Source organism: Macaca mulatta, chromosome 8, assembly GCF_049350105.2.
Source record: "Macaca mulatta isolate MMU2019108-1 chromosome 8, T2T-MMU8v2.0, whole genome shotgun sequence".
NCBI classification, from domain to species: Eukaryota; Metazoa; Chordata; class Mammalia; order Primates; family Cercopithecidae; genus Macaca; species Macaca mulatta.
This window is the reverse complement of record NC_133413.1, coordinates 23076002-23331181: the sequence shown is the minus strand read 5'-3', so window position 1 is coordinate 23331181 and position 255180 is coordinate 23076002. Positions and strand designations below refer to the sequence as shown.

Below are 255180 nucleotides of genomic sequence, written 5' to 3'. Positions count from 1 at the left end.
CTTGGACATCTGCCGAAATAAGTTAAGTTCCTCCGCAGAAAGCCTGTCTTGCAATCAAGCTCGAAGCCGTCTGATTTCTTCATCCTGTCCCTCCAAATAACTACATGTCCTGGTTTACCCAGCCTCACCCTCCTACTTAAAAAAAAATGACGTTCCAGCGCAAAAAATACCCTGAGTCTATGTCTCTTTCTGAATTTGCACCAGGCGTGCGTGCTTGCTGTGCGCTGTGGCCAGTCGCTGTCTCGGTAAACAAACGGGGAAGTTATCCAGGGAAAATCTCCCCGGTGCTGAGCCTGGGCCTGGAAGGGTTAAGAGGAGCCTCGGGAAGGGGAGGGGGCAAAGAGGGGAGCAGGTGGGTTTTATTTACTAAGCGGGGGCTAATGATCACAGAAAGAGGAATATCAGGTCTTGCTTGTTCAGGTATGTGATTGAGAAAGGCCATCAGCAGAGGGAAGAGGAGCTTGTTAGAAATCACTGGGCCATTATAACCAAGATCAACAGCTGCCTCTTGAAATGGGAAGGAAATAGATACAACCTCAAGGGGACAATCACATTGAAAGATTCCAGTGTGCCTGGGTGAGCGGACATCACTTCATAAAAGATCTACTTGGGCAAGCAGCCTCCTTAATAGTCATTGTCTTTCTCCAGTCATTAGTGACAGGAGTGCAGGACATTGGTTGACGACAGAGGTCAGGGGTCAGAAGCAAAGGGCAAGGATGAGACCAGCTGAGTAAAATTTCCAGCTCCTCCGCCTCTGGGGAGGGGCCACACAGCTGCTGACTTTTCTTCTTTTTTTTTTTTTTGAGACGGACTCTCTGTTGCCCAGGCTGGAGTGCAGTAGCACAATCTTGGCTCACTGCAGACTCCACTTCCCGGGTTCCAGCAATTCTCCTGCCTCAGCCTCCCGGGTAGCTGGAACTACAGGTATGCGCAACCAAGCCTGGCTAATTTTTGTGTTTTTAGTAGAGACAGGGTTTCCCCACGTTGGCAGGCTGGTCTCAAACTTCTGACCTCAAGTGATCTGCCCGCCTTGGCCTCCCAAAGGGTTGCTGACTTTTAAAGACAGGAGAAGGGAGGAACCAGGAATAGCAAACCTTAAGTTTTCTAAATTTACTAACAATCTTGTACTTAAACGATGCTGAGTGTATATAGGACACCATGCTGTGGTTCCTGGGGAGGGGGAGTCTAAAAGGGCCTGCAAATGGTCCTGCCTGGTAGAGAGAGGAACTTCAGTGAATGTTTGTTGATTGACTGAAAGTAGGTATGGAGTTTCAGCGGGTCCTGGAAGAGTGTTCAGGGCAGCTCGGTTAGATTGAGGGTGCCACAGCCGTTTTCTGTTTTCTATACTCCCATTCTGCAGTGAGGGGACAATGGTGAGTATATATATGTGATAAATGCACACACACAGAAGTTTCTCCTTGGCAAACATAGAGGAAGGTGGAATTGTTTATTCACTTACAATTATCTGAGCCAAACCTTGGGTTCCTTTGGGAGAAGCTGATTGACTAACAAATCAAAGGGAAGCGGACTAGAAGTGACTGGGCATAGAGACTAGACGCCTTCCTTCTGGCCCCGCATTGACCCTGTTGCAGTGGCATGAGGTGACCACAGGACCCCGACTGGGCCTGACTGAGGGTTGGGGAACCCACTCTGTGGGCGGATGCTGCCGCCTGGGTGCCTGACCTCTCGTCTCAGATGCCGGCCAACAGCATGCCTGTCCTGGGCCATCTTCTTCAATGGCCCCATGATGCCATTCTCCCTGTGATAATTTGTAACTAGTGAAGAATTTTACCAAGCCTATCATTTGAGCTTTTAAAGATGCCGTTGATTACTTGCACATGAACTCAGAGTAATCAAGGGAAGAATAGACGGAAAGAATGAGGCATCCAGAGAGGCGGCTGGTGAGGGGGTTTCCCCTCCCTTTCTTGAGCTTCCCTGCGTGGGTGGAGATGGCCCCATACAACATGGACTGGATTTTGGGCATCATAACCCTCCCGCTAGGGTCCAGGATGTGTCTGCCCTCAGAGCTCTGCTGAAGTGGCTGTGCTATTGAGGTGGAAGACAGGCAGAGGGCAGAGGGACCCTAACCAGCTCCTAATCACTGAGAAGCAGTCGTTAGCGGAGATCCTGGGAGCTCCAGCACTTGGCTGACTGTTGCCCAGGAAGAATGATTCCTTCTGCGGGATGCAGGGGTGGGGAGGAGGTATCTGTCTGGGAGTCAGGAAAACAAGGCTGTGGTTTCTGCCTGGTCTAGGTTACTTGCCTTCTGTCTGCCTCAGTTTTCTCTTCTGTCAAATAAGTGGTTTGGACCAGGTGGGTGTCCTGGTAAACAGCTCCAGGAGATCTAGAATGACTGGGCAAGGTAAGGTATGGATGGGCAGCTTATGAAACTGGGCTGTCTCAGTGTGGACCAGCTCAGTCTTCGGGTCCCTCAATAAGGTCTAGCTATATGACCTTGGGAAGCCACTTAACCTCCATAAGCCTCGATTTTTCCCTCTGTAAAGGGGGTTATGTGACATTTGCTTTGAAGAGTTGGGGGTAATGAATGAGCTAATTCACATGACGTGCCTAGTGCAGTGCCTGGGATGGAGTAGGCTCTTAAAAAATAGGTTCCCTTTTAATTTCCTTTTTCCCCAAGTCCTCGCTGCCTGTGCTTGCATTCTTCTCATTCCATTGCTGAACCAAATTTGAGAGTTGGAAAGCTGTGTAAAGAGACTGCAATAGTTTGATTCCCTGTGTAAACGTGATGACTGGAGGACATTCTGACATTCTACTCTTGGTTCCAGTGGGGTTTGCTATCAGTCACAGCCACTTCATGAAGGCTTGCATTGTTCAAAAGCTCATTCTGGAAGACACTGTTCATTACAGAAAATGTCCCTTTGATACGGATGTGTAAGACCTTAGATCTTAGTACAGGAAAAATAGTCTTCCTTGATGTCAGACCATGATGGAACAGATCTTATTTTCCCTTTGTGCTTTGGTTGCCAGAAAACCCAGTTAAGTTTGTGCTCAAGAGCTATGATGTCTGACATACTTGTGCTGCCCAACCTCCTTTTATAAATCTCTCAAGGAAAACTTCTCTGGCTCCCCAGGGCTGGGAAAGAGGCCACCTTTAATGGTCCTGGATGACCTGTGCACACTTCCATCTGAACACTCTCAGGCTGATTGTCTTATTTGCTTTTTCTCAACACACACATGCACATACACACACTTTAAGTTCCTTAAGGCCGTGGAGTGTGTCATTCTGCCCAGTACACCCAGCACAGAACACATGGTATCTGAAACTTACGATATACTCCGTGAATACTGATTGAATAAAGATAAATGAATGAACAAATGGTTAAAGAAAGCACTTCAGTTCAGGTTTCATGTTTAATTATCCTTCCCATTCTACTCTATGGGTTTTGATCTTTTACACTTGAACTTTTGCAGTGATTGAACACTTTTGAGTAGAAACAGAACTTCAGGCTGGGCGCAGTGGCTCATGCCTATAATCCCAGCACTTTGGGAGGCCGAGGCAGGCGGATCACTTGGGGTCAGTTGGACCAGCCTGACCAACATGGCGAAACCCCATCTCTACTAAAAATACAAAAAAATTAGTCAAGTGTGGTGACACATGCCTGTAGTCCCACCTACTCGGGAGACTGAGGCAGGAGAATCTCTTGAACCCGGAGGTGGAGGTTGCAGTGAGTGGAAATTGTGCCACTGCACTCCAGCCTCGGGGACAGAGCGAGACTCCTATCTTAAACAAAAAAGAAAAAAGAAACACAACTTTAAACCTTTTTGGAATTATGTGGGGTGGAGTGTAAGTAAATGAATAAGCAACTGCGTATCTCTTTCACAAAGCCTTCCTTCTTTGCCAACTCCAGCCAACGAGCCCCTTGTGCTCAAGAATGTAGATTTGGAGTGAAGCAGGACGTGTGTTTCTATTCTGCTCTGTCATATGACAGCTGTGGAACTTGGGCACATTCTTCACCTCTCTGACCTTGTGCCTGCTTATAAAATGGAGGTAGCAATATCTCTTGCAGAGGGTCGTGGAAGATTCAACAAAAGTGTGTAAGTAAAGTGGGTAACAGAATTCTTGACCCATAGTAAGTGCTCAGCAAATTTTTATGATGCGTGAAAAAAAAAACAAACGTTTCTGGTTCAGTGATTTGATGTGCCCTAAGTCCTGACATTTAGATTCAAATGTAAGCTCCTCGAGGCCAGGCATCTTGCATGACACTCCTCTTATGTCTTTTTTTTTTTTTTTTTTTTTTTTTTTGAGGCAGAGTTTCATTCTGTTGTTGCCCAGGCTGGAGCATAGTGACAGGATCTCAGCTCACTGCAATCTCTGCCTCCTGGGTTCAAGCAATTCTGGTGCCTCAGCCTCCCGAGTAGCTAGGACTACAGGTGTGCCCCACCACATCCAGCTACTTTTTTGTATTTTTAGTAGAGACGGGGTTTTACCATGTTGGCCAGGCTCGTATTGAAGTCCTGGCCTCAAGTGATCTGCCTGCCTAGGCCTCCCAAAGTGCTGGGATTACAGGTGTGAGTCACTTTGCCTGGCCTTCTATGTCATCTTGACCACCTAGCTTGGCGCTTGGCATATTGGCTCTGCAAATCCCTGAATAAACCTCTGAACATCATTGGAGAGAAGGTTCAGGCATTCAGTCTGGTGCATAGACTTGTGGCACATAGGTCTGGGAGGGGCCTTTGAGATCAGGTGGTCTGACTCCCCATTATATGGGAGAAATTGGAGTCTAGGAAGGTGCCAGCCTGGAACCCAGGCCCTTGGCACCAGGCAGAGATGCATTTCCCACCACAGTGCTGCCCCACCTGGCCATGAGCAGAGATGGCCCAGTAGATCAGCCATCTCAGCATGTGGCCTTGGCCAGGCTGACACCAGGCTGCAGTAATTACCCATGGCACAGGTGTGGAGCTTCGTGTTTTCAAAGTTCTATTTCACAGCCGTGCTCTCTTTTCATCCTCACAGGGAAGATATGAAATAGGCTGAGCAGCTGTTTTTGTCTGGATTCCCCATGGGAAGCTTGAGGGCTGGAGAGGTTAAGTGATGGGTTGGAGCTCCCTCGGCCAGTTAGTGGCAGAGCTGGGATAAGAACTGCAGTCAGTGAGCCCCAGCTCCGTGCTCTCTGCCCTGTGCCTGAAGAGGGAGGGGGGATGCTGCAAGCGACGGCATCTAGAAGTTGGTACCATCTCTGAAGTTTGCTCTGAAGAAGGTCAGAGCCTGAACCCAACCAGTGTAGCCCATGGAAACTGAGAGGGCCTGGCCTTTCACTGAGTCCACCTTTGTCCCTGACTGACATGACATGATGGCAGCAGGGGGAGACCAGGGCTAACTTTGAAGGCCTTGATTTGTCTCTGGGACTGGGTTCAAAGTCAAAAGCTGTGACAGGCAGTGTTGCCAAAGGCTGTGTTAATAACATGGTGGTAGGGAAGAGGACTGCGTGTGGAGAGTAAAGGCTCCGTGCTCGCCTCTGAAGCTGTATCACTGCGCACACACACACACACACATACACACACACACGCACGCCTCTGTTTGGAGCGGGCACTGGACATACACACGGATTGGCATTTAGCAACTTTCCAAATGTGAATCGCAGTATAAAATTAAATCCACGTTTAAGGGCTTTTAAAGCATAGCTGATTTCTTCAGCAGCTCTTTACGCAGCACTCACTGATTTATAATCTAGGCGGTAACTCACTCCACATTGCTGAGAGCTGCGTGTTAACCCTTAGCTAGAAGAAGCACAGGTTTCCCTGTGTGAACAGTGCAAGTCTAGCTCCCTGGGCCTGTAAACTGTAAGACAAAGACCATCTGGGAGATGCTACTGAGTCACCTCCCCCTCCATCCTGATGACCTACTTCCCCTCCTGGTCCTCTGGAGTTCCTTGCTGGCTAGGAGCCTGAGATGCAGGGAAACATTTATTCATTCAGCAACTTTCATCCAGAGCCTGCTATGTGCTGACGACGGGGGATCCAAAGGAGAAACTCCCTTCAAAAACTCCCCGAGGAGTCCAAGCTGGTAGCCTGGGCTTTCCCGTCTGTTGTATGAGCGACGGTTGCCCATAAACTCTTGCACAGCAGCCCTCTCCTCACACCATCCCAGGAAGAGAAGAGACACTTGGATGTGCCCCCTGGGAGGGTCCCCAAGCCTTAGCCTATCCTCTTTCCCTTCAGGTCGGCGGGCTGTTCTCTATTTTAAATTAAGTCTGGTCTAAGGAGGCAAAAATCCCTTCTCAATACTTGGGCTCATGCAAGCAGATTTCTCTGTGGTCTCCTCCTAGAGAATGACTCAGGCCTTAGGGGGTGTTTCTTTCACTTCTGTTGGGGAGTATTTGTGCTGATTATTTGCTGCTTGCATTATATAACCAGACCTTTGTCAGCTGTTTTCCGATGGGACCATCGGTGAAATTAGGGTTTGCTGTTCAGGAAGCATTTCTGATATGTGCTCTGGGAAGTCCACGGTACTGTGATTTTGCATCTGCCCTCTTGGACTTCACATGCCACTGGGTGCAAACCCAGACTGCAGAAGCCCCAGAGTGCTCAGGCACTCTCTGCTGCGGAGGCAGCCTCTCTTAAAGAGGATGCATTCAGGAAACGCTCTGTGTTCATCGTCAGAGGCAGGGCCCAGCACACCTGGCTCTGGCCACAGCTGGAGTGGGGATGACTTATTGGAAAGGGGCAGAGTACAGTAGAAAGAGCTCTCCTTATAGGAAATGCCTCTGTTTATCTGTGCTCAGCCCGGGACCCTTTTGTTAAATGTAATCCCAAGCTTGAAACCCCATTAACTAAACTCTCATTAATGGCAATGACAGTAGCTAACATTAATTGCATGCTTTTTAGGCACCAGATACTGGCTGGGCTTTTAACCTGCATTATCTTATCTAGTCCTATTACAATCCTCTGAGAAGGTGCTTTTCTTCTCTTCATTCTACAAGCATGGAAATTGAGGCTAAGAGAGGCTTACTGCCTTGTCCAGGATCACTTAGTTGGGGTAAGTGGAAGTGGTGGAGGGCAGAGATTTGTCCCCAGGGCTTCTTGTTTTTATTGCTTGTTTGCTCATTCAGTTTTACAAACATATATTGGATGCTTTCTGCATGTCCAGTGCTGAAATACAAATGTAATATTTGTACATTTGTTCATCTTCTTTCCCTGGGGAAGCTCAGAGCATAACGGGGGAGACCTTCTTTGAGGTGTACAATGTGGGTATAGCATACGGGGATGCATGCAGCACATAGCACTGGGTGCTTCAAGGAGGTGGCTGTATTAGGGTTCTCCAGAGAAACAACCAATAGGACATATATTATAAGGAATTGGCTCACGTGATTCTGGAGGCTGAGAAGTCCCATGATCTGTCATCTGCCATCCCCCAGTGGGTGGAGTCAATTCTAGTCTAAGTCTGAAAACATGAGAACCAGGAACACTGATGGTTTAAGTCTCAGTCCCAGGACAAGCAAAGAGTAATGTTCCAGGGTAGCAGACAGGAGAGGGAGAGAGAGAGAGAGAGAGAGAGAGAGAGAGAGAGAGAGAATGAATTCCACTGTCCTCTGCCTTTTTATTCTATTCATGCCCTCCATGGGTTGGATGTGCCCACCCATGTTGAAGAGGACAGGTCTTTATGCAGTCTTATGATCCAAATGCTAATCTCTCTTGGAAACACCCTCACAGACACACCCAGAAATAATGTTTATAATATTTAACCAGATATCCAGGTACCCCATGGCCCAGTCAAATTGACACATGAAATTCATCATGGTGGTTGAGTGTCCGCGATTGTCACATACAGAGATGGGTCAGGTGGCTTCTGGAGGTGGCAAGGTGCTGGAGCTGAATCTGGAAGAGTATGCAAGAGATGCCAGGCAGAGAAGGGGAAGAGGGCCTCCCAGTAGGAGGAGTGGCCTGTGCAAATGCAGAGAGGTGAGAGGGATGGCTGCCCTGGGCACCTTGGTGCAACAGCAATACGGTGGATCCTAAAGTCAACAGGAGGCCCATAGGTCTGGGAGGGAAGGCTCAGATGGGTGGGGGTGGGGCCTAAGTGCAAAGAGAAGGGGAAATTTACATCATGGGTCTTAAGGTTGTGCTGAGGCTCATCTTCGCTATCCATAAATGCCTCTTTCTCTAATCTTTGACACTTAAATCCCATTTTGTGTGTCCCCTACTCACTCTGATGTCAGTGTCATACGATTCCACCCCCTATGCTATGTGGTCTAAATGTATATGTCCCCCAAAATTCATATGTGGACACCTAACCCCCAAGGTGATGGTAATAAGAGGTGGAGTCTTTGGGAGGTGAGTAGGTCTTAGGAGTGAAGCCCTCCTGAATAGAATTTGTGCCCTTATAAATGACGTTTGAGGGAGCTGCTGGCCCTTTCTGCCATGTGAGGACACATACAAGCCACTATCTATGGGGGATAGGCCCTCACCTGACATTCAGTCTCCTGGCACCTCAGACCTCTCAGCCTCCAGAACTGTGAGCAATAAATTTTGTTGTTTATAAATTACCCAGTCTAAGGTATTTTGATGTGGCAGCCGAATGAACTAAGACACCCTGCATTAAGCTGCTGCAAGCTACCGAGTCCAGCCATATGTCCTGGGGTGTTTGAGGATCTATATTCTTGCAACTCTCCCTCTCTGGTCTTAGCTTATAGGAAGCACACACTGAACTTACTTGTAACTTGACTTCCTTTGTTCTCCTCTTGCTTCCCCAAACCACCTACAGTGACGCTGAGCAAGGCCGGTCCTAAATGGATGTTCAGGAGATTCTGAACTTAGATCACGTGTTTAGCGTGTCCTGCTAAACTTCCTCAATTCCCCTTATGTCCATAAAAAATCTCAAATAATAGGAGGAACTAGAAAAAACTGGGGTAAACTTTGGCCACTAAATACTATTATAGTAGGGATGGCTGCGGTGAGTTCAGGTTAAACACAAACCACACCATTTCCTGTCACACACCTGCCCCAGCCTCAAGACCCTCCTGCAGGTAGAACAAATTCTCTCTCTCCCATTGGACCACCTCCTTGGATGAGAAGACTCACTATTGCCAAGAAGTCAGTACTCCCTAGGTAATTTATAAATTTAACATAATCCCAATAATATACCTACAGGTTTCCCCCCATTCTCCGCTCCCTTGGAGCTCGACAAGGTAGTTGAAAGTTTATATGGAAATGGAAACAAGCAAGAAATATAAAAAATACCTTAAATTAAAAAACAAAAAACAGCAGGCTAATGAGTGGAGACTAGCCCTACCAGAAAATTTGGAAACACTATTGTCTGGATAGTGAAAGCAGCATGGCATTGGCATGGGTGGATAGACCAAAGGGGTAGAACAGCAGGACCAAGACAGCCCAGAAGCCACATAAGAATTAGGAAGTGATGCAGAGATGCAGATGGCATCTCAAATCCATGTGGTAAACATGAATTCTTAATTAAGGGTATTGAGACAATAGAGTAGCCATTTCTGGAAAAAGATAAATTTGGCTCCATACTTTATATCATGCATGGGGAAAATCTCCAGATGGAGCAACAATTTGAACATTAAAAGCAAACCTAATAATGCTACAGGGAAACTTGGAGTTCACTTTGGATGGGGATAGACTTTCTATGATTCAAAATCTAGAAGCCATAAAGAAAAGATGACCAGGTGCAGTGGCTCACGCCTGTAATCCCAGCACTTTGGGAGGCCGAGGCAGGTGAATCACCTGAGGTTGGGAGTTCTAGATGAGCCTGACAAACATGGAGAAATACACTACTAAAAATACAAAATTAGCCAGGCATGGTGGCACATGCCTGTAATCCCAGCTATTTGGGAGGCTGAGGCAGGAGAATTGCTCGAACCTTGGAGGCAGAGGTTGCAGTGAGCTGAGGTCACGCCATTGCACTCTAGCCTGGGCAACAGGAATGAAACTCCATTAAAAAAAAAAAAAGATGAAGAAATTTGACTATATAAAAATAAAAATGATTTCTGCATTCCCAAAACACCACATGCAGAATCAAAAAGCAAGTGACACTGAGGAAAAAGCGAGTGAAGAACGTGAATGTTGAGTTCACAGAAAAAAACTCAAATGCTCCTTCGTCATTGGAATAGAATAGATGTGCAACCCATTCCTAATGAGAGAAATGCAAATCAAAACCACACTGAGAGACACCATTTCTCATGCCTTTGATTGGGCAAAAATACAAAAATTTGACAAAACACAGTGTTGGCAAAATTGTGCAAAAGAATGTGGTCTCTGCTATTGCAGACAGTGTGACATGGAAGAACTCTATGGAAGGAACGTTGGTAAGGTCCAACAACATCATGGATGCCTTTACCCTTCCACCCAGCTACTGCACTCTAGGAATCTATCCTACAGATACACCTGCACATGTATGAAATCACATGTGTACAAGGTCATTCATCGTGGCATTGTTCATAATAACAAAAGTCTGGAAATAACCCAGTATCTGTGCACCGGGGACTGCATGAAGCCTCCTGGCACATCTACCTAGTAGAAGACTCTGCAGTGGAGAGAAAGAAAGAGGAAAATCTCCATGTATGGATACGTAGAGAGCTCCAGGATAGTTTGCTAAGTGAAAGAGGGAGGGACAGAACATGTAAATAGTATATCTTTTGTGAAAGACGAGAAATGAGAATATATAAGAATATATATATATGTATATTCATTTGTGCTTGCATTTGCATGAAGAAACATGGGGAAGATAAACAAGTGGATCGAAGGGTATTCTGTAGTAGAGGAGGCCAGGGTTAGGGAGATGTAGGAACCTGGCTTCTCTGGGTTTATCTTTGTACGGAATTTGGAATTTGATGAATATAGATATGTTACCTGACTTAGAAACCTGTGTTCCGATCTGGCCAGATTAGAACAATCCCATAGGTTATGTGTTAAAATGAATCTAGAGTCCCAGGTTCATATGTATGGTGGGGCCAAGGAATGTGCATTTCCCCATGGGCGTCAGGTTATTCTGTGGTTCGGGAAGTTTGGGAAACTGTTGAAGCTCATGCTCTTGATGCCACTGAGGCTGCAAGGAGCCAATCAGAAGAGACGATCCCTGTGAAGGTCCCAACCCTCACAGTGTCATGGTCCTCAAACCCGAAACCCCACCTCCAAGTCTGACGGGAATGGGAGTCCCACTCCTTCCCCTTGAAACCCTGACCCCACGAGGCCAATCTCCCACCCCTAGAGGAGCACTGTGCTGTTGGGCGTCTGTCTCCAGCAAGCCAAAGTATTTTGTTAGATTTTATTTTCCACAATTTAGAGTATAAAAATGACACATTTATTTTTATTTAAACTATGAAATGATTGTTGACCCTTGAACAACACAGGAGTTAGGGGTGCTGACCTCCCCACACAGTAAAAGCTCTACTTACAACTTTGACTCCTCTAAAACTTAACTAATAGCCTACCGTGGACCTGAAGCCTTACTAATAACATAAAGTTAATGAACATAATATTTTCTATGTTATATGTTTTATATACTGTATTCTTACAATATAGTAAGCTAGAGAAAAGATGTTATTCAGAAATAGGAAAGAGAAAATGTATTTACTCTTCATTAGGTGGAAGTGGATCATCACAAAGGTCTTCATTCTTGTCATTTTCAGGTTGAGTGGGCTGGGGAAGAGGAGGCTGGTTTTGTTATCTCAGGGGTGGCAGAAGTGGAAGAAAATCCCTGTATAAGTGGATCTGTGCAGTTCAAACCCGTCTTGTTCAAGGTCAATTGTATATTATAATCTTTATTTTTATTTATTTTATTTTATTTATTTTTGAGACAGAGTCTCACTCTGTCGCCCAGGCTGGAGTGCAGTGGCATGATCTCAGCTCACTACAACCTCGGCCTCCCAGGCTCCAATGATTCTCATGCCTCAGCCTCCTGAGCAGCTGGGATTACAGGCATGCACTACCGCGCCCAGCTAATTTTTGTATTTTTAGTGGAGACAGGGTTTCACCATGTTGGCCAGGCTGGTCTCAAACTCCTTGTCTCAAGTGATCCACCTGCCTCGGCCTCCCAAAGTTCTGGGATTACAGGCGTGAGCCCCCATGCCAGACCTATAATCTTGAATACACTTTTTCAAACTCCTCCTCCTCCCTCTGCACGGAATCCTGATAGCTCCAATGGATATTCCTTTCCCACTCCCAAACCTCATTTGAGAAAAACTGATGGAAGATGCTTGAAAGAGATCCCTCCAGTGCTTCCTCCCCTCCCAGGAAACATTCCCTCCCCTTTTGTAAGAGCTAATGCAGTGAGAAAGCCTAGGCCTGAGAGCCGGATAGGGGTTGCCATGCCAAGTTCCCTCTGGCCCTCTAAAGACTTCTTGAAAATCAATTTGCAAAAGGCAGATTAGTTGGAGAAAAGGCATACAAGTTTATTTAATGTGTGTACATGGAAACGTTCAGAATAAAGGCCCAAAGATACAGGGGAGATTGTCCATTCTTTTTTTTTTTTTTTTTTTTTTGAGGCGGAGTCTCGCTTTGTCGCCCAGGCTGGAGTGCAGTGGCTGGATCTCAGTTCACTGCAAGCTCTGTCTCCCGGGTTCACGCCATTCTCCTGCCTCAGCCTCCTGAGCAGCTGGGACTACAGGCACCCGCCACCTCGCCCGGCTAGCTTTTTGTATTTTTTAGTAGAGACAGGGTTTCACCGTGTTAGCCAGGATGGTCTCGATCTCCTGACTTCGTGATCCTCCCGTCTCGGCCTCCCAAAGTGCAGGGATTACAGGCTTGAGCCACCGTGCCTGGCTGGATTGTCCATTCTTATGCTTCGGTTCAACAAAGGATGGACAGCTGTGTAGAGATATGATTGGACTAAACAGGTTTGATCTAATGCTAACAGACTGGGTTGGAAACCCAGCGAGGCCTGTCTGTCTAGATTTTTCCTGGCCTCTTTGAGCAACTTTCCTTCCTCCTGGGTGTGGGACAGGCCCTCTCTGGAATGAAGGTCTCATGACCTACAGTCAAACAAGGTACGTCATGGCCAGGTTTTACAAAGAAAGGCAGGGGAAAGTTAGAGTCTTATTTTTAGGTTTTATGGCTGGCTTTGAAGAAAAGGGGTCCTGGTTTCTATGACCCATCTTGGGGAAGAGGGATTCTAGTGTCTATGGGTAGCCTCGAGGGAGAGTGAGACTGGAAGATAGGAGGGCAGGAGAAGGGCAAAGAAAAACTTCTGCTTCTGAGGCTGTTTCTGAAGCCTTCATTTTGGGGTGTTGTTTTCTGAGCCCCAACACAGCTAATCTCCACGGAGCACTGCAGGGAGTAACCCACATCATGATCATGGGGTGGGTACAGGGGCTATGAGGCTGGTCTTGGTCCTTTGAGAGAGTCTGGGGCCGTCTCTGAGAGGCAATCTAGAAGTTAGGAAGATGTTTGTTTGGAGCTGGCGCCAAGAATTGGCCCTTTAACTCACTTGGCCGGCTGGGAATGCTGCCAGGAGGACCCAGAAGGGCCCTGGGTCCAGTACGTTTCCAACGAGGCTCTCTGTGGACCCACAGCCCAAGGGACAAGGTGGTTGCAAAGCTGTGCTCTGAGCCATGAATGCTGGCCACGTAGCTCAGTGGTAGCACGGGGCCTCTAAAGCTTAGCCCTTTGCCCCATCTCTTTCCTGGCATTGATTTTCCAGTTTGTTGCTTTTTTTTTTTTTGTATCAGAGGACAGTGTCTGTCTCCTTCCTACATCTCCCTGAAGTCCTAAAGGACTAATGAGAGCCTGTCTTGGAAAAACTTGGGGTTCTTGACATGCTGTTAACAACTGGGAATTAAGAGACAGAGATTGGATTTGCCAAACCCCAGCCTGTGGTAGGTATTGGGTGGAGGTGTTGGCAAGGGTAGCCCCATGTCTCTCCACCACCCTCCCCTGCCTGGATCCTGTGACTCGCATCACACCTCTCTGGACCTTGACCCTTATGCACTGTTGGTTGCAGGTCCTGTTGCCCATGGCAACGATCATGTTGGAGGAAGGAGTAAAGGTAGCTGTGAGACCTGGGGCAGCCTCCCTCTCCTCTGCCAACCTCAGTTTCCTCCCCAGGCGAATGAGGAGCTGCCCTAGGTCATCTCTAGAGGCTTCCCAGCTGGAACTCTGGTTCCTGCCTGGCCTGCTGCCCAGCACTGGGATCTCTCTCCAGCAGACATTCATGGTGAGGAGAAGCCCCTTGCTGGAGAGGGCAGAGCAGCTTTAGCTGGAATAAAGAATGCAGGGAAGGAAGGCCTGAACAGGAAGCGCCCACGGGCACTGGCCCTGTCCACAGGCTGACAGTGGCATGTGGAAGCTGGCTGCTCCTACCCACTGCTCCCACTTGCCACTCCTGGGTCTGTGTGGCTTTACTCCCTCTGCACCCAGGGAGAATTAACAATGCATCCAATCTTCAACCCCATCTGGAAACAGATGTTTTTCCTCCCTCCATTATTTTCTGTAAATTTTGCAGGCATTCAGGCTCCATTTCCTGCCACCCCTGCAAGCTCTTGGCAGTTCTCCCAGGTTCTTGAGCCAAAGCCCTAGGAGAGATCCAAGCTGAGCGCTGGGGACCCTGCAGCCCAGGCCGCTCTGCTCACTCTCCATTGACTGTTTTCCTTTTCTTCCTTTCCCTTCCTCCTCCAGCGTGAGCTCAGGGGCGTCTGGGGGCACTTCCAAAGAGGCCCCACTTTGAGGAAGATTCTCATCCTTACTGGGGCCCAGAGGCTCTGGGGAACAACCCTAGGCCAGTATGTGTGATGAGTATTTGCAGGGGACTGCTGCTTGCAGGGGACCATTTCATAGGCAGCCGAAGATGTCTTTGTAACCTTCTTATGTTCCTTTCTGTGTTCTTTGGGGTCTCCTCTCTCTTTGATACCATCATTCCCCCCACACTTGTTGGCATAAGCCCCTGATTCTTTTTTTTTTTTTTTTTGAGATGGAGTCTCACTCTGTCGCCCAGGCTGGAGTGCAGTTGTGTGATCTCAGTTCACTGCAAGCTCCGCCTCCTGGGTTCACGCCATTCTCCTGCCTCAGCCTCCTGAGTGGCTGGGACTACAGGCGCCCGCCACCACGCCCGGCTAAGTGTTTTTAGTAGAGACGGGATTTCACCGTGTTAGCCAGGATGGTCTTGATTGCCTGACCTCGTGATCTGCCTGCCTTGGCCTCCCAAAGTGCTGGGATTACAGGTGTGAGCCACCACACCCGGCCAGCCTCTGATTCTTGAGGTCCCCATCACAGAGTCCTACTCCTTCCTAAGTGACAGGTGCTCAGTTATTCTTTCAACAAACACTGATTGACTGTTATGTGCCAAGGGACATAGCAGTGGAGGAACAGCCGGCTCTGGCTTCTAGGAACTGGTGGTCAAGTAGTGGAGGAAAAGATTATTGAGGAAACGATGACAACAGTGTGATCAATGTTGCAAGGTCTCAGCACAGCCCATGGGGCTCAGCAGAGGCTTCTGGAAGGAAGAGATGTAAACATTCCCTTCCTTACCCCTGAAGCTCCTCTTCCCACAGTATCCTGATGGTTTTGGAGGAGAGTAAATGAATGGAAAAAATTCCCTGACGTGGGTGAGACTCAGATACAGGTTAGTTCTCTCCAGATTGTTTCCACATTACACAATGGAGCTTTTTAACCTGACTAGTTGACCTAATTCCATGTCCTGGAGGGAAGGCCCCTTCCTGTGGCCCTTGATATCTTAGTTTCTGCACTAGTTTCAACCCATGCCTCCCTTCTGAAAAGCTGACAAATTCTTATATAGAAGATCAACATACGGTGTGTGTGTGTGCGCACGTGTGCGTGCGTGTGTGTGTGTGTAAATACTATTTTTGGAGGGAAGCTGGTACTGGGAGTCCAGAGACCTGGATTTGGGCTGCTATTAATTAGCTTTGTGGCTTGGGGTGAATCGTCACACCTCTCTGGACCTTGATTTCTTCCTAGAAGAAGGCAATGCCATGTGCCCTGTCTGCTTCATGCAGAAGCTACTGGGAGAGCATTAGAGTGTCTGTGTAAGTGTTGGCCAAACACTGGAAAAAGTCTCTCCAAGTACTAGGAGTCACCTTTGCTTGATGTATTAGTGAGGGTTCTCTAGAGCAGCAGGACTAATAGGATAGACTTATATATGAAAGGGAGTTTATTGGGAGAATTGACACACACGATCACAAGGTGAAGTCCCACAAGCTGAGGTGCCGTCTGCAAGCTGAGGAGCCAGGAAGCCAGTCCGAGTCCCCAAACCTCAAAAGTAGGGAAGCCAACAGTGCAGCTTTCAGCCTGTGGTCAAAGGCCTGAGAGCCCCTGGCAAACCACCGGCATAAATCCAAGAGTCCGAAAGCTGAAGAACTTGGAGTTCGATGTTTGAGGGCAGGAAGCATCCAGCACAGGAGAAAGTTGAAGGTCAGAAGATCAGCCAGCCTGCTCCTTCCACCTTCTTCTACCTGCTTTGTGCTAACCACACTGGGTGTTGATTAGATGTTGCCCACCCAGATTGAGTGTGGGTCTCCCTTTCCCAGTCCACTGACTTAAATGTTAATCTCCTTTGGCAACACCCTCACAGACACACCCGGAAACAATACTTTGCATCCTTCAATCCAATCAAGTTGACACTCACTATTAACCATCATATTTGTCCTCACATGCTCAGTAACCTGGGGCTCACTCTAGTCAGCAGGTTGGGACCAATTACGAGCTGGGGTCCCCTCCATCCTTATCCCCCAGGTCCCCACTTCCCATTTCTGTGAGTCTGTTCCTGGCTGCAGTGAGCTTTTGCTTCCAACACCTGCCTCTGAGGAAGACAGCTCTGGGGGTACTGGAGCTGCCTCGCCAGGTGCCAGGAACTCACCCCATCCCCAGCTCTCCATCTGTTTCCTGGGATTGGAGGAGGGTGCGAGTCTAGCTCACTGGCCTCACCATTAGGGGGTCTCTGTTGTGTAACTGACACTCGCGAACTTTGAGGGATTGGTCTGAAGTCATCTAAAGGGGACCTTGCCTGAGATTCCACTTGTGCTTGGCTCCTTCTGCATCCCTGTCACGTGTCCCCCTCTTCCTTACAGTTTTCTCTTGGGAGCACTTCCTTAAAAAGTCACCGCCATGTGAAGCCTGGCCTCAGAATATCAGGGTCTGTTAATGGGCATCTTGACCTTGGGGAAAAAAACTCTTTGAAGATAGTGTACTGTCATGTTTCAGCAAGTATAAAAGGGTGAAGAAAGAAAAGAAGCAGTTGAACAATTATTAAGCACCAACTGTGTGCCAGGCACAGTGATAAGTGGCTATTTCACCTGATCCTTAAAAAAAAAAACAAAAAAACAAAAACACAAAACTGTATGATTGCTATACTTCCCATTTTATGGTTGAGAAAACTGAGGCCCAGAGAGTTTCAATATCTCACCCAGGTAATGAAGTTAGTGAGTGACGTCTGACCCTGGGTCCCACCCGTTTTCTGATTCCTTCTGTCACTTCCCTGGTATGCTGTGGATCTGGGGAGCCTGGGGTTGGCTTGGGGGGTACTTGTGAGGTGAGGGAGGTGTCTCTCTCTCTGTCTTTTTTCTTTTTGAGACAGAATCTCACTCTGTCACTCAGGCTGGAGTAGGGTAGCTCAATCTTGGCTCACTGCAACTTTGCCTCCTGGGTTCAAGCAATTCGCCTGCCTCAGCCTCCCGAGTAGCTGGGATTATCTGTGCGCACCACCATGCCCAGCTAATGTTTGTATTTTTAGTAGAGATGGGGTTTCACCGTGTTGGCCGGGCCGGTATCGAACTCCAGACCTCAAGTGATCCACCTGCCTCGGCCTCCCTAAGTGCTGGAAAAACAAGTGTAAGCCACTGCTCCTGGCCAGACATCTCTTTAGGTGAGCCTGGGCCTGAACACAGCCCTGGTAGTCATATACCTGAGCACAGGACAGCCTTGAGTGTCTTTTGTTTCTCTTCTGGTGGGGAGTGCATGACCCTCTCCTACCACCTGCAGGGTGTGTATGATGGAGCTGCTGTCACTTTCTTTTCTCCTGGCCCTAACAAAAGAAAGGACATAGGATGTCCTCCTGGGGCTGGGAACACATGCTAAACCAAAAGCCCTGCGGCCTGGAGCCACTCACTTTCTGCCTTCTGGGTCTCTGTCTTCTCATCTGTCGAATGGAGGTGGCCCTATCTGTGTGTGGCCTTCTTCATGGAGTTGGTAGGGGACAGAAGGAGAGAGCAGACATTGAAGCTTAGCAGGGAGAGTGGCCAGACAGCCCCATGGAAATGCCAGGGGTTCCAATTCTGGAAACATACCTGCTCCATACCTCTGCCTTCCTGCACCTGACCTGCTCATGGGCTGGGGGTTAGGATCCATGCCACAGGTGACTGATCCTCTACAGGACAGCTGCCTCCCACCCACCCCTGCTCCCAGATCCTATGCAGTCTGGCCTGCAGTTAAGTGTCCCCTTCCTGGCCCTCCCCAGGTAGCCCTGTAAATAGCCTGTGCTGAATTCTGCACACACCTCAGTGGAAGGGGAATCATTTGCCAGATATACAGTGTCTGCGAGAAGGGCCTCTTATGAGTCAGTGTTCAAATATGTTACTGGCTCAATAAACAGAGGTTTGTTGTAAATTAAGAGAAGGAAGCGAGGTGCCTGCAACAGCCCTTTTTCATTTACTGTTTTCTATTAGCAGCACTTTCCCCTAAGTAGTGCCTAATGCCCTGGGAGCTGTGGGGCAGGCGGCTTGGTGGGGGGAGGGTGGGCGGTATAATTACACTACAGTTGTTAGGTAGTTAGAGCTACACGGTAAGGCCCAGAGATGGAGAGGGGCATCCCCTAAGGGACTTGGCTGGGCTCCTGTGTGGGACGGGGGCTGCTGGATGGATTGGCGAGAGGCAGTAGGAGATGGTGAAGGGTGGAACAGCCTGGGCAATGGTGGCAGGCAGATCTGGAAATGGAGGCTCTGCCTTTCATGGCTGGGATGCGTGGGGTTGCTGGGGTCATGGCTATTGGAGCCCTGTGGTTGACTGACAGGTATTGGTGAGGCATGGCAGACTGCGGCTGGCACTGGAGATGAATGAGGCTGAGGTGGGAGCTGGGAGGGGTCTGAGGTGAGGATGGCTGTTGGGGAGGGGAAGGAGAGCGCAGAACCCAGGTTGAAATCCAACCAGGCTGCCATTACCTCAGAGGAAGCAGGCTGGCTGCTGGGTCTCACCTTTGGCGGTGTTGTTTGGTACTTTCAACTTCTCAGCCAGGTCCAGGGTCCCATCCCCCAACAGTTCCCCATTCTGAGCAAGCTTAGATGGTCAAGGTCAAGCTACCCACTCCTTGCCATGCCTCTCCACCCTGTGGCCTTCAGAAGCTCACCTGCCCTCATGTCAGGCATCCCAGGCTTGAGAAATGTTAGGCTGAACTGTGGGTTTAGGGTGGGAACCCATCTGGTCCTTGACATGAACTGTCTCTGCAGGTGTCCCCTGAGCTGTCACTGTGCCCATCTGCCATAGTCGCATGTCCAAGGGAGTGCTACTGGGACATCCCTCTTCCCCCAGCTGGCCTGTTTGGCTGTGTCTGTCATCTCCTCTCAGCACAGGTGAATAGCATTTAGAAAGTTCACGGGCCATCCTTGAACTCTCAGCAATGGAGTTGAGGGTTCCCCTGCCTCCCTGGTCCGAGTCCTCTCAGGTCCCAAAGGACACAAGCTTTTGACATACTAGAGGCCAGAAGAGGCTGCAGTCCTGTTTGTTTTCTGTCCTGCAGGTTCCTGCCCCGAAACAATGGTCAAAGAAAGTTCTAGTGCTTGAATGGGAGAGGGGGAGGGGAGCAAGGAGAAGATGAAAGATGAGTGCTGATGTTCCCTGAATCCTTTCTGGTCTCATGGAAATGTTGGCGTTAACAGGGACCTTGGGCAGCATGTGGTTCGGGTTCTTAATTTATGGATGGGGATCTGGGGCCCACCACAGGCAGATTCTGAGTGGAGAGGGCACCCCTTCCCTGGCAGAAGAATTTGCAGTTGACATACTGGAATGTGCATGGCACATGGTAGGTGCCCAGAACATTTTAGTTGAATAAACGAATGAATGAATAGAGAGTGGGGCAGCCTCTAGTGAGTGAGGAGGGAGGAGATTCAATGGGAGCTCCAGAGCTTCTCCACTTTTCTTTCCTTCCCTCCCTCCCTCTTTCCCTCCCTCTCTTCCTTCTTCCTTCTGACATCATGGCATGCAAAGAAAATGATACCATTCGGCCGGGTGCAGTGGCTCACGCCTGTAATCCCAGCACTTTGGGAGTCTGAGGTGGGTGGATCATGAGGTCAGGAGTTCAAGAGCAGGCTGGCCAAGATGGTAAAACCCCATTTCTACTAAAAATACAAAAATTAGCTGGGTGTGGTGGTGGGCGCCTGTAATCCCAGCTGGTCGGGAGGCTGAGGCAAGGAATTGCCTGGACCTGGGAGGCAGAGGTTGCAGTGAGCCAAGATAGGGCCACTGCACTCCAGCCTGGGAAAAAGAGTGAAACTCTGTCAAAAAAAAAAAAAAAAATACTGTTAGCAGGGCACACCAGAATAAATCAGGGAGAAATTAATATCTTGTAAACCTGTAACTACTGCCCCATCACTGTGCTGCAGCAGGCTGACTGGGAAGCTCTGCATGCCACCTCCCCACTGGGACCCTAGAGCTGGCTGGAAGCAAATGCAGGCTCGAGGGGTTGGAGACCTTGGCTCAGATGAGCAGAAGGAGAGGCCAGTAGGTTCTACCTTAGGCTTCAAAAGAGAGAAGGGGACTCTTAGCTAGTGGCACACAAGAACCATGGTTTTTGGTAAGTCCTTCCTCTGCACATGATCACAGCGCCGCATTGGAACTCCTTGGTGATTGAATGCCTGGCTGCCCACTTACTGGAGGAGTTCTGCTGCATTCTCCAGGAGGATCTCACTAGTGTCGCCCTGCCCTCCTGACTCTCTTGCCCCCTCCCCAGCAGCAGAGCTGGGGGTAGCTGCACAACTCCTGCTTTACTGCTCTGAGTGCAAACAATTTCTCATCATGGTAGGCATGAAAGGTTCTGCCAGGTTTGTGGGATTGGAAGACAGTTCACTTCATTCCAATTGGAGAGGGCGGGAGAGCGTCTTTGGAAAGCTTTTGATTCTAGAGGCCTTTATCACATGCCCAGTCTCATCTTCCCAGGTTGGATGAGAAGACTACATTCCCTTTGTGTCTCTTTTCTGTTTCACTCTTATTTAGCTAAGTCTTCTCAACATCCTTTGAGGCTCAGCAAGTGGTGTGCAACTCCATGGAACAGCGTTACCACCCTGCTTGGAGCAGAGCAGCAGGGAGGCCCTGTCCCCAGGGCTGGTTCTCCAGGCTTGCCCGGTCTCCTAGCTGTGAGCCTATGCTGGTCCCTGACTGGATTTATCCACAAGTCACTAACTTTCACTCTTCTGCCAGTTTCTGATACTGGGGCTCACTGCAGCATGGGAAGAGTGTTGGAAGAGTGTTGGCCCAGGAGGCAAACAATTAGGTTTGAATGCTGGTTCTGTGGTGTGATCTTGAGCAACTCAAATAACCACTGTGTGTGTGTGTGTCTGTGGGGTGTGTGTGTGTGTTTTAATCAACTTCAAGATATAGAAAAATGTACTTCCCAGCATTGGGGTAAGGGTCATATGACAACATTTGTAAAGGTATTTAGAAACATTCTATACCACTGTGCAGGTATTGGTTATCCCAGTTAGACCCTGGGATCTCAATTCTAGTTTTCATTGAGCTAAGTTGTCAGAACCAGGCTATAAAGGACACATCTTCACCTTCCCTATTACAGAGCCAAATCAAGGGAGTGTAAGAGCAGGATCTTGGGGCAGCTCCTAAGATGAATGCTGTTGGTTTGCACTTAGCCTTCATTAGACGTTCCTTCCATGGATACTTACTGCACACTCATTCTAAGTCTAGGTACTCAGTGTACGTCAGTGAACAAAACCCATATGTTAGTCCGGTTCCACTGAGAAGAAGATGCCATGATAGGATAACATTTCCTGGAGACGGAGCAAGGAAAGACAAGGAGAGCCTCACACTGTGATGCAGGTCTAATGCCTGCAGAAGGAGACAGGGAAGGGAGGAGGCTTGGAGTAGAAGAGCCTTGGGCTGAAGTGCAATTCCAGGAATGCTCTGGCCCCACCAGTGGGGAGTTCTTGAACCAAAGTCACCCATAAGAGAGTCTTGCATTTTGCCAAAGGGATCTGTGTTAATGACCTTGCTGTGCTCAGCTGCTGGCTGGAAACAGCCTGTGGGAAATATGAACTCAACATGAATGTGGTGGTGGGTCCCAAGGGGTGAGCTGAGATTGTGAGTCCATTGTGCTTCTCACAGCAGAGATCTGAGCTGTGCAGTTTTCATGGACACCCCTAATGTTTTCTTGGAGTGGGAGAGACAGAAGGTACTCACTAAGCATCAGAAATGAATGAATAAATAGAGAAAGGTATGATAGAAGCCCGTAAGTACTATGCAAAACCCGGGGTGGCACGGAGAAGGATTGGGAGTGCCAGGATGGGGAGGGCTACAACTGATATAAAATGGAAGGGCAGGTCTCATGGAGAAGGAGATGTTCAAGCCCAGTCCTGAAGGAGATGAGGGAGTTAGCTACGTGGCTGTCTCAGGGAGGAGTGTTCTATGAAGAGAGAAGAGTGCAAAGGCCCTAAGGTTGCAGCAAGCCCGACTGTGTGAAGAACAGCAGTGGAGTCGGAGTGGAGAGGGCCAAGGGGAGACTGGGAGGAGAGGGTGTCTCCCAGGAGGGATGTGCCTGTAGGCCATTACATGAGCTTAACTCCTCTGAGTGATGTGAGCAGGATGATGGAGAGTTTGGGCAGGGGAACAATGTGGTCTTAATGTTTTAAAAGCACCGATATGGCTTTTAAATCAGAATAGATTCTAGGTAGCTAAGATGGAAGACTGGAGACCAGTTGGGACATGAGGACATTAACCCAGGTGGGAGATGATGGTGTCAGTGGAAGTGATGAGGAATCAGGGGTGATATGGTTTGAATTTGTGTCCCCACCCAAATCTTATATCTAATTATAATTCCCAATGGTGGGAGGTGATTGGGTCATGTGGGTGGATTTCCATTTGCTGTTCTTGTGATAGTGAGTGAGTTCTCACAAGGTCTGGTCATTTAAAAGTGTGTAGTGCCTTCCGCTTCTCTTTATTCTTTCTGCTCTGGCCATGTAAGACGAACCTGCTTCCCTTTCACCTTCTGCCATAATTGTAAGTTTCCTGAGACCTCCCAGCCATGCTTCCTGTATGTCCTGTAGAACTGTGAGCCAATCAAATCTCTTTTCTTTATAAATTACCCAGTCTCGGGTATTTCTTTATAGCAGTGTGAGAATAGACTAATACAAGGGGCCAAGCTGGGTGTGGTGGCTCATGCCTGCAATTCCAGCACTTTGGGAGGCTGAGGTGGGTGAATTGCTTGAGCCCAGGAATTCAAGAACAGCCTGGGCAACATGGCAAAAAATCCTGTTTCTACAAAAAATACACACACACACACACACAAATTATTCAGGCATGGTGGTGCACACCTGTGGTCCTAGCTACTTGAGAGGCTAACTGAATCCGGAGGGTTACCTGAGCCCAGGAGGTCAAGGCTGCAGTGAGCCATGATCGCACCAGTGTTCCCCAGCCTGGGCGACAGAGTGAGATACTGTCTTAAAAAAAAAAAAATTCCTTATCCCCATCAGATTCTGAATGTATTTTGAAAGAAGAGTTAACCAGACATCCTCATGGATTGGTGAGAGAAGGAGAGAAACCAAGGATGGCGCCCACAGTTTTGGCCTGAATAGTGAGCGTAAATTAGTGCTCATACCATAAATAAAAGAACATAGAGCTTTCAAACCAGCAGAGGGAAGTTTTATCTATCCAGTGGAAAGAAGGGAAGAAGGAAAAACAAGTATGAAAATGTGAAATAAGAAATATGAAATAAGATAGTAAACATAACTGTTAACTACAATTTACAGTAATATAAATGAATTAAACTCAATTCAAAAATACAGAGACTTAAATTGGATTGAAAACACAAGATTTAAGAATACAATTTCTGGCTGGGCACGGTGGCTCATGCCTGTAATCCCAGCACTTTGGGAGGCTGAGGCAGGCGGATCACAAGATCAGGAGATCGAGACCACGGTGAAACCCCGTCTCTACTAAAAATACAAAATATTAGCCGGGCACGGTGGCAGGTGCCTGTAGTCCCAGCTACTTGGGAGGCTGAGGCAGGAGAATGGCGTGAACCTGGGAGGCGGAGCTTGCAGTGAGCTGAGATAGTGCCACTGCACTCTAACCTGGGTGACAGAGTAAGACTCTGTCTCAAAAAAAAAAAAAAAAAAGAATACACTTTCTATAAGAGACACAACAAGAGGTTGGAAATAAAGGGGTAAAAGAATAAAAAGCAAATATGAGCCAAAAAATTTTATAACAAAAAAATGGGAGGAATGTTATATTAGTAACATACATTATTAACATACATTAGTAACATATATAGTAAAAGGAATAAAGGATCATAAAACTATAAAATCATGAAAAATGTATACACACCTATTAAGATAGCCTCAAATATGTATGTGTGTATATTTATACGCATGCACACACATATAAAAAGTAGCTGTAGAAACAGAGAAAAATAGATAAATCAACCATTTTATTTGAATATTTTAACATATTCCTCTCAAGTTTATAGAGCAAGGAGACAAAATTTATTAAGTATACAGAAGATCTGAACAACTTGTTTAATCTTAAATGTGTGTGTACAATTATATGCTAATATGTAATTTATACCTAACAGAAAATACATTTTGATTATATGTAGAACATTTACAAAATGGACCATAAATCAGAGCACAAAAACAACCTCAATAAATTTCATAGGACCAACATCATATGCATCATACAGACAGTGTTTGTATTTAGTCCATCTTAACACTGCTAATAAAGACATCCCTGAAACTGGGAACAGAAAGAGGTTTCATTGGACTTACAATTGCACATGGCTGGGGAGGCCTCAGAATCATGGCAGGAGGTAAAATGCACTTCTTACATGATGGCAGCAAGAGAAAAATGAGGAAGTAGCAAAAAAGGAAACCCCTGATAAACCCATTGGATCTCATGAGACTTATTCACTATCACAAGAATAGCATGGGAAAGACTGGCCCTCCTGATTCCATTACCTCCCCCTGGGTCCCTCCCACAACACATGGGAATTCTGGGAGATACAATTCAAGTTGAGATTTGGGTGGGGACACAGCCAAACCATATCAGTGTTCTCTGACCAAAATGCAATGAAACTCCAAATGAGTTAAAATCCAAAGACAGTGTGTCTAGAAACAAAAAATGACAATACTAAGCAGTCTTTCGATTAAAGAAGAATTAATAGACAATCACAAAATATTTAGGATTAAATGAATGAACAAGCCACATGGCAAAAGTTGTGGGATATAGATCAAGCAACACTTACGAGAGAGGGGATAACCTTAAATATATCACTAAGAAGATATAGAATACCTTAAACAGAGGAGCTAAGTGCTTATCTCAAGAAGCTGGAAAAGTAGCAACAAAATAAGTTTAAAGAAAAGGAAGGAAATCATAGACATAAAGACAGACGTCAATGAATAGCAAGTAACAAAAGAATCATAGAAGCTTAGCAAAGCTGAATGTAGGTCTTTTGAAAAGATTAATAAGATAGACAGACCACTGGTAAGAGTGGTTGAGAAAAAAATAAAACAGGATTCAAAAAGGAAAATGACAGACACAATAGATGTTTAAATATTAAAATAATCTTACAAAAATATTATAAAGCACCAGTACATTTTAAAAATTAGATGGATTGGACACTTTCTGAAAAAAATGAGAAATGCCAAAATTGGCAAAGAATGAATAAAAAACCCCAAACAGACCAGTAATGAGTAAAAACATTAAAATCCTAGCCAGTCCTTCCCTTTAAAAAATTAGGCCCATATCCCTTTACAATTAAATCCTACAAAGCATTGTAGAGAAAATAATCCCAATCTTGTAGAAGCTGTTCCAGAAAATAGAGGAGGAAAAAAGTGGTCTGATCCCTTTAATTAAGCTAATTTACTTGTTACTCTTAAACTAGACACGGACAGGAGTGGAAAAATGATAGGCCCATTTCACCTGCAAAAATAGATGGAAACAATAGTAAATAAAACATTTACTAACTGAATCCAGTCTTGTTGGTGGGTTTCCGGGAAGAATGCAGGGCGGTTTAACAGCAAAAAGTCTGGCAATTCACCCCATTCGTGGACCAAGGAGAAAAAAATCACATGATTATCCCAGAAGTTACATAAAAAGCATGTGATGAAGTTCAATATCTATTTATAATGGTAATAATAATAAAAATGACAAAGTTCAACACCTATTTATTACAATAATTATCATCTTAATACATTTCTCGGGAAACTAGAACTAGAAGCAAACTTCCCCAACTCTAGCAAAGCTGCTTACCATAAACCCACAGCAAGTCCCACTGAATGGAGAAACATGAGCTTCACTGTTTTATTTTTTAGGAAGAAACCACATGCACACCAGGGTCTGTCTGGTCCCACATCTCATGCTTTTCCTCCTCTGCTGTTTTCCATCAAGTAGGGGCAAAGACTGAGGCATAGCAGGCTCTAGGAATTTTCTCTGGGGCAAGGTCCTTTTGGTTGGTTATAATAGAAACCCACTTAAATCAATTCTGCAAAAAGTGGGAACTTGATGGTAGATATGACAAGTCCGAAAATATTTAATGATTTCTTCTTAGGCTGTAAGGGGTCTTGTTGGTACCTCACCGGTGAGCAGAAACCTGCTTATCTTGCAGCTGGTTCCAAATGGCACGACTCAATACTCCAGGGATAAGTGAATGGGTCACTCAGTTTTGCTCCTCAGTTTTCGGAGGTATAGGGAGAAGGATGGTGGATTCCATGAGAGAAAGGCTGTGGAACTCCATAGTGTGGACTAGGATTACTAGGAAGAAGAAAATTTTATAAATTTTTGCAGGTGTTAGGTGCAGCCTGTCTTCCCCTAGTTCCTCAAGAGGACCTTCAGTCAAGAGCTATTTTTTTAAATCTCTGGGCATTTTAGTGTTAGCTATGTGATGTTTGCTTTTTTCTTCCAATGCATTCCTATAACAAAGAAAGAAACACAATGCCACACTTTATTCAGGTCGCATTAAAATACAGGGTCTCACAGCCCCAAATCAGAAGTAGGGTTCATGCCCCACTTTCTGTGCCTCCTCCTCTGGGCCCTCAAGTCTTCTCATCTGTGCACTGGCCTTGCACGCGTGTTCCTGTTCTCTGTTTCATTTTCTTCTCCCTCTTGCTCTCACTCTCCCCTCAATTAAACTTCTCTGGATCTATGGAAATTTGAGGTTGATGAAACAATTATCCTGTGCAAAGTGCATGAAAATTTTACATTTTTAATTCAAAGGACCAACAGAGACTGACTTGTGCCTCTTACGCTCAAGTTCAAAATCTTATAAATCTTGTAAGACAATCTCTGATTTCCCCAGCCTGGGTCAGGTGTCCATCCAGGTCCAATTGGTTTCTGGCCAGAAATAGGGCAGTGAGGAAGGGTGGGAACAGGGTCCCAAGAACAAACATGGCTATAGGGTACCATGTCTGTAGGTAGGACTGGCTCTCAGAAAAGAGAGGCATGGGTTGGCTGGACTTCCCAAGTGCACTCTGCACCTGTCTGCACAAAAAGTACAAAGTTTTCTTAAAAGCCAGAGCCTGGCCAGAGAGGGTAACACATGACTCTGCAAGTGAGGTGGTCCAGGATGGCTGCAGCTATGACACTGACCATACAGAAGCTGTGTTCAGTTGTCAGCCAGATGATTTCTGAGGACAAGGAGCTAGTTCTAACTAGCAATAGGAAAAATAGAGAAGAAAAGAATTCATAACAGCTTGACACCCTCCAGGCTGAACCCAGCAATTTTATTTTTACTTGTTCAGGAGGGGGAAAAGTCATCACTAATTCCACAATTACTTCATTCCAGAGTACTGGTGAAAAATGACTTCAAGTGTAAAATATTGTCTACTAAAGAATTAACTTAATAGATAATTTGGATTCAATTATTGGCTCAATACTGAAATTTTCTGGGAAAAGTCAGGCAATATTTTATGACTGTCACATGATGCAGCGATTGTGAAATTAGTTATTAATGACTTATGAGAGAGACACTTAAAAAAAGTCAACTGGGGAAGGAAATACATCACTTAGGCATTTATAGGGCAGGCTAAGTTGGGGGATTCTTTCTCCTCCATTTCTCAAGTGATTCCGATTTTGCTTACCGAGCCTCTTGCCTTGGCTCTGTCCTTCCTCTCCCCATGTGTGTGATTTGGGGTTGGAGTCATACATGAATTCTTTGGGAGCAATTGGAAACTGAAGGTTGCTGCCATCCATCATGGGCAAGGGGATGCCATTTCTGTTCGCCCTGAGAGTTGGGTGCTGACCTCTCCCCTCTGCTCCTGGCCATCGATTATCTCTAGCCAGCATTGTGTGAGAACCAAATGAACTTTTAAAACCAGAATGAACTGCAGGCAGTTTATGACCATTACTCCCCACCTATAACCTGCTTGCTAGTCAAAGGGGAAATTTTTTGAAGTCCCCTGGGTTCACTTTGAGGGTGGGTATGATATACCTTCATTAGTGACTTTAAAGTTACTGCTGAGGCTACCTTCTAAATTCAATTTAAATGACATTTGTTCGTTCTTCCCACAGTACTTATTGGGCTTCTACTCCACACCCAGTACTGTGCTAGAGCCTGCAGGGAATGGGAGATGCAGAAGAGGTGCTCTTTGCTCACTTAGAGCCTCGAGCCTAAGGGGTGATCTACGATGAAGCAATGCAGTGACAGTACTATTTAGGACAGGGAAACTGCCTAGTTGGGTGGCAGATGCAACATGTGTCCCTTAGAGTGAGATGTTGGGGACAGAAGGTCCTTGCCAGAGGAGGAGTGTGGAAGGCCCAGATTCTGACATTGAGCCAAGAGCAGTGTGAAGAGGCAGCTCATTCATTCGACAAATACTGAGGTAGGTCTACTAGATCCAGAAGAACTCCACAGGGCTCTAGGTGCCAGGGACATAAAACCACAAAGGAGATCAATGCTTTTTGCAATTCTTTCTAGGCAACAAAGATCACATAGCTAACACCAAAAAACCCAGAGATTAAAAAAATAGCTCTTGACTGAAGGTTCTCTTGAGGAACTAGGGGAAGACAGGCTGCACCTAACACCTGCAAAAATTTCTAAAAGTTTCCTTTTTCTAGTAATCCTATACACACATCAGGATTACTGCCCATACTGTGGGACACCACAGCCTTTTTGTCATGGAATCCACCATCCTTCTCCCATATCTCCAAAAACTGGGAGCAAAACAGAGTGACCCATTCATTTATCCCTGGAGAATTGAGTGGGTACCATTTGAAACCAGCAGCAATGAATTGGATGAGTATGTGTGTTTTGGGATGGAGGGAGATGACCAATAATCAATACATGTTTGATAGGCACATCATCTAGTATATTAGAAGAAAATAGGTGCTGCAGAAAAAAATGCAGTTGGGCTAGGGGAACTGGAGACATGTACACAGTGGGTGGGAGGGAACAATTTAAAATGTAGTAGCTGGGGCTCACTGAGAAGATATCTGAGTGAATATTTCAAGGAAGAAGTGAGGACTTTCATTTGTGAATCTCTGGAGAGAGATCTTTTTAGGCAGAGAGACATCCAGGGCACAAGATGCAAAACAGGAGTGAACTGGTATGTTCCAGAAATAGCAGTAAGGTTGTGTGACTGTGGGAGTGGATGGAGAGATGAGGTTGGAGATGTGATGGGGGCAGGATCATGTGCTAGGGTCTTCTAGGTCATTGTAAAGACTTGTGTCCTTTTTGTGAGTGAAATATGGAGTCATTGGAGGGTTCTGACTTGAGCAAGGGTATGATCTGAATAATGATTTCAAGGGATCCTTCTGCCTGTTGTATTGGGACTAGACTACAAGAGGCAAATACGTAATCTGCTAGATCAGTTAGGAAGCTAAGACAGTGAGCCAGGTGAGAGAAGTCCTGTGTGTAGCAGTGGAAGTGGTCAGATTCTGGATGTATTTTGAAGGTGGTGTTGATAGGTTTTGCTGGTGGAGTGTGTGGTATGAGAGAAAGAGAGAATTTCAGATTGGCTCCAAGGTTCCCCTTTATCCCCAGTAAACTTTGGGTTGAAATATGCACCCACAGAAGGAATTGTGCCATCTCTAGGCAAGACCACATCCTTGCTAGGGTCTCTTCTCGTGATATGGTTTGGATGCCCCACCCAAATCTCATGTTGAGTTGTAATCCCCAATATTGGAGGTGAGACCTCATGGGAGTTGTTCAGATAATGCGGGCAGATCCTTAACTATAGCTTGGGCCATCCCCTTGGTGATAAGTGAGCTCTTGCTCTGAGTTCTTGTGCGATATGGTCATTTAAAGGTGCATAACACCATTCCTGCCCCCTGACTTTCTCTCTCTCTAGCTCCTCTTCTTGCCACATGATGTGCCTGTGCTCTTATTGCCCTCCACCATGATTGGAAGCTTCCTAAGGTCTCCCCAGAAGCACTATGCTTCCTGTATAGCCTGCAGAACCATAAGCCAAATAAATCTCCTTTCTTATAAATTACCCAGTCTCAGATATTTCTTTATAGCAGTGCAAGAATGGCTTAACATAGAAAATTGGTACTGAGGAGTGGAGAATTGCTATAAAGATACCTGAAAATGTGGAAGTGACTCTGGAGCTGGGTAGCAGGAAGAAGTTGGAAGAGTTTGGAAGATTCCAAAGGAGATAGGAAAATGAGAGGAAGTTTGGAACTTACTAGAAACTAGTTAAATAGTTGTGACCAAAATACTGACAGTGTTATGGACAGTGAAGTCCAGGCTAATGAGGTCTCAGACAGAAATGAAGAACTTATTGGGAACTAGAGAAAAGGTCACGTGTGTATTGCCTTAGCAATGAGCTTGGCTGGATTTTGTCCATGCCCTAGAAATCTGTAGAAGTTTGAACTTCATAGTGATGATTTAGGGTATCTGGTAGAAGAAACTTCTAAGCAGCAAAGTGTTGAAGAGGTGACCTGACTGCTTCTAACAATCTATGCTCAGATGTGAGAGCAAAGCAATGAGTTAGATTGGGAACTTATATTTAAAATGGAAGCAGAGCATAAAAGTTTGGAAAATTTGCAGCCTGGCCATGTGGCAGAGAAAGAAAGCTTTTTCAGGAGAGGAATTCAAGTGGGCTGTGGAGTAACCACTTACTAGAGATATTTGCATAACTAAAAGAGAGCCAAGTGCTAATATCCAAGACAATAGGGGAAAAAGCCTTGAAGCCATTCCAGAGACCTTCCTGGCAGGCCCTCCCATCATAGGGCCAGAGGCCTAGGAGGGAAGAATGGTTTTTTTGGGCCAGGCCCTGGGCACTGCTGTCCTGAGCAGCCTCAGTACACCGCTCCCTGCATTCTGGCCACTCTGGTTCCAGCCATAGGGCCCCAGATACAGCTTGGGACGCTGCTTCAGAGGGTACAAGCCATGAGCCTTGACAGCTTTGATGTGGCATTAAGTCTGTAGGTGCACAAATGCAAGAATGAAAGAGGCTTGGGAGCTTCCACCTAGATTTCAGAGGATGCATGAGAAAGCCTGGGTGTCCAGGCAGAAGCCTGCTACAGAGGTGGAACCCTCACAGAGAACCTCTACCAGAGCAATGCAAAGGGGAAATGTGGGGCTGGAGCCTCCACAGAGAGTCCCCAATAGTGCACTGCCTAGTGGAGCTGTGAGAAGGGGGCCACATCCTCCAGACCTGAGAATGGTAAATTCACTAGCAGCTTGCACCCTGCACCTGGAAAAACTGCAGGCACTCAACTCCAATCAGTAAGAGAAGCCATGGTGGCTGAACCCTACAAAGCAGCAGAGGTGGAGCTGTCCGAGACCTTGGAAGCCCCATTCTTGCTCCAGTGTGCCTGGGATGTGACACATGGAGTTAAAAGAGATGATTTTGGAGTTTTAATATTTAATGACTGCTGTGCTGGGTTTTGAACTTGCATAGGGCTGGTAACCCCTTTCTTTTGGCCAATTTCTTCCTTTTGAGATGGGAATGTTTACCCAATGCCTATACTCCCATCGTATCTTGGAAGTAAGTAACTTGTTTTTGATATTACAGGCTCATAGGTGGAAAAGACTTACCTTGTCTCAGATGAGACTTTGAACTTTTGAGTTAATGCTGGAATGAGTTAAGACTTTTGGGGGACTTTGGGGGACTTTGAAGGCATAATTGTATTTTTGTAATATGAGAAGGACATTTGTATTTGGGGTGCCAGGGGTGGAATAATATAGTGTGAATGTCCCACTCAAACCTCGTGATGACTTGCAATTCCCAATGTTGGAGGTGTTTGGATCATGAGGGTGTATCCCTTGTGAATGGCTTGGGCCATCCCCTCAGTGATAAGTGAGCTCTTGCTCTGAGTTCTTGTGAGATCTGGTCATTTAAAGTGTTTGGAACTTCCCCTCCCCGGCCTCTTGTTTCCTTTCTCACCATGTGATGCACCTGCTCCCCCTTTGCCTTCTGCCATGATTGGAAGCTTCCCAAGGCCTTCCCAGAAGCAGATGCTGCTATGCCTCCCATACAGCCTGTAGAGCCATGAGCTAATTAAACCTCTTTTCTTATAAATTACCAGTCTTAGTTTTTTTTTTTTGTTTTTTTAAAGAGCGGTGCAAGAATGGCTTAACACACCTGGCCTGCCTGCTTTCCTCACCCCACTTCTCCTTAGCATATCCCCTCAATAAGCTACTCTACAAGGATCTCCATCTCAGGCTTTACCTCTAAGGAGCTTGGAGATGATAAACTTTCACAAAAGTAAAACATTCATGTAACCACCATCCAGATCAAGAAACTGAAACACTGCCACCTCTTCCCAAAGATTGTCATCAATCCGAATTATAAAACCATAGATTAGTTTTGTCTGCTTTTAAACTTTATTTATTTATTTATTAGAGATGGGATCTTGCTCTGTCACCCAGGCTGGAGTGCAGTGGTGAGATCATGGCTCACTGCAGCCTTAAACTCCTGGGCTCAAGTGAATCTCCTTCCTTAACCTCCTGTGTAGCTGGGGCTGCAAGGGTGCACCACCATGCCCAGCTAATGCTCTTAAACTTGACATAAAAGCAGTAATACAGTATGCACTCTTTTGTGTCTGGCTTCTTTCGCTTGAGATTCTGGCATTCATTCATAATGTTGCTTGTCGTGGTAATTCATTCTCCTTCATTGTTGTATGGTATTGAATTGTGTGAATATACAATGCTTTCTTATCCAATTTAATGCTGATGAGCATTTTGGATTGTTTCCAGGTTTTGGGTATTACAAATAATAATCCTGTTAATATTATTCTTGTATGTGTCTTTTGCTGCACATATGTAGGGTGTCTAAGGATGGAATTGCTAGGTCATAGTGTACAAAACTATGTTTAGTTTTTTTTGTTTGTTTTTTGAGATGGAGTCTTGCTCTGTCACCCAGGCCGGAGTGCAGTGGCATGATCTTGGCTCACTGCAACCTCTGCCTCCCGGGTTCAAGTGATTCTCCTGCCTCAGCCTCCTGAGTAGCTGGGATTACAGGTGTGTGCCACCATACCCAGCTAATTTTGTATTTTAGTAGAGATGGGTTTCTGCTAAGCATTTTTTCACAGTGTTTGTATTAATTACCCTCCTGCCAACATGTACGAGTATTCCAGTTGCTCTGCATAATTGGTAACATTTGATATTGTCTGGTCTTTTTATTTCAACAATTCTACTGGTATTTCAGCAATTCTGCTGGCAAAGTTTCACTACGGTTCTAATTGTTGGTTCCCTGATGATGACAAAAAAGATTGAGCAGATTTTCATGTATATTGACCGTTTGGATGTGTTAACTTTTATAAAAATACCTGTTCATGTCTTTTTCCCATTAAACAAAAGTTGAGTTGCCTTTTTCTTACTGATTTTTAGGATTTCATTGTGTATTCTGGGCATGAGTCCTTTGATTATATACAACACAAATATAATTTCTCAGTTGGGATTGCCTGTCACTTTCTGAATGGTGTTTTGTTGTGGACAGAAGCTCTTATTTGTAATGTTATTATTTATTTCCCTTAGGGTTAGTATATTTTGTATCCTGTTGAAGAAATCTTTGTTTAACTCATGATCCTGAAACTGTTCTACATATTTTTTTCTAGAAGCTTTATAGTTCTAAGGTCTTTGACCTGAACAGCTGTAAGGATAGAGTTGCTATCCACTGAGATGGAAAGATGGGGAATATCAGGTGTCTGAGAGGGGCTGTGGGGAATTCAGACTGGGATATGTTAAGTTCGAGGTAAATATTGAACATGCAAGTGAAATTTCACATAGATGATTGGATCTATGAATGAAGAGTTCAGGAGTTAGGTTGTCATGAAGACAATACTAAAACAGTATTAGGATGCCAAACACTGAGCTCCCAGGCTTGGCCATGTTAAAGTTCTGGATGAAGAAGAACCAGAAAAGGAGACTGAGAAAGAGCAAAACCAGCAAGATGGGAGAAAAGCGAGAAGACTGTGGTCTTCTGGAGGGCCGGTGAAGAAAGTGTATGTGGGAGAAGGGTCAGTGCTGTTTTGAATGTTGTGGACATGTCATGTAAAATGAGGACTGTAAAACTGCACCTTGGATTCAACAACAGGGAGGTCCCTGGTGACATGATAAGAACAGTTTTGGAGGAGGGTAGGGAGGACAGGCAGATTGGAGGAGGTCCAGAAGAGAAATGACCCGATTAGGAAGTCTGCTGCTGGGCTGGTAGCTATGACTCTGTGAGAGCCCACGCCAGGCATCAGGAGTCTAGAAGAAGGGAGGGAGCTGCTAGTCCCAAATGAGAGCAGCAGACACAGGAGTGAACCCGATAATCCTGCCAGACCCCGGAGCTGTTTTAATGAGCCAGCCCAGCTAGGTGGGTGCTTGCTGAGGAAGAGCTCCTGAGCAGACCTAGTGGGGCTTGGAAGGGAGAAACAGCTTTGTGGAAGTCCTGGACCATGTTGAGTTCGTAGGCACAGCACACAGTGCTCTCTCTATGCATTTCCCAGCTCATTTCCCTCTTTTGTTCCTCCCTCCCACTTCTTGTTCCTTCAGTGCAGAACTCTCAGCTTGGGGGCCCCTGTTGCATAAGCTGTCCACATGTCAGGGTCTTCATTTGGCCTGCTGCTTCTCCTAGAATCTCCCCCACTGCTTCCTCCAGACCGATTCCTACGTATCCTTCTCGTCTTAGTCGGGAAACACATCCTCTGGGAAGTCTTCCATGACCGTTTAACATCTAGCATCTGCCTCCGTGGCATTCCTCTAGGTGAGTTCAATGGTCTTTTTATCTGTGTGTCTGCAGCACTCGATGGCGAACTTCTTATGGGCTGTGACTCATGCTTACCCATTTCCATCTTACGCGCAATGACTGGCATAGAGCAGGTCCTCACAGGGTTTTAGCAGGGGACTACGGAGGCCCTTGCATTAAGTGCAGGATGTGGACGGGCTGCCAGGAGGGAGAATGGTATTCCGGGAGGAGAACAGTGTGAGCAGCAACTCAGCCATGCAGCCGCATTGATCTGGGCATATGTGGGAGCCTAAGAACCAGGCCTGGCCGGGGTTTGAGGTGAGCCTAGAAAGAGATAGTGATGGCTCAGTGGGTGCCGGCCACATCGGAGAGGCAGCAGGTGCGCGTGTATGCGCACATGTAGCAGTTGAGGAGAGAAATTATGGATATCAAATCAAGCTAATTTACATGGATAAGTGCAGCCAGTGAGGCTTGGCCTGCGGGAGCTGATTTATTTAGGGCAGGAGGAGATCCGGCAGGGAGCTCCCCTCAGGTGAGCGAGCAGCGGTGTGGCCACTAGTATAAATAATCCAGCTGTCAGCCCGAGTTAAAGCCTCTGTTACTCTGTTTACTGCTGGAGGAGGAAGCACCAGGGCTGTTTCAGAAACATTTTTTAGAGAGATGGACCTCTCTCTTTTTTCTCTTCCTGGAACACTGGAAGACTAATCTTTTTTAAAGCAAGCTTGATTGCTTTTAATTCTAATTATAAAAGTGAAATGTGTTTAGTATAGAACATGTGAAAAATACGGAATGGTATAAAGACAAGAATTAAAATAGCTCTACTTCTACTGCCCAGAGATAACCACTATAAGCATATTAAAGAGTTTCTTCCAGTCTTTTTTCTATGTTTAAGTGCAATTTTAATAGTATTCCAGTCTGTGTTCTAATTTTTTAAAATTTAAGATGATATTTTGATCCTTTTCCTATCCCACTGATAGAAGATGACTGGAATAGTCTACCTTGTGGATGCACTGTACTTTATTTAGTCAGTCCTCAGTTAGTGGATGTCAGAACTATTTTCAATTTGTTGTTGTTATTAATAGTACTGCAGCAAAAGACATTGTTTATGAGTCATTGCCTGTATCTTGGATTATTTAGAATGGATTCCTAGAAGTCAGACTTTTCTTACGGTTTGTCAAATTACTTTCCAGAACATTTGAGTGGGTGTGGACATTTTTTTTTTGGTTTGCTGTTTTAATTAATTTATACTCCTATTGGAGATCATTGAGAATGATCATCTCATGGCACTGGATATTACTATTAGAAATGTTTAATGGCCATTTGTATTTTTATGTAGTAATCTATAATCTTTGTTTTTAATTTTTTTGTTGCTAAGTTTGATCTCTGTATATAACGTTAAAAGGATTGTTTAATTATATCCTTATGTTATTTTATTCCAGCGTATAATTTGCCTTTTTGTTTATAATGAGGTTTTTGACATGTGCAGACTTTAATTTTACATGTAGAAAAATTTCTTTCTCTTTCTTGCCTTTATGGTTAGACAGTGTTTTCTACTACAAATAATAATTTAAGATATAGGCAAAGACTTAGAAAAAATATTTTTTTTGCTGTAGTATTGTTGTCAAGAACAAATTAATGTTTTACTTACATATATTTTACTTATTTTATGATTTCATATGATTTATGAATCATAAAATTCATCCATCTGATATTTACTTTGATGAAAATTATTTGTTTTCATTTATTAACCACATACTTAACCAAATGTCCCAAATAACCTTTTTCTGGGTGCTTTCTGATGACCTCTATTTAAAAAATAAATTTGTATATATGTGTGCATTCATTTACATACTTGAATTTGTCTGTGAACTACATATTAATTTTCTCATCAGCTCCATGCCATTTGATTGCCGTAGTTATAGTCAGTTTTATTACTTGTCACAGCAAGTTCCTTGTATTACCCTTATTTTAATAATGCTTTTGGGAAATTATTGCATCTTAATTTTTACTGATGACCGTTTGAATCACTTAGTTAAACTTTAAGGAAGAAGAATTTCCCCTGGCATTTTGATTGGAGTTATACTAAATTTATAAAGTGTTATGTGAAGAACTGACTTCTTTACAAGATTCAGCTTTCCCAACCACAGATATACTCTCTTTACTGAAGTTTTCTTTTGATAGGGATTGTTATTTTATTTATACAGAGTTGGGGGCCAGCATGGTTCACCTGGAAGATGGGAAGGCAGAGAGAGGGCTGGGTAGCAGCTTGTCCCCATCTGTCCTTGCCTTTGATCCTACCTCTTTCTCCAGGAGCCCCACGTGGAGCCTTCTAAGTGGGGCACATTGGCTTCTACCCAGAGGCTCAAGGCTGCCCACGCCTGATCTGGAAGCCTGTAGCAGCCATTGCTTCTCTTTCTAGATTGTTTTTGCTGCTCATGTCTTATTTCCACTCTCTTCATTTCTGATGATTTATCTGGCTTTGGATTTATGGTTTTGCATAGCTCTGGGCAGACAAGCAGAGAGCAGATACTCTTTCATGGTGGGAGAATATTACCATAGGTATGAGGCTTGATTGGGTACACAGCCTGTTAAGCTGCTGAATGCAGGCCTGATGGCTCAATATGATGCCCAACAAGGGCCTCTTGGTTCTCAGTGCCAACTAACACAAATCAAGAACCCACTTTATTCCCTGGCCACAGTCTATCTATCATCAATGTTTGGGCAACCCGTTTGGCTTCTCTGTCTTGAGATAAAGCCAGAGTTGTACCTCTTATCATTTGTATGTGTGACATATGTGTGTGTGTGTGTGTGCATGCGTGTGTGTATTTTGGCTTCAGAAACTCTCTCTAGACAGCCTGAAACTTTGAGCCTGGATATCCTCTGGCTCTCACCCTTCATCACCTGCACTGTTTCTTTCCCTAGCTACTTTCTCTCTGAGTCTTCCTGGAGCAAAGAGGTCGGTCTCACTGGAGCTGAGGGCCTGGATTGGAAGGGAAGAGTAATAAGTTGGACATGTTGGGTGCAAAGGTCATTCTGGTCCTGGAGGTTGTCTTGAGACAGAGGATGGTTCCAGGGGGCATCCAGGGGCTCAAATTTCAATCCTGGAATTCCAGGTGGACAAGATCTTAACTTGTCAATTTGATTAGACCCCAGTGTGTCAGAAGTGTCTCCAGCTCCTCTTACACTCTAGACATCCTCCTTATCTTGATCTGGGCTGGGGGGATTTCCCAGTACTCACCCTGCACCAGAAAGACCTGCACTCCCTGCCAGCTACACCCTCCAGCCTGCCTCAATCTGGGTGTCAGCTCCTCACCTTTCACCCAGGCCCCTGGGGACCTGGCCATCTTTGGGATGGTGGCTGAGATGGCTCTCCCTGCTGGGCAGTGACTCTCCTTAGGGTTTCCTGGTCTTGACAAGAGGAAGGAGTTGCAAGAGGAAGACAAGAGCATAATGAAGTGCCTCGGGTCGGTTTCTCCACGTTCTTATTACTCCCAAGAAAGTTTCCTTTCTCTCTTTTTTTTTTGGACTACAGTCACGCACCACCACATCTAGCTAATTTTTTTTTTTTTAAAGTAGAGAAAGGGTTTTGCCATGTTGGCCAAGCTGGTCTCAAACTCCTGACCTGGGGTGATCTGCCCACCTTGGCCTCCCAAAATGCTGAGATTACAGGTGTGAGCCACCGTGTGCAGTCCCAAGAAAGTTTCTCAAAAGGGTGTGCCCCCTTTGAGAAGCAGAAGCAAAGAACTTCTATAGGTAAAGGAGAGGGAGAGGAGAGACAAAGGAGAAAGTTCACTGCTATCTCTTGCCTTTCTTATCTAGAATGCAAATTTCTGGATTTGCATGACTCTCTTTTTCAAGGAAGAATACTTAGTCCTCTGCCCACCCATCTCAGCCCCACCAGGCCATGCTGTCTGTAGCCCCGCAACACTTCCTTGGGTCTTCAAACCCCGCCTTTCACCTCCTGCTTTTCTCTTGCCATGCACCCCACACCTAAAGGCCACCTCATCTCTCTTCTCTCTCCCAAGAGTTGGGTTCCATGTCAAAGTCACGCAGAATTGTCTAATTATAACAGATTAATCCATTAGGATTTATGCTTTTCTGTTTATTGGCTGGAACTATCCATTTCACAGCTGTGGCTCCCACATCTAACCAGCTAGCAGGCAATTTAAATATAGAAAGCAATTTAACCTAGTTGGATACCGAGGCATCTCGCTTAATGTAGTGCATAAATTTTGGAGCTCTTTGCTCTCAGTCCTCAAAAGGGCAGCCAACAGTTTCATGTCCTGAAAAGATTTGGCTTTTCAGGGAATTTACACCCCGAGAAGGGACCCTGGGTCTTGGTTGAAAGAAAGGAGTCTTTTCAAATGAGGTCAGGGGTAGTTTGCAGGTCAATTCAGCTTTGCTTTTTTTCTTCCTCATGCGGGGAAAAATGATGTTTCCCTTGACTGAGCTTTTTTTGGAACCTGACATCCAAAGGATGGAGGGTGTTTGCATTTTCCTCTCTCCTTTTAATTTTCATGTACTGCCTGTTTGAGGAAAGTGGTTTTTCCCACATTGTGCCAATAGTCACGGTCAGCCTGCCTGCTAAGACCTTGCCTTCCAAGTAACACCATGCTCAATCTTGGTTCTCCTAGCTTCCCAGCACCTGGCTTATCGTAGGGCCCCACCTAATGTGTGTCATGACTGGGAAGAAAGGTGGAGGCAGGAGGTCACGAGAACTTGCAAACTTAACTCTAAACCCCAAACTGGAAGCAACAGTTACCAGGACACACAGACTTGAGAAAATCCTTTTAGTACGTACGACTGCATAGCCACCCCCCTTTCAGGGAGGAGAATAGCGGAGAGGGAGATCTTGCCAAGACAAGAGAATACTAAGGGGAATGAGGTACAAGTCCCCAAGTGCCTGAAGAGTTTTCAAAAAATGGGATTAGATTTTTAAATTTTCTTTTCTGCAGGGCCTCAGAGGGCAGAGCTAGCAGGCTAAGGGACAGAAGTTATAGGAAGAAAGAGTTGTAACTTATTTGTAGGGCAAACTTTGCGTTGATCAAATTTGGAGAAAGCTTTTTAATGGAACTCTCAAAGAGATAGCAAACTTCCTACCAGTATTTATGCTTAAGCAGAAGTTAGCCATGGCTGGGAGCTGTAGTGGACTTGAGAACCAGACAGGTCTAGGAGACCTTGAAGAGGTTGTCCAACGGAGCTTCTGTGATCTTGTATCTGGCTTTAGGAATCCATGGACCTGAAACACAGTCTGTTTTATCCACTCCCTTGGGCAGATGGGAAAAGAAAACTGTAGGCTTTGAAGAGGGTGGTGGGAGATTGCTTAGCGCAGAGTCCCTGAGCCAAGAGCATGAGTACAGGTCGCCTTGGTTCCCACTGCTTGGATTCAGTTCTTCCCCAGGGCAGGATGGCGATTGCAGTAGCAGGGATGGGGTGTCTGTTATTTTCCTAGAGCTGCCATAACAAGGTACCACAGACCAAGTGGCTTTAATCACAGGAATTTATTATCTCCCAGTTATGAAGGCTAGAGGGCTGAAACCAAGACGTTGCAAGCCCATGCGCCGTCTGATGGTGCTAGGGAAGGATCTGTTCCAAGCCTTACTCCAGGTCCTGATGGTTCCTTGGCTTGTGGCAATAGCACTCCAGTCTTCACACGGCATCTCCCTGTATGTGTGTCTCTGTACAAATTTTCCCTTTTTTCATATTAGATTAGGGTTGTACCCTACTCCAGCGTGAGCTCATCTTAACTAATCACATCTGTAACAACCTTATTTCCAAATAAGATCCCAGTCATATGGGAATAGGGGTCTACCTTATCCCACTGTGATCTCAACTAATTACATTGGCAATGACCTTATTTCCAAATAATATTCCACTCTGAGATACTGGAGGTGTTAGAACGCCAACATATAAATTTTGGTGAAACACAATTCAACTCATAACAAGGTATGAAGAGATGGGCTATAGAATGGTTGGTTTGATTATAGGACCCAGCAGAGGTTTCAGATGGTTTTGTTAGGTGTGAAATAACTCTAAAATGTTCCATTTTGAGCCACTCAGTCCCCTGGCAATCTGCTCTATGTAAAGCCCCAAGCAGGTATTCCTTCTTTTTTTTTTTTGAACTCTAACAGTATTTGAAGTGGGCATCACAGTTTAGCCCTTAATGATGGTCCTTATACTAGTCTTTTGTTCTTGCAAAGAAACCATTACCGAGCACTTACTATAGAAATATGTGATCTATACAATATCTCAATTAGCCATGACTCTGTGAAATAGATAGTATCCATCCCATTTTGCACGTGAAGAAATAGATGTTGAGAAGATACTTGGTAATGTGCTGAAAGCCACACAGCTAGCAGCAGCAGAACGGGGATTTGAACCCCTGTCTATTTGGCTGTAAAGTTCATTTTCTCTCTGATATACCAGGTTAACTCCCAAACTCATTCATAAACTTTTCAGGAGATCAGACTTCTCTTACATTCCACTCACTACCAGGTTGATTACAATTCGCCATAGGCATTCCTTCAGTTCCTTGTGGTGAAATGCACAGGTGCTGCTAGCTCATCTCTAAGCCGCCTTTTAGCTCCTTCATGTCATGGTGAATAATCTCCTTTTTTGACTAATGGATTGGTTTACTTTGAATCAGGAATTTGGCGATTATGCACAGAGTTGGTATGTAATAGAGCGTAGTACGGACGTGCAAACGGCTCCGTGCTGGGTGGCCTGTCTCCCGGGTAACCATATCCTGGGCTGGGTCCTCTCCTTTGAGGTCAGAGGTTCTGCATCTTCTTCATTTCTCCAGGGGACCATCCTGTCTGAGTGAATTGATTTACACTCTCTCAACTCCCAGCAGTCTTATGGGTAAGCATGAACACTGATTTATTAATATACAGTGAGACGCAGTTGCCAAGAAGACTGAACAATCGGGGCATCAGGCAGCACATGCTCTTCTCACCCTTGAGAAGCAGCTCAGTCCTGAGAGTTGGTCAACAAGGAAAGAGACCAACAACATTGCAGTGGCAGTGAGGGCTTATCATCAAGCTGTGGTAACCCTAACCAATCCTTTGATCTCTCTCTCTCTCTTTTTTTTTTTTTCAGTTTTATTGAGGAATGGTAGACAAATAAAAATTGTCTACATTTAAGGTATGCAAGCTGACATTTTGACATGCAGATACATAGTGAAATGATCACTTCCGTCAAGTTAATTAACATACACCACCTCACATAATTATCTTTTATTTTATTTGGTGGTGAGAACACTTAAGATCTACCTTCTTAGCAAATTTCAGGTACATAATGCAATATTGTTAAGTATGGTGCACCACGTTGTCCATGAAACCTTCAAAACTTACGCATCTGGCATGACATGACTGAAACTTTGTACCTTTGACTAGCACGTCCCTGTTTCTCCTTCTTCCTGTCTCCTAGCATCCCCTTTCTACTCTGTGTTTCCATGAGTTTGACTTTTTTTTTTTTTTTTTTGAGAGGGAGTCTCGCTTTGTCACTCAGCCTGGAGTGCAGTGGTGTGGTCTCGGCTTACTGCAGCCTCTGCCTCCTGTGTTCAAGCAATTCTCCTGCCTCAGCCTCCCGAGTAGCTGGTATTACAGGCACCCACCACCATGCCTGGCTAATTTTTGTATTTTTAGTAGAGACGGGGTTTCACAGTATTGGCCAGGCTAGTCTTGAACTCCTGACCTCAAGTGATCTGCCTGTCTCAGCCTCCCAAAGTGCTGGGACTACAGGCATGAACCACCGAGCCTGGCCGAGTTTGACTATTTTAGATCCCACATATAAGCAAGATCAGGTAGTATCTGTCTTGCTGTGTCTGGCTTACTTCACTTAGCATAATATCTTCCAGGTTCATCTGTGTTGCCACAAATGGCAGGATTTCTCTCTTTTTAAAGGTTAAATAATATTTCATTGTCTTTATACACCACATTTTCTTTACCTAGGCACCCCTCAATGGACACTTACACTGTTTCTATATCTTAGCTATTGTAAATAGTTCTGCAATGAACATGGGAGTGGAGACATCTCTTTGACATACTGATTTCATTTTCTTCGGATATATACCCAGTAGTGGTATTGCTGGCTCATATGGCAGTTCTGTGTTTAATTTTTGAGGCACCTCCATAGTGTTTTCTATCATAGCTATACTAATTTACATTTTCACCAACAGTGGGTAAAGGTTCCCTTTTCTCCATATCCTTGACAGCACTTGTCTTTTGTCTTTTTGATTAGCCATTCTAAGGGGTATGAGGTGATCACTCATTGTGGTTTTGATTTGCATTTCCCTGATGATTAGCGATGTTGAGCATTTTTTCATATCCCTGTTGGCCATTTGCGTATCTTATTTTGAGGAATGTTTATTTCGGTTCCCACTTTTAAACTGGGTAATTTGTGTGTTTGTTTTTTTTGCAACTAAGTTGTATGAGTTCCTTACATATTTTGGATAATGTATGCATTCCTATTCTCTTAGGACGTATTTAACAAGCAGCCAGTGTATCACGTCAGTAGGTCAGGACACCTTCCACGGGGATGCTTACCCTTACACACTTGCTCTGACTGTATTAGCTACAAACCTGTCCTTCCTGTGTAGCAGGTTTCATGACACAGAGCAGGTGGGTTTTGCTTTAGGTTGCCTGCCTCAGATGATCAACATTGATTGAGCACCAATCATGTGCTGGGTGCTGGGCTATATATTGGTGGCGGTCAGAGAGACTGATACATGCTTGATAAGCATATGAAGAGATGTTATAATATGAGGAATAACAAGGTGGGGATAGGTACCGGATTTTATGTGAGCACTTGGAGAGACTGGGGCTTCAGGAAGGCCTCCAGGAAGAGATGTAACTGGCGTTGAATCTTGAAGAGTAAGAGTTAGCCAAGACCACGCCACAGAAAATAAAACAAAGAAACAAAAACTGCCAATGAGTCCTGGCAGAGGGAAGAGTATATGCAAAATCATGGATGCATAAAGCAAGGTGTGAGTGTGTGTGTGCACGTGTGTGTTTTTGTGTGTGTGTGTGTGTGTAAGTGGATTGGAATTAGAGGATAAAATGTTGGAGATGAGATGAAGTAGTCGACAAATCATGGAGGTTGGTCAATACCAGGTCAAGGGGCAAAGACTTAATTAGTCATGTAGATGACAGAATTACTGAAATGTTTTAAGCAGAGGAGTAACAGGGTCAGAATCATGTCCTCTAGAGAGCTGGCTATGGGGAGGATTTCCTGATGGAGTTTCTGGAGACTCGCTGATCTCCTCTATACATGTTGCTGAATGAGTCACTCTGGAGGTTGGGGGAGGGTTACTTCTTGGTGGTTCGCAGGACAGCTGTGCCTGCCGCCCAGGTAACTGCAGTGCCAGAGAGGAGGGAGGCATTCCCGGATCTCGTAGCTGGGTTTTTGAACTCATTTTCTTCTGGAAGTTTAGAGTTCTCTGCTCCTGAGTACATTGTGAACTGTTGAGAGCAGGGTAGGAGGAATGGTGTGTGTGAGTGTGTGTGTGCGTGTGTGTGTGTGTGAGAGAGCATGTGTGTGGGCACCCGTGCATATGATCATCCACAACAGTGAGCTTGGCATTAACCAGTCAATATAATATCTGGTTACTCTCTCTTCTTTCTCTATTCATTTAGCATCTATTGCAGTGCTGATTGCATTGTACCTATCATCTTTTTCTGTCTATTCTACTTAACAGTGGGCAGAGACTGTCATCTTTATTTCACAAGTAATCCCTGAGCATCATAGAAGTTCAATAAATATTTGTGAGGTGAAAGAGTAAACGGAAGAATGAGGGTTGCTGTGCTCCCTGGCACAAGACCCTGGCCTGGGATCAGCAGAGAATGCCAAAAAAGGCAGCATGTCCTGACTGTGGCCGTGCCAGGTGGGAAGCCAAGGGTATTAAAAGGTCTTAAGTAGAGGGTCAGGTCTTTGATTAGTGCATTGACTCTTTGAAGGGAGACTGTACTATGAAAACTGTGGTACTTACAGGAAGGTCACATCTCAACAAGGCTTCAGGGTGGATCCCTGCTTGTCCCTGACAGCTAGGTCTTGGGCATAGTCACCAGGCTTCCTAGTTGCCCCAAATTACAGGAAAATCACAGGTGGGGTGTGGCACAGGCTTTTATGGGTCCTTTGCTTTGGAGCCTATTGACTGTCTTCTTTTAAGTGCAGGCCATGCTCCCCTCTCTGACATAGCGGGCACTGGCAGCTGGCAAATCCAATTAAGAATGCTGAAGCAGGTACCGTAATTACAAAAAAAGATATGCATGCATCTTAAGCATTTTGCCTTAGTTTAAAATATATACATGTGTACTTATTTGCCAGTCCTTTGGGGGAGGGGTCAAAGCCTATTCTTGGAGTATGAATCTCCTAGTCAGAATTTCCCTTCATTGTTCTTGGATCAACCATGCCTGTGATGCATTATCTAAGAACTCTAGTTTTCTTTAAATCCTGGGTTTCTTTAAAGTAGAATAAGAACATCAAGACCCATGCAAAGCAGTATAAATGCAGAATTCTGTATTTTTTATAATTATGCCCACCACTTTCCCACCCTGCTCCCCAAGCCCCAGTCTGTTTTAGTGGTCTCACCCACACATTATTTAACACCATTTTAAATGACTTGCTTTTATGAAGTCTTTCCAAAGCATTCAATATGGTGTACTTAGAATCACCAGCCTTCTTTTCATTTGTGATGGCATTTACAGCTTATTACTTTGCATAATATTTAATCTAGATGCATAATCAACAATAATAAGTATAATTGGCAACAGACTCCTGATAAGCAGACAATTTGCTGCTGGGAGAGGGGTCCAAGGTATCTTGGAACCAGCCCAGTGATTTCTGTCCTCAGTGGGCTAGGGCCCCAGCAATGAGGTAAAAAGACATCTGCTCCACACCCTGTTTTTTCAGTGACTTCAGGACTGGCTGCCTTTGCTGCTCTCTTCTTCTCCAGTCTGTCAGTCTGCCATAGGTGGGGGATTGACACCAGTGCTTTCTGAGTTCCCCTTAGTTCTAGAGTAGACTTCTGGGCCCTCACAGGAAATGCTTCTAATGTCTCCTGCCTCCTTCTTCTTTTTCCTGCCTCCACCAGACTCTCTAAGTCCTCCCCAAGGTCCCTGCAAATGTTTTCATGTATAGGAAATGCCAGACCTCTCTTGATTTCTCTTTTTTTTTTTTTTGAGACGGAGTCTCGCTCTGTCGCCCAGGCTGGAGTGCAGTGGCCGGATCTCAGCTCACTGCAAGCTCCGCCCCCCGGGTTTACACCATTCTCCTGCCTCAGCCTCCCGAGTAGCTGGGACTACAGGCATCCGCCACCTCGCCCAGCTAGTTTTTTGTATTTTTAGTAGAGACGGGGTTTCTCCGTGTTAGCCAGGATGGTCTCAATCTCCTGACCTCATGATCTGCCCATCTTGGCCTCCCAAAGTGCTGGGATTACAGGCTTGAGCCACCGTGCCCAGCCAACCTCTCTTGATTTCTTATAAGCCACATAGATATGGAATGGATTCCCAGCTTTGTCACACAGCAGGGTGTGACCTTGGCCATCATACTTAACTTCTTTTAGCCTATCACACCTATCACATCAGATTATTGTTGCATTAAATTAAAGAAAGTTCCATGTGTTATAATAATAGCTAGCATTATTGAGTGCTTACTGTGAACCAGGATAAGCTTTACATGGAGTACTCCATTTCCGCAACAACACTGTGAGCTAGGTGCTATTGATCTCAATTTACAGCAGAGGAAATGGAGAGTCAGGTAGTCTACAATATCCTTTAAAATCTAGGTGGAAGAAGCCATGCTACCACAACTCTTGCATTCTGTGTGCCTGCAAAATTAGCACTGTGTGAACACTGCCGAAATTTATGGCTTGAGCCTTCTGGAGTGATGGGTTGAGCAGCACTTGGGCCCACCTGTGCTATGGCTGGGGCAGCCAAGGAGCACTGCATCCAATGTGAGGAGCAGTGACCCAACGCAGCTCTAGGCAGCGAGTCTACGGAAGGTACCTTGACACACCCCCCCAGATCATTCTGCCCACCTGGAGCTTTGAGCCTGTGATGAGAGGAGCAGATGTGAAGATCTCTCAAATGTTTTTAGGGTCATTCTCCCATTGTCTTGATGATCTCTTATCTCCACACTCATCTTCTTAGCAAATGGTCAATTGCCAGACCCTTGGTTTGTACTCCTGAACACCCTTTTTTATTCTTTATCTGACCAGGCTGGAAATTTTTGAAATCTTCCCATGCTGCTTCTCTTTTAATTATAACGTTTGTCTTTAAGTTACTTCTTTCCTCTTGCATCTTAGGCAGTTAAAAGTAGCCATGCACCTCCTTCAACTTTTTGCTTAGAAATTTCTTCTGCCAAATACCCTAGTCTATCACTTTTAAATTCTGCTTTCTATAAAGCCCTCAGGTATAGACATAATTCAGCCAAGTTCTTTGCAACTTTATAGCAAGAATGGCCTTTACTCCAGTTTCCAGTACTGTTTGTCATTTTCATCTGAGACCTCATCAGAATGGCCTTTACTGTTCATATTTCTACCAAACTTCTGATTAGGGCCACTTAAGTAATCTCTAAGAAGAGTCAGACTTTCTCCACAGTGCTCCTCATCTTCTAAGCCCTCACCAGAAGCATGCTTATTGCTTGTTTACTGAAGTCCATGCTTTTTCTAGCATGCTTCTCCAAAATCTTCTAGCCTCCATCACCCAGTTCCTAACTGCTTCCACATTTTCACGTATTTGTTACAGCAACAATTCCATTTCTGGCACCAATTTTCTGTCTTAGTCCATTTCTATTGCTATAATACAATATTACAGAATGGATAATTTATAAAGAATAGAAGTTTATTTGGCTCACAATTCTGGAGGCTGGAAAGTCCAAGAGCATGGTACTAACATCCGGCGAGGGACTTCATGCTGCATCATCCCATGGCAGAAAGCAGAAGGGCAATAAAGCATGGGAGCCAGGGACAGAACAATAGGGAGCTGAATTCATTTTATTTATTTATTTATTTATTTATTTATTTATTTATTTATCATTTTATTTATTTATTTATTGTTTTAAGAGACAATCTCCCTCTGCCACCCAGGTTGGAGCATATACAATGTATCATAGCTCACTGCAGCCTCAAAATCCTGGTCTCCATTGATCCTCCCACCTCAGCCTCTTGAGTAGCTAGGACTACAAGTGTGCACCACCACCCCCACCTAATTATTTTATATTTAGGAGAGGTGGAGTGTCACTGTGTTGCCCAGGCTGCTCCTGAACTCTTGGCCTCGAGTGATCCTCCTACCTCAACCTTCCAAAGCTCTGGGCTTACAGGTGTAAGCCACCATGCCCAGCCTGAACTCGTTCTTATAACAAGTCCACTCATGTAATAACTAATCTACTCCTGGGGTTACGTTAATCTATACACTGGCAGAGCCCTTATGACCTAACCACATCTTAAAGGTCTTACCTGTCAATACTGTTGCATTGGGTATTAAGCTTCTCCCAGGAAACTTAAGTTCCAACATGAACTTTGAGGGAAACACTGAAACCATAGCAAGGTTTTTTTGAACTTTCTGGAAACAGACAATCTGCAGCCCTCCTATAATTATCTCTGTGGCTCACCACACTTTTGGTGCAGTAGAATGTATTCTAATGTCTGTGTTGTTAGACACCATCTCCCTCGTTTATAGAAACTGAAATTGCAAGTAAAACTCTATTTGCCACAACCAAGATGTAGTGAAAAAAGGTGCCGTGGGATTAGGAAGATCTCAGCTCACATTCCAGCCCTGCCATTTTCCAGCTGTAGCACCTTAAACAGATTAATTAATTTCTTTGCTTCTCGGTTCCTTATCTGTAAAGAGGCATAATAATATCTACTTTGCAGGGTTGTTGTGAGGATTAAATGAAAGTGACACTGCTCAGCAGATAGAGGGCAATCCACTAAGGGCCTTTTATTTATAATTCATTCATTTAATAAGGGTTTAAAGAAAACCTAGGATGTGCCCAAAACTATTCGAGGAGCAGAAGATACTGTGCCTACCTGGAGGAGATGACTCTCTAACAGGGAAACATGCTGAGTGTACATGAGGCTGTTGAGTCCTATAGCCAGGTGGCAGGGCCCTCGTGCTGGAGCAGTAGGTGTACAGATCAATTCTGTGACAGCTGCCCTTGTCCAGATGGAGACTTCCCTGAGGAGGAGGACAAGGCGGAGGAGATATTGGGACCTGAAGGAGAGGAGAAGCCAAGGTGACCGTTTGGAACAGGGCCCCTCTGGACCTCTGGTCCCCTTTGCCTGTTGCTTGGCGTGACTAGAGTGTTGAAGAGATTGGAAGAGGTTAGGGGTGAAAGTTGTGGGTTTGGGTGTGTCCTGCATGCAAGGCTGAGAGCAGATTGTGGTGCTAAGACAGTGCTGACAACCCAGCCAGGGAAAGCGCTTGCTTGGAGGGGCTAGGTGTCACCACTGGATCAGCCAGCTTTGCTGCTGTGAGGCATTTGCAAGGACAGGCAGCTGGCTCTTTCATCACCAGAATGTGCAGCATGACCCTGTGTCTCCAGCCTTTGCTGGGGCACCAAAACAATGCCAATGACACAAAGAGATGAGCAGCACAGTCATCCTTGTTGGCTCATTTCTGGGCAAGTCTCCAATTCTGCTACCAATATCGCTGGATCTTTTAAAAGAGAGGCTCTACCTTGGGGATCCCCCAGCTCTTGGCATCTTCAGCTAGGAGGACAGAACAGCTCCTCCAGGGACTGATGGTTAGTAGACATGTCATCCCTGTGTGAGGACAACTGCAGCCACCGTGCCAACAGGCTCCTTGTCGCTGACACAGATCGGCCGTCTCCCTTTCCCCCGCCTCTAGGTTCTGTGGCAGCTGTTTAGTGACCATAGATTCCTTTGTGTTCAGTGTTTTCCAGGTTAATTAATCCAATTATTATCACCACTGTAGTTTATAGTTAGGCACACTGTGCAATTATATCATCCGTTCTGCATTATTGATGTGCAATTTGCCAGCCAAAGACAATCATTAATTCTTATCCTGTTGGGTTATGTCACACATAAACATGATGCATCCTTAGTCCCAATACCTGGGTGTTTATCCAGTGTTTTGGGATCCCTGCTTGGGTCTGGGCTAGCTGTATTGTTAGAGAGCCATCCAATGAGCATGAGCGGATGCCTCTCGTTGAGGGGAGGTCTCTTTGGGCAAGACCAGGTAGTAGCAACATCCTCAGCTGAACTGGGAAGAGGAGCATGTGCCTCTGGTCCCAGCCTTCCTATCCAGGCCTTTTCTTCATGGGCAGGCCCGTTGGTGTCCTCAGAGATCCAGCTGTGTTCTCCCCAGACCCCAAGGGCCTTCAGCTCTGGTACTTCAATGGGCTTAGGAGCATGCAGGCTACCATTACCTTTGTGTGTGTTATCAACTCTGTGCCAGGAACTTCACATATGCTCTCAGTGAATCATCATGACAATCCCACAGGGTAAAATCATTATTGCCATTCTAGTTATTTTTATGTATTTATTTTTGAGACAGGATCTCTCTCTGTCACCCTGACTGGAATACAGTGGTGCCATCCCAGCTCACCACAGCCTCGACTTTCCAGGCTCAGATGATCCTCCCACCTCAGTCTCCTGGGTAACTGAGACTACAGGTATGCGCCACCACTCCCAGCTAATTTTTTGTATCTTTGGTAGAGACAGGGTTTCACCATGTTGCCCAGGCTGGTCTCAAAACTCCTGGGCTCAAGTGATCTGCCCGTCTTGGCCTCCAAAAGTGCTGGACAACAGGCATGAGCCACCATGCCTGGCCCATTCCCATTTTACAAATGAGGAAGTTGAGGCTTGGAGAGACTTAGGGACTTTTGAAAGAATTGTGGAGATGAGTTGCACCTCAGTTGGCTTTGCTTCAAAGACAACACCTTCTTAGCATAAAGAAAAGAATCACATTTTGTAAAGAATAAAGGGAGGTGGGCATTTGAGCCTGACTTGATGTGAAAGGAAAGAAGAATTAAAGAGAGTTGTCAGCATTAGCTGGTAGGGGACAGAGAGATAAAGGCGCTCAGGCAGCAGGGCCTCTGGATTCCTGGAGCCATGTGTGCATAAGCCATGGTGGTTTTCACATGTGTGGCTGTGCCCGCCCCTCCCGCCAGGCTGCTGAGAAGAAGGCATTGTGGGTAGCAAGCCAGTCCTGGGGGCTTGTTCACATGTGACCCCTGACAGCAGCGTGGGACTTCTGGGGCGATGAGGATGTGCCAGGGCAGAGGCAGGCCCCCCACAGGGACTCTTGTGTCCTTAAGCACTCATGATGTCTGGATGTGTGTGAGACACTCTTTACTGGGGACGTCTGGCTTTTGGAAGGTCCATGGAGAGTACAGGATGAAGTCACCCAGAGAGACTGTGTCCATCTCCCTGCGTTCCACTCTGCCTGTGCCCCCTGCTATCTTAGCCAGGTGAGGCCAAAGAGGAACGACAGTGCAGGGAGGCCTGCGAAGGAAAACTGGTGTGAAAGGGCTGCTTTCTGCCTGGGGGTGGGGGCAGCTGGGGGCTGAGGAAGGCTGACTTCTTACGTTTGGGATGGTGGGGATATGAGAGTCAGGACTGTCCTCTGTCCTCTCCTTCCCTCTCTGCTGTATTCATCATGTTTTTAACTTTTCTGTGTTTTATGATGTTTTGACATTTCGCGGATGCCTTGCCGGCTGGGGAGAGATGGCTTCCCCCAGGGCCAGCTGATTCCTAGAGACGGTAAACAGCTTGCCTGTGAACACACCCTTCATGTCCAAGCCAGCCATTCCCGAGCCCATCCTCCTAATCATCTCCTTTATCTAACTCTTCCCCACGCAGCAATATTTCCCTGCCCTGAATCACTCCAGGGTCAGGTACCAAGCAGCTAGGGACCACCCTTATACCCAGAGCCCACTGACATTATTCAAAGGAGCCAGCCCGAGGCCTGCCCATGCTGCCCTACCTTGCCTTCCCGAGAGCCTTGTGATAGAGGTGTGGCCTCTGCTTTGCTGGTGCTGGCTTCTGCCTCCTGCCTGATTCAAGTGCTTGCCTGCATGGCCATGGCTGGCAATGCCTCCCATTTTTAGGGGAGCTGGGAATAGCAATAAAATCTTTCAGTGGCATTAGTCTCTGTGTGCCATTACTCATTCACCTCAATTAAAATCTTGCAGGTACATTTTAATACAACCGCTACCAGGGCAGCCCAGATTCACGGTCCCCAGCATAGGCCTGCGGGGGCCTTGCTGGTGCTGGTCACACCTGGAGGTGGCTGACTGTGGTCACTGTGAGAGGATGGCGCACATTCTGTGGAGAGGATGGGATAAAGTCTCTAGAGAATTCCAACTCTTTCCAGCATGTTTGGAAAGTCAGAGCAGCACACCCAATTCTTCTTTTTTTTTTTGAAAGGGAGTCTTGCTCTGTTGCCCAGGCTGGAGTGCAGTGGTGCGATCTCGGCTCACTGCAACTTCCACCTCCTGGTTCAAGAGATCCTCCTGCCTCAGCCTCCTGAGTAGCTGGGATTACAGGCACACACCACCATGCTTGGCTAATTATTGTATTTTTAGTAGAGATGGGGTTTTGCCATGTTGGCCAGGCTGGTCTTGAACTCCTGACCTCGGGTGATCTGCCCTCTTTGGTCTCTGAAGTGCTGGGATTACAGGTGTGAGTCACCACACCCGACTGACACACCCAATTCTGGGTTTGGAGACACCAGACGAGGCCATCCCAGAGTAGGTGTGGGTGCCACCTGGGAGCCTTTGGGGGCGAGGAGAAAAGGGAAGATGACTCAGAGTGTGAAGGGAGCGAAGGAGGAGAAGCTGTTTCCCAACTGCAGCTCAGGGAAGCAGAGGCAGTGCACAATGCTTCAGTTTTTCCATCTGCTAAATGGGGCTTGGTGTATTTGCTCCTTTACATCATAGGATTTAAGCCTGCAGGGTTGGGGAGGGAATTCTGAGTCTGGGTGGAAGCTCTTTACAAAGTCCTGGAATGCCATCATGCTCCGCTCTGTGACAGGCAGCCTGGAGACAGGAACATCAGGGGTGGGGGCCAGGAGGTGGCTGGAGCCTTCAGTCAGAAGGAGGAATGATCCATTTCTGCACAGTTCAGTGGCATGTTCTGGGTCTCCATGGACCCGGCCAACTGGTTAAAGGAAGACGATTTCCCTATGGCATCATTTTCAAAGGAAGGATGAGGAAAACTGAAAATTGCAGTAATGATAATAATGATACACACAATATAAATAAACTAGAAAATAAACAGTAGTGGTTTGCAGAAATAGCAGTTGCAAAGCCCCAGGCTGGTTCCAGGACCCGGATGATGGGTTACGGCAGCCACTGACCTTGGGGATAGTGCTGCCTCTGATCGGAGAAGTGGCAGGGGCATTTCCTGTGGCTTCTGTGGGGGTTCTGGTCTCTGCTGTCCTCTCCACACTTCTGTAGCTCTGCCTAAGCCTCTGGGGACTTCCCAGCTTGGCTCAAGGACTGGCCTGGCTGGGTGGGTGGGGACTTAGGTCCTGGGTTAAGCTCTGGCTCGGGAAAACCCCCAGTGTGACCTTGGCCTGGCCATTCAGTTCTGTCACATCAAGATGCCTGCGATCAGTTGGCAGAGGGAACAGGTGCCGAGCTGTTTATTTGTAACAGTTAAGGGCCTCAAAATGCTTTTTCCAGGCTCAGAAAAACCCCCACAAAATTTTCGTCTTCATTCTTTCTATCCCTTCCCGTCTTCCTACCTCCCTTCCATCGTCCTTCTCTTTCTCCTTCCTTCCTTTTCCTCCAGCCTATCTCCCTCCTTCCTTCTCTTCTTCTCTCCCTCCTTTTCTTCCTTTGAATTCCTAATAATGCGGCCCAGTACTGGGTTCTTGGTACCTGGAGATGAGAGAGGCCCAGTGTTTGCCCTTGAGGAGTTTTAATTGGATGTCTAAGTCTGTAGAGAATTATTAAAAGTCATTGACCTGCAGAAAAAACTAGAGCTTTCCTCTATCTCATTGGAAGCATCTCACAGTCTTATAAAATCCTAAGGCTGCTCTTGAATTCCTGCTCCTCCCTCCAACAGGTTTCTGGGGAAGACAGGGAAGCAGGGCATAATGACAGTGTCTTGAGGGTGTCCAGCTGGCTCCTGCATCCTGGCTGTGTGAGCCCAGAGAAGGGGCACTGGCCTTGCCTGGGTGACCCCGGCTGAGTCCCCTGCAAGTGCTGGTGGCCCTCTCCCTGTGCATCCGTCCATGTCCCAGCTGTTCCCATGGCGAGTTGTGGTCTGTGCTGCAAGGACAGACTGTGAGTGGGGGCTTGCTGCCACCAGTGCCACTGAGCCTACTTTAGGCTGTTATTGTCCAACTGCAGGCTGCAGCCATGTGCTTCTCCAATTTCCTCAGGTCCAGTTCAAACTTTTCCCTGAGCTCCACGGTGGGGTGACATTGAACTGCCTCCTGGATAGTAGTGCACACGATAGCTGTTTGTTAAGTGCGTGTGTGCTGTGTGCCAGGCACTGTACTCTGTTGACGAAGGTTGTTGCGTTTAATCTTTATCATTATCCTACAAGGCAGGACTGCAAGGGTGAGGCAGTAAAGCCAGGGTAACTCACCCAAAGTGACACAGCTCCTCAGCGGGTCCCTTGAAAGCCCAGACCCAGATGTGGGAAATTGCACTTATTTTCTGCCTATCCTTTCCTTATTGGATTCTCCTTCAGTGACTTCTTTCAGTCTGTTCAGCCAGTGGCCCAGCTGAGTAACCCAAGTTGCTTTTTTGCATTCTTTCCCTTCATCCCAACAGCCCCTTGACAATACCAATAGCTTTGTTGCCAGTGATATCAATACTTACTATTTATTGATCTCCTCTTGGTAGCAGGTTGTGTCAGGATTTAATTTTTAATCCTTAGAGAAACTCTGCGAGGTAGATGCTGCTACCTTCGTTTAGCAGATGAGAAACCTGAGACCTGGAGAGGGCTGGATGCTTGCCCTTTGCCTTCTAGTGGGCTTCTGAGATGGGGCATGCACCCAATCTGTCTGATTCCCGAAGGCCCACCCCTCACCAACAGGCAGGGATGCCACCCTCCTTGCTAAACCTTGCTAAATTCAGTTATTGTACTTCCTTGCACAGGCTCTGGATCCATTCCTATGGTAGGTGAAATAACAGCCCTTCCAAAGATGTCCATGTCCTAATTCCTGGAGCCTGTGAATACACTGGCTACATGGCAAGCGTGGGGATTAAGGTTGCAGATGGAATGAAGGTTCCAGCTCACCTTAAAATAGAGATCGTTTTGGGTTATCTGAGTGAACCCAGTGTAATCCCAAGGTTTCTTTACATGTGGAGTAGGGAGGCACGAGGGTCAGAGAGAGATTTGAAGATCTACCCTGCTGGCTTTGAAGTTGGAAGGGGGCCACAAGCCACAAGTGAAGGAATGTGGGCAGCCTCTAGAAGCTGAAAAAGGCAAAGAAATGAATTCTTTCTAAAGCACCCAGAAGGGAACACAGCTCTGCAGGCACCTTGATTTTAGCCTTGTGAGACCCATTTTGGACATTGGACCCCCAGAACTGTAAGATTATAAATCTGTGTTGTTTGAAGCCATTGAGTATGTGATAATTTGTTACAGCAGCAAACGGGAACTCATACAACCCCTGCGGCCCTCAGCTCAGGACCTCATTACATTTCTCTTGAGCTGTGGCCTCTGCCTTTCCTCCCATCTTCCATCTAAAGGGTCCAAACTATCTTTTCAAAGCAAATATTGTTCCCCACCCCCAACCTTGGCCCAGAAATCACTGCTGGCTTCTGCCTTCAAATCTGCTAGGTGGCCAGTCTCTAAACACCACGCTCTGCCTTCCTTCCCATTAGCCTGGAGAAAGGTCCCTGGCTGTCTCCAAGGCCAGCTCCCAAGGGTGCTCTGTGACCTTCAGAACTTCCCTCTGTCTGTGTAGCCTCTTTCCAATCACCAGTTTCTTGCTCTCTGGGGACAGTTCCTTTTGGTACATAGCTATGTGCTGGCAGCTCCCATTTTGATCACCCATCTCACATTGGAGCATTTACATTTGCTGTTCCCTCTGCCTGGAATGCTCTTTCCCTGGGTATCCATGTAGCTCTTCTCTACATGTTGTTCAAGTCTCTGCTCCAATGCAATTTCCTTAGAGAATTCCCCCCCGATCACCCCATCCAAACTCTCTGCTCCCACTTCTCTCCTGTTCTCTTCTCTTCCTAGCCCTGGCCACTGCCTGAGACTGCAGCTTCCCTCCGTCCGTCTGGCTGCCTCCTCCTCTTTGCTCACTTTGCTCATTGCTTTAACTCCAGAGCCTGGAATAGAACCTGGCAACCACGTAGGTGCTCAGAGAACATCTGCTGGAAGAATGAATCACGTTTTATTGCTTTAAATACAGTATGGATGCTGATAGATGCCTATATCCTCAGCTCCTTTATCTCCCCGAGTTGCAGATTTATACATCCAAATGCTTATGTGACAGACACTCTCTTTGGATGTGTAACAAGCATCGCAAGGTTAATGAGCCTTGGGTTGGATCCGTGTTTCCTGCCTACAACCTGATCCTCCCCTGGTTGTTAAGCTGAACACCAGTGGTTATCCTTGATCCCCGTCTTCCCCCTCTTCACACCAGTCTCCTGGCCAGGTCCACACCCCAACACTGCACACTTTCTCATCCCCACTGTTACAACCACTAGTTTCCACTCTTGCTCCCCAAGAACTCAATCTGCACATGGCAGCCCAAGGATCTTTGAAAAAAATTTAAAAAATTGTACATTAGTTTTAGGTTTACAGAAAAGTTTCTAAGGTAGTGTGGAGAGTTCCCAGGCACCCCTGACCTAGGTTCCCCTATTGTGAACATCTTACAGTACTAAGGTACGCTCATCACACTAGGGGACCAACACTGGTGCACTGCTATTAGTTTCACTCCACACTTTATTCAGATTTCACTAGTTTTCCTAAAGTCCTCTTTCTGTGCTGGAATCCCACATTACGTTCAGTCATCATGTCTCCTTGTAACAACTTCTCGGATTTTCCTCATTACTGATGACCTTGACTGTTTTGAGGAGTAAGGGTCAGGCAGTTTGTTCATTGCCCCTCAATTTGAGTTTGTCCGATGGTTTTCTTATGTTTAGGCTGGAGTTATGGGTTTTGGAGAGGGGAAGTGCTATTCTCTTCACGTCACATGAAGGCTACCTAGCATCAGCGATGTGTTTCACTGTGGACCTTGGCCTTGGTCACTGGGCTAAGGTCATGTTTGCTAGGTTTCTCCTCTGCAGCTACCTTTCCTGCTCTTTTCCCACGCTCTACTCTTCAGAAACAGGTCACCAAGAGCAGATCACATTCAAGGGGCAGGGAGAGAAGAAAATTAAACTCCATGACCTGGAGTGGGGAGTGTCTACTAAATTATTTGGAGTTTTATAGGGGAGATCTGTTTCTGCTCTCTCACTTATTCATCCATTCATTTATTTACTAATTCATCGTGTATTTATATCAATGTGGACTCATGGGTATTTTCAGCATACTTTGGGTCACAATTCAATGCTATTTTATTTACTTACTATGCAAAGCGTTCCAGCTTTGGCCTTGGGGAGTTGCTTCGGGTTGGCTCCCGTGTCACTTGGCCATGCTCCCTCTGTTTAGTAAGTCCTTGTTTTCTGGCACTGGAAGGTGCCGTGGGCTCATCTGGTGTATTCCCTGCCCAACTCCTAGAATCAGCCAGAATTCCAAGGAGCGTTGGAGCCATTTTCTTAGAGAAAGGAAGATCTGGGATCTGGGTGTGTCCATGGGAACTGGGCCAATGCACTGTTGAAAATGCTAAATGAAACACTTACTGTTTTCCCTTAGAATAAAAGGCACACTCCTTGCCATAATCTTCCAGTTCTGGGCGACCTTTTCAGTTTTGTTTTGAACCACTGGCAGCCACAATGGACTCACTCCTGTTCTTAATCCAGAACCTTTGGACTTCCTTTGTGTTCTTCAGTTTTTGCCTGGCTGGCTCCTTTCCAGGCTCCCGGTCTCAGCTCAAAGCCCCTGGACTCTAACTTCATGAGCGCTATAAGGGTAAAGGCCTTGTCTGCCTCATTCATCATTGTCTTCCAGTCCCTGGAAAAGCCTCTGGCACCTGACCAAGCTAAGCAACCATTTATGGAATGAGCAACTAGCTCCAAGCACTGGTGCCGCCATTTGCAGGCTGCTGTCTGATGGGAAGCCTGTCTCTCCCTGGAAAGTTTATTTCTTCTCTTAAGGCCTCGCTCAAAGATGAGTGGAGCCCTGTCTGCTTCTCCGTGATCCAGAAAACTGTGGCTTCTGCTTTTGCTCCTGTTGATCCTTCTGCATGTCTCTGTGACGTCATCCAGCCCAGTAGATGCTAACCATAGTGAGCCTGCAAACGTACCTTACTTCCTAGGTGCAAACCTTGACCTGCCCATCTAGCGCCCCTGTTCAAGGAACTCAGTAAATGTTTATTAAGTGAATATTGGGGCTCTCCATTTGGATTATTTCAGCCATCTTCAGTCTAACCCTTGCTAGGAAAGGGTGAGCTGGCCACTAAGGGAGCTGTCTCCGGCACTCAGAAAGGGTGTGGAAGACCGTGACAAAGGTTGCCTCCCATTTGCTTTCTCCTTTTGGTAGAAAGAACCAGAGGGTGGAAACTTCACTTCTAGCTAAACTGTCTGATATTTCACTGGCTATAAAGGAGGTCCCTTCATCCCTAGTCTTATCTTAAAATATCCTTGATGTCTGTATCTTTTAAAAAAATTTCCACCTCTGAAGATCAATAATATTGCAGAAGTGAGAGATCTAAGTTTTTCAAGTGGTGGGTGAGCTGGGGTGGGAGGTGGGGGTGGAGGCTGGAAGGAGGGTTTTTATTAAACTCATCCGTGGATGATGCTTCCAGATGCATGGAAGCTCATTCTGTCACCTGCTCGCAGTGCCCTCTTTTTCTTTCTCTCCCCAATCCCTCCCCCTCCATCCCTCCCCCTTTTGCCATAAACAAAGCCACAGCCTCAACAACATCTTGTAAAGCACATTATAAAACGCCTCTAATAAATCCCTAACAGCCTTGGCCATAACCAGCTGAAAGAAAGGTGATCATGACACGGAAGTGTCAGGTTAGAACAACAAATTGGGCCATGCGAGCAGGGATTTATTCGTCTTTGTAAGTGTGCTATAAAGGTCCATATAATTTCACAAATACATACGAATATTACTTAGTAAATGCCTCCTGAATTTAGAGCTCCAGGACCCCTGGAAGTAGCACATTAGCACCAACGGTGTAATTTCAGATGTGGGGCAAATCAGCCCGGGACACCAACCAGGTGGCACTGGGCCCTACCTGTGTCCCTTCTCAAATGTGTGCAGTGCCCCAGGCTAGGGCAGCAGGAGGGGATCCAGGGCTGGTGGGCTCTGGGGTTCTCATAACAGTCCCTGGGGCTTAGGATGATCAGGAAAGATCAAAGAGGAAGGCAGGCTCTGAGCTCTTCATCATCTCTAAAGATGGGGATTGTCAGGCTTAGGAGAGCTGGCAACCCAAGAATTGGTCCTTCCAGTTTGTCTGGGGCTAGGGGCTTCCTGGGATGCTGCTGGGCTTATGGTTTTAGAAGCAGAATGGTTGGTCACCTTCCTTGTTGGAGAGCAGTGGTACTGATCGGTGACCCTAGAAACTAGGCATGGGGAAGAAGAAGGGGAAAGGAGCTGAGGAGCGGGGTTGGGGGCTTCAGAGAAAGTATAATTGGATTAATATCAGTGTTTTTTCAACCCTGGCTGTACTTGAAGCACTTTTAAAAACTATTAGTTTGTGGCCCCATTTCAGACCAGTAAACTGGAATCTCTGAGGGTGGGGTCCAGGATTGGTACTACTTAGGGGCTCTGCAGGTGATTCTGATGTGCACTGGGGCATGGTTCAGAGCCCTGGAGGCCCCCGCCCCTCCCCACCCCAATGCTGCTCCTTGAATGCACCTTCACAGTGCGTCATAGAGCTGTCCGATCCATTTATTCCCTTTTGTCGTGTTGCTGTTGTCCCTCCTACTCCCCTTTTTAAATACCAGATCACATAGGCTCAGACAAACCATATTGGCTAAATCAGTCATGAAACCACCAGGAACACTGGCTGACCCTCTCCCCATCTGGTGCTTTTCTGTTACAGACACAGCCTAAATAAGAAATGATGACCTGAATTTTCAAACCAAAGATGTTACAAATAGGAAGGTCCATCCTCAGAAGCATTCTTTTTTTTTTTTTTTATAATTAAGATACAGATGCAATGGGCCTTGGCAGAATGTGTGTGTCATTGCCCCTTCCCCATGCCTGATGGTGGGACAGAGTGACCTGGAGCTTATGTATCATTTTGCTCTGTTGGCCAGCGGGGATTGGCTGGCAGGACCCACAGACCCTACATTTAAACCCTGTACGTCTTCCTGTATACTTGCAATCTTGTTTTTCTGCATGGGACAGAAATCTGGATGGTGAGTGCTATAGTGGGTGGTGGGGGAAGCTCCCTATCGTGACCTGTCAGAGGGGGTGGATGGGGGTGGGGGCCTCCCATGATGCTTAGGGAAAGAGAGTAGATCAAGGCTCCCAGAAGAGGAAGTTTGTTTTCCATAGAAACCTGACTTGAGTGTGCAAGGTCCTCCTGCTTCTGACATGAAACTGACTCTTGTCCATTCTTCTAGGCTACAGTTCTCTGAACCCCACCACCTGTTGTCTGCAGCCCAAATTCTGCCCTCGACGCCTGTAACAATGATGCCTCAATCACCCAGTGCTCTGCCCTCCCGTAAAGTGATAGGTATCCAGGGTGTCATTTGATGCTGGCTTGCATTATTCTCTCATTATTTTACGAATGTGGAAAAGACGTAGAGATTTAGATTCAGAGCTTGGGTCCCAGTCCCATTTCACTTGATGGCTCTCTGACCTAGAACAAATCACTTACTTCCTTTGATCATTAGTTTTCTTCTCTGTGTAATGGGAATAATGGGATTGTAGACCTGTGAAGTGCACAATGTTACATACGGTAGCTGGGCACATATTTGGTGTTCATTGCATTTGGTGCCTCTTTCCCTAGCTCCCTTCTTTTCCTCCATATGGCTGTTGAGATAATCAAATGAGCTAATTTATGTAAGGATTGTGTGGAAAGTGCTATACTCATACTCATGCTTGTTCTAGTTATTACTCTTATACCTATTAGACCTCTATCCTCCGTGGCTATATCTGGAGACCAGACTACTCTTCCATACTAGTCCATGAAGCACCTATACTGCTTTGCTGTCTCAGACTTCACCATGGAAGCATCAGGCATTTACTGTTCTCTTTTCTCTCTAATGTCTATAGCCTTCCTTGCCTTTTTCTGGGGTCCAGTTCAAGTTCAGCCTTTCAAGGTTCACATCTTTTCTTTCCAGGAAGGAAGCCTGGGATTTCAGGATATCAGAACTGGTGAGGAAAGGGTCCAGTGATTTATCCCTGCAGTGATTTATCACGGCTACCCCATCTCTGAGGACTTCACACTGATCTCCAACTGTTTGACTTTGCTCAGGCCATCTGCCCTTGACTCTGTCATCCAGGCTGAAGGGTCCTCCTTTCTTATCTCTCCAAAGCGCACTCATCCCTTAGGATCCAAACCTGGCCCTGCTTCTCCCAGTAGAGAAGAAGTAACTCTAACCTCTTTCATACTTACCACCTGTGATGTTCTCATATCAGTCCATGGTCTGGATATCCTCTCTTGGTCCCCCCATGCTCACCCCTACCCTGCTGTGTGCTCTGGGAGGCCCACCCCTATAGACTCCTTTGTCTTTGGCCTCAGGTTGGCTTTAGCCAATGGAATGACCCAAATGGAGGACCAAATGACCAAATGGAGGGTGAAAGGAGAGTGAATGGAGCATACTCATTCCCTGAGTGGTTACCTCAGCTGCTACAGCTCTTGTTAAGTGAACCTCTCCATGCCACCATCCTCTCTGGTTCTTCAGTTTCTCCTTCCTCTGGACTCTTCAGGCCCAGGAGAGTTGTACATGTCATCCTTTATGGATTTCTCTAAACCTTTCCCACATATTTCAAAATAGCATTCTCATGAAACTCTCCTCAATTATCCAGCTTGAGTGTACCATCTGTTTCCTGCTGAGACCCCCATCTATATGGCTTCTGACAATGAGGTATCCGATTGAACACTTCAGCATATATTGTTTTGTGCCATCCTCCAGTTGTCTATCCCATGCACATCAAGGTTAGGGTCTTAAGGGAACACAGGACCACTATCTAGCTCTCTTTGGTGCCCCTGAGCTTGGCATAGAACTTGCCACATGCTTGGCATGAAACAAACACCCATAGAATTGTCCAAGGGGAGGACTGCCACATATGTGAGCCCCTGACTCTCTTTTAGCTGTCCACTGACTTGGAGAGAAGTTCCAAGCAGGGTGGGTGGTGAGGAAGCCTGGACTTGGAAACCAAGCTCATACTTTGGACTGAGAGAGGCACTGGGGCAGGACCCCTGTGGCTTGGAACATGGGTTCAGATAAGCCAAGCCTCCTATCTGGAGAGCAGAAGGTCAGCACTGGGTGACAAAAGATGGCATGGACTGCCCAGGTGGTAGAGTTTTGTCTCCTTGAGAGCAGGTGGGCAGAGCCTGGTGATGGGAATCTGCTGTCAGGCAAAGTATAGAGGCATGATCACAAAATTCCAAGTTATCTGAACTAAGAGGGTCCTTAGGGTTATCTAGTCCTGCACTGTCCAATATGGCAGCCACTTGGCACTACATTGTGGCTACTGAGCATTTGAGGTGGGACTGGTCTGAACTGGCATGTGATGCCAGTGTAAAATACATACCAGATTTCAAACTCAGTATGAGAACATTTAAAATTATCTCATTAATTTTTGTATTGATGATGTGTTGAGATGATAACATGTTGTATATTTCAGTGGTCCCCAACCTTTTTGGCACCAGGGACTGGTTCCGTGGAAGACTGTTTTTCCACGGATGGGGTGAGGGGTGGTTTCAGGATGATTCAAGTGCATTACATTTATTGTGTACTTTATTTCTATTCTTATTACATTATATAATGAAATAATTATACAACTCACCATAATGTAGAATCAGTGGGAGCCCTGAGGTTGTTTTCCTGCAACTAGACAATTCCATCTATGGGTGCTGGGAGACAGTGACATCAGGCGTTAGATTCTCATAAGGAGCAGGCAAACTGGATCCCTCACATGTGCATTTCACAATAGAGTTCACGCTCCTATGAGCATCTGATGCTGCTGCTGATGTAGCAGGGGGTGGAGCTCAGGTGATAATGCAAGTGATGGGGAGTGGCTGTAAATATAGATGAAGCTTCACTCACTCACCTGCTGCCCACCTCCTGCTGTGTGGCCTGGTTCCTAATAGGCCCTGGGCAGGCACCAGTCTGTGGCCTGAGGGTTGGGGACTCCTGGTATATATGATGTTCATGATATACATTATTAAGATTAATTCCACACCTTTCCCCCACCTTTTTAACGTGGCTACTAGAAAGTTTAAAATTATATCCATGGCTCACATGACATTTCCACTGGGCAGCACTGGTCTAGTCCAATGCTCTCATTTTACAGGTGTGGAACCTAAGGCTCAGAGGACGGAAGCATTTCCCAAGGCCTCATACCCAGTGGGGATTAAGTGGAGAAAGCTGGGAGGTCTACAGGTTGTTTCACGGCATCAGTTATTTTTGTATAAACTATGGTGGATGGAGAGAGAGGGGGCATGATCCCAGTGGTCTGTCTCAAAAGTTGACACCAGTTGTCCAGTCTTGGCATGGATTTGGGATCTTGGCATAAAAATTTGGAATGCAGGCCTGGGACCTTTCTCCATGGCAACTGGCCATGCTACTGTCCATGAAGCTCTTCCCTCCGTGGTGGGTTCTTGGTCTTTTTGGTGGGGGTGGTTCTTCTCCATAGGTGGCCTTGGTGCAGACAGCCTGGACAGGTCATGGCAGAAGAGGAGAAAAGCAGTTTAGAGAGAGCAGCCTTCTCACCACTCAATATCACATCAGTGTTGAACAAGTCTTGAGACGCTTCTGGAGAGCCTCCTAAACCTGCAGGACTCAGCAACATTCAAATGGATTCTGAAAATATTTCCTGAGCAGATCCTCTGTACCTGGGCCAAGAAAAGGAGAAGATGCAGCTCTTGGGCTCTGTGACTTTATCATCTGGGACAAGAGAATCCATTATACATGAAACAACTCAAGAACAATGACAGACAACAAGGCAAGTCCCAAGAGGGCATCCCAGCCTGCAGTTGAGATATGGTGGGAAGCAGGGTCATGACGATGGCCTGGTTTGGTGGAAATATATCCAGCATAGAATCCTTGCATAGTCTTAAGTCCTGCTATGAACAAATTCAGTGATTTGGGCAGATCGCATTCTCTCTGACCTCAGTGTTCTCATTTACTCACTGGAATGATGCCTTCCCTGTGGTTCCTGTTCCCCAGTGAGGCTGGGCATGGTGAAAGTGCCACACCCAGCCCAGGAAGAGGTGCCACTTTGGGCTGAGGTTTCAGGACCTCTGTAGGTAGAGGGAAGGTAGGAGCTTCTGAATGTAACCCATGAGGGAAGCCAGTCAAATGATTTATCTTCCAAAAGAAGATGCTGCTGCAAGTGAAAGAGAATGCTATTAATATTAAAACTGGGACAAGGGATGGAGAGAATGATTGTTCTATGTATATGGGACATATGGCCACCCTGCTGGGCAGAGGCCAAAAGACATAGCAAAGACATTGTCCAGTCTAGGCTTTGAGGCTACTACAGGGAAAGGCCTTGTGACACAGGTTGGAGGCAGGGGTAGATGGTGAGGGCTAGGGTAGGGGTGAATGCAGGGAGGAATTTTGTGATAGCTCTGAGTCAGACAGAAGCAAGGCCATAGTTGTGGTGCTAGACACTTGCCTCCCAGAGCTATTGCAAATCTAAACTGAGAACGCAGTAGGAGGCATGAAGTTTGGGGATCCAGTGAGGCACTTTTATTCTCATTCCTGGCAGAGTGAGCATATTTTGTGGGTGTCCCCTGGCTGCTGATAGAAGAAAGCCTGCTGCTTGGATCCCCTCAGAGGGAGCCCAAGAATGCTCTTCGAGTGAGGCCACAGCCACTGCTGCAGGATGTAGGGTTTAAATGGTTGGGACCTTGAGTGCCTCCCCAGGGCCTCCAGCCCTGTCCCCATCCCAAACAATGGGATCTGTTGAGCCAGATGGCTCCCAGGCCACAGGAAGCCCTGGGTCCAAGCCCCAAACATAGAGCCTTGGAGGAGATGCCCCAGTGACCTCTAACTGGGGAGCACAAAGGGGCCGATTTTTCTGGCTGTGGGACTGGAGTGGGAAAAAGCAGCGCTGTGGCTTTGACTCTAGAGAAACATGACTGGCCTAGTGTTCCAGCCTTTGCCCTGCAGCTCTCTGTTCCATCTGCTGACTTCATGGGATTGTCCTTCGAGTCCAGCTGGACCACGGTGCAAGGCAGTGGAGACAGGGCCTTTTCTTCCCTTCCCTGCGGCCCCTGGGGGTTCAGGCCTGGTGCTGGGCATGGAATCCTTTTGGCTGCCCCCTGCACAAACCCAGTGCCCCCACCACCTTCCTGTGCCTGTCTTGCCCACGGCTTCTCACTGGGGCCTGCAGGGATTTGTGGAAACAACACACGTGAGCCTCCAGCCAGGTGAAGTGATAAAACCCTCTCCTCTTCACAGGCCCCAGGGATTGGGTCTGTTTGATTATTGACTCTGTGGCCTCCCCCGGCCCTGTGTCTTGGGATTCAACTGCACACATTTGGTTCACAGCAAGGGCGTCCCTGATGCCCGAGATCGTCACAGGCACAGAGGGGCCAGTCCTCGCCCTCACTGTTTGACGGTGTTTCCTCCTAGGAAGATTCCCAAGCATAACGCTTTGGCCTTTCGTGGTTGCCTTTATATGGACGCAGTGGGATTTTTCGTTTAGAGCTCTCTGTTAGGAATCTCCCTAAGTCTGGTGCAGTTCCCCAGCTAGAAGAGGTCTTTGACAGATCCTCTGGACTCTCTTCCTGCACTGTGCTGAAACGTAGGCAGGGCTAGGCCTGTCTTCCTTACAGTTTCCTCTTTACTCATGAGTTGGTCCCATGGAGAAATTGACATCTTTCTTCCATTCATTGATATGTAGAGATAGAGCCCAACCAGGCTTCCTTCCCTCAGGGAAGCAGACCCATGTTTTAAGGGTCCCTGGGATTTGTTTTAATCAGAGATGGTATGAGACCCAGACACAGAAACGACTGTCACGAAGGAAGAAGGAGGGAGGCCCAGCATGCAGGGCCACAGCAGGGAAACACCAGAGGTGGTCGCGAGGCAGAAGATGGGAGGGAAAATCGTGGCCAAGAGCCTTTATAGTGGTTTCCCTGGGACAGCTCAGGCCCAGAGCTGGCTAGTTTGAATAGTTACAGCAGCTCTGTGGCTCGGGGACTGTCCCTAGCTGTCTGGTCCCTGGCCCTGGGATGAGTCAGGCAGGTGGAGAGAGGTCCGGAGTGAAGTGTAAGAACATGATAGGGTAAGTGGTAAAGGAGTGGACTCTGGATTGGTTGGTTCGCTCTCTCCAGGAATTTGCTAGCCCTGAGAGAGGCAGCCCTTCAGTATCAGCAAGGCCCGGAGATGTCAAAGCATTGAATGCAGAAACTAGAAAATGTGGTTAGTGCACCCTTTCTCTTCAGAATTGCTATACAGGGCCAGGCACGGTGGCTCACACCTGTAATCCCTGCACTTTGGGAGGCTAAGGTGGGCGGATCACCTGAGGTCAGGAGTTTGAGACCATCTTGGCCAACGTGGTGAAACCTCATCTCCGTTAAAAAACAAACAAACAAACAAACAAACAAACAAACAAACTAGCCAGGCTTGGTGGCAGGTGACTGTAATCTCAGCTACTCAGGAGGCTGAGGTGGAAGAATTGTTTGAACCCAGGAGGCAGATGTTGTAGTGAGCCGAGATTACGCCACTTCATTCCAACCTGGGAAACAGCATGAGATTCTGTCTCAAAAAAAAAAAAAAAAAACAAAGAAAGTCCTATAGAGTTCCTGGCAATTCTGCTACAGTTACTTTCAACAAAACTTTATGCTTTTTGGAATCTGGTTCGAGCCTCAGGGTCTCTTCTGGGAAGTCTTCCTTCATCCCGCCCCTGGGAACCCCCCACTGGAATTGCTCTCTTCTCCTGCAGAATCCTTCCATCCCTCTGGGGGACCCCTGCTATCCTGCGCCGTAGCTTGGGGTTAGTTGTGTTTATGTTTGCTTTTCCATGAGCCGTGAGAGCCTTGAAGGTTCACCTGATCCAGTATCCCTTGCAGTGTCTGCCACAGAGAGGCCTGACTCCAAAGGCCTTGGCAGATCATTGAGTGAACATGGACCGTAGGCCATTTGAATATCCTCATACTTAAGGGGGCCGTAGTATCTGCTGCCTTGGTGTCATTCTTCAGAAAGTGGCAGGAGACATGCAGTGTGGGCACCCGGCAAGCCATTTGTGTTCTTGTTACTGGTACCACAGGTCAGCATTTCTGTGGATGTCCCCTGGCTGCTGGTGTGCTGTGCCTGGAGGAATTCTTATTGTACATGACCTTATGGAAGTCCTTCAAGCCTGGAATTTTATACAAAATATAGAGCTTTTATGCAAAATATAACACCTGCGTTTTCTAGAGGAGAGAAGATCCAGGGCATTAATCAGACTTTGGAATTGCTCCAAAGTGGGAACAGGTTAAGAGGTTTGGAACAGATGGTCTCTGTCAAGACTGTGGTCCAAGATGCTGGTGGCCACTTCCCATCTCCAGGTCATGCCCTGCGAATGCCCTCTTTCCTCAGAGGAGCTCTGTCTCTGTCCCTTCCCTTCTCCCATAGGTGGGGCCTCTCAGCCCCCTAGCAAGTCAGTGTCTCAATGTCTTTCAGAAGGGAGTGATTTAAGTCATTCCAGATTATCACCCTACAAGCTAATCGGACTCTGACCTTGTTCTCCAGTGACTGGGCTCCCATATTGTTCCTTGTGCCAAAGGCCCCATCCAGAGGGCTTCTTCAGTGCCCTGAGGGTTGTGGAATAGTGGCCTTCCTAGTCCCTCATCCTTGCTCCTTACAACCCCACCCAGGCTGCCCTGGTCTGGAGCAACTGGGAGCAGCTGAGAGACTTTGCAGGTGCTAGTCGTTACAGCAATGACAACATCAGCAGCTACCACTACTATGGCTATTACTCTGCTCAGCAGTGATAACATACTATTAACAATGACAATGGTAGCAGCTGACCTTGACTGGGAGCTCACTCTGGGCTAGGTGCTTTCATGCACTCACTTTCTTATTTAATTCTCGCCACAGCCCTGTGACTTAGGTATTTTATCTTCCCATCTTCATTTTACAGAAGGAACCTGAGGCACAGAGAAGCTAAGCTCCTTACCCAAGGTCACACAGCTAGTAGGTGTGGAGCCAGAATTTAGACCCAGGCTTGCACTCCTCCTAAGCTCACACTTGTAGCCCCCATACTGCATTACTGAGTGTTCGACTGCCCCCTTGTTCTGTGGGCATTGATGTCCCAGGAGCCAGCATTCCTCTGCCCTCCCCCGTGACTCCCACTGCACCTGCCCTTCCCTCCTCAACACATCTGTCACACAGGACTGCTGAGGCCTGTTAATAGACAGTGAGCTTCTTGTGGGCAGGGACTGGGCCATTCTTGCTCCTCATTTAGTCTCAGAGCATGACACAGAGCCAATGTGCAAAATTAATGGAATGAGTGGACCGCCCACCGCCTGGTTCTTGTCCAGTTCTGTCGTGAGATACAACCTTGGCCTTGGCTCAGATCACCAGTGTGCAAGTGACAGGCTGCCCCACTGTACCTGTTTCATGCACCCCTGTCTTCACCCTTTGTGAGCCTGGAAGGGATGGGAAGCAACAATGACAGAGTTAGGGCTTGCCATGGCAGCCCCCCTCCCTGCTTTTGGCACTATACTTCAACGAGAAGTGACATCTCCTCTTGCGTCTTGACCTCTCCTTTCCCCCTTCCCTGGGGACTTGACCCAGAAACTGATAGGGAAGGACAGGCCTAGTTTGACTGGAATGAGCACGCTGGCAAAAGGGCAAGAACAGCCCTCCCCACCAGGACCCAGGCAGCCTGGCCAAGACAGCTGAGGCTAGCAGCCTTGGGGTGACTGAGGGGGGTCTGCAGGGACCACTTAATTCAGGCCTGGATGCCAAGGGCTTGGTGTTTCTCCCATTTCCCTACTCAAATGAACCTTTGTCCTGGCAGTCTGTCCTTCCCCTGAGCACACGGCCTAGGGGCTCTGGGGTCCCTGCCTGACTGCATCCTGGCTTCTAGGCACAGGATGGAGGCTGCGGAGTGCCTGTCCCAAGTGTCAACTTTTGGAGCCATGCAAGCAACCACTGACAGCCTTGTCCCAGCGGATTCCCAGGGCCAAGCAAGATGAGCCACCTGAAGCCAAATTCAAACAGGGTACGTGAGAAGAGGAGCCAGGAAGCACAGCCAGGCAGAGAAGTGGCTGGGGGAGCCGGTGCCAGAGGACATTAGACATATATGCAGAGAGGAAGCCTAGAGGGATTCCTGAGCAGAAGCAGAAACGACTATGATGGTTTTAAAACCATGCTGCAAATCTGGATGTACCAGAAGCTGTTTTTAGGCATCAAATCAGAGCAGACACCCATGGCAGAACCAGAATGGGTATTCCCAGGAGCCTTTCTTAGGGTCTGACTTCTATCTTCCAGAAATCCCCTCTGCTTCTGTTGGTTCACACATCAATCCATCAACCCACCAAGCATTTTTTGATGGCTTTCTATGCATGCAGCATCATTCCAGACATACACTTACACTCTTGCTGGAGAGATGAGATGGATGGTTGGATGCGTACACCCGCAAACATCCAACCAGTGATCTGTTGCAAGGCATAGACCTGCGTGGGAGAGGGGGTTGGCACCCATAAGGCAATGATTGGCAGCAGATGAATGCAGGAGTCCTGGAAGGGAGCAGCAGCATGGGCTGCAGTGATCAGGGAGGGTCATGCACTGGGGGGCTTGAAGGATGTGGTTCTGTGAACGGGAGAGGAGAGATCCCTCCGGATTGGATGGATTCTTGCTACATGCCCTGGTGCCACGAAGACCACAGTTCCAACTCCACTCAGGATCTAAGCATGACCCTGCAGTTGCTCCAGCCCCTGACACGGTGCTGCTGTGCCCTGTGGCTCACTCTGACGGAGGCTTCAGATTTAGGAGAGAGAACAGCACACAAGGAGATAGTGTGCACAGTGTTTCTCTCCTCCCCTCTCCCCTCCTTTCTCCCTTCCCTTCTCTCTTTTCTCACGTGCCAGGTACCTTTTATAACAGGAAACGAAAGACACATCACCCTGCCCTCATGGAGCTCACATGGATCTTTGTCACCACTTCCAGCCTTCAGTTTCTCATCTGTAAAATGAGACTACTTCTAGCTCCGAAGCTTTTGAATTCAGTGGAACTTAGAGTGGCAAGCTGGCCTGGTTGCAGTTGTGGAAGGAAGCTGAGAACCTGTCCTGTTCTGAGGGGATAGATACACACACACACACACACACACACACATACACCCCATTGCATCACTAACAGGGAAACAGAAGACATCAGAGTAGCCTCAGCTCCCTGTGGTGTGACTCGTGTGTCCCCAGGCACTGGCTGGGTTCTTTGCACCAGGGTCTCCTGGGATGCGCACGCCACCCACATCTCTGCAGCCTGGGGCTCTGTTCCCTGCCTTATTTTTCCCATGAGCATGACGAGAAGGCCTGCGATGCCTGTGCCTGTGTTTAGGTGAGCTACTCCAGTGGTGATTTCCCTTTGCAGGAGACTAAACACGGAAACAATTATTGTTTAATTTCAAGCGAAAGGATCACTGAAGGAGACATGGTGTGACCTTTTCTGTGCATGTATCTATAGATAGAAATATATAGACATTGGAATTTATTTCCCCCGGGAGACAAGTGCCACAGCGCAGCCAGCTGGGTTTGTGTGTGGAGCTGTGTTTGTGTACAGTGTTATGTGTAATTTATTTCCCCAGGGAAGAGCAGCTAAGATGGCGCATCTGATTCCTAGCAGAGGTTGCTTTTCCTTTTATTTCTTAAAAATAAACCAATCCACTGCCCCCTCCCCACATCTGAAAGAATTGTCTCCTCCAGCCAGCTGCCTGATTTGACTGGATTCTTTGAGCTTCCCAATGTCTCTGCAGAGACGTGGGCTTTGGGCTCTGCAACTCCCTGGGATCCAGTTGCTACCCACTGTGCCTCTGTTGCAGCCCTGTTTCTGGATGGGAGAGAGGGCACTGCAGAATGGCTGGGGCTGAGGACACACATGGTGGGCTGGCCCTGCCTCTGTCACTTGTCCTCTGGGAGGCTCCAAGGGAGAGTTCTGAGTCTTTGCTTACTCTTTGCCTAAAACTGGCTTTTTCCTGCTGTCACCAAAGGGATGTCCTCAAGCCTTTGCCACTCCCACTTGCTAGACCCCGACCCTCTCAGCCCCCACCTTCCTCAGTAAGAGCAACCCTGTGAGGCAGATCTCTAGACCCTGGAGTAAATGAATGAGAGCTCTGGCTTCGCGTTCCCTGCCCTCTTTTGTGACTCATGACTGGGGGCTTAGAAATATTTAGAAGGCATTATTTAATTAGTTAGCAAATGCAATGCTTACTTTAATTTTGTAAATTCAGTGGGCACAAGTGCCCACCCACCTGTTCTGGTTGCCATAACAACTTTAAATTTCATTTGTGGTCTCAGCTGATGCTTCTCCTTTGACTGCGTGTATGTGCAGGTTTTGTTTGCTTGTGGGTGACTGTGTGTAGTTTCTCTCCTGGCTTTCTCTCCCCTCAAGCCCTTACCCTGGCGCCTCCTCTTTGGTTTCTTCCTTCTTGGTGCCTCACTGCTTCTTTCCTCATTTCCTCAAGGGTTTCCCTCTATCCCTTCCCTCTGTGTTTGGATTTATGGTGAGATCTTCTTCCATTATTGGGATTCCTGAGCCATGAGTCCTCCAAGGCTCCCTAAAGGTACTTTAGGCATAAGGGAGTTGTAGCTGTCTATGTGGTATGATTTTAGGGAGACCGAGAAGAGCCCCAGATATCAAACTAACCCGTTAGGGTGCTTGAAATTTCCCTATAATTTGTAACCTAAAAAATATTATTTTCTTAGTTGACAAAAAGTTATGTTTATTTATGTGTACAGCATGGTATTTTGATATATATGTACATTGTGAAATGATTACATTATGCTGAAGGGTGAGGAAACCCAGTGTGAATCCTCCCACACCTCCCTATCATCAGCATCCCACTCATATCAACACCTCTGGGTGCCTTGATTCCCCAGCACTTCAGGCGAGCTCCGGGGGGAGAGCTGCAGGTGCAGGGATGCTGTTGGTGTGTACTGGAATGGTAAGTGCATGGGGGATATGGACAGGGGACTGACAGCATCTACCCCGGTCCTCCCCTTGTACTACTCAGATCCCCTCATGGCCCAGTTAACCTGACTGCATCCTGACTGTTTCTTTCAAATGTGACTGATCCTAATAAAATAAAAAAGACAACTGAGGGGCTAGTGAGACCAAGTTTTTGCTGCTGTGGTTGATTCTGGGGTTGTAATTGGTAATCATCATGTTGCTCTTTTACCACCAACTGGTTCTATGTTCTCCTCGCACTCAGCCAGCATTTCTGCTACATTTTGCTTCCCTGGTGGGATGGACCAAGCCATTATCCCTGAGAGGCTGAGCCCCTGGCTACTGTGACTTTGTCATGCCATTGGTTGAGAGACTTGCCCGTTCATGCCTATCCCTGGGCACAGAAGCACCAAGCAGCACCCCCAGTGGATCTCCTGAATTCCAGACCTGTTCCTTTCTGCCCCCATGATGTAGCAAAAATCCTAACTGCTCATGGAATCAGGTCAATTTTCCCTCCTAGTTTAATAATTTCTTTATTTGTCTGCTGGTATGCTGGCATGAGGACCCCAAAATGATCAGGGAATAGCCCTCACTTTAGGATTAGAGGAAGCCTTACTGTGTCTCCTGCTTCAGGCATTTACCCCACCCTGGAATCAGGTTCGTCAGATCCTAAAGGTGCGGGGACAAGAGACATGAATTCCTATGGTGGGTCACTGGGAATGGTGCTGAGAAGGGCTACCTCTTCTGCCAGCCCTTGGTCTTCAGACCCATGTATTTAAGTCACTGGGGATACAACACCATGAAGTAGTCATTAGTTCAAACAGTATGTTGCATCTTGACTAGTGTCCCAACCCCGTGGATGTTATCACCAAGCTGGTGCTTAGCTGAACCTTCATGAGGCCAACCCAAAACTCTCTGAGATTGGTGGCTTCTGAGAGATGGATGTATGACAGGACTACCAGGCCCTGTGGTTGTGTGCTGATGGCCACGCCTCTATCACTGCAAGGTGCATCTTTTGGCCCACAGTGATATACTGCAAGATCCCATATATTAAACCAGTACTCTATGAGCCCTTGGACACTAGTTCTATTCAAGACACTGTGGGTCCAAAAGGCAAAGGCTTTCCTAGAATATGCGTCAATGCAGTAAGAACAAAACACGTCTTCCAGGGTGAGGAATTCTGACATCATCAACTTGCCATGAAGTGGCTGCGTGGTTTCCTTGAGGGATGGTGTCAAACTGAGGGCTTAGCATTGGTAATGAGGGACCATATGAATCTCTGGAAATAGCTGGACCATCCTCAGTAAGAAGTAGCCCATGCTGTCTGGCTCAGGGCCTCCTTACCTGTTATCAAAGCTTCATTCACTGGGATGGTTAAGGGCAGCAGTGGGCTGACGTCCTCAGGATCCTGTCTGCTTGGTTGTTCAGTGCCTGCTCTGTGGGGATGCTCTCCAGTGGGCGCTGAGAATGATCCACACCATTTTTCCTCATTTTGCAATCTTGCTCTTTCCAGGCTCTTGACCATAACCAGTTATGCCATTCTCTACTGCTTGCGGGTATGTGACTGTCATAACCTTAGGGCCCTTCTCCCACCTCATCAGGTTGGGGATCAGTTCAAGTGTTCAAGGCCCTCTCCAATGGGAAGATTTCCCTTCACTGCTGACTTTCAGGGCTACCCTTGCGTCAGGCTACTGGGACACAGTGGTACATTTTTAGGTTCAACCAGAATATGGAGTTGACTTATCTGTGAAGTAGGCCCAAGGTTTTCCTTCTCCATCAACTGGTAACAGAGAACTCCCTACAACCATGAGCTGAAGGAAACACATTGGTGCAACATAAGTAGGTGACATGAGATCTGGGTCACCTGTTCGTGTCCTTTAAACCTGCTAGGGATTGATCTTGAATGTGCTGTTTTCATTAACTGGTGGAACTCTGCAGTGTCCACACAACTTATGACTTGGCAGGTCTAAACATACCCAGACCATGATGGATAGCTCTGGTCTCATTGTTCCTTGATATCCCATGGTCAAGCGATTAGTTCCTACTAGAGCCCAATAGCGTGCCTAAACCTGCCTTTTGAATGGTGAGGTTTTTTTTTTTTTTTTTTTTTTTTTTTTTTTTTTTTACTGTAGATAGTTCAGTCTTGCCCTAGAATCCTAGGGGTTTGTTCTGTAACTCCCCTGCTTAATCTCACCAAGACTCCACGAAACATTGTCATCTACCCCAGATATTGCTAGCATCCTGGAATCTGCCAGGTCTTAAGGTACCAAATATGAAGCCTCTGTCTTAAAGATGGGATGTTCAAGATTTAATGATTTCTTCTTTATCTTGGAAGAAATATCTCAATATGCCCCATACCACTGGATCTTTAAAAACTTTTCTGATGTGGCAGGCCTCTGAGTCTTTGTGGGGCTTATCTCCAACCCCTGATGCACATATCTTACCAGGACTTCTGAGTACTTGCCACTTCCTGCTCATTTGAATTATTATGATGCTATCAGTATAATAGACCGGTCTGATGTTCTGTGGAATGTTCAGAAAAAGATGGTTCCTTTGAACTGTATGGTGACAGAGAGCAGAAGAGTTAAATAGATCTGGGCAAAACCATTCATATGGACAGCTATGTATGCCAAGTGAATGCAAACTTGTTCTGAACTTCCTCGAGAGGGACTGAAAAAAATGTATTCATCAGATTGTAAACCACATACTAAGTGCTGTAGGCTGTGCAGATCTGTGCTACTGAAGATGTCTGGCATAAAGACTTGCAATTGAGGTAACTGCTGGGTTAAGTTTGTAGTAGTCCATTGTTATCTGCCAGGAGTCATCTAATTTTGCTGATGGCTTATATGGGGATCTGATGGGGACCATGACCCTGCATCCTTTAAGTCTTTGAAGGTGATACCATACTAGTCTTTTTCATTCCATCTAAGGTGTAATATTGTTTGACTCTCTTGGCCCAGTGAGCATATGTTTGTGTGTATGTGTGCATTTTAGTGTGTGAGTATAGGTGTGGGTGTGAGTATGGGAATGCCTTAGTCTGTTTTGTGCAGCTGTAACAAAATAGCACAGACGGGATAATTTCTAAAGAACAAAAATTTATCCTCTCACGGTTCTGGAGTCTGGGAAGTCCAAGATCAAGGTACTGGCAGCTGATGAGGATTTTCTTGCTGCATCCTTACATGGCAGAAGGTGGAAGGGCAAAAAGGGACAAATGCTGTGTCCCCACATGGTAAAAGATCAGAAGAGAAAAATCTACTCCTGCAAGCCCTTTTAAGATGCATTAATCCATTCATAAGGGTGGAGCTCTCATGACCTAAATACATCCCAAAAGATCACACCTCCAGGCCGGGCATGGTAACTCATGCCTCTAATCACAGCACTTTGCGAGGCTGAGGTCGGGAGTTCGAGGCCAGCTTGACCAACATGGAAGACCCTAAAAATACTGTCTCTACTAAAAATACAAAATTAGCCAGGCGTGGTGGCACACACTTGTAATCCCAGCGACTCGGGAGGCTGAGGCAGGAGAATCACTTGAACCCGGGAGTCAGAGGTTGAGGTGAGCTGAGATCACGCCATTGCACTCCAGCCTGGGCAACAAGAACAAAACTCTGTCTCAAAAAAAAAAAAAAATCACACTTCCAATTTCAACATGCAATTTGGAGGGGACAAAAACATTCAAACTATAGCAGCGGCAAGAATGTGTGCATGTGTGTGGGTGTGTGTGTGTGTGGGTGTGAGTGTATTTGAGTGCGTGTAAGAGTATGTGTGTGTGAGTGTGTGGGTGTGTGTTGATGGTAGGAGAGGTGGGGAGGCTTCCACTTGGCCTTTTCTACTCCAACAAATACTACACAGGACAGGAAGCCAGTGTGAGAGGTCTGCCAACTTCTAGGTGCATTCATCCAGATTATGCATAAAAGGACCTGAGAAACGACCACAGAGTGAGGCTGTAAACCCATTGGACCCTCTATGAAGTGATCTTCTACTGGGAGTCCATTGATTAAATAACATTTCTATGCTTTCCACTCAAATAGGATGGTGTTTTTCATCCCTTGGTATCAGTTTCAATCTGTGCAGATCCTGTATCCAGCAGTCTCTGACATTTCTGGGTATTATCCTTTTCCCAGCATACAGTTACTCTGATAAATGGCCAAAAGTCCATTAGGGTAGGAATGAGAGTATTGGTACTGTACATACTTTCTGTGGCATTTTCAGAATCCTTTATCAAAGGGGCCCTGATCTCTTCTTTCACCGATGGGCTGTGAGTCCAAGAACTCTCTCAGATCTGGAAACTGGATGAGGGATTGTAATGTTCTATTCTAGCTGTGACATCAGCCTTCTGCTCACCCCCTCTTGATCATTTTAGGTTATATAAGCCAAGAAATACCTTTGCTGGCAAAGAACGTCTATCTCACCTCTGGAAACATCGAGGATTATTAGTCACTGCAACAAGCCTCCCCCTACCCGACCTCCTCCTGGTTATGATTCCAGCCTTGCTGCCCGTCACGTAATTGCATTCACTTTGCCTCTGACGTGGTCCCGGCTATTCTAGAATTCCGGCCCCATTGACATTTGGGAGCCATGGCAGCATCTCCCACTGTTTTCCCTGGCCTCAGACAATAGCCACCACTGAATTACTGATCACAGTGCCTCATATCTTTATTGCTTTATTGAAGGCAATGTCCTCCAGGCCTCCCTGGAGAGCATAGTTAGTTAGCGTGTTCCCTGGTATAACACAGTAAATTCAGTTCAACAAGGTGCCTCTCTGAGCCTTTTGTTCCCTTCCTCAATACCCTGCCAAGGCAGTTCTGGCATTTCCACCTCATGTACCATAGGCTGTTATTGTTTCCAAGCTTCAAGGAGCCAACAGTGTATTAGGACTGGCTCTGAATGTCTTTGCCAGGGCATTCAATCTTGAGTCATAGGAAAGTGTTCTCTTGTCAATGAATTGTCCACAACCTAACCTTGTATTCCACCTGTGCAGTCCAGCACACTCACGATTAATTCCCAGGCATATTCTCCAACTTCCTGCTGGATTTGCAGCAGCTTCTTTTTTCCCGGAATAATCTCTTTCCTTCCACAAGAAGTGACGTATTTTTCTAGTTGAGTCATGCTGAGACTTGTTCTTAGATATTGGTTTAGAAACAACAAGGGGAAGTGCAGGCAGCCCTGGAAGACAGTAATCATGATTTTGTGAGTCATTAGCTTTTAGTGAGGCCTCTTCATGGATCCAGGCCAATAAACAGTCTCTCCTCTGCATGGGGGAGGTGGTATTTCTGCTGGCCCAAGGGATTAGGGGAATCTGGGACTTCAAGGTTCTCAAGTGCATCAATCTAAATGTCTTTATCACAGGTCTCAGGGTTCCATTCATTTCTAATGGGGGCCATCCCATTAGCATTGAAGGCTTTGAATGCAGCTTCCTTTGCATCTCTGCCACCCTGTTAGTCATACATTGAGCCCGATTTCTGTTCAGTCTGCCTCTCAGCTGGAGGAGACAAGGTTCTCTTTAACATGATCCTGGAGACCTTCTGAATTTCAAGTTGATAGCTCAGTTGATTTTTGAACCTATCATATTTTTCCTTCAAAACTTTGGGGGCAGTTAGCAACACTTAACTAACTTCACAATTGTCATATCTAAAATTACTCCCATTGTTTTCAAGTCTAGGCCAGTACTTCTCAGACTGTTTGTTGTAAAGGAATAGTTTCAGCAATGCTTTGTGGACCGATGAATTTCTGAAAAAAAAATAAAAAATAAAAAAATAAAAAAGACATATGGTTAGGCACAATGACTCATGCCTGTAATCCCAGCATCTTTGAAGGCCAAGGCAGGAGGATCACTTGAGGCCAGGGGTCCAAGGTCAACCTGGGCAACATAGTGAGACCTTGTCTCTATAAAAAGCTAAAACATTACCCAGGCTAGATGATGTGTTCCTGTAGTCCTAGCTGTTCAGAAAGGTGAAATGAGAGAATCAATTGAGCCCAGGAGTTGGAGGTTACAGTGAGCTATGACGGTGCCACTGTACTCCAGCCTGGGTGACAGAGTGAGACCTTGTCTCTAAAAAAAATTGAAAGCCCATGGACCACATTTTGAGTAACACCGTGCTAGACCTATTTTATAAGCCAGTGCGTTTCCTTCCACTTCGACTTCATCTCAATGCATTTCACCACAGGTGAGCATGTTAGTAACTGTGATGCCATGGTGTGACACGGTTATCTCCACCCCATCCCATTTATCACCAGCAATGGGATCCTCATTAGCATCTGGCTGGCATGTGATCCTATTCTAGCACTTTATGCTGAAGGTCTGCTTCCTACTCTTATTCTGGCACCGAATATCTTAGATTGGGTTCTCCCAGAAGCATTTTCTGAGCCAAGTAGATGAATGCATGTGGTTTATTTAGGAGGTGATCCTTGGAAACACAGTAGGGAGTGGGGAAGTGAGGCAGGGAAGGAAGAAAGCTGAAAAGGATGTATTATTGTATAAATTCCTACTGTGAGAATCTGGGCTCAATTCTACTGGGAAACTGGAAATAGATTAGAACATTCCATAGACTTATTTTACTCAAGGATTATTGACTGATGGCTGCTCCAAGAACATTGACTCTCAGCATCTCCTGTGGATTTGCAGACTGAAAGGAATCTCTCAGGCAGGGAAGTATATGTGCTTGCAGCAGAATACCACTGGCCTGTACCAACATAGGGATATGGACAGGTCATTGACAACATCTGCTCTGGAGAAGTACCAGAGGTCCATTCAAAGAAGCAGAGGCAAGAGGTCAATCCTAGGCGCATGCCAGGGCAAGGTGGAAACTGGAAATGAAAGCCAGCCCATGTCAGTCACTGAGAAACTGAATGAAGGGCACAGGAAAGAGCAGAGTGTGATTTTAAAAAAATGTGGTGCTGTCCAGGTTTGTTTGTGACCAGATATTTTTGCAACTGGAGAGTAGATTCTTACTACTCAGGGTGGAAGGAGACCATGTGAGGTGTTACAGACTGGGACTTGGCAGGGCTACCTGCCTCCTAAAGAGTGAGACGGAACAGAGCTCTACAGGCCTTTTGTGAGTTAACCTAATCAAGTGTTTTTTTTTTTTTTAAGGAGATGGGGTCTTGCTATGTTGCCCAGGTAGGAAACAAACTCCTGAACTCAAATGATCCTACTGCCTTGGCTTCCTAAGTAGCTGCAGCAGCAGGCCTGATCCACTATGCCTGGCAACCAAGTAACTTTTGACTTGTCTGAGAACCCCGCCATCCTGCAGAGGTGCTCCAAGAAATGGGGTGGGCTGAGGGCCTAGTGTGTGTAGCCCCCACTTTGGCTTCAAGCACAGTGTCTTTAGTGGTGGTTGTCTTCTGATCAGATTTTGTTTGAAATGATGTTTCTGCTTCTAAAAGACTGCTTGAAAACCACTGATCTAATCTGTGGATTTCTGATTTATCTACTTTTGGGTGAATCCATTTGGCATGTTAGAGGGTCAGGGCTTGGGGCAGCCGATACCCTGTGTGGGAGGCCCTGGCACATGGAAATTGTGCCCCCGTCTCCCTGAGAGTAATTGTGTCTTCAGATGTCATCTGAAGGGTTTGTAAGAAAAAATAAATAAAAAGAAAGTGGTGGTGTCACCTCAAACTTCTGTTTCTTCTGTTCTCTCTCTGTAAACTCTGAGTGGGCAGGAACATTCTCTAGTGGTTGGCATGCATCTCCTTCAATAAGACCTAGTTACCTTGGAAAGTAACCTTGCAGGAGGTACACAGGAAGTCCTGGGAAAATGTGCCAATCAGTTTCCAAGTCCAGGGGATTTCAGGGGGTCCCTTATCTGCCTTCTCTCTAAACCCTAGTCTTCCCCACCTTCTCCTTTCACAAGAAGGTTGTATTTGGGCCTGGCAGACACAGACACATGCTTCTTCCTCATGGCCTCTGCACGCCTAGCACCTTGGACAGGGACAGGCGAGGCCATTTCCAAGACTATTTCTCTCAGGGGAACAATTTACTCTTTGCTCTGTGCTTGTCAGCAGAGCTCTTAAATTTCGAGGACAGTTGGATGAAATTGGATGTAGCCAATTTGCATCTTCAAATCGGTTTTGTACACACGGGTGCGTGCACTCATGTCTCTGGGGACGAGAGGGGAATGGTGTTTGACAGCTCATAGGCCATGAGATGACAGTTGTCTCTGCTTTGTCTTTGAGCCTGGGCCTATGTATCCTTGTCCCTCAGTTTCCTTTTAGGAGAATGGGGGCAGAGGGCTGAGTGATCTCTGAGGTCTCTTTTAGCTTTAGTGTTCTATGGTTTTCTGGCTATGAGGAAAGAAGATGATAAGAAAACCAATAGTCCATGTTCCACTGTGTAGTTGAACTGCAGCCCAAGTAGGGAGAGTCAAACTGTTCTTTGCACAGTCTTGATTTCAGACCCAGGCTCAGCGTTTGGACGTCATCATAGTAAGCAGGCCTGGAAGTGTGGAGGGTGAAGGGGTGGCTGCTGTGTGCTCAAGATGATCTCCTGCAGCCTCTGTGTAGCTGGGATTGGCCATGGGCAATGCAGAAGGTCATTGGATCTCTCAGAACCTCAGTTGCTTCACCTGCAAGGAGAAGCTGAAAAGAATTCCTCCTAGTCTGGTTGAGAAGAATAACGAGGAAGGACCTGAGATGTCGTAGGCACTCATCAGTGTTAACTTCCTGATCCTTTCCCTTCCACTTGGGTCCTGATCTGGAGGGGTACATTTGAGTATGAGCCCTCCATGGGGAGAGTATTCTCACTTCTTCATCTTTATCTCCTATAGCTCCCAAAGCTCAAGGACTCTTTTTCCCCTGCAGTTGTCCTCTCTCTCTCCTGCATCATTAATTTTTACCTCTCTACTCTCTATTGGAGTGTTCGCATCAGAATACAAACATGCCATAATATCTTCAATCTTAAAAAAAAATCTCTCTTGACCCCCATGTCCCTCTTCAATTACTGTTCAATTTCTCTGCTTGCTTTGACAGCAAAACTTGTCGATACTTTCTGTATCCACTTTCTCACCTCTAATTCTCCCGTGAGCCCATTCCCATCAAGCTTTCATTCCTACCACCTCACCGAAATAGCTCCTAGCGAGGTTGCCCATTACTAATTTGAGTGGTTAACTCAGAGTCCTCCTGTTGACCTGCTGGCCTCATTTGTCACAACGAATCACTGTTTTTTTTTTTTTTTAAATACTTTCTTCCCTTGGCTCACTGTTGTTCTTTAACAGTCGTCTTTTCTGGTTTTCCCTTATTTTCCTTACTTTTTAGTGCTGGAGTTCCCCAGGATGCTCAGTTCTAATAGTTCTTCTCTAGGTTCCTCCCCAAATTTATATCTCCAGTCCCAACTCTGACTTCCCTCCCCTGATTACAGACTGATATATCCAGTTTGCCCCGTGTTGCTGCTTGGTTGTCTAGCAAGCACCTTGAACTCACCATAGACAAATCTGAGTGCATCTTAGAAACTGACAACTCAGACTTCCTCATCTTTATCATGGGAAAATTATTTTTTTCCAGATGTCCAGACCAAAAAAAAATCTAAGAATCATTTTTGATTTCTGTCTTCCTCTCCCTCTCTACGTGCAACCTGCCCCCCGCCACCAAAAAAAAAAAAAAAAAAAAAAAAAAAAAAAAAAAAAAGAAGCAGCTCTACCTTTGAAATAATCCTGCCTCCTACCCCTTCTCCTGACCTCCACCATAGTCATCTTGGAGCACGTCACCATGATCTCTTGCCTAACAGTTACAACAGTCCACTAACTTGTTTCCTTGCTTCCATCCTTCCTTTTTATAGTTTGCAATGATAGTCATGGTTTAGACATTAATTTTAAAACATAAATGGGATCATGTCGCAACTGTGCAAAACAATCCAAGCCATCCCCATCTCTCTCAGGATAAGTTCCTTTTTGTGGAAAAATGACAACTAATACAACATAAATGGATAGTATATTGAAGACAATATTGGATATAATATTGTAATGTAAATTATGTATTCCTAATGTTTATTAGTTGGGAACCTCTATGCCAGGGATAAAAATTAGTGGCCTTTGGGTCCAAATTCAAACTGAAAATATGTTTTGGTTGGCTTAAATATTGTAGTTGCCACATTGTTTTGCCTGCTGTTTTGACTTGAATATATTTAGTCAGAGCATTTAGCCACACACTCTGCTATAGTCTCTTATTTTATACCAGTATTATGTTACTGGCTATCCCATAGGCATTTGAAATTTTATTTCATATATATTTCTATTTATTTTCCTCTGCAAGCAAATAGTGCACTTTCTTTTTTTTTCAATATTATTATTATTATTTTAACTTTAAGTTTGGGATACATGTGCTGAACATGCGGGTTTGTTACATAGGTATATGTGAGCCATGGTGGTTTGCTGCACCTATCAACCCATCATCTAGGTTTTAAGCCCCACGTGCATTAGCTATTTGTCCTAATACTCTCCCTCCCCTTGCCCCCCACCCCCCAACAGGCCCCAGTATGTGATGTTCACCTTCCTGTGTCCATGTGTTCTCATTTTTCAATTCCCACTTATGCGTGAGAACATGCAGTGTTTGGTTTTCTGTTCCTGTGTTAGTTTGCTGAAGATGATGGTTTCTAGCTTCATCTATGTCCCTGCAAAGGACATGAACTCATTCTTTTTTATGGCTGCATAGCATTCCACGTTTTCTTTATCCAGTCTATCCCTGTGGTAACTTTTCTGACACCTCCTGCTTAAAACCCAAAAGGTCAGAAGGATTGTGAGACCCTGTTTTCACGGTGTATATTCATACTGATAATCAAGATCGAGTGACCTTTTGCCCTTTCGCTCCACAGGAGGTTTCTGTCCTCCCTGAGCTTGCCTTAGGACACCTGTGTTACTGTTTGACAGTGTACTGTCCTAGTCAAACTCCCCACCTGGCACTGTCCCTGGAGCAGGTCACACCTGGGTGGCATGTAGCCAGGCATTTGGTGTCAGATGCAAGAGCCCCTTGGGACTTGCCCCCACCCCCACCTCACCAGGTCAGTGAAAAAAACAGTAAGTTCTACATGATCTGGGCCTTCTCTACCTCTCTGACCTCCTTTGTCCTTTGTTCACTCTCTTGCAGCCACATCATACTCTAACGTGCCCAGCACGGTCCCAGTCTAGGGCCTTTGCATCTGCTCTTCCCACTACCTGAAATGTTCTTCTCCAAAGCTGGTCACATTGTTCACTCCTTCACTTCATTTGGGTCTACACAAATGGTACCTTCCCAGAGAGCTTTCCACGAACCTTCTATCAAAAGCACCACCTTTGTCATTCTCTATTCCCCAATTATTCTTTTTGTTTTTTAAATTTGAGAGCTTTGTTGAGGTATAATTGACACACAGTAAACTACACGTATCTGATAAGTTTTGACATATGTATGCATCAGCAAAACCATCTCCACAATCAAGATAATGAACCTATCTATCACTCGCAAGTGTTGACTTGTGCTGCTCTGTAATTCTCCCTCCTGCCTCTCTCCCATACACAAGCAATTACGGATCTGTTTTCTGTCACTACAGATTAGTTTGCATTTTCTAGAATTTAGTACAAGTAGAATCAAACAGTGTATATTCCTTTTTGCCTGGTTTATTTCACTCAGCACAATTATTTAGAGACTTTTCCATGTTGTAGCAGGTATCGGTAGTTCATTCCTTTTTATTGCTGAGTAGTATTCTATTGTACATGTCTATTCACCTACTGCTGTATGGGACATTTCTAGTTTTTGCTGTTACAAATAAAGATGCTGTGAACATTCATGTGTAAGGCATTGGATGAACATATGTTTTCCTTTCTCTTGGGTACATGCCTAGGAGAAGAATGACTGGGTCATATGGTAGATGTATATTTAATTTTTAGGAAACTGTCAAACTCTTTTCCAACATAGCTTTTTACATTTTACAGATCAACTAGCAGTGAAAGCGAGTTGCAGTTCCTCCATGTCCTCGCCAACACTTTCAGCAACTTTAAAAGGTATGTAGTGATATCTTATGGTGGTTTTAACTTGTATTTTTCTAATTACTAATTATTTTAGTAATCTTTTTCATGTGCTTATCATTTTGGCATCTTTTTAATGTGCTTGTTTGCCATCCACATACTTCATCTGGTGAAGCGTTGGTTCAGAAGTTTTGTTCGTGGACAGTCATGTACCACCTAATGATGGGGATACATTCTGAGAAATGTATTCTTAGGTAATTTTGTCATTGTGAATACATCATAGTGTGTACTTACATAAACTTAAGTGGTACAGGTTGAGCATCCCTAATCTAAAAATTTGAAATCTGAAATGCTACAAGATCTGAAACTTTTTTGGAGTGCTGACATTATGTCATAAGTAGAAAATTCCTCGCCCGACCTCATGTGACAGGTTGCAGCCAAAACTTTGTTTTATGCACATTATTATACAATATGTATAAGATTACCTTCAGGATAGTCATGTAAGGTATATATGAAATATAAATGAATTTTGTGTTTAGACTTGGTCCCATTCCCAGGGTATCTCATTATGTACATGCAAATATTCTAAAATCTAAAGAAGTCTGAAATCTGAAACACTTCTGGTTCCAAGCATTTCAGATAAAGGATATTCAACCTGTGTAGCTTCCCACACACCTAAGCTAGATGGCATAACTGATTGCTCCTTGGCTACAAGCCTGTACAGTATGTTATTGTACTGAATACTGTAGGCAACTGTGACATAGTGGCAAGTGTTTATATATCTAAAAGTAGAAGAGGTACAGTAAAAATATGAAATTATAATCTTGTGAGACAACCATCATATATGTGATTTGTCATTGACCAAAACATTGTTATATGGTGCATGACTATTAGTTTTCTGGTGCTTTATAACAAGCTATCACAAACGTAGTGGCTTAAAACAACATACATTTGTTATCTCACAGTTTTTGTGCATTGGGAGTCTGGGCACAGTTTAGCCGAGTCCTATGCTCAGGGTCTTACCAGGTTGCAATGAGGATGTCAGCCAGGCTGATTTCTCATCCGGTGGCTAGGCTAGGGAGAAATCCACTTCCAAGCATATCAGTTTGTTGGCAGGATTCATTATCTTGCAGCAGTGTGACTGAGGGCCCCGGCTTCCTACTAGCTGTCTTTTAGCTACTAGAGGTTGTCTGCCATACCTTGCCATGTGGCCCCCTCCATAGGCAGTTTAAAACATGGCTTTTTGCTTCTTCAAGGCCAGCAGGCAAATCTCTTTGCAGTCTGCTAAGATAGAGTCTTATGTAACATAAGGTAATCGTGGAGTGATAGCCCACCATCTTTGCCATATTCTGTTGGTTAAAAGCAAGTCGCAGAATCTATGTGTATTCAAAGGCAGATGATTAAACAAAGGCATGCCTCGTTGGAGGTCACCTTAGGGTGTGTTCACCAATCCGTTATTTTACTGGGTTATCTATTTTCTTCTTTTTGAATCTTGAGAGTTCTCTATATACTCTGGATACACATTCTTTATCAGACGTACACTTTTCCTCCCAGTCTGTGGCATGTCTTCTCATGCTCTCAACAGTGTCTTTCAAAGATCAGAAGTTTTAAATTTTGAAGTCTGCTATATCAATTTCTTCCTTTATAGGTACTGCTTTTGCTGTTAGACCTAAGAAATCTTTGCCTAACCCAGGGACAAAAGTTTTCCTTATATAGTATTTTCTTCTAGAAGTTTTATAATTTCAGGCTTTATATTTAGGTTTATGATCCATTTTTAATTAACTAGAATCATTTTTGACTTCTCTCTTCCTCTCCCTCTCTACATGCAACCTGTCAAGAAAATGAAACAGGTTGTATATGATGCTAAGATATGGATTGGAGTTTACTTTTTTTGCCTATAGACATCTAATTGTTGGAATACTGGTCTATAGTTTTATTGAAATATCTTTATCTGGTTTTGGTATCAGGGTAACACTGACCTCAGAGAATGAATTGTGAATTATTTCTCTTCTTTAATTTTCTGGGAGTTTGTATAGAATTGTTATTATTTATTCCCTAACATTTTGATAGAATATACCAGCAAAATCATCTGCATCTGGAATTCTCTTTGTGGGAAGAAATTTATTTAATAGATATAAAGTTACTTAAGTTATCCATTTTTTCTTCATTGAGCTTTGGTGGTTTTTATCTTTCAAAGAACATGTCCATTTCATTTAAGTTGCCTGTTTATTGGCACAAAGTTTTTTCGTAAGATTCTCTGGGTAACCTTTTAATATCTGCAGAATCTGTAGTGATGTGACCTCTCTAATTCCTGATATTGGTACTTCATATTTTCGCTCCTTTTTCTTGGTTAGTTTGGCTAGAAATTAATCAATTTTATTGATCTCAAAAGACCATCTTTTGATTTTATTAATATTTATGTTGCTTTTCTTTTTTCTAGTTCATTGATTTTCGCTGTGATCTTTATTATTTCCTTTCTTCTACTTATTTTGGGTGAACTTTTCTATAAATATCAATTAGGTACAGTTGGTGGTTACTGTTGTTGAAATAGTCTCTGTCCTTACTGATTTCCTGTCTGTTTGTTCTACCAGTTATTGAGAAGTAGGCATTGAAATTCTTTACTAAAATTGTGGGTTTGTCTATTTCTGCTTACAGTTTTGTCAGTTTGTGCTTCATGTAGTTTAAAACTTTATTATTAGGTGCATCACCCTTTTGGCATTGCTATGTCTTTGTGATGAATTGGCCCTTTTATCATTATGAAATAACCTACTTTACCTTTGATAATATTCTTTGCTCTACAATCTACTTTGATAGTCATATAGGCACTGCAGTGTTTTTTGGTTAGTGTTAGCATAGTACTTCCTTTTCCATGCTTTTGCTTTTAATATAATTGTGCTTTTATATTTAAAGTTTCTTGTGAGCGGTGTACAGCTGAAAATCTCTGCTTTTTGTTCATTTATAAAGTGATTTTCTATAACTCTTTGTTTTGTTATTTTAGTGGTTGCTTTAGGATTTGTAATATACATATTTAATGTATCAGTCTACCTTTAAGTGATATTATAAGTACCTCATGAATAGCATAAAAACCTTATAATAATATACTTCTATTTCTCTTCTAATGTTCTTTGTGCTATTGTTGCTGCACAGTTTACTTTTAAATATGTTATGAATCCCATGCTACATTGTTATTATTTTTATATAATTATCTTTAAAAGATATTTAAATAATAAAAAACAATTTTACATATTTCCGTACGTATTTGCCGTATCTAGGACTCTTCATTCTTTTCTGTAGGTGTCTAGTTCCATCTAGTATCATTTTTTTTTCTGCTTGTAGGACTTTCTTTAACATTTCTTGTACTCTGGATCTTCTGGTGATAGATTCTCTCAGCTTTTTCATGTCTCAAAAGTTATTATTTTGCCTTTGGTTTTAAAAGATATCTTTGCTTCTGCAGAATTCTAGGTTGACAAATTTTTCTTTCAGTAACTTAAAGTTGTTGCTTTACTGCTTTCTGGCTCGCACTGTTTGTGATGAGCTGTCTGCTCACATAGTATCCTGTTCTGCTGTACCCAGCAAGTGGGTTTCTTTTTCTGGCCGCTTTCAAGGTTTTTTCTCTATTGTTGGTTTTGTGCAGTTTGACTATTGAATTTGGAAAATTTCTAACCATTATTTTTTCAAATTTTTCTGTCTTTGCTTTTTTCCTCTCCTTCTTTGACTCCAATTACACATCCATGAGAGCACTTGGAGTTATCCCATAACTTAGTAATGCTGTGTTCATTTGTGAAGTTATTTTTCTCTCTGAGTTTCATTTAGAATAGATTTTATTGATATGTATTCAAAATTTGCTACCGTTTTCTTCTGAAATGTCTAATGGGATTTTAATTCCATACTGTGTAATTTTATCTCATACATTGTAGTTTCCATCTATAGAATTCCAATTATCTTTCTATCATTTATGTCTCTGCTTAGCTCTTTGAATTACAGTCGTAGTAACCATTTAACGTTTTTGTCTGCTAGTTCTAATATCTGTGTCATTTTTTAGTTGATCTCAATTGATTGATTTTTTTTTCTCATTGTGGATTATATTTTCCTATTTCTTTGTATGCCTGGTGATTTTTGATCGGTTGCCAGACATTGTGAATATTACTTTGTCAGGTGCTGGATATTTGTGTTTTCATATAAATATTCTTGAACTTAGTTTTGTGGTGGAATCCAATGACTTGGAAATAGTTTGACTTCTTTTGGGTCTTGGGCTTAAGATTTGTTAGATGGAACCGAAGCAATGCTCAGTCTAGGCTTTCTTCACTACTGAGGCAAGGCTCTGGGTTATAAAGTTTTACAGTGTGGCTGATGGGAATAGGCACTGTCCTTGGCCCTATGTGAGCAGTGGTCACTGTTCCCTTTAATCCTTTCAGATCCTTCTTTCCCTGGTCTTGGACATTTTCCACACATACACATGCTGATCGGTACTCAGCTGACTACTCAGTAGGAGCCCTCTCCTGATCTCCAGAGTTATCTGTCCTTGCATTTCTCTCTGTTTCTACTCCATTTTGGCGAGTATCTGCCTTGGTTTCCCTGGACTCCAAGCTGTCTGTCTCTTCAACTAAAAATGTCTTCTGGGCTCCATCTGTTCCTCCTCCTTGTGCCTTGACCTAGAAATTCTCTCAAGTTGGGACGACTGTAGAGCTCACCTGTTTCTTGTCTCTCAGGAATCATTGTCCTTTGTTACCTAATGTTCAGTGTCTTCAAAACCATTGCATTTTGTATTTTGTAAATAGTTTGAATGTCTCAGAAAGAAGGGTCATGGTCCTTCTTACTCCATTCTGACTGGAAACCCTGGTTTCCTTTATTTTTCTTCATAATTGTTGTCTCCACTGATGTTATATATTTTTTTGTTTGGGTTTTAAAAATTCATATTAGAATGTAAGTTCCATGAGAGCAGGGATTTTTTTGGTTTACTGCTGAGTCCCTTTCACCTATAATAGAGTCCATTATATAATAGGTGCTCAATAAATATGTATTAATTAATGAAAAGATGATGAGTCAGTAAATGAATGCATCCCAACACCCAGCCACCCTGGCCTCTTCATGTGTTCTCTTTCTGCCAGATCTCTGCCTCTGCCCTTCTACTCATGCTGGTTCCTGCTTGATGAAACCTTCCTGTTTCCTCTCTGAAACGTTTTTCTATCTTTCAAGCCCCAGCTCCCATGTTTCTTCTCCCATAATTCCTTCTCTGATTGTTGTGGCTGACCCAGATCTCTTCTTCCTCCAAGTTCTTTCAGCACTTAGAGCCAGTACCATGTAAATTACAATGTCATCACTCCCCTTTTTGGGTGATGTGAGCTCTTTGAGGGCCTTCCCCTATTCCCCACTATATACCTAGCACAGGACTAGTCTCAAGAAACACATGTTGGTGATGGCTGGAGTCTCTTCTCTTAGCAAAACTTGTGACTGGTTAGATTCCCCTGTTCTTCCTCTATCTCCAATGTTTCCACAATAGTCCCTCTTTCAGGGGCTGATATCCTGTCCCTTTTAAATTTTCAGAAACCAGAATGTCTGGAATTTGGAAGACCTTTGAGGTCTAAGGTCAGAGCAAAGGGTTTGGAAACAGGCTGTGGAAGAAAAGGGGATGGCAGTTGGGATGAGGGACAAATATTTGATGAACATGTGTTTTATGCAGTCACTTTGTCTATTATTACTTCTCATGCCACCATAGCACCATAAGCCTCATGATGCTAACATCATGGTTGGCATGTTGAAACAGTGTTGCTTGTCAGTGAAGACCCATAACACAGAGAATGATTGGATTCACAGAAAACCATCCTGCTAGGAACTGAGTGGTGTCCCTCCAGAACTCTGGGCCCCCAGTGTGATGGTATTTGGAGAGGCAGTTTTGGGGAAATAATTAGATTTAGATGAGGTCATGGGGATGGGGCTCATGATGGAATTAGTGCCTTTATAAGAAGAGACACCAGAGAGCCTGCTCCTTTTTTCTCTAACGTGTGAAGACACAGTGACAGGGGGATTGTCTGCAAGTCAGGAAGAGAGGTCTCACCAGAAACTGACCATGTTGTCACCCTGATCGCAGACTTCCAGCCTCCAGAAATGTGAGAAAATAAATTTTTGTTGCTTTAGCCACCCAGTCTATGACATTTTGTTATGGCAGCAGCTTGAGTGGACTAAGACATATGTCAATCAGTCAGTGTGTTGGGATTCAGGAGGACTGGCGTGAGGGAGTCATATCCCGGGAGAGAAGACGCATGTGACTTCCCTTGCCCGGCCTTGGTGAAGACCCAGATAGTGCTGATACCCCTGAGAGTCACCCCAGTCTGTTGTCTGGTTGCTCCATCTCCTTTCTGGGTTGAACCATGGGAGGACCACCCTGCATCGTGGCTCTTCCCAGCTCCCTTGCTCTAGCATGGGAACCATGGTCACCCTGATTGGGCTGTTGAAAATGGATTGGATGCCCCCAGCTTTGCTCCTGGCAGCTCTTAGGGGACAGTGTCCTCCTTTTACTAGATCACGGACACAGTGCTTTGTGCTCTCACTGCATGAGGTTAGCTCTGACAGTGAATGACAGGGTTCTTTGGCTTACTTCACTAGTGGAGGACAGAGTCCCTGACAGGTAGCTCAATCCACTTTCAACTCTGAATCTACCTAATCATACTTCAAATCCCCATCAGGTCTCTGTGAAGTTCCCCACTGGAGAAGCTCCCCCCGCTTGCGGTCTCCCCACCACTCAACTGGTGTGATCACCCTCCCCTTTGCTGCCATCAAACACAACCACATGTCCCCTTTTCTGCTCATTCCTGATGGAGGATGATCTCACTACCTCCCCTCAGCCTTCCCTGCAGAGTACATGATTCTCCTCCTCCTGGTAAGAGCCAGTGTGCATTTTACTCTGTTCATCTCCCCAGTTAATGCTTCCAGGGCTATCTCAGTCCCTTGAAGAACCTCCCCTTTGGCTAGAATGTTCTTGCCAAATAGGAGGCCTGTTGCTTCGTAGAAAGAAGATAACTTGGAAAGTGCCCAGCCAACCAGCCTAAGCGATGTCAGCATTGTTTAGACCTGGTACACGTCCTGGAATGAGCTCCACAACGCTTATGATTTCCTTCTGGGAATGTGGCCATTTGGGACCCTAAAGATAACAGCTTGGATGTTTTTCCCATTTTGAAGTTGTCTTTTTATTTGTTTGTTCTTTAAATAAACCTTTTCCGTTTGAAAGGAACCTGGATTTTACAAATTCACCTGCTCATATTTACGGTTTTAGGTCTTTTATCTCTCTAGCCATCAGGGAAAAAATAACTTTGGCAGCAGTAAAAGTAGACTGGCCACTCTTATCTCTGTCAAACTTGGGGGAAATGTTGTCAGACTGCCTGGCTCACATGACAGGGATATTTTTCTTCTAATCTTGATCCTGTTCCCTGGCAAGTTGGATGTGATTTGTCTTAACACTCAGCTTCCCCTGCCAGGACATGCATAGTGTGTTTGGACACATGGTCTTTTAAAAATGTTACTTTGAATGTTATTCTTATTCATCTTGGGGCTGATTGTTTTGGGGGTCTGGAGCACTAGATTTGGCTGCTAGTGTGCTTGAGCCTCACTGGGGTCCCCTGGGGGATAGGTGACTCACTTCTCTGTGGGATGAATCTTTAGAGACAGTTTGATCCATTGAAAGAAACATTTCCTAACAAACTCAGTTGTGCATAGAACCCATGGTATTGTATGGTTGTGGAATACATCTGGGGTAAATTTTACCTGTACTTCTTCTCGACTGTGCTACCTCTAGCATGATTGACTCTTGTTGTCAGCCCATCTTGAGTTTACAGCACCCAAAGGGTATAAGATCTGGGTCAGGTAGAAAGGGAATATGCCTCTTTATCTCTCTCTCTCTCTCTTTTTTTTTTTTGGAGATGGAGTTTCGCTTTTGTTGCCCAGGCTGGAGTGCAATGGCACGATCTTGGCTCACCGCAACCTCCGCCTCCTTGGTTCAGTTCTCCTGCCTCAGCATCCCGAGTAGCTGGGATTACAGGCATGCACCACCAAGACCAGCTAATTTTGTATTTTTAGTAGAGACGGGGCTTCTCCATGTTGGTCAGGCTGGTCTTGAACTCCCAACCTCAGGTGATCCACCCTCCTCAACCTCCTGAAGTGCTGGGATTACAGGCATGAGTCATCACGCCCAGTCTGGGAATATGTCTGTCTTGTGTAAGCCGTGGGCATGGCTATCCTAGAACCTACAGGTCCACAACTTTGACCTGGAAAGTTTAAGAGGTTGGGAAGTGTAGGACAGGCAGAAGAACTTTCTGACTTTCTGGGATTTCAACATATTTCATCTCTGAGCCCTTAAGGTAGATGTCTCACTTCCTAGGAGAATGTAGAAAATGTAAAGTTGGGTTTAGGTGCCAAGTGTTTCAGTAAAAATGAGCCTTATCCTCCGGAGTTTGGAAATAACTTTTTAAAAGGGTGGAAAAATGGTGTCTGAATTGGTGAAGACCTTTGCAAACAAAAAATCAGAAGTGTCCAACTGGGACCTTGTCAAATTTAAAGTCGATTATAAATTTTACATTGGTTGGAAAACATTTAGTTGTAGTAAAACTTAGTGAGATGACCTTAATGTGGTTGATAGTTCTGGCAATAAAAACAGATTTTAGGACAATTACCTGTGGCACAAATGTTGGGAGTAAGACTCTGGGGCACTGATTCCAGTTGAGAGCTGGAGGCTTAAAAACATCTGTTCCAATTTTTGCAGAGGCTAATTTGCTCTTGGTCCAGCCCTTCACGTTGCATAGTTAATTTAAAACCTGTTGCTGAATACAACACCAGAGAAAGATCATTTGTGCCTACAGCTGTTAATACACTTTCTTCTTTTTGTTTTTTTAGACAGGATCTCACTCTGTTGCCCAGGCTGGAGTGCAGTGGCATGATCTCAGCTCATTGCAACCTCTGCCTCCCAGGCTCAAGTGATTCTCATGCCTCAGCCTCCCAAATATGTAGGATTATAGGCATGCACCACCACGCCTGACTAATTTTTGTATTTTTTAGTAGAGACCGGGTTTCGCCATGCTGGCCAGGCTGGTCTTGAACTCCTAGCCTCAAGCAATCCCCCACCTTGGTCTCCTAAAGTTCTGGGATTACAGACATGAGCCACTGTGCCTGGCCCAATAAACTTCCTGAAAGGTGGGTTCTGAGCCATAATATCTTGCTCACTTTTATTGAATCTATGATTGTATTTTATCCCATCACAGACATAAAATATATCTCTTTACTTCTCCTAAAAGATTTATCCGTTTTTGGATATTTTATAGATAATGTATGCTTGATGAATGAACATGAAGCCTGGGGTTTCCAGGCCAGTGTTTTATGTGAGAAGCAGACAGGCCCTTTGATAGGTCTTTCAACCACAGACCATATTTTTAACCAATTACCACCTGGTGGTGAAGTCCACCAGGAGCAATATCCGATCATGTGCGGTTTTTGTTGACTCTTCCCAAGCCTTCATATTGATTAAGAACGAACACATGAGCTCATCAAAGACCTGCAGTTCTTGATGCTTCTACATACTTGATACTATTATTTTATAATCTCAGTCAGGGGCAATACGTGGAGCAGTAAAATCAGGGAAGTGTTTTGAACCCCATCATTTCAATTTGTTTCTTAATGATTTGATATCCCACCTGGATGAGCGGGGCATGAGCCCCCTGCTATGATGAATGGAAAGACACACATCGTTTATATTCAGATCACACTTTCCACTGCCTTGAACTTGGAGTGGACTGGACAGACAAGAGGTCTGATAACTACTAGTAAACTGCTGGAAGGAGCCCTCCAGAGCAACAATCACGAAAGCAACTTTACTAATTTTGGTAGAATGTTTCTAGTACTTCAACTGCTTAAGCAGCAAAAATAGTGTGTGGTTAGGAGCATGAACTTTGCTTCCAACTGCTTGGGTTCAAGTCTAGGTTTTGCCACTTGTTAGCTGTGTGGTCCTCTGACTCATTTTCTTCTTCTGTATACTGTGAATAGGAATAGGTCCTACCTCCTTGGTGAGCTTATGTCACTTATTGCAGGTAGGGTCCTCAGAGTAGCTTGGCATATGGAAGTGTTTGCATTGAAAGCCTATACATTTTGCTCTTGTGCACATCAACTTAAAAAATTCCTGGCTAAGTCAGAATGGCGATTATTAAAAAGTCAAGAAACAGCAGATGCTGGCGAGGCTGTGAAGAAATAAAAACGCTTTTACACTGTTGGTGGGAATGTAAATTAGTTCAACCATTGTGGAAGACAGTGTGGTGATTCCTCAAAGATTTAGAATCAGAAATACCATTTGATCCAGCAATCTCATTACTGGGTATATACATAAAGGAATATAAGTTATTCTATTACAAAGATACATGCATGCATATGTTCATTGCAGCACTATTCTCGATAGAAAAGACATAAAATCAACCCAAATGCCCATCAATGATAGACTGGATAAAGAAAATGTGATACATATACACCATAGAGTACTATGCAGCCATAAAAAGGAACGAGGTCATGTCCTTTGCAGGGACATGGATATTGCTGGAAGCCATTATCCGCAGCAAACTAACACAGGAACAGAAAACCAAACACTGCATGTTCTCACTTATAAGTGGGAGTTGAACAATGAAAACACATGGACATGGAAGGGAACAACACATACTGGGGCCTGGTTGGGGCCGGGTGAGAGGAAGGAGACCATCAGGAAAAATAGCTAATGCTTGCTGGGCTTAATACTTAGGTGATGGGCTGACAGGTGCAGCAACCACCATGGCACGTGTTTACCTATGTAACCTACATGTCCTGCACATGTATACCAGAACTTAAAAAATGAAATTGAAAAAAAAATTCCAGACTGAAATCCTTATGGCCATTCTCTGTGGTGCAGCCTTGCTCACCCGTTTATCTACGTGCTGGAATTGACCCAAGACTCCTTTAGAAAGGAGAATCTTGGCCTTGCCTTTTGGATGGCACTGTCAGTGGGAGGAGTCATAGCTTCCTTCAGCCCTTCTCCTTGAGGGCTGCTCAGCTGAGCTCCAATAAGAGGACTTCACATTTACTCTTGGCTCTGCTGCTGGTTGAGGTGCATGGGTTTGATGGGCAGCCCAGGCTTGTGGCACCACAGGTGCTTTTGAGGAGTAAACAACACTGAACTCCGTGTTGAAAATCGAGTTAGATAAGAAAAAAAACTCAGCTAAGAGAAACAATACCTTAAAGAAGTTTTCAAGTGACAATCTGGAGTCTAAAGTTTACATAGTCTAAAATGTGTCCCAGATCAAGTTGTACCACTGGAGTTGGGCACTGAGATCTCATCACTCTGCCCTTCCCCTGACCTCTCCCCTGAGTTCAGCAGCTTTTACTGAATGATGCTTTGATGGGATGCTCCCAGCCCACACTGGAGTGGTTGAAAAGAAAATGGGGTATTTACTTCAAGGATGTTGCTCATTACATCATGTAGGGGCCTCCTTAAGAGGTGTCTAAGAAGAAGGCGTTTTCCCCTCTGCTCTCAGGGCCAGGTGCACTCTCCTGATCACCTGGTATTTCTCTTAGGAACCCTGTGAGCTGTATAAAAGACCAGCCTTTCCTTTTCACACTGGTTTCTATGATGCTTGGGGTCATGTGCACGGGCAACTCCTAGATCTTTGTTATCCTCACTTTTTCCAGCCTCAATTCCAGCTTTTGATTATCCCTACCTTAATTCCCTTTCTTCTCTTGTTATCAGTTTTAACCTGTATCTTGTTTCTCTAATGTAATCTCATCAACCACCTTAAAACCTGTCTACAGCAAGGTGAGGACCTACATGAATAAATAAATAACTCAGGGGAGTGGGTGTTGTCGTCCCCACTTTGAAGGTGAGGAAATTGAGGCCCTGAAGGGCAAATAAGTTTGCCCAGTGTCATATAGTACTAAGTAGATGGTCCAGGTCAAACTCAGGCCTGGCTGACTCTGCAACCTGGTCTCCTCTCACCCCCTCCTCATGCTCAGAAACATAGGTAGAAAGAGCCGTATTAGGGGATTTGACGAGCCACTGATACTAGCGGCCAGTGGGTGAAACTGATAAGTGAAAGCTACACTTCCATTTTACATTGAGGAAGGACATATTTATGGAACCTTTGGTCATTGGGGTACAAGTAATCTGTAGGGTGAATCTCAATTGCATTGTAACCTTGATTAACTGAGACTGGTTAACTTGGGTAATTGAATTGTCAGGTTAACTGAGAGTCAACTCAATATACCGTACTTTTCCACCCTGACTATTGAAGTTTTCTTTATGTCTCTGACCATTTTCTGCCTCCATTACTATAATGTAATGTACATGTTAGGACTATAATTATAATTCTATACTCCCTTCAACATGTGGTGCAATTCCAAGGACATAGTAGGTCCCCGGTCCTGACTCTTGATTCTGTTGAATAACAGTTTTCTTGGGCCTTGAGGTCAGGCTAGTATCTATCAGTTCTCTCTGAGCAAGATAGCGAGTGGATACACAGGCTGGTCAGGACACTGACCCACTGCAAACATGCCTGCGTTCCTCCATGCACCCGTTCAACTGCCTACCTAGTCCACTGACCTGAAATGACAGTCGCACACAAGTTTATTATGCTGTGATTTGCTTGTTTCACTTAAAATAGAAGCTCTACAATTTTATTTTAGTTACTTGAGAGTTTCAGTTGGCAGGATTCTGGTTAATCAAGATTTTGTTTGCCTGTATGGGTTTCTCATTATCCATAACCATATATTGAGCATCTTTTGTACACAGAAAAATGTGCTGGGCTTGGAGAATACAAAGATGTATGAAGATGAGGCAAGTTTCTATTTCATGGTAAGGAACAGACAAACTGTCTGTGGCTGGCTTCTGTGTTTAAGGTGGTATGAACCCCGCTCCATGGTATTTTAGAAAGAGCACAGGCTCTGGCCTTGGATTCACCAATGACTTCTGCACGACTCAGGAGAAGTTTCTTAACCTATCTGAACCTCAGCTAGTTTCTTAACCTAGACGAACCTTGTCTGTAAACTATGAATACAAATATCTATTCAGAGATTTGTCAAAAAGATGAGATGTAACATATGTAAAACCCTAGCACATAATAGCTGCTCAGTAAACTATAGCTGGTAATATTGTTGTTCTGAGCAGTCTTTGCCTAGAAAAGCAGGGAAAACGTCTTCTCATTCCCTTTTAGAACTGTTTCAAGAATAGGTGGCGTAATTTCTGTGAGGTCCCTTTCGATTTCAGGTCAAAGGGCCAAGGCTACTGTAAGCCACAGTCTATAGATGCTCTTGTCTATAAATATCCCCAGCATGTGTAAATACACAATTGAATGCAAGCGTCTGAATCATAGTGAAGATATGCATGCCCTGCCGTCAGGCATTGTACAGCAGCCAGCGTCTGTCTCGCACGTTCATCAGGCCACATAGCCGCCCAACAGAAAGAACATTGTGCACTGTGCTTGTTCTGCACGCTTTATGAGAGAGAGAGCAAATCAATAGAAGAAAACGTGGATTTGTTCTGCCAAGGAGAGGGGTGGGGGCTGCAGAGTTGGTAAGGAAAAGGGGAATGAAAAGGGGGGAAGGATATTAAGGACAAGGAAGGAAGAGAGTCTTAGTCTATTTGGGGTGCTATAACCAAATACCATAGACTGGGTGGCTTCTAAACAACAGATATTTATTTTTCACAGTTCTGGGGGCTGGAAAGTCCAAGATCAAGGCACCAGCAGATTTGGTGTCTGGTGAGGGCCACTTCCTGGTTCAGAGATGGCGCCTTCTTGCTGAGTCTTCATGGTGGAATAGGAGAGGGATCTCTCTGGGGTCTCTTATAATAGCACTAGTCCCATTCATGAAGGCTCCACCCTCATGACCTCAACAGCCCCCAAAGGTGTCACCCCTAATATCACTTTGGGCTTTAGGATTTCAGCATGTGGAGATTTGGGATGGGGGGCATAATTATTTAGCTCCACCCTCATGACCTCAACACCCCCCAAAGATCTCACCCCTAATATCACCTCGAGGGTTAGGATTTCAGCATCTGACTTTGGGGTTGGGGGCATAATTATTTAGTCCATTGCAGATAATAAGAGAAGTGAAGGCTGAGGGAGACACAGAGTAATCCCCTCTCTGGTGGTTTGTAACTCCTTAAGATCAGAGAGGTTCTTTGCACATCACAGATTGCAGTGACACCCACGGGGCTGGGATAGGGTGTGGAGGACTTTTCTTGCTCTGCCATGTTGGTTTTCCTTACCAGGGACAGCCTGACCCTTCCTGTTATCTTTCGCATCCCTCTCCCTCTCTCCTTCTTTTCCTCCCTCTTTCTCTTTTTTCTTGAGTTTCTTCCCTCCCCTTCTCTCTAGCCCTGTTCCCCAGCAGTCCTCTTGGTGTTCTCCTTTTCCAAACCCTAGGGTTGGTGATACCAGTGTCTCCCTCACTAACTGAGCTTTCCTACTGCTCCCATCTTCTAACCAGGTCGTTAACATCCAGTAGCTCCATGGACACAGGCTCAGCTTGTTGTCAACATCCAAGCCCCGTGCAGGATGGTCTTGCAGGGAGAGGTGGACATGGACATTCAGGGAGACGATGATGTCCAGAATGGCCGTCAGAGTGACTGACTGCTAAAAGCAGCCTGGGATGGTGCAGGGTGAGGGAGGGCAGGATGTGGCTGGAGAAGGAGCTGACCTCCTCCAAGGCCCAGTGGGTGCTGGGGAGTGGCCTGAGCCCATATGGTACACAAGCATGGCCTGCCCAGGTCAAAGCCAACAGGGAGGAAACATGGCCAAGAGGAAGGAGCCCTGGACCAGGATGTGGGAGGGCCCCATGTTCTCCCAGAATGGCTTTGAGACTCAGCCTTTCCATCTTTGAATGGGGACAATGACCCCTGCTCTGCATGCATATCTATACCCTGATTCAAGATTGAGTGCTAATGACGCTCAAATGAGGTCAAGTGAGGTAAAGGGCTTCACATCTCTCTCTCACCAAGCGGTGTGGCATATTGGTTCACAAGAGCACTGTAACGATGTCACAGACTGGGGGCCTTAAACAACAGAAACTTATATTCTCACAGTTACGAAGCCTGGAAGTCCAAGATCAAGGTGCTGGCAGGGTCGGTTTCTTCTGAGGCCTCTCTCGGCTGGCAGACATCTCCTGTTACTGTGTCCTCATGTGGTCTACCCTCTGTGTGTGTCGTCCTCATCGCCTCCTTATGAGGACACCAGTCACATTGGATCACGGCCCAGCCTAGTGACCTCATTTTACCTTAACTACCTCTTTAGAGGGCTCCAAATCTAGTCACATTCTGAGGTACAGGGGATTAGGGCTTCAACGCAGGAATTTGGGAGGGATTCAGTTCAGCCCATAGCACGTGGCGACTTATGTTTGTATTCTCATCAGTCCTCCCTAGGGTTAGGGTGTGTCCAAGTGATGACAGCATTTTCATCCTTGGCAGATGGGAGGATGGACAGCAAGTGCCAGAGAGCTGTGGGGTCTGGGCCAGCCTTTAGGGGATGGGAATGGGTGAGAACTGAGTGGCGTCTGCTAAGCCTCCTCCCATCAGTGGCCCATCTTCCTGGCAGGGCTCCCCTGCAATGGGATGTCCATGTGTCCATGGGGCTTCTACTGTGGCTCCGAATGGATGACACAGGCCCAGATCTGTCCACACGTCCCCTGAGACCTACCCAGAGGTAACAGAACTGGCTGAGCTGTCACCAGTCATGGCCCCAGTCTCCATCTCCTCCAACTGTGAGCCGAGAGGAGGACCTGGCAGTCATGGGTCATTGGTCTGCGGGGAGTTCTGTCTTCCTTTTCTGTCTGGGTAGGAGAGCGTCCTCTCCCAGAGCCAGTGATGGGTGATAAGACAGCACTCCTAGAAATTGAGTCCATACATGCTGCCTCCCCCACTGGATTCCTGTGGAGCTGGGGCACTGCCAGGCTCACCCTGGGGGATCATAGAAATGGGGTGTGAAGCAGCTGGTGCTTGTTGCGGGAGTTAGAGGTGAAAAAGAGCCTGAACCCTGATGCCTGCTTCTTCCCTGGAGTCTCTGGTAGACGGGGATTGGCTGCAGCAGCCGTGGGTGGCAGCTGGGAGAGTCTACATACTGGGACAGAGTTCTTCCGGACGGTGGGTGTGGTGGCTGCCCTGCCGAGGTCCCAGGGTTTGGGTGAAGGACCCTGGAGGGTAGGGCAGGAGGCGGGAGCTTAGGGAGGGGAATCCTGGCAGGGGAAGGGTTGAGGGCATGGACCTCAGGAAGGTGGGAGGGAGACCCCCTTGCCCTCCCTGTCGTCAGCAATGGAGGGCCAGTCCAGTCTGGACACCACCCATGGCACAACCAGCAAGATTGTCTAGAAAGTGATTCCAGGAACTCGCCGGGTGCTGGGTGTCTGGCTTCCCTGCTCAGTTCTGCAAACAGTAGGCACTTCTCAACCTACTTGGCACCAGAGCAATCTCTTTCGCCACTGGCCATGTTGCCCACATCTGCTCAATTCAAAGGGAGAGCAGACTGGGAGGACTGTGTCCATTGCAATGTGTCCAGGTCCAGTCTGGGCACCTCGGTGGGGCGATGGGAAGGAGGTCTGTGCCTTCCTTCTCTTCTCTGGTCAACTTCTGGTCCGCTAAGCTTTCCCTTTCTCCAACAAAGCTGTTTCCTTCATTCATGCCATGTGATGTTATAGAATTGTCCCTAACCTCAGCACACCTGGTCGTGACCCAGAAAGGACCTAACTGGCATGAAATGCCCTAAAATAAACTATGCACTTAGACAAAGGTGGCCCACAGCCCACAGAGCCAGGCTGAGGCAGACAGAGAGAGACCCAGAAGAACCCTGTGTTAGCCCAGGCTGCCCTAACAAGATAACACAGACTGGGTGGCTTAAGCAACAGGCGTGTATTTTCTTACGGTTCTGGAGGCTAGAAGTCTAAGATCAAGGTGCCAGCAGGGTTGGTTTTTGGTGAAGCCTCTTTTCCTGGCTTGCAGACAGCTGCCTTCTGACTATGTCCTCACCTGGTCTTCCCTGTGTGTGTTCAGAGAGAGATCTCTGTTGCCTCTTTTTCTTATTTAAAGAACATCAGTCCCGTAGGATGAGGGCTCCATCCTTATGACCATATTTAACTTCAATCCACCACATTACAGGCCCTATCTCTAAATACGGTCACATTGGGCGTTAGGGTTTCAACAAACAAATTTTGGTAGGGATTCAGTTTGGTTCATAACAACTTCCCTCACCTTGGAAGGCAGCCAGTTAGAAAGACGTTGCCTCTCATTCTGCCTCCCCACGCCAACACAGGAGAAGAGGGAGAGGGGAATCTTCAGGTGGTCATTACCTCTCCATCCAGGACTCGAAGGAGAGGAAAAGGAAGGCCAGCCACATCCTCTTCCTCCTTCAGGTCCTGAGCTGAAAGCTGTCCAGGGCTGGGGAGGGAAAGAGCTTTAAAATGGACCCAGATTGAAGCTTAAGATGAACTGAGGTTTTAATAATCAAAATCGACCAGAAAGTTATGGAATCTGTCTAAGGTGCCATGAAGAGATCTGCTATGCACCAAGGGAGATTGGATTTAGCACTGTGTGGAGGTCGGATTGCTAATAAGCCCGTTCCATCACTGTGAGAGACTAAGTCCTTTGCTATCGGAAAAACTTTCCATCACCAGCGGACTCTGCTGGACCGTCCACCCCTTAGGTGGTGTTGCTGACGTGGGCTCAGAGGGCTGGGTTCCTGGGACACAGAGCCCGGAGGGGCTTGCCAGAGAAGAGACTCTGAGCTGGGGACATCGGAGGGAATTAACAATCAGAGGGTACCAGCCCAGTCCATGTTGAGGGAGACAAGAGGGAAAGGTGCTTCTAGCACAAAGGCCTGGAGGCAGGGGGGGCTTCGGTCTGTTCCAGAAACTGTGGTTTTGCCTAGGGCAATGATTTCCTGGCTTTGGAGTTCACAGACCATAAGAAACAAAGTTGGAAATCAATACAGGGTTACCAGCTTTGTGTTTTGCCAAGAAAGGACACAAATAAAAAAAACCAAGAAACCTTGCTATCTATTATCACCACCCTTCCCAAAAAGAATGAATACTTTAACACTCCCCCGCACCCCAAATCAAAGAAGAGAGAAACAACATAATCTCTGAATGACATATATAGTCCTTTAAATTGAATAAGTGTGGCTTTGTGAAAAAGTCACTGCACTGACTTTTTTTGGGAAACTAATTTTGCTGAGGCTGATACAAACCTCACTAATCTGAGCTAACGCTTAGCTGATAACACATGCGAGTGTGCATGTGTCTGTGTGTTTTGAGTGTATGAATGAGTGTGTCCGTAGCTTTGTGTGAGTGGTGGGGGTGGAAGGGGCATTACCCGTAGGACCCTTACCTGCTGGAAGCCCATCTCCAGGTCCTAGGGATATTCCTCTCTCTGTCCCTTCTCCGCAATCACCCTCGTATGCTTTCCCTCTCTTCCTCCCCTACTCCCATTGCCAATAGTGAGCTGACTCCCTGAGCCCATCCTCTAGTCAGAGGAGAGGCCAGTCAGCAACCCCGCCAGACTTCTCACTTCCTGCCAACAAGAATTGTCCCTCCGTAAAGAAGCTTTGAATCCTTGTGACACACAGTCACTCCGGGGGAGCAAAACTGGGCCAAGTCCTTATGCAGCAAAGGACTCAGCTTCCTCGGGGCCTGGCACTGCTTGAACCTCTCACATGGTTTGTGACCTTGAGTCAGTGAGGCTGTCCTTCAGCCCTGTTAGCTGGGACAAAGCCACAGGTGCCCCTGAGGCTTCCTGGAGTGGCCCTTTAGCCCTCCATCCTTGTTCCCTGGGGAACAGCTGCCTGACCTTGATCCAATCTCCTGGATTGGGCTTGAGGTTCTCCTCTACTGGTCCCAAACCAACTCTTGATCCCTCCGTATCACCCCTTCCCTAAGGGAATACCTTGCCCCAATCAGGCTAATAGGTATTTAATCCCTGTAAAATTTTACATCATCTCTTGCCCTTATGTCTTTGTTCTTTATAATCATCTTCTTCTGAGGAGACTTCCCTTCAAAACCAAAGCCCAACTTCAAAGGTCAGCTAAAAGGCCATCTCCTCCAGGAAGCCTTCCTGTACTACTTCAGTGAATGCTAACTTTGCACACTGTGATGAAGGGAAGGTAGGAACTGGCTTACAAACTCTAAAACCTCCTCCATCTTTCAAAACACGTGCTTCCTGCCCTGGGCCTCTGACTTGCCTCTCAGCTCAGTTTTCTTGTTTGGGATTTAAAAATTCAGATGAATCTCCTCTGCTAGCCCCCGGTGCTGATTCTGCTCAATCATTTTTTAAAGCCGTACTCTCGTTTTTACTGTTTTTAAGTTTGCCTTTTTATGGAGCCATTTTTTAACGCTTATTATTTCTCATCGATTTTACTTTCTCATTTAGCATTTTCTATCAAAGAGGAAACAGGAAGCGGCAGTGTGAGACCCGGCCTTGCCGAGTGGGGGCTGGAGTAGGAGGATCCAGGTTCCATCACATTTGTACCCTTTGGCCACCCACAACTTGGGAATCCATCCCACCTCTCTATGCCTCAGTTTTTCTCATGCGTAGAGATTTAAAAACCCCGAGTACACTGGGTTGTCGTGGGTATTAAAGTAGAGAATGCTTGTGTGGTGTGCAGCACAGTGCATGGTACATGCTACGTGCTCACAAAATGAAATTTCTCCTTCTCATTTCCATTCCCCAAACAGAGTCCTGAGCTGGTCTTTCCTGAAGCTTCTGTGTGAGCCAGGGCAGCCACCATCCTGTGAGGTGCCTTCCTAGGAATTAGAGAAGGTCACTCCCTCTGGGTGGAGTGGGACACCATGTGGGCGCAAATGGAGCTTTGCAGAGGGAGGGAGTCCCAGGCCCATTCCCCACCCTGGTTGGGCAGCGGCCTCATAGGTGAGGGAGGAAGGCAGCCATCCTTATGTTAAACATCACCAGTTCCTGCAGTGGCAATGATTGGCAGGTGAGCCACAAGGCTGGCTTCAAAGGAGAACTGTTTGGCAAAGGTGCTTATGTCCAGAATCTTCCAGAGGGAGAGAGGCACCGTTCTCTTTTCATGCATATTCCACCATCCTCACTATGAATGCAGGCTCCTTGAGGAGAGGGACTTCCACTTTCTTCTCTTTATATTTTCTTGGCTGGGCACGGTGGCTCACATCTGTAATCATGGTACTTTGGGAGGCTGAGGTGGGAGGATAACTTGAAGCCAGAAGTTTGAGACCAACTTGAGCTACATGGTGAGACCCAGTCTCTACAAAAAGCAAAAAAATTAGCTTGGCATAGTGGCGCATGCCTGTGGTCCCAGATACTTGGGAGGCTGAGGAGGGAGGATCTCTTGAGCCCAGGAGGTCAAAGTTGCAGTGAGCTGTGTTCATACCACTGCATTCTGGCCTGGGGAACAGAGCGAGACTGCATCCATCATGCCTGTGGCTGGACATTTTCCTCTGCTTGAAATGTCCCCATCTAGCTCCTTGCCATTCGGCTGATTCTGTCTCATCTTTTGGGACTTATTTCATATGTCATTTCCTCCAGGCAGCCCTCCTTGCTCTGCAGGCTGGATTAGGGGCAGGGAATCTCCTGGGAAGATTCTGATTCTGTAGGTCTGCAATGAAGCCCAAGATTTGCCTTTGCTCCCAGATGATGCTGATGCTGCTGGTCCCTGGACCACAATTCAAGTAGCAAAGCAGTCTGGGCTGCGGGGTCTGGTTCAATGGAAAACATTGAGTACAGGACCTGTTAACCTTTTGAGGGTCAAGAACTCCTTTGAGAAGCAGATGAAAGTTTTTGAACACTTCCCCACAAAATGCACACATACTAATACTTTTCTATATTGTTCCAGAGATTTTATTGCCTCCCGAAGCTCATCTATGCACGTCCAGGTCGGAAATCCGTCCCCCTGGGCCACCACGTAATACAATGAACAAATACACGGGCCCGTGTGTTCAGAAACCAGCTTTGTTACTTAGCTGGCTGCTCTCTCTGGGGTTTCGTTTCCTCATTCGAAAAGTTGTTTAAACTTTTAGAAAAGGATAGTACTTACAGTAACTTTCTCATAGGGTTATTGGGAGGATTAAAAATGATAATGCAAGAAAAGTGCTTAGCACAGGGTCTGATAAGCTCTTGATAAATAGTAGTTATTCTGTTTCTTATTGTTATCATGAATAATTGATGTGCAGGGAGAGGAGCTGCAGCTAGAGGGACTGAGCACTACGGGGCGGGAGCACTAGCTGGGTGCTCACCTTGCACCTGACCTGGCCATGATGTTTTCACATGCTCAGTATCTTCCACCCCTCAGAATGAGCTGGGCATACAGCCAGCTTGCCCTATTGTTCAACGAGGACATGGAGCTTCAGCAAATTAGGTCATATGCCCAGAGTCGCTCTGTTTCTAAGCAGCAGAGACAGTTGTGCAGCCAGACTGCTGTGTTCCGACTCTGGGTTTTTCCCTCTATTTCCCTAGATGAAAATAAACAAATAATTGGATGCATGGGGAGGTCTTTTTTTTTTCCTTTAAAAATATTTAAATGATTTTCCCACATTTTAATAAAATGATATTAACTTTAATCTCATCGTTTTCAGCAATGCTACAAAGCTGCCTGTGACTTTTTCTCAGCATATTAGTTGCTTGGGCGGTTACTTGTTAGCCCTTAATTTTGGTGAGGCTTTCTGTAAAGTGACGGCTCCAAAGAGCCATTTACCTGTTTATTCGTACTTTCCACCAAAGACCTATTTTTCTTTGCAACCAACCAAATATTAAATACGCAGCCAGTTTTATTTATTTATTTTTACAAAGAAACCCTGACCTGTAAAGGCCTCTTTCTTTTCATCTTGGTTTCAAAACAATTCATTCATGCATTTTAGAAGTTATGCAAATGAGCTTCCCTTGATTTTAGAGGATTTCTCTGGAATTGATTTTGGGATTCTATATTAATTACCACTACCCAGGCATAGGGGCTGCCACATAATGGATATATTTAGCAAGAATGACAAGGCTGATAATTATGCACGAGGCACCTCAGAAAAAGGATTGTGTACTTTGATGTTTAATGTCAGCAAACTTCTTTAGTTTGTTAAACTTAATCAAAAGCAATCAAAATACACTGGTGTGAATTACAGCAAATTAATTGCAAACCAATGGAAAACATCATGTCTTTCAAACTGGAATGTTGAACTGGAACTTCTGATTGAATCACACAGGTCTAGGAAGTGGTAAGTTTTTGAATGTGGAAGAGTAGTCTAGAGCTTGAATTAGGATCCGGGTGGGAAATGCGCAGGATTCCATAAGGAATTATGCTTGTAGGGAAGACTGAAGGTCTAAGAATAACCTTCATGTTTGACTTTAAGGGAAACTCACTCTGTGAACGTGGGAAAGTCACTTAAACTTAGATTCTTGGAGCTTCAGTGTCCTGATCTGTTCAGCAACATAGCTCTTGCCTCGCTACTTTGATTAGTAAAGAGACAGCTTACCTTTATCATCTTTATTGAATGTACTCTGAGCCAAGTTCTGTGTGTACCCCCATTGTCTACCTTAGACCTGATGAGGGCGCTAGGAGGTTGGTGCTCCCGTTTCACAGATGCAGACTCAGCTCCAAGACACGTTGAGCCCAGGCACTCTGCCTTCAGATGACTACTCTAGGGATATTATGTTTAATTTCAGAAGACTTTGATTTGACAACCTAATCAGAGGCAATCAAAATATGCTTATGAAACATATAGAAAATTAATTTCAAGCCAATGCAAAGGATTATATTTCCCAACCATAGAGAATCAAGTGAGAAGATGGATGTGAAAATATTATGTAAAATGTTGACTGCTATGCAAATGAACAGTAGTAAAACTAAGGCAGCAAATCTAGGAGACGATGCGGAGGCCACTTTTGCAGAAAGACAATTCCTCCAGCTCATGACTCATCACTGGAGGCTAAGTTTTGTTTCATGAGATTTGTAGCTCCGTGGGGTCCACTGAGTCATTCAAACATTGATTCATTGAATACACTTTTTATCTACCAAGATCAAGGTGCGAGGAAAAGAACACAGCGTTTAACAAGATGTCATCTTGACCTCTGGGAGCCCATGATGTAGTGACAAAGATATAAGTTGTTCATGATAATCCAAGGAACCATTGAATAAGAACAAAAAGTAGCATTTTCTTGACACGGTTTTAAGGATGGGAACTGTGTTACCAGTGCATCCCCAGGACTTGACACAGAGTCTGGCTACAGAAAGTACTGCATACATTTGACTGAATGAATGAGTTTTAAAGGAGTCTTGGATACCAGGGTGGGCGTCTAAGTGAAAACTTTCCCTCCATTCACAACACTTCTGACACCAAATGTGTGGGGTGTATCTGACCAATAACCAATTCTCCAACTCTTCAGACACTACCTGGGTGTCCAATGAGTCAATTTGATTCTGACATTTACTACCTGGAATTAGTGCAGTCCCCACAGGTAAGGGATCAGTCTGAGATGGAGCAGGGACTCCTTTTGGAAACATAGAAATAAAGGAAACTCTTGAGTTTCTTCAAGAAAAATTTCAGGCACCTTACTGTCCTTAAAGAGTAAGTGAGCAGCTTGATAAGAAGGAAGATAATAATGGCTTAAAACAATAGCCAAAAAAGCTAGAGCTACAAGATATTTTGTCTCCTGTGAAAACAAAAGGTAACATCCTAACATAGGTTCCTGTGTTTAAAAAACCTGGACTCTACTGGGCCGGGCACAGTGACTCATACCTGCAATCCCAGAATTTTGGGAGGCTGAGGTGGGTGGATCACTTGAGGTCAGGAGTTTGAGACCAGCCTGGCCAACATAATGAAATCCCGTCTCTACTAAAAATATAAAACTTAGCTGGGTATGGTGGTGTGCACCTGTAATCCCAGCTACTCCAGAGGGTGAGGCAGGAGAATCGCTTGAACCCGGGAGGTGGAGGTTGCAGTGAGCCAAGATGGTGCCACTGTACTCCAACCTGGGTGGCAGAATGAGACTCTGTCTCAAAAAACAAACCAAAAAAACCCCTGGAACCCACCAACTAGAAAAGACCTTTTGCTGGCACATAAACCTTAGATTAGGGAAAACAGGACTGAATGAGCTCGGACTGCTGTTCTAAATTCTAAATGTCTTCCTGGAGGGCCTAGAGAGAGTCATGCCCACAGGCCGCCTTAGCATTCCCTTCTATTAGCCCTAAGTTTTTAGACAAAACTTTGCTTCTCTGATCACAGATCAGACACTCTTTAAATCCACCTATAACCTATAAGCTCCTGCTTCAAGATATCCTGCCTTTTAAGGCCACAGCAATGTCTAACCTCTATGTATTAATTTACAATTTTGCTTATAACTTCTGCTTTCCTGAAATTTACCCCTGCCTTTAAAAACACTTGCTTGTAAGCCATCTGGGAGGTTGGGTCTTAAATGTGAGATGCCTGGCTGGGCACAGTGACTCACTCCTATAATCTCAGCACTTTGGGAGGCTGAGGCACAAGGATTTCTTGAGCCCAGGAATTGGAGTTTGTAGTAAGCTAGGATTGCACCACTGCACTTCAGCCTGGGTGACAGAGTGCAATCCTGTCTAAAAAAATTAAAAATAAAGAAAAATAAAAAAGTGAGCTGCTCAATTCTCCTTGCTCAGCACCCTGCAAATAAGTGACCTCCTTTCTCTGGCTACAACACCTCAATGTAAATACTTGGCTTTTATATGCTAGGTGAGTAGACCCAGGTTTTATTTGGTAACAAGTCCAACAAGAAGGCCCCCTACTTTGGACACCAATAGTAGATCCAGGTGACCTGCACATTTGACCAACTGGCTATTAATCAAGATAACATTAATTGCTCCAATCTTCTTTTTTTTTTTTTTTTTTGTTTTTTAGTTTTAAACTTTAAAAAAATTTTTAATTTTTACGGGTACATAGTAGGTGTATATATTTATGGGGTACAGAAAATGTTTTGATACAGGCATGCAATGTGAAATAATCACATCATGGAGAATGGGGTATCCATCCCCTCAAGCATTTATCCATTGAGTTGCAAACTCTCTTTAAGTTATTTTAGAGTTAACTTGCTATTGAGTATAGTCACCCTGTTGTGCTATCAAACAGTAAGTCTTATTCATTTTTTCTAACTTTTTTCTTTTTATTATTATACTTTAAGTTCTAGGGTACATGTGCACAACGTGCAGGTTTGTTACATATGTATACATGTGCCATGTTGGTGTGCTGCACCCATTAACTTGTCATTAACATTAGGTATATCTCCTAATGCTATCCCTCCCCGTTTTCCCCTCCTCACAATAGGACCTGGTGTGTGATGTTCCCCTTCCTGTGTCCAAGTGATCTCATTGCTCAGGTCCCACCTATGGGTGAGAACATGCAGTATTTGGTTTTCTGTTCTTGCAATAGTTTGCTGAGAATGATGGTTTCCAGCTGCATCCATGTCTCTACAAAGGACACGAACTCATCCTTTTTTATGAGTATTCCATGGTGTATATGTGCCACATTTTCTTTTCTTCTCTTTTTAATTATACTTTAAGTTCTAGGGTACATGTGCACAACGTGCAGGTTTGTTACATATGTATACTTGTGCCATGTTGATGTGCTGTACCCATCAACTCATCAGCACCCATCAACTCGTCATTTACATCAGGTATCACTCCCAATGCAATCCCTCCCCCCTCCCCGCTCCCCTTAATAGGCCCCGGTGTGTAATGTTCCCCTTCCCGTGCTCAAGTGATCTCATTGTTCAGTTTCCACCTATGAGTGAGAACATGCAGTGTTTGGTTCTCTGTTCTCACGATAGTTTGCTGAGAATGATGGTTTCCAGCTGCATCCATGTCTCTACAAAGGACACGAACTCATCCTTTTTTATGGCTGCATAGTATTCCATGGTGTATATGTGCCACATTTTCTTAATCCAGTCTGTCACTGATGGACATTTGGGTTGATTCCAAGTCTTTGCTATTGTGAATAGTGCCACAATAAACATACGTGTGCATGTGTGCTCACTCTTTATAAGACTCTGCCTGATGATTTAAGATGGAATAGTTTCATCCTGAAACAATCCACCTTCCCCCTGCCACCACCAACCCATGAAACTGGTCCCTGGTGCCAAAAAGTTTGGGGACTTCTAGTCTAAAAGGAAGGCAGAAACCCTCTGTACCAGGAATTCCTTGCCCCTTTCCTACTTATGAATAATCCACCCCTTGTTTAGCATATAATCAAGAAATAGCCATAAAAATAGCCAAACGACAGCCCGAGGGCTGCTCTGCCTATGGAGTAGCTGTTCTTTTATTCCTTTACTTTCCAAATAAACTTCCTTTCACTTTACTCTGTGGACTTGCCCAGAATTCTTTCTAGCATGAGATCCAAGAACCCTCTTTTGGGGGTCTGGATCAGGACCCCTTTCCAGTAACAAAACCAGACCTTGCCCTGAGTGTAGGAAGATGGCTCCGTGGTGAGAGGAAGCCTGGATGAGACACAGAGGTGGGGGCCTTGCATGGAGGCTGTTTGGATTGTCAGTATGACAGGCAGTGAGCTAAGGTTTTGGGAAGCCAAAGAGAAAGCAGTGTCTGGGACCATGAGAGAAAAGGGGAGGGTGATTTGAGAGACTTGACTATTGACCTGGAGGTTTACGGGGAAGGGCCAGGGCTTGAGAGAAGCAAAGACAAGGTCAAAGTTTCTCACCTGGTCCTGGGAGAATGACTATATATTGACTGAGATGAAGGACTCAGTAGAAGCAGGGTTGGGGATAAAGAACTCATACATTGACAGATTTACTGTGCAGCAGATGTGTGGTTGAGAAGGTTCAGAGAGCATTTCATTAGTTAATTGTGTTTGAACAGGTATTCTCCATATATTCTGCATTTTTAGGGAGATGAACTTACCCACATTACTTCTTTTATTATGGTAAAGTATACTCAACATGCATTTACACTGGTTTTAACCATTTCTGATTGTACAGTTAGTGCATTCACATGGTTATGCAACCATCACCAACATCCACCTCTAGATCTCTTTTGTCTCCCAAATTGAAACTCTGTGCCCAATCAACAGTCACTCCCCATTCTTTCTTCCCCACAGCCCCTCACAACCATTATTGCACTTTATGTCTATAAATTTGACTACTCTATGTACCTCATATAAGTGGAATCAGACAATATTTGTCCTTTTGTGACTATTTCACATAGCTTAACGTTTTCAAGAATCATCCATGTTGTCAAATTTGTCCAAATAGTCTTCCTTTTAAAGCTGAATAGTATTCTATTGTGTATATAAATCATATTTTATCTATTCCTTTGCCAGACACTTGGCTTTCTTCCACCTTTTGCCTATTGTAAATAATGCTGCTGTGAACATTTGTGTACACATATGTATTCAAGTCCCTTCTTTCAATTCTTCTGTGTATACACCCAGACGTGGAATTGCTGGATCATATGGTAAGTCAATGTTTAATTTTTTGAGGAACAGCCATACTCTTTTCCACAGCAGCTGCCCCATGTTGCATTCTCACCAGCAATGCACAAGAGTTCTGAGTTCTTTGCGTCCTTGCCCATGCTTGTTATTTTCTGTTTCTTTCTTTGTTGTTGATAATAGCTGTCCTAGTGGGTGTTAAGTGATATCTCATTTTAGTTTTGGTTTATATTTCTGTAATAATTAGTGATGTTATACATCTTTTCATGTGCTTACTGGCTATTTCTATATATTTGGATAAATGTCGATTCAAGTCTTTTGCCCATTTTTGAATTGGGTTGTTTGGATTTTTTACTGTTGTAGAGTTTAGGAGTTCTTTATGTATTCTGGATATTAATCCCTTATCTATGTGTAAAATATTTTCTCTCATTTTCCCATTGTGTGGGTTGCCTTTTCACTCTCTTTATAGTGTCTTTTGATGCACCAAAGTTTTTAATTTTGATGATGTCCTCCACATTACCTATTTGTTTTTCTTTTGTTGCCTCTGCTATTGGTGCCATACCTAATCACATCACTTCCTGTATCACATAAGAAAGAGTCAAATTGTGATGCCAGGCTTCTGGGATAATGGTGTGACTAATATCTTAGCAAAATCTATTTTATAAATTTCTTGGGTTATTGTAAATACTAGACATAGGGATATAGAATGCCGAGCTTGCAATCCTAGTACCTTCCTCTCTAAATTTTTTTTTTTAAATCAATGTTCCCATCAATATTCCAGTCCCCAGGACTGAGAATAGGCATTCTTGACTTCCTATCCCTTTCCCTCCTAATCAGCTATAGAAGCTGGGGAACTTTCCTTTATCCTCCTGGGCAGCTAGGCTATAGATCCCAGCCTTCCAACAGTTAGATGAATGAATTCTGGTCAACAAAATGTAGGTAGAAGAGGTGTTTCTATCTTCTGGCCTGCAGCAGAAGCTCCTATCCAACCTTCCATGCTGTCTGTCTGCCCTCATTTGCTGGTCATATGCAGAGGATCTCACAGAGGACTATGTGGATTGTGTTGGAGCCACAAGGCAGAAGGAGTCTGGGCTGTGAATGACTGCATGGATCAAGCCCCTCTATTCACTCACATTGTCCTGTGATATGAGTGAGAAATAAACCTTTACTGTGTTAAGCCACTTGGATTTGTGGTTGTTTGTTACAGCAATTAGCCTGTGCAGATGAATCCACCAACAATTTAGATGTCCTCTCGGAGATAGCCAAACAGTATGTCTCCTTGCCTCCTCCTTCCCATGCATATTTATGGTATTTTAGTCTCCTTGCAGCTCACCACATCCCTAAACCACTATAATGGTTTACCTACTGGATTACCTGGTCCAAATCTTTCCTCCTCTAGTTCATCATTCATGCATAACAGAATGAATATATAGAAAACAATATTTCTAAGAGGATAACAGCTTTATATGCTTTGGTTTCAAAACTTTTGTTATTAGAGATTTTCCCCATAGAATGCCTTCTTCCCTCTTTTAGTGCTCCCCTACAGAAATACTCGCCATCCCTTATGCATGCCTACTTTTTTACCTTGGCTCCATCTCTCCTTCTCCTCCTATCTTCTTCAAGCTCAAGTTCCCTTGTTCCCCTTCCTCCAGGGAGCCCTCTGTGAACTCCTGTCTTACTTGTTTATCTTATATCCTTGGCACCAGACATACATTGCTCTTCATACATGTAGTTCCATGCTAAGTGTCTTCAGCTGAACCAGAGATTTCTGCCATTGGGTTCATCAGTGCAATATGTGAGGCCCTTGAAATTGCATGCGAAATTCTTCGTCTGTGCATGTATGTATTTTTTTTTAAGGGGTAAACTTAGACTTCACAAGTTCCTTCCAATGTGGAAAGTGCATAAGACTGGTATACCCATTGTCCTTAGAAAAACATTCATGACTGCAGCAATCGATGTAATACCTCAGAAGCCAGAAAAGATAGGGGTGGAGGCAAACTCTGCCCACAAAAGAAGCCCTTTGTACTCTTCCTGCTTTAATAGGAACAAGTGCCCAGCTTCCAGGGAGGGGGAGTCAAAAACTTCTGTAATGAAGTGACTCATCCCTGGCACAGAATTGCCTCCAGCTGCATTCCCTTTACTTCATAGTGGGCAGGTGGTTTGTAGAGTTGACTGAAATGGGCCAGGGCCCTGCCAGGTTACTTCACTCCTTTGCCAACCCTCAAACAAGGCTAGCTTTTGCCATATGCTGGAGTGGGCCAATAGTTCCCCTTTCCTTGTTATCCCATCAAGATAATGCCACATTAGCCAGCAGCCCTCCTCTCCATCGTCTCATGTGCATACTCATAAAATACTTTAGAGCCTCTTAGATCCCATGGTCCAGGCCCAGTGGCCTCTGATGCTTGCTATTCCCCAGGGAGGCCTGCTGGAGCCCTGCGGGATCCCCTTCCCTCTGTGACTCTTTCTGTTTGCTCAGCACCCAACCCTGGCAGAAAGCAGCATGCCTTGCTAGTTGCTTTCTCTACAGCTCTATGAATGTTTAATAAATTCTTAATTAAAAGCTGGGCACCTCATCGATTCCTGTCAATTGCTTCTCTGTTGTGAAGAAGAGAGGCCTACAGGAGGGAAAAGTCAAGCCCTCACTCCGCCCTCTGTTCACACCCACAACTACCCATCTGCACGTGCACACACATACACACACACAGCCATGGGACTTGGTGCTGTATTTACATAATTCTATTGACATTTTGAGGCTAAAATTATGTATGCTACTTTAATTCTCTGTTAAATTAAATTATGAATGTTTGGAACGTAGTAATTTCTTTTGTTCTGTGAACAGATTGTTTTATATATCTGCCTATATTACCAAGTTATTAATTTAATGATTTCATAATAGCAGCTCATTCCTCTGGGTAATATAAAGACTGAAGTGCATGCTCTGTACAGCACAGGCAGACACTGCTTGCCCTATGTGAATTGAAGGTTTTAGGAATAAAGTTATTAGTTTTGGCAGAATGTTTAAGTGTGCACAGGGAAACTGGAGGGATGTGTCAGGTCAGCTTGAGCTTCCCAATCTCATTTTAAAAAGTCAGGGCATAGTCTGTTGCCTGTGAGACTGGATGAAAAATAATTTTCTTAAATAAAGTCAAGCACCTAGCTGAACGCTGGCAAGTTTGAGAGCTGCTGCCTGCCCCTCTACCCTGGCAGCTCTGGACACAGTGTAGGGTCAGCCCCAGCTACAAACAGGAAAGTCTTTGTCTTTTATCCTGTGGACCTGCTGGGTCATCTCCAGCATGATGGAGATGTGCTGCCAGGCAACACGGCTGTGACTGCATCGTCCTGCTCCTTGCTGGCTTCCCACCCTATTGTGGGGAGATGGAAAATAGATTCTGTGTGGTGAGTGGGGATGAGCATGAAGTCTGGATTCAGAGGGACCTTCCTCTATCCCTGGGAGTTGTGACTTTTGTGACTTGGGCTTTTTAAGCCTCAATTCCCCGATCAGTACAATGGGGGCATTGATAACACCTTTCCAATCAACGTTGTAAGATTGTTGTGTGGCTCAAATGAGGAAATGGGTGGGAACGTGCTTTGCGATTGCTAACAGACAGGTTTCTTTGGAGGCTGGGTTGTGTAGGGTATGGGCAGGTACCACTAATCACTACAGATAACATCAGAGCAATGTTCATGGCCATTTTCCTCACAGCTCCAGGTGATTCACTTCTCCATTTGTTACTCCATTTGGTACTCTGTTTGTTCAGCTGACACCTGAGATTTGAGTTTGGGGACTTCTAAAGTTCTCCCACCTTTGGTAGTTTGGGACTCTATCTATTTTTCAGGAGAAATCACCAAAATGCTTCATTTTAGTTGAGAAGACAATGTTGAATGTGGAGCCTTACTAAGGAATCACAGCATATTCAGTTGTTCAATAAGTATCAAGCACTGCTAACTCAACAAGTACTAATTTAGAGCAGCAGATGCAACAGTCTCCAAGACAGGAGTGGTTTCTGCCTTCTCCAAGTCTATGATCTAATGAGAATCAGATGACTAAACAGGCAATCATGATATCCTGTGATGATAAAAGGCATGTACCCACCCTAGACTGGGGCCAGGAAAGAGGAAGGGAAGCCCAGGTTGAGACCTTGATATTGACTACGGATCAGCCATGCAAAGAGGAGGTGAGAGGATGGGAAGGGCCAAGGTGTTTCAGGAATTAAGAGCATGTGGAAAGTGTGGGGAGATGGAGGCAGGAAGAGCAACACAGCATGGACTGGACATTCCATCTAGGTTTGGGGAGGGAGTGGTGAGATATGAGGCTGGAGCCATCAGCAGGGGGCCATATATGGCAGACTTTGGGAGCTTTGCTAGGCAAAAGGCATTTGGGGAGCCTTGAGGAAGAGAAGGGATTATTATGCTTTAGAAAGAATGCTATGGCTGCTATGGGGAGAACCGTCTGGAAGGGTCAAGTTGGAAGCAGAGAGACCAGTTAGGAGACTGCTGCAGTCAACAAGACGGGAGACAACAGGGTCTGTGTTAGGTAGTGACAGTAATGTAGAGAGAAGACGTAGGAGGTGCTTAGAAGGTGGAACTGACGAGGTCTCCATTAGGCTCTTGGTTAGATGGGGGCAAAACAGAGAGGGAGGTGCTGAAGTTTGGAACAGCAGAGGTCTCTGAGGTTGCTCTTTACCCTTTGAGTTCTTCCCTCTTTGGCTTTTCTATGTTTAAGAGGAAACTCTCACACAAACCCCTTTGTCCATGGCTGACAGACACTTGTGTAATCACCCGATGGGTTTTTCCTGCCCCCTGAACAGACAACACCAATCCACTGGAATTGTGCTATTGTGGTAGAGAAAGAGTATTACTAACATGAGGCTGGCCACAGAGGAGATGGAGACTCAAATCAGTCTCTCAAAAGTTAGAGTTTTTCAAGAATAGTTTGGTGAAAAGGAGGCTAGGGAGTGGAGAATGTTGATTGGTTGGAGATGAAATAATAAGTGTATAGAAAGTGGGTCTTGTGCACGGAGTTAGAGCCTGGATGGGATCACGCAAGTGGACCCATTGAGTCATGAGTCACAGATCTGAGTGGAGTCAGCAGGTTGTCAGAAATGCAAAAGTCTGAACAAATATCTCAAAAGGCTAGTCTTAGATTCTACAATAGTGATGTTATCTACAGGAATAATTGGGGAAGTACAGACCTTTGGAACAATGGTTGATTATTGCTTAACTATGCCTACATCTTAGTAGAATTCAAGCCCCTCTCATAATTCTAACATGTGGCCTTTCATTAGTTTTACAAAGGTGATTTAGTTTTGGGAAGGGCTATTATTATCCTTGCTTTAAGGTTAAAGTGTAGACTAAATTCCTCCCCAAGTTAGCTTGCCCTATGCCCAGAAATGACCAAGGACAGCTTGGAGGTTAGAAGCAAGATGGAGTCAACTGTGTCAGACACTTCACACACACATGTGTCTCAGCTGCTCAGTGAGGCCAGCAGGGTAGCTAAAAAATATTTCGCTGTGGAGGTGACAGATTGCTAAGTTAAAACTAGTGTTATTGCTTATACTTTCTCCATTTGTTTTTTTGTCTCTGCATGTCAACTCTATGAAACATTCCAACATCCTCAGTTGAAAAATAAAAGAATTCCTTTCTTTTACTCTCACACAATATAGTGTGTCTTAATCATCTGTGGATTCCTGGTGCCTAGCACTGTGTCAGGCACAGCTATAGCGAGGACTGTTGAGTGATGGACAAGCAAAAAAACCCCAAGGTCACAGGGTCTCATTCCTCATGAAGGGAATTCTGGGGTGTGCTCACCAACCTCCCCCAGAAGAAACCTGGATCTGTCTAGGTATGAGGCAGGAAAGTACTAGATGTTGATGGCAAACCTCCTTCCCAATTAGAAAATTGCCAAAGCCAGATCCCTGTGGGGCCAAAGACAAGAGGTCCAAAGTAGTTGCTTTGCAAGTGTACATTCATGTTGGCCAACCCATTAGCAGAAGGTGGGCAAGAAGGGGATAGAGGAGAAAGTAGAAGTAGGGTTGGTTAGGGCTCAACTTACCTACAGAGGATAGCAGCTATGAAAGAAGGAATGCCTGCTTAGGCACAGGATAGAGAGATGGTGAGACATACAAAGGGACAAAAAAGGTGACAAAGATGATGTAGAAAATTGAACATGAGCTAGGAGCCAGAATTTGGACAGAAGATCAACTGTGGAAGGTGACTTTCACCAAACATGTAGGGGAAGAATCAGTGTAGGATATGTCAAATAGGATCCAGGGGGTTGGGGGTGTGTGGAAAATGACTATTTTGAGACATCAGGGGAGACAGAGAGCAGGACAGAGTTTGGACTGCAGTATTCATAGGGACAGAGGAGATCATGTTTGCTTTGTTAATGGCTGTGCACAAATGACTGAGGCTGGCACTTCATAGATAGCCTATAAAAAATGAATGAATCCTGGGTGTTGTCCTTCAAGAATCGCGTAGAGGAAGGTTGAGGAAAGAGGGATGCCAGGGCGTGGGAGAAGTGTACTGTCATCAGGACCTGGATCTTAGAACTGGCAGAGTGGAGGCAGATCAGTGGGACTGGATTATGTTCAACACATTCCCAAGGGGTGCCCCAAGAATTCTTCCTCAGTGGTAAATTATTGCTAATACATTACTGTGGTCTGAGCGCTTGTTGTTCCCCAAAATTTGTATGTCAAAACCTTATCCCCAGTGCAATAGTATCAAGAAGTGGAGCCTTTGGGATGTGATTAGGTCATGAGGGCTCTGTCATCATGAATGGGATTAGCGTCCTTGTAAAAGAGGCCCGAGGGAGCTATTTGCCTCTTCAGCCATGTGAGGACACATAGAAGGCATCATCTATAGAGGCCTTCCTCAGGAACCCAATCTATTAGCACTTTAATCTTGGATTTCCCAGCCTCCGGAACTGTGAGCGATACATTTCTGTTGTTTATAAATTGTGCAGTGGAAAGTATTTTGTCATAGCAGCCCAGATGGACTAAGACATACACTAAACATCATGGACTGAGTGGATGATGGCTCAGAGGCCCCTAAGGCAGGGGCACTGGCAGGAGCCACAGTCAAGGCAGTAAGTCCAGGGTCTCCTAAAGAATGCTTCAGGAGGTAGAAGTGGTATGATCTTCAGGGAAGGGCAGAGAGCCTTATTTTGATTGAAAACTGTAGATGTCTTTTTCTGACGCCTCATGGAAAGGCCACATTTGCAGGTGAGAATGGTGGTGGTGGTGGGGTTTTGGCTAAAATTCGGGAGAGGAAGTGCTTGGTTTCCCTCTGTATGTCTCCAAACAACAAAAAAACTGGAGACTTGTGAGAGGCCATTTGGAGCAATTCAAAGTCTGGAGCCCTGAGCTATTTAACATTTCCGGCAATGAACTAGATGATGAAACAGAGAGCACGCTCATTAATTTCATAGATGACACCCAGCTGAGGCTGGAGGGGCACCTTGGAGGATCAGATTAGAATTCAAATTGACTTGAGTAGGTTTTAGAGATTGGTCAGAAACCAACCAAATGAGATTCGGGAAGGACAAGGGCAGAGTAAGGGAAAAACAGCCACACAAATGACGGGGAGGAATGACTTACTGAGTCCCAGTCCTGCTGGAAACCTGAAGACTGTCTTGACCTCCTTGCCTGATTCATCACTGCTGACATTTGCACACAGCTTACAATGAACTTTCACAGCTCTCTCCTTTGAGCTTAGGGTGACAATGCCTTAAGAGAGGAATTGTTATGAATAAGATCGTGGGGGGTTCAAAGATGTTAAAAATCTACCCAAGGCCACATAGCTGATAGATGTCACAGCCAGATGCAAACTCAGTTAGCACTTTACAGCACTCATTTGACACTTACCTCAGTGCTTTACTGTGTCATCTGTTCTCTCACCTCATTTAGAGGTACACTTTCCTTGACACTTCCCTTGCCCACAGGCCAGCCCCATCTCCTTTCCTATTCTTCTCTAGGTAGCCAATATCCTAGGGTGTGTCCTCCAACCCAATTTTTACAAGCTGCTTTATCAATCTGGATTTGTTCTATCTGGACTAGACCCACCCAAGTTGTGCACATTGGATCCATCCAGCTATCTGTCAGTTCCTCTACTCACTGGGTTTGTGGAGAACCACTGGAGGAGATCATATAATTGGCTGGAAGGAGCCACTACAGATCCATTGGGTAGGCTCTTGGTTCTGCTTGGCAAGAATCCATTATGTGTCTCTGGTCAGCTTATTCCCCTCAAGGTCCTAACATCATTACTGCCTCATTTATCTTCTTCTTCTTCTCCTTCTCCTTCTTCATCATCCTATCGAAGAACAGATGGGGGTCATCTGTAAAGTTCTGTCCCAGCTTCCTATCCTTATTCTCTCTCAACTTATCCAAATGTACATCAACTCTCACCCCTCTCCTCCTGGCTCAGGGCAAGGAATAATTTTTCTGTTCACTCTTCTCTCCTGTACTCACAGTCTATCCCATTCGTCTTCCTTCAGGGACTCCACAAGATCTTCCCACTCTGTTGTTCCTTCCTCGTAGTCCTTGAACATGCTTCAGTTCAGTCCATCTTCAAAAGCTCTTCCTGGAGGACAGTTACAAGGGAGGTGATAGAGTATGGTACTGCTGTACTGGCAATGTTCTGGTTCTTAGATTAAGTGGAGCTCTTAGGTTAAGTGAAGCATTAATGGGTACTTTATGTATATTCTATCACATGTATCCATCATTAAGTAATTAAAAAATCAACTTACATAAAAATATCTCTCCTTCAACCATGCTAGCAACATCTTGTTCTTCCTTTTGAAGACAGTTCCTTGAAGATCATCTTCATCTTTATTTCTTGTTCTCTCCTTAAGCTACTATTCTAATGACAAAAGCCCCCAGTGATGCCTAATGTGTCAATTTGCAGCCCACACCTCACCTTACTTTTCTGAGGCATTAATCAATCTGCCATTTCTCTTCTCTTAAAACCCTGTAGACCTGAGCCATTTTTCTGCCTTGGTTCTCCCCTGAGCTCCCTGACCAGCATCTCCAAGTGTCTTTGTTGCTTCCTCTTCTTCTGCCCAGAACTTACACATCTGTAATCTCTCAGCTTCCTTTCCTAGGGTCCTCTTTCCATTTCTTCTCATTCTTCCTGCACCGGACCAAGGTTGTCCATGACTTAACATCTACCCATTCATACACATCTGTCCTGGCCAGAGCTCTCTCCTGTACCACACACCTTATATTGAACTTCCCACTAGATAGCATCTCCTGAATGCTTCTCCTCCCACACAACCTGGACTCATTTTGTTGCCCTCCTTCAACTTGCCCCTCCTTCTGTGGGCCACTCCCTAGGAGTTACCTTGGACTCCCACACATTACTCTCTTTTCCTATATCTGATTGTGGAGTAAATATCTTTGTTCCTGTTCATAAGCTCTTAATTAATTTCCCTGTTTCTAACCTTGCCTGCTGTTAATCCAGAGCTGATCTTGCCAAGATGCAAAATTTATCATGTTTTTTGTCTGCTTAAATTCCTTAAATTCCTCTCTGTTACCTACAGGTCTGAGTCCAGATTTCCTGGCCTGCAAGGCCCCCATCACCTGATGCCACCTGCCTCTTGAGTGACAATTTCTGCCCTTGTCATGCTTGGCCTGCTTGTAGGTCCCCAAGGCCACCATGATGTCACCACTCTTTGCCTTTGCACATGCCATGCCCCTGCCTCAAGACCCTTCCCCATGTTTCCCACCTGGCAGCTGTTCCTGCCTATGCTTTTGCTTCCCATTCTGAGATGCAACACAACGTGGCAACTGAGAGTGCTGGCCCTGGAGTCACCCGGACTAGGTTTAAATCCTGTTCTACTCCTTCTAGCAATATCACTTGGGTCACATACCCTAAGGCTTCCTGTCCTCATCTGTGAAGTGGAAATGAGGAAAGCACCCACCTCACAGGATGGACGTGAAGATTCACTAAGGTAAAGGTCCTCAACCTCAGGGCCATGGATGGGTACTGGTCCATGGCCTGTTAGGAACCGGGCTGCACAGCAAGAGGTGAGCAAGGGCAAGCAAAGCTTCATCTGTATTTAAACACACTCCCGGCACTCGCATTACTGCCTGAGCTCTGCCTTCTGTGAGATCATCAGCGGCATTAGATTCTCATAGGAGCATGAACCCTATTGTGAACTACACATATGAGAGATCTAGATTGCACGTTTCTTATGAGAATCTAACGAATGCCTGATGATCTGAAGTGGAACAGTTTGATCCCCAAACCATCCAGCCCCTAACCCTGGTCCATGGAAAAATGGTCTTCCATCAAACCTGGTGCCAAAAACATTGAGGGCTGCTGCACTAAGGCTCTTTGTGAAGCATCTGCCACCATCTTTGGTGCATTGGAAGTCCTTCCTGGACACTGGCCCTCCCCACATTGGACTAAGGTCCAATGGCACCTGCTCCCTGAAAGTGTTCCAGACCTTCCAGACAGACTTAATTTTACCACTTTTCCTCCTTAGAGAAAAGTGTAATTTTGTGTGTTTGTGTCTGCATTTACAAGAACACTGGACACTATTTGTGACGTAGCTCTTAGAATCTTACACAGTATTCAATGTTAGGCACCCTCTGCTCCCTGCCATGCCTCAGAGATGAATGGCTTGGACCATTCATATTTGCTTGGTTACATAAAGGCTTTTGTGGTTTTGGACGAGCTTCCTGATCCAATTTACTCATCTATAAACTGGGGCCATTGTGGAAGGGATGCTGCATTCTGAAAGGATACTCTTATATTGGGCATAAAGTGCACAGGGAAACCAAAATTCCTAAAACAATCAGGATGGATTATCTAGAAATTAGGGCTGGTCAGCAGGGTACATATTGTCGAGTGTGTGGAGAGACATTGGTAGGAGTTGTGGCTGTGGAATAGGGCAGGGACCTATATTACACATTGTGTGTGTGTGTGTGTGTGTTGTTGTATGTGTCTGCAAAAACACATGCCTGTGTCCCATGGTTGTGCTGTATGCCCTGGGGCAGCTAGCTGACAGTCAGTCGCTTCATTGTTCTCTGGCTGAAGCAATTGTTAGAGCTATTAGAGGAGCATGAACAGGAGCATGAACCCTATTGTGAGCTAGCAGCAGCTGGCCTGGCCAGCCTCCCCACAATGATCTCAGGGAGCAAGAGTCACGCTGCTGCGTGAAGGCCATGGGAGATGGAGGCTTAGCTAGATAGAGCAGCCAGCCCTTGTGGACCCCCCCAGGCACACACTTGCTGCCGGCCATCTGAGGAGCTGCCAGGACATTCTTGCACCTTGCCTGGGTGGGACTGGGAAGCTGTTGCCTCTAGCTCTGGGTGGATGCTGATACAGGCTCTGTGGCTGGCGGTGTCACCCGAGAAGATGGGTAGGACTTCATGGCTGATGCTTTCTGTCCAAGCTCCCTGGGTTGGGGTGGGAGAAGGGGATAGAGGGCATTGGCTCTTGTCCACAGCCAGGATCCACTCTGCCTGGCTTTGGGGTCTTCTGGCCTGTCAATTTCTAGCCCACCCCATTTTGGGCTCTTTCACATCTCCTCTGCATATCCTTTAAGGGTTCAGAGCATGACCTCACCTGGGGCCACAGAAGCAGAGGCGGAAGTGGTTCTGTTGCCTACTCTCTTGCCCTGGCCATTCCTCTAGGCCTGGTTTTTGGGCGGCTCACTCCAAAGGGCCTCATAAAACAGCTCCCTGCAGTCCCTAGGCATCCTACTGGCTCTTCCTTTATTGGCCTGTAGGAATTTTGTAACCTTCCTGTGGATGGCTCCTTTGGGACCATGGGCCTGCCTGTAGCACTTTCCCACATCCCTATTCCCCAGCTGCACATTAGAGGCATCAACTCCCACTCCCACTGAAGGCCTGGGCCATGTACTTATCACCTCTTTGGGGCAGAGGCAATTCGGACACTCCGTTTGGTCCTTGCCCTAAGCTTGCTTGACATTGTCTGCCATTTCTCCAGCACATAACTAGCTCCCCTACCCACATTTTTAAAGACACAGCCTACTTCCTGGTGGATAAATGGCCCTGTAGGCTTGTGTAGTATAGTCAGGACAGGGTCTGTGGAGAGGGTGGGGCTGGACATGGGCCCTGAAGTCCAGGCAGGATAGGGCTAAGTGGCAGGAGGGTGTGTGGGGCTTCCAGGTTAAGGAACATGTCTTTGGAAATGGTCCTTCCATTGCATTCTCACAGCTGCCAATTAATAGTGCCTGTCAGGTGAAGATGGCGCTCAGAGACAGGAGTGTGCCCTGAGGTCCCCGCAGAGGCTCACTGCTACATCTGAAGCTGCGCCATGCTCGGGCCAGCCAACTTGTCATCTTCCATGTAGCCTTGTGGGATGAAGACATTGAAGTACTGCCTCCTCCTAATGACCTTCAGCAGAGAACCTGAGTTGGCTTCTGAGCAGACATGTCCCCTGCCTCGGCCCTGCTGCTACCGGGGCAATTAACTGCTGCTGTAATTCTGGGTCTCTGCACCCATGGGCCCCCCTTTCCAAACAACATGTTGAACAAGAGTCCTTAGAGGAGAAGGGAAAGCGGTTGTGTGGTCTGGTGGCCCGACAGGTGGCCAGATGAGAGATGACAGGAGTGTGAACGGAGGGACTGTGTGGTTTTAATCACTTAAGATGCTGTTCTGGAAGCAGATGTGAGATAGCTCCTGGAGAGCACTCTGGGGGTTGCAGCACCCTGAGGATAAGTGAGGGTGACATCTGGAAGACAGGATATTCTCCCAGATCGCTATCCCCCCGGGGCTGGCTCTAAGCCCTGCCAATTACCTCCTCTGCTGGCTGGGCTCTGCTGTGTTTGGAGGGGGGGCCTGAACTAACCCGGTGGCGGGGCACCCCACCATGGAGTAGGAGGCTTGGTGACCCCGGAAGCATGCTCCTGTGCTGGGGTGGGGGGTGGCATGCTGGGAGGCTGGGGGAATGACCTCTGGGGACCTCAGATTCCTGGACGCCTCCAGCCCTCCCATGGGTTATTTTCTCTCGCAGCAGAACAGCAGCAACCTGGGTTAATCAGGAGCTTGGGCTGACCCTGGGAGGATGGTCTCAGAGGAGAGAACCTATTTTGAGCTGGTGAAGTGATTAGTGGTGCTAATCACAGGCTCAGCCCAGACCCTTCTGGCCTACTTACAGGCTATTCCAACTTTCCCTGGCCTGCACGTGCTCTCCCTCCCCATCCCTTCTTCTCCTCTGTAAGCTGGCAGCTGCCCTCACCTGCCTTTCTCTCTTCTTGCTCTCTCCTCCCATTTTTATGGGAAAAGAGACCCCGGGGATCCTGAGAGCTCTAGTCTGTACCCCTAGGAACCCCAAAGATTTCAAATAACCCCAGTAGCTTCTAAAGCTGAATTATCCTGACCATGAGCTGACCCAGGGTACATTCTATATAAGGAAAGAAAGAAGGCCTTGGGGCACTCCTGAGGTGATGGATCCAAGGGTTTTCCTTTGGACCATGGTGAGTGGTTGGTGGTGAATGAGGGAGTGAGGGGTGGAATGAGCCGAGGGGGAAGGTCCTACCCAGGTGATCCTGCCCTTGGCCTACAGCCAGAATTTCTTGGGAGTGGCAGCAGTTTTTGAGTGACCCAAGGTGGAGCTGTGCTCTTGGGGCATTTAGAAGAGGCAGTGAGGAGCCCAGGGGCCTGAGACCTCTGGGAAGTTGGCCCTGTGACTGGCTCTTCTGAGCATTCATCTGGCCTGGTGAATGAAGGCTGGTCAGCATACTCATTTACTCACTCAACAAGTAGGCGTTGACGCCTGTTCTGTACCAGGCCCTGTGCTAGGTGTTTGGGAAAAGTGAAGGGTGAAAATTGTATGAAGGGAAAAAAGAGAGGGCTGAGCTGAAAATTATTGGGAGGGGTTGTCCTATTCTAGACAGCAGAGAGCAGGCCCCTCAGAGGAAGTGACATTTAAGCTGAGACTTGAAGAATGAATAGGGATGAGCAGAACTAGGAGTGGGAGAAACAGGATAGGTAGAGGTACGCATGGAGCCCCCAAGGCAGGCAGGAGCTGGGCTCTGGGGTACCACAGCGTAGAGAGGAAGGGTTAGCAGGGCCCCACAGCCTGGGCTGTACAGGCCACGCCAAGAAGTTTGGATTTTGTCCTTAGAACAGGGCATGCCCATCCCAAGCCTGCTATTTTCTGACTCACTCCATGCCCTGGCCCCACACTGCTCTGCTTGGCAGGGCCTGACTCTCATAGGCTGTATCTTCCAGCCCCTGGGTCAGCAAGTTTCCAGCTGGTCTCAGCCAATGGGAGACTGGCAGGAGCTGGGAGCTGGGAGGAAGAAGCCAGGGCATTTCTCCTTCTCTGCCTCGGACAGCATTTCCAGAACTGGCTGCAATTCTAGGTTTCTGGCACCCAGTAAACAGATCTGCCAGGTGACCAGGCCCCTGGGTCCCTCAATCCAGAGGCCTCCTTTGTCCCAGCAGCATATGGATGTAAGTGGCAGTTTGCCATTGCTAATCTCTGGGTAGCCTCATTGCTCCTGTTTGGCTTCTTGACCTCCTTAAAATAAACTCAGTTTTAGATGCTCATTTACTGAACACTTGCATGTTCTCTAAGAAGGACTTTGCATATCAATTCATTCAAAGCTCTATGATGTGGATTATACCCATTTTATAACCAGAAAAACAGAATCCAGAGAGGTGAAAGTGCATAGGTAGTAAATAGCAGAGTGGAGCATTGAACCAGGTAGTCCAGCCCCAGAACTTGAGTTTTTAACCTCTGGGCCAGGGCCTGTGTAAAGTGCTGAGTGGCGGAACTCAGTGAAGTGTGTGGTTCTAGAGGAAGACTTGAGTACGCATTGTGACTTCCCCATGATGGGTTCTGTGATCTTAAGTAAGGCACTTAATCAATGGGAACCTCAGTTTGCCCATCTATTAACTGGGGATAATATTAATACTAGAATTTAGTTCCTAGAGGTTTTGCAGGATCAAATGAGATAATGCTCGTGAAATACTTAGCACAGTGCCTGGCACACGGTGAGGACTAGATCACCGTGTGCTTTTATTCTTGCTCTTCCTTTTACATGACTGTCCTGACCCAGGAGTCCAATACACAGCACTGGACAACTGGATCCCAGGTCAGGTAGGGCCATGGCTACTCTTGTGCTTCCAGGTTCCATTGAGACCTGGGGTGAGTGCACTGAGCTCCATGGTGCTGAATCTGAAGCCTCATCTCTAAGGGTGTCCCTGGCTTCTAGGTTGTCCTGTCCTTGCCTATAGTTTTTCTGTGTTCTGAGCAGGTGTTTCTCAGAAGTCTCATATGCATCCTCCCTCCATGGCCTTCTGCCCTGTGGAGACCTCCTTGTACCCCGGGGAGGACTTTGCTAGACTAAATCAGGCTGAGAGTCACCAGACCCAGATCTTCGGAGCAATCTCAGGCCCACAGGACTTGTAATGGTCTCTTGTTCTTTCCTGTTTTGAGCCACAACAAAAGATGGAGCATGTGCATATGCATGCACACACACACACAAACACACACATACACACACACTACTAAAATCAGTGACCCAGTGGCAAACCTCAGTGAATTGCTGAGCCTTGAACAATTTCAGCCGACTGATGAAGATCCCAAATAATTTTCATTCTAATCCATGTTGCTTGACTTCTAAGGAGGTAATGGCCCCTTTGGTGACATGCTGTCCTTTCTGTACACAATTTATAGCTGTGACTTGCCTTCTGAACTGCTACAAAATGTGGAGGAAAAACAGCTTTTGAATTACTGTGTTCCATTCTTTGCTGAGATACTGGACCCTTGGCTCCCAGCTTGGGCAAACATGGCGGTGGCCAGACTAGGGAGAGGGTGGAGAGAGATGGAAGGAGGAAGAACATGGAAGGAGGTCTGAACATGAAACTCAAAAGATTGTAATGATATTAACAATAAGAGTAGCTCATGTTTATGCACTTTACAATTACAAAGAATGTTTAACCGCATTATTTCCACTTAATCTTATTAACCTGTCATTTTACAGGAGATGAGATTTAGTTAGGTGACTTGTCCAGGGACACACATTTAGTTGGCAGAGGCACAGTCACAACTAACACCAGTTCTGACTGTCATGCAGTTTTTCTGCTGAGTAGGTGGGGTGAGGAGGCTTACAGGCCTTTACCAGGTAAGTAGCAGTTGGCTCAGGAGGTTGGAGTCTTCCAGGCTGCATAGAATGTGACTCAGGGTCATGCGTGTAGTCCTTGAGGAGAATGATTCTCTGGGCCTAATCTGAGTCCCAATCAGGTCTTGCCTGGCACTTCCTAGTCGTGGTTTTTGAGGGGTGGGACAAGATAAGAGTAAGTTGATTCCTATAAGTCTATCATTTCTGGAAAACAACCCAGAGTAAATGCTTTGCTGAGCTTGGGAAGTCTTCTAACCTCTCTGTAAATCTCAGCTCCTCCCTCATCTATAAATGGGATTGTAACAATCAAGTCTCTGTGATAATTAAATGCAATAAAGAGCTTTGTAAATGGTCGAGAACCAAAGACATCTGAAGGAATTTTATTGTGTCTTCCATCACCACCACCATCATCATCCTCCCCAATTTCCTCCATCATCATCAACATCATCACCACCATCATGATCTTGTAAGAAGGACAGCGTAAGTCACAAATTACTAAGAGTATAGGCCAACACTTAGAATATCTGGGGGAGCTTATTTAAAATGTCACATCCTGGCCATACCCCCAGAGATCCTGATTGAGAAGGTCTAGTAGCACCCAGAAATATTCCTTTTTAACAAGAACCCAGGGTGATTTTTGTTGCAGGAAGTCTGTGGATTGCACATTGAGAAACATTGCCTTATAGTTGTAGGACAAACAAAAAGAGATTATACCACACACAGGGTTTAGTGATGCTTGTGAAACCCGTAAGCCTACGGTAATATGTGTAAGCAGTCCAAGACCTTTCCACATGAGGTCACTGGCTACCCATCAGCTTTCAGGGGCAGGAGCAGCCTCCCTGAGTTTTCTGGTCTTGCTTTATCTAGTTTAAGCCACCTGGGGTGAGCTGGGCAGAGCATATCTATCTAATACACTCATGTGAACTTGGGTCTTGGGATTGAAACAGCAGTGTAAAGACAAATGAAGGAAGTATTTATTTATACTAACACAGTACAAAGCAATTAATCCTCTCTACTAGCCATAATTAAATTCCTCAGAATGAAGACTTTCAACTTGTGAGCTGGAGCAAATCTCCCTCTGTGGCTTCCTGGGGAGGTCAGGCATCTTCTGCCGCTCGCCTCTGCCCTGTCATCCCGGGCTGGTGCTACTCCGTTCCTATTGATTCCAAAGAGTTCCTCAAGCTGAGACTGGGGAATTGACTTTGAAAGTTGCCTTTTTAAAGGGCAGACTAATTTTCTACAGGAAACATGAGGGTTATATATGAAGAAACTCACCTAAGCAAAATGTGTAGCAGGAGTCCAGGGTGGCCAGTAGGTGAGATTGTGATTTAATTTTGTATGTGGAGTATTTGCAGGACAACCCTGGAAATCAAATTTGCATCCACTGACGTGCATGGTGGCTAGAAACTTCTTGTGGGGGAAGATACTCCAGCCATGTCTAAATTTGGGGTTTAGACATGATCAGATAGGTAAACTGAAAGCGGGGTTTGGGAAGCAGAGGACAAATTACCAGGTGGGAAGTGAAGCTGTGTAAAAGGGACCCTGGCTGGCAGAAGTCCAGGAAGGCACTCAGAGGCAGACTCAAGGCTCAGGGACCTGTGGAGTGTTTTGGTGAGTGCAGGGGCTATTATTTGGGAGCCCTCAACCGTGCTTCTATATTAGTCTGTTCTAATGCCACTAAAAAGACATACCCAAGACTGGGTAATTTATAAAGAAAAAGAGGTTTAATGGACTAGTTCCACGTGGCTGAAGAGGCCTCACAATCATGGGGGAAGGTGAAAGGCACGTCTCACACGGTGACAGGCAAGAACACATGTGCAGGGGAATTCCCCTTTATAAATCCATCAGATCTCATGAGACTTCTTCACTATCATGAGAACAGCACAGGAAAGACCAGCCCCCATGATTCAATTACCTCCCACCGGGTCCCTCCCATGACACATGAGAATTATGGGAGCTACAATTCAAGATTTGGGTGGAGACATAGTCAAACCATATCGGGGGAGCGGTATGTGTGTATTTCGGGGAGGGAGAGGCTTTGGGGTGTTTCCTCAAATTCTCTAACTGGGGGGACCCCTGCAAAAGAGTGTCACTAAAAAGTAAGATATCAGGTTGGTGCAAAAGTAATTGCCTTTTTTACCATTAAAAGTAATGGCAAAACTGTAATTACTTTTGCACCAACATAAAAGCTTGATAATCTGGGATGGAATAAGAGTGGGTGGCAGCTGCAGCATGGACACCTCCAAAGGCTCCAAGAGGTACCTAGAGCAGGGAGGTGCATTACAACTGAGCAGTCAGAACAGCCTGGGCTCTGACCTGAGAGGAGTGTGGAACAAAGCGTGGAACTCCAGCAAGTAGTAGAGGGCAGCATTTCAGTGAGGTGGGAGGTGGGAGGCAGTGACCAAACTTGCCTAATGGGGGAGTGATGGGCTGGGCTGCTCGGGCCATGCTGATGAAGCTGCTTTGGGTGGGTTGGGCACCATCACCACATGATGTGGGTTTTCCTGACAAGTCTCCTGGGGCTTCTCCCTCCCCGGCTCCTGTTTCCTCCCTTCCTGCCTGCCTGCCTGCCTTCCTGCTTTCCTTCCTTCCTTCCTTCCTTCCTTCCTTCCTTCCTTCCTTCCTTCCTTCCTTCCTTCCTTCCTTCCTTCCTTCCTTCCTTCCTTCCTTCCTTCCTTCCTCTCTTTCTCTCTCCCCTTCTCCCTTTCTCGCCTTCCTTCCTTCCTCCCTCCCTCCCCTTCACCCTCCCTTCCTTCCTTCCTTCCTTCCTTCCTTCCTTCCTTCCTTCCTTCCTTCCTTCCTCTCTTTCTCTCTCCCCTTCTCCCTTTCTCGCCTTCCTTCCTTCCTCCCTCCCTCCCCTTCACCCTCCCTCCCTTCCTTCCTTCCTTCCTTCCTTCCTTCCTTCCTTCCTTCCTTCCTTCCTTCCTCTCTTTCTCTCTCCCCTTCTCCCTTTCTCGCCTTCCTTCCTTCCTCCCTCCCTCCTCTTCACCCTCCCTCCCTTCCTTCCTTCCTTCCTTCCTTCCTTCCTTCCTTCCTTCCTTCCTTCCTTCCTTCCTTCCTTCCTTCCTTCCTTCCTTCCTTCCTTCCTTCCTTCCTTCTTTCCTTCCTTCTTTCGTGGCATCTCACTCTGTAGCCCAGGCTGGAGTACAGTGGCACGATCTCGGCTCATCACTACCTCCGCCTCCTGGGTTCACGTGAAACTGTGAGTCCCATTAAACCTCATTTTCTTTCTAAATTCCCCAGTCTTTATGAGCAGCGTGAAAATGTACTAATGCACCTGGCATGGTGTTTGATGTTGTGGGGAGAGAGAAATGAATGAGACAGAGCCCCTGCCTTTGGGGAGTGCCCTGTCTAGGAGAGAAACATCAGTAAGAGTGACAAGATGGGACCTTTGCTATGCGGGGGCCTGTCCAAGGTGCTCTGGTACCATCAGGGGGGTCTGAGGGAGCCTTCACAGTGGTGGTGACCATGGAGGTCCAACACTGAGGGCTGCCAGCAACCCAGGAAGACAATGAGAAAGGCAGAGTGGGGCACACTGAACCACTGTCTCACTTGTCCAAGACACATGGGTGACAGTGTCTAAAATTGGAGTTGAGGGCTAAGAGGATTTGCCTTCCAGGTATGTACAGCCTGATTACTGAGTTGGACTCACACTTAACCATAAAGTTATTTATTTGCTCACTGACCCCACAGGGTGAGAGATGTTCAGGTGAGATGTTGACTCTCCCACATGGTTGTAGTCGAAACCTTCCTTCTCATGGTAAAATGGAAACTTCTGTCTGGATTAATGGATCTGGAGGCATCTTTAAGGAGGTATTGGAGTAAGTGGGGGACTTGGAGCAGGAGGAGTTGTGGCTTTTGGCTCTCATTAGCAGGGGGCTGCTTGTCGGTTTTGAAGGTGAGGTTGAGGCTGCCCTCTTGTGTGATGTAAGTGTGTGTGTATGTGAACGTGAGTGTGCATGTGCATGTGAGTGTGTGTGAATGTGTCATATGTAAGCTGCCCTGAAATATTTTCTTTTTATCTTCTCCAGCACTTAGCTTCATGTCTGGCACATTGCATGTCTCTAATAAGTGGGTATTTAGTGTTGACTGCCTTCAGGACCTGGATGACAAAGGCATATTTCCTCCACAGGATGGAGATGAGAGAAGGCATCTCAGCTCACAGTATTAATAGCAGCAGCTCCATTTATCAGCTCCAGACTCTTGGAGGCAGGTGCCCTGATGTTCCCATTTGCTCTTGTCTTGGCACTGGGAAGCTTTGAAAAGACCTGGCTGCTTGAGTTCCCTCATTCCATTGCCCTTAAGCTCATCTGGGTCCCCTTACTCTCGGCTGCTGGACCACTCTCATTCCTCAGTGCTTCTGCCCATGCAGTTTGTTCTACCTGGAAGGAATCTCCTCCACCAGTAGAGAGATCCTACTCAGCCTTCAAAGCTCATGCCAGATATCACCTCCTCCAGGAAGCCTTTCTTGACACCCCTGACCCTCCTCTGTGCTGCCCAAATATACTGTCCTTCCAGTGCAGCATTGAACTGCAGCAGTGCTTGCTGTTATGCTCATCGCTTTACTTACTTGTCTTTGCCTCTAAATTGAGAGTTCCTTGAGGGCAGAGACTGTATTTCATTCATCTCTGAATTCCCAGAGTCCAGAATGTGGTCAAACTTTTAGTGGTTACCTGGTACACATTTTCTCTGTAAAAGGCACAGCTTCACTTCTGTGAAGTGGGGAACATGTCTAGAGCTCTGAGTTTCAAAGATTCTGGACACATTTGAAAAGTGAAAGAAGCCAGGGCACCTGGAGCATTGCAAGCAATGAGCAGAGTGATGGAGATGAGGCTGGAGAGCAAGGCAGGAGCTGGGTCATGTGGTGCCTGGGAGCCAATAGGACCAGGAAGAGGATGTGAATCTCCAATTCCTTTATGAATCTTCTGGGCCAAGCAGAGAGTAGATTCAGGAATAGTAGATGCTACTTCTTCTATCTCTTCTAATATCTCAAGACATTCTAATTACTCCCCCTGCAGAGAGAGAGAGAGAGAGAGAGAGAGAGAGAGAGAGAGAGAGAGAAAGAGAGAGGAGAAACATATACAAGTGGTAGGAAAAGCAACTAAAATGATCAAGAGGGATGGGACAGCAATTAGGATTCTTAGCTCTGGAAAGACCAAGACTGGTAGAGGATGGGATGAAAGCTTTTCAGTAGTGAAAGACGGAGTGTATGTCAAAATCCTAATATCTTAGTCCTAAATCCCTCCTTCTCCTGCATCTGCATAAAACTTGACAGGAGACAATTTTAGGAGAACTAAAGGGAGTCTACTTTACTCAATGAGTAGCATTAAATTCCTGCAATTCTCTGTCCCCAGGAGACATTGCACAGGTGGAACATATAAACAACCTCAAGAAGGGTTTACAAATTTCAAAGATTACGGTTCCCTAATGAGCCGAAGAGTGGAGTTCAGTATTTTAGGGTGCCACCCTTAATTTGACACTCACCCAGTAAGCAAGCTCATTGCTGCTCTGGGCAGAATAGAATCTTCCAGATCTGACCATTTGTAATTCTCAGTCTCTTTGGCTGTGCAGCTCTAATGTTCATTGAATGTTCCACTCTGCAGATGGGGTGGTGCGTTCAGGAGTTGTCTGTTTTCGGCTGTCCTTAAAAGATGTTCTCAACCCGTGGGGAAAAGTTTGTGCTGGGTTGTGTGAACCACAGCTGCTGGGGAAGGAGAGCTGGACTTGAGTGAGGAGACCTGGGTTGGAGCTTTAGCACTGTTTTTTTCTTTTTTTATTGTGTTGAAATACTCCTAACACAAAGTCTGCTATTTTAACCATTATTAAAGAGTACAATTCGGTGGCACTTGGTATATTCACAGTGCTGTGCAATCATAACCACTGTCTAGTTTCAAAACATTTTCAACCGAAAAGGAAGCCCCATGCTCCTTAAGCGGTCACGCTCCATTCTCCCTGCTGCCAGCCCATGGCAACCAGTAATCTGTTTTTTATCTCTATAGGATTTCTAGGACTAATTTTACTTCCTAGGCCTGCCTTCCCCTCCAGCTGCATCTTGTTCTGTTCTCCCTTCTGATTTGGCCTTTGTCCAATTCTTTACAAATACATGAGTTTTGGGATCGTGGACTTGTGTGCATGCCCACACTCACTGGCCTTCACCTTACGCTCTGGACACAACATCCTTCCTGACTCCATTCCAGGTTCCGAGAACCTTCCTGTAATTGGCCTTCCAGACTGAGCCTTATGCTTGTACAGCTGGGCTGGGCTGGCCTGGTTCTGGGAGTGGAGGAGCTAGAGATGTGTGTGGAAGTCCTTGGGAAACTATACAGTGCAGCACAGGGCTGGGAATGGTTACCTGCTCCAGGCAGGTGGTTCCTCCATAACACATAGCAACTGGCTGCTTTTGGAGTATAGACCAGGAGTCTCTCTCCAAGTAAGCAAAGACATGGGAGAGCCTAAAATGCAGTCAGTGGAGGTGAGCAGCTTCTGCCGAAGAGACCTGAGAGGGGAGTTTTAACAGCACACGGTCTTCATGGGTGTGGTTCTGGTGCATTTCTCTTGGCCCATAGCTGAGAGGGTAGCAGAGTGGGAGTGGGGTTGTCTGCCAGGGCTGGGATCCTGGGACTGCTGCAGACTCCTACCCATTTCACAGGAGTGTCATGAGGACCAAAGAGTGTGTGTGACAGAGCTTCGGGAAGGCATAAATTGCTGCTGTACAAGTCTAAGGTAGGACATTTTTACACTGATAATAATTGTGAAGTTTCTAGCTCTTGCCTGCTATCTCCAGCCAGCATGCGTGATTGATGTGAGGGGCTGGCCAGGAGCCTCAGTCTTTTACTCACTCTCTCATTCGTGTATTTACTCACTCATGCATTCTTTCACTCATTTATTCCTTCACTTACTCACTCATGCACTCATTCATGAATTTATTCATTAATTCACTCACTTTTATTCACTCACTCATTCATTCATTCACTCATTTATTTACTCATTCCTTCACTCGCTAACTCATTTATTCATTCACTCACTAATTCATTTATTTACTCATTCACTTACTCACTTGCTAACTTTTATTCACTCATTCATTCACTCTCTCACAGACTCATTCACTCACTAACTCATTTGCTCACTCATTCACTGATTCATTCACTCACTCATTCATTTACTCACTTGCTGACTCTTTTATTCACTCCCTCATTCATTCATTCATTTATTCACTCACCCACTCATTTATTCATTCACTCACTGAATCTTTTATTCACTCATTCATTAATTCACTTACTAACTCATTTACTCATTCATTCATTCACTCAGTCACTAAGTCATTCACTCACTCGTTCATTTAGTCACTTGCTCACTCTTTTATTCACTCATTCATTCACTCACTCATTTACTTGCTGAATCTTTTATTTACTCATTCATTCATTCAATCATTCATTCATTCACTCACTAACTCATTCATTCACTCACTTACTCTTATTCACTCATTCGTTCTTTCCTTGCTCATGGTTTAGATCTGCACTGTCCAATATGGCAGCCCCTAGCCATGTGTAGCCGTTGAAAGCTTGAAATGTGCTCATCTCAAATGAGATGAGCCATAAATGTAAAATGCATACTGGATTTTGAAGATTTGTAATCAATATTTTTTAAAAATATTTTTTAAAATATTGATTACATACTGAAATGATAGTATTTTGGATATGGAAACATGTATTATAAAAGTTAATTTCATCTATTTCTTTTTATTTTTAAAAATGTGACTACTAAAATGTTAAAAATTTCCTACGTTGCCTACATTATATTTCTCTTGTACAGACCTGGTTTAGCCACATCTATTTCTCTGAAGGACAGGAGAGTGTGAGACTGACTGCTCTTGGTTAAAAAACTGGTACAATCTGGCATCTGTCTCTTTGAATAATACCATCGAGAGAGTGAGGCTGGCCTTCAAGTCCCACATATAGGGACTGAGCACCCCAAACCATGAATGGAGAATGTAATTACAAGCCTCTCCTGAGGGACTGAGCACAATGTTTATGATTGATAAAGGCACTAAAGCTGTTGATTATTTATGTTTGCTGGTGTGTACTTCAGTGCCTCTCAACAGTGCAGGAATAGGAACCAAATAAATTACCCAGTGATCTGGGAATTCATGTAACCCATAACTCCAGTAAGCTGTGTGTGAGTATGTGTGCACATTTTAATGAGATGCAATTTTGTTTCAATTTGGGAAATCCCAAAAGCTCTTCTGCTTTGTTTTCTCTGATTCCAACCTAACAGCTTTGGGGGTGGTAGCATATGGGGAAATGAAATGAAAACTGCCCAGCACAATCACTCCGAAAACTTTCTGGTGTTTTTTTCACTGGGAACTTTCTACCACCTCTATACCAGGTGTCAAGCCCTCTTTAGAACTGTGGGCTTCGGTCTTGAGTTGTCTATGGTCTTCATCCCCCATTGTAGGCCTTCAATACAGCACACAGTCAAACCAGAGTGCCAGCCCTGGGCACAAAATGAGGAAAGCTAAGACTCCAAGTAAATTACAGACACAGTCTCAGTATTTGAGAGACTATAATGTAGAGTGGAAGAAGCTGGGCACTACACAGGATTCTGCACAGGTGCTTAGGCACAATATTCATTCAACAGGTGTATATTGGACACATGCTCTCTGCTAGGTGCTGAAGAAATTAAAATGAATAAAGTTTGCTCCTTGCTCTCAAACCATTTTGGTGGATGAGAAAATTGTTTAAAAGCAAAGTGCAGACTGGGCACAGTGGCTCACGCCTGTAATCCCAGCATTTTGGGAGACTGAGGCGGGTGGATCACCTTAGGTCAGGAGTTTGAGATCAGCATGGCTAACACGGCAAAACCCCATCTCTACTAAAAATTAAAAAAAAAAAAATAACCAGGCATGGTGGAGCACATCTGTAGTCCCAGCTACTCTGGAGGCTGAGGCAGGAGAATCCCTTGAACCTGGGAGGCAGAGGTTGCAGTGAGCCGAGATCGCACCACTGCACTCCAGCCTGGGTGACAGAGTAAGACTCCTTCTGAAAGAAAAAAAAAAAGCAAACTGCAGTTTGCTCAGTCCACTTCTGAGAAGATAGAGCAGATATACTTTGCCCTATTCCCCCTAGTAAATACAGTGAAAAATCCTGGATACTGTACGTAAGAAAAATAATGAGACATTAAAAGGTTGAAGAAGGGCACACTGCTAGAGATCAAGAAAAGAAGAAATGACAGGATGATGATGAGTTCCCTGGGCTTTCTTTTTGTCTTGTATATCCCAGACATGGAGATAAAGAAACTGGCAACTCAAAATGCCAACAGGTGCAAGAAACAGAAAAAGACCCAGGAAAATCCTGTTCCTTCTAGCCAAAGGACTGGGAAAGAGAACAATTAACAAGACGGAAAACTTTTGGACAACAACCACTTGCTGTAGTTTGGATGTTTGTCCCTCCAAATCATGTTGAAATTTGATCCCCAGTGTTGGAGGGGGCGCCTAACGGGGGTGTTTGGGTCATGGGGATGGATCCCTCGGGAATAGATTAATGGCCTCCCTAGGACAGCGGGAGTGAGTTATCACTCTTATTGTTTCTTGAGAGCGCTGGTTGCTGAAAAGAACTGTCACCTCCCTGCTCTCCCTTGCTTCCCCTCCTGCCCCATGATCTCTGCACACACCAGCTCTCCTTCCCCTTCCACCTTGACTGGAAGCAGGCTTTAACCCTCACCAGAAGCAGATGCTGGTGGTCTGCTTCTTGTACTGCCTGCAGAACTGTAAGCCAAATGAACCTCTTTCATTTATAAATTACCAAGCCTCTGGTATTCCTTTATAGCAACAGAAAATGGACTAAGACAGAAAATTGCTGCCAAGGAGTGGGGTGTTTCTGTAAAGACATCTAAAATGTGGAAGTGGCTTTGGACCTGAACAATGTGTAGAGGTTAGAAGAGTTTGGAGAGCTCAGAAGAAGGTAAGATGAGGGAAAGTTTGGAACTTCTTAGAGACTGGTTTAGTGGTTGTGACCAAAATCCTGATAGAAATATGGACAGTAAATTTCATGCTGACAAGGTCTCAGATGAAAATGAGGAATTTACTAGGGACTGGAACAAAGGTCACCCTTGTTATGCCACAGCAAAAAACTTGGCTACATTGTGTCCCTGCCCTAGGGATTTGTGGAAGGCTGAACTTAAGAACGATGACCTAGGCTATCTAGTAGAAAAAATTTCTAAGCAGCAAAGTGTTCAAGAAGTCGTGTGACTGCTTTTAACAGCTTTCGATCATATACAGCAGCAAAGCAATGACGTAAAGGTGGAATTTATAATTAAAAGGGAAGCAGAGCATAAGAATTTGGAAAATTTTCAGCCTTGTCATGTGGTAGAGAAAGAAAGAGTAATTTCAGGAGAGGAAGCCAAGAGTGCTGAGGCACAACCACTACTCAGAGAGATTAGCACAGATTAAAAAAAAAAAAAAGAAAGAAAGAAAAGAATCTAGTGCTAATAGTCAAGACAATGGGGAAAATGTCCCAAAGGCGTTTCAGAAATTTTTGAGGCCACTCATCTCATAGCAGGCCCAGAGGCCTAGGAAGACAGATTGGTTTTGGGGGCAGGCCCAGGGCTCCATTGCCTTGCACCACCTCAGGCATCCGTTGGAGCCAGGGCTCAAATGGCCCCAGGTACTTGTTGGGCTACCGCTCTGGACAGCAAAAGCTGTAAGTCCTGGTAGTACCCCCGTGGTGCTAAGTCTGCAGGCACTCAGATGCAAGAGTGGTGAAGGCTTAGCAGCTTCTACCTAGATTTCAGGTGATGTATTGGAAAGCCTGGGTGCCCAGGCAGAAGCCTGCTGCAGGGGTGGGGCCACTGCAGAGAGTCCACCGCAGTGCCTAGTGGAGCTGTGGGAGTGGAACCACCACCCTCCAGACCCCAGCCACCAGCAACATGCAACCTCAGCCTGGAAAAGTTGCACGCATTCAATTCCAACCTGTGAGAGCAGCCACGTGGGCTGTGCCCAGCAAAGCCATAAGGGCATGTTTGGCTGAGGACTTGTGAACCTGCCCCTCACACAAGTGTGCCCAGGATGTGGGGCATGGAGTCAGATTGTTTTGGAGTTTTAAGACTTAATGTCTACCCTGCTGTGTTTCAGACTTGAATGGGTCCTGTTATCCCTTTCTTTTGACTGATTTTCGCCTTTTGGAATGGAAGTCTACTCAATCCTATACAACCATTGTATCTGGGAAGTAAATAACTTGTTTCTGATTTCACAGGCTCATAGCTATAAGAAACTTACCTTGAGTCTTGATAAGACTTTGGACTTTTGAGTAGATGCTGGAAGAAGTTAAAACTTTTGAGAACTGTTGAGAAGAGATGACTGTACTTTACAATATGAGAAAGACATGAGTTTTGTGGGAACAGGAGTGGAATGCTAAGATCTGATCCCCAGTGCTGGAGGTGGGGCCTCTGGGAGATGTTTGGGTCATGGGGATGGATAGTTTGTGAGTAGATTAATGCTGTCTCTAGGTACTGGTGAGTACATTCTCATTCTTATTGGTTCCCTCAAGGCTGGTTGTTAAAAAGAGCCTGACACTTCTCTCTTTCTAGCTTTTCCTTTTGCCATATGATCTCTGCACATGCTGGGTCCCCTTTACCTTCCGCCGTAAGTGGGAGCGGCCTGAGGCCTTCACCAGAAGCAGATCCTGGTGCCATGCTTTTTGTACAGCCTGCAGAACTGTGAACCAAATAAACCTCTTTTTAAAAATAAATTACCCAGCCTCAGGTATTCATATATAGCAACATACATGGGTTAAACAATTAGCAAATAGAATCAAGCAACATATAAAAAGCATTATGCACCGTGACCAAGTGGGGTTTATTCCAGGAATAAAAGGTTGATTCAATATTCAAAAATCAAACAGTGTAATCCACCATATCAATAGGCTAAAGAAGAAAAACAATGTAATCACATGATCATACGTATCAGTGCAGAAAATTTAATGCCCATTCTTAATTTTAAAAATTTCTGGACAAATAGGAATAGAGTGAACGTTCTTAACCTGATAAAGAGCATATACAAAAAAATCTACAACTAATATGCTTAATGACGAAAGACAGAACATGTTTCCCCTGAGACTGGGAACAAGGCAAGAATGTCTAATGTCACCAGTCTCATTCAACATAGTACTGGAAGATATAGGCAGTAAAATAAGGGAAGCAAAGAAAATAAGAGGCGTGCAGATTAGGAAGGAAGAAATAATAAAACAATCCCAGTTTGCAAATTATATAATTGTCTCTATAAAATCCCAAGGAGTCTACCAAAAACTCCTAGAACTAATAAGTGAATTTAGCAAGGTCATAGGATACAAGATAAATATAAAATGGCATTGAAATAAGAAATTAAATACCATTTCTGATCCCCCCAAAAGGTAATATTTAGGTTGTAAATCTAAGAAAACATATACAGGATTCATATGCTGAAAAGTGCAAATGCTAATGAAGTAAATTAAAGGTCTAAATCGAAGGAGAGACATGTTCATGAATTGGAAAATTCAACATAATAAACATATCAATTCTCCCCAAGTTGATATATAAGCTTAATGCAATTCCTATTAAAATTTTGGCAAGGGTTTTGTAACTATACATAAAATTATTCTAAAATTTATATGAAAATACAAAAGAACTAGAATAGTTAAACAATTTTGAATAAAGAAGAATAAAATAAGGAATAAATAATAAAATAAGGAGTTAATCTATCTGATTTCAAGAGGTATTGTATAGACACAGTAATCAAGATTGTGTGGTATTGGTTGGGGGATGGACTCATAGGTAGAATAGAGAACTTAGAAATAGACCCCCATAAATACGCCCAACTGATTTTTGACTAAAGGGCAAAAGCAATTCAATGGAGGAAGGATAACCGTTTCAACAAATGGTGCTGGCACAATTTGATAGCTATAGGAAAAAAACTAAACCTAGACCTAAATCTCACCCTTTATACAAAAAGTAACTCAAAATGATCTATGGATTTGAATGTAAAATTTAAAATTTAAAAACTTAAGGCCAGGCATGGTGGCTCATGCCTGTAATCCCAGGACTTTGGGAAGCCAAGGCAGACGGATCTCGAGGTCAGGAGTTTGAGACCAGCCTGACTAACAAGGTGAAACCCCGTCTTTACTAAAAATACAAAAATTAGCCAAGCGTGGTGATGTGTGCTTGTAATCCCAGCTACTCAGGAGGCTGAGGCAGGAGAATCACTTGAACCCACGGGGCAGAGGTTGCAGTGAACTGAGATCATGCCACTGCACTCCGGCCTGGGCAACAGGGCAAGATTCCATCTCAAAACAAAGAAACAAACAAATTAAAAACAAATAATAGGAGAAAACATTTGGGAACTAGGGCCAGGCAAAGAATTCTTACACTTGACATCCAAAGCACAATCTATAAAAGGAAATATTGATAAATTGAACCTCATCGAAATCAAATACATCTGCTCTGCAACAGACCCCATGGAAAGGATGAAAAAGAGAAGCTACAGTCTGGGAGAAAATATATGGAAAGCATATATATAACAAAGGACTAGTATCTATAATACAGAAATAATTCAAAGCTCAGTAGTAAAAAACAAACAAACAAACATACAATTCAATTAAAAATGGGCAAAAGATGTGAGCAGGCATTTTACCAAGAGGATATACAGATCAAAATAGATGAAAAGATGTTCCACTTCATTAGCCATTAGGAAAATCTAAATGAGAACCACAATGAGATTAGACGTCATTACATACTTATCAGAATGGCTAAAATAAAAAATAGTGACAACAGCAAATACTGATGAGAATGCAGGAAAACTGGCTCACTCATACATTGTTGGTAGAAATGTGAAATGGTACAACCACTTGAGAAAAATGTTTGGCAGTTTCTTAAAAAAGCAAACATGCAACTACTATACAATCCAAGATTTGCACTTGTAGGCGTTTATCCCAGAATGAACATTTATGTCCATGCAAAAACCTGTACATGTTTGTTCATAGCAGCTTTATTCATAATAGTCCCAAACTGGAAACGACCCAGATGTCCTTCAACAGATGATTAAACTGTGGCATATTCACAACAAGGAATACTACTCAGCACTAAAAAAGAACATCTAGTGATACATGCAACAATTTGGATTCATCTTCAGAGAATTATGCTGAGTGAATAAAAAACAGTCCCCAAAAGTTACACACTGTATTAGTCCATTTTATAACATCATTGTAATGACAAAATTATAGAAATGGAGAACAAATGAGTAGTTCAAGGGGCTAAGGGAAGTGGATGTGTCTATATCAGGGCAACACGAGGGATCCTTGTGGGGATAGAAATGTTCTGTATCTTGATTGTGTCAATGAAAATATTCTGGTTGTGATAGTGTACTGTAGTTTTATAAAAGATGTTACCATTGATAGCAACTGTTCCGTTGTGAAAGGTACTTAAGATCTCTTTGTATTCTTACAACTGTGGGTGAATCCATAATGATCTGAAAATGAAAAGTTTAATTAAAGAAAATAAATATAATTCAATTTATTAAGTGCTATCACGGAGTTATATAAAAAATGCTCTGGGAGTCCTGGGAATGAATCAATTATTTCTTCATGGAGAAGTTGGTAAAGGTTTCACAGAGCTATCAACATATGAGCAATGTCTTAAAAAGATAACTTTTACCCCTCATCTTTCATGTGATTTCATCTTTCTACTGAATTCTTTTGTGTTTTTGTGTTGTCTCCACTGTTTACTTATTGATAGCTTATTAAGGCCAGGGGCTGTGCTAAGTGACACAGTTTTAAATATTTCATACAATAATCCTGGGAGGCAGGTACTATTATTTATTGATAAGGAAACTGCTTTGAGAGGTTCAGACTCTTTACAAAGTTCACTCAGAGGGTAAGGGATGGAACCAGATTTCAAACTCTGGTCTGCCTCAGACCACTACTTAAGTGGGCACCGAGAGTCATCTTTTGTCATTTGAATATTTCATTCTATCTTCTCTATTAGCATTATAGCTACATCTCTCTCTATATATATTTTGAAAGTTTATTGTCCAGTGCTTTGGGAGGCCGACGTAGGCAGATCACTTAAGGTCAGGAGTTTAAGACCAGCCTGGCCAACATGGTGAAACCCCACCTCTACTAAAAATACAAAAATTAGCTGGGCATGGTGATGTGTGCCTACAGGCTACTCAGGAGGCTGAGGCATGAGAATAGCTTGAGCCTGGGAGGCGGAGGCTGCAATGAACCGAGATCATGCTACCGCATTCCAGCCTCTGTCTCAAAAAAAAAAAAAAAAAGTTTATTGAGTAGGGATTATAATGTGCCTCTTTAACTTAATCACTGTCTTTCTGAAATGGTTATACCACTCTTGGTTTAATGTCAAAATTAAAATATAATTCCATTTACCACATAATGTCCTTTGTTCTATTGTCATATATTTAATTCTACATATTTTATAAACACCAGGATATATTTTTATTACGTCAGTCCATTTTCTTTTAAAGCCTCTGAGAAAAAAAATAATTAAAAAACTTACCCGTACACAGTTATGAATTGCATATATGATGGTGGTCCCATAAGATTGTAATACTGTATTTTTACTGTACCTTGTCTATCTTTAGATAGGTTTAGATATACAAATACTTATCATTGTGTTACGATTGGCTACAGTATTCAGTACAGTAACATACTGTATAGGTTTGTAGGCTAGGAGCAATAGGCTATATCATACTGCTTAGGTGTATAATAGGCTTGCCGTCTAGGTTTATGTAAGTACACTCTCTGAGGTTCTCCCAATGACACAATTGCCTAACCATTTCATGCATTTCTCAGAGTATATCCCCATCATTAAGTGATGCATGAATGTATTGATTATTTTCAGCATTCCTCATTCCTTCCTGTATTTCCAAATTTCTGTCTGGTATAATTTCCATTGAGCCCAAATAACTTCGGTTAATATTTCTCGTGGTGTGGGTCTGTCGGTAATGGATTCTTTCTACTTTCAGTGATCTGAAAATGCCTTTACGTTACTTTTTGTTTTGAAGGATATTTTCGCTGGATGTAGAATCAAGGTTGAAGTTTTATTTTGCTTTGTTTTCCCTTCAGCATTTTAAAGATATGCTTCTGTTGTTTTCTGTTCTCTATTGTTTGTGATGAGAAGTCAGCCATTATTTTTGTTGCTGTTCTCCTCCACGAAATGTGCCTTCTTGGGCTTCATTGGAGATTTTTTTTCCCTTTGTCTTTATTGTTTCAGCATTTTGATTTTGATATGTCTCAGTGGGGTTTTCTTTATATTTTTTTCTGGGTGGGTTTTGCTGAGCTTCTTGGATCTATGTTTGTTTTATTTGTATTTGGAAAATTTATTCCTAATATTTTGTCGTTTTTTTCTGACAAAAATTTTGAATGAAGACAAGGTCAGTGTTATTGATTTTTTTTTCCAGTTTCAGTAAGGCTTGGTATAGCATTGTTATTGATCTTGCCTTTATTTTAAATTTTGGTATTTTGTACATCATGGATTTCTTTTGCATTAATTTTGATTTGTTAAAATACTGCCTTATTGTATTACATTGGTTGCCAAGTTCTTTGGCACCTCCTTAAATTTTACACACAAGGCAAGTGCCTCACTCATTTCACCTTAGCCCCAGCTTTTTCTTATAGTTATTGAAAAGTTCTGCTAATTCTAACATCCATGTTGTCTGTGGGTCTATTTCTATCGACTATTTTTTCTTGATGATTTGTCATATTTTTCCTCTTTCTTGCATTTCCAGTAACATTTAATTATATGTAGGGCATTATGGATGATATAATCTAGAGATCCTGGGTTCTATTTTCTTACTCTGAAGAGTGTTAAGTTTTGTTCTATAAAGCAACAAATTCCTGCAGATCACCTCAAATTGTGGAGGTTTGATTTTAGGCTCTGCTAGGGTGGCTCTATTTCATTTTTCCCCTAAGATTAAGGCTCAAATGTTGTCGCTAGTCCTAAGGTCTGGCCCGTCTTGGGTTTCAGTAGAAAGTCTTCTGGGGTTTGCCAGAAATCTCTAACTTTGGTGAGATTTTAACCCCGAACTCTGTTCCCCCAGCATAAGGCAGCTACTGAAATATCTTCTTAGCTATTTTAGCCTTCTGCTTGTAACTTTCTGGATTTCTTATTGCCTTGCTCAATGCATGCGCAGTCCAGAAGTGAGGCAAGATTCTGAGGGCAGTGTATTTGCGTATTGTGTGCCCCTCCCCACAAAATGGCTCACTCTTTTCTGAGATATGACCTCTGAATTTCTAGCTGCTGAGACAACCCTACATTCCAATCTCTGACTTTACAGCCCAGTAAGGCTGTTGCTTTCTGCTTGGTCTCTGTGTACCATGTGCCATACAGACTGGGCATGCCTTCAGGGGAAAAACCAGTTACATGTGGATCTTACCTAGTTTGCTTACTGCTGTGAGTTGAATTGTGTCCCCCAAAATTCATATGTTAAAGTCTTAACCCATACCTCAGAAAGCGATCTTAATTGGAGATAAGCACTTTACAAGGTTATCAAATTAAAATGAGGTCATAGGGTGGACTTAACCTAGTATGACTGGTGTCCTGAACAAGTAGGAGATTTTGACACAGAGACACATGCACAAGGAAAGCTCCATGTGCAGATGAAGGTAGAAATTGGAGTTGCTTCTGCAAGCCAAGGAGTGACAAAGACTGTCAGAAAAGCACCAGAAGCTCGGAAAGAAGCGTAGGGCACAGACTTCCTTACAGCCTTGGGAGGGACCAATACTGTCAGTTCCTTGATCTTGGACTTCTAGCCTCTGAAACTGTGAGACAATCCATTTCTGCTCTTTAAGCCATGTAGTTTTGTGAACTGAATTTTGTGTCCCCCCACCCCTGCCCAAATGTATATGTTGAAATCTCAACTCCCAGTGTGATGAAATTAGAAGGTGGGACCTTTGGGAAGTAATTAGGTCATGAGGGTGGAGTCCTCATGACTAGCATTAGTGCCCTTATTAAGGAGATCTTAGAGGCCTCTTATGCCCTTTCCTGGCATGTGTGGATACAACTAGAAGTTGGCAGTCTATAATCTGGAAGCAGGGCCTCACCAGAACCCAACCCTGCTGCCACCCTAATCTTGGACTTCCAGCCCCCAGAACAGCAAGAAATAAATTTCTGTTATTTGTAGCCACCCAGTCTAGGGCACTCTGCTATGGCAGCCTGAACTAAGATACCCAGTTTACCAAACTGCTCTACCTGCTGTAGTAAACCAGTATACTCTCCTTCATGAAGTCATATCCTCTCTAGTTTCTCCTTGCTTTGGCCACCCCCAAGTTCCTCAAACAGGTTTTTAAAAATATATATGTTGTCTAGAGTTAGTAATTGCTATTGGCATAGGGGTTAGTACAATATTAGCTACTCTATTATCACCACAAGCTTGAAGTTCATGGGCTAATTCTTCCGTCTCTCTTGAGTCAACGCTTGGCTGCCTGTGATATAGTTTGGATGTTTGTCCCTCTAAATCTCATGTAGAGATGTCACCCCTAATGTTGAAGGTGGGGCCTGGTGGGAGGAGTGTAAGTCATAGGGACAGATTCCTCTTGAATGACTTGGTGCCATCCTCAAGATAGTGAGTGAGTTCTTGTGAGATCTGGTTGTTTAAAAGGGTGTGGCACATTTCCCTCTCTCTTGTTCCTGCTCTCACATTGTGAGATGCCTCCCCACTCTGCCTTCTGCCATGATTGTAAGCTTCCTGAGGCCCTCACCAGAGGCAGATGCTGGTGCCATGCTGCTTCTACAGCCTGCAGAACCGTAAGCCAATTAAACCTCTGTATAAGTTACCCAGCGACAGGTATTTCTTTTTCTTTCTTTTATTTCTTTTCTTTTTCTTTTCTTTTTTCTTTTTTTTGTGGGGGGACAGAGTCTTGCTCGGTGGCCCAGACTGGAGTGCAGTGGTATGATCTTGGCTCATTGAAAATTCCACCTCCTGGGTTCAAGCTATTCTCCTGCTTTAGCCTCCTGAGTAGCTGGGATCACAGGTGCACACCACCATGCCCAGCTAATTTATGTATTTGTAGTAGAGATGAGGTTTCACCATGTTGACCAGGCTGATCTCGAACTCCTGACCTTGGGTGATCTGCCTGCCTCAGCCTCCCAAAGTGCTGGAATTACAGGAATGAGCCACTGCACCCAGCCTCTAGCCTCAGGTATTTCTTTATAGCAACATAAAAATGGTGTAACATAGCCTGTAGTCCAGTTACGTTTACCCTGAATTCAGTCCAGCATCTCAGACACCGCCCTAGGTTCTGGCGTCCCACCCTCTGATGATCTAAGAGAAGAACTAGGGCAACATCAAGGGTCTTCTGTGGTCTCATGGTGACTAATTGGTTATGGCTGTTCTTAAAATTGCCTAGGTAAAACCCATCTTTTCCCTTTACTGGGAGGTGTTTCACAGGACTTCAGTTGGGCCACTATTCAAGTACCTGTGAAGATGGAAGGCTGCTTACAGTTACCTACAAGAAGCCTGACCCCACCCGCAGGTGCCTCTGCAATCTGCTTCCATGCAGGAGCGTGGAATTTGTGTGTGTGTGTGCATGCATGCAGGTGTATTGAGGGGAGCTAGGGAGCTCTCCATTTGGGTAAGAATACAAAGCAAGTTCTTTGTGTTTACTAATATTTCAATTTTCTTTTAAATAGATGGCTCCCTTTCAGTCAACAATTGAACATATTTGTAACTTGGGGCACTTACCTGTTATTTAAATCTCCTGAAAGCAGCCTGACAAGAACCTTTGGGAGTTAGTCCACAGGACATTAACCGTCAATTATTCTGGGTTCTCTAAGCATACTCTCTCTCTACAGAGTTCTATTACCGAGGAAGACACATGCTATTCTACATTATTTTAGCTTCCCATAGAAATGTCTTTTCAGAAAACGGTGATCTAATATTATGCTTTCAGTTTCCATCTAGTGTTGATAAAAGAAGCAGTGATATGAAGAGTACTCTGCAACTTTTGTATAACTGCTGTTGAAGATACTGTTCATTATGTTGTTCAATATCTTATATAGAGGCCTAGGAGAATGGCTCTCATTTTTTTCTTTTTAATCACAGAATCCTTTCTTTGAATAAAAGCTTATGTGGAAACATAATACCTGTAATAGATCAATATGGTTAAGTGGAAGCTGGAGGCCCTTGGACCTTGTCTTTTCTCTCCTTCTGCATTTATGTTTTTCATCTCCTTACCCACTACCTCACACGCCTCTGCTCAATCCCTTGTTAAAGGTCTTATAGCATAAAAATCACTAGTGCTAGCCTAAGGTAGACGTTATTCTGGGAATTCACTACAAGGACAAGATTTGTCTCATCTGACAAATAGTTGTGTTCATTTTGATATAACCCAGATTTGTAACACAATGTATTTCTCTTCTTGCCTTGGTTGAGAGGAAATTCAGATAAATTAGGTGCTCAAAATGCAGTATTTCTTGACTATTATTTCCAAACATAGCTAAAAATGGCTGTCTCCCACTTTTTTTTTTTTTTTGCAACCAAAGATATAGAGGATTGAATTTATTATATTTCCCAGTTCCAGGTACATTATCATTACTGGTTCAGACAAGGCCCCTCTGTTGTAAACATAAAGGTTTGCATGCATATGTTTATTTGTTTAATCCTCCTTTATCCCTAAACTCTATTTTTATTCCTCACTATTTCCCCTACCCTGTAGGCAGCCATATTGTAATGGATTTAATATATGTTAACCTCTGTTCCTGAAACTGTGTTTTTTTTTTTTTTTTTTTTTTAATGGAGTCTTGCTCTGTTGCCCAGGGTGGAGTGCAGTGGTACGATCTCGGCTCACTGCAAGCGCCACCTTCCAGGTTCGTGCCATTCTCCTGCCTCAGCCTCCTGAGTAGCTGGGACTACAGGAGCCCACCACTACACCTGGCTAATTTTTTTGTCTTTTTTTTTAGTAGAGCGGGACTTCACTGTGTTAGCCAGGATGGTCTCGATCTCCTGTCCCCGTGATCCGCCTGCCTTGGCCTCCCAAAGTGCTGGGATTACAGGCGTGAGCCACAGTACCCGGCCAATTGTTTATTGTTTTTTATGCACACACACACATTGTTTCATACATTCTTCAACATCCGCATTGCTATATATAAGTATGACCTACTGCTTTCAACTGCTGCATAGTACCCTATGGTGAATAACTACCACATAGCATATGTCTTCTTTCCCAGTGATATGCACCCAGGTTGCCTCCTACTCCTGGCTACCACAAATAACACTGCAAAGAGATCTTTATATATGTACCCTTGGGACTGTATAATAATTTATCTGGGATATATAGACATAGAAATAGAATTTGGGGGCCATAGCATATGTTTATATTGAGTATGACTATGTATTGGCAGATTGTGCAGTCCAGTGGCTACACGCATCCACGCTCCCACCAGCAGTGAAAGAAGGTTCCTGCTTCTTTAAATCTCCAATGACTCTTGGTGTTATTCAATTTTCTTACATTTTCCAGTCTGTAAAGTGTTTTTTGTTTGTTTGTTTGTTTTCTTAATTTGTATTTTTCTTATTCTTAATTATTTTGAGCAGATAGTCATATGCTTGTTTTGGATTATTTTTTTCATTTTTCCTTCTATAAATTACCTGCTTGTATCTGTTGCCCATTTTTCTGTTGAGATTCCCATGTTTTTATTGTTGATTTTCAAGAGTTCTTTTATATTCTGAATTAGCTTTGTCCAATAGAAATACAATGTGCGATATGCACATACAAATTAAAATTTAAAGATTAAAAAGAAACCAGTGAAATTATTTTAAAAATATATTTTATTTAATCTATTTTATTTACCAATGTATGTAAAATATGATCATTTTAATATAAAATCAACCAGGTTTTATAATAGAGAATCCTCAGAAATCTCAGGTGATCTGCCTGCAGCGGCCACACAAAGCACTGGGACTACAGGCCAGCCGACTTAATTTTATCATTTAACTTTTTCCTCTGTTTTAAGTAGTCCTAGTTTGTGTACTACAAAAAGTAGTTTTTCATAGAGAATCTCTATTTTTCTGTGTGTCTCTCTCTCGGAAGCTCAGATATAAAATTGCTTTGGCAAAAGTTCTTTATATTGCCTTGCAAGAGCTTACATCTTTTGGAGAATAAAATTATACAAATCATGATTTCTGCTTCTGGCTAAAGAAACAAGGTCCCGACTTGAACACTTATCTGAAACAAAAGGAAAAAAGGAAGAAATACTATATGTATGTGTGTATGTACATGTATATATACACAGAAACATACACATATGTATGGAGGAATGTATACATACATACATACACATCTACACATGTGTGTGCATGTGATATTTATAAAATCACAGTTTTCAAGACTGGTCATAAGATCAGGCAACAGCAAACCTTGAGAGATGGGAAACAAGTGACATAATCTCGATTGTTTCGCCACTTTACTACCTGAAGAGAGATGTCAGGCCATAGCAGAGAGAGAAGAAAACCACGTGGAACCCAGGGTTTTCCCTAAGTTGAGAATTTGAAGCTGGGAGCTGGGGGGTATCAAGAAAGCTGGGCCCTGGCAATTTCCAGAGAGAAAAGAGTGTGTGTGGGGGGGTGGGGCTGTGGGGGAGAATGGAAGAATGAATATGCATGTATGCAAACATATGGATGGTGTGCCTCAAAGTGGGGGAGGAGTGTGGGAAGGAGAAAGCTCTGTGGATTTCAGTAAGTCACTCATGAGTCTTCAGCTGAGTACTGGTCAGCACATGTGAATGAGAAAACAATTGAAGCTGGAGAAGGAGTGACCCGAAGAGATCAGAACAAGCAATATCAAAGCCCACGCAGGGCCAGAATAAGTCTTGTTCCCACGAGAAACAGTAAAAAATAAAAAACAATGCCACAGACACACACACACAAACCCCAAACTATTCCACCCAATTCCTTGAGCATAAGATAGTGTACTCAGAAGAGCTAATGGGAAAAAATTATACCTAAACTAAAAATTGGTCTGGTCCTGCCTAACAAAAGTTAACAGCAATACTTAGAAGATTCAAACTATTTTTATTTAACATACCTTCATTTTAGAACATGATTCAATAGTATTTATTGGAATGTGAAAGTATACACCCAACCACGCAAAGTTCACAATGATTTATACTCAATACAGAATTACTAGGCATGCAAAGAAGCAGGAAAATAGAAGTTACAATAATGAGAAATATTAATCTATCTAAATTGACTCCTGAACAACACAGGTGATAGCATTAATAGAGACAGTAATACACTTAGCATATTGTATCTATATATTCAACAAGGTAGAAGAAAAATTCAGAATGTTCATTAAAGACATGCAAGATAAAAAGAGTTCCAAATTGTAGTTATAAAGACTATAATGTCTGATATAAACAACACACTATATAGAAATAACAGAATGGGCATTGTAGAAGAAAAGATTTATGAACCTGAAGATATCAAAATGAAACACATGAGAAAAAAATTGAAAAAGTTTTCATTTCAGTGAGCTGTGGGACAATTTTAAGCTGTCTAATATACATGTAATTGTAGTCCATAAAGGAAAATAGGAGTGGGAGGGAAAAGACAAAAAAAATTGAAGCAATGATAGCCAAAAAATCCCCAAATTTGATGAAAAACTATAAAACCATAGATCCAAGAAGCTCAATGAAATCCTAGTATAAAAAAATATGCAGAAAGCTACAGCAAAGCACATCATTATCAAATTGGTTAAAACCAGTGATAAAGAGACAATCCTCAAGGCAGGCAAGGGCTAAAAAGACACATTACATACTGAGGAATAAAGATGAGGATGACAGTAGACTTCTTGTTGGAAACAACTTAAGCCAGAATGCAGTGAAATAGTATTTTACAGTATATGGGAAAAAGCTTTCATATTTAGGATTCTAAATCAAGTGGAAATATTTGTCAAAAATACAAGGAATATAGACTTCTTCAGACATACAACAGCTGGAAGAATTATCAGCAGATTTGCACTACAAGAAATGTTAAAGGAAATCCTTTGGGCAGAAGACAAATGATACCAGATCAATATCTGGATCTACACAAAGAAATAAACAGTGCTAGAACTGGTAATTACAGTGATAAACATAAAAGTATGTTTCCTTATTATTTAAATATCTTTAAAGATAATTTATTGTTTAATGCAAAAGTAGTAATATTGTGTAGTTTCTCAAATATGTAGAAATAAACTATGTACAAATATTGGGAGAAGAGAATAAAAGTATGCTTTTTTATGATTTTATTACCATACATGAACTTTTTTTTTTGTCAGTTAGTATAACTGTCTTTGTAGAAAATCCTACAGGATTTACACAAAAGCAACAATGCAATATAGCTTTGTTCAGGTTATAAATACTTTCTCAGATTATTATTTATAACATAATTTTCAATGACTGTATACATTGTACTAAATTGAACTGTCTTTTTATTATTGGATATTGTGGTTGTTTTAGAATTTCCTGTTGTTGTTGTTATTGCTGTAGTGAACATATCTATTAGCTTAATTTTATTAACATCTCTTGTTATTTTATATTGTGCAAATCACCAATAATTAAAGTGGAATTGATGGATATTTTAAAAGTTGTGGTATGTTTTATAAAATTGTTATCAAGGCATGTTGTCCTAACTTTCATATTAAAAATAATCCCCAATGTAGTAGGTAGTAAGTAGCATCTTATTATTTTAATTTGCACTCCTTTGCAAAGACTATCTTTTCTCCATTGCATTGCCATTGCTCCTTTGTTAAAGATCAGATGACTAAATCTGTGTAGGTCTATTTCTATTTGTGTAGGTCTATTCTCCCTTCTGTTCCATTGATCAATTTGCCCATTGTCTTGACTAATGTAGCTTTATTGTAAATCTTGAAGTCAGGTAGTTTCAGTCCTTTGACTTTGTTCTTCTCCAATTTTATATTGGCCATTTTGGATCTTCTACCTCTCCATATAAACTTTAGAATCAGCTTGTCAATATTCACAAAACAAGTTGATGGGATTCTGATTGAGACTGCATTGAATCCAGAGATCAAATTGGAAAGAATTGATTTTTTGACAATATTGAGTCTTCCTATCCATGAACATGGAACATGTCTTCATTTAGTTAGTTTTTGATTTCTTTTATCAGAGTTTTGTTTTATCAGGTGTGTTTTAGAAAAATACTTGCTATTTCTTTCAAGCACCAGAATCCCATTTAGTGTAGTAAGATGCTCATGCCAGGAGATGTATGAGGTTGACAGCCCATTCTTCCCTCACTCAAAGGGATGTGATCACTGAATGTAAGGGTGGGTAGAATCACTCACACTTAAAAAATTTGCTTTTCTCTCTGCCCTTTTGTAGAATCTGAATGATTGCGTGCATCTGAGTTAAATGTGTTTATAATGTGACTCTATTGCATGCAGCCCTCAAGCCATCCCTTAGTCATTTCATGCTCATAGAAGATGGTATGTATTAACTCCAGGATTCTTTCCCACAAAATCTGGAATTCAGAACCCATCTCAACTCAGAGGTCATCCCAGGAAGCTGTTAACCAGTCAATGGGAGTTGTCATGGATGTGGGTACCTGATTGTCGTTTCTGAACTATATCAATGCTGCCTATTTTCAAAAATACATTTGAAGCATTAAAAAAATCAACCACTAGAAACACGTAAATAGACACTATTATTCTAATTATCATAGGCAGTGTTAGCCTAATCTCCAGACACCTTAAATCGAAACCCTGTGTCTGTATGAAAACTAGGAACAGGGACCAGCTCGCCTGTCTGGGTGTACTGCAGGCCCAGGTGGAGAGAGAGATGGCGAGTGTGGGTGGCCTTCATGAGCTGTATTGACAAAGTGTGGCTTTGTTGACTGGAGAGAAGGGCTTTGATTTCCTTTCTCAAAGATTAGGACATGTGAAAGGGTCAGGCAGTGGGGGACAAAGGACTTCAGCCAACATACCAACTCTGCCACCAAACAGTGTCACTGATGTTGGGTGACATTACATCTGTGTGCCTCTGTTCTTTATCTGTTAAATTGGGATGATAAGAGTTCCCTCCCCCTTGTATGCTGTGAAAATTAAATGAATAGCAATGGCAGGGCAGATTAAATGAATGGTATTGTTCTGACTGGCAGGTCAGAATGATTCTTGGGTATCGTTGCTCCAAGATGGCCCTAGAGTGCAATGCTCCACCTGGAGCTGGGTGTGGTTCCCATCAGCTGACCTCATCCTCCCCAGCCTCCAGCCCCTGGATCCTTGCAGGATTCTTCCTGCCTGATACCTCACACCAATCTGCCTTCAAATAAATGAATAAGTGGACAGATAAGCCAATTTGGGCATTAGAATATTTGCAAAGGGTGGCTCTCAAGACAACAGACGTGTGAAATAATCCATTTCGGCACTGGGTGAATTTGTTCCAACCAAAGGGCCATCACCAGTGTCAAAGGCAGTTAGCATCATGCTGCCTCTGTATCTATTTCTTGTTAGCGCTCCCACATTGAACAGTAAACACATTTCACTGTTTTGCAAATTTCTCCAAAACAAATATTCTGACATCAATGGTAACTGTTTTCCTCCCCTCCCTCCCCAGAGACTTTTCTTTCTTGCTTGCTTTCTTTCCAAAACTTTTCAAGTTCAAGACCCTGGGATCCTGCTGAGCTCAGGAGCAGGAGCTGAGGAAAGTTCCGACAGACCATATTCTCTCTTGATCTCCCTTCTCTTCCCCACGGCTAAAAATATACACTTCTCCACCCCACCTTGTCAATTCCCCTGTAATTAGAAGGGCCGCCAGAGTCTCATCTGCCAAATCTGTGCCCCAGAGCGGAACTTAGGGAACAGGAACAGGTGGGGAGGGTGGATGATGCAGTGGGGAGGGAGCTGGGGGACTGGAGGAGCCCAGGGCTTTGAGCTCAAAGCTGATGGTCAATGAAGGAGAGGAGGCTCATGCAGGAAGCGGGGGGGTCTCCTGCTACTGGAGACATAACTTCTAGGGAGTCCCTACCCCTCAGTGCACACATCAGGCATTCTGTGGGTGCTGGGCATGTAAGACCGGGCCCCTAAGGAGCTCACTGTTTTGTGCCACAGATGGACACATGGAAAATCACAAAGTTATGAGAATAGAAGTAGGTCTGAAAGGATGTTTAAGTGTTAATGTTGGTTTATGCTGGCAGCAATGAGGGTGTGAGGGTTGTTGCATTTTTTGTTTTTTCTTGTATTACTTTTGTAAAAAAAAAAAAAGAAGAACATGTATACTTTATAAAAAGTGAGAAATTTGTTACTTTAATAAAAGTAACAATACAACATGGTGAGTTTTCTAGAAGTCCATTTCAGGCTGGGAGCCCTGAAGTTTTAAAGTGAGAGGCGCCCTGTGGTTGAAGACAGTTTCCAAACCAGAGGATAATTACTGAAATGTTTTTCTACGCAGGCCCAGTTCTAGAGTGTGAGGATACAGAAGTGTATTGCTGGAACACAGTCTGAGGTACAGAAGTGTGTTGCTGGAACACAGTCCAAGGTGGGGAGAGGTGAGAGGTGGTAATGGAGGGCCAGGCATGGTCCAGACTGGAAGGGCCTATGTGCTGGTCTGAGAACCTGGCATTCCCCTGCTCCTCAGTGGGGAAAATGGGTGGTTATGGCAGCATGAGGTGGTGTGTCAAAGAGAATGCAAAGCTCCAGGAGAAATAAATGCAGAGCCATCTTCCTGGGGCATCAGTTGTACTTAAACATCCTTGGGGAGGAGGTTGAGTGATTCTGTAGATAGGTAATTTAAAGAATTATCCTGACACTGGAACCAGCCTGAGTGGATCCTGGCAGAACTTTCAGACTGGGCTCCCGTCTGGTCCCCTCAGACGGAGTATGGCCCCCAGCTCTGCTAGATTAGGGGAGCTCCCTTGGGAAAGCGTGAGGAGGCCTGCTGCGGTGAGAGGAAATGAAGGAGAGAGTCTTACCCTATTTGTGCTTTAGAAAGATCCCCTGGTGGCTCGCATGGAGAGGGAGGATAAGGTTTGAGGCAGTTAAGAGGCCTTCATAATAGTTCACCTTGGAGATGCTGAGAGCCTGGCCACAGGGTGGATGTGAGAGGGATGTGGGGATTGATGGGGCTTGGATATTGCTGAGGCAAGGTGTGGGGGGAAGGACAGGGGAGTCCAGATGAATCCTAAGTGTCTTTGGTCGCTGAGAGATATGATACCATTAACAATAACAGAGAGCACAGGAGGAGAATGGGTTCCATTTCATGCATCTAGAAGGTGGTGAATGAGAGACCCCCAGGGAGTGGATTGTGAGCAGGAAAGAAAAGAGGGACAGGGGGACCATGATGGGACACCGTCTTCAGGGAGCTAGTGGAGGACGAGGATCAGGTGATTGGAAGACCTCCCACCTTTGTCCTCCAGCCACTCCACACATCTCCCAGGGGCTGGGGTCCTGGGCCGTGTCAGGCCACCAACATTTGCTTCCTTAGCAATTTCTTCAGGTCTGCATGGCTCTGCTTGTCTTTCCGGAGGGTGCTCAGTCATCCTTCAGCTCCCTCTGAAGCTCTTCCCTAAGTGGGAACAATTGTCTCTTCTGTGCTCCCCTGGATCCCCTGTGACCTCCTTTACAGAATGTGCTGGTTTCCTCCTCACTGCATCTGCAGCACTTTACAGAATGTGCTGGTTTCCGTGGCTGTTTCCTCCATCAGCCTGTGAGCTCTGTGCCCAGCCTTGCACAGAGTAGGTGCTCAATGAATGTATTCTGGATGAGTGGATGGACTGCCCAAAAGGACAGAGAAAGAATCAAACAGGATGTGCTCACAGAGAGAGAGAAAGGAAAGAATTCTCAGTCACAGGAACCACATGCGCCAAATAATAAAGTCAGATAAGAGCTGAGAAGCATTTGTTTGAGTTTGGAGGTGTCCATGGCAAGAATAGTCCCTGGCTAGATGTGAGTGGAAACACATCACAGCACGTTTACATTAAAGAATGACTAGGAGGTAAGAAAGTGGGGACAATGAGTGCAGACCTTTCCCCCACTCCGGTAAGTTCAGAATAGAAGAGAAAGGGAAAGATAAGGTGATAATTACAAGTGACATAGATTTTTAGACTTGAAAGGAAGGAGCAAGTCGGGAGAGAGATGCCTATATAATGCAAAGTGAATGGGCGCAAGTGATTGAGATGTGAAGGGATGATCAAGAGCAGAGGTGAAGGGATTGGCTTTGAACCAGAAAGATTTGAGGTCAGACATTCCTTCCCCTATGAAGGACAATGGTGAGGGGAAGGGGAAGGGAATAGGTTATAGTTGAAGGAGATCAGGGAAGGCTGTGAATGGGAGAGGAACACACACACGTAAAGACTCATGACACTGCTGCGCATCCACAGAAGACTGGAAAATCACACTAGACCTCCAATTGCTATGGCTCTATGATGTTCCACAGAACCAGTTCCATCTGGAACTGCTCTCTGGGCCTGCTGCAAAGCCACCATGTGGGACTCTCCTTTTCTATCATCTGAGGACTTAGCTTTTCCTTTCTCTTGTCTGGAGCCCTGTTTCCTGGGATCCATGTTTTTCTCTTTTTTGGATTTCATCTCCATATCTTCTGCTACATATCTAGGGGCTTCCTGAGATGCTGAATGTGCCTTGGAGGTCTAAAAATGTCTTTAGTCTATACTCACACTGAATTTGTGGTTTAGTTGGAAAATCAATTCTAGATGGAAAATAAATTTCCCTCAGAATTTTGTCTTCTGTCTTCCCCTGTGGTTACTGAAAAGTCAGTTGTCATTCTTATTTCACATCTTTTGATGTGATATTTTTCCTTTCTGGAAGAATTTAAGGGATTATTTTTAGCTCTGTTTTTCTAAAATTTCATGATGAGGAACCTTGATGAGAGGTCTTTACTTAATATGTTGGGCAATCAGAATCATTTCAAACAGGGGACTCATGTCAGTTCATTGGAAAATGTTTCTGTAGCACATATTAGATGATTTTCTTTTATTTTTATCTGTTCTCTGTTTCTGCAATGTCCATTAGATAATTGTTGAACTTCTTGGATTATCTTCTAAATTTATTTTCTACTTTTCGTCTTTGTCTCTTATTTTCTTCATTATGGGTGATCTCTTTGACTTTGTCTTTCAATGATCCTATTACATTTTTGATTTTAGCTATCACACTTTTACCTTCCAAGAGTGTTTTCTGTTCTTTGTTCTTTTTAAAAATTACATCCTTTGTTTTTTGCTCAATGGCTGCGATATTTTCTCTTCTACATTAAGTGATATTAAGTAAAGTTTTTTTGGAAAATTTATTCTGCTCTCTGCATTGTTTTCTTTAGTTTTTGGTTCTGTTAATTTTGGTGGTTGTTTTCCATATTCCGTAATTGTCATCTATATCCCAAAAAATCACTGGAATCTCTCTCTCTCTCTCTCTCTCTCTCTCTCTCTCTCTCTGTGTGTGTGTGTGTGTGTGTGTGTATGATGCATATTAGAGGAGGAGGACTTCTTATTGGCTTTCCTGTAGGGTGATCAAGCACCAAGCAGGATATAGATCTTTTTAATTTTTGGTGTGAGGAGACAGGAGAATTCTCTTTCTTCAAAAAAGTCAGCTGCTTATCAGGATCTCTCTCTCTCTTCTCTCTCTCTGTCTCTCTCTCTGTCTCTCTCCATCTGTCTCTTTCTCTCTCTTTCTTTCTTTCTTTTTTTTTTTTTTTTTTTTTATCTCATCTCTATTATTGTTTGTATACCTACCTGTTTCGATTCTTGGACCTGGGTAGAAAAACAGAGTTAGAGAGCATGTTTGTTACTATTCAAGATAGAGAATTTCATGTCTGTTTTTAACTCTGAGACTCAACTCTGTCTTCTGCTTTTCCAGGTGTTCCTGCATTTGTACTTGTAGCTTTTCCAGTTCAATAGAACTAGAGGATCAGCCTCTGCTCCACCATCTGGGCAGGGTAAGTAGAGAGGTGGCTTTTCGGGGTTGGAGGAGACCTGGGGGTCTAATTGTTCTGCACACTGACTTCAACCAACATCTCCTTCTCAGCTCAGCCCCTCCACTGTCTTTACCTGCTGCCTCCCAATGCCAAGTCTTCTGTGGGCTTTGCTGGGTGAATTGGCTCCTGCCTCACAGGCACCCTCTGCAGGCTCTCAGAGCACAGCTTTCTCAACTCTGCAAGGACAGTTGTTGCTCCTCTTCTCCCACCCCACCTTGAAAAAGTGGGCTGAAATATCTTATCTGCTACTGACTTCTGTCTCATTCTCTGTGTCCCTGCTGGCTTTTATCATTTATTTCATCAAATTAGAGGGTTTCACATGCTCAATTTAGCATTTTAATAAGAAAACCTAGTATGCATTTTGGTACAAAAAAAAAAAATACTGTGCAATCTGTTGTATGCCCTTTGTTGCCTAACGTGGCAGGCGTTCCATGAAGGCCTGTTGACTTAATTAGTAATTCCAGGTCTAGCACATGGGACTATCGAGTCCAATGCTGAGCCTGGGGCACAAGGAGCAGAGGATACCTCTGGGAGAGAGGGAAGGAGGCCAGAAAATAGACTTCCATAAGGTGGGTAGGTAAGAACAGCTCTTCTTTCTAGATCTTAGTTGATGAGGAGTGATTGGAACAGTTGGTTGGTTTTCCATGTAATTTATCAGTGTTGGACAAATTGGCTGTGCCATTTGGACTACACAGTGAGAGCTATGACTGGCAAATATAGGAAGGAACACCGCCCCTACAATTTTCTGCCCATTATCCTTGCATTAGGGCTTACATTTCCAACCACTTGGAATTAAGCCATTAAATCAACAAGCAGATTGGAAGCTCTACTGATAAGAGCCCATGAACCATGATGCAATGCACCCACACCATGATGGAATGCACCTGCACCATGATGGAATGCGCCCGCACCGTGATGGAATGCACATGCACCATGGTGGAATGCACCTGCACCATGATGGAATGCGCCCGCACCATGATGGAATGCACATGCACCATGGTGGAATGCGCCCGCACCATGATGGAATGCACATGCACCATGATGGAATGCACCTGCACCATGATGGAATGCACATGCACCATGATGGAATGCACCCGCACCATGATGGAATGCACATGCACCATGATGGAATGCGCCCGCACCATGATGGAATGCACATGCACCATGGTGGAATGCACCTGCACCATGATGGAATCCAGGGGTCATAGCCAGGCATCTAGGGATGACCTCTGCTTCCCTCTAACTGGCAACAGATCAATCTGACTTATGTTTCCCCTTTCTCTGGGATTTCACAGGGTCTCTGGGGAGATGACAGCCATAGGAAGTTTGGGGATGAGCCTCTGGCCACAAGTCCCTTATGGTCACTGATGAGAGCCCTGTACAGTGGATGGCTCTGTTGTTTCCACGCCAACATTGGGCACAGGGATCTTGGCCAAGGTTCTCAAGTCACTGACTCCATGTCTGTTTCCCTTGGGCACCAGGCTACTGGAGCTTCCATTGGAACTCAGGCCACCCTATGGAACTGTTGGAATTGGGGCTCAGGTCCTGCTGCTCCAAGATACCCATCTCTGTCTATCCCCACACATCACCCAAGGGCCTGGGAAATCCTACCCTTCCTCTTTAGTTGATCTCCATCTCTTGAACTAAATCTCAGTTGGGGGTTGCCTTTTGTGTGTTTGGTATCAGCCTCTGTTGTTGTTTTTCCTCTGAAACATAAAGTACTCTTAACTCTACTGTGAGGCACTGGGAACCAGACTGAGATGAAGATTAGCTAACATCTAACTTCTTAGTTTTGGATTAGGGTTTCCAATTCTTCTTTTGAGTCTCCTACTGAAACAGGAATAAAAAGCACATTTATATCTCAGTACCTTCAGTATTTGACTAAACTCTGCAGTTGGAAAACCTGGTTAGGTTTCGCCATGACTTTTCCAAATGTATTAGGCCATAGCACTCTGTTCCCCTCTTAACATTTATTAACACCTATATCAGTTAGGGCACCCACAGGAAACAGCTGGCATACTCACCCCGGGATAATTTTAAGATGCTTAATTTACAAAGGGACTGATGACAGCAGTGTGGGCAGCATGTGATGGATGGTTCATGGCCCTGGGGCCAGCTGCATGGAGCTGTTAACACCCCATCCTGGAGAGCTAGGAAGGTATAGGGGAATTTGGCAGATGGAATTTGTCTGCTCTGTCAGTTAAAGCTCCCCATCTGATTTCCGAGTGCCCCTGCCTCTTCACCAGTGCCCTTACCTTGTCATTAGAGGTCTGGTAGGGATGAGAATTAACGGGCTCCACAGCTCTGCAGCCCTTACTGTCAGATCCTGGGCTTAGTCCTCACCACGTCTCCTCTGTGACTGCAGGAAGTGAGGAATTTCATCACTGCCATGGGTCTTCTGGTCCCCCGAGTACGTTCTGAATTGCATGCTCATATCCTATAGGGCTGTAAGAAGGAGCAGTGAGTGCAATTGGCTGCCTGATGCCTATTCCCACACACGTGGGATCCCAGGACATGGGGCTTAGCCTGTAGTGCAGTGTCCAGAAGCCCCACCAGGGTACTGGGGCAGGAAAGGTTACTTCTCTAAAAGTTCTGGTTTCTGGAACTGAGGGTGGGGCCTAGGAGGCAGCATCCTCATCATCAGACAAGCTGTCATCCAGGAGAGATGAGGCAGTGAGGGAGGCACTGAGGATAAGGCACTGGGGAGGCAGAGGAAGGTGGGGCAGGAGCAGTGTCCTGAGTTGGAGATCTTGGCTGGGATTCTTTCTATGGGGTTCTCTGACCAGCACATGGACCTCTGGCCCCGCCTGCTGCTGGGATGGAGGGTCGGAAATGCTTTTTCATGGGGTTTTACCACTTATTCTTCTAGCCATCTCTCTCTCTCTCTCTGCCTTCTCCTTCCCATTCATTCCCCCTGCTTTTCCTCACAACTGCTCTGTTTGTTTCACTTCTGCCTGCATCTTTTCCTAAATCTTTTACTATCTCTCTTTTCTTTTTTTAGCTTCTTTTCCCTTATGTGATACAATTATTTTTATTAGCCTGTGCTATCTATATATTTAAATCCCAGAAGTGTATCTGCTAATTGTACTTTTAGGGAAATAATTATGCAAGTTAAGATGATTAGATAATGAAAGTGTTCTCTGGGGCTGGCCTCTTTACAAGGGAATGGTGATGGGAACAGGGATCCTTTCTACTGAAACTAGCAGGGTGGTTCAGTTCTTATTAGGACACTTTGAGACATCTGAGATACAATCAGATCACTCCCAGGGCTTGGCCAGAGGGCTAACTCTGGGAGCTCATCCTGTGAGCAAGATTGGATATTTTGTGGCCTTCCAGGAAGGAAGAGTTCCATGATACATGGCTTAGGGGGTAGGACCCCATGGAATTCCTAGATCCATATGAAGATTCCAAAGACATTTGGAGTTTCTGAAACTTGAGCACACACGCGTGCGCGCGCGCACACACACAGAGCAAGATTTGGCTTCCTTTGGGCAGAGGGTTTTGTAGATGTGAAATTGCTGAAATGCATCAACTCTGGAATTGCTTCATTGTACACTAATGGTGGCCGTAAGCTTCCTGCTCACTCACTCTTGTCGTATAATAAATGTTCACAAGATACATGCTTTCCTTCTCTGGATTCTGCTCTTGGTTCAGAAGGGTGGCTTTGCCAGTCACTGCTGGCACACCTGGGCCATCAGAGGTGCCTACCACACCCTCGCATCCAGTCACTTGCTGACCTGACCTCCCCAGACAGGAAGAGGTGGTGCTGGTGCTATTATTCTAAGATGAGGGGACATTGAGAGAGGCGATGGCTGGGGGATGTCCCAAGTTAAGAAGGGGCAGAAAGGGTACATGTGATTTTGGATGTGTAGGGGAGAAGAGAAGTGAGCCAGGGAGAATGGGGTTCTCTTGAGTATTGAAGAACTGGCAGGAGTAATTTCTTGGAAGAATAAAAGGGGATGGGAGTCTGATCTTGGTTTAGAGACACTATTTTGCAAAAGGAGAATTTGATGCTTAGAGGGGATACACTCTTCTGCAGTGGGACCTTGACACTTCTCCATTAAGAAGTGGAATGAATTCCTCTCCCCTTGAATCTGTGTTGCCTTTAGTGACTTGTCTGATCAACAGAATGTGGTGGAAATGATGTTCTGGGTTTTCCAAGGCCAGGTCATAGGAGCTTTGTGGTTTCTGCTTCTCTTTTGTAAACACTCACCCTTGGGGACACTTCCTCTCAGAACTCACCCCTCAGTGGGTGAAGCCCAAGACACATGGAGAGGTCACATGAAGGGGCTCTGCTTAGTGCCCCGCCTGAGAGGCTGCCTGGCAGCCAGCATCAACTGACAGCCTTTGGGAGGGGATCTTGGATGTCCAGCCCAGCTGAGCCTTCAGTGACCTCAGCTCCAGCTCCACCTGACTGTAACTGCATGAGAGACCCCAAGCAAGAACCATGCAACTGAGCTCAGTCAATCCAGAGTTGTGAAAGGTGGTGCATTTTGTTTTGAGCCACTACATTATGGGATAGCTTGTTATGCAGTAACAGATAACTAGGAACCATATTTAAGAAAAATACTCAAGATCCTGAATTTTAAACAAGAACCAAAGGGTCTTCTCTCTGCACTTTCACAATTACTTTCAGAGAAAAGGGGTAGTTTTAAAAACAAGCTTCCCTGACTATGCAAATATATCCCTTTCTGATTGGACAAATTAATGGTCAGATAGGCTTGAGCCATTGGCCTTCATGCTTGAAGGCAACTTAGAGACCATGGAATAGTCATGGGCCTGCCTGCTTGCTTTACAGATGAGAATCATGGAGCTGAAGTGACTTGCCCAGCGTCACCCAGGTGCCTAATAACAGAACCTGGGCTGGACCCTAGGTGCCCTGATTCCTAGCTCAGTGCTCTCTATATTATATTATGCTGCCTGTTTATAATGCTGTTTAGGGACAGGCAATTCCCTGAAATGGAAGTTTCCAAAGGCCTAATGCGAATGATGAAAGGGTGTGTGTGGGGATTCTGAAGTCACCTGGGCTCTTTCACAGCTCTGTCCAGCTGCATGGTTTTTAGGGAGGCATAGCTTGTTTCAGTCGGCTCAGACTACCATAACAAATTACCATAGACTGGCTGGCTTAAACACCATATGCCTATTTCTCACAGTTCTGGAAGCTGGGAAGTCCAAGATCAAGTTGCCTGCAGATCCAGGGTCTGGGGAAGGCTCCTTTCCAGTTTGCAGACAGAGGTCTTCTCATTGTATCTTAACAAGGTGGAGCGCAAAGAGAGACAGGAGACTGGAAGCAGGTTCTCTCAGGTTTCTTCTCTTGTTTTTAACTTTTATTTGAGGTTCGGGGATACATGTGCAGGTTTGTCACATAAGTAGACTTGTGTCATGAGGGTTTGTTGTACACATTATTTCATCACCCAGGTATGGAGCCTGGTACTCATAAATTATTTTTCCTAATCCTATCCCTCCTCCCACCCCTCATTTAGCTCCCACTTATAAGTGAGTACGTGCAGCATTTGGTTTTCTGTTCCTGTGTTAGTTTGCTAAGGATAATGGCTTCCAGCTCCATTCAGGTCCAGGCAAAGGACATGATCTCGGCCTCTTTTATGGCTGCAGAGTATTCCATGGTGTATATGTACCACACTTTCTTTATTCAGTCTATCATTGATAAGTACTCAGAAAAAGAGAATTTCTTCTTATAAGGGCACCAATCTTATCATGAGAGCTGCACCCTCAGGCCCTAATCACCTCGCAGAGTCCCCATCTCCTAATACCATCACACTGGGGATTCAGGATTTCAACAAATGCATTTGGGTTATTCAGGGGAGATGGGGGTGGGGGAGACACAAACACTTAGTCCATAACACAGTTTCAGTTATTTAATTTAATTTTTTATGAGACAAGGTCTTGCTCTGTCACCCAGTCTGGAGTACAGTGGCACAATTATAACTCACTGCTCTGCCTTGAACTCCTGGCCTTGGCCTCCCAAAGTGCTGGGATTACATGCATGAGCCACTGCACCTAGCCTAGTTTCTTTTAAAAAGCATCTTTTCACGCTATGTCTGGCAAGAAGACATTGAAATGTGGAGTGATAAGGTCAAGCGTGGAGAAGGGCCTCGGTGGGGAATTAGCTGGGCTGAGGCCCAGCAGGGTGGGAGGCTTCAGGGCACCCCACTCTCCTGGGATGGAGAGGGTCTGGATAGGGCAAGGCCTGTGATGAGCCATGTTCCTGGCCTGGACTCTGAAGGCCATTGGCCCTGGGGCTTTCTGCTCATCACCAGTCCAACTGAGAGCTCCCCATTTGAAGAAAAGCAATGTCCGGCTGATCTGGGAGACAGTTGTCTCCATCCCAGGGCAAAGAAAGCATCAGAGGGAGGTGCTCAATGATGAGGGAACATCAAGTTGCTTTTTATGGTTTAAATTAAATGGGTTAAATAACGTCAAATTTATTTGTTGACATCCTAACCCCCATGGCCTCAGAATGTGACCTTATTTGGAAACAGGATTGTTGCAGATGTAATTAGTTATGATGAGGCCATACTGGGAAAGGGTGGCCCTCTAACCGAATGTGGCTGGTGTCCCTCTAAAAAGGGAGAAGGCCACATGAAGATTCATGCAGAAGCTGAGGGAGTGCTTCTGCAAGACAGTGCACACCAAGATTGCCAGCATACCAGCAGAAGCTAAGACAGAGGCGTGGAACAGATTCGCCTGCATAGCCCTCCGAAAAAACCAACTCTATCCACACCTTGATTTTGATTCCAGCCTTCAGAATCGTGAGACAGTAAGTTTCTGTTGTTTAATTAAGCCACTTAGTACTTTTTTATGGAAGCCCTAGAAAACGAATACAATGTTAATTAGGTCAATGAATAGAGTCTTAAAAAAAAGATGAAAGGGGACAGGGAGTAATGGTTTGGAGGAGGAAGAGGTGAAAAGTTGGGTTGGGAAGCCCTGGTGGGAGAGCCACAGCACAGGCCATTGAGACCCTGGACCCATGTCATGCCATCTGCGGTAGAGAATCATGCATCCTTTAAGAAATAGCTCTTGGCATGTTACTGGGTCCTAGTGGAAACAGAACATGGCCATGGACACCAAGTGGCAATGCATCCAGAACTGCCTATTATGAGCTGGGCTCTGTCAGAGCTACCAAGTTATAAAGTCAGACAGGCCCAGTACCCATCTATTGTGGTGTGGAAATATTACATGTGGTGTTGAGCTTGAGTAGGACCTGAGGGCATGACTAACTTGCTAGACCTCCTGGTCACCCACCACAGTTGGATTTTCCCAGCTTGTGCCTGTGGCCATAGAGAGGAATCCTGTATGATCAGCTGGAAGAGGAAGCAACATAGTTTACTCTTGGTTTACAGGTGGATCAACTCAGTACATGTGTGCAAGCCAAAAATGGAGAGTGGCTGCATTTCCCCCACATTTAGGGTGACCCCAAAAGGCAGTAGAGAGGGAAAAATCTTCCCAGTGGGTGAAGCTTTGAGCAGTGCACCTGGTCATCTACTTTGTATGGAAATGGAAAGCGGTCAATTACCTGGTTAGGGGTCTGGAAAGAAAAGGACTAGAGGCAAGGCAACGTGGGTAGAAGCATGTGACAGACATATGGGAATGGGTACCAAGTATAAGGATTTTGAATCATATGTTCACCACTAAGTATCTGCTATCAACTAGGTAACTGAGTAGACAAAAGGACTTGACCTGTTGACATTGGTCAGTGTTTTAGTTTGTTGAGGCTGCTATAACAAAATACCATGAACTGGGTGGCTTATAAACAACAGAAATTTATTTCTCACAGTTCTGGAGGCTGTGAAGTCCTAGCTTGGGAACCAGATTCCATGTCTGATAAAGATCAACTTTCTGGTTCATAGATGGTGCCTTCTTGCTGTGTTCTTATGTGGTAGGAGAGGAGAATGAACTGCCTGGGGCTTCTTTTATAAAAGCACTAACGTATTCATAAGCGGTTCACCTTCATGATTTAATTATCCCCCAAAGACTCCACCTTCTGATATCCTCACCTTGGAGGTTAGGACTTAAACATGAATTTTGGAGGAGATGAGGGTGCACATTCAGTTCCTTGCAGCCAGCCTTGATAATAAGCCATCCCACATTGACACGACGGACTCATGAGTGGAGTGGCTATAGCATTAGAGAGGAAGATATGTGTGAACTTAATAGCGTGGACTTTCACTTATCAAGGCTGATCTAGCTACTGCTGCTTCTGAAGGTCCACATTGTTAGCAAGAGTCCAATTCAACCAGGCACTATTCCTTAAGGAAACCAATTGACTGCACAGTGACAAGTTGACTACACTGGCTCCCGTCCATTCTGGAAGAGCCAGTGAATCCTTCTCCAGGGACAGATACCTTTTCTGGGGATGGGTTTGCCTTTCCCGCCCACAAATCCTCAGCCAGCATTTTTATCTGGGGGCTTTCAGAATGCCTGATTCATAGGCATGGAATCTCACAACAGCACAGTATCTGACCAGAGGATCCATGTCACCTTGAGTGAGGTGTGAGAGTGGGACCATGACTAGGGAACCAATGGTTTTATCACAGACTCCTGCTCATAGGCAGCCATGCTCTTGCAACACTGGGACAGCCCTCCAGAGGCACAGTTGAAGCCCCAGCTGAGAGGAAACATTCTGAAGGAATAAGATACCATTATTTATGATGCAGTCCATTTTTTAAACCATTGGCATTTATGGTACTATGTCTTCCATAAGAAGGAAGCGAGGGCCCCAGAACCAAGCTGTAGAGGCAGGAGTGGCTCCACTTACCATCATACCAATGACCCACTGGGGGATGCTCCATGTCCCTGAAACCTTGGGTTCTGCAGGGTTGGAAGTTCTGACTGCTGAAGAGGCACCTTTGCCAGAGGTCACAGGAAGTTCCCATTGAACTACAAGTTACAGCTTGGATTTATTGTGCCCATGGATAGTAGGCAAGGAGAGGAGCAGTGTCCTTGATTAGCAGGAAGAATCAGATCTGGTTTTACACAATGGGAGCAGGAAAGAATACATGTGGAACCCACGTAAACCACTAAGATTGCTGAGGTTGAGGAAACTTTAAAAGGGACAATGGGGAAAGGGGAGAATGGCATTAGTTGTGGCCTAAGGTCAATTGCAAAGGGAGGGCAACAGTTCATCCTACTAACCTCCCTCTCCTGGTTCTTACTTAGGAAGAAAGGCCCACTGGACTCGAAATTATGAAACCAGCTGCTGCCCAAATCTGTGTGGAGAAGGTTTGCTCAGCGCAAGGGGTGGACTGTAGCAGCCATGAGAATGTGCCTTGGGGAATTCTAACTATAGGGCACACAAATAACCAATAAAGGCAGTTGCTGTGGCTCTGAGATCCAGCATCCCGTTTTCACAGAGGCTACATTTCCCATGGGCTGCTTTCAGCTAAAGAATGAATGTGGCAGGTACACTAAGGAAGATACATTCTTGGGAGGCATGGGACTCCTCTGGTGACCAGTGTGGCTTGAGGACTCCTGAACTTGCCTTAGACTGCATCATTCTTTAGGATGCTTCCATCTAACCTTCTATTCCTCTGTCCTTCCTTCAAGGTCAGACTTGCATCATGGTCTGACTGTTCTTACAGCTTTCCCTGGGCCCCTCCCCATTTTCTGTCACAGGCATTTCCCCTAAAAAAAAATCCTTGCATGTTTAATGGTGTCTTGGCATCTTCTTCCCAGGGCATCTGGAATAACCCAGTCCCTTTAACTCTTGCTCCAACCTCTGTAAACAGACCTTCCATAAAGCATCACTTCAAATACCCTGCTGAGTTGCCATCTGTTTCCTGCTGGGACCCTCAGTGATAGAGATTGCTATAGACTATAAATGTTAGAGAATTTCAAGGAAGAAAAAGCAATGTTAGGTGGTGTGATGAGAATAAGCAGCAAGGAAGCCATGGGTCTTGAGATATGGGGTTGATCTGATGTTAGAGGTTGGCATTTCAGGTGTGTGTGTGTGCATGTATGCATGCAGATGTGGGTGCGTGCATGTAGGCATGCATGTGTGTGTGCAGCATAAGCAAAGGTACTAGGGAAGAAACGAGTACATATGGCAGGGTTTGTCCAAGAGTCCACACCTCTTTTCTCAGGAGTTCCATTTGTGCTATGGGAGGAAAGCACCGAGAAATTCTTATTTCTCTATGTTCAATGTTTAGAATTTGCAAAGAAGTTTCCCCCTTTCCTTATTCATCACCTCATTGCCTGCATCTTTCTATGTGCAGCCAGGAGCTTGTGTTAGACAAGACCTGGGGCAGTGGCGAGGCCAGATGGAAATACAGAAAAACAGGAAAGAAAGACAGAGAAAAATGAGTGCCTTGAAATTCTGGTGTCCAGGGCTCAGGATACTGGGGGCAACAGGACTAAAGAGCCCCATTTGTTAGAAGCCAAGGACAGGCAGCAGTTTCCTTCAGAAGTCACAGGGTGAAGAGAGGTTGATTTGACCAGAAGCTCCCAAAACAGAATTCTACAAGATAAAGGAGATAAAGGTTTTCAGACATAGGCTTCTATAATTCAAGTATCTCTAAGATGTTACTGCAAAGCTGTGAAAAACCGGGTTCTATTTATTCCTTCATTCAACATACACATATGGGGTACCTACCACGTGCCAGGAACTGCTCTAGGCACTGGAGATGCACTATTAAACAAGACAGATGAAAAAGCCCTGTCCTCATGGAGCTTACATCCTATTGATTAACAAATAAACCAGTAAAACAAATAACATGTCAGAGGGTGGTAAGTGCCACGGGGCAAAGCAAAGCAAGAAAAGGAATAGGTTGTGCATGGGCTGGGGCAGAGACAGCTAGAAAAGGCCTTGCAGACAAGGCAACGTAGAACAGAGACTTTAAGAAGGTAAAGGAGCAAGCCTCAGAGATACCTTGGAGAATGGTCCATGCAGAAGAAAGAACAAGTTCAAAGTCCTGAAGGTAGGGGTGTGCTTGCTGCTCTTATTAATGTCTGTCTGTTTATCATCCTGTACTAGTCCACCTACGCACAGAAAAGCATCTATTTGCAAAGTCTTCAAGTTCTAGTGTTTTGCATTCCAGACTACAGTAATGTTATCTAACTGTAGCATCTAAAAGGTACCAGTGGCATGACAAAAAAACATTATATCTCATTATAGTATCAGACTTGAGGTTCATTATCTCACAATCTGCATCAGTTTCAGCAGCAGATAAAACTCTCCAAATATGACTCCTCAGATACATCTCCACTTAATCTAGAGACTTTGAATTTAAAAGATAAGTAGTACCTTGGCTTTTGGGATTGGAAAATTTGCATCCTGGTTCACTAACAGACTGTGTGGTCCTGAATAGTTACTTAACCTCTCTAAGCCTCTATTTCTATATCTATAGATGGAGATAATAGCAACATCTACCACACACACCAAGAAGGAAATCAGATAAGACTGTGTATTTATAAGTGTTTATGAGTTATTGGCTTTTTTTTGGTGGAGTCTTGCTCTGTCACCCAGGCTGGAGTGCAGTGGCACAATCTTGGCTCACTGCAACCTCTGCCTCCCGGTTTCAAGCAACTCTCCTGTCTTAGCCTGTTGAGTAGCTGGGACTACAGGTGCCTACCACCATGCCTGGCTAATTTTTGTATTTTTAGTAGAGACAGGGTTTCACCAAATTGGTGAGGCTTGTCTTGAACTCCTGACCTCAGGTGATCTGTCCACCTTGGCCTCCCAAAGTGCTGGAATTACAGGCATGAGCCACCATGCCTGGCCAAATTGTTGGCTTTTGTATAGCACAAGATGCTAACTGAACCATTAGTCTGTTTCTTGATACATAACAAACCATGTCAAAAAAAGTTAATGGTTTAAAACAACAATCATTTATTTCCTCACAGTTTTAGAAAGGTTGACTGGGCTTAGCTGGCTGGTTCTTCTGTTGGTTTCCCTGGGGCCCACTTTTATGGTTGCAGTGATCTGGCAGCTCAGCTGGATGACTCAGAATGGATTCACTCACATGTCTGGCCTCACTTACACATTCTTACCTCAGGCTCTTGGCTGGGGTGTCTGGTTCTCCTCCACATAGTTTCTCCTTTATTAGCAGAATAATCTATTTTTCTTTTACATGGTGATGGCCACTTTCCAAGATGAGAGTGGCAGCTGTTAGGCCTTTTATGGCCTGGGCTCAGAAGTTACATATAACTTTTGTTACATTTGACTGCCCAAAGCAAGTCACAATGTCATCTGAGATTAAAGGGGTGGAGAAGCGAGCCTCACCTCTCAGTGGGAGGAACTTCAAAGTCACATTCCAAAGGGATATGCAACATGGATGGAAGAAATGGGCCATCTTTAGAGACAGCATACCACAGTCTGTCCTCTAGCCTCAGCAAATCACTCCCTGTCATGTGCAAAATACATTCACTCTTCCCAAGACCCCCAAAAGTTTCATCTCATTATGGCATCAAGCTTGAAGTATATTATCTCATGATCTGCATCAGGTTCAGATGTAGATAAGACCTCTCAGTGTGGCTCCCCAGGTGCAGCGTCTCTTGATTCAGAGACTTTGACTTTGAATTTAAATGACAAACATTCTGTCTCAGCACCCCTAGAACACAGCAGTGGTTTAGGAACTGGATAGACCTAAGAGCCAGACCTATTTAAAATGGAGAGACCAGGAACAACAAAGTAGTTGCTGGTCCACAGCAATTGTGAAGTCTATCTGGTTACATGTTGATGTTGGCTTCCCTTATATGGGTCAGAGAATGTTCCTTGATGAGAGTCTGGTTCTGCTCCCTGAGAGGGATACCTAGGCCCTTGTTTTCTGTAGCTCTTAGATCTTCTCCCTGGACTCTTGCTTCTATCCTCTAAGATGCATTTATTTATTTTTTGTCTCATAGGAAATTATCTGTGTTGGTAACTAAGTAGCTTTCACAGCCTGATTCTTGCTCATAGAAAGTGGAGTCTCAGAGGCTTATCTTCTATTTGAGTTACCTCTTTAACTTTTAGTCCAACTTGTAGTACTTTCACTGATAAAAGGCACTTACAATTTTTGTGTTTCCTATGAATCTTATTGGGGTTCACCCCATGGCCCCAGTAGCTCTATCCATAATTATTTTTGAGACAGACCTTTCTCTTTGGGTGTGTTAATCTATTGTGGGACAATATATATAAGACTGTCAGAAACCCCTTTGTCTAGCAGAGAGGGTCTCCTAATCACTGCCTTTCAGAGGTTTACCAAAGGGTCTTATAAGTACACCCTTGATTTGATCTTTTTGCTGAGGTTATTTCTTATCTGAGAGCCTTTGCCTTACTGAAGATACTGGACATCAGAACTAGTTTAATTTTTCTAAAACAGTAAATTTTTGGCCTTTTTTATTTCTTCTAGAACAGTCTTGAAAACTAAAGAGCTGGTTCTTTAGCTCATCCCTCTCTGGCAGTACCTTATCATACACAGCTGAAAGCATCTAACTGATGCTTTTAATATTTTGCCTAGAGATCTTCTTAACTAAATCAGTACGTTCATTAACTACTGTTTGTCTTTCAAGTTACTGCAGACAACATTACTGGCAATTATTCTGCTGCTTCATAACATGAGTTGCCCCTTTTCCAGCCTCTAATAACAATTTCTTCACTTCCTTTCTAGCATACTAAAAGATTGTTCACCATTTTTTCCAGCCTTCAGTAACAACCTACTCAAGTGACTTCCCAGCTCCTATCTGCTGTGTTGTTCCAGAGCCAATGCCACATGTTTTAGGTTTTTGTTACGGTACTCCTCTACTAGATACAAATTGCTTTAGCAGTTATCTACTGCTGTGCAACAAATCACTCCAAATTTTTGTGGTTTCAAACAAGAACCATTTATTTGCTCACTCTTCTGTGGTTCAGTAGTTTGGGCAGGCTTAGCTTGGATGGCTTATCTCTGTTCCACATGATGTTGGCTGGGCTCAGTCATGTGCTTGCGGTCAGCAGTCAGTTCATCTGGGAGCTGGCTGATCAAGATGGCCTCACTCACATTCATTCCAGTTGGCTGGGGCTAGCAATTGAGGTGCTTCTGTTCTTTTCCATGTGGTCTCTCTAGTAGAAAGCCTGGGCTTTCTACACTGTGGTGGCAGTGTTCCAAGACAGCAAACCTCCGCGTGCAAGCATTTATAAATCTCTGGCTTGTATCGCATCTGCTGGTGTCCCATTGGCTGAAGAAAGCCACATGGCTGAGCTCAAAGTTGATGTGAGAATGGATTAAACAAGGGAATGCAAACTGAGGGGGAGGATCCATTGAGGGGCCATTAATGGGACCATCTACCACACTTGATGTCCTCGTTGATCTGTTCTTGCTGGCTTCCAGACATGGTTTGTAATAGGTAATTCTAACACTTCTATTTTGATCTTATTCTCCTCTTCTTCCAGGATTAAGGGAGGATTACAATTACTTTCCTGCCCCATATAGTGGACCAGATTAGCTATGGCCTGTGGGTTGTAGGTAAAGAGCTTATATTATTTTCAGATTGAGAATTTAGTCGCTGGAGTGAATACCTCTCATTTCTCCATTCTTCCCATACTATGTGAGCCCAGAGTTCTCTGTTGAGATTGTTGTTTGTTCTGGCCTGGGTAAGGAATGAGCGATGATGGCATGAAACAGAGCCTCTCATCCTTATCTCCACACTTCACATCTGTATCAAGAGTTAGCAATTAACCTTTACAGTCTTAAGCTATTGAGACGTTGAGTTCTTTGGTTACCACAGCATAACCCAGCCCATCTTGATGGATACACAGCCTCGGTCTCTCCATCCCCTGTGGTCAGTTCTAGCTTCTTCCCTTGGTATTTTTTGATATAACTTAAGCTCCAAGAAAGGGAGGAGGATACAGATAATTAAGTGTCTAATAGGAGAGATGAAGGAAGGGGGAAGGAAGAAAGTATTGGGCCATGAGGAGCCCATTGTTTATTTGCCAGGGATTTATGACATGCCTTCTGTATACCTAGGCTTTGTGCACTGCCTGGGGTATGCGAAGATGTATAAGGCATGCTCTGGAAGGGAACACAGACCATGGGGGAGGCTAACACATGAACAGTGAACCCCACTAGAGAGTGATGGCTACTGCCCAGGGGTGCAACTGATTCTCTGTTTTCTTCTGTAATTGGCTAATTGTCCCTGCAGGCAATTTCCACAGAGAAATTCCAGCTATGGCATCTGGAATGGCAGCCTCATTGAAGTAATTGTGTTTCCAGCCTCCCAAGATAAGATCTTTGAAGGCCAGCACTCATCTCAATGCATAAGGCCTGTGATTTGTTGAAAAGTCAGTCTCATTACTTTATAATCACATATCAGATTCAATCCTTACAGATGACAAATATGGGGACAAAAACGAACGCTTCTGAGGGCTGCAGTTTGCAATTTTGAGGCAGAAACAGACTGAAATGGGAAGGTGTTTTTGAACAGTCAGGGCCAGCCCAGAGCAGAGGCCCCGAGGATGCTGGATAGCATTCCTGGCAAAACTTCAAGACTCTGACATTATAAAGCCACAGAACAGTAATGGGTTAACCCATGAGATGTTAACATCTAACTAATGTCGGCTCATGCATGTTATAGGGAGATCTGGCTTGGAATGTCTGGGATCAGCCTGCTGAAGCTGTTCAGGGCTGCTGGGGAGGTCAGCACAGCGTGGGCATTTCCTGAGGTCAGACTCAATGGGGATGAGGCTGGGGGTGTGTGGGGATTTAACCAAAAAGCGTAAGCCACATGTAGGTTGTGGTGGGGCACTTTAACTAGATTTAATGGGTATGAATTTTACTCTACAACATGAGATATAAGGTAAGGATTTTTCCTTCTCCAATTTCAATTTAATTTATTCCCAGCCCACATTCTACCAGGCTGATGAAAAATTCTATCTTAGCCAAAATGGGGACCCTTTTCCCCCACTCTATGCCTTCCTTGAGTTTTGGTCATAGCATCTTAAAACTGCAGGATATTTGCTGGGCACTTTCTGGTGTTCAGTCCTCACGGACATGTCCAATTTTGTAGCTCACCTAGTCTCTTGATGCTTAGCTGCCTCTCTGCAAGCTGGCACAAAGGGCCTTTGCTATGACCAAGTTCCTTTTGCACAGGATAGGGTTGAGTCACCTAGATGCATCCCAGAGAGGTGTTCCCAGGGTTTCAGCACCTGCCAGGGGTCAGGCAAGGGAGCAGGAAGTGGATCCTTGGTATTTTCAGGATCCTTCCAACTCTGTCCCCTCTTAGTCTTGTAAATCTTTCCCACCCTCTCCAATGTCTGGCTGTGTCCCTCTGCTGTCCGATCCCAAGCCCCAGGACCATCCTCTTTTCAGAAAACCTATTTCTTTGTATCCAAGATCACATACTTTAAGAAACAAAAGTCTTTTAAGCCTGCCTTGTGGCAAAGGAGCACAGTTTCTAGGACTCAGAGCCCTACTTCTCCCTCTCGGGAGGAAAAAGGGGAAGTGGGTGGTACCTCCTATTCTCTCTAATTTTTCTATGGCTGTTGAGACCAAAATTATACTTTCTTTCCCACATATGCATTGAGTATAGCTTGGTGGTAAAGAGAGGAATCAAAGCACAAGCAAAACTTGTAGACAAGATGGTCAGAAGTGAAGCAGGCAGATGAATGACTACTTCAAAGAACACAGAGCATCCTACCACGCTCTCCATCCATGGGCACCCTCATGGTCTTTGACCAACTGGGATAGATGTAGAAAAGACCCAGATGGAGCTGGGTGTGTAGGAGTGTTAGGGCCCAGGAGGAAACTTCCACTATGAATGAGATTCGTAAAGGCATGCTGTTCTATTCTGTGGCCTTGGATGAATATTTATCCAGAGCCTCCCATGTGCCAGGCAACGTGTAGGGCACACAAGGGCTTTGAGGGCCGGCAGAAGGAACGAGCGATGTGGTGGAGGTACAGGTACGAGGATGCAACACCACAATCTCCATCATGCAGACAGCTCTTGAGCCAGCTTATGGCTGTGTTGGTGATTGGGGAATCTGCCAGGAGACTCCAGACACTGAAGAAGGCCTCCCTGGTCAATTTCTTACAAAGCCTCCAAAAGTGTTTCCCTGAAAGCCTCTTCAAACATGGTCATCATTGTCTTAAAAATAACTTTTCTGAATCCATGTTTCTTCACTTTGTAGTTTGCTGTGATAAAACTGTCTTTCCCCATACCCTCTCTCCTGGCACAAAGGGAACTTCATGTGGCCCTGAGGTTGGGCCCTTCTCTCCTGCTTCTGCTGAAATTGGAGAGTTGGTGGGGAGAGCCTCTCGGATTGCCTCCCACAACACCCCGTAGCATTCAGACTTAGATGGAGGGGGTCACTGGAGGGACACCCTGTCCCCACGCAGCACAGCCCCAGGAAGGCCACTCTACATGGTGGTTTCGCAGGCCTTCCCGGTCACTGGGACCAGGCCACTCCTGGCTCTTCATTTCTTGGATCTCAGCTTCTTACGTTTGTTTTGTTTTGTTTTGTTTTGAGATAGGGCCTGTACTCTGTTGAGCAGGCTGGAGTACAGTGGTATGATCTTGGTTCACTGTGGCCTGAGCTCAAGCAATCCTCCTACCTTAGCCTCCTCAGAAGCTGGGACTACGGGTGCATGCCACCATGCCTGGCTAATTTTGGTGTTTTTTGTAGAGACAGGGTTTCACCATATTGCCCAGGCTGGTCTAGAACTCCTGGGCTCAAGCAGTCTGCCTGTCTTGCCCCCACTAAAGTGCTGGGATTACAAGTGTGAGCTGCTGAGATTACAGGCATGAGTCACTGCAGCCAGCCAGGGCTCTTACCTTTTATTTATTTATTTATTTATTTATTTATTTATTTGTTTTTTTTGGTTTTTTTTTTTGAGACGGAGTCTCGCTCTGTCGCCCAGGCTGGAGTGCAGTGGCGCGATCTCCGCTCACTGCAAGCTCCGCCTCCCGGGTTCACGCCATTCTCCTGCCTCAGCCTCCCGTGTAGCTGGGACTATAGGTGCCCACCACTGCGCCCAGCTAAAATTTGTATTTTTAGTAGAGACGGGGTTTCACCGTGTTAGCCAGGATGGTCTCCATCTCCTGACCTCGTGATCCGCCCGTCTCAGCCTCCCAAAGTGCTGGGATTATAGGCGTGAGCCACCGCGCCCGGCTTTTTTTTTTTTTTTTATACTTTAAGTTCTAGGGTACATGTGCACAACGTGCAGGTTTGTTACGTATGTATACATGTGCCATGTTGGTGTGCTGCACCCATTAACTCGTCATTTACATTAGGTATATCTCCTAATGCTATCCCTCCCCCCATCCCCTCCCCACAATAGGACCCGGTGTGTGATGCTCCCCTTCCTGTGTCCAAGTGATCTCATTGTTCAATTCCCACCTATGAGTGAGAACATGTGGTATTTGGTTTTCTGTTCTTCCGATAGTTTGCTGAGAATGATGGTTTCCAGCTGCGTCCATGCCCCTACAAAGGACACAAACTCATTCTTTTTTATGGCTGCATAGTATTCCATGGTGTATATGTGCAGGGCTCTTATCTTTAAGACTGGGTGTCACTGTTTCTTCTTCATTTTCCAGCTTTTTTTTTTTTTTCTTAGCACTTGTCTCCTTCTGGAGTGCCAGCACAATGGCGTGATCTTGGCTCACTGCAACATCCACCTCCTGGGTTCAAACAATTCTCCTGTCTCAGCCTCCTGAGTAGCTGGGATTACAGGTGCCCACAAACATGCCCCATTAATTTTTGTATTTTTAGTAGAGACGGGATTTCACCATGTTGGCCAACTGGTCTTAAACTCTTGACCTCAGGTGGTCCACCCACCTTGGCCTCCCAAAGTGCTGTGGGATTATAGGCGTGAGCCACTGGGCCCGGCCCCAGGGACAGATCTTTTTGTTCTTGTTCTTGTTCTTTTTCTCTTTCTTCTTCTTTCTCTTATTTGTCCTCCTCCTCTTCCTCCTCTTCATCTTCCTCTTCTCATGGTAGGTCTAAAGTTCCATGACATTCCAGACCACGGAGGAACACAGGTCTCGAGGCAGCCTGGAGTGAGGAAAGGGTCTATCAGTATTATGGGTTGCTATAAAAGGTTATATTTAATCCCATCTTACATGATTCATTATTATGATTAATTGACTATACAACTAGAGGTGTAGAAGTGTACAGATAATCAGACCACTGGCTGGGAATGTAACCCTCCAGCACACCATGGATTTTCTGTGAAGTTCAGATTCAGGCTTCATTAGTTTGACTCACAGTTCCTTTCTCTTGAGAGTTTATGAACTGGTTCATAACCGCATTTAGGTACACCTGTTTGTTAGTTTCTCTCAAAGCTTGGCTATTCTAATGCATCTCCATTTTTGAGCCTGGATCTCCAAGAAGGGACCCCCAAAATCTTGGCCAGTGACAGTGGGAATGGCAAAGAGAGCAAGAAGCTTGCTGCTTTGTGATAGAATCAATACTTCTAGTTCAGAACCTGGATAGATGTGGAGATACCTTGTGACAGTAATGGATGAGAGGCCCCCAAATCAACATGATCAGTGTCCATAAGAGGGGACAGAGCTGGGGTAGTGGAACATTTCCCTCCTTCCTGTGACCTTTTCCTTGGGAACAGAAGATCTCAGGCTAGTTTTCAGGATAACTCAGACTTTCAATTTCCTACTCCCCCAGAAAACAGCTAGGTAGAACACAGACCCACTACTGGGAATCAATTCCAGACACAGGTAGGACATGTGCCTGCCTTTTTCTCTCTTCCAGGGAGATTCTCTGTTATCATTCGGTAGAGGTTTGCAAGTGGCATGTGTCAAGGAAAGCCTTCTAATTTACCTCCCACAGTTGATTTTCTATTTACATGTCCTTTTTTTTGGTTAATTTATTTTTCAGAGAAATAAAACCAACGTTTCCTGGTGCCAGCCTCAGAGCTGGATCCCAATCATATGGGTGGCAGAGATGAAGCAGAAGAGGCCTCCCCAGCTCCAGCTAAGATCATGGAGATGGACGGAAGGTCAGAAACACCTATGCTACAGCAGATCTACAAATAAAGAAACTGGTGCCTCTTTTCTGGAACTTAGAGACTTTCAGAGACCAGTTAGCAAGCAGTGGCTGGAAAGTGAGACTCCACTGGGGCATTGTGGGACTGGCAAATCTGTAGATGCGCTGGGCCAGGTCCTTCCCCTTGGCCTTTTGATCCAGTTCCTCCTGCAGTCATTAATTCTACAGTGCCATCAGCTATGATGGGTTCAGATACGTCTTTGTCCAACTTCCTTTCAGATGCTGGAGTTGGCTGATTACACTGGGACGCTGCCATAGAGAGGTGGGGCTGTATCTCATTCTAGAGCTTTGGACAGAGTGCAGAGGCAGACACTCCATGAGCTTCCCAGCCGAAGAAGTGGAGAAGGAGCAGTGTGTGGTTTTTGTACTAGTACGACCTGTGGCTTGTTGCTTATTTATCCGTGGCATCCACGGTACAGGTCAGGGTAAAAGGAGGAGGATAATAAAGACAGGGGTAAAGCTGGTGGTCAAGAGACATGCATCAGGGATGCACTTGGAGGCATTGATTGATATGTGATGTATTACCTATCAATTAGTCCCTTAGTCTCTCTGTAAGCTCTGATGCTAAAGGCTGGAGTGTGTGTGTTGGCACTCCTGTGTTTGCGGTAATTGATAGGTTTCACTACCTGTCACGTAGTAGGCACTTAGTAAATGCTTGAGGCTCTGGAAAGAACAATTCTATAACAAAGCAGCAAGTTTTCTGCTCTCTCCACCATCCCCGCTGTCACTGGCCAAGACCTCGGGAGTTCCTTCTTGGGGATCCAGGCTCACAAATGGAGGTTGATTCAATAACTCCCCGAATGTAACCACAAGCAGGTGCTTGGTAGATGCTTTGGATTATTGACTCTTTTCAGAGTGTCTGACAGACCGGGAGCTCCCTTCTCCCCTCCAGTGAGGGCGATACTAATTCTGGAAAACAGTGAGTGGTAGCCCAGGCTCTGCCCAGACCCACAATATTGGTTTGAACATTTGTTTCTGGTGAAATACTGTGTCTTGAAATTCTCTTCCTTGGATCACTCCACTCTCTCCTTAAGTTACTTTGTGCTCCTTTGTTCTGGACTGCAGCTTCAATGCCACATTAATGCAGACTGATCAGGACAGCTCTCTGCAGCTTAAGTCTTGGGAGCTGAGCCTCTCAGGAAACTATTTTCTCCCTGTAGGCAGCTCCAGCAGGAGAAGCGATGGGAGAGGCAGGCTGAGACTCTTGACTCAAAGGAGGGATTAATTATGAATCTCATCCAACTGCTCTATCCCTGTCTCAGGCTGTCACCAATACTTAAGAGCTGACAATACAGCTGTTTTCAATGAGCATTTTCACCTGGGAAATTTAAGGTTCTTTAGAAACATCATCTGAAGATCCATCTTAATACCCTGGAAGCAGAGTGTAATGAACCCCCTGGATGCTTGAATGTAAAATCACTTGAGAAAGCATTAGAGAAGGACAAATGTGTTATAGTGGAAACAGCGTGAGGTTTAGAGGCAGAAGAGGTCTAATTCTGTGTCCTGGTTCTTCCATTCATGGGATGTATCATGTTGAACAAGTAACTGAAACTCTTGGATTCATTTCCTTGGCTGGAGACATGGAGTTAATAAAATACTCACGATTTAGTGAACATCTATTATTAATTCACTGTAAAATGGGGATTATGTAATAGCCACAACTTAGGGAGCTCCTCCTGTGATATGTTACATTTTGTTATCTGTATTTCACTTTAATCTGCAAAAGATTTGAGCCAAATCTCTCTCTTAAACACACATGCACATGCACACACACATGTGTGTATCTATTAAATTCAAGAGAATAAAATAAAAAAGTCAGGGTAAAAGTAGGAAGGCAATAAAAACAGGAGTAAGGACTGACACTCAGAGATGTGCACCGGGAATGCACGTGGAGGCATTAATTGACAAATGTCTTATTCTTGATAACCCCTCTGTCTCCTTCCTTCCCATCTCCCTGTCTCATGCTCCCAACCCCCAGCCCAACCCTTAACCTGGTCACCATCCTTACAAGCAGAAATGCAGACACAGTCAATATTTACGTCAGGTTCGGCATTACAAAATAGATCTTTGAAACATATAACCAAGACCAACATTTCAGAGAAAAGGGTTGCTTGGGATCAAAAGTTAAAGTCCTGAAGGATGCAGGGCACAAGGCTTCTGGAAAGAACAGATGGGGAGCCCTATTGTTCAGCCTGACTAGACAGAGCTCTCTCAGGCTGGAGAAGTCGATGTGGTCATGAAGATCAGACACTGTGAAATTCCCTGGTAAGGCCAGTGGCCATAGCAGAAGCTACGAGGAGGGTGTGAGTGATGGTAAAAAAGCAACAGAAACAAGAAAGCAACAGGAGAGGCTACCTGGACAGCTGATGAGCAGGGCTATTGATAGATGCAACCATCACCTTCTGTCTTGGTCTGTTCTGGCTGCTATAACAAAATACTTTAGTCTAGATAATTTATAAGCCACAGAAATGTATTTCTCACAGTTCTGGAGGTTGAGAAGTCCATAATCAACGTGCCAGCAGATTGAGTGAGGGCTTATCCTCTGCTCCAAAGAGGTGCCTTCTTGCTGTGTTCTCATATGCCGCAGGCAGAGGGCAAAAAGGGCCAAACAACCTCTCTGGAGGCCTTTTCTAAGAGCATTGATCCCATTCATGATGGTGGAGCTCTCGTGACCTAATCACCTCCTACAGGCCCCACTTCTTAACACTATTTTATTGGGACTACATTTCAACATAAATTTTGGATGGATACATACATTCAGACCACAGCCCCTTCCCTGTTCCAGCACTGTGTGGGCTCCTGAGAACATCTAAGCAACCCCAGTGAGAAAAGGCAGCGAGGGAAAATACACCCAATGGGCTGGAAAAATCTGGATTGACTAGAAGCCAGTTTGCATGGACAGGCAGAATAGAGGCTTGGAACAGAAAATGAGTTAGGAAAACATAAGACAGTTCCATTTTTGCATTCCTTCTTGCATGGCCTGAGAAAGTCATCCCTGTTCTTTGTAAGGTGTTTCCACCTGGTTTCTGATGTTGATCTGTGCCAGGATTAGCTAAGGCATCTTCTGTCTGAACCACCATGCCTCTTTGGGTCTATGGAAGTCCTGTCAACTGCATTGTGGGTGGGGAACAGGAACATTTGAGACCTTCTCCTCTGTTGCTCTGGGACTGCAGAGAACCCAGGGAGCTCTCTCAGGCCCTCTTTTTCTGTGGTGGCACCATTTTTCATTACAGCTGTCCTAGCATGCTGGTATGCATGGTAGGGGACCTTGCACGGAGAGGTGCCTCCCAGGCTGCACCAAGGTCTTTGCTACTCTGGCACACATAATCCTATTGAGAAGGAGAATGGGTATCCGAACCCAGAGTTCTGGGTGCGTACCAGCTTGCTTCTCTGCCTACATTCCCATCCTTCAGCTCATGGTCAGAACAGGGTAGTGTGAAGCTTCACCAGTTATTCCATATTTGTTATTTCTAGCATACACTTTCTGCCAGAATCCCTTTAGGGTTGTGGCATTTGATGTTGACGTGCCTGGATATGAGACTTAAAATGTATTTTCTCGTCTATTCTCTCTGCCATGAGCCTATTCTGAAGCTCATAAACTGAACCTTGGCTTTTTTTTTTTTTTAATTATTATAACAATGCTTCCCAGAGGTAGGAAATGAGGGCTTCTAGTATGGCTTGAGTGGAGAATGAATGAAGCCATTCAAAATATTATTTGGCTACAAATGCGTATCATATGATTGCTAGAGAGAAGACATAAAGTTGAGTCTCAATGATTGCTAGAAAAAGGACATAAAATTGAGTTTAAGCTTCTCATGGCCAATGTGAAAAGAAGAATCATTTCAGGATTAATAATGTTCAAAGATTTCAAAAAAGTAATTGCTTAGGGGTAGCTTGGCTTTTTCTTATTTGAGATGCATAAAAGTTCTACCAGGGTCTTCATAGAAATATACTGTTATGAAGTTGATTAACATGAGGATATCTTGATAATGGTCATAGCATCAAATTTTACATAGCCACTACTTATCTTCTAAGTGTGTCAATGACATAATGATGTAGTGTAAACCACCAAAATAATTAACAAGTTAAGACAACATTACTCAAGGACCTGACTGTGATAATCTTATTGATCCAAGAGTAAATTTAAGAATAAGTAGAGTACTTTTTCTCAAAATGCAGTCCACAAAACATCTGCACCAGTACCTTCTGGTATGCTTTTAAAAATGTAGATTACTGGTTCCCACCTATGATAAACTGAATTGGATTTTCTCAGGGTAAGAGCCAGGACTTTGTATTTTCAACAAGTGTTCTAGGTGATCCTATGTACAGTAGATGATCTAGAACAGGGATTCGTCACCTTTTATTTTGTGCCATGGACCCTTGACAGTCAGGTGATGCCTATAAACCAGAATAATATTTTTAAATGCAGAGAATCGAATACACATGATTGCAAAGGAAATCAATTATGTTGAAAAACACTGATCAAAATATTAAACAAAAATAAATTTGTGATCAATAATACATGTGCCTCCTCATTAATGCATTGAGTAACAAGATCTAGCAGCAGGTCGAATAAACACAATCGTTTTCAGGAAATGATGAGTATACATGATATTTTGAGATGCCTGCAACACCTGTAATGTGATATGATATGAAAGTCTGCTATTTTAATTGGCGAGAGTCTGAGGCACTGCTAATCCTCCTGTCATTTGTTACCTACATTCATAATTAAAGGAAGTTGGTGAAAAATGGAAGATATATCTTTTTTCTTCTTTAAGCTCATAGGCCTCTCTCAACCCATAAACCACAGGTTAAGAATACTAGTGCGGTGGGATGGGTGGAGTGCGTGAGCTTTGGGACGTCTTGCATAAACAAATGTGATGCATGTGCCCACATGTACATCACATATATGATATCTTTGTAACTCTGCCTAAGATAGAGTGAACACAGGCTATTTAAAGTTCCGGTCTCAGTGGGATGAGCATAGCTCACCACTATTAGTATTTAAAGACAGAGCCATATGCCTTGGTAATCAATGAGACCAGGAATAGGTTCAAGGCATATTATGAAAAATAAAGGAGTCTGTTAGAAATGTATGACTGGCTTTTTAGACCCAGTACTTTTCACACTTGTCCCATGAGTTCTGATCTATTCCAGAACATGCACACATAGGTGCAAGAGAGCCACATTCTGTAACATGGACCGTCACTGCAATAACCTTGACCTGGAAAGATTTCAAGGCAGGTGTTACCAGTTACTCCCTGACACCACAAAAGGCCCAATAAAACTTATCAATTTTTCCAAAATGTGTTCTGCAAAACATGTGTCTTCAAGAAGATGATCAATAAAAAGGTGTTTTTTTGTGTGGTCAAATAAGTTTGAGAAGTTCTGCATCCTAAATACCTCCTCTTGGTAATTCATAGCATATTAGCAGTGCTAAAAAAGGTACAGACAAGGAGACCTGCTTCATTTTGTGTGGCTCAGTTTTCTACTCTCACTATGCATCAGAATGTCCCGGTGAGCCTTAAAGAAATACTTAAAAGAGACCATGCACGGTGGGTCATGCCTATGATCCCAGCACTCTGGGAGGGCGATGTGGGCGGATCACCTGAGGTCAGGAGTTTGAGACCAGCCTGACCAACACGATGAAACCCTGTCTCTATTAAAAATACAAAAATTAGCCAGATGTGGTGGCAGGTGCCTGTAACTCCAGTTACTCAGAAGACTGAGGCAGGAGAATTGCTTGAACCTGGGAGGTAGAGGTTGCAGTGAGCCAAGATTGCGCTATTGCACTCCAGCCTGGGCAACAAGAGCAAAACTCGGTCAAAAAAAAAAAAAAAGTAGAAAGAAAGAGAGAAAGGAAAGAAGGAAAGAAGGAAGGAAGGAAGGAAGGAAGGAAGGAAGGAAGGCCTAAGAAATATCCACCCTTCAGAGATTCTGATTGATCTGGTCTGGGGTGGGGCATCAGGTGTTTTTCTCAGGTTCTTTGGGTTCAGAGCAGTGGTGAACTCATCATTTGTAAAGCTTACTTTGCCATAGACCTTGTGTGAGGTTCCCAGGGATGCTGTAAGCAAGTACCACAAACTGGGTAGCTGAAAACAACAGAAATGCCTTGTTTGCTGGTTCTGGAGCCCAGAAGTCTAGGATCAAGGTGTTGGCAGGGTGAGGCTCTCTCAAAGGCTCTAGGGGAGTGCCTGCTCCAGGCCTCTCTCCTGGCTTCTGGTGACTGGCAATTCCTGCCATTCTGAGGCTTGCAGCTGTGTCACTCTGTTCTCTGCCTTTGCTGTTGCAGGGCATTCCCCTGTGTCTCTCTCACCTCTTCTCATAAGGATACCAGTCCTAGTGGGTTAAGCTCTCACCCTACTCCATCCACAATGACCTCCTCTTAACTTTATTACATCTGCAAAGGCCCCCCCGCCTTTTATTTTTTTGAGACAGGGTCTCACTCTGTCGCTCAGGCTAGAGTGCAGTGGTATGATCTTGGCTCAAGCAACCTTCGCCTCCTGGGTTCAAGTGATTCTCCTGCCTCCGCCTCCTGAGTAGCTGGGATTACAAGTGTGCACTACCACATCTGGCTAATTTTTCTTTTTTTTTTTTTGGTGTGTGTGTGTTTTTAATAGAGACGGGGTTTCACCATCTTGACCAGGCTGGTCTTGAACTCCTGGCCTCAAGTGTTCCACCCACCTCAGTCTCCCAAAGTGCTAGGATTACAGGCATGGGCCACCATACCTGGCCAAAAGGCTCTATTTTCTAATAAGTTTACATTCACAGGTACTTGAGAAAGCAAGGGTAGGACTTCACCGTATCTTTCTGGGGGACACAAGTCAACCCCTAGGAAACCTCCTTTGCAAAGAATCCTTGGAACACGCTTTGGGACATGCTGTCCACTAGAATTCTCATTTTCAGCAAGGTAGCTTCCTGGTTAAACCACCCAGATGAATTATTTACACATTCTATTCCCTGGTAACTGAACCATTTGAACTGCAGTAAAGAATCATTGAGGCAACAGAATGCTGAAGGTTGTTTTTCTGTAAAGATGATTTTGGTTTTAGAGGGGTTGATCTAAAGCCATTCTTTCTGACCCAAATGAGCTTGCCAGACAGATTGTCTGTTGCGACCACTCCCACTCTGGGTCATAAACAGCTCTCATCAGCAGAGAGGCGGATACTTACCTATCTGTTCTCGGCAGTAGGCAGGCCTGCACGCCAGCGCAGCCAGGAGTGGTAACAAGCCATTCAGGTGCTTGTTCAAAAGAACAAGGCCCAAAATATATCTCTGTCTCACAGCCCTTGAAACCATTGCCTAAGCTGTGATGAGCTAACTCCTATCTCCTGAATCTCCAAGTAGTAATTAAATGGAGGTTTTTAATAGTCTGGGAGGCAGAGTGACCCCGTGGAAAGGCAGAACCAGGACTGAAACCCAGGCTGTGACTCTGAGGTCTGTGCTCTTTTCGTCTTTCCTCTGTATTTCTCTGAAAATAATAATGATATTTGCCTTACAAGATTGCTATGAGGATTAAATGAGATGCTGTGGGTCAAAGTGCTTGTAAATTATAAATTCAGAAAAAAACCAGGATAATTACAGAAGATGATGGAACTAGCTTTCATGTCAGGATGATGATGATTATTAAGGAGCGTAAAACTGATCATTGGCATTAGCTCTGGACAGCATTATGAAGTCAAGTTCATGGCTGACTGCCTGCCCACTTCCCTTTCCACAGCATCTCTCTCCTTAAATCTTACCTGCCCTTGCTAAATGTAGCTCTGTGGTTGACCTACTGATGTGAGTTTGTGTGGTTCTGGCTGTAGAAAATGGAGCTGCTGATTTGAACAGTCCTGTTATTAGGGTCAGAGAAGGGCTCTGGTTAGAAAACAGGAGGAAGCAGCTCCTTCCTGTAATCAGAAGACCCAGCTTTTGGCAGGGGCTACAGAGAGGGAGAGGCACGTGGAAGATGCCCTGCTTGCCCTTGGAGAGAACTTTCTTAGAAGCCCTGCTCCTGAGAATCATTCTGGATTCTGGGAGGATAGGCTCTCTTGCCTCAGAGAGACTGAGATCTTGCCTCAAGAAGTGGGTTCCTTCTAAACCAAGTTAGAGAGCCTGGAGCCCTGGGGGTATAGTAGGAAATAAAGAAAGCAAGGGCTGGGCACGATGGCTTACGCCTGTAATCCCAGCCTTTTAGGAGGCCGAGGTGGGCAGATCATGAGGTTAAGAGATTGAAACCATGCTGGCCAACATGGTGAAACCCCGTCTCTACTAAAAATACAAAAATTAGCTGGGCATGGTGGTGCATGCCTGTAGTCCTAGCTACTCGGGAGGCTGAGGCAGGAGAATCGCTTGAACCCTGGAGGCGGAGGTTGCAGTGAGCCAGGATTGTGCCATTGTACTCCAGCTTGGCAACAGAGTGAGACTCCATCTCAAAAAAAGAAAAAAAAAAAAAAAAAAAAAAAAAAAAAAGCAAGGGCCAGCCATTACAGAAGCACAGGAGCTCTTAGTGGTAGATAGCCACTGGACGGTGTGACAAACAAAGAGAGAAAAGTATTATTGTAAAAAACCCAAAAACATCTAAAAGGCAGCCCTTGACCCAAATGTCTCCTCCACTGGCCTACTCCAGAGTCTAAATTTCCATCACTGGGAGTCCTAATGGGTGCTAGAATTTCCCTGCTAAAATGAAAATATCCCTGGAAGTGGGTGTGTGGGTGGGTCAGGTCTTAACTGTCTCTCAATCAATAGTATTTGGGGATAGATTTATTTATTGGCTCAAGAGCCTTGGGAACCTTACAACTAGGTTGCAAGCCCCACAGTACCTATCCTAGTGTGGTCTCCAGAGCAGGTCCCTGGTAAATGTTTGTGGGGTCATAGGTGGATTAAAGGAGATAAAGACCTACTGTGCTACGAGGAAGAGAAAAGACCTACATGCTATGAGGGGTGGTATCAGTGTAGGGAGTGCTACTTGGGGCCCCTAAGCTTTGGGAAAAGAGAGATTCAAGAAGCTACAAAGAGAGGGCAATGTGGCATATAGGATTTGCAGACAGAACGATTTGGGTTTGTGTTCTAATTCTGCCACTTACTATCTGATCCCATGGAGGTCATGCAACCTCTGTGAGCCTTGGTTTTGTCAACTGTAAAATGGGGATACTGATATCTCATAGGACTGCTGTGAGAATATGTAGATAGGATGGCAGTATAATTTCTTTGTCAACTGTGAAAGGATAGACTTACTATTATTATTATATAGAGCAGAACATACTCAGTGCTATTATGAGTAGTATTTACCTTGAAGAGACACATGATACCATTGACTAACTTGTGTCTGGGAGGAGTATAAACATGTCTCACGGGAAATGGTAGTGTACTGTAGTAGTGCACCGCACAATGGGGAATCTGTTTCACCTTAGAGTCCAAGAAGTGAGTTCCTTCCAAACCAAGTTAAAAATTCCCTCCTCATGTGGATGCTGAAGAGAGAAGGAAGCTGTTAGAAATCCAAACAGAGATCTCTGGTTAAAGAGACAGAGAGCTGCAGCATCAAATGGCCATTCCCATCTCAGTAAAGCAGGCAGCTGGCAAATTTGCAGGGAACACTGGGAAAAGCTAAGCCTGGGGAGGAAAATCAGATGGAGATTGAGTATTAAGGGAAAGTACTGAGGTCAGTACCAAGCTGTTGAGTCACAGCCTCAAGGGCCCTGAGGAAAAAGGGACCCATCTGGCTCTGAGGACAGCTTTGCACAAGCAGAAGAGAATCTTGAGTGGGCAGGGGTCTTCCCCCTAGTGCCATTGCTCAACGTTATTCTAGCCGCATAGGGTGGAGAAGCTGAGACGGATATCAGAATTTCTCTATGGCCCTATAATTTTCTCTAGACCAGTATATGCTATAAATGAAGCTGGTTGTCCCTCAGAGTTTGTGTGAATTCACTTTTGACCAATCTATTTGTCATTTTCATAAAATCCCAAGGAAAAAGCCTGCATATACATACATACATACATACATGTGCTTGTGTGTGTGTGTGTATATATATATATAGTTCTATGTGAACCTTACCGGGTTGGAGGCCACTGACAATCAAACTTAAGATTCTGGTTCCTTTAAAAAGGGCCAGGGCAGGTAAGGAGCTTCCCATAAAGAATGTCATCATAAACAACTCAATTCTGTGTTGGGGAGCCACTTATCACATGACAATGGAAACACGAAGGGCTAGAAACACACAACGAAGGACATATTGGCTCTAATCAGGGAACTAAGGCGAGCTCCAGGGAGGAGGTGGAGCTTGTGATGGGTCTTAATAAAAGGCTGTGATATTGACATAGGGGCTGAGCTCAGGTCAAGAGCATGGAGTGGATTCCAGGGAAGATGGAGTAGAAGGTGGTTTCAGTTTAGAGACAGGGACTCACATGACAGGGAGGTAGGATCAGGGTGACAACAAAAGGGTAGAAAGAAAAAGTGGGAGGACTTGGGGACATCTGCCTTGTTGATGGTTCTACAGGGCATGAGCAGAGGCTGAGGTCTTACCTCAGAGAGTCACGGAACTTCTCAGCAGGGGAGGATGGACTGATGGAGCCAGGTCTTTGTGGACAGAAATGTCAAGACTTCCTGACTCGGTCAGAGGTCTTGGATAGGATATAGAGATGCCCCTTCCCCCTCGACCAACTTACACATTTCCTCTGCGTTCATCTTCACAGGACTTTCCTGTTCTGCTAAACAAAACAAAACAAACAAAGAAACAACAACAACAAAAACAGAGTTTGACATTTTTCTGGATTTGCCAGAGGGAGCTCTTGAAACTGTCACTGCAGAGTATTTTTATTGCTGCTAAGCAGGTGGAGGAGAGTTTAAGGCATCCAGAACAGTATGTGTGGAAAAGCTCAGTGCTGGAGGTTTAAGGAGCTCAGGACTCATCCTTCAGATGTCACTCACTGTGGTGTGACTATTTTACCTCTCTGTGTCCTCACCTGGAAGGAGAGAAGATTGCACAGGGTGGTCAAAAGAGCCCTTCTAGTTCTGGAGTCTGAGTGTCTGTGTCCTCTCTACCAGGTGATGAGGGTGACCGTGACTGCCCTAAACTGCATGACAAAGGCTGACTGCTGTGCCTTGTGTATACACAGGCAGAGTTTTGCTTCAAGAGCCAGTCTAGCGTAAAAACAAACAAGCAGCTTCTTTCTAAAAACCTAGATCACTTGACTTAACTTGGCTCTGGGTCTGCAAGTTAACGTTTTAGGAAGGAAAAGCTCCCCAAACCCCAGGAAAAGTGAGCTGGTGCAAAGATGGAGAAACACCAGGCAGAAAGAGCGAGGAGAGAAAGACTTTGTTGGTAGCTTTAGTCTTTGAAAATTAGAGGTCATCCTGCCTTGTCAGTCTGACCTCTGGGTTCCTGCATTCTGGGCGAGTTGAGTCTGAAAAGAGTATGAGTCAGCCCCACTCCTTTGCGTTTTCCCAATGAAAATTTCCCTCAAAGAAATTCTAGTAGTGGAAATGATTGCATAATTGCAACCTTGTTCTGTTGTTGCAATGTTTTCCAGCTGCTATTATTATTTATTTCCCCTTCAGTACCTGTTTACTTTCCAGGAGGAAAGGGTGAGCCATAAAAAGGGTGGTTGAAGAAAGGTCATTTCCAAGAGTGAGAGCAATGCAGATTGCAATGAGGTGGCCCCTTGGTGGTCCTGTGAAGGAGGGACAGGGTACTCAGTATTTGCCTGTGCTGGGGGCGATGACTCCACTAATTAGCCCATCTCTCAGCCCCTGGTGAGGACTAGCCATAGCCTTTGCTCCCTACCCTTTTCCCCACAGCCAGGATTGTTAACTGTGATGGCCAAGTCAAATGTTCATGAAAAAAAAATCCGTTTTCCTGGCATCCCCCAGTGGTTGTGTGACAAGTCAAGGTTACCTTGAAAGGAATGCAGAGGAGGAAAATCTATCCATCTATCAAGATGTGAGTCACCCATGTGATGTCATCTGAATCTCAGCCTGATCGCATTAATTTTGACTATGTAAGCACATAAAATACCAGAAGAAAATAAAACATGCAGCTATGAAAGACACGCATGCTGCCACAGACATACACACGGACACCCACGCACCGACATATATGCATTCATTGGCCTAATCTGCCCAGGCAGCAGGCAAGAGGTCCTATTATGAGTGGAACAAGTGGAAGTGGAGAGGGGTGGCTTTTTTTGGCAGCGTTAATGAGGGTGACCTTCAGGTAGGGATGCACAGGCTGCGTGGAACAGAAGGGAACACAAGACCTTGGCATCCCTCTCACTCGAAGATATGGCAAGGCTTACACAATTAGGCTTAATTATGTCCTGCTCTGCCTTCAGCGAGTGTGTTCCTTGCAGGTGGAGTCTGACTTTTCCTCCCCATGCATTCCCCAGGCTCTTTTCCTGATGCTGGAAACCCAACTGGCCTCTAGCTATGGTTTTCAAAAGCCAGGCACGGAGGCCACCCTGACTGCTGAAGGCCTGCCTCTCTGGCATTACCTGGGTCCTCTCTCTTCCTAGAGAAGGCGAGTTGCTGATCACTGCCCAGTGGGTTTTTATGGGGCATCTTTTTGATTGTGAGCACAGGTCTGTCAACAGAAGCCACTGGGGCAGTAGGCACTGTGGTCGTAGCAGCACAGGGCTGAAGCCAGGAGATGCGGCGTGAGTCCCAGTGCTTCTCTGATCTTCAGTTTCTTCCTCTAATAATGGCAATAAAAAAGCTACCCAGCCTACAGAGCAGCCACATATGCTGCACAGGTTGGGCACTGCGCAACTCAAGCATGTCTTGTGACTGATGGCAGGGAGCCATGCAGAGCAGTGACCTGGCCTGACTGCTTCCAAGTTGATGAGGTCACACAAGATCAGTGATTATTTACTGTCTGCTTCACTTTGCTTTTGCTGATTTTCCTAGAATGTGACCTCTCACCTGCCTGGCTCGGGGTATATGCCCATCAGCTCCCTCTCTAGCGAAATCCTACATCTCGCTCCTCCTGGTCAACCTTGCCTTCCTGATATCTGAGACCTGCGGTTTCCAAGTGCAACAGAGAGGTGGAGAAATTTCCAGTATTTGTGGCTTTGCTGGAGCAACAGGGCTTATCTGGAAAATGCACACTTTAAGGAAGGGCCTGAAGGAGGCAGCTTACTGCTTGGGGAGGAGAACTGGATTCCAGGATGGAAAGATCAAGCAGGTCATAGGGCAAATAAGGACACTGCACATATCTGCTCACTCAACGGACGGGTCGAGGGTTACACTCCTAATGCGTGCCATTATCTGTGGTTAACCAGGCCTGGGACACAGAACGAATGAGATTCTGAAATCTCCTTTTAAGCAGGAGCTTTCACCTCCCCCTCAGTCACCCTTAGGCTTCTCCTTTTTCATCCTTCTCCAGCTATTAACACAAGTGGTGAACATCTGGGTTTGCCTTGGCCTGTGTGGAAGGGGAAAACCAGAGCGGGAAGCCACAGGACCCAGGCCAGGAAGAGTGAAGTGAGCTATTACCCACGAGAGTGAGCCCAGAGGGGACACCTGGCTGCTTAGGAATCGGAAACAGGAGCATTGTAGGAAAAGGAGAAGATTCTGGGGACCTTCAGCCTTGAAGAGCTTCCTCATAGAGGAGAAACCACGCTTCTCCACTAAGCTGTGCAACAGAATTACCCTAGGGCTTTAGAAAATTATGGATTCCCAGGACCTATCCCCAGAAAATCTGATTCAACACATCTGTAGCAGAGCACTGGGAATGGATGTTTTAAAAAATAAGCATGTAACTTCAGAATAATTTTAGATTTGCAAAAGCGTTGCCAAGACAATTTGTATTTTAGCCCTTTTTAAGTTGTGAAATATAAAGCACATATAGGTAAGTGTTCAGAACAAAGGATGGCTTGATGATTTATCAATAAGTGAACACCTGTGTCATCACTACACAGCCACAAAATAGGACACTGCCAGGGTCCAGGAGCTCCCCTCAGACCCTCTGTGTTCCTTCCCATCCAAAGTTTACCACTGAAGCAGGCATCCCCAAATGCTGGGGCTTAATCTTTCATCCCTAAACATTTAATTTCATTTGATCTATCTTTGAACTTTATATAAATGTAGTTATAAAAAGTAGGCATTTTGGGAGGGTCTGACTTCTTTCACTGAATGAGTTTCATTCACATTACTCTGTATAGTCTGTTCTTTTTCACTGTTTCGCCCTTACACAGTGCTAGCAAATGCAGTAGTCACTAGCCACATGTGCTATTAAAATTAAAATTAATTAAACAATTCAGTTTCTGTCTTGCACGAGCCATATTTCAAGTGCGAGGTGGGCTCATGTGATAAATGGGTGCCATCTTGGACAGTGCAGAACAGAAAATTTCCATCATGATATGAAGTTATTTTGGACAGCTCTGCTCTCGGATATGCAATTTTACAAATATATCAAAATTTACCCATTTTACTGTTGACAGCCATTGTGATTCCTTGCAGTTTTGGCTATTGTGACTGACACTGCTGCGAATGTTTTTGTACTGGCCTCTTGGTGCACATGTGCAAGTATTTATGGTGAATGTATGCCTTAGAGTAAATTGTAGGGTCATAGATGTGCGTATGTTCAGCTTTAGCAGATAATGCCACGTTATTTTCTTAAGTGGTGTACTAATTTGTACTTCCACAAGAATCTCTTTTCAAAAGCATCCCAGGTAATTTTGAAGATTCATCAAGTTTGGGATAACGGCTTGAGTTTTTAAGGGATTTGATTTTATCTTTATATAAAAAGGAGTTTTCTAATGATCTGATTGTTTAGCAGTAGAATGGACCCTCATGAGAAATACCTCATCTGGTGGTGAGTGTCCTGTCTTTAGAGGTATTCAAGTTGATGCTGCACAACTTTCTGAAACAGCAGCTTTAAAAGGAACTCCTGGACTTAGTAGGAAGTCTTCCTAAGTGATGTATTAAATCCTTTCCAACTGTAAGAGTCTCTGATTTCATCCCTTTTCATGGCTACGTTTGGATGGATGCATGCTGGACAGTAAAATTCCTCATAGGTAGGCAGTAGAAGAGAGAAAGGGCTGATGCCAGAGGCCAAGATTAATCACAAACTGAATCGTTAGTCTCTGAATAATTGAGTTAGTTGTCCCAATGGTCAATGAATCACCTCATGCTCACTCTCAACCTACTCTTTCTACTTGAGCTCTTGGGATAATGGGAAACATGACTTCTTCAATGTCACCCTCTGCAGACATTTATAGGTCCTCCTTATTTCTATTTTAATGGCTTTATTGGATATGTGCCTATTATTGTACTGGTCTCAAATCATTTCTGGAAACAGGTGTGGCATAAGTCATAATACCGTAAAAATGCCCTCCTCCACCATTGCCGGGCAGTACATCTTCATCTGTCTCCATGCTATCTCTCTCCACCTGTTCTTCCTGCCTCCTCCCTGCTGGAATTCCCTTCTACCCTTGTGGGGTTTGGAAATGCAGGGATTATTCTAGGTCACAAGAGAAATAATCCTCCCGCCAAGGCACTCAAGAGGCTGCCCTTGAGGATAGAATGGCTTCCTTTTAACTCACTTGAAGACTGATTGTTTCTTATAAAAATGCTGTTAGGGGATTTGGGAAAAGGTCTTAAATCTCACTGGGTATATTCGAGTGATGAGATTGCAAAGGGAAAATGAGAAGTGGGCAGATCTAATAACCCGAGCCTATGCTGGACCCGTGCTCAGCAACCAGCTATGCTCCACGACAGAACTTTCAGCAGAGTCCTGCTCTGGGTCTCCAGGGAGTTCACAGATGAACTTGTTGGTAATTTTCGGGTAAAAACCACCCAACCAGATCTCAGACAACCTGTGGGTGTATCTAAAACTGGGCCAACATAGAGATGAGATTGTGGTGCTGCTGGTGGTGGCAGATCTTACTCCAGCTCCAGATTGGAACTCAGGGCTGAGTTAGGCTTTGTCCATATAATCTTATGGATGGAAGGGACCACTGAGGCAGCAGAAATAACTCCAGAGAAATAGCACTGGGGCTTCCAAGGGTGGCCTGGAGCTCATTCTTAATGCCATTGGTTTTATCTTTAGAAGGATATAGAGAGAAGTTTGGAGAAGAAACTTGAGAAGTTGGCAAGATCAGACCTAGTACCCATGTAGTTTTCTCTCTGCGGTTTTAGCCTGTCACCCCACTTTTTTGGTCCTTGGTTTCCTTGAAACTTCAGAAACAAAGACAATCAAAGGGTTATGTCTGAAGAACGATGTCCATCCCAGGAGACATGCTAGGCTTAATTAGCTGGTACCCACAGGATGTTCTGAAAATGAGAAATGGCCAGGATTATTATCTATCAAATGTCAAATACAAATGCACTCATGTTCCCATTATGGATGTGTGTGTTGCAAACTTGCTCAACTGAGTGTGACCCGTTGGGTGTTTTTAATTACAAATATCAATAAAATTGGTTGATATTTATGGACACAGACCCTTCAGATCAGGGCGAAGGAAGCTAATTGCGTAAGACAGTGCCGTGATTGAACTCCAAGGGAGGCGTGGACTCCTGCTAGCTGGGTGCGAAGCTGAGACAGCTCCAGTCTCCCTGTGTTAATTAAATGTGATGAAATGAATATTAACTTGTAAAAAGAGTTGGCGACTTGGACTGGGTTTACTTGGTGGGTGGGGCTGAGGCTAGGGATGGGGGTTGTGGTTGATGAGACTCAAGGGCTATTGTCTTAGAGAGAAGCAAACATTAGCACAGAGGTTCCTAACCTTGGGCTGCAAATAGAATCACCCGAGGGGCTTCTATAGCTTACCAGGGCCTGCATTGCACTGCCAGCAATTTGCCTGGGGTAGGACTTTCCCGTATTATTATAATAACCAGCCAGGACTGAGAAGCATTGATGTAGTGAAAACAATTCATGCTTTTGGAGTCAGACAAATGAGACTTTGAACTAGCTGTGTGTCCTTGAGCTTCAGGGATTTTTTTTTTTTGTCTGTAAAAATGAGGTTAATCAAAGCTGCATGGTGCATCTGTGATGTTAAAATGAGATCATATGGGTGATGGGGCTTGGTATATAGTCAGGGCTCAGAAAAAGTTAGATTCCCTTCCTTCCTTAGGTGCGAGTGCATGCGGGCCCGAGAATTTGGAAGACTGAAAGTGCCTGGTGGTTTAAGCGAAAGTGAATTCTTCCCTGAGCACTGATAGGATTGCCCACGAGAAGAAATCATCTCTTCAGCCCTCTCGTCCTCCACAGGAACAGAAGGACACGTCCCAAGTGGCAAGCTGTGCAAGGCTGCAGACACTGTGAGTGGGCTGCGAGGGGCGGGGCTGAGGGTGGACGTCCTGACTGCTCGATTTCCAGCCACAGCTCAGTTCACTCTGCTTGGGAGAAACTTTCCTTTTCTGTCCCACTGAGGAGGCTTGTCACTTGTGCTCGTTTCCTAGGGCACCTGAGCCACAGTTTCTTGGGAGACTCATGTCCCCAGAAGCAGGGAACGGTGGTGTGACATGGAGCTTTTTTAAATTTTTTTTTGTGGAGACGGAGTCTCACTCGGTCGCCCAGGCTGGAGTGCAGTGGTGTAATCTCGGCTCACTGCAACCTCTGCCTCCCAGGTTCAAGAGATTCTCCTGTCTCAGCCTCCCGAGTAGCTGGGATTACAGGCACGCACCTGTATTTTTAGTAGAGATGGAGCTTCACCATGTTGGCCAGGCTGGTCTCAAACTCCTGACCTTAGGTGATCCATCTGCCTTGGCCTCCCAAAGTGCTGGGATTACAGGCATGAGTCACCATGCCTGGCCAACATGGAGCTTTTAACTCACTTTCTCAAATCTTCTTACCATAACAGTCAAGGTCTTCCTGGTTTCACCGAACCTCTTTACATGTCCAATCTTCCCTTCTTGAAACCCACACAGTGTAGGCACACTGGGGTACTCCAAACTCTCCAACAGGCCCCCTCCTTCCTTCTCTGAGCATCTACTCATGTTTCTTTTTCCCCCTTCCCTGTAACATCTGTAACTCACCACCTCCAGAAGCCCAAAAATAATGCTTCCCTCCGTATGAATCCTTTTTTGAAATGCCTTCCTTTGGAGCAATGATGATGGTTGTGTGTGTATCTTGCAGGGTACAGGCCACACAGCTGTATTTTGTTATTTGATGATATCTCTGTCTCATCCCCATTGCTGGACCAGATACCACTGAGGCAGGTGTCGTGGAAAGAATTAGGACTTTGGGATCAGGGCACAACTGGGTCTGAATTTCATCCCTGTCACTTATTAGCTTTGCAATCCTAGGAGAATCATTTAGATTCTCTAAGCCTCTGTTTACTCATTAATTAAAATGAAGAAATAATTCCTATTTCTCAGGGCTGACGTGAGGATTAGTTTGATGCATATTTATGAAAGACTCTGGCAAAGAAATGTTTTCATAGATGCCTGTAAAATGATTAAATGAATTGATATATACTATACGGCATGATGTTTGAAAAAAATTGCTCTCACTTTCCTCATCATTAAAGCTTACATTTTGGGAGTGGTGATGGTGAGGAATATAGGGTCTAGGAAACCAAGCTAAACTTTTAGTGGCTACTACAAAGCCTGTACCATTGTCTTTTCTCAGACGTCCTTAATACAACCCCAAGAGGTGGGGATTAGTTTTTCGGAAATACAGGATTCTGATCTCAGCTTTGCCAGTTACTGATGGGCCTTGGCAAAATGGTTTGCCTGCCTGAACCTTAGTTTTCTAATGTATGTAATGGGCAAGCATTCCACTCACACATGACTTCTATCCTCAGGAGAGCGAATGCAAAGTGCATATGATAGCGCCTGGCATGTGGTTGGCACTCTACATGGGACAGTTCTATGGCCATCCTTATGACAATATTTGTACAATGAACAGTATGTTAGCATCACCCATGGCTTTATGGCTAGCATGAGCAGTATTGTTATTTCAACCCTGGTAATTCTGTGCCACTTCCAACCCTCTTCCTGCTATATAACCCTGCCCTGGGCAGCCTGTCTTAACCCCAACATCGCAGCATCACTGAGCAGGACCTTTTCATGGGCATCCATATTGCATCTGTTCAGAATTCTTTGAATTTGCCACCAGGAAAGCTCCGCCACCCCTGTATTTTGCAGAATCGGGCCTCACTCCCCTCTGGCAAATCCCCACCCGACTCTATTTCCCTTATCAACCTGCTGATCACCTCTCATTTGTCATCTTTATTAGCTTTTAATCTCCCATCAGTTTAGTGCTGGAGTTTAAGAGTAGGATTAGAGGGGGGAGTTTAATTGGATGATCCTCCATGGCCCCTTGAACATCAGATTCAATAAAAGTTTATGAAAAGATAAAATCGCAAAGGGTTTTATAGCCCCAGACAGAGCAAGAGACTGGTGCGAGAACACGGTAACTGTTTTTCAACCTCATATAATCTGTGTTTCGACTTGATTAAATGAGGAAGTTAGTTTTCCCTCTCTCTCTGTCTTCTGCCCTCTCTTTCCATGGGCAACATTATCCTTTTCCTCCTGGCGTAAGCAAGAAGCCACTTTCTGCCCGGTGCCTCTCTCCTCTTGCTTTGATTTTCCCTGACAGGAAGAGTAATGAAACCTGGGTGCACCAGAAAATAACATTTATTTCACGCAGAAATATGCTGAACCACCACTGAAGGTGGCTGAGGTGATCATTTGATGGGAAAGAGCCTGGTTTTCAGGAGGGGGAATCGTGGTTTGTGAAGATGAAGGGAGGAAAAGTGCTCCTCTCCGTGAACTCCCTCCTATCTCAAACCCATCTTTCCCCAGACTTCTGCTCTCTGCTTAGACCATTTTGCTTCTGGTTCAGGCAACCAGAGTGTAAGGGGTGGGCCAGCATGTGGAGTCATGTGTGAATTCGTTCATTGGTTAATTCAACAATTTTTTTTTGCATGCATTTTACATGCCAGCCACTGTGCTAGACAGGGAGGATAGAAAGGTGAATAAGATCTCACTCTGCTCTCAGGAGGGCAGAGTCTATGGGGGAGATGGACAGTGTGAGAGGAAATTATTTTTTTATTTTTGCAGCCATCACTTTGGTCTGAGGAAGTGATGACCCTTGGTGGTTTTTTTGTATTGATGTGATTCTGCAGTGAGTTTGGCTGTCAGACTTAGGATGAGGAAGTGATCTGCACAATGAGAGGTGAAGAATTTGGGGCTCTTGGTGGAAATCTTGGTGGGTGTGTGGGGGATGGGAACAAGAAAAGGGAGAAGGTGGGGAGGGGGTATAAATGGAAGCCAGTGAATGAATGTTAATCTTTGAGTTGAAGATTCTAGGAGTGATGCTGTAATAAAATGTTCCAAGTGTGGATAACTGAAAGATGTTTAAGGAATAATCTACAATACTCATCGGTGCTTTGTGTGAATATTTATTTATTTACACGCAGTCATTCATTTAGGACAATAAAAGTAAAAAGCCCAGAATCATTGGTGACTAGGAGAATGCAGCTTCCCAGGAAGTCATAAAAATCCAAAAGTGGGCTTGAGATTTCCACTGGCTGCAAACTGGGGTCCAAGCCAATTTTAAAGGGACTCAGGTGACCCCAGGAGACATGTAATTTACATAACTTGTATTGACTACCAGAGGCAATAATGACAGTGGTACTAGGTAAAACTAGAGCCCAAAGGAAGGAGTGATTAGTCTACTTGGGGAAGGGTGGTGCGGATGAACATCAGAGAAGACTGCATAGAGGGGCATGAGCTTGAGTTGGGCCTTGAAGGATGGGCAAGCGTTTGCTCGATGGATGAAATGGAAATAGAGGTGGGGCACAGGGCCTCTCATGAGGAGGAGGTATTGAGGATACAGGAAATGGCAAGATAGCTTGGAGGCCAGGTAGCCAGAGGGGGATGTGAGAGAGGATATGAGAGGCTGTAGATACCAGCATCTGGTAGTGGGTGGTGGTGTGGTCATGGTGGTGTGGGTCATGAAAGACCTCTGATGTTAAGTAAAGGAACTTGGATATTGGTAGTTGGTGGAGGACTGCTGAATAATTTTGCTTTCAGTGGGATGGAGTAACATTTCATTTCAGGGCAAGCCCCCTGGCTCAGTGTGGAGGATGATTGAGGGAGAGGGTGACATTGGAGTCGGGGGGACCTATCAAGGGACAATGGCCCAGGGGAGATGCAATGGAGGCCTGAACAGGGGTGCTCACAGCGTGGACTGGAGGGAACGGGCTGCAGGACTACTTTGAACAGAAAATGGAAAAGCTTTGTCACTGGTCGAACGTGGGGACAGGGGATGGAGGGAGAAGTGTATCACTCCAGGCCTGTGGACGGGGTGCCTGGTGCTGACTTGTGTGTTCTCTGGGAGAGGGAATTCAGGGGCATGTTTAGGTATTTGCAGAAATGCCTTAGTTGTGGATGTATTGAGATTTAGGTGTCTGTGGGCAGATGTGCTTGAAGCCATGTGAGTGAATGAGATAGTCCTGGGAGAAGGTATTGCATAGTAAAAAGAAAGGAGACAGGAGGGTAGGAAAGGAAGGGAAAGGGAAAGGAAATGTGACCCATGGTTTTCTGGCATCTTTGAATGTTCTAGGACCCCATCTGCTTCCACCCACCTGTGGATGGGGATGTTTAAGAGGTCTTAATTGTGGATGGAAATGGAGGATGACTTCACATGTTGGCGGATGTGTGGGGTATAGGGTAGGGTGTGCCCTGATCTTGGGAGGGTGCCCCTCCCAAGCCGAGCCCTCGGTGCCACCATGTGGTTCCAAGTGAAAATAATTTGGTTTGGGAGCCAGATGTTTGACTGGATCTTTTAGAGTAGGGGTGGATCCAGGCTTTGTGGAGCTTGAAACGTGCATGATCTTTGAAGGAAAAAAAAATACATTGTGCATATGAAATTGGATACTGGGCTTGGAAGGGGTAGTGAGGATCTCTGAAGCTTAAGTTTCACTAGTTTTGTGATAAATTTCCTTTTGTTTGGGAGATTTCCAGAAAGCTTAGGAAGGGCATGTGTGTACTGAGTGTGTGAGTGTGTATACTTCATAAATGCTGCTGGCTTTTTGAACTCATTGGGAGGATGAGCTAGGATAAGTGAGAACACAGGCCTGGTACTTCCTAAATCTCATCCTACCTAGCATGGAGCTCGCAAAAATAGGAGTCCTAGGGGTGTGCATTGGGCACATGGCCTGAGTGTCAGCTGGAGCATCCAGCCGTTAAGGTCTCAGGGAGGTTGGTGTGAACTCCATGCCATGCAGTTCCATGTTTTGGGGAGAGCCCAGTGCTTTCCTCTATAAGCTCCAGAAGGACTTACATCTTCATGAACCCTTTTGCTTCTGAGCTTGTACTGCCACCAAATTAGTTGCAGATCCTCTCAATGTCTCTGTTGCATTCTGCGTTGACTCAGACGTGGAACTCATCCTCCTTCTATGATTTATAAACACACTCCTTCACTCATACCCACAAGGCCTTTATGTATGAGGCAGACTTCACTGAATAAAGGATGGATATATTAAGTAACACAAACAATTAGCATTGCATATGAGCGATTGTGAATGCTTCTTCCTTCTGCCATTGCTCTTGACCTTCCCCTCTTCTTTCCCTCTCTACTTTCTCCTCTTCTATTCCTAACTCTTGTTCCTTGCAGCTTAGTGACCCGTTTGGTTTCCCTGATTGTTATTAGCCAGTGCCCTCCCAGGTCACGTGTGTTAACTGACTGTTGCCATGTAACAAATCATGCCAAAATTCTGTGTCTTAAGCAATAGTCATTTATTATTTTGGATGAGTCTGTACTTCAGTGGGATGGGCCTGCTGATTGTGGCTGGACTCAGCTGATCTTGGCTGGGCTTGTTTCTGCTCAGGTTGTCAACTGGTGGATGGTTGTGGGGGTGCCTGGTATTGTGCTGATCCTCTATTAACCTCAATAGGAAAGGCACCACGCTCCAGAGGATGAAGAAGAGACCCGGAGCCAGCAACAAGATGAGACATGTTTTTTTTTTTTTTTTTTTTTTTTTTTTCAGAGTCTTGCTCTGTCACCCAGGCTGGAGTGCAGTGGCATGATCTCAGCTCACTGCAACTTTTGCCTCCTGGGTTCAAGTGCCTCAGTCTCTCAAGTAGCTGGGATTGCAGTCATGCACCACCATGCCCAGCCAATTTTAATATTTTTTGTAAAGATGGGGTTTCACCATGTTGGCCAGGCTGGTCTTGAACTCCTGACCTCAAGGGATCTGCCCGGCTCGGCCTCCCAAACTGCTGGGATTACAGGTGTGAGGAGACTTGGGGTTTCATTAGGGGCGTACATACAGGGAAGAGAACCCAGTGGCGGTGGGCTGGACAAGGTGATTGCATGGCTGAGCAGTGGCAGGTGGGGCAGGAAAACCACATGGCTCCCTGGTGGTAGACTGCATAGGAAAATGACAAGCTCTTGTAAACAGCATGCAGTTTGTGTAGCATTTTCACTTAACACCCTTCTCCTAATGACCTCTACCTGACAGCCTTCATTTAACCCAAAAATCGGGACCTCAATCCCCTGTCTGGTCTGTGTTCCACAGGAAGGGCCAGGGGCTTGGTCAATATTCCTCATAGACAAGGAATGCCTCTCCAGGTTGGCCAAATGTGGATTCCCTAGCCCAAAACACGTATACAGGGTCATTCTAAGGGTATTCTGAGGTTATTGCTGTCAGGTGTGTTTACCCTACAGCTGGTCTGGATGGCCTTGAGTGGCAGGACCCAGCCCCTGCCATGGGTCTCCTGTATCTCTCCAGAAGGGTACCAGCCCTGGCCAGGGCTCTCCAGTACCTCTCCAGTTATGTTCTGTGTGGGGCAGGATTGAAGACAGCAGAAACATGCAAGTGTCTTTTTCAGGCCTCTGTTTGCATCAAGTTTGCCGTCATCCGCTTCACATGGGCAAGTCACATGGCTCAACCCAGAGTCAGTGTGGGAGGCACTACCCAAGGGCATGGATGCAACAGCCGTGAAACACCAGGGCTGCTACTACAATCCATCTATCACACCGCGTCTTTCAGGAAGTATTTTTCTAAGCAAAGACGGTTCCTTCTCTGAGAGGCAATCCTGGTTCCAGCTGTTAAGACAATAATTTGTTTCCCTCTGCTACATCTGGCCCCTGCGTTGCATCTTATTGAGCAATAATATCGCCCAGGGTGTGACATTTTATAAGGGCTTTTCCTTTTCCACATGAAAAGGACATTTTTGTAGATCATTTATTTACTTTCCCAAATCTTATGGGCAGGTCTAACCTTTCTGTTTCTTCAAAGGGTTCTGCTTGATTTCCAAGAGACCCTTGAACGGAGGAGAGAAGTGAACCTGAGTTACTGTGTCATTGCTAAATATCTGATGGCCAAAAAGAGAAACTGAGGCAAGGAGGAAAATCCTGGTGATTCTGAATTCTAACATGCTTAAGCCACACATGTTCCCTGAATTGGCACGAGGTACACTGGTCATCTGTTCTCAATGTAGGGTCTCGGGGTAGTTGCCCATTTGGGGAGCTGGAGGCGTTGGCAGTCAAAGCATCTTCCTCACTACCCGCATTCTAGAGGGAAGATTAGAGATGGGATGGGGCGGTTGTGTTCTGTGTCCCTCCCTTTGCCACATCCCCTCTTAACCTGTGTGAGTGTGTGTATGTGTGGGGGTGGTGTGTGTGAATTCACATGTCTGCACACACACATATCAACATACCTCAGGGTCCTCTGCTGAGAGAGATGCAGCTTTGCACTGCTTTGTATTAAACCAGACAATAGGGGAAATGATTAGGGCCTTTCAGAGCAACCACCTGACAATAGTGTGAGGTGAATGTGGGCTGATTGGAGCTCCATTTACCACTTCCTGATAGCAGAGAAGGGCAGGCCAGGGGTGGCCCAGCATCTGCGTTTTGCAGAACTGGTTCCCAGAATGAACTCTTTCTTCTCATTCCTCCTCCCCGACTCCCCCCAGGGACCTCTGGGTTGGTTAAATTTAGTGTTCTGGCGTATCCAAATCCATGCGATTTCTTCCAGGACTGTGCATTTAAATGTCACCCAAACTGCACAATTACCAACACATCAGGCTGACAGGGGTTGTTTAAAAGCCGTATGGCTGTGAAGGAAGCAAAGAGGAGGATGTCTCCAGAAGGTGAGAGGAGAAAGAAAGGAAAGGGAGGCCTGGAGAGAGGATGACTGGGCTTCCTTCTTCCAAGTGTCCCCAGAACCAGCCCCAATGAGGTCAACCAAGAAATGTCCTCTTCAAACAAACCCTGAGAAAATAAAAATGAAATCGGAGGTGGGAGCCACTGCTTGTCACAAACCCCTTCCCCATCTTCCATCGCCTTTCCACTAGGCATCTCCATAGGGTTGCTAATAGACTCAGGGTGTTCTCCTGGGCACAGTGGCCTCTGGGGACATGGTGGCATGGTGTAAACAGCCATGAAGTTAAGCCACTGGGGCACACACCTGTGCTTGACCACTTAACAGCTGTGAGATCTGGGACTCCCCATTTCACTGTTCTGAACTTTGGTTCTTTACTTTGTTAAATGGGGATCATTGTCTTTACTCTGCCCACTTTGCAGGGGTGTGGTGAGGATCAAATGGCACGAGGTATAAAAAAACCTTTCAAAATAACTCATCTGGGTTCTGGTAGTGACAGGGGTCTGTGCCACTGCCCAGATGGAAGTGAATGGACATTTCTAGAGAGAGAGAGGCACATGGCACCTTAGCCCCGGAGCAAGACTTCTGGAATGAAGCCCAACTAGGGGCTTCGCTGAAACCATGAAGGGACATTTAAGATGCCATTTGAAGGCAGCACCCAGGCCTGAATGACCTCAGGTTGAGGGTTCTTGCTTTAGTATCAAGGTGGTTTGAAACCCCACCATGGTGTCAAGAAAGGTCCTATGTGCTTCTGCTGCCTCAGCTTTCTCGTCTCTCAAGTGGGTCCCTGTGAGATTTAAATGAACAGATAAATGCCTAACCAGTGCCTAGAAATAATAAGCCCTCGGTCAGTATTGTCTACTATTATATCTCTTTCCTGAGGTCTCCTGCTTTGGGAGTCTGGAGTTCTTTCTAGAAAGATTTTTATGTGATGATTGCAGGAACTTGAATTAACACATGTAATGTTTCTAGACCATGGCTGGGCATGAAGCTCACGATATGCTGTTTCCTTTTTCTTCACATTCTACCTCTCATCTGACTGGTCCATGAGGTTTTACTCTGTGGGTAAAAGCCAGAAGAGAGGACACAAAAAGATCCCAAAGAAAACAATAGATGAGTGAGCTATTGTTACCACTCCACGACACCTTGCTCAGAGCTCTTCTTCATGCATTTTGGGCCTGATGAGAAAGAAATCCCATCAGGAACATCCACCAGTCATCATCCTCCACGTAACATACAGACCTTGGGGAAATTCACCTCTCTGGGCCCCAGTTTCCCCATTTATAAAATGCAGTCATCGCCAAGGGACCTTCTAGCCCATCATGATACCTTTGACTTCAGTGCTCCCAGCCAATGCCCGGCCCCAGCCCCTTTCCATGATAGTATCACTGCTATTTTATTTCTTTTTATTTTTGTTTCTTCATCTCGGACATGCCTAGTGTTTATGGCGTTTCTGAGAATCCAACAAACTGCATTATTGGGAGGAGATGGGGAGTAACAAACATAGGCAAAAATCTGCTATTTTCACATGAATGCTTTAGGCAATCAGCCATGATGGGAAATGAAATGTGTGGAAAAATACAGGGTGAATAAAGAGGGCTTTAGTGAGATGATGAGGCTTTTATGCTTGTGCCTGCACGTGACTGCTGTCGATCCTTCAGCCCAGCGGCTGCAGCGCAGCCTGCGACGGCTTCTGCCGTGGAGGTCTGGGTCCCAGTCCTCCTCTACAGGTTGGGTTACGATGTGGAACAACCCATAGTTATTTATTAAAGTTCCAGTAAGGATCAAGTGAGGAGAGCAAGGGCGAGACTCCCTGAAGGAACAGACCCAGATCAGGCATCAGGAGTTACTTCTGCCAATTACAAGTTCCTGAGGGACCTTCCTTGGGGAAATGAGGGAGTCTCTCCTACTGACTGGTGTGGTGGGAGGGACACTTAAGATGCCCTTTGGAGGCATCACTCTGGTCTGAAGGGACACTTAAGATGCCCTTTGGAGGCATCACTCTGGTCTGAGGTTGAGGGTTCTTGATTCAGTATCAAGGTGGCTTAGTGTAAGTTCTGCAAATGTGAGAGTTAAGAGGCTGGTTCAAGTTATAGCTGGGATCCTGACCTGTTTTGTGATGTTAGACAGCATGACCAATCTCCCTGCTCCTCCAGTAGATGTCACCGATTCAGACACGAATGCTCATGCATTTTACAAATAGAACAATATAGAACAATGCCTGTGTATTTTCACTCTAGGAATAGGTTTTTTTTTTTTTTTTAATTAGGAGTCTTAATTTTTTAGAGCAGTTGTAGGTTTAAAGACAAATTGATCAGAAAGTCCAGTGAGTTCCCATGTATTTCCTCTCCCCTTCACTCAGTTTCCCCTATTCACATCCTGCATGGGTGTGGCACATTTGTTAAAGTCAATGAGCCAATATCCATACATTGTTATTAACTGAAGTCCATGGTTTATATTATAGTATGGGAACAGTCTTTGTATTGTATAATTGCACACGTTTTGGAAAATGCATGTCCTGTATCCACCATTCCAGTGTTATACAGAATAATTTCATTGTCCTAAAAATCCTCTGTGCTCCACCAATTCATCCCTTTCTCCCCTCCCGACAAACTCTCAGCAACCACTAATCTTTTTACTGTCTCTATAATTTGTCTTTTTTTGCCAGGAAGTCATATAGTCAGATTCATGCAGTATGTAGCCTTTTCAAACTGACTTTTTGCACATAGTAATGCATATTTAAGGTTTCTCCATGTCTTTTCCTGGCTTGACAGTTCATTTCTTTATATTGCTGAGTAGTATGGCATTGTATGCATATACCACCGTCTATTTATCCACTCACCTACTGAAGGACATCTTGGTTGCTTCCAAGTTTTGGCAATTATGAATAAAGCTGTTATAAACATTCCTGTCCAGGTTTTTGCGTGGACCTAAGTTTTCAACTCAATTGAGTAAATACCAGGGAGCGTGATTGCTGGATCATATGGTAAGAGTATATTTAGTTTTGTAGGCAACTGCCAAACTGTCTTCTAAAGTGGCTTTGCCATTTTGCATCCCCACTAGCAATGAGTGAGAGTTCCTGTTGCTCTATATCCTCCCCAGCATTTGGTGTTGTCAGTGTTTTGGATTTTAGCCATTCTAATAGATGTGCAGCGGTATCTTGTTTTAATTTGCCTTTCCCTAAGGACATATGATGTTGGACAAATAGGAAGAGTGCCTATGTATTTTCACTCTAGAAATAGTTTTAACAAGCTCATTTATCTGTTTATATTTTTTCTTCCAGCTAGTAGGAAATCAGAAGTGTGTGTGTGATAGAACATGAGAAGGAGGCCCACAGCTGATAGGAGCAGAGAGCCCGGCACTGAGCATCAGAAGACCCGGTCTTCTTGGCTACTCTAACTGCTTGACCTTGGGAAATCAGCTCATCTCTGGAGCTCAGCTTCCTGACTCTGGAAATGTGGTGCTTGTGCTGGATCAAGGTTATGAAATGCTTCTCAGGATGACGCCCTCCAATTGGAGTGACAGCCTGAGATGGGAAGAGGCTGGCAAGGCACTGGGGGAGTAGGAGGTGCTGACTTCCATGGCAAAGACTGTAGCCGGGGGCATCTGTGACACAGACACATTCTCTTCTTGAGAATTAGTTCTAACTTTGCCTCCTGTTTACTTTCCATGCAAGTTTAAGTGACAACTGACCACCTAACAGAAAGAAAGGAAAGGTAGTTCTTTTTCCTTTTTTTTTTTGAGACGGAGTCTCGCTCTGTCGCCCAGGCTGGAGTGCGGTGGTGCAATCTCGGCTCACTGCAAGCTCCGCCTCTGGAGTTCACGCCATTCTCTTGCCTCAGTCTCCCGAGTAGCTGGGACTACAGGTGCCTGCCACCACGCCTGGCTAATTTTGTTTTTTGTATTTTTAGTACAGATGGGGTTTCACCATGTTAGCCAAGATGGTCTCGATCTCATGAGCCTGTGATCCGCCCTCCTCGGCCTCCCGAAGTGCTGGGATTACAGGCGTGAGCCACTGCACCCAGCCAAGGAAAGGTAGTTTTAAAAACACTGACACCATGGCTTAAAAACCTCCAGACTGGGTGCAGTGGCTCATGCCTGTAATTCTAGCACTTTGGGAGGCCGAGGCAGGAGGATTGCTTCAGGCCAGGAGTTCAAGACCAGCCTGGGCAACATAGTGAGACCCCATCTCTACAAAAAATGAATAAAATTAGCCAGGCGTGGTTGCATGCGACCGTAGTCCCAGCCACTCAGGAGGCTGGGGAAGGAGGGTGACTTTGGTCTAGGAGGTAGAAGCTGCAATGAGCTACGTTCACATCACTAAACTCCAGCCTGGGTGACAGAGCAAGAGCCTATCTCTTAAAAATGAAAACAAAAACAGCCTCCCTAGAGTAGGTGCCTCCTGGGTTGCAAAGTCAGCAGGACTCACGCTTATCAGTGGCTGGAACCTGACATTCCAGCATTCCCTGTCTGGCCCTTGAGCTCTGCTTGGGAGGAGAGAAATTTCATCTGCTCCTCCCCATATCTCCAGAGCTGGACGTGCCTGGCATAGCAAAGTGCTTCCTTTAGGTCGAGTGAGCCTCTTGCAGGCCCATTGTTCTAGGCGCTGGAAACACAGCAGGGAACAGAGACAGAAGTTCCTGTCCTCACTGGGCTTCCATCGTGGTGATGTGCATGAACAACTCCCTCAAAATTAATTTGCACTTTATATTCAGTTTCAGAAAACAGTGTCATCCTATTTAGGAAAAGGTCCACTCTAAACAGGGAAAATAAAATGAATTTGGGATCTACAAAAGTGAAATTCAGTTACCTGGGGACATCTCATAACACGAAGGTGCTGACCCAGCGGTGATGAAGGCTTTATTACGATTTTCTCGCTGGGGGCTTTCAACAAGGCAACTGGTGAGGAGTTTGGCTGCCCGAGTTTCTCCTGTCACTAACGACTCAGCCATCACATCAGGCCCTGCTCCAACTCCCCCTGGTACCCAGCAGGGCTCGAGAAACCTTTGAAGTCCAGTGGCTCTGAACGTTGAATCCTTCGAAGGCGTTCCACCCATGCAATCCCCAACAAGGTCCCAGGGAGATGATTAAACACACTTGAAAGCTGAGTCACTTTCCTAGATTAAGAGTTGTGTGTAAGGAGTGGAAAAAGTCTGAGAAGCGAGGAGATGCTTATCAGGGTTTGTGCGCTGGTGAACTCTTGCTTCTTAGCTGAACGCTTTGGTAATGGCTTTCTTCATGGTAGAAGGAGATAATTTCTCTTTTCTCATCCTGAAAACTTCCTGTGAGTAGCGGCCTCACCCCATCAGGAGAGGCAGGAGAAAGGCTCAGATAACAGATCTACTGCCCTACAAGGTCTGGGAACTCCAGGCAACTCATGAGTCCCCGCAGGGTCTCTGGGGGCTCTTGTGCCTGTCCTTGAGGATGGGACAAGAAGAGGCTGGAAAATGGTGCATGCAGAGCCATCAGAGAACTCAATGCTCCTCAAGCTACGAGGAACCTATGAGCCACTCGGGGGCCATGTGCAGCTCCTGATTGGCAGGTGTGGGGTGGAGCTTATGGTTGCCATTTCTAAAGAGCACCCACCTGGATGATGCTGCCGGTCCACAGACCACACAGAGAGAAGTGAGGATGGAGTCACTTCTGATATTTCACAGGGCAGAGAATTGATATCTCAGGGAAGGGGAGGACATGGCCTGACCAAAGTCACCCAGCTGGGGAAGTGGAGGAGCTTGGCTGGATCCCAAGTTTCCAGAACCCCACACCTGGTACATCTCATCTCTTCTTTGTGAATCCAGGCAGGTGACACCCAATCGCAGGCATGCTTCGGAGGGAATTAAAGATCACTTGTATTTCTTTCCTGTACAAGGCCCACTTATTTTTTCCCTATTTACTCATTCAGACAACTAGAAATATTTATAAGACCCTCTGTATACCCTCCCTGAGCAAGGCACTATAGGAATGATAGGAATAGCAAGTTATGTATGAATTAGAAGGGGAGAAGTGACATTTATATGTAAAATACCTAGAGTAAAAGAAAAGTAGTTGACTCAGAGCTGATGGCATGTCATAGACCCTACATTCTCCAGGAGTCCAAAGGAGAGAAAGAGACCTTTGTGGCCTGGTGGTCAGGGAGGGCTTCTTGGAGGAGGAGGCTAGCTCAGACAGGGCCTTTGAAGGCTCCATAGGATTTGAAGGGGAGAGAGGGGTGGGCTCTGAAGGTGCTCTGCCTGTCACTTAGGCCTCCCTTTTCACTGCATTGGGCCGTTCCCATCCAGCATTTTCTCTTTCTTCTCTGTATCTTCTTCCTTCTATTCCCTGTTCTTCTCCTCCCTCCCTCCCTCCCTCCCTCCCTCCCTCCCTCCCTCCCTCCCTCCCTCCCTTCCTTCCTTCCTTCCTTCCTTCCTTCCTTCCTTCCTTCCTTCCTTCCTTCCTTCCTTCCTTCCTTCCTTCCTTCCTTCCTTCCTCTGCTTGTGCTCTCATTTCCACTTCACAATAGAATATAAGTAGAAAATAAAGGGTTTATAATCAAATACCTTACCTTACCTATTTATCTCAGCAATCCAGTGACAAAGTCAGCTCTGTGTGTTGTGCCCATTTAGCAGGTAAGAAGAGTGAAGTTTAGATTAGGCATCGTAGGATGCCCCATTTTCATTGTTAAAACAAGGACAATATTGATCATCCTAATTATGTGCTCACTTGCCAATACCTTGGGAGCATGTTTTTGGCCTGTTGGGCAGGGTCAATGAGGTCATGGGGTTACTGTTAGGGTAGGTTAGTCAGTTCTCTGCCTTTCCCTTTAGGAAGGGGAGCTGGCCACATATCCCTGAAGGATAGGTGCAGAAGAATGTGACTCAGAGCCTGTCTGCAAGCACAAGTGGGAGCAGTGTTGCTGTTACGCCTGGTCCCTGACTCAGCCCTGGGGTATCCTCTGCTTTGAACTTGAGCAATCCAGCTTTCCCTCTTCTCCTTTTCAATCCTGCGAAGACCCTCAGCCTTCTGAGGCATTGAGGTTTCCCCTCTTTGCTGACACTACTCAAGAACTTTTGCCTCCTAACATGAACAGGACAACTATTAGTATAAAGTCCTGTTCTCTTAAAAGGACTTAAACTTGGGTATACACACACACACACACACACACACACACACACACACACACACACACACATATAGTCTAGGCAGGGACTTTTGCATGTGACCACTATGTATGGGATGGATGCAGAACTCAGATTTGAATAGTTCAGAATCTATTTTTGGTCAGGACTCCCTAAACTAGATGAATTCATCCTCAGAGTTTAGCTCAGCCTTCTTTTGGCTGCTTAAGAAGTTTCTGGCCTCACTATTCCTGGTGTTGCATAGTCATAGCCATGTGAATCTTGATTGCAAACCTGGATGTAAATATGAAAGCAACAGAAAGAACAAGGTCCTTGGCCTTTACCACACAGCCTCTGTCAGACCAGAGGAGAAGGACTGCTTGGGTCGAAAATCAAGAGATTAAAATTCTGGTTCTAGCTCTGCTGCCTATTTAATCTTAGATAAGTCATTTCTTCTTCCAACTCCTCATCTTAAAGAATTGAACTAGATCGCCAGGCACAGTAGCTCACGCCTGTCATCCCAGCACTTTGGGAGACTGAGGCAGGCGGATCATGACGTCAGGAGTTCAAGACCAGCCTGACCAACATGGTGAAACCCCATCTCTACTAAAAGTACAAAATTTATCGGGGCATGGTGGTAGGCACCTGTAATCCCAGCTACTTAGGAGGCTGAGGCAGGAGAATAGTTTGAACCCAGGAGGCGGAGGTTGCAGTGAGCCAAGATCATGCCACTGCACACCAGCCTGGGTGACAGAGTGATCGAGACTCCGTCTCCCAAAAAAAAAAAAAAAAAAAAAAAAAAGAACGGAACTAGATGTTTTCCAGGACCCAGCTTAGCTCTAGGAGTGCCCGATTTCTCTGCCTTTGTGGGGAAAGCATCATGGTTACTGTTTATTGAGTTAGGCACTCATTTCCTTAGTTGTGTAGGTGAATAAGGTATAACAGACTAGAAGCAGTGGTGATAGATGCCAAGAGCCAGCTGTCAGGACAACAGGGTTAGGAGTGGAACTACTGGAAAAACGAACAGCAATGGAAAAGTTAGGAGATGCGTACTTCTTAGCAAAGCAGGGCGGGGTTTATTTTGTATCGGGGCAAATAGGCTCAACAATCGCTGAGGACATCTCTAAGTTGACACTCAACATGTACTAAGTACTTCAGAGTTTCTGAAGCCCGGTCGCGGGCATTACACCCTCGAATTCATCAACAAGTGTGAGGTTGATGGGCACGCCATGGTTTTATAAATGAAAGTGAGGTCTAGAGAGATTTAAGGATGTACAAATGCTAAGATGCAGAGGGACTCACCACAAGTCTTTTGGCTTTGGGTCCAGTGCCATTTCCACTACACCATAGCTGCCACCAATGGGACTCATAGTAATGATGGAGTTACCAACAGTGGTCAGAGCAATAGGAGACTATGCTTAGAATTATAAGCTTCAGTGATCTGAAAACTTTGCTCAGCCAGAATACTTCTTTGATTTCAAACAAAGAGGTATAAATCAGGCATTCTTGTGTTTCTGTGTTTGCAATCAGTTACTGGTGAAGTCATTAAGACAGGAGCCACAAAACACATGCACAGCTATGCCCGATAAATCATGCAGCCAAGTACACACAATAGGAGACAGTTTAACAAGTAGGGAAGATGTATACCTGCTCCTTCTGAGCTTCACCTGGAGGAAGAGTCTACAAAGAAAGGGAAGAAGGTTGCATCTGGTAACAGGCGGGGGCCTGTGGGGCTTGATAGCTTAACATGTATCAGGTGATACTCAAAGAGCTTGCCAGGCATTCATTTATTTATGCTTTACAACCACTCCTTGAAGTAGGTGCTACCATTATCCCCGTTTTTGAAGATGAGGAAACTAGGAAACAGAGAAGCAAGCTGAAAGAGACTGATCCTGTTTGATATGGTTTGGCTCCGTGTCCCCACTCGAATCTCATTTTCAATTGTAATCTGCACCTGTCAGGGGAGGGGCCTAGTGGGAGGTGATTGAATCATGAGGGGCAGATTTCTCTCTTGCTGTTCTCGTGATAGTGAGTTCTCGTGAGATCTGGCAGTTTGAAAGTGTGTGGCGCTTCCCCTTCATGCTCTCCCTCTCTCCTGCTCCACCATGGTAAAGACGTGCTTGTTTCCTTTTCGCCTCTGCGGTGATTGTAAATTTCTTTAGGCCTTCCAACCATGCTTCCTGCAATGCCTGCAGAACCGTGAGTTAATTAAATCTCTCTTTTTTTTTTCATAAATTACCCAGTCACAGGTAGTTCTTTACAGCAGTGTGAAAATGCACTATAATACACTTGTTCAGGTGGGCAACTTCTGCCCTGGATCATGTAGAGAGATGGACTTCTGCTTGGAGCTTGGCCAACATGTGAGTCCTGGGGCCACTTCTCTCTCTCCCTGCTTCTCCTTTCCTCCCCACTTCTACGTCTCTTCCTTTCTTCCTTCCTTGCTTCTTTCTTCATTTCTTCCTCATTCCTTTATTTTTCTTCCTTCCTCATTTCCTGAGTGTCTACTAGTGCCAATAATGATGCGTAGTTCTAGGGATGTACAAATGAGAAAAGCACTGCTTCTATTTTTAAGGGATTCAAAGCCTGATCAGGGACTGGGAGTAGGGTAGAAGGTGCAGATGTGAACATCAGTGGAAATGAGTTCATCAGCTCATTTCCCTGTAAGACAGAGTGAAGAGTATAGGAGAACAGGAGTGTGGGCCACCTGTAGCAGGTAGGTCAAGACAGAATGGATGTAAGAGGTGGTGGTGGGAAAACATCAAATGGTATCAACAGCTTTGCAACTAAGCTCATGCTGGGCCTGCTGCAGCCTCTGTCAGCAATCCTCTCATGGGGCCTTCTTCTAAAGACACCAGGGGCCCGACACCTGGAAGGAGTTTGGAGCATGGACATCCATTGGTAGAGAAGGCGCTCATCTGCATGAGGCAGGCAGTATGTGGAAGGACTGTGCTTAGAAAGGAACTGGATTGAAATGGTAAACTTTTCATGAGAGATAAGGTTATGAAGGAAGTGAAATTCTCTCCTGAGTCCCAAGGGCCATGGATAAAAGGCAGCCTTTCCGGCGATCTTTAGCACCTTTCATCGGTCAATTAATTCACATATGTTTCTTAAACTCGGAGCAGAAGCAAGCCACTGTGCTAAGTACTGGAGAGAGGGCACAGGAAGTAGAATACAGGCCCCTAACCACAGATAGGGGCAGTCTGACTGGGGAGAGGAAGCAGCTTTCTTACTAGGTAATAGCTTTGCAATGCACTGAGCACCAGACATGCAGTGCAAATTGTACATCTAGATTGTGCCCAGGATGGGAGGGATGAGAGTGGGCTGGGATGGGCTGGGCTGGTGGGTGAGCAGGGAAGACTTCTTGAAGGAGATGGACCTTAAAGAAACAGTAGGATTTGGCTGGTGGTAGAGAGGATATTTGGGGCTGAGTAGCTGCGAAAGCGGTTCCCGCACCATTCCACAGGCTGAAGGACACAGGGGAGCCAGGGGAACAGCTGTGTGCAGGGAGGTGTGGAGGAGGGATGTTTCAGAGATTCTCTCCCCCTCCTGGGCTAGTCAGGAAGGTCTGGGCTACCTCACCTCCAGTGCCCATTGAATAGGACCTGATGTTGGGAATGCAGGATTAGAAAATATTCTTGGAAAAGAAGCCTAATCTGGTGGGGAAAATATTTGCTATTTTGCAAAGACTCAGAGGAGGCATTCTTTCCCTTTTGCCATTCTCAGGGCAGAACCCTTCATGCCATCGCAGTGGCAGGACCACAAGTCTGAACAAGGGTCCGTGGATGCTTAATGGCCTTGGTGTTGAGACAGGCGTTGACTTCTTTATTGCTGTCTGTGTCCTTCTGTTTCTCTGTGCTCCCCCCACCTCCAGTCCCCGCCACATGCCTTTGCTCAGGCTGTGCCTATGGTGCCTCCTACATCCCATTCCCTGACTTCCATGCTTCGAAACACCCCCTTCCCAGCTTGCAGCCATCCGTCTCCCCTTGTGAGAGCCTCTGGCCCGGCATCTCTTGTAAGCATAGATCATTTTCAGTCAGTCATTAGTCGCCTGAAGAAAGCCTCACACACCCTATCAGACCGAGGGCCAGGCAAACCCTTGGCACAGGCACCTCTACTTCTCTTACAGTGTCTAGCACAGCCTTCTCACCCAGGGGGGACTCAACAGACCATTTGTTGAATGAATCAGGAGGTTCAAAGAAAAATCAAGGGATTCCGAGTGAGTATGGCATGTCTGGGAGAGTGAGATCTCTCTCTGGCATTTTCCAGATGAAGATGACATTGCTGCTGATTTTTGCACATAGTCTCCCTGTGATTTTCTCTCTGGGAAAATTTCAGCCCCTGTTTTTACTCCTGGGACCTCCAACTCCACAGTTCATTCTCTGTCCCTCTTATGATGATGATTTGGTGGGATTCTGATTCCAGGGCTCTAAGCTGTGTGCTTTCCTCCTGACTCTCACACTTGTCTGCCATGATGAGGATGGTTGGTGGAGCTGAGAAATCCCCCAGGACTTGCACCACCCCCGGGCCAGCTGAGGAGTGTCATTTTTCCATTCGTTCAGAGCACGGAGTGTGGGTGTGTGACTTGTCGGGGATCCAGGCCTGCAGGGGAGTTAGCCGTGGCCCTGCCCACCTGCCCTGTGACCTCGGGGCCTATCCCTGGACCTTTCTGGTGTTCCGTTCTGCTGATTTTAATAATGACACTCGGTGTGAACTGAAAATGCTACTAATGTTACCTCTTCTGGCCTGGAAGGAAAGACAGCAATCTGCTGGGCCTGCCTCTAGCTGGGGAAGGATCCTCGATGGGGATGGAACAGCTGAGAGATTTACACCAGCAGGTGGTTGCTGTGCCCGTGGAGATGTCAGCCAGATGCTGGTTCCTCTGCGGGGGTCGTGCAGACCGGGGTGGGTGCAGAGATGGGCTGGAAGGGAGGAAAGGAATGGGGGGTGGTCTCTCTCCTCTGTATAATAATCTGCTTCTGACAAGAAGCTTCTGTTCTTTTCCACTGGAAAGCTTTTAAGAACGCTGAAAAGGACAGGCAATTATAGGAAGGTTAGGTGCGCTTGATTGGATGTTGTTACAAATCACTCATTGTCATACAAGGCGTTTGGAAAGGAGGCCATTGGGGACTGATTGCCGTTTAGGGTAAGTGATTTCTGTTTAGAGTGAGCGAGCAGATGAAGGCTTGGCTGCTGCTCATTGTCCTCTCTCCCTGTTTGCTGTCGTGTTGATGGTTTTTCTTGGCAAGAAGGGTTGTTGCAGATGCTCACAGGATGTGTGAATGGGAAGAGGCTGGAGACCAGCCTTCTAATCCCACTCCCACCCCACCCATCCCCCCATTACACAGATAGGGAAACTGAGTGTAAGGAGAAAAGAAAAGAGACTGGTCTAGCCACACACAGCAGGTCAGTGAAGATGCTGGACCCGACTTCAGGTCCAGAGCCCAGGCCAGTGTTCTTGCCTGTGGCCAGGCTCTGAGCTGACACTCCAACGGGACTGGGTGTTTCTATTAACACACCCCATGGACAGTTGTGCAGGCTGAGCACACCTCACATGGCAGCCTTTGAGGTTCCAGGTGCTACTCCATGATTAGTTCCTCTGGATTCTCTTATACCCTGTCCCCACACAGCCTCTTTACTTCTGTGTCTAAAACACCACCATAATGGAGAAACTTCCTTGGATCTCGAAGTCTATTCTATCTTTATGAGTCTGAATTAACGTGCAAGTGTTCTGGGAAGGATTGCACTGTAAGTAATCAGGGAACAGTGAGCTAGTAGCAGAGGAATCCACAGATGGGGAAAGATGGTGGAAGAAAGAACATCAGAAATAAACTTCAGCAAATCCTCTATTTAGTTCAGCAAAAATTCTCCCACCATTTTACCAATGAGGAAGATGAGGTAGAGGAGGGCCAATGAAAATTTTTTTTTTTTTTTTTTTTTGAGACAGAGTCTCACTTTGTCTCCCAGGCTGGAGTGCAGTGATGCAATCTCGGCTCACTACATCCTCTGTCTCCCAGGTTCAAGTGATTCTCTTGTCTCAGTCTCCTGAGTAGTTGGGACTACAGTCAAGCACCACCATGCCTGGCTAATTTTTGTATTTTTAATACAGACAGGGTTTCGTCATGTTGGCAAGGCTGGTCTTGAACTCCTGACCTCAAGTGATCCACCTGCCTCAGCCTCCCAAAGTGCTGGGATTACAGGCATGAGCCACCGTGCCTGGCCCTTTTAATTTTATTTTTAACTTCTAAATTTTATTTAGAAGTTAATTTTATTAATCTATTTATTTTGAGACCAGGTTATGAGACTGGCTAGTTTTCGTATTTTTGGTAGAGACAAGGTTTCACCATGCTGCCAAGGCTGGTCTCGAACTCCTGGGCTCAAGTGATCCACCTGCCTCTTGGCCTCCGAAAGTGCTGGGATTACAGGCATGAGCCACTGTGCCTGGTTCCAATGAACATATTTATGCTTGGAGTCATCCCTGCCTTTGTTATGCCAGTTTTGAGTATAAACTGTCAGGGGGTGAATTGTGTCCCTCTGCAAAATATATTGAAGTTCTAGCTCCCATGACCTCAGAATGTGACCTTGTTTGGAAATGGGGTCTTCATAGAGGTCATGAAGTTAAAATGAAGTCTTTAGGTAGGCCCTAATCCAATATGACTGGTGTCCTTGTAAAGATGGGAAATTGGGACAGAGAGACAGACATGCCCGGGGGGAGACTATGTGAAAAGACTCAGAGAGAATGCCACGTGAGGGCAGAGATCGGGATGAAGCATCCATAAGCCACAGAACCCCAAAGATTGCCAGCAACCATCAGAACCCAGGACAAGAGCGTGGAACAGGTCCTTTCCCACAGCCCTCAGAAGGAACCAGCTCTGCTAACACCTTGATTTCAGCCTCCAGGACTGTGAGACGATACATTTCTGTTGAAGTTACCTTGTTTGTGGTACTTTGTTACAGCCACCCTAGGAAATGAACACAGTAAGAATGTCCTTCTCCCCGATCTGTTTTTCTTCTTATTACATAACTGGACTCTACAGCTTTATTTTATTGGGATGAAACCCCTCTGGTGGTGTGATGGTTGTGTTAATGTTATCTGGATTTAGGATAAAACAGGGTCGGGTTGTGTGATTGAGACTCTGGGACAATCCCAGCATGTCTACCTTGTACCAAGCAGGGAAATTCCTTTATTTAACCATTTAACAACTGCTTGCTGAGTGGCTACTAAGCGCCTGGCACTGTGTTGTGTGCTGCAGACAAAGACACACAAAACAGTTTCCTCCCTCGTGGGGGGCTCACAGTCATGCAGACAAATAATTGTGGTGTGATGCTGTGCAATACAGCGATGGTGGTGGTACAGAGTATTACAGGGTCACAGAGCAGAGGAGGGGACCCAGGAAGAGGTGGAAGAAGCAGGGGAAGCGCCAGAGAAGAGACCACAGGGGCTGAGCCTCCAGGAGGTTCTCTAGGGCACCAAGTAGAAAGGCTGCTCCATGCAGAGGTGACACCATGAATAAGGGAACAGGGACACAGAACAGTGTGTGTGTGTGTCTGTGTGTGCACATGCATGCGCGTGTGTGCATGTGTGAGTGCCTGTGATGTTCTTAGAAGCAATGGATTCACCCATGCACAGCACAGTAGCTCAGGCAGATCCCTCACAAGCTGAGTCATGCCTGTTCTTGGAATGGATCTCAAATACAACTGATATGGCTTGGCTGTGTCCCCACTAAAATCTCATCTTGAATTCCCATGTGTTGTGGGAGGGACCTGGTGGGAGGTAAGTGACTCATGGAGGCAGGTCTTTTCTGTGCTGTTCTTGTGATAGTGAGTAAGTCTCACGAGGTCTGATGGCTTTATAAGGTGGAGTTTCCCTGTACAAGCTCTCTCTTGGCCTGCTGCCATCCATGTAAGGTGTGACTTGTTCCTCCTTGCCTTCCACCATGATAGTGAGGCGTCCCCAGCCACGTGGAACTATAAGTCCATTAAAACCTTTTTTTTTTTTTTTTTTTTTTTTGGTAAATTGCCCAGTCTCAGGTATGTTTTTATTTTTATTTTTATTTTTTTGAGATGGAGTGTCACTCTTATTGCCCATGCTGGAGTGCGATGGTGCAATCTTGGCTCACTGCAACCTCTGCCTCCTGGGTTCAAGCGATTGTCCTGCCTCAGCCTCCAGAGTAGCTGGGATTACAGGCATGCACCACCACACCTGGCTAATTTTGTATTTTTAGTAGACACAGGGTTTCTCCATGTTGGTCAGGCTGGTCTCAAACTCTCAACCTCATATGATCCACCCACTTGGCCTCCCAAAGTGCTGGGATTACATGTGTGAGCCATCGTGCCCAGCTCAGGTATGTTTTTATCAGCAGCATGAAAATGGACTAATACACCAACCTAAAACAGGCCTCTTTACTGAGCGTGGGTAAGTGTGGCTTTGGTCTCCAGTTACCTGAGCCAGTCCTTGGTAGTATCCTTTGCCTACACTTCTGAAGGAAAGTCTCTGAAGTTCTTTTTCTGATCATTTTCCTCTTTATGGAACTCTCCTTTTAGCTTCCAATGCTTTGATGCATTGACACTCAAGTTGATTCAGATTCCTTCGCATCTCTAGACCAGGCTCTTCCTAGCACTTGTATGTGTGTATGTGGGTGTGCCTGTGCCATTCTTTTAATATATTTTCTTAATTAAAAAGAACATTAATCAATTGAAAAGTTGGGTATGCTTGGGAGCTGCCTTACTCTGTTGTCTACTGGATGGATGTGAGGGTCTCAGTTGGGAGAACGGAGAAAAAGAACTGAGTTTGAAGCAATAGCTTTAGAGAGACATTTCGTAATTTGTGAAAACACCTGAAGTCCAACTTCACGTGTGAAATACCTTCATACAGTTGGAGTGGGCTTTCCAAGCACATACTGTTCTGGGACCAAGCTCTGAAAAGACAGATGAAGAAAGCCATCGTTGTTGACGATTGGTGATGAGAGGATGCCCAAGACATAATTTATTGCTGTGTTCCTGTGATTCATCTTAGGGAATGAGCATTGGACCAAGTATCAGACCTGGGTTCTAGTACTGGTTCTCCTACAGTTGACCTTGGGAAAATCATTCCCACCCAATGGTGCCTCAGTTTCCCTATCTACAAAATGCTTCTAATTCTAACATTCTGTCATATTTCCTTTATATATTCCCATCATCTTCAGGGTCTGAAAATGGTACTTGCTTTTACACGGTCATTTGTAAATCAGGCACATTTTTCAGTATAGCATATATGAGAAAGTCAAATTCACTACCTGGTTCTTCCTAGCTAACAAACTTGGAGAGTGGGGCAAAGTCAAAGGTGTGTGTGTGTGTGTGTACACATGTATGCATATGTGGGCATACACACGTATGCATATGTGTGTACATCAAATTTTCCTTCCTTTTCCTGAGACTGGGAGCTATTGTGGAGTTTAAAGGACAAATCATAGCTCAAAGATGGACTCAAATAACTTGATATTGTGAAAATGGCATAAAATTAGATTCGAATCCTGGCTCTCCCACTTAGCAGTTTTTGGGAATTTGCAGGCCACCTAACCTCCATGAACCTGTTTCCTCATCTGTGAAAATGACTTTAACTGTAGGATTCTTGAGCAAATCAAGTTGGTTTATTCAAAAAGGCTTTATGAAGTGTTGACTGTATGCTGGACATTGTTTTGGATACTGGGTAATCTGGAATGAATAAAACAGACTGCATTCCTGTCTTTCAAGGAGGTTATAATTCAGTGGGAGAGATGGATAATAAATAGGTAAATAAGCAAAAACACAAAAAAATGTAATTAAATGCTATAAAAAGCAAACAGAGTGCTAAGATAAATAATGGTGGGGAGGGCCCTAATTTGGATAGGGTTGTCAGGGAAGATTTGTCTAGGAAGGAGAAATTGGCCCAGCTGGGGTGAGGGGTGGGCGGGTGTATAAAAGGATTGTCCAAGAAGGAAGAGTGCGTTCCCCTGAGCTGTGAATGGTCAAAAGATATTGTGCATGTGGAAATGTCTTGTCAACAATATAGCATTGTAGGAATGGCTGGGGGATTCATACTAAGTCTCCTTAGGCCTTGTCTGTGGTAGCCATGGAGTCTTTTCTCAGTTTGGGCCCTGCAAAAAATGTTCCCCTTCCAGTCTGCATCCATGATTGCACTGTGAGCATTTTCTGGTAGGTGGGTAGGTGTGTGCGCACATGTGCGCAGGAAGCATAGCATGTGTACGAGTGTGTTCATTCTCCCCTGTGTGCATGGAAGAGCAGGGATGACTGCAGGCCTGTCATCAGTTCACACAGAGAACATCGTCTGCATTGCTTGTTCCAATGGTGAAATTAAGCCCACTTCACAAATAAGATCAGTTTCTAACTCTGAGCCAGGGACCAAGGGATCTGGCTCATTTTCCCCGCTCTGCTTTCCCTGAAGATAAAAATGGTTTGAAATTGTGACATCCACATCAAATGCTAATGGCACGGTGGGGACTCTCCAACAGAACTGATAAACTTCTTAGATTGAGGGCAGACTGTTAAGAGAGAACAGCTCCAGATGTAATATTTGGAGCTCACTTCCAAGAAACATTATCATTTTGGAATGTTCAGAAGTAAAACTCCAGGAAGTAAAAGTCTGGGAGGAATTACACTGGTGGATCTGATCCAATAGCAGAAAGCAAAAGCTGGTCACCTTCAGCTTTCTCCAGGGACCTGAGTAGGCCAGGAGCTTCAACGTGTCAATTCTGGAAGATAACTCAATATCTGAAACACTGATCTAAGAAAAAACCCAAACACCCAAGATTCCTGACCTATTAGGGCTTTACGTTCAACCCTCCTCATGCTTAGATGAGGAAATTGAGTCCTAGCGGGGCGAAGCACTGTGAAGTGTCACATACCTGTTTGGTCACGGAAAGAACCAAGATAGCAGAATCCAGGTGTCGTGATTTGTCCTTCACTGCCCTACACTGAATTCCTAATGTCACATTTGGAGGAGTGGGCAGAAGCTTCCGTTTCTTTGTTTCATAGTGCTGCCAATAATATCCAGTGTTATAAAGCCTGAGAATCAACATGTTAAGCCTCAAATATATATCAAGTCTTGTTTTCCTGCTGGGCTACAGATGAGCTTTCAAATATGGGCAGGTGTTGGTGCTTTGCCATGGGAAATGCCCTGGACACTGGTGTGGTGGAGCAGAGAACAGCATCCAAAAGCCAAGAGAGCCACTCCATCTTTGCCTGTCGGACACAAATAACTAAATTAAAGTAACCATCTTAATGGGGAATAGATTAGAGGGTTAGGTTAAATAAGCCCATGGAAGCAATTTGCCACGTGTTCCTTTAAGGGAGATTTGGCAGAAGGAGCAGGGGCCTGCATTTCCTATTAAGGCCATTGCTGGAGGAGATTGGGTGGTTCAGGGGCGGTAGATGCTGATTAGGAGGTGTCTCCTTGGAGGCCCTGCTTGGTGAGGTGGAGTCCGCATGCCCGTGCTCTGGGGGCACCTGTATCCCTTGCATCAGGGCCAGCACTGTCCAGGCAGGGGCTGCTTTGTCTCGCACGCTGTTGAATCACATTCCGTTCCAAGTTCACCTTGGTTATGCACTGCCTGTATTGTGTGAGAGAGGGTCTGTCACAGGTAGGGGTCCCTGATAAGCAGGCTCTGAGACACTGATAGGTTATTAAAGAGGTGCCTGGGGTCCACACCAGGGAAAGGGCAGGGGAGGAAGTGGGGTTGGGTGGAGGGGAAGGGGCAGTGTGGTGCGACCTACTGATTGCCTCAACAGACCCCAGGGTACATCCTGGAACTGAAATGACCTCCAGAGTTGTCCTGAGTTGGGCTGAGATGGCCAGGCCTTTTTCTGTTACTGTGTTGAGGGCACCCCGGGGAGGGGTGTATTCATGGGTGATGCAGCTCTGCTGCTGGGCAGCCTCCATGGGAACTGACAGCCAGGCCTCTGCCAGTGCCACTCCCAGCAACCTGGGCACAGGAGAGCACAACAGCAGCTACGACAGGTGCTCCAGAGAAAGGACTGCTTTTATTTTTCTGAACTTATTTTTAGGTCTACTCCGTGTGTGTGTGTGTGTATGTGTGTGTTTGAGACAGTCTTGCTTTGTCACCCAGGCTGTGGTGCAATGGTGAGATCTCGGCTCACTGCAACCTCTGCCTCCCAGGTTCAAGTGATTCTTCTGCCTCAGCCTCCTGAGTAGCTGAGATTACAGGGACCTGCCACCATGCCCAGCTAATTTTTGTATTTTTAGTAGAAAGAGGGTTTCACCAGGTTGGCCAGGCTGGTCTCGAACTCCTGACCTCAGGTGATCCACCCACCTCGGCCTCCCAAAGTGCTGGGATTACAGGCATCAGTCACCACGCCCAGCCTGTGTGGGGTTCTTTTCCCCCACACTGATCAATCTGACCAGTTATCTGACACCACCTGGGTGTCCTGCAGTTCAATACAACTCAATTGTGATGCTAAGTAGAGTTAGTGCAGACCCCACAGGTTAAGGGCTCAGTCCTATAGGACTGCCCCCCACTTCAGATGCCAACATAGGTTCCCTGGTCACTCACACTTGTCTGACTCGGCTACAAATTGGAGGTCCCCATGACCTCCTTTTTGGGTTCAATAATTTGCTAGGGCAGCTCTGAGAAGGCCAGTAAACAGTTTACTTGCTATTATTGGTCAATGATGAGAAAGAGTATTTTAAAGGATACAAATGCAGCACAGGTGAAGAGATACATATGGTGAGGTTTAGAAGGGTCCTGAGCACAGGGCTTGTGTCCCCAGAGAGTTAGGGTGCACCACCCTTCCGGTGTGCTGATGTGCTCCTGTTCACCAACGCAGAAGCTCTCTGAACCCTAACCTTTTGGGTTTTTATGGAGGTTTCCTTATAGAATCATGATTGATTACATCATTGACCATGGGCAATCAACTCAGCCTTCAGCTCCTCTTCCCTCCTGGGAGGTCAGGGGATGGGGCTGAAAGTTCTGACCCTCTAGTCACAAGGTTGGTTTCCCTGGCACAGTCTCTATCCTGAAGCTATCCTGGAGCCCCAGTCATCAGTTATCCCATTAGCATAGAAAAATACATGTTTCACTCAGAGATTCCAAGGGCTTTAGGAGCTATGTGTCAGGAAACAGGTGGAAGACCAAAATATACAGTCCTGTGTAGAATGAGGAGATGATTAGGTCAATAGAAGACTATGTATATGACCCTGGTTACATATTATGCTCCCATAATAGTGTATTTTTACTGTACATTTTCTAAAGGTACGCGTATGTTACAGTTGCCTACAGTATCAGTAAAGTAACATGTTGTCCAGGATTGTAACCTAGGAGCAATAGGCTTACCATATAGCCTAGGTGTGGAGGAGGCTATACCATCTAGGTTTGTGCAAGGACACTCTACAATGTTTACACAATGACACATATCTTAGAATATATCCCTGTTGAACACATGACTGCTTTTATCAGATGGCAGCATCACGCTGCCCTTATAGGCATCTATCCTCATAGGTGTTCAGTGAGGCTTATTTATTACCCTGACCTAGTTCTGGATCATTGGAATACAGGCATTTGCTGAGATATCCTGCCCAGGACCCCTTCAGGCCTAGAGGCTCCTCTGCTTTCTCTGCCGTTCTTTGGGGGAATGGGAACTGTCTGGCTACTTCCATCATGCTGGAGTGTGGAGACTCATGCAAGGATGAATATGGCTCAGGTATACCATACTGTCACTTCCTCTCTGGGTTTATGCACTTCTGTAGAACCCACCTGTTAATTGCTCAATTATGTCCCCCTGCAAATCCATATGTTGAAGCCCTAAACCTCCCCCTGCCCATGTGACTGTAGTTGAAGATAGGACCCTTAGGGAAGTAATAAAGGTTAAATAAGGTTATAAGTTTGGGACCTCATCCAGTAGGACAGTGTCCTTATAGAAAAGGAAGAGACACCTGAGGGCTTTCTCTTCTCCACAGGGGCACAGAGGGAAGGCCAGGCGAGGACCCAATGAGAAGACTGCTCACCAGGAAGAGAGGTCTCACCAGAAGCTCATCCTGCTGGTGCTTTGATCTCGGACTTACAGTCTCTACACTATGAGACAATAAATTCCTGTTAAGACACTCAATCTATGGTTTCCTGTTATGACAGCCTGAGCAGACTGAGACAGCATCCCCAGAAAGGATCTAGCTGGAGCATGGAGTTCCTCTGCTCTCCTATCCCTTCCAAATCTCATATGCTTACCCTGTCTCGTCAGCCAGAAAATGTGCTGCAATTTGGTTGTAAAAATAAAGATGAAGTCTAACAATAGATTTAGAAAAAAAGAGTTACATTCATAAAAGATTCATAGCTATAATATACAAAGAGCTCTTAAAAATTAATAAAAAGATAACCGAACAAAACAACAGGCAAAGGATATGAATAAGCAGCTCACAGAGGAGCAAATCTAAATGACCAATAAACACATCAAGAAATGCTCAAGCTCACTAGAAAATACAAATTAAAGCAGCATTGAGTTATCACTTTCCACCCATCAGACTAGCAAACATTAAGAGCAATAATATCTGTTGTTGGAGGAGATACAGGGCAGAGGGAATTCATACACGCTGCTGGAGGACGTGTAAATAGTTGCAGTCTTTTTGGAAAACGGCATGGCAATAGCTTGTAAAATAAAAAGAATGTATATCCCCTTCTACCCAGCAGTCCCACTTCTGGGAACCTATTTCACAGAAATAAAAGCACCAAAGAGTTAGGGTAGATATGCAATGTTGCCTCAAAGGAAACGTCCATCAATAGGAATAGCTGAATAAATTACAGTACATTCATATCACAAATATTATGCAAACATTAAAATAAATTAATTTCAAAGCTGCTCATTTGGAGAAATCTACAAAATATGAAACAAGCAAAGTGCAGAGAAGTGTGTAAAAATGATCCTTTTGTAAAATAATGACAATCTTCCTTATATGAGAGGTGGAGGGAGAAAGGGAAAGCGTAAATCTTCCCCAAACCGAGCTTGTGTGATACGATCCTATTAAATATTGTGGCAATACATAAAGACGTGTATGAGAGAATGGCCACCAAATCATTATTTCAGGGTTGAGAAATTTCAAGTAATTTCTTTCTCTGTTATACTTCTGTGTACTGTTTGAAAAAGTTATAATGAGCACTTATTTTTATAGTAGTAATGCATTTTACTTTAAAAAAAAAAAAAAAAAAAGGATCTCACCACCCTCTCCAGTCCGGCACCCCACAGCCTGGCACAGAGGATGATTAATTGACCTCATATGTTTCTCCCAGGAGAGGGGCTGTAGGAACAGCTTAGAGGCACCTGTTGGGGACACCCAGCCCTAGTGTGGTAAGGCTCCCTGGCCATCCCCTGGAAGCTCCCCCTTTCAGTGCTATTTCCTTCCTTGGGCCCCTGAGCTTGGGGTCTCAGGCCTCAGTGATATCTCACCCTGTGTCCCCATCCCTTGCTTTAGATGGAGCTGTGCCACCAGCTGCCATTGGGTCTCTAGAGAAGCCAGGTCTCTCTTGCCTGGGCTCCAGATCCTTGTGCCTCTGGTTCATTTTCCAACTCTCTCCCTGAATTCATGACCAGTGGTCCTCTTTGGGTAGCACCTAGGAATCCTACTGTTTCTCACCCAAAAATACCTTCTCAAAAGCTCATTATTCCTTTAACTCTGAATTTCCTGAATTGCCTTTTCAGATTAAGTAGAGTCATCCCTCAGTGTCTGTGGGGGTTGGTTCTAGGACTCCCTATGGATACCCAAATCCACAGATGCTCAAGTCCTTTATATAAAATGATGTGGTGTTGGCATATAACCTAAGCATATCCTCCTGTACACTTTAAGTCATTTCTAGATTACTTATATTACCCTACGTAATGCCTACACATCACTTCATTCTTGAGGATTCAATGTAGTACTTGGCGCAAGTCAAGGTTTGCTTTTTGGAACTTTGTGGAATTTTTTTTTTTTTAAATTTTCAATCTGCAGTTGGTCGAATCCATGGATGTAGAATCCATGGATATGGAGGGTTGACTATTTTTCTCTCAAACCCCAGACCACATCTCACATTTTACGTTTCTATAGCTACACCATTTTTTTATGTCCCTCCTCTTCTGAGAGGTGCTGGTGACTTGGCCAGGGCTGGTAATGAGCTTCCTGAAGGACTCCTAGGATATCCCACCGCAGGAAAGTGGAGAAAATCCAAGACAGAGACCTCCAGGAGGAGAGCAGAGGAGGAGCCAGAGAGAGAAGAGACACCCACAGGAAAGTCAGGGGCAGAATGAATAAGAGGGAAGCCAGAATGAAGAAGTGGACAGAAGTAGGCTGGGAGCAGCTGAGGTCCCTCTGTGGGTTCAGTCCTCGGGGGTAATATAAAGGCATCCATGCCTTGATGGGGCACTTTACTTTTGGAATGTCATGGGCAAAGGTTGAGTGGATCAGAGGAATCAGGAAAAATTTTAAGGAGTCAGAACTCTATTTGGATGCTGGAGAACGGATAGTTTTTTTTTTTTTTTTTTTTTTTTAAACCTATTCATATTTTAGATAGTCATGTGAAAGCTGGAAAGGACCTTAGAGCTAATCTGGCCCTATGCTGTCAAGTATAGTAGCCATTAACCTCATGTGATTATCAAGCCCTTGAAATGTAGTTGCTAGTTGAACTGAGATGTGCTGTAGTGTGCAAAAAACATATCCAGTTTTTAAGACTTCGTATGAGAACAATGTAAAATATCTCCTAAAAATTCTTTATATTAATTATACACTGTACTTTTGGGATATATTGGATTAAGTGCAATATACTATAAAATTTATTTTACTTCTTTCTTTTTATAGCATGATCTTGGCTCACTGCAACCTCCGCCTCCTGGGTTCAGGTGATTCTCCTGCCTCAGCCTCCCAAGTAGCTGGGATTACAGGCATGCATCACCACGCCTAGCTAATGTTTTATATTTTTAGTAGAGAGGGGGTTGTACCATGTTGGCCAGCCTGGTCTTGAACTCCTGACCACAGGTGATCTGCCTGCCTCAGCCTCCCAAAGTGCTAGGATTACAGGTGCGGGCCACCGTGCCTGGCTTGCTTTTTAAGTCAACTACCAGAAAATTTAATATTCTGTAGTTGGCTCACATTGTATCTCATCTATTGGACAGGGCTGCTGTAGACTAGGGGTTGGCAAACTTTTTCTGCAACAGGCCAGATAGTAAATATTTTAGGCTTTGCAGGTTGTATGGTCTTTATCCCAATTTCCAACTCTCCCATTGTAGTGTTTGAGGCCTGTACAAAAACAGGTAAAAGGCCAATGGCCTGTAGGCTATAGCTGGCTGTTCCATGTCTGGACCAATCCTTTAATTATAGAGTTGAAGTTTTCAGTGTCTGGAGGGAGGGAGACTGACACACATCATGTTAAGCTAATACCATAATTTACTAGACTTTCTGCCTGGTCTGTTTATTTCCATTTTCAATAAATAAGCAAGAGCGCAGGTGTCCCTCTATGGATAAAAATACTATTCTATGTAAATTTGAAGTCTAGTTAAAGATGTGATAAACATGGCTGTCTTTTACAAATATACACGTTAATTATTGTGATTCCTCAAAGAGACTTCTCCAAGACCAAATCCAACTAAAAGAGGCTCAGATATTTCTGCTGATAGCTTTGGTGTCTCTCACTCCTCTTCTGATCAATGGTAAGAGTCTCTGTGAGTAAGATTGATGAAGTTTTTGTAAGCTCTACTAGACAATGAGGCCTTGGTGGTTCCTCAGAAAATACCTAGGTATTTTGGGGCAGTCGAATTTGGATATATGTATTAAACAAATATAGAATGGAGAGAAGGGTGAAAGTGGAACCTTGATTCAGTTAGCAAGAAATATCTAATTTATTATTCTTTGCCTGTGGGTTCCATCTGTAGCCTGGAGTCCTTTTGCTCCTCGGGACAAATGAGTAGGTCGCCATGCCAACCTGCCTACTCTGGCGTTGGTGACGGCTCCTTCATATTGGGTGTGGGTCAGTACTATGGCAGGAAGCGAGCCACTTGACATTCAGATTCCCTCTTGGGTAGAGATTTCAGCATAAGAGCATTTCATGGTTCCTAAAATCCCTCTCCTTTGCTGCATCCTAACTGTGCCTTGCATTTTGGCCACTAATCAAACCTGATCTTCTCTTTGATGACTGTTTCATGCTCCTTCCCTTGAGAATCTTGTAATCTTCTTGAGGTATATTTCTATCTGTTTTAAAAATATGACTGTTAGTAATTTAAAAAAAAGTATTATGAAATATTTAAGATATGAAAAAGTTTTACAGATGAATAAAAGAATGCCCATGCATTGCTCTGTGTACCATCTCCCACAGCATCTTCCCAGGAAACCTCTGCCTGAGTTTGTTGTTTATCATTCTCATGCATTTTATCTTTTACACATATGTATGTGTCTCTAAATAGCATGTTCTACAGATTTAAAAATTTTACATAAATTGTACCAACATATATATATTCTGCTACTCTTTTTTGTTATTTTGTGTTTGATATTTGCCAAAATTGTGTTTCAAAAATTTATCCGCATGATAACATTGATTTGTTTTTGCTGCTAAGCAAGTTTTCATTGTATAAATATGCAATTTATATTTCTGTTCTCTTGGTGATGAATATCAGTTTGTTTCTAATTTTTCCTCTACAAACAATGCTACCTCAAATATTTTGGTGCCCAAGAATCTGGGGTATACACCTTGTAACAGATTTTCTTGAGCCTAGGGTGTGTACATGATACAGTTTGGCTTTGTGTTCCCACCCAAATCTCATCTTGAATTATAATCCCCACATGTTTAGGGAGAGGGAGACCTGGTGGGAAGTGATTGGATTATGGGGGTGGTTTCCTTCATCCTGTTCTCGTGATAGTAAGTGAATTCTCATGAGAGCTCATGGTTTTATAAGTGGTAGTTTTTCCTGTGCTCTCAACACACTCTTCTCTCTCCTGTCACCTTGTGAAGAAGGTGTCTGCTACCCCTTCCACCACGATTTTGTTTTCTGAGGCCTCCGCAGCCATGTGAAACTGTGATGCAATTAAACCTCTTTCCTGTATAAAGTGCTCAGTCTTGGGTATTTCTTTATAGCAGTGTAAAAATGAACGAATAAGTACATCTACAGCTTTATTGTATGGTGGCAGATGGGTCTCCAATGTGATTGCAGCAATTTGTATGATACCCACCTTCCTATCCTTCCTTTTTCTCACCAACACTTAGTGTCATAAGACATTCATCTTTTGTTATTGTTCATCTGATGGTTATGAAATGGTAGCATTTCAGATTGTGCATTTTTTTCCTGATTTCTAGTGAGCTTGATCTTCCTGGTTTTTCATGCTTTAACTTGAGCTTTTTGTTCTGTGAATTGCCTGTTCATATCTTTTGCCCATTTTTCTATTGAGCCATTTGTCTCTTTCAGTAATAGACATTTATACATTCTAAAAAGTTATCCTCAGTTGGTTATGTGGCTTACAAACATCTTTCCTCACATTCTGGGTTGTCTTTGCCACTTTTAACAGAATCTTCAGAGAAATAGAAGGAATCTTGCTATGTTGCCCAGGCTGGATTCCAACTCTTGGGATCAAAGGATCCTCCTGTCTCACCCTCTTGAATGGCTGGGATTACAGGAATGTACTACTGTGCTTGGCTGAGGTTTTCCACTTTGATATGGTAATAAGTTCCAGTCCCACGTGGGGGGATGTGGAAGCTGTGCATAGGGGCCAAGAACAGTGGACTCAGGGACACATGTTTCTATGACTCCCTTTACCCATCAGCCCAGGGAACCCTGATATAGATAAAATAGCTAAGCAGACTAGAGGAAAAGAAGGCAATCTGTGTTCCCTGCTTAGTGATTTTTTGGGTACTTCATGTACTACTTTGAATCCCATAGTAGTATTTGCAAAATGCCTCAATCATAGGATAACTTAATTAAATATTACTTACAAGAGTTTAATATTCATTATTTGGCTTCAATTACTGTCTTTGTCCCCTCTCCTCTTTCTCCCACACTGGAGTGCTCTCTCCTCTCTCTTACTCCAAAGCTCTAATTAGGCTAATGGCTGCTGCTTGCAGTGACCTTGTGTCTGCTGAAAAACAAAAGAATAAATAAAGGCTCTCTTTGGTTTGCTTTCCCCAATGATCTTTGCATGTGGCAGCTCCAGCTCTTGAATTCCATGTTTCTTTCCTTTTTCAAATGCCTCAGCTCACTTGGGCTGTATAGCGGAATTAATGATGTGTATTTGAAAAAGTCTTGGCAGCCAAATTGCAACAAACACAAGAGGGCTGCAGCATTGGAGAGAGGGATGAATTGAGAAAAACCCAGAACCTTCCCACAAGGACTCAGCAGCAAAGACTGCCACAAGGCTGACAGGGAAAAGCTTTCAAAGGAGGGGGCATGCACAAAGCAAAATGCATTCTTTTTTATTCTTTCTTTCTCCATCTTGGAGCTCAATAGCATCCTTAGCTCCCCTCTAAGCAGGTTTCTTCAGAGGCTTTTGGGAGTCTTTCCCAGGGCCCTGCCTATAGCCTGTACCCCACTGAGGGGCCGTGATGAAGGGAGGAAGCCAGGTGAGAAGTTTGTTCTCTGCTCTGGCTCAAAAGTCAATCTGTGCACTTATAGGTGCTGTATGTTGAGCTGGGCATTGTGGGGATGAAACATGGGAAAGCCCCAGTTTCTGGGAGCCAGAGAAGCACCGTGGGAACTGTGCTACCAGTCAGCTTGGGAGAGCAAGAACAAGCTTTATCAAAGAGCACTCTGGTTGCTGAGCAGTGAGGAACTGCTTCTGACAAAAGCTGGGTATGGGAAGGAGGAAGCCAGGGAGATTGACTCCAAGAGTAATGGTTGAGGTGAACCTTAACAGGTGAGAAGGAGGTGGAATTAACCAAGGGGAGGGATGGTATCTGGGCAGTGAGAAAGGGGAGGTGCTAAGTGCATGTCAATCAGAGGAAGCACTACCCCAAATGCTTTCACCCAAATCACCTCCTCTGATGGAGCTGGAACACAGGGAAGTTCTCTGGGGAAGCAGGAGGACTCTGTGCCTGGGAAGGTGAGAAGAGGAGGTGAGAAGGCAGTTTGAATCCAGGAGGTGAAGACCTTGAGTCCCAGTTAGGGATTTGATCTCTATACTGGGAATACTTTATCCTGGCTATATGCAAACTGAAGGTTTGCATATAGGGGATGATATAGTCTAAGGTATGTTTTAAAGTAATACCTCCTGTAGCAGTAAGGAGGGTGAGTCTATGAGGAGACGAAAAGAGGCAATGCATGGAAAAGACCAGAGCCAGAGAGAGCAGCTGGCAAGTGCTTGCTCACATGAGTAGAGATGCGAGTCTAAAATCAAAGGCACTTGGGAAGCAGATTCAGCAGGATGTGGTGACCAAGGGGATGTGGCAGTTATCCAAAGCTGGTTAGCCCTGATCATGAGCCACTCTGCAAACTCCCATGAGGAGGAGAGAGTGATTGAGACCAGCTGCAGGCAGAGGTCAAGCAGAATTAACCTAGAGAGAGGCTGGCCCCAGTGGCCCAATTCACTAGATTCTCAGAGACAGAGCAAACTTTTGCCTGGTCCAGGCCCCTTGATATCTGAGGGGTCTTGTCTGAGATGGCAGGGTGAGACACAGGGTTTGAGTTTCTAGGGGATCCCAGGGAGGGGGTGATGACATCAGGACCCCAGCCTAATTCAGGGTTCCAGGCCTGACTTCAGTACTAGTGTAGAGCCCAGGATGTAGCCCATTGTTCAGACTGTCCCCAATTTCTGTTATTCAGGAAGAGACTTGTCCACCTACTGCTTCTAAATGTACCCAAAGGCCAAGTTCACCCTCAAAGCACCCAAACCACCTAGGTTTGTAGCCACAGAAAAATTCTACAGCCCACATACAGGCAGAATAGGGTCCCCCTCTCCCAAATGTCTTTGCAACGGCCTCTTTTTGTTTGGGATACTGAGCTGAGCCTATCTTTGGAGTCACTGGTCATGTTGGGGTCATCTGGGCAGAACTGAAATCAAAAGGACTGACAGCAGACTGGCATAGGGCAAGAAGGAAGTGAGGGGGAGGGACTTTCCCTAGGACAGTTCTTGAATGGCAGAATTGGAACCATAGTCAACAACTTTTAACTTCTATTCTCATGTCTCTGTGTAATAGAACTACGGTCCTGGAGAATTTTCTTGTTTCCTCTCAGATCTTAGACCCCTGGGCCAGCAGTGGTTGCACTGCCTGTACTTAATGTCAGACCCATGGCTGAAGCATATTTGCAGGTGGCCTTTGGTTTTTTTTTTTTTTTTTTTTTTTTTTTTTTTTTGGGTACCAAATGTCTTTATTTGAAGGAATGGTACAAATCAAAGAACTTAAGTGGATGTTTTGGTACAACTTATAGAAAAGGTAAAGGAAACCCCAACATGCATGCACTGCCTTGGTGACCAGGGAAGTCACCCCATGGCTATAGGGAAATTAGCCTGAGGCTTAGCTTTCATTATCACTGTCTCCCAGGGTGTGCTTGTCAAAGAGATACTCTGCCAAGCCAGATTCAGGTGCTCCCATCTTGCGCAAGTTGGTTACGTGGTCACCCAATTCTTTGATGGCTTTCACCTGCTCATTCAGGTAATGTGTCTCAATGAAGTCACACAAATGGGGGTCATTTTTGTCAGTGGCCAGTTTGTGCAGTTCCAGTAGTGCCTGATTCACATTTTTTTCCAAATGTAAAGCACACTCCATTGCATTCAGCCCGCTCTCCCAGTCGTCATAGTCTGGTTTCTTAATATCCTGAAGGAAGATTCGGCCACCTCGTTGGTTCTGCAGCTTCATCAGTTTCTCGGCATGTTCCCTTTCCTCATGAGATTGGTGAAGAAAGTATTTGGCAAAGTTCTTCAAAGCCACATCATCGCGGTCAAAGTAGTAAGACATGGACAGGTAAACGTAGGAAGCGTAGAGCTCCAGGTTGATCTGGCGGTTGATGGCGGCCTCTGAGTCCTGGTGGTAGTTCTGGCGCACCTGCGAGGTGGACGCGGTCGTCATGGCGGAGGCTAAGGACAGGCGGCAGCGGCGGTGGCTGCGCAGCGCTGGAGCGGCGGCGGGGGCCTTGGGGCGGTCCGAGGACGCGGTGAAGAGGAGATGGAAGGCTGGCTATGGGCGGCCGGCCGGGATGGGGGACGAGCGCCGGGTTCCGTCCAAGCACTGTTGAAGCAGGAAACCCCGACGACTCTCGGCGAAGAACCTGGTTTTTATGACTAGTTCCCAGAATGCTGGGCAAACTGAGTATGGAGTAGAGTAATGGTTATGGGAAAATATTCTGGAGCCAGACTGCCTGGGTTCAAATCCTATTACTGCCACCTACTAGCTATGTGTCCTTGGGCGAGTGATTTGAGCTTGCCTGTACTTAAGTTTCGTCTTCTGTTAAGTGGGTAGAGTAAGCAGACATCCTCAGCATTTTGGTTAACACTTGTTTTCTTAGTATAATTGTTAATGGTATTCCCTTATCCTCTCAAAAATGTATTGTTTTGGATGAAACATCATACGGTCACTCTAAATACAGGGTGAGAAGTGTACGTTCTGAGGTTATAAAAATTAAATATGTGAAAACTCTTAGATTAGTGTTTGTTAATATATGTATAGGCATCTATTTATTATTAATGATACATTGGATATTGCATTAATTTTCCTAAGGCAATCATAGCAAATTAGTATTAATTAGGTTGGTGCAAAAAAAATTTAATGGCAAAAACTGTAATTACTTTTGGACCAACCTAATACAAACTAGAAGGCTTAAAACAACAGGAATGTATTCTCTTACAGTCTGGAGGCTACAAGATGGAATGAAGGTGTCAGCAAGGTTGCACTCCCTACAAAGACTCTACAGAAGGGTCTTCTAGCTTCTGCTGGCAGCTGCTGACCCCCGGCAATCCTTGGTTTGTGATAGCATCACTTTAATCTCAGCCCCTGCCTTCACTTGGCTTTTTACCCTGTGTGTGTCTGTCTAAATGTTCCTCTCCTTATAAGGACACCAGTCATGGGATTAGCGGTTTATCCTAATCCAGGATGACATCATTTTAAGTTGATTACCTCTCAAAGACGTTATTTCTATATATATATATATATATATATTTTTTTTTTTTTGAGACGGAATCTTGCTCTGTAGCCGGGCTAGAGTGCAGTGGCGCGATCTTGGCTCACTGCAACCTCCGACTCCCTGGTTCAGGCGATTCTCCTGCCTCAGCCTCCCGAGTAGCTGGGATTACAGGCATGCACCACCATGCCCAGCTAATTTTTGTACTTTTAGTAGAGACAGGGTTTCACCGTGTTGGTCAGGATGGTCTCAATTTCCTGACCTTGTAATCTGCCCAACTCGGCCTCCCAAAGTGCTGGGATTACAGGCACGAGCCACCGCGCCCGGCCAACCTTATTTCTAAATAAGGCACATTTACAGGTTCTAAGTGGACACGAATTTTTAGGGAAATGTTATTTCAGTACAGATAGATAATATATGTCATCTCTCAATTACATTTTGAGCTATTTAACTTTTATATTTAGCATGAAATTTGGTGTAGCATAGTAGGTAGTTGATGTTTGATAGATACAGTGTTGCAAAATGATGGCCTTTGTGGGTTTATTGTGGAGGCAACAGCTGAGGGAAGGGAATTAGGGAAAACAGGCAGAAAAAAATATTTCTTCATGTCATCTCTCCTGTGGCTCAGCGGAGAATCTAGTTTCTAGGAGGTGTCAATCTCATCACTTGCCTCACCCTTTGGCTAATCTTTAAAAAAAGTAAAAAGGAAAAAGCCTTCAAATCATTCTTAAAAAAAATTTCAACAATGCAAATCAACAACCACACACACAAAACCCAACAAAAAGACCCCTCGGCACATCAAGAAGATGCTGATACCAGAAGCTGAAATAGCTTTTCCATAATGCAATGAAATATATTAAATTCAATAGACATCAAAGGAACTTCAGGAGCAATTGCTGAATTTCCGAAGTAAACAGGGCTTTCAAAAGAAACAAAAACAGCACTGGGATCTTGGGGGTGGAAGCGCATTTTGAGGGGGCAAAGCATGGAATCCCCAGGCTCTTGATCAAAGAGTGAATTCTTTAAAAAGTAGTAATAAATGAAGACTTGAAAACTGTTTTTGATCCAAACTGCCCCAGGTATGGGTACTGACTGCAAATGACAAATCCATTTCCAAATAAGGGAGGCCAACAATTCTGTCTTCAGCCTTACATTTTGCAGGTTATTCAAAGGAAGGAAATAATTCCAGACAAAAGGGATCCAGATAAGTAAAATGCAGCCTCATGAGGGCTGCAAGGGCAGCAGAGGGCCTTTGTGTCTGGAATAGTTTAATGACAATTCTGGCATCCTCAATCTCGGAGACATTAACATTTTAAAATTGAAAGGTGGGGTGTGTGCGTGTGTGTGTGTGTGTGTGTGCATGTACTCATGTGTGTGCATACCTACTTGTGTGACTGGGTGTCTGGCGGAACAGACAGAGAGATGCCCCCACGGGCAGAAAAACTACAGCCCATATACTGTTCTATGGGATTCATTCCACCTTGTTAGGGACACTGAGTGGGTTTATGATGGAGTTCTCTGAAATCATCAAAGTATAGAATCCTGCAGGCTGGGGATCGCTGAACCTCCCTCTTAGGGTTCAAATGTACAAAATAGAGGTTGAAAAAGATAAAAAGTGACTTGTCCACTATTACATAGATTCATTAAATGGTATTCTTTTCCCAACAGGTTACATTTGGAATTCAACCCCTTCCCTACTTACACAGCTATTTGAGGAATAAGGGGATTTTCCTCAGGCAATGGTATATATCCAAGTCTCCCAGCACAATGGTTCCAAAACCTGCCTCATTATTAGAATCACCTGGGTGTTTTTTAAAACACAGAGTCCTATTAAACATAAAGTTGCTCTGAACATTCATGAGCAGGCATTTGTGTGCACAGGTGCTTTCATTTCTTTTGGGTAACCACCTAAAAATGCAGTGGCCGGTTCATATGATAGGTACATGTTTACATTTTTTGAGAGACTGTTGAACTGTTTTCCAAAGTAGCTGTGTCATTTTGTATTCCCAGCAGCAGTGGATGTAGCATTCCAGTAGCTCCACATCCTCACCAACACTTGCAATGGTTGGTCTTTTAAAATTTTAGTCTTACACTTGTGGAGGGGATAGCTCATTGAAGTTTTAATCTGAATTTCTCCAGTGATGAATGGTGTTAAGCATCTTTTCATGTGATTATTTGCCACTGGTAAATCTTTTTGACTGAAATGTCTCTTCCTTCAAGAATTTTCTGGATTTTTAGATTTTTTCCCCTGATTATTAAGGTTTAAGAGTTTGAGTGTGAATGTTCCTAGAAGCCTTATTTGGAATAGCCTCACACTGGAAACAACACAGATACTCACTAACAACTGAATGGCATATCCTTGGGATAGAATCTACTCAGCAATAGAAGGGGACGTGAATACATGTGAGAACACACATGAATCTCAAGATAATTATGCTGACCAACAGAAGCCACATACTGCATGATTCCACATTCTATGTAACTATAGAAGCGCATATGGTATGATTCTATATTCTATATAAAAATGCAAACTAACTTATAGTGACATAAAGGTCAGTGGTGGCCTGATGGTGTGGGAGATCCTGGAGCTGTGGGGGAGGAGAAGGACTACAAAAGGCCTTCATGACACTTTTGGGGTGATGGAGATATTTATGATCTTGGTTATGGTGATGGTTTTACCAGTGTATATGTATATAAAGACATCAAATTGTTCCCTTTGAACATGTGTAGCTGGGCATTAAAAAAAAAAAGAATCTAGATTTGAATTTGACGGAAAATCAAAACCAAAACCACATAACCTCTCTGCATCTTAGTTTTCTGCATCTATGCAAATGGAGTCATAACCTGAAATATCTTCCCAGTACTTTTGTGAGGCTTAAACTAAGTAAGCAAATGGAAGTGCCTGGCCCAGAGTAGGTCTCGGTAAATGGAATTCATTTAATTCCCATTTTCACAAGAATCCTCAAAAGAGAAGTGGTGGGCTCTGGGAGAACACCCCAGATGGGGCTCTGGAGCATGTGTGTGTGCCTGTGCACACGTGTGTGTGTGTGTGTGTGCATGTGTGCACACACATGTATCCAGGTGAGGCTGACTCTGACTAGCCAAGGTTTAGCATGAAAGTCCCTGAAGACTTTGGGAAGTGGGATTAGCATTACTAACATCCATGTTTACTTCCTACTTTCCCCGCCAAAAGGCCTTAAGAAAAAATGCCAGCTCCCATGTGGGATTGCAGTGATTAATGTTTATCTCATTCTGCATCAGGGCTCAGGCTGGAAGCCTGGGCTCCTTTCTGCCAGCCTTTATCATATTGTTACCTGGTTAAACAGCTCAGATCTTGCAGCCAAAACCGAAGGGAGGCAGCCCAAGTGGGCGTCTTTCTTTACTTCCCTGCCTCTTCCTCCTCCTTTGTAAGCTCTGTGGCTCGCTGCTCCATTGTCTGATGAGTTACAAAGGCTCTCCAGGTGCACGGCGAGCAGGAGTGTGACACGCGGGCACGCACACACGCGCTCGCACACACGCTCTGCTTCCAGCCGGGGCCAGGGTGATGAATTGCGGCATTTGAAAGTCTCCTTATCGCAGTGGTGCACATGGGCTGGGATGTGTGTGCCTGTGCGAGTGTCGGAAGAAAGCAGTGGGGAGCCTGGAATGAGAAAATAGAGCTCCTGGCTCCCCTTGTCCCTGCCTCTTTGTCTAGATGAAATTTCAGATGCTGCTGGGTGTCTTGTCAGCAAGTCTTTTGCAAAATAAATGGAGGTAATATTTTTTAAAAAGCTGATTTGTTCAGTATTTAGCCCACCGAAAGAATGTACACAAACGTGAATGAAAGACCTGCTCCCTCGTGTTGATGTGATGCCAAGAAGGAAGAAAGTAACCCTTTACTGAGTGCCTACTGTGTGCTAAGTCCTTCATGGACATATGTTGGCATGAGTCTTGGCACCTTCTGTAGGAGGCAGTTACTAAATAAATGCCACCAGGCCTAAAGTGTGTTAAAAATTGGAGAGTTGCCTCTGTCCTCCTGTCTGTCACAGATGGCCTGGTATCAAGAAATGCACCTCCACCTATGAGGTGCTGGGCACCGTGGGCAGGAAACTGAAAAGCCGTATCTTGATTTTAGAGAACAATGGGCTTCCACGGCAAATCAAAGCACTTCTTTCCGTCTTTTTTTTTTTTTTTTGGTTTTTAAATTATTTACTGTCTTCATTAAAGACACACTCTGCTTATTATTAGGCTGCAGGCGATACTAACAGAATTAAAAGAAACAAAAAAAACTTCAAGCAATTAAATGACTAAGTCCTTTTGTCCTGGAAACAACTCTGAAAAAAAGGATCCATCATTTCTCCAAAGAGTAGGGCAGGGAGTTAACGATATTCCCCTCCTTCCCACCACTTGCTGCCCACTCTTCTGTCTCTTTTTCGGGGAGTTGTGAATGAAGAGCATTAGTTCTTCTGGAACTTTCCATTCATGTTTCACATACTGCCATACTGTCTTCCCAACTCACCCCAGTGATGACTGTACTGGGGAGGTCCAATGCATTTACTTTTTGTCAAAAGTGTTACCACCAGAGTGAGTGACTCTATGGGAAGCTTGAGGATACTTTCCAGATAAGGGATCTTAGGCATGAACCATCACTGGCGGAGATAATTAATACACATTCAGTGCTTTACCCCTTGCTCCATTTCTACCCCCATTGGTTCTTATAGTTTTGCTGTAACACATGTAGGTGTATTTGCCCCATTTTACAGATAAGAGAACCGCGGCTCAGTTTGAGACATTTAAAAAAATGTGCTGAAGGTCAAACAGTAGTGAAACCAGAACCTTGATCTCAGGTCTCCTGACTGCTATACTCTTTTCTCAGTGCCTAGAGCAGCATATTTTGTGAGTCAGAACTCCAGGTGTATGATTTGAGAAGACTGGGTATGATAATATTTGCATCAGAATCATTCTGGGAAATTAAAGGGTCCAGTCTTTATAATTGCACAATATTGCTGGCGTGGATCCACCAGATGTGAGCCTTAGAACCTCGAGAATAAGAGATGAGGGCAGGACAAGCTCTGAGTTGACCTGCAGAGGGGTTGCGGAGGATACAAGTTCTTGAGACTTATGCCTCCTAAGACCCTTGCACTGTCCAAGCAAATGCTTGGACTATTTTCTCTCTGTGGTCACCAGATGGTCTCCAATGTGGACAAAGTCTGTAGGACTTAAAATAACAACAGTTTTAGATTTGGTTGCCAATTCACATGTGTGATTTGCTGTTAGCTACCTATTTTAAAGTTGTTGATGGTTACTGTTTTGCCTTGGGCAGCCTTGCCCCCAATGACTGGCTGTCTTCCAGGGGACTGACAGCCAAGGCAAAGGAAGAAAAAGGATTAAAAATTGAATCTCCCCTTTCCTATCTATTGATAAAGTCAATGCTATCTTCCCAGTTCATTGAAGTAATTGTCTTTGGTTCTTTAAGAAAGGCAATTTCATTAATTTTTTTTTTTTTGAGATAGGGTCTTGCTCTGTTGTCTAGGCTAGAGTGCAATGGCTTGATTGTAGCTCACTGCAGCCTCCTGAGAAGCTGGGACCACTGGCATGCACCACCACACCCAAGTAATTTTAATTTGTTTGTAGAGACAGGGTCTTGCTATGTTGCCCAGGGTGGTCTCAAAATTCTGGGCTCAAGCAATCCTCTTGCCTTGCCTCCAAAGTGCTAGGATTATAAGCATGAGCCACTGTGTCCAGACAATTTCATTAATATTTAATGATAGCAATAGTATCAATAATATCAACAGAATCCTTTCCAAATGCATAGAGCTTGGGAGTTTGCAGAGCTCCCACTGAATAGCCACAGGCACTTCAACTTTAAGTTGTTCAACGTGAGCTGTTTTCTTTGCTGTTCCCTTCTGCCAGTGTTCCCTGACTCAGTATTGTCACCATCCCACATCCTGATGTTCAAGCCAGAAACCCTGGAATCACCCCAGATCCCATACCACTCTCCACATCCAGGCAATCTTCCAACAAAATCAGTTCTTTCTCCAGTTTTTTCGATTTACCTATGTTTCCCCATTTGCAATACCAATGCTTTATTCCAGGCCACCGTGGTGAGTCTTGGTGGGAGGAAAGGCTCAGTGTTTCCCCATGGAAACTGAAAAGTCTAAACATGTATTCCTAGGACCCTGGGCAATTGGATGTTCCCATTTGGGACTTAGAATTTGGAGTAAGAGCTGCAAAGAAATGGGAACAGTTTGGAATTGACTGCAGTGGCTGCAGCAGCAGTGTCTTCATTAGCACAGTGAGGCAGGGGGCAGCCATAGGCTGGATAATATTCTAGCCAGCCATGGTGTTGGCAGCATCCTAAACCACCTGTCCCGTTGGGCAGCTGAAGCTGGGGTCTGGTCGCCTTACCTACTTGGGTGCTACCCATTTGCCTTGTCAATTCTGTGAGATATCTAGCGGCTTTACAATGACTGCTTTTGTTTGATTTAACTGTGTTAGTTCCTGTTGCTTGCAATCAAGGACCCTGACTAGGACGAGGCTCCGCATAGTAGGCCTCTATGCTATGCAAGACATTTCCTAGGATGCTGCATGGACAAAATCGAAGAGCGTGCAGCCTCAGGGCCCTATGAACTCATGGGTGCATTTTAGAATTGTCTGGAATGTAGTTGGGCAAGGCTGATGTAGACTTTCCACTAATATGGTCTCACCTCCTTCCAGGCTACTTAGAATCTGAGGAAAACTCAAAGGTAAAAGCATTTAAGGCACGTAGAGCAGAAGGAATTTTACTTGCAGAGAAAGTTTTTAAAGTATTGGGCACCAAATAAAAATTGCTATAAATATTTGCAGGGAAAATACAAAGCACAAGATTTTCGAGGTTATCAAGCTGACAGTCTGTTCTTGGTGGACAAACAACAATTTTCTCATATGAGTATCATGTTTCCCAAGATTATGACAAGTCTTCAGCTTTCAGCTTTGAAAATTCAGGGCACAGCTGTTCTTGTTAGGGAGTCAGTAATTTATAAGAAAGCTCAAGGTTTCCTTTATTTTTGAAACTAGAGCTAGACAGGGAGGCTCTGGGGCTTTTGTTGTTATGTTTGCTTGTAGAGTTGATGCTGGTTATTCGTGATAGTTCTGTTTTACAAAGTTGCCATGAACACTGAATTAGCCAATACTGACCCCACAGTTCCCAGGGGAAATACAGGGTTAGGTTCCTGACAACCTCTGATCATAACATTTTCATCAATCAATCAATACAGGACCTTGTTTTATGCATTTCTGTTTAGAGATAGCATATTTAATTTGCATCATTGATTCATTAACATCGAATCGTGGCCAACACTATTATTCATAGCTGATTAAAGCCTATCTAACACACATGTTTTCTTTATAAGACACATCACAGCCTTCTTGTGCTTGGGAACTCTAGACAGCTATTCAGCACTACACTTGGGGACCATTTTAAATAGTGAGATCACCAACAAAGAGCAAAGAGAAGTGGCACAATGGACCATGAAGAGGACACTTGTTTGCAGTATGGGAGCTGAAGCAAGAAGGCAGAGTGTTTGTTACCTTGTTGGAACTCCACTGGGAACATGCATGTCAGCAACTCCAAGTTTTTGCCACTCTGTGGATGTCCAAGTAGTGTGTTGAGCATTGGTTTTAGGATTATGAATCAATTCTAGAGTGTACAGAAGACCAACTGTATGCATGCGTGCATGTATGCTGTACGTATGTATTTTGGCTTATCCGAGGGTACAAAGAGCTTTCTATATCCCTTTATTGTGAGTTGAAAAAAGTAAAAATTAGTTCAGACTAGATGAGATGTGTATACTACTCTTTAGTGGCTGAAGGTCAAGGTGTCAATTTTGTTTCCATGTCAAGTCTCCTTAGGCCCTACACATGAAAAAACAGCTATGCCTCTAGGGCAGTGGTTCTCAAAGTGGGGTCCAGGAGCTCTTGGTCTCCAAAACTCTTTCAGCTGGTCAGCGGGGTCAAAACTATTTCAATAGTACCAAGATGTTACTTGACTTTTCCACTCTTGTTCTCTCATGAGTGCAGAGTGGGGATTTCCGGGTAATTCGGGACATATGATGATGCCATTGCTCTGCTAACCCAAAGTTTATCCCATCAACATAAACGTGCAATTGAAGACCTCAATAATCTGTCTTGAGAACAGAATAATTTGTACTCCCTGCTTGAGGTTGGGGAAAGTCCTCTAGGGATCACTTATAAGATGGGTCTGTCCCTTGCTCACTCTTGGATGTGTCCAGACCTCCCCCTATTTGCCCACTCTGACTCCCATGATTGTGCAAGCTTTGCTTCTTGACCTCTGACCCCTCTGCATTGTGGGACCTCATGGTCCCTTGACCCCTGTTGGGACATGTATCCTGCTGGTTTGTTGCCTTTGGTTCTCTTCTCAGGCCTGGCTGCCATGGCTGTGGACACAGGCAGCTGCCACTCCCAAAAGTCCTCTCCAGCTTCTGACATGTGGGTTGTCCAGGCCCCTCCCTGGTGGTGGCCACCTCGGGGTGCTGCTGCTTCCACAGACTTTTCACTAATTAGGCTGTGCTCCTTCCTCCCCCAACTCCTCCCTTGCACTCCCTCTTCCTATTTCCTCTTCTGGCTCTTCTCGTTCTCACTTGGTTTTATCCAAATAGGCAGCCCAGTGGATTTGTATCAATAAGAAGCAATCAGGGACAGCCATAATACTTGCAATCAATAGATAATTGCATCAGGGTGATTCCATTACCTCAGGCCTCCATGCGCTGATTACCGCTGAGGCCTCGCCATTCCAGTAGCTGTATCTCGGCTGTGCTGCAGCTTTGGTGGAGGAGTGGGTAGGGGGCTGCTAGGTTGAGCCCCGGGGCGCCTACCCCAGGCCTAGGCAGTTGTGGGGCCCATCAGGGTCCAGGATCAGGGTCAGGCACCAGGAAATCGGACACAGGAATGAAAGTCTGATGGGCTGACGAATGAGTCCAGAGGCAGCCTGGAGGCAGGCAGCAGTATCAATGGGACTAGAGCCATGAGAAGCACATTCTGGAGTGGCCTTCTCAGACAGAGGCAACTACCTTCATGGTCCCCATACCACTTTAGCTGATATGTAATTTGTATTGTGCTTTTCAGTGCAGACAGCACTTTCTCATACAGGACCTCACCCCAACCCTACAGGCTAAGTGTGACCATCCCTACTGTACAGGCGAGAAAGTGGGATCCCAGAGGGGAGGCTGAGCTGAGGGCTCACCGTTACTCAGCTTCCAAGCTGAGAAGCCACAACTCAAACTTGATATTGAATTTAAAGTTCTCATCCACAGTTGAGTTCAAGGTTTGGTGTGCTTTTTCTAATAGACCCAGAAAAACAAACAAACCCCACTGCCTTGGTACAGCACTTCTACACATGTCATTTCAGCTGTCCTATGAGAAGGGCAGTGTAGTATATTATGGTCATTTGACAGATAAGCAGAGTGAGGTTCAGATTAGGGTGACCAATTGTCCTGGCTTGCCTGGGGCTAAGGGAGCGCTCCTGGAATTTTCAGTGCTGACCAGGAAAGTCCCGGGATGAGTGGCCACCTTAGTTCTGGTAGAGCTATGTTGACTTATTATAGTGACTACTGATAGATTCCTTTCTCACAGCACTAAACTACTCCGGGTAACTGCCTGTGTACCCATTTTACCTCTTGTCTTTAAGACTAATATAATAACAAAAACAACAACTATGATTTGGTGAGTGCTGATGGGGCACCATGGCATGTTACATAGTTGGTAATAATAGCCAGCACATTCTTAGCACTTACTGTGTGCCAACCACTCTTCTAAGCACTTTACAAACATTAACTTGTTCAATTCTTTTTTTTTTTTTTTTTTTTTTGAGATGGAGTCTCACTCTGTTTCCCAGGCTGGAGTGCAGTGGTGTGATCTTGGCTCACTGAAACCTCCACCTCCTGGGTTCAAGTGATTCTCCTCCCTCAGCCTCCCAAGTAGCTGGGATTACAGGCACTTGCCACCACACCCAGGTAATTTTTTTTTCTCTTTTTAGTAGAGACAGGGTTTCACCTTTTTGGCCAGGCTGGTTTTGAACTCCTGACCTCAAGTGATCCATCCACCTTCGCCTCCCAAAGTGCTAGGATTACAGGTATGAACCACCACACCCAGCCCCATTTAATCCTTTTGCAGAGGAGAGAACAGAAACAGAGAGAGGTTGAGTATTTTGTCCAAGATCATGCAGCCAGTGAGGGATGAAAACAGAACTCGAAGGTGGCCATCTGGCTTCTGAGTACCCCCTCGTAACTGCTTGCCTCTGTAATCTTGGTCAAACGCTTAGACAACAGCAGATATTACCATTGTAATCTTTATGGAAAATAAAACTGAGGCAGAGAGTAAGTTCTTGTTAGATGAATGAATGAGTGAATGAATGAATGGGGAGTCCTATAACTTTCCCAAGACCACAAAGTGAATGACGCCTATTCCCCTGTATACAATGGGACACTAATCAGTAAAAGAAAGAAAATAATAGAGATGAAGGTCAAAAGCAATATGTTTTGGAGAAGAAGCTTGACACAAAAGATAGCATTCTCTTTCACAGGAGACTTTATTTATGAAGTTCAAGACTGGATCAAGTCTATAGTGATAACATTCAGAATGGTTCTTGCCTATGGAAGGTGGGGGTTGACTAAAAGGGGTCCCAAGGGAAATTTCTGGGGTGATGGAGATGTTCTATGTCTTTTTTTTTATTATTATACTTTAAGTTCTGGGATACATGTGCACAATATGCAGGTTTGTTACATAGGTATACGTGTGCCATGGTGTTTTGCTGCACCCATCAACCCATCATCTATATTAGGGTACTTCTCCTACCGCCATCCCTCCCCTAGCCCCCAACCCGCTGACAGGCTCCAATGTGTGATATTCCCTCCCCTGTGCCCATATGTTCTCATTGTTCAATTCCCACTTATGAGTAAGAACATGCAGTGTTTGGTTTTCTGTTTTTGTGTTAGTTTGCTGAGAATGAGGGTTTCCAGCTTCATCCAGGTCCCTGCAAAGGACATGAACTCATTCTTTTTTATGGCTGCATAGTATTCCATGGTGTGTATCTGCCACATTTTCTTCATCAAGTCTATCATTAATGGACATTTGGGTTGGTTCCAAGTCTTTGCTATTGTGAATCGTGCTGCAATAAACATACGTGTTCATGTGTCTTTTTAGTAGAATGATTTATAATCCTTTGGGTATATACCCAGTAATGGGATCGCTGGGTCAAATGGTATTTGTTAGGTTTATATTCTTGAGGAATCGCCACACTATCTTCCACAATGGTTGAACTAATTTACACTCCCACCAACAGTGTAAAAGCATTCCTATTTCTCCACAGCCTCTCCAGCATCTATTGTTTCCTGACTTTTTAATGACCACCATTTAAACTGGCATGAGATGGTATCTCATTGTGGTTTTGATTTGCATTTCTCTAATGACCGGTGATGATGAGCTTTTTTTAATATGCTTGTTGGCTGCATAAATGTCTTCTTTTGAGAGTGTCTGTTCATATCCTTCACCCACATTTTGATGGGGTTTTTTTTCCTTATAAATTTAAGTTCCTTATAGATTCTGGATATTAGCCCTTTGTCAGATGAATAGATTGCAAAAATTTCCTCCCATTCTGTAGGCTGCCTGTTCACTCTGATGATAGTTTCTTTTGCTGTGCAGAAGTTCTTTAGTTTGATTAGATCCCATTTGTCAATTCTGGCTTTTGTTGCAATTGCTTTTGGTGTTTTAGTCATGAAGTTTTTGCCCGAGCCTATTTCCTGAAGGGTATTGCCTAGGTTTTCTTCTAGGGTTTTTATGATTTTAGGTGTTAGATTTAAATCTTTAATCCATCTTGAGTTAATTTTTGTATAAGGTGTAAGGAAGGAGTCCAGTTTCAGTTTTCTGCATATAGCTAGCTAGTTTTCACAACACCATTTATTAAATAGGGAATCCTTTCCCCATTGCTTGTTTTTGTCAGGTTTGTCAAAGATCAGATGGTTGTAGATGTATGGTGTTATTTCTGAGGCCTCTGTTCTGTTCCATTGGTCTATATATCTGTTTTGATACCAGTATCATGATGTTTTGCTTATTGTAGCCTTGTAGTATGGTTTGAAGTCAGGTAGCATGATGCCTCCAGCTTTGTTCTTTTTGCTTAGGATTGTCTTGGCTATACAGGCTCTTTTTTGGTTCCATATGAAATTTAAAGCAGTTTTTTCTTAATTCTGTGAAGAAAGTCAATGGTAGCTTAATGGGAATAGCATTGAATATATAAATTACTTTGGGCAGTATGGCCATTTTCACGATACTGACTATTCCTATCCATGAGCATGGAATGTTTCTCCATTTGTTTGTGTCCTGTCTTATTTCCTTGAGCAGTAGTTTGTAGTTCTCCTTGAAGAGGTCCTTCACATCTCTTGTAAGTTGGATTCCTAGGTGTTTTATTCTCTTTGTAGCAATTGTGAATAGGAGTTCACTCATGGTTTGGCTGTCCATTATTGGTGTATAGAAATGCTTGTGATTTTTGCACATTGATTTTGTATCCTGAGACTTTGCTGAAGTTCCTTATCAGCTTAAGGAATTTTGGGGCTGATACAATGGGGTTTTTTAAATATACAATTATGTCACCTGCAAGCAGAGATAATTTGACTTTCTCTCTTCCTATTTGAATACCCTTTATTTCTTTCTCTTGCCTGACTGCCCTGGACAGAACTTCCAATACTATGTTGAATAGAAGTGGTAAGAGAGGGCATCTTTGTCTTGTGCCAGTTTTCAAAGGGAATGCTTCCAGATTTTGCCCATTCAGTATGATATTGGCTGTGGGTTTGTCATAAATAGCTCTTATTATTTTGAGATACGTTCTATCAATACCTAGTTTATTGAGTGTTTTTATTATAAAGGGGTGTTGAGTTTTGTCGAAGGCCTTTTATGCATCTATTGTGATAATCATGTGGTTTTTGCCATTGGTCCTGTTTATGCGATGGATTACGTTTATTGATTTGAGTATGTTGAACCAGCCCTGCATCCCAGGGATGAAGCCGACTTGATCATGGTGGATAAGCTTTTTAATGTGCTGCTGGATTCAGTTTGCCAGTATTCTATTGAGGATTTTCACATTGATGTTCATCAGGGATATTGGCCTGAAAGTATTTTTGTTGTTGTTGTGTCTCTGCCAGGTTTGGTATCACGATGATGCTGGCCTCATAAAGTGAATTAGGGAGGAGTCCCTCTTTTTTTGTTGTTTGGAATAGTTTTAGAAGGAATGGTACCAGCTCCTCTTTGTACCTCTTGTGGAATTTGGCTGTGAATTCGTTTGGTCCTGGGCTTTTTTTGGTTGGTAGGCTATTAATTACTGCCTCAATTTCAGAACTTGTTATTTGTCTATTCAGAGATTCTAATTCTTCCTGGTTTAGTCTTTGGAGGGTGTATGTGTCCAGGAATTTAACCATTTCTTCTAGATTTTCTGTATTTGCATAGAGATGTTTATAAGTATTTTCTGATGGTAGTTTGTATTTCTGTGGGATCAGTGGTGATATCCCCTTTATCATTTTTTATTGTGTATGTTTGATTCTTCTCTCTTCTCTTCTTTATTAGTCAGGCTAGTGGTTTATCTATATTGTTAATCTTTTCAAAAAATGAACTCTTGAATTCACTGATTTTTCTGAAGGGTTTTTGTGTCTCTATTTCCTTCAGTTCTGGTCTGATCTTAGTTATTTCTTGTCTTCTGCTAGCTTTTAAATTTGTTTGCTCTTGCTTCTCTAGTTCTTCTAATTGTGATGTCAGGGTGTTAATTTGAGACCTTTCCTGCTGTCTCATGTGGGCATTTAGTGCTATAAATTTCCTTCTAAACACTGCTTTAGCTGTGTCCCAGAGATTCTGGTAAATTGTATATTTGTTCTTGTTGGTTTCAAAGAAGTTAATTATTTCTGCTATAATTTCCTTATTTACCCAGTACTCATTCAGGAGCAAGTTGTTCAGTTTCCATGTAGTTGTGTGGTTTTGAGTGAGTTTCTTAATCCTGAGTTCTAATTTGATTGCACTGTGGTCTGAGAGACTGTTATGCTTTCCGTTCTGTAGTATTTGCTGAGGAGTGTTTTACTTCCAATTATATGGTCGATTTTAGAATAAGTGCTATGTGGTGCTGAGAAGAATGTATATTCTGTTGATTTGGGGTGGAGAGTTCTGTAGCTGTCTATTAGGTCCACATGGTCCAGAGCTGAGTTCAAGTCCTGAATATCCTTGTTAATTTTCTGTCTTGTTGATCTGTCTAATATTGACAGTGGGTGTTAAAGTCTCCCACTATAATTGTGTGGGAGTCTAAGTCTCTTTGTAGGTCTCTAAGGACTTGTTTTATGAATTTGCGTGGTCTTGTATTGGGTGCATATATATTTAGGATAGTTAGCTCTTCTAGTTGCATGATCCCTTTACCATTATGTAATGCTCTTCTTTGTCTTTTTTAATCTTTATTGGTTTAAAGTTTGTTTTATCAGAGACTAGGATTGCAACCCTGGTTTGTTGTTGTTGTTGTTTTGCTTTCCATTTGCTTGATAAATACTCCTCTATCCCTATTTTGAGGTTTTGTGTGTCTTTGCACATGAGATGGGTCTCCTAAATACAGCACACTGATGGGTCTCGACTCTTTATCCAATTTGCCAGTCTGTATCTTTTCATTGGGGCATTTAGCCCATTTACATTTAAGCTTAATATTGTTATGTGTGAAATTAATCCTGTCATTATAATGTTAGTTGGTTATTTTGCCCGTTAGTTGATACAGTTTCTTTATAGTGTCTATGGTCTTTACATTTTGGGATGTTTTTGCAGTGGCTGGTACCAGTTGTTCATTTCCATATTTAGTGCTTCCTTCATGAGCTCTTGTAAGGCAGGCCTGGTGGTGACAAAATCCTTCAGCATTTGCTTGTATGTAAAGGATTTTATTTCTCCTTCACTTATGAAGCTTACTTTGGCTGGATATGAAATTGAAAATTCTTTTCTTTAAGAATGTTGAATATTGGCCCCTACCCTCTTCTGGCTTGTAGGGTTTCTGCAGAGAGATCTGCTGTTAGTCTGATGGGCTTCCCTTGTCAGTAACCTGAGCTTTCTCTCTGGGCTCTGTCCGAGCCCTTAACAGTTTTTCCTTCTTTTCAACCTTGGTGAAGCTGACAATTATGTGTCTTGGGGCTGCTTTTCTTGGGGTGTATCTTTGTGGTGGTCTCTGTATTTCCTGAATTTGAATGTTGGCCTGTCTTGCTAGGTTGGGGGAAGTTCTCCTGGATAATATCCTGAAGTATGTTTTCCAACTTGGTTCCATTCTCCCTGTCACTTTCAGGTACACCAATCAAATGTAGGTTTGGTCTTTTCCCATAGTCCCATATGAAAGTTCCTTCTCATACTTTTTCTCTAACCTTGCTTTCACGCTTTATATCATTAAGGTGATCTTCGATCTCTGATATCCTTTCTTCCACTTGATTGATTCAGCTATTGATACTTGTGTATGTTTCATGGAAGTTCTTGTGCTGTGTTTTTCAGTTCCATCAGGTCATTTATGTTCTTCTCTAAACGGGTTATTCTAGTTAGCATTTTCTTTAACCTTTTATCAAGGTTCTTAGCTTCCTTGTGTTGGGTTAGAACATGCTCCTTTAGCTTGGAGGAGTTTGTTATTACCCACTTTCTGAAGCCTGCTTCTGTGAATTCATCAAACTCATTCTCCATCCAATTTTGTTTTCTTGCTGATGAGGAGTTGTGATCCTTTGGAGGGAAGAGGCATTCTTGTTTTTGGAATTTTCAGCCTTTTTGCGTGGGTATTTCCTCATCTTCATGGATTTATTTACTTTTGGTCTTTGATGTTGGTGACCTTTGGATGGGGTTTTTGCATGGTCGTCCTTTTTGTTGATGTTGATGCTGTTGCTTTCTGTTTGTTACTTTTCCTTCTGACAGTCATGCCCCTCTTCTGCACGTCTGTTGGAGTTTGCTGGAGGTCCACTCCAGACCCTATTTGACTGAGTATCACCAGTGGAGTGTGCAGAACAGCAAAGATTGCTGCCTGCTCCTTCCTCTGGAAGCTTCATCCCAGAGGAGCATCTGCCAGATGCCAGCCAGAGCTCCCTACTGGGAGACGTTTCCCAGTCAGGAGGCATGGGGTTAAGGGATCCACTTGAGGAGGCCATCTGTCCCTGAGCAGAACTCAAGCACTGTGCTGGGAGATCCACCGCTCTCTTCAGAGCCGGCAGGCAGGAAAGTTTAAATCTGCTGAAGCTGAGCCCACAGGCGCCCTTTCTCTCAGGTGCTCTTTCCCAGGGAGATGGGAGTTTTATCTATGAGCCCCTGCTGGGGCTGCTGCCTTTCTTTCAGAGATGCCCTGCCCAGAGTGGAGGAATCTACAGAGGCAGTCTGGTTACAGAGACTTTGTGGTGCTACAGTGGGCTCTGCCCAGTCTGAACTTCCTGGCAGCTGTGTTTACACTGTGAGGGGAAAACCGCCTACTTAAGCCTCAGTAATGGCAGATGCCCCTCACCCCATCAAACTCGAGTGTCCCAGATTGACTTCAGTCTGCTGTGCTGGCAGTGAGAATTTCAAGCCAGTGGATCTTAGCTTGCTGGGCTCTGTGGGGGTGGGATCCACTGAGCTAGACCACTTGGCTCCCTGGCTTCAGGCCTCTTTTCAGGGGAGTGAATGGTTCTGTCTCGCTGCCATTCCAGGCGTCACTGGAGTATGAAAAACAAACAAACAAACAAACAAACAAACAAACAAACAAACAAACAAAAAAACAAACTCCTGCAGCTAGCTCGGTGTCTGCCCAAATGGCTGCCCAGTTTTGCAGTTGAAACCTAGGGTCCTGGTGGTGTAGGCACCCCAGGGAATCTCCTGATCTGTGGGTTGTGAAGACCATGGGAAAAGTGTAGTATCTGGGCTGAATAGCACCGTCCCTCATGGCACAGTCCCTTGCGGCTTCCCTTGGCTAGGGGAGGGAGTTCTTCAACCCCTTGAGCTTCCCGGGCAAGGTGATGCCCCACTCTGCTTCTGCTCACCCTCTGTGGGCTGCACTCACTGTCTAACCAGTCCCAGTCAGATGAACCAGGTACCTCCATTGTAAATGCAGAAATCCCCTGCCTTCTGCATTGGTCTCACTGGGAGCTGCAGACTGGAGCTGTTCCTATTCGGCCATCTTGCCAGGAATATAGAGATGTTCTGTCTTGACTGGGCTGTTAGTCATATGGCTGTATCTATTTAGCAAAGCTCATTGAATTGTATATTTTAAGAACTATTTATCTTATATGTAAACTTTACCTCCAAAAAGTATAAAGCACAAAAGGATAGATGAAATAGAAGAGACATGATTCCCAAGTAGAGGTGTCTGTCCCCAAAACCTGACTTCTGCCTACTGTTTGGATGGAAAGCACTTCCGTGTCCAGCTAGTCACAGGTGGTGGCCAGGTGAGCTGCAAGCATTAGGTGAGTGTTCACAGGTAGGGGAGCCATCGAGGAGGAAGCCAGTTGAGCTGGTTCACCTGAGCCCCTGACATGGTCCATGCTGAACTAGCCCCACAAGTGATGATGAATTAGATGCAGCTACCACCTGGAGCAGTTTCCAGCCTGGGGATGCTGTCAATACAAGAGAGGTGGACCACAGGGAACAGCTTCAGTTGATACAGGACTCCAGTCCTTGAATAAGGTATGAGGTGGGGTGCATAACCCACAAAGGAAAAAGGGGATCCTAGTTTCAGAGGAACAGGGGTCCTAGGGACATCAGAAATACAGAGTCCTAGCTGGAGGGAATAAGGATGGAATTCAACTATTGCATGCGGAGTAGAAGGTAGGAATGTGGTTTCCAGTGGAAGCCAGAAGAATAGGAACCACACTTGGGCTCACAGTGAGAGCTGGGTTGTCAGAAAGTCTGACTTCAGCTAAGTCTCCAGAGCACAGAGCCAGCATGGTGTAGTGTGGTCCTATTGCCTTCTAGTGTGTGACCTTGGGCTGGTTACTCAACATCTCTGCTCCTCAGTATCCGCCAGTGGAAATAATGGCAGTGCATACCTCAGCGCGGTGTTCTGAGGATTAATTTATTTTATATGCCAAGCAGTTAGACCAGTGTCAGCCTCACGGTTGTTGTTATGTTATCACAAGTGTTGTTAAGTTAAGACCCTTTAACTGACACTAACTGAAGACCTAGTTGACTGCTAGCCCTGGTCAGGGGTCCATTTGTGGGTTAAGTAGCTCCAAAGGTGAGTTGTGGGGGTTGCAGATGCAACAGGACTTGGTGGGCATTAATAATAAAAAAAAGAACAAATATGGCTATCCCATTTCATGGGATAATATATCAAGGCCTCGGGAGGTTAACACTGGTCTGAGATGGCACAGCTAGTTAGTGGAAGACCTGGGGCTACCTGTCAGTTCTTCTGCTCCCTGTCAGAGCTTCTCCCGTCAGCTCAGAAACTGCCATCCTCCCCAGCCCTTTGTACTCATTAACTGACCCTGTGCAGGGGTGACCTTGATCAGGAACAAGGGCTGCCCGTCTGATCTTCAGTTTGTATTGTGTAGAGCATCTTGCCCGGGACTTTACTGGTGGTTTGGCGACATCCTCATTACTTTCTGGCTTGTGTTTATGTCAGAGGCACCTGTCACCATGTCACCTTGGCGCCTTGATCACATATTTAGCTGTCAGATCCACAAGCTCAGGGGCTGACAGTCTGCCATTTTTACAGAACACAGCATTCTTCGCGGTGGGTCTCTGATCCTGACCCCAATCTTTCCTTTGTTCTTTGTGTTTCTATACCTGGAGTGTCAATATCTGCAGCAAGTCCCACCCCTTTTCCCCCTGCCCTCTCTGCCCTAGAAAGAAAGATGGATAAGACCCAGGAGAAAGATCTCTGGCTATAACTATGGTGGGAAGGGACAGGGAGCCTCTGCTGTGGCCAGCAGTGACTAGGAGAAGGGCTGGGGTTGCAGTCCAGGGGGTGGTTGGCCAAGCTTCCCACATGCTCTAGCTGGGAGGGTACTTGGGAGGTGTGTCTGAGGGGCCTTCCTAATATTTGCAACAAGAGGAATTTCAGAGTCCTTGATTCCTTCTTCCAAGCAAGAAAAAAAAAAAAAAAAGAAGAGCTTATTCTGATCATTTCACTCAGGCAGACATGGTATAGTTGTTGGTTTATTTCCTAAACTCATTCACTCGTTCACTCCTTCATTTATTCAACAATGTCTTAATAAAGCAGCTATTTGTTTAGCATCCAGGAACCAGAAGAAAATTAATTTTTGGCTTTACCTGGAAAGTTAAAATGGAGACAGAAAAATAGTAAGTGTGGGGAATGAACCCAGATTTTAATAACATTAAATTCTCCTTTTAAGTCTATTTCTTGATACATGATCAATAAAATGCAGGACAACCATGTGTGATGCTGCTACAGGAGCACCTAGTGAAGGTCGCCTTTGACTCCCAGAGATGTGTACTGTTGGCCAAGGGAGCTATGCCACTACTCTCTGCTGAACTTGCAGGAGGACCCTCTTGGGGGAAAATCAATCGGTTTGGATCCTGAGAAAGTCTCTTGGTTACCTTCTGAGACTCTGGGAACCTTCCATTTCAATGGTCTGGGGACCCTGGAAGTTGGGTAGATGCTGCACACATACCTGCAGCTATACCTAAGAAGAGGTTTCTACAAATGCCCAAGTGTTGACTGGCTGATGCCTAGCCTTTAAGCAGTGCAGCATTTGTGCTTCTGTACAGGATACCAGTGCATGCTATGGCATGACTCGTGTCAGAATATTCTCAATCTCTCTAAGCCTGGGCTACATGCTGCTCTGCTGAGTACTGATCAGACATGAAAGAGTGAGCCTTACCATTTGGTATGTGTGTCGAAACTCTCTGTAACCTTACTCAACCCCAAAATGTGCAAGGCCCAGGGCAAACCACATGTCCTGCCTGTTAGCCACCGCTGGTATAGATGCTGTATGTCATGTCTGGGAATGAATTAACAGAAGGGAAAAAGTGTTATCAAGGATCCAAGAAAAAAAAATAGCAAGAGAAATAGAAACGGTAAGGAGGAAAATGGGTTGAGGTGAAAGCAGATTGAGAAGAAGATGGCTGAAATATGAATAAAATTGAA

The 255180-nt window shown here is 44.9% G+C and overlaps 1 protein-coding gene and 2 long non-coding RNA genes across 4 annotated transcripts; 1 reads left to right on the top strand and 2 right to left on the bottom strand.

Annotated features, from left to right (window-relative positions):
- The first annotated feature begins 34741 nt into the window (after nt 1-34741).
- LOC114680202 (uncharacterized) lies at nt 34742-225759 on the top strand. Its single transcript, XR_013397146.1, has 7 exons — nt 34742-34877; nt 35057-35267; nt 84473-84541; nt 158834-158912; nt 178753-178873; nt 195973-196159; nt 225001-225759. It is a non-coding gene; the product is annotated as an uncharacterized LOC114680202 (long non-coding RNA).
- LOC144330597 (uncharacterized) lies at nt 110217-121138 on the bottom strand. Of its 2 annotated transcripts, none has more exons than XR_013396874.1 (3): nt 120648-121138; nt 120370-120481; nt 110217-119628 (listed from the first exon to the last, which is right to left on the bottom strand). It is a non-coding gene; the product is annotated as an uncharacterized LOC144330597 (long non-coding RNA). The 2 variants fall into 2 exon arrangements; XR_013396873.1 differs by lacking the exon at nt 110217-119628 and adding an exon at nt 119827-120211.
- Nucleotides 225760-233336: 7577 nt separating the features above from the next.
- On the bottom strand, nt 233337-234245 carry LOC714576 (ferritin, heavy polypeptide 1-like). The gene has a single exon (XM_015144882.3). The coding sequence runs from the start codon at nt 234044-234046 to the stop codon at nt 233495-233497; it is 552 nt and encodes a 183-aa protein (XP_015000368.3). The 5' UTR covers nt 234047-234245; the 3' UTR covers nt 233337-233494.
- Between the last annotated feature and the right edge of the window lie 20935 nt (nt 234246-255180).

Bases quoted from the DNA above. Each gene is read 5' to 3' on its own strand.
- LOC714576 (XM_015144882.3), bottom strand. From the start codon at position 234,046: ATGACGACCGCGTCCACCTCGCAGGTGCGCCAGAACTACCACCAGGAC.